Consider the following 255,705-nt stretch of genomic DNA (forward strand, 5'->3'; position numbering starts at 1 on the left):
CTGGAAGAACACCCAGATATTCAGCCCATTAATCTCCTACTTCATATTAGCGTTGCTTACCTTACATTAGAGATGTGGTATTGTGTAATTTTAAAATGTACACATTAAAGAGTAAGCATAAACTCAACTGACAAATTCCTGAAATTGCCGTTAACCCCTTCACGGCGGGATTATTTTGACCTCGACTGCTGGGCTGCGGTATGCCCTGAATGGAGGGCTTTGTCCAGCAGCAGGCCCCATTGAACCAGCAGCTGCATGGTGAATAGACTGTATGTGTGGTATGCACTAATCCTCACACAATGGGGCGGTAGTAGCAGTCCTCCATAGCGAAGGGGTTAAACGAATCTGCCGATTTGGTATCGGTTAATTGCTTTACAGTTGAATGGTTTTGACCGTGCAATCTGTGTATGTAAGGGTGCGTCTCGTAATAAAAGAAGGTTGCAGTTGCACAGCCATCTTGCATTTTTTCCATTTTTTTTTAGTTGTCATTACTTGCTTTTACATTACAACTAGAGGTGTTTCCAAGGTAACGTTATGCCACTAAAGGATGGGACTTGATTCAAAGGAAGACTTTAAAAACCCTTGGTGGTGACAAAACTTTGGTCCTTTTTACTGGTTCCGAGCATGAGTGCGTTCCGAGCATGCACAGTACCTTCCACTAGACCACTTTGTCTGCTGCCACCATGTGTCTTAGGCCGTGTCCGAAACGGGCTTCCAGAGCTACGGCTAGGTCTATTGTCTACGCGTCTCCACACATTTCCAATGGAGCGAAGACCTAGACCTAGCTCTAGACAAGATGCAGCCTTAGAGTCCCCCCATTCCATCCCAGCTCATAATGCGGCTATTGTTCAGTTCCATTCAGTGTGCAGGCAACTTGCACACTGCCAATCAAGTCAAAGGGAACAGTGGTCCTGTCAATTTGTAGCATCAATGCAGTGTGTTGCTACATGACTGGTGATACTTGCCTCCTTTTTTTCTCCGCTTAAAACTCCTAGCATCGTACTCTTATATATCAGTGCAATTTGTAATGGCTAGTGAGTTCAAAATAAATGTCTGTTGAATCGAACGGAATTGAGCGATATCAGACTGATTTGAATAGAATCAAATCAAATCTAATCGATGGAATCGAATCATGGAGAAAAATGGCAGCAATGGTGTGAACTGAATTTGCAGCAGTGATCTTGTTTCTCCGCTTTTTGTTTGTTTTATGCTTAGCTCTGTGATTTCTGAACACATTAATCCGTCTGCTGAGCTATTGGCATTGCCGTCAGGGGTAACAAACAAACAGTATATCTTTGATGCACTCTGTCCCGAAAAATGACCCTGTTCTCAGTGCTGATATAGTTTTCTCAAAAATAGCCATACGTACCCGAATGTGCACAGTATTTTGCTCACTAGAAGAACAGATAATTGTCAGTAACGTTTTTCCTTTCATTTCTGCAGGCCTTAATCTCCCAAAGTACAGAGCTTGAGCCGATCCACTACGAGCGCTATGTCAACTTTGCCTGCGTCTGGGCCTTCGCCGGTACCCTGGAGGAGCGTGACCGGTCGGCCTTCAGCGCCTGGTGGCTCAACCAGTGGGGAGAGTACATTGATTACCCAGACGGGGCGGATGTAAGTACATGTATGACTTGGCCCTAGGCTGCTTCTGTGTCAAAAGTTGCGGCTGTGGCTGGCGATAATGCAAGTGTTCTGTGAGAAGTGAAGTTAGCCCTAGCCAGTGGCTTGTACAGAAGCAGAAGGACATAGCCCCAGGATGTGTCAAAAGTTGCAGCTGTGGCTTTCAGAGCCATCCTGGAGTTTACATGAAAGCATTAAAAGACACTCTTCGTTATCATGGGGACTGTTACTTGCATATTAAAGAAAAGACCATACAGTACTTACCTCGAAGGAAGAATTGGCAGAAAATGTTAATATAACTTTCTTGAATTGGTGACAGAAAAAGCAGCAAATCGACACATAGTGAAATATTCTTAGGGTTAGGGCAATATATTCCCAGGGTCAGGACAATATATTCTCAGGGTTAGGGCAATATATTCTCAGGGTTATGGCAATGTATCTATCATGGATTTGGAGCGCAAACTCCCCAGACGTGTAAAACGTTATTGTTGCTGGGGCCTAAATACCCCTATGGAGATGCTACTGGTCTTTGAATTTGTGCACATTCCGGTGAAAATCAGTCGTGTACATCATGCTATAGTTGTGCACATATTAGTGCATGCATGCAGTATGCCTCTTCAGGAGGGTCACTAGAGTGCTGTGCACTGTTGTCACTTGGTAGTGTGACCTCTCTGCCAAAGGTGAAGGAGCGTGTTAGCCAGCTCTTAAAAAAGCAAAGAGAACTTCACACTGCATTAGCAACTCTTTTTTCTAGGATCTGATTTGCATTTGTTTATTTTAAAAGTATTCTGGCTTCCTCTTTTTATTTGCCTCCTTGTCCAGGTGTTTGATTACTTTGTGGATGGTGATACCCAGCAGTTTGTGCACTGGAGCGAGGCTGTGCCACCTTACAGCATGCCGCCTCATGAGGGCATCCCGCCCGACGCATTCGTGCACACCATCAGTGTAGAGGTTCGTATTAATTTCTTCTTCCAGTTATCTGCCCTGTGTTGTATCTTCTTAAAAAAATTGAAAGAATAAAGTATATTTTACATTTTGGTTCTGGCTCTTGCTTGGTAATGGTCAAATCCATCACATGTCCAGTTTCATTCAGCCCAGTCACAAGGCCTTTAACACGTCTTTTTTACAAGTCCTTCGGCAAGTCCAGTTCCAAAGTCCTTCAGCAAGTCTAGTTCCAAAGTCCTTAAGCAAGTCTAGTTCCAAAGTCCTTCAGCAAGTCCAGTTCCAAAGTCCTTAAGCAAGTCCAGTTCCAAAGTCGTTCAGCGAGTCCAGTTCCAAAGTCCTTCAGCAAGTCCAGTTCCAAAGTCCTTCAGCAAGTCCGGTTCCAAAGTCCTTCAGCAAGTCCAGTCACAAGCCCTTTTATGAAGCTCCTTGTTTTGCTGCGGGGTCGTAAAACATTTGTACCGATTTCTGACTTGTCAATGTTGGCAGGTATGCTACAGCGCTTGCTCTTAGCTAAAAACCCTAGACATGGACTCGAATGAAGACCTTGGTACGAACCATCCATCATCACTTGTTCTCAACGAGAGGGTTTCTTGTTACAAGTATTTTTTTTCTGTTACATTGAATAGCAAATCTCCTACTTGCTGAGCCTCTTGTCCGATGCTGGCAGACCAGTGCTGCTCACTGGGGAAGGAGGTTGTGGCAAGACCGCCATCGTCAATGACAGGATTCGAACCGTCTGCTCCGGTGAGGTAGCAGAGGTGCTGTCCCTCTCAATCACAACCAACAGGCAAGTTGCAGATTCTCAACCTGACACCACCAACCCCCATTAGGAATCGGAACAACCTCCAGCAAATGAGTAAACCTGGCCTCAACATTTAAGGAAGAGCTTGAATGTATTTTGATTTTTCTCCCCTTTAATAATCATAACACCATTTCTGACCGGATGCAGTGATATTCAGAAGTCATTTTGGCTGTAATTTTTTTTTCAGTTTGTATTAGAAAGAACAAGCTGAGTTTGGTTTGCCAACCCTGGCATCCTGATACAACTGGTCATCATAATGAAACCGATGACGGTCCTGCTTGATTCACAGTGCCCCAGATAAAATTGAAAGGCCTCAAAACTGGCATTGGCGACATGTGACTCAGTTTGTTAGATTGGGTCACATTTTTAAATGGACCCTTTTAAAATACGTGTTCTTCATGATTCGTCTCAGCACAGGGGAGGAACTGTACAATTTGTTAATGACAATGTTTTGGATAGATTTTCGGGGGCTGAGCAAAAAAGGATTTGCCAACTGAATTTTCAACTAAGCAGCTCAACGATTGCTAGTGAAATAGGCCACACGGCGACTTGGTTGGTAACCTGCAACAAAATTTCCGTACTCTTACAGCAATTCATTTTTACTTACCTTCCTGTGAAACTGGTCCGCTGTCATAGAAGAACGGGCCTTGGTTCCCGACGGAGTCGTCTAAAAGGTTCTAAAATGCTAATTTACCCCCACCCCACCCTCCCCTTTGGGCTTTGTATTATGAAGGTTCACCACGAGCCGCGTGCTGTGGCAGAGACTGGAGGAGCGGCTGGAGTGGAAACACGGCCGGACCTACGTGCCCAAAGGGAGCAAGAAGTTGATGTGTCACGTGGACGATCTCAACCTGGCCCGCGTAAGTCGTGACTGGTTCCAAAAGAGAAGACCCACGGCACAGAATGTGCCTCGTGTAGGATATGAAGAAAATGATTTATAGATAGATAGGCTTCTGGAGTAGCTGACAGTAACACCAGCAAGTTCCTCGTGAGGCATCTGCAGGACGGAGCTTTTGGGGGGGGGCTTACGCAGTTTGGAGCACATGCTATCTTGACAGCTTTTGAGGTCGAAATTCTGTGCCTTGAAGAAGGAACGGTTAACTCTGAAAGTTTGACCATACTTCTTTTTTTGTTTTGGAAATGAGAAGAAAACATTAATGTTCAAGAAATACTTTTTTGTCTCTCCATTTAAAAATTTTAGCCTGTAGATGCGACAAGAAATTTTCTTTAGATAAAATTAATTTTTTTTTGTTAATAAATACAAGACAATCATTTTTTATCAGTGGACAGAGATAGTTTTGAGCACTGTCATGTTCAAATTTACTCCATCGTAGAGGAAATCATGTACAGTTCCTATAATATCCTGTGTGGGTGCGTTTGAGCGAGTTACTCGCGTTATCAAAACGAGTATACTCCTGAGCGCTCGAACGGCTGGAGTATGACCCGAGGGTCAGCGAGAGTATACTCCTGTACCCGAGAGTAATGCACACCCATTCTACTCGTGTTAACAGGAGTTACCATGACAACGCATCCTATTAGTCCTAATTGTCTGTCATGTGGATGAATACAGCCAACATATTTGCATGTTGAATTGCCATCAAAGTCTAATTCCTTTTCACTGTTTTTGTCAGGTGGATGAATACGGTCGGCAGTCAGCCTGTGAGATGGTCCGCCAGCACCTGGACTCCGGCGGCATGTATGAGCCCGACACCCACAGGCTGCGGGAGGTCAAGAACGTGACCTACGTCACCACGATCAATCCCAACTCTCCGGCCAGCGTGCCCCGGCCCAGCCAGCGCCTCCTCAGACACTTCTCCGTCTTCAGCGTGCCTTACCCCAAGTAAGACTTCACCACGTCAAATCCTCGGCTTGTGCGGTGTACATGTAAATGTTATATACCAGGTTCTTCACTTCCACACCAATGTATATATTCACACAGTACTTTCCACCTGGTCGGCGAGTCGTGGGAAACTCCCACCTGAGCAAGCCAGTGATTTTTTTCACAGCTCTCGGACCCCACTGAGAATACAGAGGGAATCATATATGCCTCTGTATAAGTTCAATCATGTTATAAGATTAATATCTTCCAACATGAAGCCATCTTAATTCCATTGTTTAGGCCTACCACTTAAATCACGCTGACTTACACGTTGTGGCAATGGATCTATTGTGATAAAGAGATTTCCCAAAGTGGGTGTATCAGGCAGTGGGCACTTCTAAGGGGAAGAGAGTTTCATCCCTCTAATGCAGTCACTTATAAACCTAATATCGAACCTGCCAACCATGAATATCCGTACACTCCAGGTCCAGTGAAGTTCATAGTACATGTATCCTCTATATCCCGCTGAATACTAAAAATGTACGAGGTGCTGGTTTCTAAAAACCAGTCACATCATGAATATTCATGATACATTCATTCCCTCTAGGTCCAGTGAAGTTCACAGCATCTTCACCACCCTACTGAATACCCACTTCCTTACCCCAGCCACCACCTCCTCAACGTCAGCCAGAGACAAAGTGAGTTTGTTCGAGTCGTGGCCAAAGACACTCGCTTGAGTTCTGAACTTTGAGTAGGTCAGGGAGTATTGCAGTCGAGTCCATCACAAGTCCATCACAAATTCATCCCAAGACATCCAGTCTTAAGCTAAGTCCCAAGCTATTCAAAGGCGGTGTGACAAAAGCCTTCCGTTATCATTGTTCACCCTGATGTTTATGACAAAACTTATGAATGGCCTTATGAAAGGACTTTTAAGTAAGATTTGAAGCTTTGCTTGGTGGATGAAACATGAGAAATGGGTTTGCGGGTGCACCATGGAATCAATCTCTTTTGGACGAGGTGTGGTTCTTAAAAGAACCGGTGAGTATAATCTCTCCTGAGGACGACCAGAGCAAACGTCGAGTTTATACTCACCGGTTCTTTTAAGAACCACACCTCGTCCAAAAGAGATTGCTTCCATGATGTACCCGCAAACCCATTTCTCATGAAAGGACTTTTGATGAACTCAGCTCCAACGCTGGATCGGAGCAATTGAAATAGAAATAGCCGATTCATTCAATACTTCTCCGAGGGAGCTATACGTGCTCCAGGATGTTAAAAAAGTTCATGTCCCACACCACAGCGATCAACGACTGTTTTCTCATACCTGTGACTGAAGGAATTTATCTAAGGAAATGAGCTCTGAATGTCAGAAGTTCAGAAGACGATAGGCCTACCATTAAACTATAATTAACATAACAGGTGTCAATGATACCCTCTGCGAATGCACTGTTCCCTCACTGTGGGCACCAGTGAGTACAAGCGCACATGTCATGTCTTCTGGTTAGCGGTCCCTGCGTAACCTTGTGCGTTGCGGGGGACAGGAACAAGTCTATTATACAAGCCTTGACAATTGATCAAATTGCTCGGTTACCTATGCACAAAACGTAGTGTGGGTACCATGCAAAATTGACTAAATGAGCAACAGCGGTCGATCTCGAGCACATGCTATTGGCAGAATGTGGTGTCTCACGGTGAGTGTGATATGCGGATATGTCGCGCTGTCATGTGATCTATCTGGGCCAGTGAACAGGCAATATCCAAGACAGAGGTACGACAGTCTAAGATCGTTCCACAACTGCGCCCTTGGTTGTGACAAAATTAAAACATAGATCTCTCTCTTTCTATGTCACAGTCATATGTTTGCCTACCAGTGGCCTGTAAACTGGCTAGCCACCAGTACAAGAGCTAAACATGAATTCACAGTGTTCAAAACTTAGAACACCGGATAATAGACCCTGTTACCCACAAAACCAACTCAAGATGACGGTAGAATTCCCCCCCCCAATTTTCCGCAGCGTCATCACATCATCGACAAAGAAGAGGAGCAGTTGCGCGCCCTGATGTCCATGGTGGTCAACGTCACCATCGAGGTCCAGGACCGGATGCGGGCCATGTACCTGCCCACGGCCGAGCGCTGTCATTACGTCTTCACCCTGAGAGACATGCGGAAGATATTCAGGTAGCTTTCAATGGTTTCATGACACAAATTTCTCCCATTTCAATTCTCCCCAAATCCCAAGTCCTTTTCGAAGAAAAGATTATAAATGGGAGTGTGTCTCCCGTGGGAATTGAAGTATCAATTCAATCATGCCCCCTACAGGTGGCCAATCAATTGGCTAGATATTGCCCCCACTGATGGCCGTGCCCAAATCAGTCATGTACTCTTTATCTAGATCTGTAGCAGAGGTCAAAAGGATCACCACCAGGGGGTAATAAAAAATATGTCCGCTGGCGAAAGCTGTCATTTCAGAATGGATGTTTTCTTTCCAAGTTGGAGAGGTCTAACTCGGATTCGTTTAAATGGCAGAAATTCGTGACATATCCAGCAAAAATTCGTCTGGTCAAACATTTATGTATTTCACGACTGAAAGAGGTCAGTGAGCCTGTTCAGTATTTCAAACGGGCATTTCAAAAAGACATTTCAAAAGGGCAAGGTTATTTGAGAACAAAGAGGACGTGTGCGTTGGTGTATGGCTACGCTGCTAGGGCCGACCGTGCGAGCGCGCATAAAGCTGTTCTCGAAATGACCGCGGACGCACTTCATTCTGGGCAGGCGCTGTTGGAATACCAAACAGGCTCCTTGCTAAGACTCTAAACTTTCTGGCTATCATTCTTTTTCTGCAGCTGATGAATAGGTTGGTGTGCTTTATTCACATTCCCATGTAAATTAATTATATTGAGAAAAGAGCTCATTTAGTACTTCAGTTGTCAAGTACTTACTTGTGGCCGAATATTTTGCTTTGCGTCAAGTACTTACATGCTCATTTGACTTAATATTTCCCGTTCCCATGTAAATGTAGTGCGTAAATTGAAATGCTCATTAAAGTGCTTGTGTTATTGCGTACTTTCCTGTGTTTAAAAATTGAATTAAAAATAGAGGGTTTGACTGATCAGTCACTGAAGGAGAACAGAAGTCAAGAATAAGTCAAGTCTGCTCATTTGTATTCAATTTATGTCTTTTTGATACTAAATGTACAATACATCTCTGTGAGAGGAGAGTTAAGGAGAGTTTTATAGGGCTGTTTTAGGAACTGATAGGACAAAGATTTATTCCGCAGGAACATCTGTCTGTCACTCCGGCCAAACGCGACTCGAGAGAACCTGCTTTTGTTGTGGCGGCACGAGTGCGAGTTCATCTATGGTCAGCGGCTGGTCAGTCCCGTGGACTTTGACCGCTACCAGCAGGCGTTTGTGACCGCGGCCAGGAAGGAGTTCTCCAGTGAAGAGTTGGTGAGAAAACTTTAATAGCTCAAGAGAAAATTACAAAACCATGCTTTGTAGTGAAGGAGTAAATTCTCTTTTTTTTAAACCGCATTCTGGGTATTAGTGGTGTACCTAGCTGTCTGGTCCAGAATGACAAAGTGGGACTAACGATTTCTACAAAATATCCGGCATGCAACTCTTCCTCAGATCAGCTGATTTCCATATTTTTCAATTGAAAATCGAAAAAACACTGTACAAAGTCTTGTAAAGATCGGATTTCCTTTTTGGGGGGGTCAAAGTTCAAGTTGGATGCCTGAAATTATTATCCACGTTTTTGTCTTCCTAAAAGAATTCTCCATGCCCCCCTCCTGAAAGATGGTAGTACCCATTTCAGAAATGTTAGCACTTTAAATTCCTTTAAAAAAAGTTGGCAACATGCCTGGCCAATCCCCCGCCCCTACTGGGTACACTGCTCCTTGTAATGCAGGTTTGGAATATCTGGGTGTGAAGGAAACATTTTGAAATTCTGGACCTCTTTTCTAACAGTATTATTCTATTCCAAAGTCTGGAAATGTAAAATGCCTATTTGCCAAAACAATCCTATATTTGCCAATAACTTGGCTTGAGTTTCCTTCTTCAACTGTATTAATTTTCAATGTGCCAGCTTTGTGTTTCAAAAAGCCAAGGTCTTTCGGGAACAAAGTGCACACGTATGGCTGCGCCGATAGGACACACTATCGTGCGCGCATATAGCTGTTCCTGAAGAGAATCGTACAGAGCATGCACTGTTGGAATACCGAACTGATTCATTGTCAAGTTTTCCTCTGCCATTTTAACTTCCTCATTTGAATCCTCCGCTGACTTTCCTGTTTTCCCCTGGCAATTGTAACCATTTTCAAGAAACTTGACGGTCCCCGGCCGGAATGGCAGTTGCTTCATATGGTAATTGGCATGGCACTACTCACCACCAGAGCGATCGTCCTAAATCGCACTGATATAACCAAGCACCAGTCACTCTTGATGAGAAACGTGCACTCGTATCAGCCACAACTGAGACTTCACAACAGATTTCTCAATTTCTCATTCAAAGAAAGAGTTGATTGTCTCTGTAGTAACGGCAGAGAAGCACTTACCGCCAAGACATACAGAGGCGGCCTGTTTAATACTCGAGTTAATGCAGATACAAACTCTTACTCACACGAACGGCAGAATTATAGCTCGTGGTTATAAACGAGGGCATTCTCTCAGGAGAGGAGTGTTAAAGGTCTCGCATTACACAGTCATTTCACGATGGTACAAATATTGAGTGTTTTCCGTTGGCACGACGTGATGCGAGAGTGATAATGCAGGCAATAATTTCCTGCACCCATGCGTATCGAGAGTACCTCACACGAACGCAGCCACAGCAATTTGAAGACGATTCTCAAGTTGGGCCGAGTTTATCGAGTACCCTTAAATTCCATCAGTTTGCCTGTAGACCCCGAAGAGAACGTGAAAAATCTAAAAAAAAAACATCTGTCACACTCTTACAATGCATGATGGAAGAAAAATCCAAGCTTTGTATTCTGGGGTGTAGCTTACCGTCAAGGGCAGGTTGAGGTAAGCAACAAAAAGTACCCCAAGGATTGGCTGTAAAATGAAGGTGAATATTCTGAATAAGTAGCAAAGAGGAAATTTTAAAGCATTGAAGGTCTCCCCTCTTACACACACCATTTTACACCCTTCACTTGTATTATTGCACGCTAGAGACCATAGTTCATTACAATTTGTCCAATCACTGTGTCATTGCACCTACACATCAGCATATGTAATAAAACTGTACAACACGACATCACGTTTATGCCCACGTCGTGAGTGTTGATGTTTATACGGCGTATTTGTGATTTGCTGTTCAAAACTTGATCACAGATTGTGCAGTAGAGTTGGAGATTTGCTTCGACATTTTAAATGTTTGAGAGAATTTTCCACCGTAGTTTTTTTAAATAAAACCCACCTTGAAGATCAGTGCATGAAACACACTTAGGGCCAGTTCATACTAAATGCAAAAGAGAAACGAACGTGAAATTGTGACATCAGATCCTATACTTGCTGGCAGTTTGCTGGCATTTCAACCTGACTAAATTCCGCTGCAGATAACTGAATATCAAATTTTTTTTTCGCGTTTGCCACAAGTGTGAACTAGTCTCAGGTGTCTGTCTTTTCAGCTGCTCAGCCTTTGCCACTCTCAACAGCTTCAGGTCATAATCCCAAGCCCTTTTCTAAGTCCGATTTTCAACTTCCCCACATTCCAACTACCCGACAGCTGCAGCTGGTCATCAACCCCTCCCAGCCCCTCTTCAGCAACCTGGTCCAGCAGGACTCGGGCATCGTGACGGCCGGCGGCTACCGCTCGGCCACCTCCACGGCCAGCAGCAGCATCGGGGAGGAGGACCCCACTGACCAGTACCGGCCCTGCGAGGACGTGGAGGGTGTGAGGACGCTGCTGCGGGACGCTGTGGAGGAGTACAACAAGTCGCACGCCAAGATCAAGCTGGCCCTCTACAGGGTGAGCAGAGGGGTGTGAGGTTTTTATTCGGGGGGGGGCAGTTTTCAGATTTGAGGATTCTCGATCTGAAAATTCGGCATTGAAGGGGTTCGGTCACCCAGGGTTTACTTCTCTTTTGTACTTTCTGCATCAATACATTTTGGCTCGGAAGTCACTTTCGTATTCATCAACCAGAATCAGTTTTCTGTGGTAACACAACGTCCATGCTTCATTAATACCTGCCTCTTTGACCAATAGGCTGCTGTGATAACACAACGTCCAGGCATCATTTGGTACACACTCCTTACATGCCTCTTTGACCAATAGGCTGCTGTGCTGTGAATCAACAGACGGGTGCGCGCACGTGCATCAAACATTTAAGAGCATGCATGTTAGTGTAATGCCACTGCAGTTACGGCATCTCCCTGGGTTACTTTACCTACCTACGATCGGGTGCTATTCCTTGGGAGGCCACTCCCAAAATGCATGTAATATTTGTTAGTGCTGCGAGTGATGTTTTGCACAAGGTTTTAGGAAGCAAACACCCGAAACCAAACACAAGAAATACTGATAAGAGCAACAAGTTTTCCCGAAGAAAGATTGTCAAAGTGAAGTCGCCTTGGATAAAGACACCAGAAAAGCTTGTAAACTTCCATGTCTGAGGACATGGGTTCAGACTCCTAATATTTTTGCTGTTGCAGTTAAACTACTGTGAAATTTCTGGAAGGCGCTGGGGATTTACACATTTTTCTTCAAATGGTCACTGAAAGTGGATGGACTGTGGCTTATGTATGGATTGCTTTCATTTCAAATGGGGCAGAGGAGGGCACCCCAGGGACATGGACTTGGCCCTAGTCACTTCACTGCATTGTTGTGCTTTATTTAGATTTATGTCAATAGCGCAGTGCTCTGCTGCTTCCCCACCCCCCCTTCAGGAAACCATCCAACGCGTCTGCCGCCTGGCCCGCACCATCATGTCCCCCCACGACGTGGGGCACGCCACCCTGGTGGCCGAGGGCAACCCGGGCCTCAGCAACCTCTTCGCCCGGCTGGCCGCCCACCTGTGCGGCTTCAGCGTCTTCGAGGTCAACCCCTCTCCCATGTCGGCCTCCACAGAATACAAGCTGGACCAGTTCAAGGCCGACCTGGTGGCGGCCTACACCAAGGCAGGAGTCAAGGTACGGTGGGTATTCTGCCCGATAGCCAGGCCGGGTTTCAAGTAAGGTCTCTCACGAACCCTGAAATGTAAGGCTCTGTTGTAGGCATCAAGGACCTGTCTAATTAATGGTATCATTCTTCTGTAGCCATTGGCTGTCCCATAACAATTTATGGCTGATGTCTTGACCCCCACGCCTTGTCCACCTGTAAGTTGTAAAGTAGTTGACCAAACGGTATTTGTTATGATACGTGATCATTCTGCCAGTGGTGCTTACTACAAGTTGCTGGGCATAGGCACTTTCATTCCTGCATGCAGTCCACGGACAAACTTTATATCCAGGTATACCTATTTCCAAGGATGGATTTGTGCCAGGGAGATGTTGATTAACTTTATATTTTTGCCCCGCCCGAAGTGTATTTTAACACTATGTACTCAGTGTGTGCCTCCAAAGGCTTGTGAAAAAAACCACAAGCATACTCAGGTGACACTCCAACCCATTGCTACATCTGACTCGAACCAGCCAGCCGACACCGGCAAGCTTGGTGGTTGAGTGGTTAAGACGTCTGCGCTAGTAAGCAGAAGGTTGTGGGTTCAAGTCCCACCCAAGTATGCTTGTAGTTTTTTTTCGCAAGCCTCCGGGGGCAAACACTGAGTATACAGTGTTTTAATACACGTCGGGCAGGGCCAAAAATCCCAAATCAAGTATTTCACCTACTTCTGTTCAAAGTGAACACTGTGTCTCCGTTATTTTCGTTATGCGTTTCTTTTCAACAGTCAAAAAACAATTAATGTCGTCGTTAACTTTTGAAATTACATTTAATTTTAATAGGCAGATGCAGCATGATTCAGTTCACAGTGTCCTTCAACGAGAAAGTTTCATCTGTCTGAAAGTTTTATGTGTTACCTGTTGACTTTTGAATCTATGTAAAACTCACTTCTCTGAATTCTCTAAAATCTATTTGAAACTGTAATTTGTTCCAAACTTTGCCTTTTTAAGGGAGAAAAGATCCTTCTCCTTTTGACCGATGAGGAGTTACTGAACGAGGATTTCCTGGTCTACGTCGGCGAGTTTGTGGTGACAGGTGCTATCACCCACCTCTTCACCGCTGAGGAGCAGACCTCCATCATCAACTCCATCCGCACCGAGGTGACGGCAGCCGGCCTGACCTACACCAGGGAGACGGCCTGGGAGTTCTTCCTCAAGTGAGTTTGGGCTGACGCTCCATAGCGCTTCGTGCCGGAGGGCGTGCAAACACAATGCGGTTGTCTGTAAACACGGGCTGACGGCTTAAAAACATCGACCGTGCCCTGATTCTTACACATATACAGAGCCTGTGGAGGCAAATTGTGTGTGTCGAAATTGAATTTTGCCACTTGGCTGCTTATGCACAACATAGTGGGGTTGCAAATCTTGCTCACTGGATGCCCCAGATTGTTGGAAAATACTTTTTGAGTGTTTCGGTGTAAAGCAGTACCAAGCAGGTGAGAGTAATTACCTAATAGCATTTTGTAGGATAATTAACCAGTAATGTTTAAACAGTTACATTTTTAAAAGTGTCAACAAAGTCCTTTTTGTTCTGCATTAGTTGTTATATTTTCCTTGGACAGGGCTGTCAGTGGCAATTTCCGAGTGGTCTTGGTGTCTTCCTCGAGCGGGGCGGCCTTCCAAGACCGCTGCAGACAGTACCCAGCACTGACCGCGCATCTGAGCTGCTGCTGGTATCAACACTGGTCCAGGGAGAGGCTTGTGGACCACGCGCTCTTCCATCTCAACAGTGAGTGGATGCTTTAGTTGACTAGTTGATTTCTCTCTAACCCTTAGCTGCTGCTGGTATCAACACTGGTCCAGGGAGAGGCTTGTGGACCACGTGCTCTTCCATCTCAACAGTGAGTGGAAGCCTTAGTTGACTAGTTGATTTCACTGTAACCCTTAGCTGCTGCTGGTATCAACACTGGTCCAGGGAGAGACTTGTGGACCACGTGCTCTTCCATCTCAACAGTGAGTGGAAGCCTTAGTTGACTAGTTGATTTCACTGTAACCCTTAGCTGCTGCTGGTATCAACACTGGTCCAGGGAGAGACTTGTGGACCACGTGCTCTTCCATCTCAACAGTGAGTGGAAGCCTTAGTTGACTAGTTGACTTTATTGTAAACAAGAGTTGCCTCAGCCACCACTGGTGTCAGCATCAGTCATGGGTGGAACTTGTGAACCATGCATTTTAAGAGGCAATGCCTCAGTTGACAACATATTGCTGTGTCAGTGCAAAATCATCTTTATCTCACTTTCAAGTAGTTTGGAGAAAAACGCCTCACGGTAAATTTTTCTGAATTAAATCACAGGAAAGTGGAACTTTAGGCAGATAACGAATTTACAAACATGCTTCTTTCATTGTAGGCTTCAGTGTCTTGCTTAATTTTACATAAATGAACTTCAAAAGGAACAAAATCAACAGGACATATTTGCTTAAACGACATGCAATGCATAGTCTGGTCAAAATGTCGTAACTCATTGAGATACGACATTTTTGCATGTAGAACACCATTTAGGCCCATTTAAAGTTTGTAGGCGATAAATCTCACGTCATAAATTATTAGGATGGAAGCTCCAAACCCTCTCAGGTTGGAGAAAAATTTCCCTCGCATTACTAAAGCCCGTTATTAAAGATTTCAGTGAGCATCTGAATCAGTTGTAAACGGTGCAATATACTATATGTTTGTATTTTCTGCAAAAGTTACGTTTGTTTCTCAAATTGTCTACTTAGATCGGTGCATTCTTTATCATATAATTGAACGGTGTAGGTTTAGTTTTATATTGTGATCAGTTGCCTTGAAAAAGTGGCAAAAGTAAACAATTTTATATTGCATATTGGGAAAATATTTTGATCAATTTGAGAGATGACTTTTTGCACCAACAGGACTGTTTTCAGCTTGCGTTGAGCGCACGTTTTAGCATGAATGCAAAGGCCTGTAATAAAGATACGACATTTAAGCATTCACCAATTATGTCATCATTGTGCGCTGGCTGTTTTTCAGTGAAATGTACCTGTAATAATCTTGAGGTAAATCTGAATCCAAATTCACAAAAAACCCGAGTTTCACAAAAACTGCAGTTACAGTACAACGTTCTTGCATTGACACAATACGAAGCATGCGTACACGTGCTTCATATGGTGTCAACTGAGTCACATATACAAAGAACAACGGCTCAGAACATCGCACCAAACTAGGGTCGCTAACTTTCAGTTTTACTGGTACCAAAACTGATCCAGGAAGAGATGTGCTGTCTCATCAGTGAAATAACCAAGTGAATAACTTGATGGGCTGTATTTAGCATGCTTAATAAAAGTCGACTCGAGTCATTTCTCATACTTTGGCGAAATCTCTGTCCTCCGTTTCGGATATGTACCAGATTGGTTTGGCATATCAAGCAAAAGAAAAAGGACTTTTGCTGATATCTGTTAATCTTGAACTCCACATATGTACCAAAGGGTTATGCTGATCTCAAAGGCGATCCATGTAAACTCCTGAAAAATTGTTGACTTTTGACATCCACATCTGATCCTGCTTACACGCTCGATTCTTGGTTCATCCACAAGTCTTTCCCCTTTTTGAAACATCATTAATGAAACTCATTTTGTTTTAAGCTCCACTCGTCACACTTGCTGACAATTCATTCAACCACAGGTACTCTTTCCTTTCAGCTCTGTAATTATCCACTGTAATTACCGTCTGTCCCTTACAGGCGTTAAGACCCTTAACCACATCCAGAAGGAGAACCTGGCCCACCTGTTGGCCACCATGCACCTGGCCATCCGCCAGCTGGACGGAGAAGAGAAAGGAGCCGGACAGTACAACCACCTGACCAATACCACCTACGAGAAGTTTGTGGAGAGGTCAGTCCCCTTGCCCTTTGACCTAGGAGGCCCAATTCCAGAAATATGCTAAGCACGTAGAACATATGCTCAGCATGGAAGTGGGGTACCAACCAGAGCGCCATATGAAGTACGTGGCTTAAGACTGGCTCCCTGTTCAATTTGGCTTTAAATAAAAGTCTGCCATTAAAGCAATGTTTAGTGCCTAGGTGCTCCAATGATATTGGCCCTGATTGTTATCTAAACCAGACCTGCCAACCTGCTGTACTCTTTCCTGAGGTCAGGCATTACCACACAGTAGATTAAAAGGTACTTAAATGAGCCCTTAGTTCATTTACAGTTCTAATCTATTATGTGGTGATGCCTGACCTCAGGAAGGAGTACGACAGGTTGGCAAGTATGCGAAACCAACCTCGTCTCTTTGATGTTGAGCAGGGGGCTACCAATGGGGACTCTCTTGTCTTGAAGTTGCCTCATCAACACGTCCCAAAAACCTTGGATAATAAGCCAGTTGGGTATTTAGAAAGCACAAGCTTCATTTGAGAACAAAGCATGCAAGCTGAACATGTTTTTGCACTATGATGTGTAAATCGACATACGGCCAAGCTCATAAGTCCAACCTCAAGCAGGTGTATTCTGTTCTGGAAAGACCCGAGACACACTTTATTGTGGACATGCGCTGTTGAAAATCTCAACTGACTCTTAAAAAAGTCTGATTCCTCTATTTAACTGCATCCCTATGTTTTGTTTTGAAATGTTGAACTGGGGTTATCAATCTATTCAAAAAGGGATTCCTTTCACTTCAAATTGGAAAGCAAATCATGTTTTTCAGAAGTTGAAATGAAATAATTTAACCTGCACTGCGACCCTTATGAATGACAATGGACAAAGGCAGGGTTCTTTACAAGGAGAGATTGGCTTTTATATTCATAACTATAAACATCAAATTATAAATAGACTGTAAAAATGATAACATTTCTAAGTACACCACTTCCAGTCGTTGACGCATTCCATGTAAATGCGTCAAGCCAGTTACCTAGGGTCTGTATGTTTCATGCGGATTCGGATCGTGATCAGGAGTGAATCCATTGGTTCACTGACACCAGAACCTGCCTGATGAATGGGGGCCAATTTCATAGCGCTGCTTAAATGAAACATTTGTTTCAGCATGAAAAAAACCTTGCTTGACAAATCTGGTTACCAGCCAAAACGTCTTGTAATGTATATTGTTTTGGAATGGTATTTTTCTGTCTTTTGGTTAGCATGACAATCAGATAGAGTGAGCTGGTAACCTTTGTTTATTAAGCAAGGTTTTTTGTGCTTAGGCAAATTCTGTGCGTAAGCAGCTCTGTGAAATTGGCCCCAGAGCGACCAGTTTGGGGATAACTGATCTAGATCAAGATCTGTTTGAAATAAAGGGCCTGTTTGTTTCACAGAGATCCGAATCATAATCAGTAATCCGTCGTGGGTTCACTGAAGCCAGGACCCACCCAAGGATGAACCAAACCAGCATTGGGGCCACTGATTGAGAAACAAACAGGCCCAAACAGACCCCGAGAATGAGTTTGGGATTTTTTAAAATCCACATCTTCACCCTCACTGACCCCTTTCTGCCTGCCGTGCAGGTTCCTGTCCATGTACCACCAGCGGCAGCAGAAGATCCAGGAGGAGCACACCATGGTGACGGGGGCCCTGGAGCACATCAACAAGGAGAACCAGCTGGCCAGCAAGCTGCAGAAGCAACTGGAACACGAGCTGGTGGTGTTGGAGGAGAGGAAAGAGGTAAGTGGATGGCTGGAGTCGAATGGGAGTGGCTGCGGCTAGAAATAACACAGGGACCTATGGAAGCCGTAGCCGCTCTCTGTAGACATGTGACCGGGATTGGAAGCCATTACTTTGTGGTACCAAGGCTGCATGTGGATGGTACAGGCATGTTGTTGAATGCATCTTTGACTAACTGGGAAAAACTCGAAGTTTTGTTCGACTTTTGTAGGGCTTTTTGCATATCTGTGTCTGTATTCTAAAATGATACGTCAACAAAGCCGATACGCAAACAAATTGAATGCACAATCATTAAATGAGAATTTTACATCGCTCCATGCCCAAAAAAACGCAACCACGTATGCGCTGCTCATAGATTTTGCTGTGAAGTTTATTAATCAGATTTTATATATCAGTACCGGATGCGCATGACAGCCGCTGCTCCAGAGCCGTCAAGTCACTGAACACTGACTGAATTATACGGTTGTTGGTAGAATTACATTATTCAATATTCATTCTATCTGATTTCGAATATTCTACAAGCATGCATGATTCAAAATTTCTGCGCCCAGGACGGCGTGAAATTTTCTCTGCGCGGAGAATGAGAAGCTAGTGCTCATCTCGTTTTTGTGGTCAGAATTGACTCTGTCTTAATCACCTGTATGGAGCGAAAGATCCCTTCCATGCAAGACAGACAGACACCAGTTGTGCTCATAACGCTCTTGTGGATGTGTTCCTGTTACCAGGGCACAGTCAAGCTGCTATCTCAAATCGGCCAGGACAAGGCCATCGCCGAGCAACAGATCAAGATTGTGCACAAACAAATGGAGAAGATACAGAAACTGAAGAAGGTACGTAAGTGCTGCAGAGCGCAATGGTGATGGTACTTGCCTTTGTTTCCAGTGGTCCCTGGTTCAAATTCAATTTTAGCTTTGTTTCGACAAAGGTGTCCCTGGGCAGCAATCAAGTCGGTTTGCAAGAGGTGGCTACAAGATCCGAAAATTCAGGAAGATGTACACTACAGGTCCTTTAGGGGTATTGCCTGGCTTTTTTGCCAGTGGTCTTGAGTTCAAACCCTGCTGGTTTTGGCAAAATAGATAAGAATATTATTGCAGAGCAGTAGCTGAAGAAGATTCAGAGACTAGAAAATGTACAAGTCTGCGCGTGATGGTTGAGCTTGACGTCACTGAAAGTGGTTTTGGGTTCAATATTTGTTCATGTTGGTCGGATGAGCCAGTTGCCAAAACAGCTCACTTCAGCAAGGTTATTAGAGTGAAGTGTGCGCTTGTAAGTAGGTGGTTGCAGGTTCGAATCCCACCAAGCGGTCACACGAGTTTGTGTTGTTTTGTCTCGTGAGTTGTCACAAAGCACGGATCATGAAAGACAGTGCTGGGCAGGAAAAAGCAATCAAAGCAATCAGTAAACAAACCAGTGCATTTGAGGTACAATTCAAACTTGGGTGCGTGCGTGCGTTTGATATCACAGGCTTTGCCGCAGTACACGTTGGCCCACGCCAGGGCTGTCTACAAGACAGTTGCCGTGGTTCAAGACACCAAGAAGATTGTGCAAGAGCTGGACATCAACTCCCTAGGGGAGCTGAGAGGAATGCAGAAACCGGACGTGGACATTGAGGACCTGATGGCCTCCATCATCATGATACGTAAGGGCCGCAGACAGCCATCTTGTAGGGCGTTCCCTCTTGCTCAGCTGAGATGGGCATATTTGGAATGAATGAATATATAACAAGCTTTTAAGATAGCACCCGTGCACAGGGTCTGGGCTTATTGTTTGACAGGCTCTATTTGCTGCCTGCATACTCATTGAGGGTGCTGTGACAGTGACACTTGGAATAGGATTAGGGAAGACAGTGTCCTTTTCCTCAGCTCATGCCGTTCACAGGTAGCCAAACATTGCGTCATCATCTTGTACTTCAGCATCTCACATATCTTTTTTGCACTTGAAGACTTGCAAATCTGTGCATAAGACAACGATGCAATCCCTAAATGCAAGTGCTGACTTCCACCATTTGCCTTTTTTTGTGCGATCCAAAATTGGTTTTCTTTGGTTTTGTTTTGGCAGTGAAGAGTCCGTCGTCAGACTTGACCTGGAGTAAAGGTGCCAAACGACAGATGGCCAACATCGAAAGGTAAGATCTCTTCTGGCCAGTTTCTGGAAACTAGATTTATCTTCGTGTCGTAGGGTCAGAAATTTTGCAAGCATACACAGTGCTATACACACAGTCATGAGGCAACGTGTAAAGAACTAATGAATGACTTCAAACTTCCTAACTGCAATTCCTACAAATTTGAGTGATGCCAATTGGAAAATGAACAAACACTTCCATTTTTAATGATCACAGATGGCAGTGTGCTATTGTTGCAAGAAGGCGTAGTTGTAAGATGCAGACATGGTAGTGAAATCCTGGACATTGTGTGGTGACTTAGAGCCGCGTATGGCCGCTTTATAACAGAGTTGTGATACCAACCAGCCCTCTAACAACAGTTTTACTGTACGGCTGCCACTTTAACGGCCATTTTGTTTTTTTCCTGGTGAGGTTTCTTGAGGAGTTGATGCAGTTTGATGACAGCGAGTTGCCAGAGAGCACCCTCAACCTGGTGGAGCCCTACCTCAAGAAGGCCTCCTTCCAGCCCCAGAATATGCAGCGCAAGACCAACAACCTGGCCGCTGCCTCGCTTTGCAAGTGGGTCCGGGGCGTGGTCAGGTAGGAAACATTTTGGTCTCATGTCAACAACCGTAGAAAGATTTGTGTTTCAGTTAAATGTTCTACGGAACACTCGTCCACATTGTCCAGAGAAAGAAATGATGTATTATTCGCTTCCACTCTTTCAGATTCGCTTGTTAATGCGCTCTCTTGCCCCACAGTTTACCACAGCCGTGTTATATTACATATTGGTATATCATATCTCTTGCTCTGCTGTTTACCATAGCTGTGTTATATCTCATATTGATATCTTGCCCCACAGTTTACCACAGCCGTGTTATATTACATATTGGTATATCATATCTCTTGCTCTGCTGTTTACCATAGCTGTGTTATATCTCATATTGATATCTTGCCCCACAGTTTACCACAGCTGTGTTACATTACATATTGGTATATCATATCTCTTGCTCTGCAGTTTACCATAGCTGTGTTATATTACATATTGATATCTTGCCCCACAGTTTACCTCAGCCGTGTTATATTACATATTGGTATATCATATCTTTTGCTCTGCAGTTTACCATAGCTGTGTTATATCACATATTGATATCTTGCCCCACAGTTTACCTCAGCCGTGTTATATTACATATTGGTATATCATATCTCTTGCTCTGCAGTTTACCATTGCTGCAGTACATATATATTACATCTTGATATATCATAGCTCTTGCCCCACAGTTTAGGCGCCAAGTCAAAATAGAAACGGTTGACCAAGCGGGAAATGGTTGCCCTTAATCCACTTTCAAACCGTTGCCCGATTCAACTGCAAGTGGGTAATGGTTGCAAGACACCGTTTCCCGAAAGAGAATTGGCTATGCGGCAACCCCTTTGATGCATACTACCATCTCCCCCACCTTGGTACAAAAGCCCTGACTCCCAGCTTACCATGAATGGTTATTGTGCATCGGCTTTGTTATGTAAATTGGGCCAGTTCATCCACAGGCTTAGCACAGCTTATTCAGAAGGGGAAGCAATTAATCTCTTAACAAAAGACTAACTCCATCAGAGTCAACAGGCCTATGTGCATCACTAAGTCTCGTGTCACTGAATTTAGATCTGTAGTTTTCTTTCCCAAAATCTAGCACTGTCAGGCAGTGATTTCCACATCACAGATTTGTCAATAATTGGATTAGACAATAGAGTAAATGGAGAAGATTATAGATGCAACAATCATGGGACTTCAAAATCAATCTAAAATGTGAAATAAGAAAAGTCCACTAAGTCCACTAAGCGTGGCAAACTGAAGAAAAAAATCCTTATCCATTTAAACGGTAGTATAAACCCATCCTTAACCCCCCCCCCAAAATTGTTGACATATCAATGGGCTGGGGTCCCAGCTGTTGATAAACAGCTCTAATGACTCAACCACCAGCCACAATGGAGTGTAATCCTTAAAGCTCTCTATTGTTAGAAAACATCACCCAGGAGTGGTGTTCATCAAACCACAAGCATTTAGCTAGTGACTCCCTATCGCTTTACTCTGAAGCGGGTAAGGAGCTTATCGTTTATGTATCGTTTCCCACTTCATGAACCGTTTCTATTTTGACTTGGTGCCTTACCACAGCCGTGTTATATCACATATTGATATATCTATGATATAAACTTTGAGAATTGGTTGGGGGGATACCCAGAGTGAACATAGTAAGTGATGTCTCAAGATGATATTAAAAGCTTCTTGAAACCTCATCGTTCATCACTTCGAACAAAAGCATAAATATATTTAATATCTTTGGCCATGCTCTTAAAGGCACGTATGAGCTCTAGAATTGTCCTTGTGTTCAAGGGAAACAATGACCTAGGTGTGAATTTTATATCGGCTGTTTGGCTCTTCACCAACAAATATTCACCAACTAACACTGCATGCTATCTTTGACAAGCCCTCAGAGAACATTAAGCAGAAAATATTTATGCATGTAAATATAGTGGTGAAGGGCAAAATGCACAATATAAAATTCATCATTTCCGAGGTCAAAAAGCTCATCAAATAAGATGTTATGGATTGTACATGGTGCTCATTTGACTCTAACTGGCCAGCCGACCTTGGCAAGCTCGATGGTCAAGACGTCTGCCGTAGTATTAAACAGGAGGTCACCACCTGAGCGTTATTTTTTTCTAAGGCTTTGTTATCGCTGAGTAAACAGGATTTATAAACGGATACTAGTATTAGGCAACAATCTCATTTTTAAACTGAAATATTCCCAGTGCACAGATTACATCTTTAAAAACAAAGATCTTGGCATTGTTGTAGGTATCACCGACTGATGATCTCCAAGGTGAAGCCGCTGCACACCAAGGTGGAGGAGACAACGGCGGCCGTGGAGGAAGCCGAACACAGACTGGCAACACTGGAGAACAAAAAGAAGGTCCGTCGTGTTTCTGGACCGTGGGCGTTGCTGGGATTTTTACTTTGGGGGGGGGTGGAAAAATTCTCATCAGTTTCAAATTGACAAATGTTGATAGTGGAAGGGTTTAAATTCTGATAAAAGATTATTTGTTGCTTGATGAAATCTTTACTCTTCAAAGAAGAATATAGGCAAGTTGTAAAATAGCGGGATGTCTGTTTTTGGACAAAGAATTTTTGTTTGAGTAATAACCTGGACCGTTGGAGTGATTTACCGATGGTCTCTGAAAGGAGTTGTTCAAAAAAAGTTCTCTCCCAGAAACTCAGAAACTAATTTTCTTTTCTGCCAGGCCCTGGAGATGCGACTTTTGGACCTGGCCCAGAGCTTTGAGGAAGCCACGGTGGACAAGAACAACCAGGAGGACCTGTCCAAGAAGATGGGCCAACAGCTGGAGACGGCCAACAAATTCAGAGAGGTATTTTCTTCTTTTTGTTTTGTTATCTGTGTTGGAATGGTTTTTTTTCCCCCGGGGAGGGCATTCTGATCACAGGTTTTTCTGATGTGACGTCGAGAAAATGTCGGGACTCAAGTGCAGCCGCTTTGTACTCTGCACTCTCTCACATCTTGTACTCTGACGTCTTTTGATTGGATCGGATTGGCTGCTTTGGGGACAGAGCACGTCTTTCATCTGATGGTGCCTTATTGTTTTATGTCTCAAGTAATATGTAATCTCAACCCAAAACTGATATTGACGTTGACTCGAAACAAACATCGGGTTGGGTCGTTTTTTTTTGTCACCAATTCAGTTGGGTCGGTTTTGGTTTTTGTGTTTGCGATTTTTCAGGTCGGTCAGTTTGGTTGAGCCTTTTGTGAAAAATCCTGATAAAAACTGTAAAAAAAAAAATGAAACGGTTAAGATATTGTCGTGATGTGATGTGAATGTTGATTCCAAGTGCACAGTACGACCAACGTGTGTAATTTCCCCTGTATCAGTTTCTACAGTCCAACAAGAACTCTTAATCGTTGTAACTGTTTTAGTTCTCGTCATGAGTTCCCAAGAGAATTAATGCGACGTGGATGTTCCGGCTGCAAAAGTGGACAAATTATTGGATGATTTGACCGGGCCAGAAATTTGTTGTTTTTTTTCACTTGAGGTCGGTTCAGTTTCAGATAGGGTCAGGTTGGTTTTTATCTGATATTTCATTGGGTCACTCGGGTTTGCACGTTGGGAGTTCTGGTTTTTTCACCTCGGGACAGAAGCACCCCGTCATTGGTTACAAAGAGCTGCGTTGGTTGGGAGTATTCATTCTGTTGGTAGCAATGCGACTGAAATGCTTGCATTTCCTAGTCATTCGTGCATCAACGATGATCAGTTGGTACCAAAGGAGCCCCCATTGCTAAGGAAATAATGCCCTCTCTTGGTCAAGCTCAAGGCTTATATTTATAATGTTTCAGGTCATTCTCCCTGCCTCCATGTCTAATCCTTCTTTTTTAACCCCTTCCTGCCGGGCGACCCGTTTTCGAGTACATAGGCTTTATATGCAGAGCCGGGGAGCCCGGAACTGGGACAAAAGAGTTGGGCCTTATAACAAAAGACCGTGCTCAGCACAAAAGACTGAGCTGCTGGGCATTACTGACATTTTTTCACACTCAATAGTGGAGATAATCTAGCCTTGTTTTGAAACAGTATACCACGGTTTGAGGCATTTAGAGCGAGCGGATTACCACCGGGGACAAAAGCTCTCCACCACCACAGCAATGAGCCACACAGCACCGCCGCACGGAAAATCCACCCGGCAGCAAGTGGTTAATCCCTCGTCTGTCTTTTTTTGTAGATCCTGGGAATGGAACACAAGCACTGCGTACAGATCTGTCGCTCCTTGCCCCAGCGGCTGTTTGCCATCCCCGGCGCCGTCGCCATGGCCGCCGCCTTCGCCTCCTACCTGGGCGCCTACGACCCCAAGTTCCGTCGGGTCATGCTGACCATCCAGTGGCCCATGTGCCTGCAGGAGAGGGGCGTGCCCCTGCTGATTGACGCCGTTGACCCCATGAAAGGTAGGAGTTGGTCATCTGTCCAGGGCTGATTTAGTGAAAGCCCTCTCTTGGCCTGTGTTGAGAGGGGCTTGAAGAGGGCCAGTCACCCTACTGAAATTTTATGCCCCCCTGCTAAATGTTTACCCCCTTATATCTGCATCACATCGACCAGTTTATTCTGTTTGTATCCTTCTACTTCAAAGATGATACGTAAGAAATGAACTCCAGGGTGTGAGTCCTGCATCTACTTGATTTCAGGTCGCTGGTTCAAATCCCACTCCAGTCAATGTCTTTGTTCATCTTTATAATTATTTGTAAGCACCTAGTCAGTTTCCCAATATACATGTTGTTTGTTTCATTCAACGATTTTGATCAGAAACCTTGACTAAAGTCTTGCTGATTACCAGAAAACGAAAGACAAAACATGTCAACCTTTACCAACCCCCCCCCAGGTTGGATAGTGGAATGGGCCATCCACACCAACCGTACCCGCTCCAACACAGTGACCAGCTCGGCCCACAGCAACGAGGAGGAGGTCGGCAACACCCCGAGGGATGCCGTGGGAGACCAGCCACCACAACAACAGCAGCAAGAAGAGGAACAAGAAACAGCCCAGCAGGAGGCGCAGGAGGTGGGCGGAGAGGACGACAGGGGAGGGGAAGAAGAGAAGGAAGCAGACGAGAAACAAGCAGTGGGCGGAGCCAACGAGACCATCATGGAGGAGGCAGAGACCGGAACCGAGATGGATAATCAAGAGGCTGTCAACGAAGACAGAGGTAAAGACCACTCTTAAAGGTTCCCTGAAATCTAAATGGTTTATGCCACCTTTACAATGCCCATTTGTGTCCCGCCTGACCTTGTTTATAATTTGTGTTCTACCATTTTACGGAGTATTTCCGTGCTCGCTGGTTTTGTTGATGATTATTTCCATATTCATGAGCAGAATGGTGACATCATTCAGGGCAGAAACCTTGTTTGGGCTGTTTCAGCTCAAAACATTTCTTGAGTGTCCGATATTTGCAGTCTTGACTTTTCTTTTCCCTTTGTGGTTCATTACTGTGTGCATGTTTTCTGTATCACAGAAACGGCGCCCTCTGTTGTCCATAAATGCACGGAAAGTTTCTAATGTTTACAGCATGTTACTTTTCAAAATTCAGTGTACAAAAAATGATGTCAAATTGTTTTCCCACATTTAAGAGAAGGAAAAATTGGCAGAAAATTTGTATCACCCCAAAAAACCATTTGTGAACCCATTTAGTTTGAGAGTGTGAAGAATACATGTACCTCCATTCCAATTGTCAGTACCATTGTGATTTCTGACTTTCACCCCCTCAGAAGGCCTCGTTCAAGACATGCCCAGGAATGAACCGCCAGCCGACGACACTGGTGCCTATTCCCCGGACCTGCACACAGCCACGGAGAGCCAGTACAACTACACGGTGGACAACTTCCCCCAGATCAGCAGCAGCGACTTTGGCCGCTACGTCCAGGCCCTGGTCAAGCTGCTGGTGGGCGAGCGGACCTTGCAAGAATGGATGACCAGAGGTGAGGTGGGGGCGTCACAGATTGGCTCCATGAACTCTGACCTGAACTTACGGTGATAGAAATCTCACCTGGATGATTTTGTCTAAAGTGGTCATGGTCGTTGTGAAGCCTATGTTTCTTCAAGGTCGTTCAACTTAAATATCTTTTAATATTATGGGTGTGACAATTTAGCTTTTTACGCTGAATTTGAGCTCTTTTGTACACCTGCTCTGTTTAAAAGTTTGGGAAACCTGTTTTCTAAATTTCAGCTTTTTGCTAGCAGTTCGCAGCTTTCTTTGTATGTGGCCACTTATGGCCCTGAGGTACGCTGTGGTAGATGTACAGGGTGTCCCAAAAAGTCAGTCAAGCAATCTTGGATTTTCCAGACAAACATTTTTTCACTCCGCTGGACGTTTTTAATATTGAAGGAAACAGAGAATAACATCGCGGTAAACTTTATTCCTCTCCCAATCTGATCATGATGCCTGGGGCAAGCTATCAGTTGGTTTCACAAGCTGCCCCACAAAGACTGAAATCAGTGATGCATGACAGTTGCTCTCAGTGATGCCTGACCAGAAAAATGCGTCCACCATATCACTGGCAAGCTTATTTAATACAATCTGGAGAAGGGCCTTAAATGTACGTTTACTGTACATCGCCACTATGTTCCCTGTGTTTTGGGGTTTCATTTTTCAAACACCCTGCATTAAAAGCAAACGTTCTAACAAACAACAAATTTGCATCCTCCAGATGCAAAATGCCACAATTTGTTGTGACATTTGGCAAAAACGTTTGTATCTGTTGCCCTTCAGTGGGTGTGACCTGTTCTGGTTTGACTCAATTCACTTTCTGTTGGGTTTCACATCATTTCCAGGCCTGTGCCTACAGCAGATGGAGAACCTGGCCATTCAGAAATCGTCATGGCAACGACCCCCGTTCCTGATTGACCCCCATATGGCTGGCGTGCGCTGGCTGCGCCGCATGATTCATCGGAGCAAACTGACCAACATCGACATGCACACAAGGTAAAATAGCGAACAAAAAACAAAGATAAAAACAGTCACTATCTGTTCTACCGTATCTAACAGCAGTACCACACTTTCCTGTTGGCAGGTTCTTTTAGTTTTATAGAATGCCTAAATAAATCCCTGTAATCTTATTGGTGGATCATCAATCACCTTGTCATGAAAGAATCGTCCTCAGCATGATCACAAAAATAAAGCACTTCATTCCACCTATTAATGGATCCATCAACATTCCATCCACCCATTGCCACAAGGAATTTCTGTAATGGAGAGGTTTATCCTGTCTCTTTTTCAGGATGTATTTAGCGATTTGATGAAGCATTGAATATGACTAATGACTTTTCATATTCTGCAGTGGATAGAATGGTTTCAATTGTTGGTAGACGAAATATGCTGTTTGTGGAGTGACAGGGTGATTGATGGAATGCCCATTTCAGTTGTTGGCAGATGAAATGCTGTTCGTGGATTGATGGGGTGATTGATGGAATGCCCATTCCACATCAGTCTCCTCATGAAATCATTCCTTGCCATTAAACCCTGGAGGGAAAAGTTGGAAGAAAATAATCCGCCGGAATATGATTGATAGAAGGGTGTCTCCAGAAGCCAGAGACATCCCAAGCTGCAGCTCCCAATTGCCAGAATGCCAATAAGGAACTTGTCAGTCATAGTAACCAGAGCTGTTTATAGAGAGAGTTGCGACATGAGTGTCTCAATTGTTGGAACCAAAATGGTGGATTGTGCATCAGTGAATCATTCAGTTATCGTGCAGGTAACACGAACAGCCATTTTGGTCCACAGTTGGCACTACTGTCTCTGTACACAGCTCAGGTAGTATCCAATGAGTTTTTTCTTTCCTTTTTTTTTTTAATCAGAAGTCATTGATTGAATTTTCCATCCACAGATTTGTTTCAGACAGATTGGATGGGTGTTTTAGAGCCTTTTGAAACGTCACAAGCCGACATGTCTCACACCGTCTCTCCCCATTGAAATGCAATTTCGTGTTTGAGGCTTTGAAGCATTTGTGTTGATATTTGGGTTATTCCTAGAGGTTGGGGCACAATTTGTGACGGTTTCAATTGTTACATGGGTTCCGCACAAATGAACAGCTACTTCCCTGCATGTGGATTCCAAATTGACATTGTTATACATCTTGCAAGGTTGGAAACAGAGGTGTGTGTTATTTGTACAGAGTAAATGACCTACCCTACAGGTCATGGAAGACGGTTAAAAGTTACCCATGTAACAAGGACACCATCACAAATTGTGCCCCAACCTCACGGAACGACCCATATGCAATGAACTAGCACAGTGCAATTTCCATTTTTCTGCACAATTCCTCTCCCCAAATAAAGAGTTTTTGGGGACGAGTTGGGCAGGTATAACCCCCCATTGATGTCCCCAGCCTGCCCTGTCCACCTTCATGGCCAAGAAACTAAACCTTGTTATTGTGTATTTTAGGCTCTTTCATTTAGGGATTCTGTTACCTTAAATTCAGCAGTGCCATATCCTACGGTATTGAGTATTCCCTCAAATTTTTCATTCGTCATAATTTAATACGGGATTTTCATTCTCGTCACCTTTTGTCAACAATTGAATAAATCCACAGATATTGCATTCTTGTTATTTTGTCTCTTTTTAATGCAAAACCATGTACTAACTAACGACATCTCATTTGTTGGTTTTTATGTCTTTTCCCTACTCTAACACGTTTCCCTAAAATTGGATCGCATGCTTTACCACCACAACAGATGGTACGTTGTTTGCCGTGGTTTTCATTTTGGTTTTTTGTTTTCGATTAATTGGAATATTTATCTATATTTTATTAAAGTTTGCCTGGGAAATTCTGTGCATCTTTTTTTTTTGCAAATGGGGCAAAGAGCCTGTGCCGCTTATCTGACTTACTCCGTGTTCATTATGTCAGTTTTGCCTTGTAAACCTGCCAGATATGTGCTGTCTAAACATAGGCCATGTTGACAATGTAGGAAACTGTTCTGTCGAAATGTTCTCCAAGTCTCTCGATATATACAGAAATTTCAGCGTTTGCTTTGTATTAATGTCATCTGTTCTCAAGAAGAAATATTGGAATTGGATTACCGTGATTTCATCATTTTCCTTTGCCAACATTTAAATGTGCAACTTTTACTTCTCTTGCTTTTCCTTTGATTAATTGTGGTGCAATGGCAAAATGAGAAGTTTGCAGCTTTCTAACTATCTGTCTTTTTTCCTCATGATTACAATACATTTTAAAAATTGCCTTCGGATTTCTTACCTTCATATCAATATTATCATTGAGGGTGGAATGTAGTCGTGAAATGGCTTTCAGGTGAAGGGGCAGCGTGCTTTTAAAGTAATACATTTACCAGATTAACTTCAGGTTCCTGGTGGAGGGGGCAGTACAAAATTCTGTGACAGGAATTCAAACTTACATATGAATTTATCGTGCTTGTTACTGTATTAATTTGCATACATTTGCATAATTTGTGTGTTATTAACCTGCATACGGTGGACCTTTTGTTTCTGGTGCAGGCGTCATCAGCAAATCACTGTATATTCCAAAGAGACCTTTGAATTGTAAGGTGGAGTGGCGTGTGTGCGGTGTTGTGTGGACTCGCTTGCATTTTTTGAAATTCATTTTCGTATGTTTTATTTCTTTTTTTTCCCTTGGATTTTTATTTTTTGTTTTGGCATCATGCTCGAATGCAGTCATATGTCGTGACAAGAAATGTTGGAGTTGACCTTGAGTTGACTAACCAATTAACCTTTTTCCTGAAGTCCCATGTACCGTACATGCATTACAGCAAGTTAACCCCAGTTTAGCACATAATGCGCATGGTCAAGTTAATGCGTATAACACCATTTCCTCTAACAGACAAGTGTGTGGACTTTACACCTGGGCGACCAGCTCTTGTCCTCCCATATTGCATGAACAACTGAACCTACTGTCAGACCGTAGTCCTGTGTGTGGAGATAGATGTACTTGTATAACATAAATACATCTGAGGGTGTTCCTAAAAATTTCCTGCAAAAGAATTAAATATTCTAGAACGAGTCAGAATTGTTTTGCAAGCTGAATGTTCATATGCTCCCGCACCGTATTTGTGGGGACGTACACTCGACATTTCACCTTGTTCGTGGGGACCAAAAACGTTGTGGGGACTCAGAAATGTCCCCACAACTCGGTTCAAATTTCCCTAACAAAAGAACTTGTCCCCTTAACGCAGTAAATGCCTACCCAACCATTCAATGGGAATATTTTGAGAATCTGAAGGTTCCACCATTCAATGTGAATACATGTATTTTGAGAATTTGTCCTTTTGTTTGTCTTTATTTTCATGTGTTTAATTTGGCGTGGTTGGCTCTCTCATTTTTTTTCTTTTATATCTGCCCTTTTGTCATGTTGGCATCTTGACAAGAACATTAATTGAATACTGTTAATCTGTGTGGAAAGCACTGCTTTATTAACACTGCGCTGTTTGCTGTGGCCTAGCGAAGCGTTCCTTGCAAGAGTGAATCACGCCTGGAGCACATTCGGTGCAAATTCTCCACTTCTCTACAGTTCCATTTTGATTGCTACTTTTTGGGGCTCGCTCAAACATGCACACACGCGAGCATCATTTCACGGACATGTTTCAGCAACTTTTAGATTTACACTGATAATTCAGAATGCTGTTTGACAATTTAAAAAAAGAAAAAATGCCCCAAAAACAGAAATTAAATGAACAAGAGTAGTAGCCGTTAGCCTCCTGTGCTAACGTCCTCTCTTTTACTGTCACCTTTTGCTCTCAGGGGCAGGAAAGTAGCAAATTGTGGATTTTCAAGGAAAGAATGAATTTGCACAGAATGTCAAGGATCTATTCAAGCTTTCTTGCAGCTTATCCCCTTTTTTTGTATTTTCCATTCACCTGTTTACATGCATGCTTCGCACATCAGTCGCATGGAGGATAAACTAGGGTATGTAGAAGGGATTAGCGATGGTGTACGGTGTGCTCGCTGAACAAGTGTTGATAAGCGTGCGTGTGTCAGAAATGAAGTCTGCAAAAACTGCTTGCTTTGACTAGTGTGACCTGGAATACTCTTTTCAAAAATGAGTCGGTTTGCTTTTGTGAGATATTCCACTGGAATCGAATCGTCAGGCTGTCACTGAACAAATTTGAATGGTAGATATTTTGGTTCAAGCTCAGTAAAATTTTCTTGTTCAACCTGTGGCGGAATGTTGCAGGTGGGTGATGTAAAATGCAGTAAAGGGAAAGACTTTCTTTGCCAATAGTCATATCGAGATGGCGGTGTGTGCCTGATGACCTTCCTGAGGCCACAAGCGGAGAAATTTCACAAATATCTGAAAAATGGCCCATGGGGTTGCTCCAAACAAAGCTAGACACCCTTCTAGCTATTAAACACTGGCCGCAAGTAGAAACGTTGGACAGTTTACCCATTTACTCGGGTAGGATCTAACCCACAACCTCCTGCTTAGCCATGGCAGGGCAGATCGTGTCACTGGTTATAAACTAGTCAGATGTGAAGTTTTACAGGGAAGGGTTCGCCCATCGCAAGCGTCATTTTTATCGAAGCGCATTGTGCTCAGTGTCTTTGCCAGCTGCAGAAACACAAATCTGCTTGGTCATGCTTTTCTTGTATTCGACAACTGATTACAATTTTCAGGATGGCGATGGCGATTCGGAAGTTGGTTTTAAGCAAAGATTTTCCCGTCAATTTAGTTGTCCACTTTGTCATGATAACGTCATGTTCAGACAGGGTTGCTGTTGAAACTGTCATAAGTCCTGTCCTGAGTCCTTTCACAAGACTCTGGAGTGCCGAAGTTGGTATTCATGTTTTGCCCGTTGCCAAGGTGATGGCTGTACACAGGAGTCATTGTTTTCCCATGCTTTTGCAAATGGGCATCTCAGTGGACTAGTCAGTGTCTAGAGTCTCACCATGGCAACACGTCATACTTCGTACTCACAAACAGTGACAAAGGAGTTTTCAGTCTGCTCTGGTCCATTAAGGTCAGAACCAAAGATCGTATAGCGCCGCAAAGCAGCGCAAGATGGCGAACCTCACAGAGAATGCACGTAAAAAGTTGTAATTGCATGGGCGCTTTGAGCAAGCGATACACCTGCGCAATGCACAGTAAGGCAAAGGCGCAGACGCCGTAGCAGGCATGTACACCTGGTGAGTCTGCGCCTAAGCATTACCGTAAACTGCGCAGGCGTATCGCTTGCTCAAATGGCGCCCATGGTAATTACACCATTTGGGCAGAGTCATCCATCTTGCGCCTTCGGCGCTGTACGATCTACGGTCAGAATATCAGTGCATACAGTAAACATCAATTCAGAAAAAAGAATTAAGAAAACAAAAAGAATTGACGCAAAGTATCAGTTAAAACTCTGGTGTCATGGTAGTCTCTAAAAGCTTAAGGCTTGGCTCCAGTGAGTTCCGATAGGCCCTTACTTACATTTCACGTGAAGAGAATGTGACTTGACTTGTGATTTGATTGCTTGATATGAACTGGCAGGGAGTTGGGGGGGGGACTCGTGATGGACTCAACGACAACACTTGTGCTCACAGCGTTTAAGAGAAATAGCTTGTGCGCTTGATTCCACTCAACTTTTCTGCAAGACGCAATGAACCTACTGTCCTGTTCCGGAAAAAAAGCCTCCAACCTAGATGACATCTGTCGGCCTCTGCGAGGATTGCCTGAAGACGAACCTCTGCGCATTCTGACCTCTTCCTTCATTTTACCTGTCCCTTCCAGGTTTGACCCGTCCATCGTGGTCCAGGTGGAGAAGGCCATCCTGTCTGGCCTGCCCTTGCTGCTGGTCAACTGTGACGAGCGACTGGACAGTATGGTCATGCCGCTCATCCACCACGCCAACCACGGCAACGAGCATAGCACAGCCGAAGGTACAATGAACATCCGAGTAGTGTGGAGATTAAACTGTCCACCAGGAGGCCAGTGCCAAATTCTGATTTGTACAGAAATTTGCTGAGCACAAATATACAAAAGCGGCCCTAGCAACTAATTCGTTGCATCCAAAATGTCTAGGCCTTTTTATTTTCTGGTTTTTGTCCGGTCCAAAAATAATAGCAATATTAAATTTGTCCTTTCTTGTTACCATGCAAGTCAGTTTTGATTGCTTGTGTCCATGGGGCATATCGGAGATCGAAATAAAAAGCTTCATTAAGCTTAAATTTCATTTCATTTTCATTTCATATTGGTTTATTAAAAAATCCATTTTCGCAGTTAAAAAAACTGAATTACAATGGATTGAACAATCAAATAATAAAAAAGATTAAGTAATTAAAATAAGAATTTTAAAAAATTATACTCTTGCGAACTATGTAAGCTAGTTTTTTAGGGGGGAGGGATTGTCTTCCTTCTACAACTCCAAATTTTCCTTCTCCCTGTTCTCCAAACCAATCAGACGCCCGCCTCATCAAGTACTGCGGGCGGCGGCTGCTGGCCCACCAGGACTTCCGCGTCTCCATGACCACTTCCCTGCCCCGCCCCACCCTCTCGCCGGCCGTGGCTTCGGCCACCACCCTGGTCAACTACAGCCCCTCCCCCGAGGGGCTGCGGGAGGAGCTGCTGGGGCGGGCGTTTGGCCGGGTGGCGCCCCAGCTGCAGGCTGAGCGACGCCGGGTGCTGAGGGCCATTCAGCAGCACCGGGCCACGCTGCAGGTAGGCAGCCCTCAAGAGTTTATACAGACACCTCACGGTGCTGTGTACCGATTGACCCTAGCTGCGTGTGCCAGTGTTGTAGTCAAGACCATCGTGAGACCAGACGCAAGACCAGTCACAAGTAGGGCGAACAATGACAAAGGAATGCTTTTGTCGCAGTTCATTTGAGTCGCTTGTGACTTGAATTCAGACTAGAAGTCTTGTGCTGGTCTTGTGAAGGTCTCAAGTGGTCTCAACTACAACACCGGCGTGTGCAACGTGGGGCAAGTTGCTATTTTTGGTTCAATTTTTTAAGGAATTGAAAGTACCATTTCAGAAATGGTGCTACCACTTTTCACGGGGGGGGGAATGAGTTTTTTTTTATGGATGAAAGAATTTGGACTCTCAATTTTAGACAAATATTCCATTTTGTTGTTTCTTGGCTCAAGGTAACAAGGAAAGTTTGGGGTCCCAATACCATTATTGACTTTTTTAAATTGAAAACAATTCTTCAGTGTTTTCATTTCCGATAATGCAGTTAAGGTTCCTGTTATAAAACAAGGTAATCGGCACAGCCCGATGGCAGTGTTGTATTCCAGTCCATCATAAGTCCTTTCGCAAGTCCCTTCACATAAGTTAACGAACAGTGACAAAAGAATGCTTTTGTCACAGCTTATTTGAATAGCTTATGAATTGGCTAAGAGCAAATGACTTGCGATGGACTTACAGGGACTTCTGATGGACTCGAATACAACACTGCCCGACGGACCTCTTGAGGTTGGTACTATATTAATAACATTCAATGGTGGGCTTTTTTGTCATGGGAATGGCCTGACTTGTCATCACCACGACTGACTGCGTCAGGTGCTTGAGGAGCAGTTGTTGCAGACGCTGGAGGGAGAGGTGGGGTCAGGGGACATCACCGCCCACACGGAGTACGTCTCTGCCATAGTCGACAACAAAGAACAGGTGAGGGCATTCTGTCGAGTGTCTTGTAGCCGAGGCACCGATCTCCATGTGAAAAAAATATAAAGGTAGACCAACGTCAGAGATGAAGTCATTGATCTCTGTGTTTACACTGAAAGATTTTGAAGCTTTTACTTCGTTTAGTGTTCCAATGAGGAAGTGGTTGAAAACTGGATCCCCACACACATTGCAGTGAAGGGACCGGGAACCAGAGCTTCACTTGTTTGCGCAGCTCGGCATGGCCAGCAAGATATCGTGATTTGTTGCTCGGATATCAGTGAGGCTGACCAAGACTTGTACAACAAATTCGCCCTGGGTGCTACGAGTCCTTTCGTCGGTAAAACCTCACACCTCCCGCGTCACAGTAGTCAATAATTGCAAAATCTTCTTGCATTTCTGGGGCCTCTATCAGGTGTACGCCAAGCTGTTGGAAGCAGAGCGCATCCTGGATACACTAGAGAACATCCGCGAGGAGCTGTTGCCCGTAGCCAAGCGCGGCGCCATGCTGTTCAGCGTTGTGTCCAGCCTGGTCGGCCTCCAGCGGGAGTACCAGTTCTCCTTGCCGTTCTTCCTCTGGATGTTTGACCAGGCCGTCGGGGAGGACCAGGCAGAAGAAGAGGATGACGACCAGGGAGAAGTGAGTCCAATAGTTCATTTCCTTTTTACCCTTCCCCCCTTTTTGGGGGAGGGGGGGTCTGTATTTGTTCCCCTAGAATACTGTGCACAAAGTTTTCGTCTCATCCAGTGTCGTCTTTGTTTACATTCGGGAGAGGAGGACTGAGTTTTGTTTCCGTTAGCTGGTGCATGAGTGTTTACGCCCCAAACGGGTCTATAACACACCAAACGCAGACCCAAAGGCGTCGGTTGCATTTTTTGAAATTTCACCGCAGTCTGCCTCCGGGGACAGCATTGGAATAGACAACGATTGGTCATGCCACCAAGCTGAGGCTGGATGGCCATGTTGGTAGAGTTCTGTTGTGAAGTCCAGGAGGCACCCAGTTCATATCATGCCACTGAGTCAGTTCCTTTGTTCAGCCCGATATTCGTTACGTGTCAACCTAAGCAGTCCCTCAGTGTGTTTTACTTCAACCAGCCTCATGTCCCGTGCGATAGCTTCATCAGCGGCATATCCAGCTTTTGATGTCGGGGGAGGGGGGATTTAAAAGCAAATGCACTTTTGGGCTCATTCAACTTGATAATGGGGGAGAAAACATGTAGCCTATTCTCCTGATGACGAGCAGGGCATACTGTTCGAAACGTCGAGTACCACCGGTTCTTTTCAGAACCGCAAATACTCACAAAAGAGATACGTCCATGGTGCTACCGCAAACCTACTTTCTATTATGTAGCCTATTTATTTGATAAATAAATGTACCGATAAGTTTCTTTTCTACTCACCTATATTTTTTTTAAACATCTTTTTAAATCCATCAGGGGGGCGAGTTTTTCCACCCCCCCCCACAGCTGGATATGCCACTGAGCTTCGTAGGAAGTTTGGCACAGTAGCCATTTGTGAATTCTTGGGGATTTTAATTCTAGCTTCCAGTTAAGTGATTTTGGCCTCTACATACCGTCTTCAAATGAAAGCTCAAAGTCTAATGCTTTATGTGTACAATTTGTGCCATCCAAGGACATTGACAATACCACGGAAGCCGGAAGCCACGTCTCCCCCGTGCGGCCCACGGGGGCCAGCGCTAGTACCCGCTTCACCGAGGTGGCACCCCAGCAGGCCGACTCAGATGCCCAAGACAGCGGAATCACCCAGGAGGGAAGCGAAGCACCTGGCTCCACGGGTGAGCGTAGCGAATCGCGGCGCTGACGGTTGCTGCCGATTAGAAAAAAAACAGCGGTCCTGTTGCAGGGTTGCCGCAGTCACGGAAGGTCCTGGGTAGAACAGTTTACCTGGAAAGTCACGAGAAATGGGGGAAATTGGGTGTCATGCAGTCCTGTCAACAGAGGGGGAAATAAAGCATGGTAAAATTAATTTGAGATCATTCAAGGGTTATTTTTGATGGGCCAAGTGCCACTTTTGATGTGGTAACAGAATGAGGATAAATGTACAGGTTATCCTTGTCAGTCCGTAACAACGGCTGTGGCAGTCTGCCATTTCATGATACCAAACAACGTTTTCCTGCAAGTGGTGTTCAAAGTCATTGAATTTATCATAGTGCTGGAAAGTCCTGGAAAAGTTGTGGAATTTAGCTTCAAGATTTCTTTGGAAGCCTGTTTTTTAGAACGTCCTATAGCCTTCCAACTACTGAGACACTCCCTTAGGTGTTAGTCAGTGCCCGAGTTTCCCTCAAGAGTTTATGGTAATCATTTTTAAAACTGTTCTGAGTTCTGGTTGAATGCATGTGTCATTATCTACTTTGATATGGCCCCTTATACATAGTCCTAACTCTCTGCCACTTTTTCCGTGAACTTATCCCAACCCAATTGTTAATTTGAAATCTCTTAGGTGAGGATCCTGCCGCTGCCACCAACCGGGACATGCCGTCCCAGGAGGACAGCCTCCAGCAGCGCATCATGGCCCAGATGGCCGTGCCCGACCTCCCGGACCTCCCCACGCCAGGAGTGGAATATTCCAACCTGTCAGCCAATCAGGTCAAGCAGCTGGTGGACTGTCTGACCCAGACTGTCTTCCAGAACGTCAGGCAGTGAGTGTCCATGGTTATGTTGTAGACCGGTCTTAATCGGAATGCGACACAGTGAAAAAGAACGTGCCTGTTTTTCTTTGATGGAAAATTTCTGTTACCTCCAGAAGCACCCAAGAATGTAGCCATTAAAATTGGATTCATGTCTTATTTCACAAGTGTACAAAGGCAGGAAATCTTGTCATTATCATTGATTGAGTTTAAGAGAAAATTGGCAATCATTTGTTATTAAACTGAATATCAAAGGGATAGAGTGCGAGATTGTTTCCAAAGGCCTTTCAATCAAAAGTGTTTCTGGCTACTTGGGACTCATTCCCTGAGGTCGAGTCACCGCTTCGATGCAGTAGGGATGACTTGATTTACGGTTCCATCGTGTCCTGGGTTTCTCTCTCTCATCAGGTCGCTGTACGAGGAGCATCGCCTGCTGTTTGCCTCCATGCTCTGCCTCAACATCCAGTACGAAACCACCGAGCTCTTCTCCGAAGAGGAACTGGCTCTGCTCCTCCAAGGTTTGTCGGATGGCTTTACAACAATTATATCTAAAATAATTCTGGTTATTAAGTTTGCAAGAAGTGGTGCACCGTTGGTTTCTGTATAATGAAACGTAATTTTGTCGCTGTGTGTATTGCTGTATTCAATGATCTTGGCGCCCTGTACCATGAATTACTCCCACTGATTACACAGTAACCTGGCTTGCTATCACATCCCACTAGACCGCATAACTTTTGAAAGTGCAGAATCCCAGGGATACGATTTTTGCAGAATTTTGCAAACCGAATGCAGGATTCAAATGATCGTAGCTACATGTATGCAGTGCAAGCCTTGTTTGCCATCAAAAGGCCTGAAAGGACGCGGAATTTCACAGCCCGACATGGATGTACTGATGACTGATGCGTTTAGTGTAGCAAATGATAAGATAGGATGAGGACTGTTGTACTGTATATGCCACCAGTCGGTGGAGTGGCACTCGCATGAGTTAATACATTCGGTCACACGAAAGTGGACAGGGCATTCTTACCACATTCCAGTTGCGGAAGAGAATTCCCTGGAAGATTGAAAACGGTTGTTGCGCCTTTTGGAAATGTAGGTAACGGTAGAGTTGAGCTTGTTAAGAAGAGCTCTGTCAATACAGGGCTCTGCTTACAGCAAGAATATTATTAGGTCCCAATCCTTTGCTTTTCATTGTTTTAATTTTAATAATAAAAGGGTTCCTGTTATAACAAGGTAATTTCCAAAGTCTGAAGGACCTCTATCGTATTAACGAGGTTCAACTGTACTCATAATGCTTGTGATGGTAGTGTGCACACCACCGTTTCTCATTCTATCTCACCAATACACTGCTCTTTGTAATACTGTTATAATGTCATCTGTACATGGGTCTATTGTCATTGTTTCAAACCATGCTCTTGTTGTTTCCTGGATTTCTCTTTATCCCTAAATCTCACTCCCTGCAAATTTGGATTTGGACCTTTGGCAAGATATTTTGTTTACTTTCCAAATGCAGGCAATCCGGGCCTTGGAAACATGGAGCTGTCTCTGGCCGACTTTGAGTGTGACTCTCCGCCGCCGAACTTTCTGACCCCCGACCAGTGGGAAGACCTGATGGCCGTGTCGGTCCTGCCCGGTCCCCTGGACGGACTGTGCGTCCAGTTTGCCCAGCAGCCTGCCGACTGGGAGGCGTGGTACAAGACCACCAACCCTGAGGAGGAACCATTGCCATATAGGCCGGCGACTGCCGGAGAAGGTCAGTAGTATCTTTGTGACCAGACCCTGCCAGATGTGTCTCCAGGCCATTTTGTTGTTCTTCAGGAATTTTGCTTGAGCTTGCATCAGAAAGAGCTAATTGAGTTCTCTGTTTGTATGACTGGGTTCGGTGTTTGGCTAAAAAGAGACATTACATGGGTGAAAACTGTTGCGTTCCTGTTGATTTACTCTGTGCAAGATTCCTTAAAGGTCTTCAACTCAAAGTGGCTCTTACGGTATTTGTTTCCAGGTTGGGTTACATTTTTTTACATTTTTTTGTCCGAATACCAAAGCACCTGATCCTTCCCTTAATAACCTGATGCAGATGCACGAATATGTGAATAATTAAAAAATGTACGAGGTTCTTAACCCCTTCACGGCGTGATTATTTTGACTGCGACTGCTGGGCTGTGGTATGCCCTGAATGGAGGTCTTTGTCCATTAGCAGGCCCCATTGAACCAGCAGCTGCGTGGTGAATAGACTGTATGTGTGGTATGCACTAATCCTCATACAACGGTGCGGTAGTAGCAGTCCTCCGTAGCGAAGGGGTTAATCCTGAATGAGTGGCATTTCCAGTGGAGCTGTGGCATCGACTTATTTTGTGTTAGTGAGTGCACCACTTCTGATTCCATCAGATTTACTTGGTGTACATTATTTTTAACCGACCATTCCAGGCTGGTAGGTGCCCACTTAAAACAGAATCTGCTTTTGTGTACCAAATGTCCGTCCTACCTCTGCCTCTGTTAAAATCTAGCTGATGTCAATTCTTTCTCATAGACAAATCCAGTTTGATAGCTGCTGTGACTCTACACGATGCCTTCCCCACCAACATAAACAGGATCCATGTACTCTGTGTATACTAATCCAAATATCCCACTTCTGCCACCATAGCATGTCTGTAAACAGTGTCTATCTTTCCCTCCTCCCAGACCAATCTCGGCTGGTGGATGCAGAGGGCCAGACCTCGGCCCACTCCACCCCTGACCTTGGCAGCCTAACCGAGTTCCACCAGCTCATCCTGCTGCGCCTGCTGCGGCCCGACCGCTTCCCAGCGGCTGTGGCCCACTACGTCCGCCGCCACTTGACCTCGGTCAAGCCCCTGGCCAGCTCGGTGGGCAGCTTGCTGGGCAGTGCCCAGCGGCTGCTGGGCGTGCTGGTCCTGTTGCCCCCCACGCCGGCCTTCGGCAACAGCCAGCTGGGAAGCGGGATGAAGATGAAGGCCAAGCCAGTGGAGGTGCTGAAGACCATTGCTCAGGTACAGATCTCAAACTATGCCTCTTGAAGGCTGTTTTGGACTTCCAAAACCCCAACTTAGGATATCTTGAAAGAGTATGGATGTGACCCAAAACTAAAGCACGAAAAGGAAGGCATAGTTTCTTTGGGAGGAGGTCTTCAGTCAGTGAAATGCAGGTCTTTGAGCTCCCATCAGTTTCCTTTTCAAGTCAGATTTTGTTTGAGTTTTTTGGGGGACTGAGAGCCAATAAAGTATTTTTTGTCAGAGTTAATTAGCTGATATCAGGTGCAGTAGTGACTCAATGCAATCCTTTTGTGGTGGTTGTTTCATTGGTGAACTCCCATTTTACAGCTAAATCCCAGAAACCTCTGTTGAACCTGTCTGTAGAATGATAGGACAGGTGCTCCCTTCAGGTTTTATCATCAAGTGTATTGTGGCTAACGGCCCTCAAATGAGATTCAGGAAATAATTCAAAACATTAAATCATGTGTGTGCTTTTTTTGCCGTTCGTGGCTTTTTGTTAAACTGGCAAGATCCACGTTGGTATTCAGTGACAACCTCCATTGGTTGTTATCGTTAATGCCCTTGTTTTTCAGCAGTAAACTTTGCTATATTTTTGCAGAGTAAAAACATTCCTTTTAACTGTATCACGCTTGGCGACGGAGCTGAATCTGGGGTCAACATTGCCATAGACACGGCAGCCGACCACGACGGATGGCTGGTCATCGAAGACCTCCATCTGGCCTCCGATAACCTGCTGGCTGGTCTGCGACACCAGCTGATACGAGTGGGCAACACGGGAGGTTTGTATCACATATGAGCCCAGTAGTCAATATGTGCGGCTGGTGTTGAGTCTGTGTGGTTATTTCATATGTTTGTGTGTGTATCGTGACTAGCCCTGCTTTCAGGGGACAGCTTCTTTCGTTTTGAAAATTGGGAGCAAGTTATGGAGACAAGCTTATGTCTCCATGATAATGGAGGTTATGTAGTTCATAGACCTCGTGTTTGAGACAGTCAGGCATTTACTTCCATGCAAAGGCAACTTTGCCTTTTTCATTATCCGTGCTTGTTGGTCTCTCAGCATCTGAAAATCCCTGATACTATTTCAGCTCGGGGTGGGGGGGAGGTGCCGTATCAGGCACAAAGGAATTTTAAGACATATCTACCCTCATAGGCACCCATACTTTAGTATCGCTCTGTGACTTTGTCTTCTGAGCTTAAAAAAAAATGATGACAAAGTGAAAACGAGATATTTATGGTAGCAAAGTGACTTTAATACCCAAGGTCAGAACATGTAACCTTTTGCCAGGATCCAAATCCCTGTCCCCAGGATAGGAAGGTACTTCACTGCATGTTCTCATCTTTTTTTTTTCTTTTTTTTTTTCATTTCAAATGTCAAGGACCTCTCGGGCTCAACCCTATCAGCCGGGAGTCAGAGTCGCGCTTCTGCGTCTGGCTGACCAGCGAGCCCAGCTCCAAGCTCTCGGACGCCCTGCTGCAGTCGCTGCGCGTTGTCTGTTGGGACAACCTGACGGAGCAGCTGCTGAATGCAGAGGATGCTTCGGCCGGGGCCGAGGTTCCCAGCAACGACTCCTCGCTGGACGACCTCTTGAAGATGGGTAAGCTCAAGGACAAGTTCCTATCACTTGGAATTTGGCAAATTACTAATCAAGCCAGCATTTGTCTCTGCTGATTTCTTAGTATAAACTTGCTGATCACCAATCACACCTAGGCACGGTTTCAAAATTCTTATCAGGTAGGTGTCGGACAGAATGGTCCGACTGATACATTTATTATCGGTTGGCTATCAGGTAGTGTTCCCGAGTGGCCAATTCTAACCGATAACTGTCTTTAAATTGCACTACCCCCAAGACTGTGTGGTTTCAGTGAAGCAACACCCCCCTCCATTATTCACTCACTACAAGTCACTGTTATCTGTCAGATGGCCCTGTCCTATAGTCCACCGATAGGAATGTTGAAATGATGCCTCGTTTACTCTCAAGTGCAGTTACTCACTTGAATGGGTGCTCTTTTTATGTTTGTGAGTACCTACTGAGGGGTACCATTTATGAGAACTCATTCCCTGAGTCATGACACAGAGTATGGTGCGGTGAGTTCCGTATGCAGAGCCCGGTGGTGTTTATACTCGTCCCCATGCCTGAATGAGTCCTCTGAGTTTGTATACACACACACACAGAGGCTGACTCAGTCCACAGGGGTCGAGTATGAGTGGAACGGCTGGAGCCCCCAAGCAGCCATGGCCCACGCAGCCAGTCGGTTCTATTTTTTCTAGTATCGCTCTGTGGCATTGTCTTCTGAGCTTCAAGAAAGGGATGACAAAGTGAAAAGAAATGTTGCATAAATCTGTGAAGCAAGTGACCGTCAAGGGTCATGCTTTGTGAGGTCAAACTTTAAATGAACTGCGGGTGTGGCGTCTTGTCATTTTAAAACGTTTGTATTTTTGGCCAGACATAGTACTGCACCTAGGACAGTTTCATAGGAGCAAGTCAGCAAGTGGTTTATCCCCCCCCCAAAAAAAAATTGGTAATCAATACTTCTGAAAGATCCTGGAATACGTAAAATAAACTCCAGACTTGTATTTGAACAGCAATTGTGTCAGCTCTGAATGCTGTCACCCAGCAAAACTGGAAGAAAATCCAGGAGATGTCCACGTACATTCGAGGAGCTGCCTTCGGCTCCTGCGTCGTCCACGGCGTACTGTCGGCCCGGCAGATGTTTGGCACCCGGGGCCTGTCACGCTGGTACGCGTTCTCCACCGTCCAGCCCAACCACGCCGTGGAGGTCATCCTAGGGTCAACGGTAGAAGGTCAAGGAAGCAAGGAGATCGGGGTGGAGGAACTGTGTACTGTCTTGACCGAAGTGGGTACTTTGTGTTGAATAGCGAATTGCTTTTTGTCTTGTTTCATATTTATGTCATTTATGCTTGAATTTAAAAAGTGATTCCAGGTTTTATACCTGGAATCACAAGCTTCGTTTAGCTAGCAGTCCCCCACCTGGACTATTTTTGTATGTTGTATTCCCGCTCTGAGTTGCCCTCGCTGGTACTCTTCACGGATACGTATATTGCGCACAAAAATTCACCAGTAGAGGGCACTCACTCCTGAACACAGGCGAGCCCATTTGCTAAAGAACCCATGGGTACTGTATAAAATAGTAGAGGTCTGATCAGGTTAACTTCTGTTACTGATTTTACCTGGAACTGGTTTTTGATTGGCCTATGATTGACCTGTAACTGACTTGTGCGATTGACTTATGACTGACCCGTAACCAACTTGTGATTGACTTATGACTGACCCGTAACCAACTTGTGATTGACTTATGATTGACCCGTAACCAACTTGTGATTGACTTTAATGTAATTGACCTCTAACTGATCTGTGATTGACTTTTTTTTGAGCCTTGTGACAGAGTTTCCATCATTATTCATCCTCAATCATAGCTTTGTCAACTTTGCCCACTTCTGCTAACCAGGTGGTGTACGGCAACACCCTCACCAGCGCCTGGGACCGTCTCTACCTCTCAGCCCTCACCCACCACGTCCTACTGACCACCACCAGCCAGTCGGGGAGCCTGACCCTAGGGGGCGTACCCCTGCCAACGCCCCCAGCCAACGTGGATCCCGTGGACTACGCCCGCTGGTTTGAGGAGAAGTGGACGGAGGGGGTTGCCACGGTGCAAGCCCTGAGCCTTGACGAGGGAATCCAAAAAGTTGTCAACAAAATCAAGTGAGTCCTCTTGGAATGAAACCCAAGGCACATTAGCATGGTGGTTTGTTTGCGTGCCGTACCGTCCCGGTGTTTTAGTCAGGTACTTTTGGAGTGCCAAGTTCTCTGCCAAATACTGAACCTTTCAGGAGGGAAGACATTGAACGGGGAATGCACAAAGGTAGGATTACAAAATAAACTGAAGACTTCCAACTCTCCCAGTTTTTGAAACTTAAGTTTTAAGGAGAGAAATGCTCAAAAGATAAAAGTTACCCATGTAACAAGGACACCATCACAAATTGTGCCCCAACCTCATGGAAGAACCTCTATACATGAGACACTGTGCTACATTCTGCAGAAGATGCAATAAAGGCAGTCATTTTTTATAAAAAATGTTGGTTAAATTGAACATGAGGTCTCAGTCCTGACTGTGCATGTATGGAATGAGACTGGCACTTGTCCTAATGCAAAGTTCAGAGATAAACATTTTGGCCTGCTACCCCTGTGTTTGTATAATTGACGAGACTCAACTTGATTATCCTGATGTCATCAAAACCACTGAAGTTGGAATCGAACCCAAAATCTACTGCTTACGAGGGCAGACATCTCTGCGACTCCAGTTCACCAGCGAGTCTGGTAAAGTTCTCGATTCTTTCCTCGGTTGTTCCAGTGGGGACGAGTTCCTACACCACCTAGACACACTCTACGAGCTGCAGCACACTGGCACGGCCACCCTGGAGCCGGCGAACGGCCCCCTGGACCTGACCAAGGCCCAGACGGCCCTGGACGGCGTCTGGGAGCGGCTGCCCCCGCTGCTTGATCTGGGCGAGCTACCGTTGCAGGTGGTGAACGAGAAGGAGCGCTACACCTTCCCCTACCACGCCCCTTCCCTCATGAGCCTGCTGAGCGTGGCCAGCGCCGAGATGCCGCAATCCATCGGTTACGTCTTGCTGCAGGTTAGTCCCAGGGGTAATGTTATAGATAAGTATGTTTCCACAAGCTTAAGTACAAGACCAGAGTACAGCACAGTGCAGTTGGAAGTTAACACCGTGAATGGGAATGGGAGTTTTTAATGAAAGGAATTCACATTTGCATTTCACATTTCACATGGGGTAAAAAATATTTTCCCACTTAGATGAAAAGGCATGAACACGTTTTTTCACCTGTGTCAAAACGTATGAAAATGTTTTCCCACAGTGGGACATTCTTTTCACATTTTGTGACATGAAAATGGATGCCCTGGGAAGAGAAAAAGAGTGGACAGGATTTCCCTCTCCCAAATTAATTTCAGTGCCAATGTACTGAACTTCTGCATGAATGTGACTAACATGCATGTGTAGCTCATGAAGACTACGGGTACATGGAATTTTTTTGTACATCTGTAAAGTTGCGTACTTTTTCACATGCATTTGCTCGGTGACTTTACGGGTTCCAGTCTGAACTAATGCATACCTGTAGTGCATTGTATGGTCTTGTGTCCTGTCTCACATATGTGTCCAATGAGTGAGTCTGGTCTTGTGTCTGGTCTGATCTCTGTGTCAACTGCAACACTGTGTAGCAGAAAAGGGGGGCTGCCTTGGGTCCACAGACCCTAAGAAGGGGCCAAGACGGACGAAATTATGCCCAAATCGGCGATGAAGTATGACTGCTGGCAATGACTTGGTTTGGCATTGTTTCTTCTCCCAGGAGTGCCACTGGTTCAACTCCCTCCTATGCCACGTCCGGCAGATGCTGCATGACCTGCAGGCCCACCTGCTGGGCGGAGAGAGGGGTATGCCGCCCACCCTGGCCAAGTGCGCCCGAGCGCTGCAGAAGGAGCTGGTGCCTGTCACCTGGGTGCACCCCAACAGGCAGCCCCTGGGCCACACGCTACACTCCTGGGTCACAGGTAGGTCACCAGTATCCCTCTAGAAAGGATTCTTTAGAACCATTTTCAGTTGAGGCATACAGGACGTGTTTGAAACAGGCTTCCAGAATTGGACTTAACCCCTTCGCTCCGGGAGACGGCAAGAGCCTCGGCTTTGTGTAAGGATTAGTGCATACCACACATACAGTCTATTCACCATGCAGCTGCTGGTTCAACGGGGCCTGCTCGATGGACAAAGCCCTCCATTCAGGGCATACCACAGCCCAGCAGTCACGGTCAAAAGAATTGCTGGCGCGAAGGGGTTAATCACATTAAGTCGGCCATATTGAATTGTTAGTGAGGTTAACTGTTTTACTTTGGGAATCTGAGAATAGAAATGAAAGCAATGAAAAATAATTCATTACAGATTCATTTCATTAACGAAGGCAAATGCCGGTATTTTGAAATAAGTGGTTTTTATCTGAAGGTTTTAAGCGACAAAAACAAATAAAAAATGAGGCAAGGAACCCAAATAGTCTGGCACCATTCAGTTTGACAGATTACACCGAGTAAGATAGATTTAGGGAACATGATTAAAATGGCTTCCTTGTGAATGAGGTCTGTTATGGCTGCGTCTGTTGTCATCATCTGCCTGTGCATTAATGATAAGCAACCAGTCAAGACGTAGACCTAGCCTCAGACATAATCTTCTGAGGCAGCCTCAGGTAATAGGAATATGAAGCTTTCCATTGCAGTCATATTAGGAGTAGTGGCTAGTTAGCACGTCTGCACTTACCTGTGACTTTGTACCCCTCAGGTCAGGAGAAGTAAGTTAGGATGAAATGACCTTTCGAGGACAGAGATCGTAATGCAATCATGGTGGACTCACCCAAATGATCTGGAGTTTCGTTGCACCAGACCTTGAGGTCTTATAGCATGTTTCTCAGATAGTAGGTGAAATGTACGCTTTCACAAAGAAAGGGGATAAAATCATCAAACCGAAGAGGTAATTGTTGATTCACAGAGCAGCTGATTAGAAAGCTCAACCAGCAGATTGTCTTTTTTTTAAATTTCAAGACCATTGACAAGAACTATATATATATAGGGGCTTTGCATGGCAGCCATCTTGCAGGGCAGTTCTTTTGTTTCACAGGGAAACATCTTTTGTGCTGCCCTTTTGAACAAAAGAACTGTCCTGTAAGATGGCTACCACGCAAAGCCTCTATAGACTAAACCTGCACCGGCAGCTGTCACTGCAGTCCTGTACATGAATGTGACAAGCGATGCAGGTGAACACGTTTCCTTCTCAGTACATGTAGATGAATCGTTGCAAATTGGTCCCATATCTGAGTTGTTAAAATCAGCTGGTGACAAATTAGGCAAAACTGCCAAACTACTTCCAAATGCACAAGCAGGTTGCCCTTTTACATGTAATTACTACGTTCAAGCCTTGTCTGTGTTTCTTCTTGTTATTCTGCGTCTTTTGGGGAATATTATTTTATTATCTGTAATTTTTAATGAGTATTGCAATATTTTTATTTTGTTAAATGGAATTGGCTTGTTCTAAGGATTTTCTAAGGGAATGTTGCAAGTTGTTTATGTGTGTTGTGTTAAATTGTCAAAGACCATTTTAAATTCCGCGGGTAGGATGATAAAAGTCTTTCCAGCAACTGCTTGTACTTTATACATGTCGTTTAGGTTGTCAGCACCCAGTGGTTAAAAATCAGAATCTGTATTGTTTATTTAAGCTACCTGTATCTTACATTAGGCCACAGGGTTCTGATCTGACTGAAAAACCATTTTTTCCCAGATATACTGAAGCGTTTCAGCCAGCTGCGGACCTGGATCAAGGAAGGCAAGGTGCCCAGCTCTTCCCAGGACCCAGACAGGCCCAGCCCGCCCAAGGGGAGCCTCATGTCGGTCTGGATGGGAGGGCTGGCCAACCCCACGGCTGTCATCACGGCTCTCAGACAGGAGAAGTCGGCGCTGGAGGGATGCCTCATCTCAGAGGTAGGCCTAGCAAAAAGATCTCTATTGTCAAGCATATGTACTTCTCACATTGAAGACGCTTATTTTCGTTAAACTGTTTGAATATTTTTAGATACTGAAACCCAACATTTCTCACAATTGCAAACATATTCTACCTCGGAAACCTGAAGAAGCTGTGACAGAAGATGAAGGGGGCAGTTGGAGGAAAACCTCCCAAATATTCTGGAAAAAACTGTGTCATCCAAAAAAAGTCTGGAACCCAATTCATGTGATGGCTTTGGCAGGACTTACACCTAGGAATACCAAAGTATTAAACTCCTTGACATCTGGTGTGCAGTTCTGCACTTGCATTTCTGCAGTGTTTTTTACCATCTGCTGGAACCCACACCCCAAATGAAAACCAGGCTTGTGTACATGTTACAATTCCCTCCTCCGACTTTGTGCCGTCAGTCTTGTTCTCCTCACTCATTATTAATTAAAATGTTTTGCCTGCTTCTGCGATGCCACAGATCGGGATCGCCTGTGACGTCTCCTCCTCCCTGGAGGCAGACACCTTTGAGATCGCCCACGAGGGCGGCATGTACCTGCGAGGCGTCTACTTAGAGGGAGCCTCCTGGGACCTTGATAACAGCTGCCTGGCCCCCGCTGGGTAAGATGTTCTGTGTTCGTTTTGATACATTGATGTCTGTTTGATTTCACTCGGTCTTTCAGAGTTTATGCTTTGTAACTCTGCTGAAAAATTTCCCCGTACTAATGAATTGAGAAAGAAAATTGTATTTTTCAACAAAAGCACTCAATGCACGGTCATAACAGTAATTCTGTTGTTTCCTCTATCATGCTTTGTGTTCTAAATGCAAAGATTGATGCGCATAAATATTGTACTTACGAAATTGTTACAGTCCCAATCCTCTTATTTTGATAGAATTACATAGTACCTGGCTGCTGATCAGTCAAATTGAGGAGGTCAAGGTTCTTTTGCATAATTAATCAGCAAACGTGCACACCTGTATGAAGACGCTCATCCGCTAGTAAGCAGATGGGTTAAACCCATAAGAATTAACCCTCATTACCCAAAACTTAAAACTTGTTTGAAATTTTTTCTTATGTGCCTCCGCGCTATGAAACAGGTCCAGTCTTGTCAAGATGCCCAGTATCTACATCCGTCCGGTTCGCCTTGGTGGCTCCAGTCCCGGGCCCAGCGCCAGTCCAAGTCGACCGGCCAGCAGCGGATCCACCAACCAGAGACAGCCGGCAGAGGAGACCGAGCCAGCATCCTTGAAATACAGCTGCCCGGTCTTCATGAACCGGTCGAGGCAGGTAGCGGCCTTCACCCTGGAGCTGCCTTGCCCCGCCCCCACGGACGACTGGATCATGGCCGGTGCTGCGCTGGTACTCGACCCAGGTGGGTTCCTTTTTGCCCATTGTATTTTACTGCAAGATCTTTTAATACCGACATCTTTAGTTTACTAATTCCAGACAAGCATCTCAGTAGTTCCCAGGCATTCCTAAAAAGATCCCAATTTCTAATAACGAGTCAACTTTAATGCGAACGATACATGTTTAGCCCCGGGATTTTAGCAGATGTGCCGTCTTTAATTGATTCACAAACATGCCATAGAAATGCACAAAGGTTACCGGAGGAATTGTTGTTGAAAGAATGGTGTCAATGTATTCATTAGAATTGGAAGTTTTCGAAAATCTCCACAGAGTGTGTAGATTGAGAGAAGGAATGGAGGGGGAAGTGGGATTCACACTGTCCACACCTCCCGCGTTGCGTGTCCTCTGGAAACGTTGTAGTGTTCCATCTTACTCATCTTTGCGTCAGAAGTCTCCCCCCACCACATCATACTAACCAATGTTCTGTGTTTGTCCTGATACTGCTCACAGTTTGGGATTAAATATATAACCTTCCAACTATCCGGTGGTAGGTATTGCACTTGAAGTCTTTCACTATAGATCTGTGTCCGGGCCAGCCCCTACCCAGCCCCCCCCCCTTCCTACCATGCCATCCCCCCCCCCACGCCCTCCAAACTTTTTTTATGTTAAGCTACATTACATATAGTTGAATGAATAGAGACCGTGGAACACTGTTCCCTACTGCATGGGGTTTGTTGTCCCGTACATATCTGCCCTTCTTCGGCAAACCGCTGCGGCTGATGCTTTGCCCTTGATATGTTCCACTAATTAGAGCATAGACGAGGCACGGACTTGTAGAATCACGTGGCACCAATTGCCCATTTGCAGAAGCAAGCAGACTCACTGGATGAGCCTGACTGTTTTGTCCATACACTGGGCAAAATGTGCCGAGGGCAAATCATCTATCTGTGGCTCTCTTTACACCCCTGCATGATGACCTACTACGCAGAGCTGCTTAATTTGTGTCTGCCTCGGCTGTCCTCCGCACCTTGTCATTTGCCTGCATGTACATTGTCAAATAGGAATATACCACTTGTGGTGTTGTCGGGTCCATCACTGGTTCACTCACGAATCCAGACACAAGTTATGCCAGAAGGCCAGACAGGGTGACCAGTGACAGGAATGCTTAAGTGTCACAGTTTGTTTGAAAAGGGTGTGACTTGGTTTAACCTTCAAAGAGTCGGGTTATTCCCCCCTCAAAGTGAGCTGTATCATTTTTTCAAACTTGGCATACCTGCAAAGACATTCCTCAATGGCTTATCATTACAAATATGAAGTTTGGACTCATTTAGACGTATGGTTTTGTTGTAACGGTCAGTTGAAGTTCAGGGCTACACGCATGCCAACCGACATGCATTGAGCATGGCAGCGGAAAAGGTGCACATTTTAAGCTGACCTGTCTCAAAAACATTGGCGCTGTGCAATAACGGTACAGCTGATTTTCACAAAATTGGTGTAAAAATGACCGCAAAGAGTTATTCTTAAAACTCCTTAAGGCTCAGCTCTTGAAAAAAAATGTACTGCGGCGATATCACACAAAATTTGGAGGGGGGCGGCTCCTTTAGTGTTAAGACTGAGTGACTTGTTATAGACTTGCAGGAACTTGCCGGAATGTGTGATGGATTTGAGTGCAGCGCTGTACACCACTTGATGATCGGAGCAAAACTCTCTAAGTTTTCTGTCTTTGTTTCATATTTCCTTACACTGGTGTTCAAAATTTTTTAGCTTATGCAAAGCGAAATTTAGCTCCTCTCTCTCACAGGAAAAAGGTTGGGCTGTATTTTTATAACGTTTATACAGAGTTTAATATCTTTAAAAGCAATATTCAGATGAGATCATGTTAAAAGATGGTCATCTCGAGCACTGTCTACTATTTAAAAATAAATTATATCCTTCTTGCATGCAGGAGCCCCAGAAGATGGTGGAAAGAAGTGGCCCAAGCCATCCCCACGCAAACGAGAGGAACCCCAGCCCCCAATGAAGGATGAGACACAGAGCGACCGCACGGCTTCGGTCATCTCCAAACTGTCGGCGGCCGCTTACGGTCATGACCCCCAAGGCCACGCAGATGCCCGCCACTCCTCCCAGTCCCAGCGTTCCAGGCAGTCCTTCCGATCAGATCAGCAACACACCCCCTTACTGCCTGCCTCTGAGCAGCTCCTGGAACTCCCGGAGCAAGAGAATGGCACTGAGGGGGGTCTGGAGGAAGATGATGAGCAGGAAGCTGGGAGCAAGGGAACCCAGGAGGATCTGGAGTCCCAGATGACAGCCCGCTCAGCTCACCTGGAGCGTGAGAGGCACCAGCATTCTGCTTTTGACTATCGAGATATGGCAGGGTCCAGTTCAGAGGCAGACAGTGACAATGTGAATCAAAACGCAGACCCTTCTGGTGGGGAATTGGAAAATACCCAGAATCAACCGGTCGGAGGCTCAAAGAAAGGTGACAGTGATAACTACAGTGCAGATGATAACAGACACGGCTTTGATGTGGCTGATAGGAGGCCTGAGCCTGAGGGACATGAGGACGATGCAGCCAGCAATGATGGCAGGAGTGGTATAAGTGACGGTGACAGAAGTGGGACAAAGCGGGATGATGATCAAGATTCCCTACGCAGTCACTCCTCTGCTTCACATGATTCATATAACTCAGAAAACTTCTCAGATCAGGAAGAGACAGAAAAACGGGAGCACCAGCAAGCCCTCCAAGAGACATCCAGGAAAAGTTCAGTAGTCTCTGAGGGATCACAGAATTCTGCCAGGAGCAGGACATCAGCCGCTGCCAGTCACTCCAGACAGAGCCAAGCTTCAGCAAGATCTAACCACACACCCTCAGCCGCCTCACAGAAATCCACGGTCGCTGCCAATCAGGGCGCAGCCTACAGATCATCAAGCTTTGGCTCCTTGCATCAAAGTCTCAATGACAAGAAACAAAGGAGTACCGTTGCGCAGTCTAGAACAAGCTTGCAGTCCGGGAAATCCAACAAGTCTACATCTAGTAAGAACAGCAGCATCCGGAATACACAGCAGAGCTTGAAATCTGTCTACAGCACTACCAAGGCATCTGATAATCCTCCGCAGAACAGGTCACAAATATCCCTTCAATCAGCAGGACTTACCAACAAAGAAGGAAGTCGGAAATCATCAGCAAACTCTTACCGGTCCTCTCACGGAAATAGAGAGAAGCCATCATCACCAGCTGCTAACTCCAGATCTTCCAGGGCTTCTGTAGGGAGGGAGCAAGCGTCGCCTCTTGGCTCCATCAAGTCCCAAAGGTTGCCCACCAGCGAGCAAGCACCTCAACCACCCGGTTCTCCCTCTTCAAACTCGCAAAGATCCTTCCAAAGTGATGGCCGTGACAGTTCATCTTCGCCAGTGAGCTCCAAGCAGACCAGTAGACCTCCGTCACAAAGATCCGTCAGATCAGGAGAAGACCTCCAGAGGTCCTCCCCCAGACAGTCACCAAGTAATCATTTTGATAACAGAATCAACACTGATATCCAAGAAGCTCCCGGCAGCCGCCCTCAGAGCAACAGATCTCAAACATCTATCGAAGACCCTGCAAAACTTGGAGACAGTGAAAGGGCTTACAACGAAAACACTGACCATGAGCCCCAGGAAACCTCAAGCAGCCGTCCACAGAGCCATTCCTCTCACAGATCCGGTGGGTCAGCCAAAAGAAGTACAGCCAATGTGAAAGAACCAGAGCTCCGTGAAAGCAAGGATGACCAGCAGACCGACAAAGGCTTCAGCCTAGATCCTCAGGAGGCGACGGAAGAGCCAGCCGCTAACGGAGAGGCCGAAAAGCAGGAGATTCCAGACGACGATGATTTCTTTGGGACTGGCGTCACCAACAAAGATGAGCCACAGTATTGATTCCTCAAAATCCCTGGCATTCCAGTAGAACCACATTTACCAGTTTGGGTCACTCCACAAAGCTTCAATGCTATTTTGATGTTGTTTGAGTATATGACTGAAGAGATTTAATTGGAGTAAGGTTGCTCTCTGCCGTACTTAGATTGATTTTTATAAAAAAAAACGTGTATTGTATTTTGCTTGTAACTTCTGTAAAGTTAATGTTCAAGTTAAAGTTGCTGTGAGTTTTGAAACACTACATTGATGTTAATAATTAAATCAGATGAATTACGATTGTGTGAAATGATCATTTGCAGCCTGTTGTGCCTTTCAAAAATCCATTCACAGGATTGATCCGTCCAGCCAAAATAAAATCTTAAAATTTATTTTCAAATCAGAAGGATTTTTAAACTCGTTATTGGACTTGTATGTATAGTTTAACAGTGCCCTGTGTGCGCTGATTAAGACGTTTTTGAGGAATAAAAAGTAACGTTTGTATAAATTGAAATGTAAAATTACTGACAGTTTGCCACGCGTGCACAGTAAACTGCGTTCTGATTTCTTTGTTTCTGCTTAGTGTATTTGAAGTTAAAATGTTAACTACTTTTGTAGTCCTCAAATTACGATTTTTATTTAGAAACCTGTAGTTAAGATGTCAAAATGCTTCTCAAGAATTCCCCACCGTCCCTTTGCTACATAGGAAAGCACAGTGCTCAGCTATGGCTAGCCATTTGTGCTATCTTCGTAAGCATGTTTTCTGATTGCAACACGTGCTGACCACGTGGGCCTACATTCAAATACATAATGGACTGTACGCAGGGTGGGCATGCCACACAAAATGTTGCCTACATTCCGCTAACAATTCGCGTACTCGTATTTTTGTAAGTGCCGTCCAAACCAATGCATATATCAACGTATACTGATATCGCTTGTTAACTTGTGACAAGACGGGTGTAAATGAAAATTTGGACGAACTTGGATATATTGTCTGTGTGCAATCGTTTGTTGGTAATTATGAGTTTGACTTCTGTGCTTTGTTTTGTCTTTTGTGGAAGATTTCAAGAGTGTGATGTGTTTGAGCGCAGACAACGTTTTGACAGTTTGGAGGCTGCTTGACATATAACCATGTAAAATTACCCGTCCGCTGCCTTCTTACATAGATAAGAATTTCTCTTGGTTGATAACTTTCCGCAGTCACCTATATCAATGGGCAACTCCCCGCTTGCAACGATGTCGTTTCACTCTCCATTCTCCGCATCGCTTTTCCAATTTCTGTCTCCGTCTTCTTCTTTTTTTTTGGCTCGTCTTTAATTAAAAGAATCGACGACACCCATTTCTCCTCGCCACTTATTTTCTTTCGCCTCCCCCGCGCGTCTGTTAGCATCAACCGCCCTCGTACTTCCCGCCTCTTTTTGCTGTCTGGTCCTCCAATTCCTTACATCGCTCGTCTTCCCATTACTGTCAAAACAAATCCATGTTTACCTCCGACTCGCTGTCCGTGTCCCTTACCGTCACTCCAGCCATCAGGAACCGACCGGAGTCCCCCCCCCCAGCAGTAGGCTACCCGGCCCGAGTCTCCCGTGGGACCCTTTCCGTGCGCGCTCCACTGGAACCAACGTATTAATTAGTCGGCGCCGAGGAGTCCGGCAAGACGACGTTATTACGCAGGGAAAATACAAGAGCGCAGCGGTAAATTCTTCATGAGCTGCGCCGTGTTGGGAGCGCTCGAGCCGGGTGGGGGGAGCCATTGTGTCACGCTGGATCAGAAGTATACACATGGGGCTTATGCATGAATGATGCAGCAGCATCGCTGCTGAGATATACATGCACATGTACATTCCGAGCAGTGCCAAACAGGGTCCGAAGTCAACATGCAACATTGATGTTGCATTGTGTTCGGGTCAGTCCACAAAGCCGCCTATCCGTACGGTATCAAAACAGCGCATCACCGAACAAATAGATAAAGACCAGATCGCGGTACTGACTTCACACCTCACGTCATGCAATGCACAATACGCCCCATGATTAATTTAGCCGCAAGATTGATTTAGCCGCAAGGTGCCGAGCTTAAGACCCAGAGATGGGAAATTTATGGCGCGCGGAAAGGTCGTCAACTTTTCACCCCTCCCCTTTTCTTGGAGGGAGTTTGCGCGTGTTGTCTGCAACTTTGTATTCTGCTCTTGAACCAGCACGTATAGGCTTGCTTCCATATTTCATTGCTTTGCGAGTCAGATCAGAGCTCCTGTTTTATTTTGCATTCCAATGCACCTCCTTGGTGCGATCAAAGAATGTTAATAACAGTGTGTATTGGGTGATCGGCCTTATCCCGATCGCATCTATGAGCCACCCGGTATTTGTGAAATGAAGCAAGCGCAATATCTCACGTCTTCCATTCATCGGGGGCCTATGCTCCCAGTTTTTGGTCTGTTTGTCCTTGTTAGCTGTACTTCATTTTCCATTATATTCTACATTCCCTTCGTCCCTTTTTGCCGATTACTCCTTGCTTCTTTCTTCTCTGGATACTTTTTTTTATCTGGCGTCAATTAAACAAGCTGACATCTATTACATCCGCCACATGCGCAAAACAAGATGACATGGATATCCAGTGGAAACAAAATGGAGGCTTACAAGGCGGTTATACTGCAATGCGGAGTGCTTCGCGCAGTGTACTCCGTCTTTTGCGGTCGTCGCTGGAGTTGCGACATGACCGTCTTGGAAGAACCAACATGGTTGGGCTATGGGATAATTAGCATAATTGCTGCATGCTGTACTGCACGCAAAATCATCATTTTGGTTCCAAGGTGTGAAGTTGGCGCCGTTGTCTTTATATACAGCTCTGGTCACCCCCCCCCATCAACCAGTTTGGTGCAGTCGGCAGGAATCATGGAGAAGGAAGGACTGAGTTCACTATTTCACGCAAGTGTCCGGTCGGGGAAATCAGAATACTATTAGGCCTACACCAATTTTGAGTGGTGGTCTGATAGCAACCCCCCTAACAACGGTCTTCAAGTTCCGACGGCCGTGATACTTGCCTCAGCAGCACGCTGCTGTGGTAATGTGTACGACTTGACATCTATCATTCGTCACCACCACACAATTACTACTTGGCACACACTCCAAACAAGAGCACCATGTGGCCAGCCTGTCATTGGTCGGCAATCGCGCGGTCGTCTTTCAGTATTAGACACGCTGAAGTGGAACAGCTACTGTCTCCGCATACCCACACGATAGTCTGACTTCTGCGTGTTGACGTGAGCGGCGATTCAAGGGGCGCCCCCTCCCATTCACCACAAGCGGTGATTCAAGGGGGGAACCCACCCACAAGACCTTGTTCATGTGGTAACCCTTTCCAGTCGTATTTTCTGAATCTGGTTACATTTACTGTGAAGTGTTTAGATTAAAATGACACCCAGGTTGTTAATGGCGTGTGCTTCAAGCCTCTCTTTAATTTTTTTATTATTTTTTTACAAAATGGCTTAAAACGCTCACCCTCAGGCACATTTTTGTATGGTTAATCACAAATTTGACAGACAGTAGACAGGTACAAATTTGAAATGAAAATTCTTTTTATTGCTTTTGCCTTCCACTTTCAGCAATCAAAAATGAAGAGTCAACCTCGCTTTCAATTCCAACTCGGCTAACCCATGAAACAAAGTGCGTGAACGAAATGTACATAAGTAGCGCTCTGCTCTCCAAAATGAACAAAAGACGGATAATCTGGCACGGTCTCTGCCTGTGCAGTTGTGACCTTTTTGTCGGAGTTCATGTCTCTCCGTTACCTATTAATATGCATACACGGACATGGTTGGTCATTCACCGTGGAGCGGCCCCGGTACTTTCGGAAGCGACAGACCGGCCGTCACGTCACTATCGACGGCCGGCTGCGCTCGATTGCCTCGCAGACTATCGACGGCCTGCCCTGCAGCATGTGCGTGTAAAATATATACCCCCGCAATACAGCCAGAGGGTTTTTAAAAAAAAGCTCGAGATAACTGGTTCGAGGAGAGACAACAGACCAGAATACAGGAGTCCCACGATAGAAGGAGGACGCTGTAGAGACCACGGGAGCGTAAAATTGCTGTGGACTACTGCCCGCCGCGGAGCTTTTCCCACGGCGCATTTTTTTTTTTTTTACGTGCGTGCCGTCGCACACGATGTTGCAAGTTGTACTCAAGTTGGCTGGAGACTTCTTACCGTTAGGTACACTCTAGTGTTGTATCTGATTTCTCACTTAACCGAAGGATTATTTTGGAGATCATACCTTAGATTGCTTGTCCAAATAGTCGAAGGGTTATATAATGTTTGTTATCATCCACACTACGCCGCAACAGAAATTTTGATTTTGATTTTAGTCCATTTTTCTGCTAAAGTTTTCAAAATACTCTGCTTATTGTAATGCTCCGGCCCAGGAGCGCTTTATCGGCGCTCTCTACCACCTGAGACATTAGGGTCCCGTGCTCTTGAAAGTTTCTGAATCTGCCCGTCGGCTGCGTGAGTAGCTCTGTCGCTTTCGATTGGTTGGTTGGAACAAGAGCTGAAGTGTTCACATACCGTATAGCACTTTTGCCTATCCGTAGACAGGAAACCAACGTACGTGTATCCAAGCCGTTGATGGGTGAGTGTTGCCTCGGTGGATCCGAGGGGATGGCAACAGGTCCACCCCCGGGTTGTTTTGAAGGATAGAGGAAGGACGATTTCCTGTACGACCGTGCAGGCATTTTCATTTCTTTTCCTTTTCGAAGCAAGTAAGAAACCCGAAATTTTGCCCCAACCCTCAGAGAGGCAGAGGTCGTGAAAGGTCACAGAAAGGAAATTCCCCAACTTCTGCCCCCCACACAATTTTGCCTCCTCCCCACCCAGAATTGGGTGATGGATCTGCACGTGTGAATTGTATTGTGTACAGGATAAGGGGTGTCGACAGACAGCGTGACGCAAGCATTTCAAGAAATGTCCAAATATTTACGAAGAAGTTCGCAAACATATCGGCTCTTACTAACGCGTGAGTGCTACTCCCTTCATCAAAAAGACCGTACTTCTCATTCTATTTTTCTTTTTAATTCTGTTTTGTTTTTTGTTGGTTTGTTTTGTCCTGTTTGTATTTGGCTGTCGCAAAGTAACTTACGCAGCAATTCTTGTTTTACCCAACAGCAGCTTGGAGGGGGTGAATCACATACTTCACGGCTCAGCTGCCGAGACAAAACGTGTAGGGCCGTAGACCTATCCCCAGTGCTCTCCCATGCCCTTGCCTAGAACGCATCAGCAAATTGAATTAAACAAGCGAACATAAAAACAATCCCACCAGCCAATTAACAAACCACTAAAATGTGCCTGGAAGTGAGCGGCGACAATCAACCGACAATTATTCCCACGCAAAGACAACACGCTATTAGATCTTCCTTTTAACACTGAGCGAAAGGAGAAAAAAAAGTACCAACAACGGCCCTGGTGCACCAGCACGCGCGCTATCAAGTGAAACCAAATCGAATCTTCTCATTAAGAGCCAAAGAAAAACATGTTGTGCTATTGTCCGTGCCGATGTAGTGGGACGCGCTATCAAATTGTTCTTTCATCTAATCGTTGTCGGCGGGCGGGGATTTTGATGGAATGATCGAATTATGGTGTAGATATGTCGTCTATAGCGGTGTCGTCTATGAGGGCCCGTGACTGATTGCGGTCGGCCACGTGCGGCCTGTCATTAGTGCTAGACGGCGGTGCCCCTGATCGGACACGCCTCAAGGTGAAATTTCTAACCCAGAATCAGCAGCAACGCCAGCGGCGGGCGGGGGAGGGGGCGTGGCAGTGCAGAGTGGCAGAATGCAACTGACCGAAGGTTGTAAGAGCAAAATAAGGGCGTTAGTAAAAGACAAAAGGGAACCGGGAAATAGATTGTATCCATGCAAACTTTGGGACTGTAACAAATCGTACAGGAAAAGAAAAACCTAGATCATTGTGAAAATATATGAGGAAAACTATTAAGCACTCCACATGTTACCAATTTATTCTCAAACCGACCTTTCCATCTTCCGCGTGTTTTTGCAGCCTAATGAGCTATACGTCCTATATTATTTGCATGGGAAAAGCCCAACCACCAAAAACCAAAAACTTTGAGACCGAAAAAATATCCAAAGTTTCGGTAAATTATAGTGTAGCGTTGACGTCTCGTTTTGCTCATTAGTGTGCATATTTCTGTTGAGCCATTATGTACTCAGGAATGCAAAACTCCTAAAGTGTCTAAAGGACCCCCAAAACCGAAATCACGTTCTACCGAGGCCTCCGTATAATTCTCACCAGCGACGTCGCCACTTCTTGAAGCTTGTTACAGCGTCTTTCTCTTCATCGTCTTCATCATTACCATCATCTACGGTAGCTCATGGTAATTTGATAAGCCCCCAGCCATATGGGGCTCTATTATGGCTACTCGGGCAAGTTGGACCCTTGGCTCTTCCATTGCCAGCAGGGGTATAACGGTAGGAATAAGGTAACTATCGGTCGTTCTCAGGTCATGGGTTCATGAATTTACAACGAAGAAATGTTGGTTTTGCTTCACAGGTTTCATATACTGCGTAACTAGTAGGAACAAGTTTCACTAGCAAAATAGTAGCTTGGCACTTAAGCATGTATTCTGCTTGTGCTTAGCAAGTGTCTTCTATGCTTAGCAAAAAAAAAAAAAGGCGCTTGCGGTGTAAGCGTGCAAGGTTTACAACATTACAGGCCTTATAATGAGAAACAAAAATGTGACATTCCCGCTTGGCGTTGCCTCTGCTGAGAGGAAATGACTTTCGATAATTCATGTCTTGTTTCCCAACTGTTGCGAATTCTATAATATCGTCTTGTTCGTCTCCCCACCCTTTCTGTGTCCCGTCAGGGGAAAAGGACAGATCACGGACAAACTTTCGAGAGGGGGACAAAATTGTTTTCGGAGGCCCAAAACGCTTAGAATCTCTTTGTGCGTGTGCGCGTTAAGATAGCCTCTCTTGAGGGCTGATGTTATATTTTCGGAGTTTTAAAGCGCTTTTGAAAGGAAGGAAAGATTTTTTTTCTAATTATTAAAAAGAAGTATCAGCAATGGGGGCATTGCCCTCCTTAGCTTCCCCGAATCCGCCAGGAAAGCCCACGACGTGACAACATGCAAGTTCATGTACTACCTTTTCGCGAAATAAAGGTCATAAAAGATCCCCCCGGTGCCCAGCTTGTCATAAGTTGTCAATCATATCGAATTTAAAATGGACTCATTGGTAAAAAAAAAGTAACCGCGGGAGGGGTCTTTTTTGTTTTTGTTTTTTGTTTTTGTTTTTTGTAGCAAATTGGTGATTTTCATCTTCTTTTTATTTTTCCAAAATCTCCTTCTCTTTCTACTCCTTTTCCGCCTTGCGTTCCCCAATTTTATTTGGGAGGGGGGACCCCTTACCTACATCCCCTCGCGACGCACATGGAAGTGAATCCCGGACGGAGGAATTTACACAAGAGGGAAAAAACACGTTTTGAAAATTCCCCGCCGTTGGTTGCGATGAAATCAACCATAAAAATCGAATGCAAGTTAATCATGCATGAGATCAGCAGGAAATGTTACAATAAAGCGTTACTGTAATGTTGGAATAGGTCACGGGCGTTTTGAAATGGCTTGCAACTGGATTTGAGATCAAATATGGCTTGATGGACTTGAGATGAAGAAATAACAGCTGTCTAAATGCGTTCAAATACCCAAACCTCAAAACGTCACTAATAGATTTGTACTACGATTAGGGACTTGGATTTGTTTTAATGAAGATAACCCTCAGCTAGAACTACCCGATAGCCCGCTGGTAAAAGAACGGCAATTTCATAGCCCGGCCTCTCTGTTGCGTGTGCCGCAGAGCTGAGTACATCGTGCAGTCCGTGTTGTTTAAGTGGCAATAGTGGTCCGAGGCTTCCCAGGCGCGTGCGAGCCGAGTGCTCCATCCAGCAATCACGGACACGGACGGAGAAATCTTCTCCGCCCCGGCCGGCCGAGGCAGTGCTATTAACCAACTGCCGCTTACGGGCACGAAGCGCATCTGCTACCCCTGGTCTTTTTTTTTTTTTTGGCTTATTATTTTGTTTTTTAGTTTTACGGGGGAGGCCATCTCTCAAGGAGGCTTGCTGATGAGGGCAATTGCAAGAGAGCGTCGGGATGAGAGAGGAAGGAAGGAGGTTGGAAAATGGTAGATCGGAAGATGGCCCTGGTGATAGGCGGGTAATTAGCGACCATCTCGACCTTGCTGGGAGAATGCGTTAGTATTAAGGCCTGCGCGTAGGACTTGGTAAGAAAAAAAATCCTCAGGAAAGAGATTCACACAGAAACATGAGTGCGTGTCAATTTGTTTGCTGGACGTTGGGCAAGTTACTCTATCCTTGGTTGTCGTAATTGTTTCGCAGGTGGCAGGAGATCTGACAGTAGAAACATTCTCTACCAATCCTGTTCCTGGGTTGCTCGGTCGTTCCGATGTCGCAAGTCGAGTTTACAGTTTCTTTCTGTTTTTAAACTGTTTCACTGACATCAGTCTTCAAATCTTGAAAAGATGTGTCAAGCGTAATAATGGTTTCACCCTAAAAGACCCAGGTCAGAGCCCATCCCCCCGGACATTTTCTCTACGACATTGTCGGTAGACATTTTCTTCGTATAGAGAGCCTTTCGGAGTTCTGCCAGTGATATTTTTCGCCCATTTTAGGTCGATTTTATTAGAAACGCCTTTTTTCGCGAATACCTGTTTTTACCCAACAGGTCAGCCCATCATGTTTTTCCAAAGACGGGCTCGATGCACGCTGCTCGACTACACGATCAAAACAGTAAAAGTCAGATTGAATAGAAACTTCACAGGTTTACCCTCGGTGAATGACTTATCGTGCACGCAAATCGTCTAAAGGAATTAAGCAAAGGACAGATCCCCCCCCCAATTCCTTGCAATAGTCTGGTGGAAACTCTTTTGGGGGTTATAATCAAAGCAAGACTCCTTGTCAATTCAAACTGCATTTCGTACGTTTCGAGGTGATCTTCACAAAGTCACTCGCTTTAGTTTGTATAGCGTTGTGTGATACCTCTCCAGATGCAGGGCGATTTCTATTACTTTTTTCCACTTCTTTTCGAAACGGTTTAGAAATTGATTTGCAGACCTTTTGTCAACTTGCAGATTTGCCTCGGCGGGATTCAGCGATTTTTATCACTGAGATAGAAATGTGCTTCCGTTCCGAAATTCGAGGATCCGGGACTGAAATGAATGAAAATTACGTAGAAATAATCACTTTGGATTTGTTGTCGTTTTTGTCCCCTTTGTTCTCCGTTTTCGTCTTCATCGCGGTGTTTTAGGCTCTCTTTTTTTTTCTTGGAATTTTGTGAATGCACACAGCTTCGTTTTCTCCACCGGCCCCGTATTTTTTTTTCACCACTTTTTACTTCTAAGCATGTTATTCTGCGCGCTGATCTAGCGAAAATTTGGAGAGTTGTATTTTGTTCGTTTTCGAGCGTTTTGTGCAGACATTTGAATTGGCCATGTCATTGAAAGAATGAATATAGTACTGAAAATTAATTTACTCTGCCCGTTCCTAACACGATTCTCTTGTCGTTGTCAAAAGATCATGCTTTTGAGCTGGGGTGTCATGGAAACGTAGACATGAGAAGGTCACTGACTGTCGCCAATTATTGCGTCTTATAAGCCAGCTAAGAAAACAGCCAAATACAAGAAGCCCCATGAAGACACCGGATGACTGTAAATCCATCTATATTTATTACTGTGTAAACACTGACCCCGATCGTCTCTCTGGCAGTGTCTATACGGGTCGAGGCGTAAATCCGCCGCTCAGCGATGCCGTCACTTTGCGGGCCTAGCCACGGACGGGATCCAAGAGGTGTACCGGTAATTGGACATGACGGACCGCGAGTGTCGATCTGAGAGGTGTAAGACACCTTCTCGACCCGCGCGCGCATAGACGAGATGGCCCCGTCGCGTATTAAGGATCCTGGGTGTCAAGACTCGTTTATGCATCGAGGATGAATTAATCACTATGTGTTTTGAATATGCAATTGATAGGTGTAATCAATAACTTGTCACTCTATCTATACACAAGGGAACAAGAAGAAAATGGACGATTGTACAGGTTTAACCAAATGCTGAAGAAATTTAAAACTTTTTTTTCAGCGTCTATAGTTATTGGCCTTACTGGTGCAATTTTCGGTCGATTGTGTCTGGTTGATTAAAGGAAATAATTGGCGGTACTCATGGATGCCGCCTCCCTGAGAATTAGTGCCCTAACAGGTATAATCATCCCTGTCCGAGGTCAAGGGAACTGGCCCGTGGCCGAGAGATGAAATAAACCGGCATAGGATTTTTTCTTCATTGGAGGGAATTGCTTCGGACAATCGGCCCTGATCGACGGGGTGGACCAGCATGCTCGGCACCACTGTGGCGATGGTCTTGAGAGAATATTCATTTTCTGTCGGCAAGTACAATGTTCATACACGGTCACATACAAAGCAGTCCACTTAACAACAGAGCCAGGTGCAAAGTGGAAATGCATAATTGAGAGCAAAACTATACTGGTGATGTAACCGGGCACGGTGAGCCACGACAAACGCCTCAGAACTTGTTACAAGAACTTTAAGTCAACACGGAACGGCGTGCTATTTAATTCACGTGTGATGTCGCATAGATACAGAACCACACTCGCTTTACGCACAGGCCGGGGGTATAAAGATAACCACCAAAAGTGTGAAACGGTTCAATCTCAAAAAGAGTGAGTCTCTTATAAATTTACCTCCAAAAGAGTGAGAACCACTCTAAAAAGGAGTGAGAACCACTCCAAAGGGGGTGAGAATCACCCAAAAAGAAAAGCCACATAAAGGACAACTCTTTTTTCCGGTTGTCCATTAAGTGGCTCCTTGGCGGAGTGCAAATTTCACTCTTTGGGAGTTTCTATTTTTACTTATTTTGAGTGGTTTTCACTCTCTTTAGTATGGAGGACTCGTTCTTTTTGAGGACAAATTTATCACTCCTTTTGCCTTTAGAAAGTGGGTCGACCCCATATACCGGTGATAACAGTGGCATTAGCAAGGTATGGGGGTATTGGACTGTGTCACGGCCACGGATAAAGACCTGTGTCCCCCCCTCTGACGTTCGAGGTGAATTACAAGGAGAGTGATAAACTAAACCTGCAGAGCCCTCCTTCCTAGTAAAATAAGCCCCTCCCCCACGTGGACACAGTGGGCCCCAATATTATTATACCCCGGCGGGGCATCATCATCGGCTATAATCCCTTAAGGGGCTTCTTAGACGCACTGTATGTAGTGCAACATGACAACAGGATCTGTCGGTAAGGCGAAAAACTCCAATTACACATCTAATATTCTATGGCTTCCCCCACCTGTCAAAAGATTAAACACTTCAGAAGTGCAGACTTTGGTTAAACACGTCGTGCCGTAAACAGGTGCGCGACACCACACGGTCGTTAGGCGAATCGGACTTGCATAATAGCCTTGTTTGCATCCGTCGGTAATAGGTCTGTTAAGAGCAAGCAAGTAGCTTCTTGGCGATTAGCGTATATAAGAGGTGTGCAATTCATTATGGAGTTATGAAGTTCGGTACCACATGCTGCTGTGTTCAAGGTTAATTCACACGTGTCCCCGCTTTTTCTTAAAATACGCAAGCTCATCACTGCATGTATCGATACTGGTTTACTGATGTGATTTACATCGCCGTATTGAAATTTCGTAGTTTATTTCCTGATGAAGCATGTTGCTATTTATTGCAATGTGATGTGGCGGAAATGTTGCCAAAATGTTACACTCATCGACGGGAACCAGGCTCCATTATTTGGCTTAGTTACGTCCATGGCGTCGTCCAGGTTCAGTCTCAGTGACATTCCTGACTCGTAACCCGACTTTGGAGGTCTTTGGAAGCGTGCAGTCATTCCAAATGTCTACATGGTACAACAGTCGACATGGATACCGATTTGATTAGACAGATTTCTTTTCCCCCAGAATCCATTGCGCTCCGCCATCTTTGATGCCAGGTTGACACGTACGTACCCACACTGCACTTTATCAGGGCGCCCCGAAAAGGTTCACCAGAATGCTCGAAGCAGGCTAATTTCTTCCAGCTTCCATTGGATGGAATTCGTTTGAAACAGTAACACCGGTCAATACTCCCGACTGGTGCACTTGACACGTGCCCACTCATGAGTGCACGTGCGCTGATTATAACGTAGTAAGCTACCCAAAATGCTCTGCAAAGGAGTTGCTCACTTCACACGCGTTTGAGAGGGACCAGCCCTTCGTGACGCTCAGTTTATTACAAGCTGGTTCATGTTGCCAGACGAATGGGAAAACGAAACGAATTTGACGTTACAAAAGATATGCAACAGATTTCCACTCGAGTTGAAATGCGTTCAACGCTTGTGAATTTGCAGCGCGAATTATTATACATGTAATTGGACTTCAACGTCACAAATTCATTCGTGTGCTTAGCTTTCTGTTGCACCAAGTATGAACCGGACTTTGGGGAAATGGATGAGAGCGAATGACACCGCCCACGCCCTGTTGGGGTCGGGAATTTCGTGGCTTTGGCTCCGAATTTGCCATTTTGACCGCACGGTAGCTTAGCCAAAGCTGTAGACAAATGGGTTCCTTCGGGATGCAGAATAGTAAAATGATAAAATCCCATTAAACCAACTTTAAAAAAATCAGGGGAAATAGTCGTAAAAGATTAAGATTATTCATTTCATGCCTGTCATTTTCTGTTCAGTCTTTCGTGGATAATTCGAATGATTTTGTGGGAAATCTGAAATTTCTCTCTTAGACTCAAATGTATGTGATCACCCCTACAAGTAGTCGTGAAGTCAGTCGCCATTTTGAAAAGTGACGCCTACGCTCCACTTAAAACGGAGCATATTTTGGAACCATTATCATGCAAAACTCTCCGACAATACAAGCTGTCAACCATATCCACCTTGAGCAGAAGCACCCCGTCACCGGTTGCAGAGGGTCATGTTGGTCGGGAGTAATCATTTTGTTGGTAGCGCGGCGATGCAATCGTAAACGCACGCATTGCACAGTCGTTTTATTTGTGAATCAGCGAGGTGCAGTTCCTGCCAAAGGGGCCTCTATTGCTAGGAAAACTGGGTCCTCTCTTGGTCCATCTCGGGGCTCATTGGTGGCTTACAACTGAATCTTTTTTACAAACCCGCATGGCCACAGGCGGTGGCGTATCAGGGGGGGGGCTAGGGGCGGAGTCATGGTGTCAATTTTGTTTCATGAGGCTAAGAATTAATTGCGTCAATATTGTAGAAATGGCATCACTAGCTTTCTAGTGAGGGGAATTTTATTACGATTCAAAATAACGGAGTATGCAGACTTCAAAATATTCCATTCACCGACCCTGGACCTGGTGGTCAACGCCCGCAAATAAACCCGGGGAGTCTACTTGCAGACAATTTGACAGCGTTCAAATGGTGATTTGGATCACGTAAACTGTTTCGCACCACCTTTGTTTACTGGTATGGCCTGCAGCCCCAAAGACAAGACCATACGTCTGATACGGCGAGTTGAACCATCGAATACTAGTTTGTCAATGGAGACGGGTATCTGGGCTTTAGTGTTAACAGCCCATAGCCCTGTATAGTTCATATTGCCCGTACCCACGGCTGGAAAGAACACGCGCCCTCATGGAACGGTTTAATGTGTTTCCCATCATAAACACACGGACCACTTCCAGCCGCTGTCAAACCCATGAGCGTGGCTCGGTGAATGTCATTATTTTCTCTTCCATCCAAGTAGCGCGATTCTGCCGACCTTTACCCGCCACTGCTGTCCCAAACGTGTTCGCATGAATAATGTAACACGGACTTCTGCACGTCATATTGTGCGAGACGGCCACAGCAGTCTGTCACTAGTTCATGCCAGGGATATCATGGCCAAGGTTGCCCAAACCATTCACTGCATGACGGGTGCGTGGCGAAGCATGACATTGCTACGGACCACTCCAAATATTAGCCCCGTGATCCGAGCAGCCAAGTGCAACACGACGACTGTTTCCCGTGCGTTAGATTTGTGCGCCGGGACAGATGCTGCATTTCTCGTCGACGATTATTCAGCGTCATCAAAACCCTGATGTACCTCAAGAAATACTTTTCTAGAAGAAGATCCGATTGCGGTTAGCAGAGGTCCTTCAAGAGGTTTAGCCCTTCAGACAGAAGGTACAGCAAATCCCGTTACACGAAGGCCTCGTTAAACCAGAAATGTTCCCTGCCAAAATAATGAAAATCGGTTTTGGATTAGACTAGACACGATCCATATAAAGGAATCAACTTAAAATCTTTTTCAATTTTCGATCACTTATTTCAAGCTTTCTATGGATCTTATTAGCCCCATATGTCCTTCCATATTCAGTCGATCTAAAGGTCCTTATTATCATTGGAGTTTTCCTCTATATTTTTGTTCGCCCTCTTTCTTTGCAGGCATCTCTTACCCAAAGTGACATTACTGCTATTAGAATGACACCAATTAAAAGGGCCAACTCTAAACTAACGGAAATAATTTTAAATCGATTTCGGGCTTTGTTTAACGGATCGGCCTCGTAATTTCTACCAAGTACGCAACAGCCATCGGGGCAGCAACGACTTGGTATAACGACGAACATCAAGCCTCATAGGCCAAGCACTTACCGACCGTAAGCAGCTCTTTCCTCGGCCTGAGTGGCGCGCAATTACGGTGGATAACCAGGGTAGCAATCTGCCACAGTTGAGCGTCTCGCCAAGCTCCTACAGTATCTGTCTCTCTGTGTGCGGCTTACGTCGAATCCGACTATTATAATCCTCCATCTGTCCTGATAGCGTGAATGGGAAATGATGCCGTTTTCGCGCTGAAGTCCGTACAGCAAACAATTACAGGTTGTAGCCTATGTGTCTATCCTTTCTGTCGGTTGAGCGGTCAGCTTGGCTGGTTTGCTGGCTGTGGCTGCCACACTGGTCTTGTCCAAGTCGTACAGTGTATGCGCTTCGATCTTACTGGCCAGATCTTTCTCGAGAGGAAACTTTAACAGTGTTCATGAGCAGCATTTTCCTCAATGCTTAACCCTATTAGAGCCAGGAGGCGGAATCCGCCCCCTTATCATGTTTTCCCCGATATCGGCGCAACGCCAATTTCTTCAGGCGTTTAGCTGTTCCGAGTTTATAGAGTAGCTCTTTGCAGTTATTTTGACACCATTTTTGCAAAAAAATTCAACATATCGTTCTCGCGCAGCGCGCATTTTTCCGAGACAGGTCAGCCAAAAAAGTACACTTTTCCCACTGTGGTGCTCAGTGCAAGCGTACTTGCGCGCACGTAGCCATGAACTTGCCAAAAACAACAAAACGTCCGATTTGAGTTCGAACTTGTAATGCTAAGGAGTGTCTGTACATTGGGAGCAGCACAGCCAAGTCCGGGGGGAGGGAGGCAGAATCCCCTCCGGCTGTGAGATGGGTCAAAATAACCCAGCTTTTTAAGGGTTAAGTTGTGGCCGATTTCCCAAGGATCAAATTCCCCATGGAGGGGGTAGGGCTCGGGAAGAATTCGTAAGGTTAGGTTGTTGCCGCACAGTTCTACCCAGCACAGGGTAAAGATGAACCTCTATAACGGCAATCATAGACTTCAGGATCCGCCCCCATGGGCCGATTTAAAGTTGAATATTAATCTTAACAACTCTGGAGGAATCAAATGAAAAAAAAATCACCTGTTACGTCAGTGTTGTGCTTTTTGCGGTGGTACTTGAGTCAATATAGCCATCTTTTCGAGATTTATGTATCTTTTCATCTGCTGATCCGGGCTTGGAAGGGGATGGGCGATCCCGGCTCCCGCAAAGAGAACTTTTTGACATTCCCTTTCCTGTGTTTTCGCCGGAGTTCGTAAATGTCCCCCAAAGTAGCTTCACGCCTCACACAGGCCATAAAATTACACCAAGAGATTGTCGCTCGCCACAAATGCCGCTCTTCGGTTCTGCATCCGCCCTTGTTTATTCACGTTTAAAGATACCACACCACTGTTAGAGATAACATTTTTCTCACGCTGTAATAATAATGAAAAAATATAATTTTTAAATAATTTTTGAAATAAATTTTGTTGCCTTCGCAGCGACTAAGATGTGGCCGAACACACCGAATATGGGCGATTAAGAGTAGTGCGCCTCCACGAGTTTGCAACGCGTCGGCCAATCACAGTGCGTAAAATCTGTCGACCCAATGGGCGTTTGGAAAAGGTTGATAGATTTTGCGCGTTGTGATTGGCCAACGCCTTGCAAACTCTTGGAGGCGCACTATTTTGAATCGCCCGTATTAAACCATACATATTTTACAACAAAACACATCGAATAGGCCTCCGTACCGGTAATGTCTCGACGCATTGTCTTTAGAAGCCTGTGTCATGGGCAAATCCAATGATTTTCGGGGGGGGGGTCTAACCTGTCAGATTTATTACATCCGATTATTGCGGACAGGCGGACGCATTGGTGTCTCATTACATTCTTCGAGTGATTTTTATTGTTTATTACAATTTTTTTATGTTTCCATTTGAAGTATTCTTTCGTTTTGTGTCCCTAAGGATCCGTGTCTATCTTCTGCATCAACACACTGGCATGGCGGAATCATAAAACATGTTTTCCTCACTTTTAACATCACAATGGAAGCGAAGCATTATCATTTTGCGACCATTTGCCTAAGTCACCCTGGTCTGTGACTGTAACATAATATTTTCCCTTCTGTATCCTAGGCGTAGATTTAAGACAAATATTGAGAGGGAAATGGAAAAGGAGGGAAAAACAACAGGTCTGTTCCCATGTCTCTTCCATAATACGGCGCTTCAAATGCACGTGAGCAATTAGCTAATGGGATGATGGCGGGTTTTTTTCCAATCCATTTTTTCCTTCCGGCATATGCGCAGTCAACAATGACAGATGTAGAGAACGATGTGTTTCTATTCGGTCTGTCTTTCTGATGTACATGTGATATTTTTTTTTCGTAGAAGCTTTCAGAAATTGTAACATTTATTTTTTTTACGCCAGGTTCGCTTTAAACCTGGAGTACGGTTCAAGAGCCCAATTCTGCGGGCCTGTTGTTTCAACCCTAGTTACCCTCTCGTGGCCGACGATGTGGAGATTTAAACAGACAGATGGCGCGGCCGGTTCGGCCGGGCCCCGAGAGACCAGAATGCGCATTTTTCAATGCATCTCACTACCGCTGCCCGAGCCAAGCTTGCAGCGCGTAAAATTGGGGGGCAGATACAAAAACCAACCACACTTTTGCTCTCGCGCCAACCAATGAGGCCCCGTCACTCACGCACACGGACAGCTCGCCAGCCAATGGTGGCAGGCGTTATATATCCACCTTAAAAACCCGCGCACTAGAACACGGCCAATTTCCTGTAAGATTCTGCGCATATTTATGGAGCCGAGAGGATTAGTTCAGACGCGGGAGTATGCAACGGCTGAACGATGCGCGGCTTTCTGCTTCGGCTATCAACCACGTGTTTCACGAAGAGTCCGTGGTTTCATCTCCGGTATATAACGCAAAGAAAGCTCTCCTCACAATAGCATAAAGCCGGTTGTACTAGCGCTCAATTTTTGATGAGAATTAGTCCAAACGACCCGTCTGTACTGCATTTATTGTCATTCCATGTCGACACTTGATCACGGAGAGCTTATGTTACGACACAATCGTCGCACTCCGTCTCCCGTTCTTACCTTGTCTTCGAAAGGGTCATCTTGTCAGCGCTGTAACAATGATGCACCGATGCCGGCAAACAGCGAGTATATTTGGGGGATGAGCGTCTGATCCTTCCCGCCAATGCCTGGGCCGTGACAGGCTCTTCCCGGTGTATAGCCGTTGGTAGACTTTCTCGGTGCTGAGGTAGGTTTGTTCGATTAATGTTTTCTGCCCGTGTCCCTATAATAATCCTGTGACTTCATCCTCACCTCAGTGTGCATACATGTGCCACATTATTTGTGTTCTCCTGTTAAATCTAGGTCTGGTTTTTAATCTTCAAATGGTGGAATGAACTCTTTTATCCAATGCAGTAAGAAATTGGAGAGAAGGACGAAGCTGACATTATACGAACGTCTAACGAAAGAAACACAGTTCATTAACAATGACCGTCCATTGTTATTGCACTGTGCTTCTTTTGTTAGATGTGATAGTGTGATAGCTCTAGATGTGAAAACCTCAGAACATTCCACCAGAAATTTAATTATAGAATATTTTGCATAGTAATGGTTACATTGTTGGGAATTTAAATGTCACCCTCGTGGTCACGGTGGACGACAAACGGCATTCGTTGACTGTCCGATTTTCATGGCGAAAATCCAGTTTACTCGTTGACAACAACAGGGAAAACCCCTTCTGAGTTTTTGCCTGGATTTATGTTTTCTTGCAAAGTCACTGAGCAGAGTAAGGGGTGCTTTGCTGAAATGTTGAAGACAGGCTGATTCTTTCTCAGTGTCGTCATATCTGTTAAGCCCGAAGAATGTATATTTCATTCTCAAACTTTTTGGAATGCACAGGGAGAGTACGGAAATTGTGAACCTGAGTTGTTCGCAAAGAGAAATGCATGGCCAATACTGTAGGAATTCAACCAGTTACATAATTACACAGTTGCTAAATATAAGCAGCATTCTATCGGCTAATCGGCTGAACACAGCGGCATTAGTTCTAGGCCAGATGCGGTAGTCCGGCTTACGCTACGAGGTTAACTGAAAACATTTCGATGCGCGGTTTCTGGTCATAACAAGACTTCATCTTGGACAAACAAGTTCCGTGTTTCATTGATATTGACAAGATAGCCCATTCGTTGACTCACAGTGTCAAAGGACAAGATCATTACACAAATACACAATCATGACACAAATAGTTCGGTTTGCCGTATACTTGTTAACTGCAGTTCCAACCGATGTATCGGTTCCAATGAGCCAGAGCACCTCAACAAGCTCAGAGGCCGAGTGTTCAAACGTCTGTAAATAATAGTATGCTGAGAGGTCATGGGCTCGACCGGTGATGCAAACTTGTGATTTTGTTCTTAACCTCCAAGGTAAACGTGGAACCAGTTCGGTGCATAATAAATGACAATGGACAATGCAGAAAAACTAACATTCACGCTGAAAAGACGAGAGCTTGTCTTATTGACGAGTGAATTCTTACGGTTATACAGACAATCGAGAAAAAAAAAACAAGTTAAAAACAAGTGCCTTCTTGTCAACATAGCAATTTTTTCCCCTGTGAGTCTCTGTCTGCCTGGTATCTCGCATCAATTCAAATCGATATCTGGCAGGAGCCATGCACCTTGCAGTGCTGGGTAACCGCTGTGTCTGATTTTTAAAGATCCGGGACCCTATACTTTCCCTCTGAGCTCCTGCCAACGTTCGAAAGTAAAATCGTCCTTGAAACGCAACTAAAACCGTCGGAATAGCGACGGTAGGACCGGTGTCCATCAAGCGCAAAATGTGGCGAAAACGTTGGACCACTGCATGTTCTCAATATTGGGACTGAAGGAATAAACTTTCCCAACTGCCGGGTCAACAAGGTTCGTGCAGAAATTGTAAACCGGCAGTATGAAAGGACCACTTGTTTCATGTCAACGAGACACGAGATCAGGACTGGTTGCTTCATCTTTACAAACCTTAAACAAGAACCTTACATGTATACTGGCATTTTACCTAAAAACAAACAGACTGCATCGATCCACCAAGCATGGTATACACGAGTAGGGATACACGCAGGTTGCGAAATCTGATTACGTTAGTTATAAAGTGTCTAAAAATATGAAAAAGAGTTAAGGATTTGAAGACACCCTCTAACAAACGGAACTTAGTTGCTTAAACCACAGCCGCCGAACGTGACTGAGACCTTGCATTGAGAAGGATGCACTGTACCAAAAGCTAACATGCACAACCAACACTCGGTGGGCACAGCACGGCGGTAACTGTGTCATGCCTCTCGTTTCTTCTCGCCCTCCGTCTCTGCGTTTTGAGTTCGAATCCCGCCCAAGCACGTGCCCGTGGGCTCATATGCAGCAAGGTATGAGACGGAGAGAACCCCCCCTGCTTTGTGTTGGTGATTGTCTCGCAGGAATCTGGGGAATTCCTTTCAGACATCTTGGGGGGGATGCGTTAAGTAACAATAGTCTGGAATGTGTATAGGGATTGGACATGTTGGGGGGGTACCCCTCAGTCTCATTTCTTGCTGGGTACATTTGGTGGTCTTACGGGGGGCCACAGTCAGGCACAGAGGAAGACGGATTCATTGAAACTGGATGAAGACCCGGAAGGATACTGCACTATACTTGCATAAGTGAAGCCCACAAGACTATTAAAAAAAAAGATTTCAAGACCTCCAGTCTGAAATCAAGTCAAAAGCTATTAAATTAACTGCAACAAAGGCACATGTTTGTCACTGTCCATCTTGAGAGCCGTGAATGGTCTGGTGTCTAGCCTTCACAGTCCTGACCACTAATTGATAGGGTTTTTCAAGCTTCTTTGATAACGCGTGCGCACGTTTGATGAGACCCATATAGTTTAAATACATTAAACAATTGAGAATTTGCCTGGATGCTGTAAGTACGAAGCTGTTGAGAAAAAAGAGTCATAGTTGGCTCTTAGTGTTCCCTGAAAGGCTTGCGCGTTGTCAAGAAGCACCTCAGAAAACCTGCAAACGCCAGAAACCTGTGAACAGTCGGCTTCGGCGAGATCCTATCGGCCATCGCTGGTGCGCAATTAATGCGATCGGGCATCGCGATAGTCGTTAATTGCATTAACCTGGCAGTGATCACACAACTGATAGTAATCGCCGGCGAATCAGTACCACTTTGATGACTTTTTTTTGTTTGTTTTTTAGCAGCGAGACATCGGTATCGATAAATGGACTCGCAGAAGCACGGGGTTAAACTTTGGGGGATATCTTGGTTTCGGTCCATCTTAAGAAATTTTGTTCATCGCCAGCCTTTTGTACAAAATGGCTTCTCTAAAAATTAAACAAACTTCAAAAAATCCTTACCGTGAAACAAACTACACTTTGCTATGTTGATATTCTCCCTAAAAAACTTTCCGATTCTGTATAAATAATAGTCTTGCAAAGAATTTTAGACCAACTTTCGCATTCGTATTTAGTGTTTTATTGTCTTGAAAAAGTCCAACCTAAAACAGATAGGAAATCGACATCTTTGTCGACTATGTTATCTTTACTTTTGAAAGAGCTTCTGAAAGTTGTAAACGTACCCTTAGTTCCGAAATACACATTTATCTTATGCCTCGTGGTTTTAATCACCAATTACAGATATTGTTCTTGCGTTAGTATACTAGCTTTGTCACATGGTTTGGCAGTTTGGCTATTTGGCCCACTATACTCAGCACAGGCAAGCATGACGCGCGCACAGACCACGCAGATATGTGGTGCACACACGGCAGCCACTTTGCGACCGAATTTTGAGGCCCCTGCATGGCGCAATCTTATCGATACAGAGTGATCCAAGTTGGACGCCGATCTGTTCCCAAACTTCTTGGAAGCACGCATTCAGAAAATTTTAATTCAGGCCATTTTTCCCAGGTCTGATCCGTAGCAATCTATAGTTCGCTGGGAAAAGATTCTCGCTGCTTGCTGCTTGGGCGTGGCAGCGCCCTCAAATGGGTATGCACACGGCCGATACAGTCATCAACGTTCGTGTTGTGTTTACTGCACCTGCGTCTCTCAGTGACGCATCTGCATAACCTGGCATTCACGTGACTTCTCCTTTTGGTTTTAAGTCTCGCGCCTCGGTGATTTATTATTATTTATGTTAACTTCTGTACTTAAATCATTTGTATATATTATTTAGTGTACTTTTCTGGCATGTCAATGTCCTTTGCCAGAATCACCGGTACTTTTTTGTTTAATTATTAAAGATTTCCATAAAAAACCACGCATTAATGAATAATATTTAATGTAAAAGAAACGCTAAAATCTCTTCGAGCGCCCGAAGATAAAGACTTTTTTTTTAAAAATCCCTTTTTTTCGTATGTACATGAAACATTCATTAAGCTCTAGACGCACCTGCTTTGCAGAAGTGCCCAACCCTTGCAACAAAACCATAACATTCATTTTGCACATTTTGTGCTCTGTAGCTTAAGGATTTCTACTTGAAATGCATGTACATTATTGGAAATACGAAACTCTGAAAGGCCTCCGCAACAAAAGGCAGAAATACCCTACCTCCGTTTAAAATTTAAAAAAAAAAAAACTTGTGCAGATAAAAAAATATGATTCTTGCTAAGTAGAAAAGGAACGAGATGAAGACTATACGTGCATCCCTTACTACTGTGATCCGTTTCACGTCAGTCTCAATGTTAATTACTTCCTGTATAGTGTATCATAATTAGACTGGTATTACAACGTCTTGAACCTTCCTCGTAATAGCCGAGGGAGAGATTCGCCAACCGTGAAAGTATCACGGGGCCTACGAGCAAGAAATCTCTGTTTCTTGTGGTTTGGAAAAAGGGTCAATCGGGAGCGGTGTTCATTTCGTCTTAATCTCGCGGACAGAGGCGTAGTTAGGTTTTTCTCAGAAGGGAACAAAGGGTGCAAGAGTTCACGTGATGGGGGGGCACTCCCCCTTCCCCGCTCCCTTGGCTACGCCACTGCTCACAAACTGGAGTAGAAGTTGGAATAAATGAGCGACATTGAAGCCTCAGAACGGTAGAGATTACCCTTAGAAGCGCAAGCCCCTTCAGCCCCCTAAAAGAAGATCAGGAAAAAATCCACGGTATTACGATCCCCGATTGCAAAAGACGGGGAATGCTAGCGAGGTTGCTGAGTGAGGTTAAAATTCAATATTTTTATTCGTTCAAAGTCAGAGGAGGATGGGGCTCACAGTTGGCGTCACGTCAAGCATCTGGGTCATTAAAACCCTGAGGAGATAGCAAATCATAACAAATTTCTACCGGCTTCGGTAAGACAGTAGTGCATTTTGGTCAATCTGAAGTTAGAGACAATTTTGCTGGGTGACGATACCAAACTCTATCGAATCTCACATCACCTAGTTGGAGTAGATATGGGATCGAACTTTAATATGTCGCACTTGCATGGAATGTGAGGTTGGCAGTCCTACGCTTTATGTGAAATAACATCAATAATTGATGGTGCCTTGTGGAATCGATTATCCTATGATATCGAAAGTATGAACTTGGGGGCTAACTTTGCTTATATTCTTCAACATTTGAAACACAGAGATTTCGCATTCACAGATAACTGAAGTTTTTTTGCCATTGAAAATGGGAAAAAGTGACTACTCGCAGGTTCGATTTCAACCTTTCCATGGTTGCCCGGCCTTGCGTGGGTCCTTCTCAGTTGAAGTGTAATCAATCTTATCTCATATTCAAATAAATTCTCTCGACGCGTTTAAAAAATCCGATGAAACATGGGATAAACTCTTTTTCTTTTCGGGCCCGACTAATTATTAACATGTCAAGCACGTCGGCGCTGTCACGACCCGTCGGAATCTTCCCCCGTGCATGCTCGGCGTGCAAGTCTGCGGTAAACGCCACAAGACGGGGAATTTATTTTATTAATTCCTTCATTATTTTACCCCGGTGGTTGTGCATACGGAACGACGTGTCGACCGCCGAGGGGATCCTACCTAGGCATCGGAACCGTGGCTTCATTAAAGTTTCATGGTAGCGGTGGTTATCGAACTACCGGCACTGTACGCTAGGCTGCACAGAGGGAATTTTTTTTTTTAACAGGATGGAAAACTTGATGGGGGGGGAGAACACGAATTCGGGCCTTTCTGAAACCACGGCTTTCGGCTTCAGGATGTGACTCCATGATGTCGAGTTCCTGGGTGTAGGTCGAGGCTTCAGAGCTCAGTATTAAAATTTTAGAGTAGCCCACTTGTTAGTGTAGGGCAGGAGACACGTCGCGATAGATAGCGACAATGTGTAAAGTGTCTTGGCACGTGCACAGTGTAAACACAGCGATTCTCGTCAAACTGTTTGACAATATGGTGCATATTTCCAATAAAATATCCTCCACTGTCGATTGGGAGCTGAAGATATATATTCCAACGAACGATGTCTTGCAGGAAACCGACGAGGACAAGTCTGGAATAATCTCACACAAGTTAGCAAAACAAGCAAATATCCAGTGCTGAATCGCTTCTTATCAATATCGTGTCTGGCTGCTACTTGAGTATTGCACTGTAGGACGTATGTTGAGTTCGTTTTGGTTACGATTGGTCGCATGAATTAAAAAAGTATCCCGTGTGGTATTTCTTGGTTGAGCTGCAGCAGAGGTACTTTATAGACAGGGTTGCGACATGGGTGTCTCAATAATAACTATTGGAACCAAAATGGTGGATTATGCGTCAGTACACATGAGCAGTTACTATACAATAGCTGCATGCCGTACTGTACACATAATGTGTCATTAACCGCCATTTTGTTTCCAAAATCTGAAGTTGTCGCTACTCTCTCTATATTACAGCTCTGAGCTGCAGTGGTGGCCAAGCATATAGTTTATCAACCATTGAATACCGTACAAGCAGGTGCGCGTTGGGTTACACCGTCACGCTTTGAAGTAACAGTCCGTGGTGAAGTAACATCGCTCATCATGGTGTGCGAACAAGCTGTACATCTCATGCCAACGACTTCACAAGCGATAATACGAGGCAGAAGAAAAACCATAATATGAGCCTGTGAAAAGCTATCACCAACCAACTTCCTGCCTGTTTCGCACAAATCTGAATCTCGATCAGCAATCCTAACGCTGGTTCGCACCACCCATTAAGCGGGTTCTGGTGTCATGTGAACCAACGACGGGTCACTGATCCAGATTTAGGGTCTGTTTGTACCGTATGGATCTGGATCTCGATCAGTGATCCTAACGCTGGTTCACATCATCCATTAGGCGGGTTCTGGTATCAGTGAACCAACGACGGGTCACTGATCCAGATTTAGGGCCTGTGTGTTTCACACGGATCTGGATCTCGATCAGTGATCCTAGCGCTGGTTCGCACCATCCGTTAGGCGAGTCTTGTGTCCGCAAGCCAGCGATGGATCACGGGTCGTAATCCAGATCCGTCTGAAGAAAACAGGCCCTATGATAGAAACGACCTCCTCTGCCCCCGTTGGTGGATGGCATGCAGTGCCAGGCATGTATGGGTGCAGGATAGCAGAGGATGAATACCACAACGGCCACGGGGGAAGGGGCAGATTGACAGCACGCGTGAGTGGCGCAGTGACGAGAACTCTGCCGCTCCAGTTCTCCCTGTACGGCATGGATAATTAACGCCTAAAAAACACGATAAAATAAGTGGACAGGCGGGACGATGTGATGGACGGGGGAGGGCGGGGTCCACCTCCATGTTTTATTCAAACAAAGTTTGGGGTTTATTTGTCCCTTTTTCCCGATAGCTTGCAAAATCCCCCCGAGACTCGCACCTCAGAAATGAACATAAGAAAAAACTCACTTTCGTCCCTCCCCCGAAACATTCCCCAAGAAGTTTGGTTCTGAATCCGCCCTTCCATGGCCAAACGGAAAAGGGCGTGGAAAATTAAGCCTCTATTTCAACCGGCCGCCCAGGAAGACCGTTCAATGGTGCATGAATTGGCAGTGACCCATACCCCGTCTGGTCTTCTTTTAGTTGGCTAATGAGATGCAAACTTATGAGGCTTTCGGGGACGCACAATGCATGATGGAGAAAGCTGGTTTACAGAACAGGACAATCAGCGCCAACTTCATTATGTTGGAAGTAAAGCCGGGCCAAAGCAAGCATGAATAGTGTCGTGGTGGAATCAAAACTACCGCTTTGTTTGAAAATAAGTACTCTATGTAAAATGAGTTTGTTAAATTATTTTTTTTCGACAGCCGCGTTGGCATTTAAGTTTCGGGTATATGTACAAATTAACCGTTGTGCGGTTTAATACGTGGCGCGCTCACGTTGCACGTAAAAAAAGTACAGCGTGTGTGTGGTAATGTTTCTTGCGGTGCATAGCTGAGCAGACTAGCCTTGTACGTGTACACGTTTCGCCGTGCCACGAGCCCGGTGCACGTGCCGTCTATTGTGCTGAGTATCCCCGTCAGTATGGGTGCCACGCGCTCGCTGATCGCCGCATTCGTCGGGGCAAGCATTTCGTGACAGATGTCGCTCAAAAAGAAGTCTAAACTTGTAATCTGCCTCGGAAAAAAATGAGGCAATCTGGTGAATTTTCGGGCCCAGCGTCTCACTCAAACGTCCCGCCTATAGTTGCAATTAATGAGATCATGAATAGTGTCGTTATTTCATGCCAACTTGTTTCTGGCTGTAGCGGTGTGGAAGAAGTCGTGCATATCGATTCTTATGTTATGGCAAATGAAAATTCCCTTTTGTCCATAAAAATTTGCCAGTGGTCATCTCTGTTCCGTCACCCACTGTCAAAATCTGTCTTACCGCGTGAAGCCAATCCATTATGAATGTTAATACACTGAAAGTGAGAGAACTGGAGTCGGAAGAAATGTGGAAGTTTAATTTCCCCTCTTTTCTGACTTTCCTCTTTTGGCTCTATTTCCCCTTCTCGCCAATTCCAGTCAAATTTCCTATTTTCAGTTCGTGGCAACAGTCATCCTATCCTTTGGGGGTGGCCACCGTTCCAACAGAAGGAAATATCAGATATATACTCGCTGTCAATTCAACCCTTATCAAATAAAATGCGTGGCGGAGCAAAGGAGCGTAATTGAATCAAAGACCGGGGAAATTGGGTTCGAACAAGCCCGAGTCCTCCACGGCGTATCGCGCCGTGGGCTCCCGGCGGGGACTCCTCGCTGGGTACATACACAGCCGGGCCTGTGGCCGTACGGTGACGGCCCGTATCTGCCGGGTGCACGTAGCCGCCGATGTGCCGAGTTCTGACTTTTTGACTGTATACACAGCGTTAAATTGAATTTGGCGGAGTGGGGCTTCAAGCGTGTGTTTTTCCTCTTCAGGGAATAGTCACTTTTTTGGTACGTTTTGGTAAAAATTTGTTTATGTTCGTCGCCATTTCCCCCCGCGATACTCAAGGTGTTGGAAAAGCCTGTTCTTTGTTTTCACGCAACTGATTGGAAATGTTGGGTTCCCACAGTCCTTGTTTTCCTCAATACCTTTGACGACTGTGTTTTGGTCGGTTAATTGTCTTCTTTCCAGATCAAAACCATCGCGCCATAATTTATCAACGCGTGTTTTAATTTCCAGTGACCCTTTGAAAGTAATATCTACTCCCAAAATATGGGAGCTGGATTGGGGTGGCCATAAACATTTTGTTTAGTTTACAATATATGAAAAGGGAGAAAATGGCATTGTCTGCAAACACTTCAAGTAGCAGAAAAACAGTAACTAAGATTCCTTCTTCAGATCAAATCACTTTGGGTGTATATGCTAGACGTGGGTGCGTACTGTGATTTTTTGTTTCCATTACTTTTGGGTGTGCTTAATTATTCATTCATTGGCTACTTTTTTTCCTGCGAATCTACGTTCATAACAAAATAAATCCAACAACTCGTCATAACCAATGAATAATATTACAAGTCCGCCAGGAAGCACACGCATAGGCCTACCAGGAGAAATTGCGCTGCCGCGGAAGACTCTATCGTGGATCTTTTTTTTTCCTGTTTTGAGCAGGAACAGCCGCGACAGATGGCCGTCGATAAGCGACCTCGAGCGGCGGGCCTCGACGTCCCGCGCCCGGCGCATTCGTGTTGTGATAAAAGTGCAATATTTTCGTCCGCGGCCGATGTTAATTTGCCGTCTGTCCTAATTAAAGAGTCCCATCCAAGGCCGTGTAGTTAATAGCTGGACGGTGGAATAATGTGATTCTTAACCGAGTTAATTCAACAAGATTGTTAATTATGATTTTTTTCTCTTTGTCTCTCGAATCTTGACCTGAGGTAACTGTCGGAGCAATACCAATCATTGTCTTAAGAAATTCGAGCGGCGATCCTTTTTTTCTGCTGGTACTACTGTGGCATACGTTATGTAAATATTCTAAAGAGGGGTCTCCAATATCGTAGAAACGTATCTTCAGGAACTGTCTGTTGCTTGGGAGCATAGAAAAACTTTCGAGAAAGTCTCTTTTCTGTTTTCTTTGAACTTTATTTTTGAAATGAATTCACCCAAGACAGTCAAATGCACCTAGCTTGTAGTTATTTTTTCCCTAATGCACCACTCCGTATATTTAAGTCTATGTACGACAAATGTGTTACCGAAAGGTACTTTTTTGCCTGGGTGATTTCTTTCAAATTTTTATTAAGGTTCCGCAAGGACAAATGAGCCGCGTTAAAAGACGAAGTTTTTCTACGAGAGTCAATAATGACCAATCTTTCATGAGTGTGTAATACCATGGCTTAAAACAGTGCAACTCGACATCAGAATCAGAATCATTAGAGTGCTTGTCTCGTCATCAAGAACTATTCGAAAAACCAACTGTGCGAATCCTCCGAAATCCCCTGACTCGTCTACCAAGCCGACCTGTGACGACACGACGCGCGTCCACGCCTCTTCATTCCAGACCTGTTTTGTCCCTGGCGACTCTCCGTTTCCGTTGGGCAAGGAACCGTGCATAAGCCATCATCGATGAATGAGACTTTAGCCTCGATTCCAGTCTTGAAACCGACGGACAAAGATTGCCTTCGGCCACAGGATGTGTGGTATTGATATTATCTCCGTGGTAACATATCGCACACCTTTAATAACTTGCCCGCGTGTTTACAAAAAAATCCACTTTGTCACTCGCTATTGTAGAATTAGACTTTGAAACTATACATGCACGCAGGTCGCTATATCACGTATAAATTGCACGACGATGTTTAACACAGATGTCCACGGTTCGGTTTTCGTATACAATGTGAATTTACATTTATCGTTACCCAGTTGCTCATATGTCGTTTAATTTCTTCACACTACTCAATGCGGAAATGTTATTAAGGGAAACGTAATGTCTTAGACAAGTATGGTAATATGAAGCCGTAATGTTCATTAACCTACCTGCTCTTGACTATTTTTTTGTAAATCACGAACTTCACCGCTCAGTGATATTTAACAGTGTTGGTGAAACGGAGAGAACTCCAACTCAAGTGTCTCGGGCAAGCTACTTCTCAATTTCGATCGAGTCAGTCGCCCGTGGACACACTATGGGCTCGAATCAAGTCTACGGTACGCGAAGCGGCCGCGTTGCGCCGTCAGTTCAGACGGGGTAGTAAATGGCGCGGACAGTAGACTGTCAACAGCCCGGGACCTCTGGCGCATCGGGCGGACGCGCGCTTGTAGCGAATTTGTAGAGGGGATCCCCAGGGGTTACCTGTGTTGGTTCAGAGAGTTCCTCCCCGGGGATGTGTGACAGTTGGCATTGATATGCATGAGAGGGGATGGGTAGACAAAAACGGCCGGTATGTCGTTCCGATGGCGAGGGGAAAGGGGTCAGTAACTCTTTTGATATCTTTGAAACCAATCACACCAGTCAAAAACAAAGTCACCGAAGTTTTGAGCAATATGTATGTATTGTTTGTTCGTTGACTGAGCTGCGGCTTCACACTTCAGCATCTTGAATTTAGTGAGACCCTTCAAGCCGGCGGCAGTTCTAGGTTCTTCGACAGCAACTTCCACCCGTCTAATACGACGCGAAAGGTTGAAGTGCTTTCATTTCACTTCATTTCTTGTTTGAAACTGGTTGGGAGTCGCTTGCCGAAACTTGGAGCCGCAGTCGGTTCGCAGCCGCGATTCTGATAAAAAGGCCCCTTTGTGTCTGGCCCACTCCCTCCGCTTAATCCACTCTCTGCTTCTTCTCCATCATCATCATCATCCGGGGATGTAATAAGTATAAATCGCCGGGCTATGTCGGCTCTGAACGTCCACTGCATCGAGCCTAGGTCGCAAATTATGTAAAAGACCCGCTTGGGAATAACGGCATCGCCACCCCCTGTATATGCCCCGGTAACAATAATTCACCGATGAAAGTTTAATGCAATGACACCGCGCGCTGAGCGAGGGAGGAACAGACATCAACGCCACTTCTCGTTAAATCCCGTGCCGTTGATGAGTCACGGGTGATCATCAGATGGTGGTTAATAATATTTGTGGGCAGGAGAATGCCCACTCTTGATGACCCTGCACTTTTCCGATTGATGTCCGGCATTTCAGTGCCTCAATCGCTCGTCTCCGTAACCCGGGGGGGGTATTTCTGCGAACCAGGTGACTGTCATTTCTTCGAATGGTCTGATAGAACCTATTTGAGCGATAACACAGGCCACTTTCATTCGCTTGAGCCATGATACGTGGGCAAAAATGTATGAGCACCAAATGATTAAGATAACAACCCGCACATATTTGCGACACCTGCGCTTCCTTCACAAAATTTCGTGAGGAACACTTTTAGCCCTGAAAGGGTGGAGGGGACAAGTCCATACGTCTCATAGCTCAGAGGGGAAATTGTCCTGGGTGAGTCCCCGTTTCCGCTGGGAACTTGTCCCTGGACATCACAGACCATGGGCGAAGAGCAAAAGCTGATGTTGAAGTTGCCATTTCCGCAGCACAAAACTCCACCACAGTCAAACAGACGTTTCTAACAGACGATACGCGAGACCTCCGGTTTTACCAGCTCGCGGTTGGCCATAATTCTACTTGGAAACGAAAGAATGATTCAAAAGTATATGAAATTAAATCAAGTATTCCTGTCTCCCCTAACGGTAAGTACTCTAATCAATAGACACTACCAAAAACTACGTGAAACGTCTGCTGAGCAAGTATTGAGAGTATTGTATGCAATGTGACAAAACAAACTTGCCAACTACGGTCGAATTAGCACGTACGTAACTTAAGTGATGGACATCATGTACAGCAACGTTGCTAGCTTTATCACGAACTGCTGCTGCGTGAGTCGTGAATATAAGCTTCCTGTGCAAAAGCGTCGATCAACCAAACGACATGGAACAGCCGATGCTATCATAATCACGCCACGTAATCATTTCACGATGTACATCAATTCCATTGTTACTGATTCTGTGAAGGCGAGGTAGGGGGATATCCTATAACACTTGGCTTCTTCTGACCGAGTCAGTAGCAGCAAGGAAAGCAAGGCCGGGTCCCATGGGTAAGTCGGCTGGCTCGCCTAGTCTCCCGCACAACGCTTAAAATGTAAAACAGCGAAACCAAAAACTGTCATTTTGCCCCCGGGGCGCTCCATATCCATAATAGATCATTCTATTTTGGATCCGGTACTGAGATGGCTATCTGTATTATGGATGATGGAAACAATCTCCTTATTACTTATTTATGATATTGTTTGACACCAACAAAGTGGATGCTTTGGTAAAACATAATTTCGTTATTGTTCTCAGCTTTGCCCGAAGGGGAACTCGTGGGTGATTTTGATAAAATATGCTCATAGGATTTTGGTTGTTTCCTTGAATTTTAGCAGGAGGAAACGGGGGAGGAATTTTCAAGCTCGTTTGCCTTTGTTGTCGAACCCTGGAGAATATCAGCCACTACTGCCCCACGTTGTGAAGGCTATGTCCCTGCAGTAGGCCTATAGTTGGATCCCTGTCCCCCGCCAAAAAAAATGATGATAATGATTATGTTATCAAGATTGTGAGACCCAGATTCCAAAACTTTTTAAAATCACTTCCAAAATTTACTCAGCAAATAGGATAGTACTCTACGATTACAGAAGGGTGCACTGTGCTGTATTTCCGCCTTGAGCAGAAGCACCCCCTCATCGGTTGAAAAGAGCCAACATGGTGGGGAGTGTTCATTTTGGGTGTTAAGGGGACTTTCCATACGTTTTTGGGTGCGTTGCGTATGCGATGCGCTTATGCGTTTCACTTTCATAGACACAAAAATCGATTCCATTAACATAACACACGTGTGTGTTGCGTTCAGACGTCACAATCGCCGCGGGAGCGATTTTGACGGATATGCAACGCTTGGCGCAAGTGTTGACGGGCATATGGACAGGCGACTTCAGTAATGCAACCGTAACGCGTGCATTTCATAGTTGTTCGTGGACCAGCGCAGAAGGGCAGTTCCCACTCGAGGAGCCTCGGTTGCAAGGAAAATTCCGCCCTCTCTTGGTCCCGCTCTTAATTGCAGCAAAACCGAGTTGGGGGCGTCTCTGTTGAGCTGTCTGACACACAAATGGATGTGCCTGTAGCATCATTAAACAACAAAGTTCTGTGCCGCACGCTACTCGTGACTGGTTTCAAGACTACTCTCTTCGTAATCAGGACACTTGGCTAAGCACCGCTTTGTTTTGCGCTTGAAGAATACCCCTGTCCGCCAAGACGCATTGAACTTCCGGGTGTATTTCTTAAGGTATAAGATTGGTAATTACAAGTTTCTCTCTTTATTTTTTTTCTCACTTGCTGCAGGTTGAATGAGAGACTTCGGGGTAAATATGACAATCACATTGCCATTCGAAGATTGTTTCACAAAAAATCGGAAGAATTCGTAGTCTGGACAAGAAGACACCTCTTTTTTTCAGTGGATGTTGATACTTCTCCACCGAACTGGAACAAGCTGTTTTCGTTCACCCGTGCCCCTTTTTAAAAAAATAATAATTCTTGTCAATGTCTTGTTGATTACGTAAACTTCGGTTGCGCAACCAAAATTTACATCTTTGGTGGGGGAGCTGTCACACGATCGATGAGAGCCACCAGGTCGTCCATGCCGAGCATGGTGCTCCCTCTACCGGCGGCCGTCAAGGAGGAGCCGCGCGAGATCTCGTGCGGGGCTAAGCTCGAGGCCAAGCTCGAGGCCAGGCAGAACGAGAATATGAGCTCAACCACTACGGCCGCCACAACCAACAGCAACACCACCTGCCGGGGTGGGGTGGCCCAGCACCAGCGGTCCGAGGCGCAGCTGTCGCGGGAGGAGAGGCGCCGTCGACGGCGGGCCACCACCAAGTACCGCACGGCCCACGCCACCCGGGAGCGAATCCGGGTGGAGGCCTTCAACGTGGCGTTCGGAGAGCTCCGCAAACTGCTGCCCACGCTACCCCCAGACAAGAAACTTTCAAAAATCGAGATTCTAAGACTCGCCATTTGTTATATATCATACCTTAACCACGTCCTCGATGTATGACGGCTGCCAAACAGGACAACCGACATTATGCAAGTACATGCTGAATCGTTTCAAGAACGAACAGTGTCTTGGGATTTCAAGCTGTTCATGGTGACAGACAACTGAGGTGGAAAGCTTACGGTAGCACCATGCAAGGATACAATCTCTTTGTGAGTCTGTATGGTTCTGAAAAGAACCGTGAGGAACGTTGAAAATGCAAGGATACGATCTCTTTGTGAGTCTGTATGGTTCGGAAAAGAACCGCGAGGAACTCAACGTTCCTCCCGGTTCTTTTCAGAACCATACAGACTCACAAAGAGATCGTATCCTTGCATGGAACAGTGTCTTATAAAACAAATCGTGTATTTAACCAAGTGCACATACAGTATTCCATAAATGCACAGATTATTGTAACTATTACAGAGTATGATAACACAATTTTGTACACTATTTCTCTTAGAGGCTATTCACCAGTGTTGCTTTTAGCACAGTAAGCGATGTGTGTAACTGGGAAAGTAATACGTTAATCTGACGAAGCTTGCGAAAGTAGACAAATGTCTTTAACATTCCCAATGTCTCCAACTATTCTGGGCAATGATATCGACCTTATTAAAAAAAAGATCTGTTCGTTATTTGTTCTATGACACCTGACCTGGTACACCCAAAGCTATCGGGTTAAAGGTCACATGAAAGAGGGAGGGAGGATAATGAATGATGTTTGAAATTTTAAAAAGACCTTAAAAGTTTTTAGAAATTTTCTTTCTCAGAAGAACCCTTTCCTGTAAAGTTATATTACGCACATCGCTGTCATAAGTACAGAAACCTGTATAAATGAGTTTGACAGGGGAAAGTACAAAGTTTTAGCCTACAATGTATGTCATTGTTTCGTCAACAGTGATGCCTAAAGTGTAGCCCTAAACTTACGCCGTGTCTTGCCTAATAGTGCGTGTGCACATATTTCATTGTGTCAAAAGACTCCCAAGGAAGTGTGTTAAGAGTGTATGCTCTGTTGGTGCGTGACTTAAAATGCCGTCTTCTGTGTGCTGTATGAGTGATTTCGTGTAACAGAATTCACATTAAAAAATCGGGACCCAAAATTCCTTAATCGGTACACAGAGGTCATTGAAGCCACTGCCGGCCATCTTACTGTGCCAGATGCAAAGGTAATACCGACTGCCATGTTTGTCCTGTTCCCGGTAAAGCTGTTGGTAATAATGATACAACTTCACATATTGATAAAAGGGAACAGGCTATTATTCTCCCAGCCTCAGTTTGGTTATTTTTGAATGGTACACTGTAAAAACAACGCTTGGAGTTTAAATACATTTCTGTACACATTTTGGTAACCACTTTTTAAAAAGGTTTAACCGCGACATGGTTATGTTATGCATTTAGGAATGTGTTAAAATTCTCAGCAGATTTCAAAAAATATAGCCAGCAAGATATGGAACGGAGGGGAACCAGCCCCTTTACATGTCCAATCCCTATACACACTCCAGACTATTGTTACCTAACACATCCTCCTACTAGATGTTTATAAAGAATTCCTGAGATTCCGATCAAACAGTGACCGACACAAAGGTAGGGGGCGCTCTCCATACCATGTCTTGCTTCATATGTCAAATAAAGCTGAGCATGTACAATAGAAAAGCGTTTAGCGTTTAAATACATTCCCAAACACATTTTTAATAAACATGTCCTGGGATGAGCGTGTGGAAAAAGTGAGTACAAAAGAAGTGTTTCAACTCTAAACGTTGTTTGTTCAGTACAGAAATGCAAGATGGCTGCCCCATGATAGAGGTCTATTGTTCCAATGGCACCCGGGCCAACCATCTCATTTGTGTTCGGCACATTAAAATGGCCGCCGGAGGCTTCATTGGGGACAAAGGCATTGTCCGTAGTCTGTGTAGGCACTTTTCATCCAGGTGACGGGACAGCTTCCTCGTAATCAGACGGTACTTTATCCCAGTTGCTGTTGATACCTAAAAATCTGTTGACTCGCCCGACTACCTTGTCTCTATACGGTAGTGTAGTAATTTAATGATGGTGTCGATTCCGCTTGACGGCAAAATAAGAACACTACAAAAGGTGGTCCAATAAGACTTTGTTGGCAAAATGTTCCATATTCTGAAACCGCGACGGTTGACGTTTGTAGAAAAGCAACCTCAAGCATCTTCTTCTAGAAACTATAGGCCTAAAACATTAAGAGCCAAAACCCATGGCAAAAACTGCATTGTACGCTGGTCTCGTTACGCTCGTGTCAGAAATGGTTTGGAATAGGTAGCACAGGCCACACGGCCTATTTAACATGGATGGTTTCGGCTACAGCATGTAGATGAAGCCGGTGATGCTGTCACGGGACATTCCCGACGGCCCCCTTCAATGGTGGAAAGCATTATGTTGAGGTTTCTTCGACTACCACAGCTTCCCCGGAAACCTTGCTACGTACACAAATTTTTGCTGTGTCTGCAGCCATTAAGGGGGGCCACAGAGAATGTCCAGGAGTAACGTAACCGCGGCCACCACATTAATGTTTTAATTAATAGCAGGAAGTCAGATGCATTGTTTGCCTTGGTTGTCTCCTTCTGTAGCCAACCAATGGCCCTATGTACTAAATGATATACCACTGTATTTACCGCAGTGCATCGTGGGATAGAATATGGGGCGGGGCGGCGTAAGCCACAAGTAGGCAAAATAAGGCCGTGTCCGAATCACATGACAGTGGCTTGGCATTGCATGCAACTTCATGGAAACTGGCTGCGGCCATGCACAACAATAGACTCGTGTGTGATTTCTAGCCGCAGCCAAGCGATTCGGACAAGGGCTAACACAAGTTTCATTCGATCGCAAGAAAGTGACAGGCACAATCCGACTGCATTCAATTGCAGAAGATAATCCTCCAGAAAATTTCAAACGATGATTACACAGAACTAACTTTTTCAATCGGAGACAATCGCACTCACAATGCTCTTAATAACTCTACACTGATGCCCCCCATTCTATCCCACCAACGCGATGCGGCAAACATGTGATATGCCACCTGTATAACTATTTGCCCCGTTTTTGAAGTTAAAAGTTTTAGCTAAAACACACTTTCCAGGAAAAGCCTTTTCATGAAAGGCCCAGATTCTTGTACATCAAGACTGCTTGAGAATTTGCACGAGCGAGGGTTTGAAGGTTCGCGGTAGAACCACGGGGCGTATTTCTTCAGAGCTTTGTGTGGTTGCGAGAAGAGCCGACGATCTCAACTTTGAGCAAAGTAATCACCAGGAAATAGGAACAGACCTTAATTAAGAAGAGAAGCTCGAGTAGTGTGGTCCAAACTTCTACGCGTGCCGATGTCATAGGAGAATCTAGACTACCAAACAATCCAGTATCTTTTTTAAAGTGTATACTCAGTCTCATTCCCACTTTAGTTTCAATAAACTTCACTTCCAAGCTCCATAATCATACGCATAAGGTCGAGGAGCCTGGTTTTCTTAGGGTCAGAATTTTACATTACACCATTCTACTCATCTATGGTTCACTTGAGCTTGCTAATACCCATCATTAAAGTAGCAATATCAATTAAAGCCTTTTCTTCGCCTACCGGTGATATTAAGCCTTCCATGTTTTTTTTAGAATTAATATTTTTATTTCTTATATTCTTTAATTGGTAATCCCTGAAATCTCCAGTCAGATCGTGACAGGGAAACATCAAACGCGAGCCCGACCGGCACTGGGTGATGTTAAAGATCAGTTGGGTGATTTTTCTGCAAAACTTCTTGGGTTTTTATAACGTGTTACGTGTAACACTCTGTCGAATGTGCTTCATTACAGGGTATAGTGATGTAGTTTTATTCACGTTCTGTGGATGTTTGAAAACCAGTAAATTATGCTTTCTTTTCTGACAATATGTTGTCTAAATTTGATTCATTTTGATGGACTGGATTGCGGAAGAAAGGTGAAAAAGATTTCAATGCCATGTGATTTTTTTTTGGACAATGAACCATCAAAAAGTTCGTCACCATGAATGCATTCTAGTTGCAATCCCCTTTTCAAAGACGAATATGAATTTTCGACAAGTTTTGCCCCTAGTAACACTTGGTATTTTTTTTATAAGTTGGAGGCTGTATTTGAAACAATTTGCAAATTATTAGAATAAACTCTCCCCTGAAGATTGTGAATGTGGTTTCTGAAGAAAAAAGTATCCACATTTTTGGTTGTTTTTTTGAAGGTACCAATTCATCATTTAGGATGTTTCTTTCAAGAAAAAACATTGAAGAAACCTTTTATAATTTGTTTTGTTGCGTGAATTTGAGTTGAATGCTGCGATCGTTTGAAAATAAATGCAACACTGCAAAGTGCAAAAATTTAATCTATAAACAGATGCACGTATAAACGAAATAAAATTATATGCATGGCGTGTTTTCATGTTGATGAATATGGCCGGCCATTTGTGTCAAAATAGCTTTAACGGAGATTTATATCCTCTCCCACTCAGCAAGACAACTGGACCAAAGGGTGACCTGAGCATAAACGATTCCAAATTAAATACTGCAGTGATGCAACTGTGCCCCTAGGTGTGGGTCCCAATGGTCGACAACACTAGTTTGGAGTCAGGAAACTATTAAGATTCCACTCGAACTTACTCTTCGCTTTCTGCTTCAACTGCTCACAGCCGTGTCATGACTATGGCTGTGTCTTAATGGCTGCAGCGGAAATTTCACACGAGCTTATGATGGTGGCTGAAGCCACTGCCCACAGAGTCGTGTGTCATTCCAAGCCGCAGGCAAGTAATCGGACACGGCCAAATCAAGCCAATCCGTGAGGCTAAACCCGGGAAATACATTGTCGTGGGGGCGCTTCTTCAATACTGCAGGTGCTGCGTGAACTCCGAGAAATCAATCAAGACTTTCTGACTCACTTGGGTGTCTTGTACGGAACATTGCTGACGGTTAACACCACAGGTGGAAAAGGCGTAGGTAGGATGGATTGTGGTAAATATATCTCCAGTCCATGTGATGTTGGGGTTGGAAGTAACTGTGGTTGGACCCCATGTAAACCCCCCCCCAAAAGAAAAAACAAACAAACCAAACCAAACCAAACCCTATACAAAATTGCACTCACCGCATAAAAAAGTCAAAAATGAAATCAGCGTGTGCACTGCCTGAATTAGCACTTCGATTTTATTTTACGCAGTAAAATATTTGAAGTTTTGGAACCTGCATAGGCCTAAGCCCCTCACGGTGTATTGGTGTCTGTTTGGTTGTCTGTGTCTTTGTTTCACCCCATTATTGTATGCTTCAAATTCCTTTTAAAAAAACCCACCTTGTACCCTTACCCAATTCCTGGACTCTATGATATTGCGACATCTAATACGCAAGGCAACTTACACCAAAGTGAGGAGCAAGTCGACAAACTATCCCCAGAATCTTGGACAAAGGACGCGTTTCCACAAATGAAACGTTTCTATGATGGATTCATAATGAAGCTTCGGAAATAGTGTTCTTTTATTTTCTATGATTGGGAACGAGGTTCTCTTCAGGGATGATAATGGTTGTGATACGAATCAAGGGAACAGGAAATCCAGCCATTTCGAAATTTATGTCTCTTTATTGTTGCAGAGCATCGCCATTCTCATTGAAGTAGAATCTCTACATCTGTAAATGGAAGCTTTCGATTGTCCATAAGAGGAAATTTAAACAAAACTAAAAGCAACTGAATTTACAATATGTATACCATTTTCTGTACATCAATAGTATTCTAGTGCCATGACATCCATCAACGTAACGACTTCACGAAGTAGATGGTGCCATGACAAACTAATATTCAATGAATCTTTCAAGAACAAGTTCGGGTAAAGATCATAAGTATGGTGGTTCATCTGTGACGTGCAATGAGCCGGCAAGCATAATTGTCGTGAAAATGTCTTTTAAGTTAGAAAAACAGGGGTCAACGTATCACGGCAATGTATGGGCCTGGTACCCTACTGAAAAGGTGTGTATGTCATAGACCAGACTGTTGAAAACCAGCGATGCAACCAACCTCCGCAGACCATAGCAGTGCGTTCGATCACAGATACTCGAGCAGAGGTTGACCAGAATCATCGTCGAGCTAGCTCCAATTCCCAAATATGACATGCACAGTGCGCACACTGCGCGGAAAAAACATGGAGGGTACATACCCAAAGTTTGAAATGTTGATAATTATGGAGGAATTTAGAATTCAAATCGTTGGCTTCACGAAGGTATGAACGCAACTATACTCGTAATAAGCTTGAAAAGAAATTAAAAGCTAAAGTTACATTTCACAGGCAACTCTGACTAGATAACTATCTCCTTTTTGAAAAAACAAAACAAAACAAAAACACGTTTACAAAAGTTTTTATATACAACATTTTTAAAAATAGTAAATTTTAAGCCATAATGTATGAAATGGTTAATACAATGAATGCGAAACAGTGTGTTAGTCACAAGCCCGCGTATCAGGTCATGTCAAATCGCCCGTGAAGTTCAGAAAGTACAACTGTTTTTTGCATCATTTCAAATTAGGCATTTTGATAAATTTGATTTCGTCAAACCGTTATCACAACTAATGCACTATTTTCAACTACGACTGGTGACCGAAACGCACAAGCAACTACAGCAGTGTCTTAGTACTCGACAGCATTAAAGGTACGAGATCTTAAAATGAATCAACACCATTTGCATTTAGAAGCGAAAGCTAGAAAAACAGTAGAAAAAAGTAAACATTGACATTGTCTCACTCTTCGTCCCCGAAAAGTGAGTGTGTCTTCTGACAAAGCCAAGAGAAACGTTGCATTAAAGGCCAGTCAGTTGATTTTCTACAAACTTGGGAAGTCGTATAGATACTAGCCCATTTCCACTCGTTTTGATGCCCCAAAGATTTCAGTGACTTTTCACACAACTTTCCAAAATGCCTTCCATTTCTTTTGCACAGGTTTTGCTAACCTACAGTGATGTTGGCCAAAAAAATCAAAACGACTTCACAAACTATGGCTGCAGTCAAAACTTCGTTGAGAAAAAAGGCAAAAGGTACGCAGGCTATTTCTAAACCGCTCCTGTGTACAATAATTTCCGGTAATTATTTGGAGTTCGACAAACTACACAGGGAAAGCCAACATTGATACATGTCCTTTCCATAAACTTGTAGCCAAATGAGCGTGAGCGAAAACTCAATCGGTTCCATTGAGAGTAAGTAAAATGCCACGGCCTAATACAGGAACTATACCCCGACTACACACACCAAACAGAACAAAAAAAAGCCGCGTATGAGGAACATACGCATCTAATTTTGTCGATGCATTTGGCTTATACATTTAAAATCGCACTCTGTAATCTACATCCAATGCTTTTCAAAATATCTCCCCCAATCGACTCGCAAAATTTCGAGATGAACTACATTTTCTAAGCTTGTACCATCTGAAAATGTACGTTTTCACGTACGTTCAAACTTCCGATTTCAAACCGACGTCCCAATCTAAACTAATGGTATGACAGTGAAAATCTGAACATTTCCGCAGGGATACCTACTTTTACAAATCTGCTAACTACATTTCTAGACATGGAAACAGAATTAAACTGTATTCTACTACAATGTTGACTGAAACTGGCACCGACTTCCCCATATAACATTTGAAGCAAGATATGGGACGGAGAGAACCCCCCCCCCACACCTTTGTGTTGGTCATTGTTTGATCGGAATCTCAGGAATCCTTTACAGACTTCTAGGGGGGATGTATTAGGTAACAATAGTCTAGAGTGTGTATAGGGATCTGACATGTAAGGGGGTACCCCTCCGGCCCATATCTTGCCTGGTATACATGACAAAACTAACAAAGTATGTACAGATTGACTAAAATCGAAAATGTTTAAACGAAAAAGAGTTTACACTAACTAGACAAATACCTTGGCATTTGGACATCATTTTATACTGTTCCTGTGAAAGCAATCTGGGATATTTTGTAACGGTAATTGAAATGGTCTATACTTTGACAAGTTTAATACAGGAAAAGAGATTATGCGTTGGGAAGTTATTTGTGTATAATTCTGATTTTAAATTGACAGTGGACAAAGGAATGTTTAGTGGTTTATGTTTTCATTTCAAGTTAGTGGCCACACTGTAACAGGACCTTCAGGAAGGTATTCCTCCGCAGCCAAGAACAACCCGAGCCGTAGTAAATACTTTTGGCATGGAACTATGTAGGCCCCCTACGTGACTTTGAAGGACCAAATGTGAAACAGGTTACTCTGACAGTCAAATTAACATAATTAATCGACTTAGAAGTGTCCGTATAGGGTCAAACTTCTTTCAGGTCAGTCAAATTCCCAGTCTTATGGTTTTCCACTCCAACTGCCCCTTGAACTGTATAGAAAGCAACGCATTTAGTTACCAGTCAGGGTCCGGCTAAAGGAACAAGCGTTTGACGCACGGTGGAAGGACTAGAGGCCAGTCTAGGCCCAGCTCTCCAAGCTCTTGCCATGCTGAAGTTCCATCTCAATCTCCTCGCCGCCAACTCTGCAACGTTTGCAATAGATCAACAGAATGGTGTTGGACTACGTTGGCAATTTCATTTCAAAGAAAGAATATAGAAATTCACGTTCCAACTCAAACACCTACTTTTCTAAGGCCTGCCAAAATCTCTCAGCTATCGGCCGGTAAGAGCAGTATCCCTTCTTTACAAATTTGTTAACTTTTCTCCGGGGCTCATCCAAACATTATTCCACACGTACATAAAAACAGGCCTGAACATTTGCAACATATTTTTCAATGTACGCCATGGAGCGGCGAAAACTCCTCACAACGCCTCAACAAGTACAGTTTGACAGACAACGGGAGTTAACAAAGTTAAAAAAATTCCTTGCCACTTGATTGTTCGGTTACTTGAGTGTGAATCCGTGCAAGAAAGAGCCAATCAGCTTTGTGTAAAAAGTAGTGAAGACGCCATACTCCGCTGATTGCTTACATAGCGTTAGATGGCTCGTGTTACCTATCAAAGCGGTTATGTTGATATACTTACGGTGGGTAAGCGCTGTCTGGGTCGGTGTAGCCATAGCGAGGCTCGGTCGGGGAGATCATCTCTGGAGGCGGCGCCCTGCCGGTTCCAGGGATGGGGTCTTTCTCCGCGTAAGGCAGGGTTTGAGAAGAGTGAGGACTTGGCTTCATGGTGGAAAGAGGATAAATGAAATGTTCGTATAAGTATAATGTGAAGCTGTCTTTCTTTGTTGAAGACTGGGGGATTTTTGTATGGTGAGGGTTTGTTTAGGAGTTAACATAGAAGATGGTTTGTTGGCTTGATAACGCAAAAAAAAAAAAAAAAATAATCGCGGAAACTCTTTCTTGAGGGCCAGTAAATTATGGACTAACAGCAATAATAGGAAGTCCAGATGAAGGGAAATGCACATTTTCTGAACTCGAGTCTTTACAGAATCGATAGTCCCAAATAATTAAACAAACCCAATACTGAGCCAGTGAAAGTCGACATCGAGCCAATGACATCCCAGGGCTGATGTACCAACGGCAAAGCCTTGGTTCGGAAAAGCCCCTTGGCTGCGACTTGGAATGACGCATGAGTCTACGTGGATGGCTGCAGCCATTAGCCATTAGAGTCGCGCGCAACGTCAAGCCGGGCGCACTCAGCGAAGCAATTCGGACACGGCCTTACCCGGCTCGGTACGTTGGTGTACTGCGGGCGCTGTTGCAGCTGCTGGCGCAGCTGCCGGCTGTACGGGTCCTCTGAAGGCTCGATGGCCGTCTTGGGGAAGCGCTGGACCTCCACGGGCGTGTCGCTGACCTGATACGCGGGCTCGCGACCACTGACGTCCGGTGCATCCCCTTTCTTAGGCTGCTTCTGCTTTCGCTTCTGCTTCTTAGAGACCTTGTCTCCCTGGTGGTGGAGTAAGGGGGACAAATGAGCAGAGTGCTCGGTCCGGGGAAGCGTTCACCGCTGTCTTGGCCAAGCCGGCAAGGCCATCGTGAATTGGACATATGACCCAATGACGTATGCAGGCTTATGTACAGACGAGGAGAAAAGGACTCTTTTTTCCTAAAATGACTTTCTAAATTGTTTCATCCGTTAATTAAAACGTCCTCATTCCCAAAACGACATAGTAGTGTGTGTGTGTGGGGGGGGGGGCTCTTGCCATCCTTCCTGTCTCGATAGCAAGATCGGGTTGAATTTCTTAACACCTTTTTAGACTTCAGAAAAAAAAGTCACAATAATTTTTTGATTGAAGAGCCTTTGAACAGATTGAGACGCATATCGAAGCGCTTTTAAAGTACTTGATATTGCGATTTCCCGGGGGAGGGGGAGGGTACATGGAAGGGCAGGGGAACTGCACGAGTTCTTACCGGGAAGTGAGATTTCCTTTTGCGTGACCTTATCTGCAGGACGCAGCAGATGGCAATAAGGACGATGAAGACAACCAAGGCGGCTATGCCTCCTACGACCGCTCCAGCTACCTCGATGGGGTTCAGTTTGTCTGTCGATTGAGAGATGAGTGGGAGTTATACACCGATCGAGAGATAAAATACAAGATACAACCTGCTATCTGGCACACCAGAATGACTCGGTCTGTAAGTGGCGGCTGCTCTACTACGCCAATCGGATTAATGTCATATGTCGATTGGATCATAATATATTTTATACACCGATCGATATAAATTGATCTCCCCTGTCACACTGGAGTTATGGGCCTTTTGCTGCCAGTGATCGGATGATGGACACTTTTCATTGTTCGACACGCTTCCCTGGTCATTCTTGTAAATTTGGGCTACATCTTCGGCTTCGGCCCAGACCCGACTCGTCCTGATTTGGGCAATCGACAAATCCGTCTACCAAGAAGGCACACCAATGAAGCTAAACATTTAGACGTAGACGGGGTTTGACAAAATGCCCAAGAAAGAGGTGAAGACAAAAACAAAAATACAGTGTTGAATTAATAGCAATAAAGTCCAATGGAGACCCAACATCGGAGTTTCTGCTGAGTATTTGGCTCTCAAAATATTTACACTGCTTGATTCCTTTCCCCTGTCCTTACTGCCTACACGGCCAAAAGATATTTCCTTTGAGCGTGAACTCACGGTAGCAGTATGGTTCGATATAAATCCAAGTCTCTCTCTCCGTGTCACAGAATCGCTCCGTCCGCCCGTACAAGTCGTAGTTTTCGTCGCATGAGTAGATCACCTTCATGTTCTCCGGGGGACCCTCCACTCGCAGGCTGCCGTGTGTTGGGGTTGGCAGCCCTCCACAGATGAGACTCTCTGATTGGACAGAAAAGGGGTAAACGCATAGTTTGAAGGGATCTAATTGGTCAATGCATATTGATGTCCTATGAATGGTTTTACTCCCGTAAGAAAACATGTCTCTCTGTCCTCATGTGAATTCCCTGCTTTTGGCCTACATTCGAGTGTTGGTTGCTATCATTGTGCACACCAAGTCATGCGCATTACTGTCCACGAGCCTACTTATTTCACGGAGTCAAAAATTACACATAACACCCCTTCACTATATCGAGAACCATTTAATGTGATATACGCTATTGTGCCTGGTCTTATTAATTTTTTTACTGCCGGTCCCAAACTCAATAAATGGTTTACCCGGGTGAGTAGCAGACTGGAAAATTCCTGCTGTTTCTGCTGTATACCCAGCAAGAAATGAGACCGAGGGATACCCCTCCAACATGTCCAATCCCTATACACATTCCAGACTATTGTTACTTAACACATCCCCCCAAGATGTCTGAAGGAATTCCCCCGATTCCTGCGAGACAATGACCAACACAAAGCAGGGGGGGTTCTCTCCGTCTCATTCCTTGCTGCATATGTTCTGCTGGACGACATTTGGGAAAGGTTGTGTGCCAGGGTAATGTCGAGCGTCGACCCCTACCCACGAAGATCCCTCCTGCTACGTTGAAGAGTTGAACTTCACTGATAGTTTTCTCACAATACTCCCGAGGATAAACGGGCAGCCTGATTTCCTCAAAACAGATACATGTATTTGTTACAACGGTGTGTCTTTATAGATCGTTGGGCTCTCCATAACTCACCCACACAGGTGTTGTCGATTTCGTTCCCGCTCCACTGGCCTTGACGGAACTCTCCTTGATTCACTTGGGGCGGCTCGCACACCCGGTATGGAGAGCCGACGAGGATAAAATTATCCTCGCACGCAAATTCGATCTGAAGATTTTCAGAAGTAAACCCGGTCGTTAACATCAACTACAGGTACTCCATAGTAGTTTGGAATAAGAAAAATAACTTCAAGAATAAAATACGCTTCTTAGATACCACATCCTGCCTGTGCCTTGAATACTTTCAGAGCTCTCAAACCCTAAATTATCTTGGCACTTGAGGACGGAGCACAGGAATACATGGCCACAACAAAACAAACTGCATGCAATTTTGTGAGGTTGCCGTCGATTTCTGGCGGTGGATCTGTCATGTTCAATGGAGCTCACAATGGTTGGAAGAAAGAAAGAGAAGAGGAGAAAAAGACATAAAAACAGAGCGTTTACCTCTGACCCAACTTGGTGATCTCTCTTTCTCAGGAACGTCTTGGTGCCGTTTTTAGGAGTCTTTAGATAATCACAGGTGATTACTGATGAACAAAAAGGAAAAAGGGAATAGTTTTTAATTTGTTTTTATTTTGGATTTTATTTGGCCTTGTGTTAGACATTTGGCTCGAGTTTTCATTTCACTTAAAAAAATGTGTTTCGCAACAGAGCATAATCTTAAAGTTACTTCGATCATCCGGTGATCAAGTTTAGAACTTCTCAAACATCAATATCAAACGTCTAAATACTATCCATAAACAACTGTAATAAGCATTTAAACATGTAGACGAATTAACAGGAAGAAAGAAGGCTTACAACTACCGAACACAGTTGTTGCAGTGTTAGGTCTGGCCTGGGGTATGAGTTTGGGGTTTAATTTGGAATGAGTATTGCTTCTCATTTAGATATCAGGTCGTTTTTGAGCGCTATCTTTCATCACGGCTCAAACTTTGGAAAAGTAAATTGTGACTGTATTTCAACTCGTACTCGATTCCCAACAAGACATTGAGCTAAAGTGGAACGCATCCGCGTAACAAACTACTCGGTGACTGCTGCATAGTTCCAGTTCCTGGTGGTTTCTCTGTTCAATCTCAGCTCGCATACGGGTCATGCTGGGTCCAACAGGGTGGCCTTTTTGGGTGCCCCAGTTACGACTGACTTGTGAAATCAACTCCAAACCAGATTCATTTCTTTGGAAGGTACTCTGCATTACTGTAATCGGCCTGGTGTAACACATGCACGAACAAAAAAAATGGGCCCTAAATTTACAACCACCACACATTAAAATTTGTGAATATTGTCATTTCGCAGATCTGAAATATAATTTCACGGAAACAAGTTAGACACAACAGGTTTAACCTTTTTAATGCAAAATTATGATATTCTTGTTAAGTCGTCACGCCCTTAGGCAGTGGCGTAATACGGAGATCGCATGGGGCTCTATCCTTTGCTCGAGGCCTTTGGCCCCTCCCCCTCAGATATTAGAGAAGGGACAACAGTTCGGGTGGTAGCCCATTTTGTTCGGTGTCTTAACTGTGACCTCAGCGATACGGGCGATTCACAATAATGCGCCACCAAGAGTTTGCAACACGTCGGCCAAGCATAACGCACGAAATTTGTCGACCCTTTTCAAACGCACATTGGGTAAACAAATTTCGTGCGTCGTGATTGGCCAACGCGTTGCAAACTCTTGGTGGCGCACTATTGAGAAACGGCCATATTGAGTGCACCCTTCCTGAAAATGGTGGCAACAATTATTAAAGCGCCCCCCTGCCAGATGTACCCCAGTTACTGCGCTGCGCTTGAGATGAATTAAGTTTTAAACACCATTCTGGGGCCCGTGAGCCATCTCAGTATTCAAACAGCGCCAGCTCTGAAGGAAATACGTCATTCGGGATCATTCGGGAACAACAGCACATGCCAGCGATGGTCTGCCCTGTCAGCGTGGCCATACGCTGACTGACAGGCGTGCTTTGTTCTCGAATGACCTAGCCTTTTTGAAACACCAAATGCCATGGCTCATTTCGCAATACTCGAGACTGGTTCTCCGCTCGTAGGGAAATATACCAAGCAATGTTGCCCGCTATTTAGCTATGTGAAGGTGGGGCCCCGCACACTACTTACGATCGAACGAAGCTCCATAAGCGAGCCAGAACTGGTCGTAAGCCAGCATGGTAGCCTTGGCCAGCTCGATGTTGCCCGTAGTCATGAGGTCGTACGTGCAGTAGGAATTCCCCCGGCAAATCCGCTCCAAGTCCGTGGGCTGCGGCAGTTGGGTGTCCCCGGGCGCGTCGAAGTCCGGGACGAAGGTCTCGTCCTGGAAGTCATCGTGGGTGAGTCCTTCGTAGTGGAACAACGTCCCGTCGCTTTCTATCTCCCCTAGAAATACCAAGGAAACCGTACCACTCAGTCATGCCATTGGCACGCTTAGGTTTGGGGATGCATGTACAGTAATCGTTGGAAATATATCATGTCCTCGGACAGTGAATGTGGCACTTTTAAAATTAACACCGTACTCAACCTATTTCCCACTTATTTTCCACATATACACCAGGACACTTAAGTCCTCAAACAGAGTACGCGGCATAAGTGTGTGCTCTGTCCAAAGTTGAGACATATCACCGGGACTGCGCGTCAACCCAGAGAAATCATTTTCTACACATGATACGCTTCCTGAATGCTTTCTGGTTGCTCAATTGTCCAGAAATAACTTAGATCTTCCCCGCATCACTTCGTCTATTCTATTCTATTCTATTCTATTGGTTGCTTTTTAATGAGATTTTGGTCTGGAGTCTGCGTGCACGCGACGCGCAACGCGCGCGTCAAAGTCACTGAAGGGGATTCTATTGGACAACTTTCAAAAGGAATATATCATAAAATAGACGGGGTTGAGAGGGAAACCGAAAGTAAAGTTTTAGAATAAAATCGTTGGAAATCCATCGTATGTTGACTTCTTTTGACTCTCTGACTAAAAAGGTATTTATGAATGGGAATATATATGTGCTTGGCCGGTCTTAAACTAACATTTCAAACCTTGCCCTGGAGAACCATTGCCTGCGGCCCTGGCATCAGTCGTATCCATTCTTCTCAGCCGGTCTTAAGCGCACATATCTATTCCCTTTGTCAGTGCTTTAAACTTGTCAATGCGTAAGTCCCCACATCTATTTTATTGTTACTTTTTTATATGTATTTTTTAAATTGTAAATCATCGTTTATTTGTTTTGAGCTGTTTTCTATTAAGATTGTGTTGTTATTGTCATATTTGGTGTTTTGTCAGTTTGAGCTGGTAATTTTTTTATCCTTAATATAATTAATCATAATCTTGATTTTAGTTATTGTCACTTTATTAATAATACTATTGTAAACTATGTCCACTTCAAACCCTTGGATGTGAGTCCTGATCTACAAACATAATAAATTGTTATCACATTAAACAATATAATGAATGAATGCATTATGTCGACCAAACCAAGTCCACTCAAGTGCCATATAAGGTATGGTTGACACGGTACATTCAAATTCTTCTTAAGATATGGCCATGGTGTTTTACAAAACAGGTCTGGCAGTTCCGCCCATGTATTCCATCATCTATTTCCAAAGATGAAATAGCGGCATGATGTTAAGCACAGATGTCCTATTGCACACAGAAAGTCATAAATGTAAATTTTTCCTATAAAAGTCACTATCAAACAAGCCAAATTTACTCGAGCCAAGACGGGTGATGTTGCGTTCTCCGGCGTAAAACAGTATCAACAGTCAGAAGTTGTTTTTTCCTGAGTGAAGTCAAGTCTCGATTTGACAAAAATAAAGTAAACTAAACCAAAAGACCGACTCTAATCAAGAGTCAGTAATCCAAGTCAGAACCACTGCCACTTGACCTAACCAAACTCACATGTTTGTCCGAAGTTCTGGTAGAGTGCCAAAGGATCGTCCGTTGGCTTAAATATCTGCCCTGACCTGGATTGGAGGTCGTTGTCCTTATTTTCGTCCCAGGATCCAAATAGTCCCCTCACCCAGTTCTGGCCAAAGGAGAGAAAGAAAACAGTACGCCATAGAGTTGTAATGACTGAAGTCAATGACTCGACTCGAGTCCCTGCACTACAATGACTCGACTCGAGTCACAAAAATTAGTGACTCGTTACAACTCTGGAAATGAGAGATCTTGAACACTACAGTTACAATTCATGTGGTGAAAGCTTGGAAATAGCGATATTTGCACAACATCCGATTTTCGCCTTGAGCAAAAGAGTCCCTAATCGGTTAAAAAAGAGCCATGTTGGTGGGGTCCACACATCATTTTGTTGGTAGCGACGCAGCTGTAACGTGTGCGTTTTACAGTCGTTTGTGAACAAGCGAAATACAGTTCCAACCAAAGGAGACCCCGTTGCGAGGAAAATCTTAATCTTGGTATCTTGGTCCCGCTGAGAATGGATAGAGTCTAAAGAGAATGACCAAGCCCCGCATCATCAACTACACGTCGGAAACATACCCTGAATCTGTAGGGCACCAGGACTTGGGCCGTGAGCATCTCCTGCGTGCCGTTGACAACGACCGCCATCTCTGAGTCGATGAACGTCACAATGACCTGGGTCAGGTTTCCCTTCTCGTACAGCTGAGGGAAGGTGATGAAGAAACCTGTGAAAGAGGAGATAGGCCGAGATGAAGACAGAGATCACAGAACTGAATGGTCGCTGGTTTAAAACAAAATGGTATTGGAAAATACTTTCAAAGTTTCGAAACTGTGCTTAGATTTTACTGCATTAAGCATTCGTTCTGTTTCTGTTCTGTTTTTTGAAAGTATGGAAACGGTCAGATAGCGAGGAGTTGATACGCATAACTGGCTCAATAGCCAATCAAATCTGACCGACCATCATCTTGGCTTAGTCACTACAATTAATAATATCCAATGGGAACACTTTAAAAATCAGCCTTTGCTGCAGCACTGAGGGCAAGGCTGTCAGGCGGGTTACTGTCCCAGGGACTGACACACAGGAGATGCTCACTGTCTCTTCGGATCGTGGTCTGCTCGTCAGGCTCGAGGAGCGTGGTGTCGATGTACACTTCCAAGACAGTCCGGTCGGACTTGCGCACCATAATCTTCTCTCTGTCCTCTTGCTGCATCGCCACGGCCGTCAAAGCCGTCGCCATCCTCATAACACCTGTTGAGGGAGGAGGAAGAAGGTCAGGTCACAAGGGAAAAATTGATGGAAAAAAATGATTAAGGAGGCTCAAGTGTTCATGGGGTTCCATCGGGCCTCAACAAAGGGAGACTTTTGAGATGATAGGGGTATTTCTGCCACCACCAAACGCCTCAAAATTCCCCGAATACGGTTTTTATTCCGGAGAAAATATCTTTGATAAGTGACTAGTGAAAGAGTTGTTGGAATATCAAATGAAAAAGCTTTACCTGGCAGAGTTTAATGGCAGTTTACGGCAAAGAAAGTAGAGCTCTACTAAACTGTTTACTGATAATCATCATGTGGATGGAGTGATGTTTACCACCCCTTCTTGATCAGCCCTTTTAAATGATTTTTATCCAGGGGGAAACTTTGTTAAAAATTCCTAGACTCGGTGCCTCCAGTCAACTATATCCAGCCACAGTGGCGAAGACGGGTGAACTGACACCGGGGAATGAAGTCGGTGGTCACCATACCGTTTCGGTCTTGGATCTGCTCGAAGCGGCCTTGCAGCTGGAACTTGGTCTGTGATTGCTCGGTGGTCTCCATCAGCACGTACTCGCCCTTAGCGTTGAAGGTGTATATGACGCCGTCGAACGTCCCAAAGTGAGGGTCTCCAAACACGGAGGCTGCGGTAAACAGCAAACGGGGCAGTCAGGTGTATTCGAGGCCGGTCCACAGGCCTATACTTAGCTGAATGCCAAACCCAGCGAATTTGATACTGAGCGGCACGAAATGACTGTTTGCAGCGAAATTGGCTTGAGTTGAAATATGTCCAACTTTGGCGAATTCGTGACGCGACAGTTTGATATGTAGTCACAGAATCGCGTCCGTGTTCGCTTTCGCGCCAAGTGTGAACTGGCCTTAGGCCTAACTCTCCAGTCCCAACATGTCAGAGATTTGGTTGCAAACACTGTGAATTTAAAGTAATAACCCTGATTCCTACATGGCTCAAAGAGGTGGACAAACTTGCACAAACAAAACGACTGGCAGTGATGTCCACTCGATTTGATAGCACTCTCATCCATTACGGCTATGCAATTCTTCACGCAACTTGCTCACTTTTGAAACAATGCATACGTGATACGTGAAAAGGCACCAAGTGAAAGAAAAACCAATGAAATGTGTATACATTCCTCTCAATCGGTTTACCTACCTGGACGAACTGAACGGTACCAGCGACAGTCGCGTGTCGGCCTAACCTCCTGATAATAGTCACAATGGTCGCCCCATATGCAGCACATGTAGTAAGGGGCGAGGTCGGCTATGCCCGAGGACAGCTGGGGTACCTGTGTTGTACACAGATGTGTTAGTCTTTGTTGACAACCCTGAATCTGATGCAGTTAGAACCCGACATGACCGACGAAAACCTGGCAGCATGTATCTGCCTGAAAAAAACTATTTTAACTGTTACAATATTATAAGATTACTGGTGGGTAGCCGTTGCCATGCAAGGTATTTCTGTGATGAGACATCCGTGTGCATGCTTATTGGTCATGTTTATGATTGCTACCAGGGCCGGATTAAGTCTGCCATGTGCCCTAGGCACCAGAATAGCGATGACCCTACACCTCTCAGTTCATGGTTGGTGCTTGGGCCTTCTTTTGATGTTGATGTATTGAAAAGACCTGTCTGAAGCTATTTCCAAAATCGAGATTATACGGACGTTTCACAGTAGCGCGCCCCAAGTGTTCGAGGCATTGGCCAATCACAATGCGTGAAAGCTGTCGACCCAATGTGCGTTTGGAGAGGGTCGACAGATTTCGCGCGTTGTGACTGGCCAGCGCGGTGTAAACTTTTGGAGGTGCACTGTTGTGAATCGCCCATATTCAGAAAGAGAGACGCCGAACATTTTCTGATAATACTTGATTTTAGTGTTTGTATTTATGGCACACCGACAATAATTTCTTATGGGTCCTCGAATATTTTCTAGGTTCCCATCTTAAAATATTCGTAGGCCCTGGGCATAGTGTCATCGGTAATGGCGACGTCTTCAAATTAAAGACTGCGCACCTAACAAGTATAGGGAGCTGTATTTGTGTCTGCAGTCCAGTCTAAAGTCTATTTGACTTGTTTAGATCTGGACATAGGACGATGAGAGATTACAGAGTGATGACATCCTAAAAACTACACAACGAGGCGACAACATCCTGAGGCAGGTAATTGTGCATAATGATGTCTTGAAAGTATATGCTATTGTCACCCTAATTTCCGGGCATTCTCATTTAAGGTTCCAATTACTTTCAAACACCCTGTCTCTAATTATGTCCAGATCTCAACAACTCGGATGGCACTTTCAGAGCTCCCAGGTACTACGACAATATACCTTCTGGGGTTCGTTGTAGGGCGGGATGCCCTCTATCGTGACCCTCCGAGAGAAGCTTCCAGAGGAGCTGTCTCCGGCGTAGACCAGATTCTCAAACTCATCATAGCAGCACGTCGAGTCGTAGCCCGTGGATCTGTGTTCGGGACAAAAGCGAGGAAGCCACCCAGAATACTTTAGATTCCTTTGCGAAGTTACTTTGTGGGTGAAGCAAAGAGTTGTCTTTCATTACCGAATATACAACAGCCTTGGAAGAAAAACACTTTTTGTATGTTGTGACATGAAATAAAGTGCAGAGCAACAGCTTAATCAATCAATAAATCGGTCGATTTCTACGCTTTTGGTCTATCTTTTATAGCACACGATCCTGTCACCCTTGCTCTGCCCTCTGGTTCACGACTGTGGAAGACTGTTCGAAGAAGCGGAAGAATAATAACTCGATGATTTCCACAGAATTGATCTTAACTGATAGTGAAGATCAACCCGGGCCACCCTGCCCCACATCTTGATCGATCAATCTGTGGGGCAGTCTATAAAGTAGGCCTAGGCATGGACGACAAGGAAGAAGGAGCGAGATTGTTGACATCTTGCGTACAGGGTGGGGGATATGACACGGGAGATACTCTGAACGCTAACATTTCTTCACTTAAACTGAAATGATATTGATGCTGTTTCTCAATCGAACCTCGTTGTGACACATTAACCCACCAGGTTGATCTTATCACAGTCAACACTGCAGGTTTGGCACGTCAGCGAGCAATATGGAACGCGTGTGCGTACAGGGAAATGGATTGGGAGTCACTACGGATGCCATGCGCACAGATGAGGAGGCTGTTATCAGGGTGCCTGTCCATATGCGCGTCAACAGTTGCGCAAGGCGTTGCGTATCCGTCAACATCGCTCCACGGTCGATTTTGACGGCCAAACACTAAACACATGTGTTGTGTTAATGGTCAAGCTCGGGCGGCGTGTTCTTGACACGGGTTTCTTGTTGTCGCACTCAAATGCCGACAAAACGGCGACTCAAGAACAACGTTCTCGGAACAGGATCACACGCCACCTCCTCGTCATGGTTTCATAGGAACACACGGATAATTTCGTGAGATTTTGATTTTTTGAACAGCTGCAAAAAATAGAGAGATGGCTTATAAAGCCAGAGACAACAGGAAGTTTTGCAAAATTAACATTAATTATTTTCCATAACACAGAGGTGAATTTTCCTGTTTAAATAGAAAAGAATTCAGCCCAGTTATCCATGCGTTAATTCTCGAATAATGTGTATGGACGCCGCCATGTTGCATGTTGCTTGTCACTAACTACCAGTGATGACCAAATGTACGTTTCCGGCGTTTGAGCGGCCAACCCAAGACCAACAAATCAAGCTGTTCGCGAACATACGAGAACAAGGTGCCCGAAGTCAGCCTTTGCGGCTGTTCAAAAATCAAAATCTCACGAGTTGTTTTCGTGTGCTGGTGTAAAATCGAGCGCGAAAACACAAAACCCGTGTCAAGAAGAGGCCGCCCGAACTCGACCAATGAGAATGACATGCATGAACGCATCGTGTGGGCCTACGCAACTCACCCCCCCCAAAAAAAGTACATATATGTATGAAAAGGTGCCTTTAAAGTCAACATTTCATGGGCACGTATTTAACGGACCACCCATGTAGACCAATAAGCCATTTCGGACTTAAATTTGAATAAAATCTGGCACACTGTGTGATCTGATTGCTTAAAAACGTAACAATTTGAATTCCCCAGACTAAAGACACTGTTGCTATACCTCGTGATTCGGGGCAAGCTTTCGCATAGCGACCGCCATCTCTGGAATGGACTGGTTCCTTTGTGCCGTTCCTGTCCATTGAGAACAGTGTATTGTTGAAAGGCGTCTCTTATGTAACTAAGCAAAAGCTTGCCCTGAATCACGAGGTATAGCAACAGTGGTTTTAGTAGGGAGAATTCAAGTTGTTATGTTCACGTGAACTTAAAGAACTCAGTGTACCAGATTTTATTCAAATTTAACTCACAATGGCTTATGGCTCCCCCTTCTTTAAGCTTGATGTGCTTGAAGTCACTGCACCCTACTGGTCGAAGAGGCATTAAACGCGAACGCAATACCTGTCCATCAGCGCCGTGCCACGACAGTAATGGTCCCTAACTCTCCTTGTCGAAATACTCAAAAGGACCATACTCACGAAGGAACGATGCTGGTGACGCAGTGTACTACGTCATCCCGGAAGCGGCAGTACTCCTGCGTGCGGTCCTGCACGGCGTCGTCCATGTTACACATAGGGTCGGGCTTAAAGCGGCCCCTGTCAGCCAGGGCCTGGGTCAGGTTGCAGGGGCAGGGCCGGAGGTTGTTGAGCAGATCCTCCGCGTAGTTGCCTTCGACCTCTCGCTTGTAGAACTCGTCGCAGCGGAGGTTGGCGTAGGTGGCAGGGTCGTTCTGGAACTTGTCGTTCATGATGTAGCCCAGGAAGTGAAGGTCGCTCCAAAGGGCCAAGTCGTCACTGTGCGCAACACACACACACAAAAACCAAATTGGATTGGTTGATTCAGGTCAAGTTTGGCGAAGTTCTCAAGAAAGGGAACTTCACAGAGGGGAGAATCGTTAACCGCTGTTGTCAACAAAGATCAGCGTGGGACGGACGAATCCAGCGACATGTTTTCTTGGATTTGCCATGGCCCCCTTGAATGTGTCGTGTTTTGTAAGGATCGACTGTCGCGGAGCGGCGGCTCTGTACAAAGTTGAGCACAGTGCCAGCTGCCACCTGCGGGACCACTGCAAATGACCATAGACAGCGTTTCCGTGAGTCTCTGGATTCGTCCCAGATTATGGATTGAGCCATGAACCGAAAATGGTAGGAAAAGGGGCAAGAAATCATGTGGTCATGTTTCCGACCTGTGAAGGGCAGGAAACTATATGACTCTCTCTCCATGTTGAGCAAAACCTTACCAGGAAACTTAAAAAAAGTGCAGGAGGCGAGGCGCTCACTGTTTGGTTACAAGAATCTGCACCGTCGTGTATGAAGCTTCCTACCTCGCTTCACTGTTTGATACCCCGTAAAAACATAACGAATAAAGTGCCCTTTTAATTAATCTGAGAGGAAAAAAGACCAGCAGATTGTTCAGTTTTGTCAGCTGATATTTGTTGGACGCCCTAGTGACCGCGACCTACCGTTTGAAGCGCCGAGTGACCCGGATGACACCGATGCAGTTCCTGTCGTTCACCTGGAACACGGCTCGCGAAATCCACGTGTACCGGCCGGTGTTGGGCACCGTGTACGAAACCTGGGCGGACAAAGGTCAGTGGGTTCATTGCAATGGATGGGCCACAGCCGATATTTATGCACACAAAGTCACGAATGCTCTCTCATCAGTGAAAGGATTATTTTTTCTCTCTTCGTCGTATACTTTAGCAGTCCCCAAGAAACCTAGCACACAGATAATATTGGCCAAGAACAATCACCTGACAGGGTAATAAAAACGCATATTGCCCTGATTCACAGTCCACACAGTAATGTAGAAACAGCTAACGAAATTTCAGGGGTTTGTTACCACCTATGGCACTTTCATCTTAATGACCTAAGTAGCGACCTGGCGAACGATTCAGTATTAGGCTGCATGTTGCAACGTCACAGCGATGATTGTATTTGTCATCTTCCATAGAGGACCCGTAATACCCACGGTTTTGAATTAGCTACCATGAATCCCTTGCGTGTTCAAAATCATACCCCACAATAAAACAGCAGTCCAAGTCCAAGTAGTGAATTTGAACACCGGGGTGGAATTCACACCACTGTTGTCGTTGTTATTGCTATTAATTTGTTTCAATGGCGCTTTCAGCAACTCAGGTTATTTGTGACAACAACTGTACGTTTATTTGTAACCTTTATTAAATCAGCATCACATCGCGGAGTTAGGAAGAAGGTCCAGTTTTAGAGGCAGGAGGAAACCGGAGTACCCGGAGAAAACCTGCGAGAGCGAGCATGGATTGGAAGCCAAATGCACTTAAAGCATAGGCCAAGCCGGGACTCGAACCCGGGCATCATTGGTGCAAAGCGAGGGAAGAACCGCTACCCTAATACTCTCCCCCTTCACGCCACTGGACCATTCAACAGCCACCATTTCATCATCTGTTTAATTTTGTCAAGATGTTCGGGAGTAGGCCTACAGGTTGTTTGGGTACAATCCTGACAACATGCAGGTGCGAACGTACCTCGTCTATCTCTTCCCAATTGGGCGGGCCCGGCAGTCCCGTGTCGGGGTCTATGGTCTCGGTGTACGCCAGCACGTCGATGCGGACCTGGGTAAAGTTAATGAGCCTGGGGTCCCACTCGATGGTAACGGGACGGTCGGCGCGCAGCCAGGCCTCGCTGTCGGGATTTATGCGGGTCACCCGCTGTGGTGTGTCACCAATTTTCACTGAGAGAAGAAACAAGTGATGGTGATTAATTAGCTGATGTAGAACGTAGAATGTTTCGAATGTTTTTAAGACCATTGCATCCGCTAATTTGCTTCAGGATACGAATTCAGATTTGAACACGTAATGGAATTTATACACGAGCAGAGGATCTGTGTTTGCCTGGTACCGCTAACAGCCACTCACCCACGTCAAACTCGCCCTTGTGGGGCCAGGTCAAGCCGTCGTCGGTAGACAGCGCGATGTCCATGTGGCCTACCTCGAACAAGGTGGGCGTGAAACAGTAGACCATCCACTTGGAGTGGTAGGTGCAGTTCTGGACAGCCTTGGGGTTGTCCACGTCGCCGAAGAGCACCCAGTGCTCCCGGGTGCGGTCAAAGCACGGGCCGGCCAAGAAGAACCAGGAATGACCCAGCATGGAATCGAAGAGAGGGAAGGTCCGGACGACCCCTTAGGAAGGTACAAACCACTTAATTTATAGAGATGTGAGCTTTTGAGATTCAATGGGGTCCATCTTTTGAACATAGGCCTATGGTTGAACGAGAGGGTAAGTAATACGCTATTTCTAATGTCCCCGGAACCTACATGTTTACGTCTGCTTCTCGCACACAGTCGGGCCCGCATGTCCTCTGATTGTTTTAAAAGTTGCATTGTTCCATGTTCGGAGGAGGGTCCATTTTCAGTCAAGAGAGGGTAAGGACAAGGCAGAAGAAAAATTAAAATTTTGGCTTCTCAAGTTTCTACTGAAAGTATTTCTAACAGACCACATGCAGTTGGAGATGTCCAGGACTTCCATCCCACCACTGGCTTCTCTCAGGGCCAATACTTAAAATTCCTGCCCTCCAAAATGCCAATTGTGGTCACGTAATTCAGAACTACGGCCGGTCAAAGAACTGCAGGCCAGAAGGCAATTACACAATGCACTGCGTCCAATGGGAAACACGAGAATCGGGGAACAGAAGCAAGGCCAAGTTCGGAAGTTGTAGCTGCCGCTAGAAATAACACGTCCGCCTATGGAAGGTGCTGGTATGAGGCTATACAGCCATCTACCATAGACGCGCGTGGTAACTCCCTACGGGAGCCGTTCGGGTGCAGTCCTCTAATTCAAGCAAGAATTTCTCGCCAGCTCATTAGCATTAAAAGTGCCCCCCACAGTATCATTTGAAAAAAAGAGATTGTATGGCCCCCCAAAATGGTGAGATTGTGTAAATCTCTGCCAGAATCAATTTCCTGGGTCTTTGGGCTTTCATCTGAGAGCAGAATGACTAAAAGATACTGTTGAAAAAATGGTTCTAAGTGCCCCAGAAAGTTTAGGGTTGCCACTTGAAAAATGGCTGCAATCAGACTTTGGAAAAATCACTTTTTTTGGGGGGGGTGATTTTTTTCTGAGGGAATAACTTAAAATGTAATCGGTTAACCCACGGACAATTGAAAAGAAAATGAAAGATTATGACCCTACATTAATTTAACGTGTGTTCCAGATGCCTCAGGGATGTTGGTGCGCATATTATTGGACCCCGAACAATGCTGATTGTACACTGTTTTCAACGGGGCCCGAATCAGTGGACTACACTCTTCGGGTCAACGAGGGAAAGCCAGTCGTTACCTTGTTTGCAGAGTGGATACTGCACAGTGATGCGGCTGATCTGGTACATGAACATGCCCGTCTCGTCGTTATTGGTATTCTGGGGCAGAGTCTTGAGCGGGTCGGACTGGCCGCTGTACTCCTGCTGAGTGTAGTAATTCTCCCCGTTCCCGGCGTTGAAACCCATCTGAAAAAGAGATAACATCGTCATAGGACTGATGGTCAACAGAACGCTTTTGAGTGAGCATTTTTAGGCAAAACCTCTTGTTAACCGAGTGAGAGTCTTCTGCAAACTTTGGCCGCCCACACAGACAGTCTGGAAATGTTTGCAAACAAAACAAAGGCCTCTTCCTCCATTGCTGCACGGCAGGGTCTATTTGCTCAATGGGGTTGTATTGCCAAATCCAGTACATTGAAGGCCAGATAAACTGCAGAAGGTTGAACTGAAATATGAAAATAAATCAATAAAAAAGGAACTTACAATCGCAGCTTTGCCACCGGTACCGGTGCTGGCAGAGCCTCCACTTTCTGTACCCGTGGTCCACTGGATGGTTTCGTATCGGAAGAAAGCGAACGTTTCGAACTCGTCGGTTGCCAAGACAACCTGGAATGTATTCGCCTGCAAGAAACAGTCATTAATGAGTTAACGCTTCGCCATAAATGGTTGTGTAACGACGAACCCAATTATTTTAGACGGTCTAGCATCTGCCGCAGATCGTTCTTTCACCTAGCGTATTGCCTTGTCGGTCAGTCGTTTGATTAGCTGGTCATTCAGCCAATCAGATGAAGGGTTGGCCAGGGGTTCCCTTAAACGGTCGTTTAGCAAGTACCTCAGCATGACGCGCGTCACTGGACTCAAACATAGGGTCCAATCAAAAGATGGCGAGGAGCCACGTAACAAGGATTCCAGAGATCGGTCACCATTGCAGTAGGCAAAAATGTTTGGTCTTATATGTCGGACACTGCAAACTGGACAGTAATGCTCATTTTCAAGCAAAATTACTGTAAATTCTTCATGAAGCCATGGTATTGCCGTCACAAAGAAAGGTTGCTTTCGTACCGATCCTGCAGTGGATAATTACCCTCGGTTTTCCCACACCTGCCAGGTACGTAGGAAGATGATTATGGGGGGGGGGCAAAACATTAGAATCTCTCTAAAATGTTACCAACACACTGCTGCAAATACTCTCCACTCCAAGAATGCAAATTACAGAACTTGTTTAGGGGGCCCAGCCCCCAACATATTTTCGGGGAGGGGGAGCTACTGGCTCCCTGGGCCCCGGTTCCTACGTGCCTGCTTTGTAAATTTTTTTCATTTTTCATTTTTGAATGTTGAGAGTACAAATGAAGCAATAACATGAAATTTCATGACAAATTTGCACCTGTCTACTCCGATGAATAATTTCAAATTCATGATTTTACACATAGAATTGTACATTGCCAGATTCTGAAAATTATTGAAAGGGAGGCTTGGAACGCACGGAAGTATATAACAGTCTGGTGTCATCCTAATCGACAGTTTGCAATTATTTAAAACAGATTTGGGGAATAAAATCAAAACTGGCCAAAGCGTGGACATGGTGTGGATAACCTTCTGGCGGATGGCAGCTTCGCAGCGGTCGATTGGAACCAGCAATCTCCCGACGACGGACAAACCATATTTTATTGACCAAAACGTCCAGTCCAACGGTTCTGCTTCGTAACCACACCCACTCCCAAGAGATAGATGGTGTAACCGCAACCCCCATCTTGTTTACTACGTCCCGCGTGCAAATCTCAAACCGATAAAGGAAACATTTCTTACCGGGGCAGAACCGCCGCTGTACCCCCTGAAGCCGACTCCCACCCAGGTTGCAATAACCATGAACTTGGTCTGGAAATCAGCAAATTTGATGAAGTGCTGGCGGATGGCGGCGTTGCACCTGTCCATCAGGTCCTTCTCTGTGCTCTGGCGGTAGTAGATCTGACCGCTCTGGGTGATATCCACGTTGGCGAAGAACGGAGCGATCAGTATCCTCTGAGTTGGCACTTCGCCCTGCAGGGAGGAAGATCACGGTGGCATTTCCCTGAGCTGCTTTCGCTCCAGGTGGCACTTTGGGAACTGAAGTAACCGGTGGCTTTGTTGCCACTTTTGTGAATGTTGGTATCGCCGTCACGGAATTTAGTTTGCATTTTGGTGATTTGGTACTGAGTATGTAGGGTGGTTGATGGTAAAGTATAAAGTTAGGTATAGGGTAGGGGACGGGTGACAGGTAAAAAAAATAATTTCGCGAAGTGTGACAATAGTACGACGTCTGCTTTCGGCTAGGCCTGGCCAAAAACAAGACTTAAAACAAAATATTCGTTTTATATTGTTTCACAAATTGGAGAAAATCAGAAAAGTGTCGGACACTTTGAAACTGCATTTCATTTTCGTCTCTGTTGTCTGCTGCTTGTGTTTCTGTGTTTCTGATGTTGTTCGGGTTGTTTCTGTCTGCTTTTGGTAGAGAAAAGTCCTTACCGGAGTATTGGCTGGAATGGGTCCAACTGGGAAAGGGTTCTGCTGCTCCGAGTGGTCGTTGAAGGCATTGTCAAACGACAGAACGCCGTTGTCGTTTATCTGTTAACAGATAGATTAAGCCATTCATGTTAATTTATGAAATTAATATAACACCATGAGACAATGTTTGAATATTGTGTAATTAGCAGAATAAGGGAAAAAAACGAAACAAGGACAATTAGCAAGCAAAACAGAGTAGAAACAAGTAGAAAGCAGGCACTATTTATGTAGAGTACTCACGTAAATGCTCCAATATTTCTTGTTGTAGAACGGGAGGCCCCATCTTAGCCGCAGGGGCAGGGAGCTGATGTCGTTCCCTTTCGTTAGTCTGGTGTCTCGGTTGTCCAAACCATAACGGAATAGTCCTGGACAGGAGGTCGAAGAAGTTAAACCGTGAACAACTCAGAAAAGTGAAGACCTTGTTTAAAAATGCATTGGCTCTTCCAGCCTGAGTGGGACCGTTGGAAACTTTGCTTGTACCACCCGCGGCAGTAATTCAGCTGAGTCAGTAACCTTCACAAAATTTTAATTGTACAACTTTTTAGCTTTTGACAGAAACTGGTGTAAATATAAAAATAATGAAAGTATGCGACAGCCAATTCTCCCCGTCAATAAAGGACGATGAAAGCATAAATGAAAAAGCACACAAGTGATTAAACTTTTCGGTCAAAACTTTAAAAAAATTACTTGGCAGATCGTAATTCGCTTTTCAAGAAATGGTCCCATAGGGCAGGGTACCGCACGTGGCTGAAGAAAACGCCTGTAATCAGTGGCTTACATTTGTGTCGGGAACTGGAGGGATGGGGGATTGTGGGGGGTGACTTTCCCGGCCATGGAAATTTGAAAAGTGGGATGAGGGGTGCTGACACTATCACTAGGGAGCGATGTTCATAATACATGATATGTACATCTGTAGGGCTTAATATGTATTACACTGCTGCAGAATCTGACATCATACCGACGTCTTAACGGCTTTGAATAATTGTTCTCCCCTTCGGAGTTCTATTAAGTACATTTTGGTCGTCGGAAGGTTGGACAATTTCTTCACAATCAGCCTTATCTTTCTTCCCACCGTGAAAACGTGAGAAAAAGTGGGGCATACGGTACGGAGACTCGGAGATAAACAGTGAGAAACACTTTGTCAAATCCACTAAAACTGGTTTCTGCGTTGACGAAATGTCGAAAACATTTTGCAATGTTTTGGGTGGACGCAGCGAAGTACGTCGTGCGAAATGAAAAAAAAAACAAACAAAAAACAAAAAAACAATTTCATTAAAGTGAAAGGAATTCAAGTTGTTTATTCTGCGGTCCTATGATCTGATTTCCATCAACCGTTAAAAGAAAAAACAATTAAACTGAAAAAATGTAAATCTTTGGCGTGCAAGCTTCTGTATGTATTATCTGTACAAAGGCAAAACTCAACATAAAATGTAAAATTATTTTCAGTGCAAAGTCAAAGTACTATCAACAATCTAAATGTTTGTTGTGTCAAACATAATTTTATACAGCAGTTTGTCTCAGCTGCATTGGAATATAATTCTTAGAATTAAAAATGTCTCTTTGTTACAGATTTCTTTCATTGTAATAACCAAGGCCCAAAATAAACGCGTTTTTGCGTCAATCGAAAACACGTAACCGTTTGAAAGTAAACACCCTTTCAGAAATAAACTTGTTTCGGTGTTGAGAAAGTGTTCCCACTCTATAAACGTGTTTTTGTATTTGTCATAAACACCCAAATGTGTCATTGTGTCTAACTTTATTAACACATCAACACGTGTTGCTTAAAGAAGAAACACCACGACGTGTATGTATACTCCAAAAAGACTAACTTAGAACATCTCCTTGATGATGTTCCGAATAAAGAACGAAATATCGAATCAAACATGGTCAATGCTAGTCTTTTTGGAGTCTGCATAATATTAAGTTATCTGAATATCATCAGTGGACCTACTGGTTTCTGGAACGACGTGTTTAGCTGCCGATAATGAACACCACAAGACGTTCATCAAGCATTACAAGGAAGGTGCTTAACACTTGGTGTTACAGCGCAGTAGTTATTTATTCTGTAGCCACCAGGGGGTGTATCTGTTTTGTTTTTGTTTCTTTTAGTTTTTGATTTTTATAGCTTATTTCAGTTTTAGTTTTTATTGATTTTTTTCCCCTCGGGGCTAGGGTCTTTCAACCTCATCAGATGTAAGCCGTGCGGTGACACGTTTCTTCGATGGTGCATGTTTTGTTTTTCTTTCATTACATGTACCTTATGCGTTTAGAAATCTTCATTATACTTGTACACATCCAGTGACTGCTTGATTGGAAAAAAAAAAACAGTGACGTCATTGCAGTCCGCAAGTTACACTACTATCCACAGAAACACACCCTTTCTCTATGCATAACCGATGAAAATGTCAGAGTTAAAAACAATCAGCATCCCGTGTCAAAGAAGGACTTTCCGGTGTGCGGAATGGAGGTGTATGGATATGAACGTGGCGTTTCAATCAGAGAAAGGTTGACTTTATGCTACACACCAACAATAGTCCAGCAGCAATATGAAGTACGTTAACGTAGTAGTCGTATGGGTGGGGGGGGGTGAACTATTGGAGGGGCAGGATTCAACCCAGACTTCCCAAGGTCTTAATAAACACGAGACCTTCACCGACTTCATCAATTATCACCTCTCGCTTTGATTCACGATAGAGACAAACTGTCTGATGATAGCCTGTCCATGATGTAAATACGTTTCATCCAGTCAAAACAAGAGAAAATGTAGACTAATTGGGTTTAACCATCCGGGCCAGGGATCACAACATTTATAGCCCATCTCATGAGAAGTGCTCTCCAAGAAATCACTGTTACAACCTTAACTGTATCTGTCAGTGCCTGGTCCTTTCAGAGCAGGTGTCCTGAGCTTTGTTAATTGCGTTGCTGTAGGATTTTTATGACGAGAAAAGAAACGTACCTTGTTGCGTGTATATGGGAGGGGGTTGCGCTTCCACCACTGCTAGGATGACAAAAAGCAGGACTGCGGCCCACACCAGGTGTCTAGCCTCCATTTTGAGTTAATAAAACATCCAAGCAAAAATCCAATATGGCGGCGGTCTGTCGCACTAAATCCCGCCCTGTACACTGTAACCGACGCTACTATTTTGACCCGGTTGTATACTTTGCAATAGGCGACCGACTACACGCACACTACAACCACGGGAAATAGTTCCAAAGTCCGGTCTGAAGGGGAGAGATATCTTCGCTTGGTATTTTGTGTTAATGATTAACCGTAGATTAAGTACAATCCATGGCAGTTACTGGAAATCGTCTGGTTGGCCCGTGTGCAGACGTTTAAAATAACCTGACACATTAATTGATTCATCGTGAATGCATTTTGCTTGTTTCTGAGTCAATGTGATTGCTTGATGCCGATCTCTCCACGTTCACAATATCACGCACCCGCCTCAAGGGCGAATCCAGAACCAAATTATCTTGGGTAGGGGCATTTTTAAAGGGAGGCAAACATTTAGGAAATTGATTTGTGTGATCTTTTGAGGTTTTTCTGATGGTTGAGGTGACATTTCAGTGTTTTTACACAACTTTGGGAGGAGAAGGAAGCCGATCAAGGAATCGCCCTTGGCACATTTATAAAAATGCTCTTCAGGGGAGGGAATGACCCATTGTCTCCTTTCCTCCTTCGCTCTTGACAGGCCTTTGCCTTCGGATCCTGTCCACCAGACAAAATCTCTGTCACCGGAACCACACGACAACCGACTAAGTTAGGCAAAATAACAAAACACCGTTCACATTATATAAACATTCCAAATGATGACTAGGGGACTTTATGCAAGTAGACAAGTTTTCCGACTGGACAAAAAGACCGATGAAACACAATTGCGGTAGACGCCGAATTCAAGCGGGCAATGCTCCTCGTTCAGCCCGAGCGTAATCTAAAGAGTTCCCATTGCAACCATTCTGAGAGTGGTACTCTCCCTGTCTCAACTCTTCAGATCACCAGCCATGCCGAAATCTGGCATATATTCAAGCGGGAATAATTCTCCCACTTGAGTCTTTTGGGAACTTGGACGGATTTTATAGAGTTAAACCACGTAGCTATGGTGAAACTACCTTGTGCTACAGAACTTGTCAAAGTGATAACTGTTTATGGTGTGTTATAAAAGCGATCGCACGTTAAGCAGGAACGCATCGCAATGCACACTGGTCAAAATATAAACAGAGTTTAGCAGTAAAGGAGCCCAAAGCAGAGAGAAAATAAAACCACCGAAAACAAGAAAAATAAAAAATAAATGTGCGATTTGACAGCGCTTGCTCTCAGTCTCAGAAACACTGAACAAGCTTAATGTTTTGTGTAAAAAAGGACCCCAAATCTAAGAAACAAGAAAACTGAGTCACTGTATTCAAAACATTATTACCACCTGCCGTCCATTGGTACGCGTTAGCTAATGGCCTCCATGCAACGGCTTAGGAATTACACGAATCACACGGTTTTCACACCCTTATTTTTCAAGTGTACGCCAGCTCATTCTTTTGGCATGACGTGCTGTTTGAACGTGGTTGAATATTAACGGCAAGCATTATTTGGGCGGGCTTTGCGCGGCTTTTATCGGGCCTTGTGTTTGCTGACCCGTCCTGGTTGAACCGCGCACGCAAATCGCGCATTGGATGTATTGAGACTTTGCGGGGGGTGCCACCTTGGTCAATAGAACGGGATGTCGTAAATTATTTATAACACTATTTTGAAGAAACCAGGCGAGCAGCAACTAGTGGCGTTCAGAAAGCACGCCCTCATAGCCAAACTTGGGAGTGTGAGTCTCAGTAAAGGGCAACATCCCGCGTGTGTGATTCAATGATTCCTAAACAATAAAAAATGACAGCAATCGTGAACTCAAGCTCGTAAGTTAGGTCACGTCCGAAAAAAGGCTTCCAAACATGGGCGTCTCCAGGATACTTCCAGGGGGGGGGGAACCATATTTTCCCGTTAGTTTGGGAATTACCATGGGGATAGCTAGGACTAGTGGTGAAATGAAAGAGCAGAGGGGCAATATGTTTAAAATCCGTGACTTCCATCCCATTTCCTCTCTTATTTGTATTTACTTTTTTCCAACGTTATTTGTAATGTTCCCCATTTTTTCAAGGGGGGAAGGGCAAATGCCCCTTTTTGCCCTCCACTCGCGACGCCCTTGCTTTCAAAGCTACATCTGGGCTTGTTGTCTGATACATGTATTTGGCTGTTTATGCACCAGACGAGGAAGCTTTCGTCCTTTGTTTAAACTGAGTCTGGAATCGTTCCCGTCGTTCATCGTCAAGGATTTAATATAACTGAATTCGGAACCGGTCCTATTTTGCTCAAAAGCAAGATTAAAAACAGTCTGTTTAAAAGAATTGCTGGAAGAATGGAAATAAATATCCATTTTCTGAGTGCGCTCGGTAAAAATTCTCCCACCCCTCTATCTTTTCCTATTAACTACATGACAATTTGCAGCTTTTTTTTTTTTTAGATGCAAGCAGTCTTGGCGTGAGATTTTTCCATTTCCCAAATGCGTTTTTTTTTTCGACATCCTGAAAATGCGCGCTGTCTGAGTTTGGAGCAATCACAACAGACCAGATTGATTCGGTCTGTGTTGCCACAGCGGCATTATGCACTTAGAATCAAGGGCGTCCGGGGGGAGGTTCCAAAGGGGGCCGAGTGCCACTGTCATATAAAAATATGGGGAAGGTAAACAAAACTTGAAAAAAGCAAAAAGTGAAATGGGGAGGTAAGAGGACAAGGAATAGAAACACCGTTTTCTGTGAACATACTTTTGACTTTTATCTGCACTGTTTCTGATTTGTCGTTCACTTCCAACCCCCCCCCACCCGAACGAGGTTTGCCCCTCCCGACTATTTAATGATTACATCAAAAAGTCATGTGACAGAGTTGAATATGGACCTTTAAGAGCCCAAATCGCGCGAACTTGCCACGTGAAGCGAAAACTTGACGAGAAATTGGAAGAAGCCAATTGGAACTCCTTCTCGCAAAGAACTTCTCAACAAACTGAATCTTTCACGATTATTAATGCACAACCGAATAAGCTGGAATTGTCCAGTGTCACGCATTATTACTGTCTTTCAATGGCGCGCCCCCATCTGACTGGTCTCGGTCAATGTGCATCCCAGGAAGAATCGATGGGGATGACAAGTTTAAGTCGATATCTTTACATTTTTGGTAGGGTGGGAGGGGTAGACACAATTCTACCGTTTTCAAGCATAGGTTTATCTCGCTTCATTTGGTGTCTTTACTCAGAATTTCATTCCATCTCAATTTATATATATATTTTTTAACACTATAGGTCCCTTTTGAAATTTAGGTTTTCCTGGGACTCAGTTGCTCATACAAAGAATTGAAAAGCATACTTCTGTCTATCGTATTTTTTCACACAAATTAATAAAAACAATATATTCTCCTTCCACTGAATACACAATCAGGTCATAGGATTAAACGTATCCAGATATGAGATACGAGTTTTAACGCGATACAATAAGTTGTAAAATTGAAACCCTAATAATATTAACTAATCACCCCAACTGGTACCTATTTGATAGCTCCTATGGATTAGTGTAGAAACCTTGAGACCCTTAAACAGGAATACGACTCAACCTAACTTAATCACACTTAGTTTCAAAACCTTCTAGTAATACGCTAACCTATCTAAACTGCCCGACGTGGGAACGAAGGGTCTCATCCGGGGACGTAGTGTTGACTGATTCTCAAGATTACTCAAACTCAATACTCAAGCAAAGTTATTTTCGAGACAGGGTTTCCCAACAGTGGTGGCAGTGCAAAGCTAAGGAATTTTACTTCCCGTCGATACCATGCATTAGTTATTTCTAAAACTGGAATTGCACGATATGACACCTCAAGTTTTATTGTGTTATGGGAATAATCATAATCAACACTTTGCGAAATAGGCCAATTTAAGCCATAATCAACACTTTCATAATCAACACTTTGCAAAATAGGCCCTTTTAAGTTCATAGAAACAACGTGCAGGTGACAATCATTCTACTATTCAAAAATTGTCATTCACAGCAATGTTCTAAAAATTTATCTCGGAATATACCGTCCTCCATAATTATTACGAATTCCTAACAACGGCGAACTCTGGCAGTATTTTAACATGCAAATCGAAACAATCAGCTAAAACAGCAAACATCATTCAGATCGGTACCGTATTTTTGAAATCATAGTCGATACCAAAAAGCGCTAAAAAAGTAGGTATCGGATAAATATGAAAGAGATCAAGATTAAAACAGAATTTGCACTGTGTACTTTTTTTAAATAGCCAATGGTTTTTGCATAAGCTATCTACACAGACATCGCGTGCCGAAATCCCTCTACAATTCTAAAGCCATCGAATTGAATTAAAAGACAAGTATAACAAAGTACCAGTGCGACAGGTCGCCAAATGACAAACGGCCACTACGACTAACTTTCTAGATTTACCGAAATGAAAGGGACCAAAGAAGTCTGGGCAACTCAGCAAGAGCCATAAAAAAATGATACAGAGGAGAATTATATCGATAATATATCCACACCGGCAGGTATTAATGTTTTGGCTGGCCGGCCATGTTGGTCAGATGACCTAACGAGTCTTGTCGCCACTTAGAGGAGAAGGTCAAAGGTGGGACTCCAGCCAAAATTCGCCAATGACGTCAGTGTGGCCTACCATCAACAGACAATTGCGAAAGATATAGTGCCAATCTTCACCATGTTTTGGGTAGCTTTCCAGGACTGGGTGGTGACATGCCCCTGCAGCAATACTGGATAACATGAAGCAATGGCCAAATGGGACCCACTGACTCGAAATCCCCATTTTCCCTCTTTTTACTTTTTTTGTTTCATTTTAATATTACTTTGTTACGTTTTAAGATAGTTCTTATTGCCTGCTTTGCCATCAAGGAACACTTATTTCATTGCCTTTTTTTTAAACGAATAACATTGAGTTTTCTAATCCCAGCGGTGAGCGAAAAAGAAACAAATCTATTTACAAATACGCTGAATATTGATAATTAGCAAAACCAAGTTTCATTTGTCACAAAAGGGCCGCTTGATAACTACTAAACAAAGAGGCCAATGGACGCCTAAAGCATTTTGCTGACATCTATTCTCAAATCCTAAGAAAGAAAGAATTATAATGAAAGTCCAATTACAACTAATTTACCTTCGTTGCGTCACATATTCATGGACGCAATAAATTGGTCAGGATTGATTTCCCCCCACATATCAATGAAAATCCCAACCACTGCGCGTTTAGTGTCTTGAGACATTGTTGCTGAAAAAAGGCAAATAAAAACCTACTGAGCCCAAAGCCAGCCCAAGAAAAGGCGTACTTTTCTTGCGACTAAGGCTCCTTGATAGGAACTGAACTTCGCATGGTTCACAATCGACCACAAAACGCACGCATGGCTACCAACAAACTGAACACTCCCCGCCACCGTGGCTATTTTCAACCGCTGAGGGGGTGGTTCTGCTCACTTCTGTAAAATCTTTTTTTTTTGTCTACATATAGTCTGCTCTTTGTTCTCCAGCAAATGCGTCACTGCTTAGTCAATCGCAACAGAGAGCGTTTTTATAATCTGTCAACTTATTATACGTTTTGTCGTAAAACCCCGAATCAGCTGACAAGGATAATTTTTATTTATTCATCTATTTTCAGAATACGCTGTCCAATTTCAATCTGACGATTGGCCGATTTTCACCGGTGTCCAACATCTACCCGACACACGATAGGCCTATACAACTCCGCAAAATGACGAGCTGTCTCGTTCGCAATTAAAAAACTGACAACGGGCTCCTAATCGGAGTCCTTTTCTTCGCCCTTCAGCGCCTTCGTTTCTTCTCCCTCCTCCTTGTCTTTGTCCTTGACGTCGCTGTCCTCGTCCCCAGGTTTATCCTTCTTGACCCCCATCTCCACGTCCTTGCCCTCCGAGGCAGGGGTCGCCACGGGTTTGTAGGCGCTGTCTGACGGCCGCGTCACCCTCCTGGATTCCGAGCTCCGTCTCTGTTGGACAGCCAAGGGGGGGGGGGAAGATGGGGGAAAAGATTTTTTTCATGGGTAGTTCAGAATTTGGTCCGCACACTGAAAAATTGCCTGAGTTACATTTTTTAACCCAAGGAAGGATGAACACTGCAACTACCCAAATATTGGCTGCGTTAACCTAATTTTGGGATGCGAAATACTTTTTGTTTTATTTTTCACCCACAAATTGAGTGGATATTAATCACTGTTTGGTTAAAACGAACCAGAAATTAATTTCAATCACCCATATTGGGTTCAAACAACCTAACCTATTTTATTGTTGCAGTTTTCACCCTCCCCTGGGTTAAAATTCAACCCAGGCAATTTTTCAGTGCCCAATAATTAAAAAGTGATCGGGAATTCAGCAGTGCCTATTTCACCCAGACTCTTCCGAAAGGACGCCCTCATTAACTCTAGCACCACTAGCGAAAGTCGTATACACAGACTAGGGATTTGAGTTTTTAACGCTCATGGCTCGAAGAAAGTGCGACATTATCCGGGAAAACCTAAATTAGTAATGGTGAAAGTCCACCCGGTAAAAAAAAAACTTTTCAAGCAAGCCACACCTTCATAAGATAACGATGAAGAACTAGAGAATCAGACCGCCCTTAAATTAACAAGTTGGGAAGTAGAGATATTTTGTAGCACTGGGATTTGATATTTAGTGAGAAGAGACTAATATTGTTCCGTCTCATTCACTGTTGAAAGAGCACATACATTGTAGCTTTTCAAGGAAGTTTAAGTATGTTCTTTTGTGTCCCGTGCACATCACATGATTTTCAATTTTATGGCTGACCACCATGAGGGCATTTTTGTACCTTTTGATAATATCTGGCAGGCGCAAATTTGCATATTTATGAGTTAATGTGTGTTGTCGTCGTCCACCGAAGAAATCCTACAGAGTTACAGCTGCTTCTGAAATATTGTTTTCCCAGCTTGTAAATATCAAATCGAGGTAAACTTTTGTTGTCTTATCGGTCAGCTGGCAAGGAAAGTTTTTTTCCAAAAAATTCTATGGGCATCGTTTGGGTTCACATTTGAACAGTAATGACTTCCTATTAACAACAGCGCCTCCATTTGTTGGAAAAAAAAACTATTTAAGCATCTCCAAAAGTACTTCCTTGCTTATTTCCGAGGACTGCAATCGAGTCACTGTTCAGTTGCGGCGATTGTTTTTAGGTCTTGGAAACCTTTTGAAGTTAGACCAGAAATGACCAAATTGACTCTGGAAATTATAAATGCGATTAATGAATTGTTTTGTGTAGTCAATCTGATATTTCGGCTGACCTTTTTGAGGTAATAGTAGACTCCTCCTCCAACAACGCAGACGACAATAATGACGATGATGATCACGACGACAATGACAGCCGTGTTACCGCCACCGCCATCTGTCCAAAAAACGAATAAGAATGATGGCAAGACATATTAAATTAACAGCACCCATTGTCAGATCGGGAGGAGGGTAACGAAGGCCACCCGACCCAGAAGCATTTGCCTTTGAAATTAATGCCGAAAAAGCACTTTCTTGAGCTACTTCTTTTCCGTATTTGCGCATAGAATGCAGCCTCAGATTCGGGTTAGGGCATGAAAGGTTATACATAAAAAGTTACGGTTTGGGGCACCCACAAAATAATCTCTCCTATAAATTGGTTTTGATCCACCCTTGGCGGAGGTATTGGGCGTTTTAAGGTTGCTTGGTTGAAAACTGCCTGGTCGGTGTAGGGGCTTGGTCATGATTATCGAAAGCAAAACTTCACAAAATCTTCTTTAGCAAATTAGGCCATCTTGTCACGGGAGTTGTTTGCTTCCGTGACCTCAGCTGGGGTCAAGTTGGATTGCACACGCATACAGGTTTACTGTACCTAGTGTTAGACATTCCTTTGTTTTCTTACGGTAAGAAAACTCGGTGAAAATGCTCAATTTTCTGGAAATATGAACACGTTTTCAGGTGGGTTTTTGAAACATATTTTCTTAATTAACTGTCCCTCTTCCGTTTACGACCCTAGCCCCCAAATCCCTCTTATAACCTATTCTTCATAGAAGAGGAACCGTCCTGTGGAGACGGGTAAGTCCACAGAACGTCTTCCCTTCCTGCCCCATGTGGACTTTTTTTGTTCGGAAGTCTACTCTAGGTATGTATGGTGTGTACGCGCGTGCAGTGTACTGCCGTGCAGAGAGTGTAAATGTCAGTCGTAACGGTCAGGGCATCAGGAACCCGATCAGATGTCAAGAACTTAGGCTGCATCCCAAGCTCTTGTCTAGAGCTAGGTCTAGGTCTTCGCTCCATTGGAATTGCGTGGAGGCGCGCAGACGATAGACCTAGCCGTAGCTCTCGAAGCCCATTTCGGACACGGCCTCAGCCGTCTGAGGATGGGCCCGCGCAAATCGCCAAGAGTCCAAACGCCCCAGACGCGCCTCCGTTCAATATTTACCCTCTACGCATTTCGTTTCCTCCCCAGTCCACCTGTTGTCCGCTCCGCAGGTTCGTTTCTCGCTCCCCTCCAGCTTCATGCCCTTGTCGCACTCGAAGGTGGCGCTTATCACGCCGCCTTTCTCAGTCACCTCCATACTGCCGTCCTCGGGAGCGTTCAGGGTACCGCACTTGATCTCTGAGAGGATTTTTGTAATGGAGGCATAGTCAAGCGTACAATCCATGCGTGGAAATGACATTTCCTACATAGGCATGATGCTTTTCAGTTTGGCTGACACAGTTGACTTTTTGAATTCAAGTACTCCAAAAAACTATGCTGTAAATTTGAAATACTCGGTGACCATTTGGATTAACAACAGTTCAGCGTCTTCCTACATGAAAACCATGGGTGTTAACATAACACCACAAGTTTACAATTTACTTTCCTTGACAACAGGTCTAATGCTTAATCAGTGAGTAATCTAGCATCCAAACACAGCCGTGATGTAAATCAGCTCCAAAAAATTTATATATAATTGATATTAACCAAGTTTAACTTCCCGAGGTTATTTTGCACTGCGTCGTTACAATGGGATGGGTAAATGCATGCAGGCGGGCCAAACGGAACGGCAGACTGAAAACAGAGACAAAGAAGGATAATTGAAAGGAAGAACGGAACAATTACTAGAATCTGCTGACCTGTGCAAGAGGGAGTCGAGGTGTCCGACCATTCGCCCTTCTCGTTGCATTCCCGCTGCGAATTGCCGAGGAAGATGTAGCCTTTGTCGCATTCGTATCTGATGGTAGAACCCGGTGCATGATGGGGGGCTTCGCCGACGAATCTCTTCTCGCCGTGTGAAGGGGTTGGCGGGAACGGACACATGAGCACTGAATGGTCGAAATGAAATTATAAGTCGGGCGATGAAGGGGCGGAGTAAGCGTTACACGATCTTGGAAGGGTGAGCAAAGACGTAGACCATCGAAACCTTTCTGTCTTTATTCTCAACAATGAAACAAAATGGCTCTTTTTATTTGGAGGCGGAGGTCATGACCCCTGTCTCATCCTAGATCCACCCTCGGTTTAGGCCTTAGTTATTTCTGTTCCACGATGATATCAATGTGCCTGAGACAAGACGAGTTCAATACGACTCGCTCATCCTGCGTTTCCCATTCAAATGATATCTTTTATTCTCAATTTTAAGAACCACGTTCCTACATCGTACGCACATTTATTTGAAGCCGCCATCGCTTTCTTAAAGTACATCGCGTCCTCAGCTGTCCCCTTAGCCATAGTCTCCTTCCCCGTTACTGCGTAGTCGAACCTTTGGGAGAAATCGTGAATTGTCGAAGTTAGTCTTTGTCCTTCGGCCTTGTAAGCAATAACATTGTGTGAAGAAAATTTCGGGTTCGCAATTCTTCGCGTTCTGGTGTGGCCGTTGTCCATCTTCGGACTTGGTCCCCTGTGACCTTTGATTCAGTCGGTTACGAACTGGCAAAGCAGTCTCCCGTTAGAGGCCATCAGAAATTGATCTCACGAAAAAAAAGCTCTTTATTAGATATTCGGTACAAGATCAAACTAAAGTTAACTGTTCTGTGGGTTTTGTTTGTCGTAATTCATTCGCTGCTACGTGGGGCTGAACTCACTGATCTATGTTCGTTTGCTCAGCTTACAAGGGGCAACCCTAACCAGTGGATGGTCCTGTGTTGTGTGTCAAACAAGCGACACAATGGGGACAAGTCTAAACCTGAGTCAACTCGTTGAAGCTATTGTCGAATACACTCTTTGGCTACATGTACTAGGCCTAGTGGATAGATTGCCAGTTTATCGCCGCGCACAAAAAAAAAAATTATAAAGCCTTCGTGACTCGATTTTTGGTTCCAAAAGATGGCTGCTCTAAAGACGGTTAAAGATATCCGAGATTTGTTCTTGAATACCTCTGAAATAATCTAAGTCCGCCTGAAACGGCTTGTAACACTCGTGACACGATAGCCCACTGTGCCTAAGAAATGAAATCTCACTGTCTGTCTCGAAAACAACAGCCTGAGATTTGGGGCCCTGAGAGGGTGGCGCCTACATACAGTGACTTCCATCCTATGGGTCTTGTCGCCCTATCCAGTCAGTAGGCCTACGCAGAAATCAGTGGCCCACCTGCAGGATTTGTCATCCCCGCAGACGCGTTTCAGCTCTTGCTCAGAGACGCCTCCGGTCGGCGGTTGGAAAATGGGCCGGTAGGTACCGTCGACATCTTCGCGGTCTGTGAAGAGGGAATCGTCGGTTCGCCCTGTGGACAAAGTGGACGAGTCCAGAGTCGCCCAAAGGAAAATTAGAAGTCGTTATCAGTAACAGTCTAGCGCTCGGTTAAATGTTGCATTTCGGCCAGTCCTTTTCATTTTCAGAAAATGGGTGTTCACTTCGCAACCTGGGAAATTACAAACGTGCCTCCAGCTAAAAAAAACACCCAAACAAACGTGTAGTACCTATATGATTCTGACACCACTGCGATAAGGATGTGGACTTGAAGGAGGAATATTACTCAATTCAAACAGATTATCATGATCTTCAATTTCATGAATTGCCCTAAAGGATTAGACTTTTTTATTTGAACTTTTTCTAATGTTTTGCTGCTTCGTACATAGAAAGCAGACCACGGTAACAACAGCTTCAAAGCTTCCACCAACTGGGCATATCACCAAGTCGGTTGTGAAAGGCTTGAAAAGTTTAGGATTGGTTAGTCGATTTTTTTTTCAAGAAAAACCACCTTTCGAAAAAATGTAAATCTACATTGTGAACGTACGTGGACAACTGCATCGGCGGTTGGACCACACTCAGACCATGTCAGCAATCTTATATTTTAGCAATCTAAATTAGGCACTTTTCTTGCTATTTGAAGGCCCCATTGTAAGCAGGAGTTTGATTTAGAAAAATGTTAGGCAAAGGAATTTAACCCTGAAAGAATTCGGTTATTTTGGCCCATCTTACAGCCGGGGAGGTGGTATTCTGCCGCCCCTGAGAACTCAGCTCTTCCGCTGCACTCGATTGTTTTTAATCTTAGCATACATGTAAAAACGAATGTGAAGTTTGAACTCAATCAGATATATAGTTTTGCCTTTACAATCACAGGCTACACGTGCCAGTACGCTGTGCACGACCGGTGTATGTTCGATTTTTGCAAAATTGGTGTCAAAACGACCGCACAGGGTTACCCTAAACCTCCTGAAGGCTTGCTTCCTAAAAACTGCACTGTGGAGATATCGGAAAAATGAAACAGCCCACATTTGCTGCGGTTGTTACCTCCGGAAGCCCTTCTAGCTGTTTAGAAGATGACTATGAACACCCGAAATGATCCCGGGTCGAATGACCCGGATCTGGGTCCTCTACGGACTTTTCAGGGTCGTTTTGATCCTTAAAATAGTCTTATGGTGTAAGGACCCAATTGTTCAGGCGGCCGCGACCTATTTCTGGTTCAGTCTGACCAATCCAGTTTTTGAGTGCTGATGTTACAGTATGTGGCCTCTTGTGCCCTTACATGATTGGCCGAAGCCTTCATAGATGGCCTCTGGTGTCATGTCCGTTTGCCTCTGGCCGTCAGATCCCTTGAGGTCGTTACTCTTGTCCTCGTCCCAGTTACCGAACAGGCCTTCCACCGTGTGCCTCCCCTGCATCACAACCGGGTCAAAAACAGAACCACAAATCCTGATTAATTAATTGATAAACTGATAGTTGGGTCAAGTCTTGAAAAACCAGTGAAACACACTCGAGGGTCTGGTACCCTGTCACCCCAAAATTTGAACAGCTTTCAGGTGAACTGTTATTATATTATTCACCCGTGATACATTTCCTGTCTTTCGTAACTTGTCGTTAACATGGGTGAAACTTAGAAAGCAACTTGAAGGTGACATCAAGCTCGCTATAACAACACCAGATCCGACTACCCACGGCTACTTAATAAGTAGGGCTTGTTCACCAAATACGCGATGCTACAAGCAGGTCGGTATCATAGGAATGTGGCAGGACTACGTTCGCCACGCTTGTAAGCGTGGCATGAAAAGCGCCCTCATTTGTCGCACAACAGAGAGCCGCTGCCGCGGTGCACTAGCTAAGACTGGTCTAGCTTACAAGTGTGGCGAACGTAGTCCATGCTATACGATCCTATGACACCGACCTACTCAGAGCATGGCGTATTTGGTGTGCAAGTTGCAACCCTACTGATAAGTAGCTTTGGGTAGTTGGATCGGGTGATAACGACAGGTACAACCTCACTTGTCTTCAGTGCACCGGAATTCGTGCCTGAACACCCTCACTGTGCCAATTTTAACCACTGTGGCACGGGGTGTTTTCCACAAAAATAGAGGTATGTCAAGTCTGTTGGGATCCCTCCCAGTGGCACATCCAAGCTTTCAAATTAGGGACTTTCTCTGAAACAATAACTGCTAAAATGGTGTCCCCCACCCAAAAAAAAAAAAAAAACAAAGGAAGGTGTAGTGCTTTTCTGATGTGTAGACGCGTTCCCGGAGGGGAGGGAGGCATTTTTCCCCTCTCGCAGGCCCCACTGTATAAGGCACCTTAAAGCTTTGAAGCCAACATTACATTTCAGAATGGAGTCAAGTCGACGTAGGTCATAACTTATTCTCATTTGAAACCATTTGCGAGCTAGGTTTCCAAAATTTGAAAGATAATGTCATGCATCCAGAAATCCACAGATTACATTATGGGCCGTCAAATTGCAATTCCCCAGAGGGAAAAAAAAACTTTCTCTGGTTACATCTTTCCATTAAAAAAATCATTGGTACCAGACGTCTCTTATGCAAGAATGTGACAGCTTGCCCAGAATCACACGCATCTGGTTTGTGAGCTGTATTCTGTTTAAAAGATAAAACAATTCAGTCCATTTTACGCGATTGCTCCAATTTATCCACAGATAACTTTAAACTAGGCCCGCCATATCACATCAAATGCAAAAAGTCTCTAGCACTTGTTAACAGCTCATTAAAATCATAATGTGCGTGACGAACCACACAAAATAACGCGCACCTGATGATTAAGGACCGTTCAAGGGAAAAGAAACCGGATTTTACGGCAGGCCAAATCTTGCAAGACACGGCGGGATTAATTGCACTTAGGGGGCCAGGTTATTTTGGATTATCTCACAGCCGGGAGGGGGATCCCTCCCCTCAAAACTAGGCTGTGCCATGCTCGATTTTTATCATGAATAAAGATACACTCCTTATTATAACAAATACAAAGTTTGACCTCAACCAAACATATCGTTTGTTGTAACAGTCATTTGAAGTTTAATGCCGCACGCGTGTCAGCCTGCTGTTATTGTAAACAGCGGCGGCAAGAGTACACATTTTTGGCTTACCTGTCTCGGAATATTGGTATGCAGTGGCATAACGGAGGGGGGGTGGGAACATGTGCCCCCCCCAAAAAAAATTCCCAGTGCCCCCAGGTGCCCCCCCCCTGAATGGATATTGAACAAGGCTAACAATAACTTTCCCACAAAAACCACACCACTGAAAGCTGGTTCCCCCCTAAGATGCTGCTGCCCCCTTTGTGCCCCCACTAGTAAAATCCTAGCCACTCCACTGATGGTATGTTTGATTTTTACGAAACCGCTGTCAAACTGACTGCACAGAGTTGCTATGAAAATTGTTCGAAGGCTCAGCTCTGAAAAAAATGCACCGCTGCAATGGCGGGATGGGGCGGAATCCGCCCAGGCTCTTTTAGGGTTAAAGAGAGACCGTACCCGTGTAGGGCCACATTTACCTTGTAATCTGAGGGTAGCAGAACCATAGCAGATAGCCCGTCCTCCGAAGCCTCCACCACCAGTCCAATCTGAGATTCCCGGAGCAGAATGATCATTATGGGCACGATGCCGCTGCCGTCATTCTCCGGGAAGATCACGAAAAAATCTACCAATCCAAATCAAAGTCACCACCGGTTCAGAATATCGCAAATCCTCAAAACATTATTGTGAAAGGTATGAGGCATGTTTCTGTTCCCATTAAATCGATAACAGTAAGATTGAAGCCAGGTTCGAGAGACGACTATCTTGAGTTACAAGACGATTTTGCCTGGTACTTGGGATATATCTTGTGTACAGTTTAACGGGTAGAACCTGACAAAATGGTCGTCGCTCGAGCCACGCCATGAACAATTTTGGGCAGTTGGCACTTCATAGTCTACGGGACGTGCGGGGTAACTTGTGTCGAAAGTTTTTGCAACTCGAGTGGTTTTTTCTCAGCAGTTACAACTACATGCATGAGCAGGATTAAACCCCGTTGAGAAAGTGACAGCAGTCATCAGGCTTATAACCTGAATGTTTACAGCCTGAGAAGCTGGTGGCTGGCATATCACAGAGCTGCTCACAGAGAGAGTTGCGACATGGGTGTCTCAGTTGTTGGAAGCAAAATGGTGGATTATGCACAAGTGCGCATGGGCAGTCGAACACAATAGAAGAATACTGTCTGGCACATCTAATGAAGAGCCATTTTGGTTCCAAAGCCTGAAGTTGGCTAACTCTGTCCATAGGGCCTGTTTGCTTCACATGGATCTGGATCAGCGATCCTAACACTGGTTTGCACCACTCACTATGTGGGTTTGGTGTCCGTAAACCAACGACGGATCGCTGATCGTGATTCGGATCCGTGTGAAGCGAACACGGCCAAAAAGCACGTCCTCTATACTGATCCCCACCGGTCAACAACCGGGTGAAGTAAATCGGTTACCACACCCTATAGATGTCGGCTCGTCATTGGCCGGGGATGTGGTAGAAACATATAGAGCTACATAGGAAGAGTTCATTTGCAAAAGCCAGTGATGAAAACTTTACTTAATCAGGCTTTTCAATTTTTTATTTAAATAAAGAGAAATGTATTTGAACAGATTAGAATTTATCAAGTTATCGCAAACTTTACAACACTGAATGAATCATTCATTTTGTTTATTTTGTTAAGTTTGCAATAACTTGACAAATTCTAATCTGTTGCAGTTTCTTTGAATAAAACAAATTGAAAAGCTTGATTAAGTAAAGTTTTTTATGACTGGAGTTATCTGTTTTTGCAAATGAACTCTTCCTATATAGCTCTATGGGTAGAAATAACCACGTCAACGCAGCTTGTCAACTTTTTTCCAATATAGAAAATGAACGCAAGACGCCTAGATTTCGAGACAAACAAAATTCAATGTTTTGAATTCCACGTCCATGGGGCGTGGCTAAAACTGGCTGACGGCGACAGGTCAAAGTTGCTGTTGTTTCCTTCTTAAATAGCCCTTTTGTTTTGAATTCGGTCTAGAATTGGATAATCCAACCCCACTCCTCACCTGGATACTGCTGGTAGTCGCTGCCCCTGATGTCCTGGAGCGTCCCCGACCGGCCGACGCTGAGCGTCATCAGAGTGATCTCGTCCCTCTTGATCTCGAACCTCTTGTCTGTCTGGCCCTCCTGCATCACAGCCAGAGCCGCCAGCACCGTGGCATTGCGGAAATTGCCTGTCAAGGGAAAAGGGGCGGTCCGTCTGACCTTTGAACTGAGTATGGCTAATCATAAGTCGAACAAAGAAACGGAGCCGCCGCGGCTCGCTTGATAGGAGCATGTTGGGGACGAACCGCAACAGGCATGGGCACTTAAGGCTTATAACACCTTAAAGTCTAGGAATGTCTGATTCACGGTCGAAGTGAGAGGAGGGGTGCTTGCCTCCCCCGCAAGGAAATAAAATTAAACCCAGGACAAAAACACAAAACATTGAGCGAACGAAAGGGTGTGAAAATCTAAAGTTTGCTTGAACAAAATTCGAATTGACCCTCATCCATTGTTGACGGCTTACCGGTTTGCAATTCAGTCATTCTGACCCTTTTCCTGGTCAAAAATAACCTTTTTACAGGTCAAAATGATTCTCAAAAGGGTCAACATGATCTTGAAAGGATCAAAGTGACCCTGAAGAGAATAAGTCTCAGTTAGGGATTCAAAATACCCATACTGTTGAAGTATTTTGTATATTTTGGTGGATAATGTTCTCGAATATTAAACAGCTGAACCAAAAATGATTTTGTCTACCGCGGAACTTAACGTTAAGCTTCTGCCCATTACTGTTGAATTTGTTAGTGTTTTCGTTGTGGACTGGTAAGAGCGACCAAGGGTGAGACGTACCACTGTCATCGATGACCTTTACGAAACGCCCTTCGAATCTGTCGCGCGACATGGTCCGGACTAGAATGAAGTCCCCTAGGCCGTTGAAGGTGTAGCCCACGTCGTCGAATGTCACAAAGTGCGGATCACCGTACACCATCGCTGCAGGGTGATCAAGGTGAAAAAAAACTGAATTGCACACGGTTTAGGGATGACAGATTTTAGTAATTTTGAATCGCATTCAGTTTGAAAAGTCCTACGTTGCACTAATATGGAATCTCGGTCGAAATTTGCTCAATTATATACAGGATGAAAAAAAAAAACACGATACTTAAAAATTGGGTCAATATGACATTAAAAATAATCTGACCTGGAAGAGGTGTCATTTGATCCGGAAAAGAAGTAAGCAAATTTGACCCAGTTTGAGCAAATTTGGACCCAGATTTACTTTCTGTCACATTTGTGAAGTAAGCTTCGGTGTAAGCATACAACCTTCTTAACTTACCAACTTGTTTTTTTCAGTGGGTAACTACAGAAAACCAAATTCACTGCTGTTTGTATGCTCTCCTGCTGATTTTGATATTAATTTTTTTGGACTCGATTACTTGCTGTCCACGGCCCTGCTTACTCTGTTCTCTTTTCTTATTAGATACACTCTATCTCAAATCGTGTTCGTTGGATGCGTCTTTGAAGTGCTGTTATGAATTTCCTTGATATCTGATACTATGGTCAAATCTCTAGGGATTCATGACTAATGCAGCCACATAATGCTCTCAGTGATTGTTCACCTGCTACACGGAAGATGGAGAAAGAAGGGAGTATAGTCGCAGTTGTTTTCCTGTCTGAAAAGCCCCGTTACACTCACCGGGCCGAACCGGCTCATAATCCCTACAGTCCCGCGTCGGCCTCAGCTGTCGGTAGTAATGGTTGTCGTCCTTTCCTATGACGTTGCAGAAGATGTAAGGCACAAGATCGGTCGCTGCCGACGACAGGCCCGGCACGGCCCCGGAGAACCGGCTGATGCGGCTGGAGAAGCTGCCGTAGATGCTGTCCTGCGCGTAGACAAGGTTGCCGGCCCCGTCATAGCAGCATTCGCTGTCAGCCTCAGTGGAACTTAAAATAGAAGAGAACACCGAAGGAAAATCAGCGGTTTAGAAGAACGTAGTGCACTACGCAACATACTGAACGAGATACTCAAGGTTTGATGAACGGTCAGATGCCCTCAGCTGACTCGATCCTGGGGGTTCCGTTGACAAGACTTAACGAACGCCTCCCAGTGAAAAAGGGATCAAGGGAGCGAGCTGAGCCGACTTGTATCTGCGAAGTCCCCACGCGCACATTCTAACGGTGTGAACTCCCCGTGCGGGCTAGCAGGCGTGCCTGCGCGTGTTGCGCCAGACGATTTTGGAGCAAGTTCGAGCCACCACTCGGGCTAGCAAGGACGGTTGGACTAATAGTCTACCATTTGGAATCACAGCTAAGGCCCATAGTAGTATGGGTGTGGCTGCGTCGGCTGGTCACAGATATAGCCTGTTTGTAATAAGGGCGATTCACAATTGCGCGCCTCTAAGAGTTTGCAATGCATTGGCCAATAACAATGCGCGAAATCTGTTGACCCTTTCCAAACGCTCATTGGGTCGAGAGATTTCGCGTATTTTGATTGGCCAATGCGATGAGTAAAGACGGAACTATTTTACAGGAAAATAACTGTACAAGGTGACAACGACCATGAACACAGTCCGGAATGTTTAGCTGCAACTCGTTTGAGTAAAAAAGGAATGGTAACTGATCTTCAAGGCACGTTGGTAAGGAATACCAGTGGTGGAACCGCATATTGTGTTCGAACTTGCGCCTTACTGATAAACAAAGTGGCCCTATTACTCAAACCATATTGCTATTAAAACTACTCTGAACGCTTTGTACGCACGTTTGGCAGCCTGGAGGAGTTTGTTGGTTGGACTGTCATAAAAACCACTGCGTAGAGTGGATTCGTCCTACGTGTTCAGCCTACCTCCAAATGATTACCAGCCAGAGCTGGCTTGAAATAGTCCATGTTTGGGTTTGATTTTATAGTAAATTATTTGTTAGCGGGAATGGAAGTCAAATAACGGACACAATATAGCACTGTGGCGGCAAAGACCAGTAATAAAAAGAAATGTTATCACAAACTGTACAGAAAATGAAAAAATTCTTTCATGGAATCTATTTTAGGGCATTAGTTAAGGCAGAGATACATGCATTAAACTCACACCGATGCACTGTTGAAGTTAGCTATGCTAGCGAACACAAGTGTTGTGGTACATGCGATTAGTAAAACAACACTTCACTTAGTAGCCCATTTTTAAACCATTAGTTAGCCGACTACAGTTTGCAAACTGCAATGGGCTTTGGCCTATGTCTATAGGCCCGTAAATCCAACGCTCAATGTAAAAAACAACACTTAGAGTTGACACAATTCGTTTGTACCAACTTTTTCCATACACTCAACCCATGACATGTTTATTAAAATAAAAGAGATATACATGTACATTTGGCGCTAATCTAACTGCTGAAGCTCGCCCTGTGAGGGAAGTAATAGCGCGATCTGCCCCCGGAATCCTCGGTGACAGTAACTTTATTCTGCTTCATGTCCTCTAAATTCTCCGTTATTGTTTTGCTGGGCTATGACGTCCCATTGCCAATGAAATGTTCCTTATTTCAAGCTTTGCATATTCCTGCTTTCAGTTTGTCTTTGTATTCGAAGCGAGTTCATGTGAAAAAAACGCAGTAGGCCCAAGAAAATCGAATTAAAATCATGAAAAAGACCAAAAACAAACAAACAACCAACCAAACAAAGAAAAAATAAACGAAGGCGATAGTGCAAGCATGGACCCAGTCTTTTCCGCTGTCAATTCTTTCAAGGCAACAAACCTTGACCATGCTTGTACGTTTGTCTTGTTCCTTGTAGCCCCTTTGCCAACAGTATTAATAACTTCAAATATTGATAAAAGGGAACAGACTTTTTTCCTTCCAGCCTCGGTTTGGTTACATGGCTTTGAATGATAGAAAAGCCGGATGGCTGCCCCATGTCCACGTGAAAACACGCACAACATGTAAGCTCCGTGGTGAACGTGATGAATGTGCTGTATGTAGGCGATATTCTATTGATGGTTAAAGCATTTATTGCAAGGATTCGTATGACATTTCGTTCTCGAAGATATGCAAATGGTGTAACAAATGATGTGAAAAATGTTAGTTTAAATACAACAAAAAGCAGTTTGGCCGAGTTCAATATGTTGAGTTTACATGTGGTAAAATTGGTGAACTGGCAAAATGGATGAGATGTACGTTTCTGAATTGCGTTGGGTCAGCACGTTAGAGACTCGGGCAAAATGAGTCGAGACGCTGACCGTCGTGGGCGTGAACAAAAGCTGAAATCAAAAGACAATGATAAGACGACCTAAAACCCACAAAGAGCACCACCATCAAGATGATAACACATAATGTAACGGTAAATGAGCCAGTTTCCTTTTACCTTGAGTTCGAATTGCCGGTTGTTCTAAAAGAAACGAAAATGAGAGGCAGAAAGATGTGTAAATGTGTTTGTACAAATTTCAAATGCTGCAAATGGTGAAGGAGGCACCACTACACAAATTCATCAACCAACACACACTGTAACAACTGCAGTGGTCAATTCAACACCCCTGGTGTTATCGGAGGATTACACAACACTTTTTACTGGTAATAACAATGTTGGTTTTAACAGAATCTTTCTCAAAGGCAAAGTGACAAGTGGACAGGACAAACAAGCACACAGAGACTCCACCCATCATTGCATTCATCCATGCTTGGTTGACATATGCTGCAAGGTATGAGACGGAGAGAACCCCCCCTGCGTTGTGTTGGTCATTGTCTCGCAGGAATCTGGGGAATTCCTTTCAGACATCTTGGGGGGATGTGTTAAGAAACAATAGTCGGGAATGTGTATAGGGATTGGACATGTTGGGGGGGTACCCCTCGGTCTCATTTCTTGCCGGGTATATTGGTTGATTCTCTGTGTACTTTTTTTCCCCTGTCCACTTGTCATTTTGACTTTGAGAAAGATTCTGCTAGGATCTAAATGCCAGGCCCTCCATATTTTGAGATTTGTATTTTAGGTCATTGCAGTTAGCAAGCAGTTTGCAGCAGTTTTGTATCTTGGTGTTATTTGGTGTTACTTTTAACACCCTCCAGTGCAGTGTAACACTTATTGGTGAGCAAAGTAACAAGCAGTGTTAAAGTAACACCCTATGGTGTGGTCATCTGATAACACCACAAAGTGTTGATCTTAATCCACAGTTTTTGCAGTGTACGAAGACTGCACCAATGAGAAGCTTCACTGCACTGTCTGCTCATCCACACGGTTGGTTCGAACATCAGGTGCCCAAGGATTTTATCTGTGCATTCAGCCAAATATTAACAGAGAATGTAAATATTACGATCTCATAATCGGTTATTGATGAACAAAGAAACTCACTGGGACAGGATTTTTTTCCTGCGACCCCCAGAGGACGGAACTGGAGCTCTCTACCAAGCGTGTACCCAGATTTCTGTATGCCTTTCTTTTCCAATTTTGTTTTCTCATAGTAAAATATACTCATACTATAAGTAATTCGTGTAACAGCAAGGTGTACCATTTAAACCCTTCCGTTAAGTTACACGGAAGCACCCGAGAGTAACTTGAGAATGACATGGCAGGGAAACGAATCACATCAGGTACAGACTTGAAAAATAATCAGCGAATCTCCACGTCCGACGGGTCGAATTTTAAGCCGGGGGCCACAGAGATGCCTGTCGACAACACACCTACATACAACCCAAAAACCAATTTTTGGGGACTTACTGCCTGAAAACGCCCAGCACGCAATGCTTAATCTCTGGCCGGGCGAAGCAGTAGTCCAGCGCCTCCAGTCGCTCAGGGGGCTGCTTGGTGGAGTCGCAGTAAGGGCTGGCCACGAAGCGGGCCTGGTCGGCCAGGGCCTGCTCCAGAGAGCACGGGCAGGCATTCAGGTCGTTCACGAACTCCCCCTTCTTCTTGTCCTCCTCGTACCATTGCTCGCAGTATTTGTTGGACCAGGCCCTGGGATCTCTTTGGTAGGCCTCCTCGCCAAGTAGGTAGCCCAGAAAATGCAAACTACTGCTGAGTGCAAATTCGCTCCTATCAAGCAAAGGAAACACGGTTTCTTCTGAGAAAAAAGTCTCTCCTTTAGGTGAACAAGCAAAATGACAACAACTACAACAGAGCCTAGCTACATTGACAAGAACAACTAGTTTGAGGCATGAATGTAATCCTCTGCTTTGTTGGCTTTTAGTTTAGGATATTGGTGTTTTGATTTAAGAAATTTTATAGCAGAGTTTGTGGGACTGTGCCAACAATCACCATGCATCGCCTGGGTGGAAAGAGAGTCAATTACTAGCATATTAGCAAAGAATTTTGGCTTCATTCACAAGTCGAAGCGAAGTCATTTTTTGTTATTTTGAAAAACTGAGAACTAAAATGAAAAAAATTAACAAAAGTCCATCACAAATTGATAGCATTTAATATTCAGTTTAATAATATACAATCTGAGATTAATTATATCAAAATGTTTTAAGCCACACTCGGGGCAGCCACGTCCCCAAACTATGACTGTTTCCCCACGTGGAGATTCCGATCACCGGGTCGGTTCCCGGTCATGCTTGAACCTGTACGACTGTTTTATGCGTAATTATGGTAGCTAATACATCCCTCAGGCACCCCCTAACTACATTTCATTGTGCTGCTGTGGAAGTACAAGTAATGCCAGGTCCAACCCAAACAGCCGTGACCAGTCAGTACATGTCTGTTTAACAAAGAGATCCAGTTTCCGATAGCGACCACGTGGGTTCCTTGGGGCGACTGATCTTTCAAGAATTTTAAGTTAAACTCGGCAGTGTTTGGGGTCTGGCCAATGGGAGTTTACAGGCTTATGGTGTGGCTTGGGTGAGGACTACACAAATCCCTGCCAAGTTGGCCCACTGGAAATAAACGTTATGACCCATTTTGGTGATATGTGTCGATCTGAATCACGGCGACGATGACACCAGGGATTTAAAATTATAAAAGAAATTAAGTATGGAACCCCAACTAGTCTTGAACCACGCCCATTCAAAAGATTATAGTAAACTGACTGATATAGACTCTGGGAACAAGGTCAACGATGGTTTCCCTACGGGGAATAAGTTCCATTACTGAAGGGGACAATCATTCAGAGCCTTCGAGGAAAAAGAAGCCTAAAACACTTGGATTTATCAATGGTTATTTTTTTTCTGTGCTAATTTTATTGAGAGGAACAAATGCAAGCCAATTTAAGCTGAAGTTTAAGACTTACACTTCAGACCCATCGGTCACTCGTAGGACCCCCATAACATTATCAGGAGTTATGGCCGGGTTGGCGCCGACTTGGATGGTATAGGCACCACTGTTGGGGACGTCGCCTCCGACCAGGGTGTACTGGAAGACAGAGGTATGCCAAATGTTGGTTGTAAGTCAGTTATATTGTCATGTATTTCCCAGCAAAGTGTATCAAGTGGGAAAGAAATCCAGATGATAAGTAGACCACATATTCACCAAATGATACTTATCTCCATCTGTAAAAACTGTTTGACATTTCCTTAAGCATAGGTGCAATGAAAAATGCACATTTTATTAAACATTTATACTTGTCTAGGCTTTTCCTTGACAACTGGGGGCGCTGTTCCAGTGATGTCATTCAGGGAAGTATACAGGTTGCACACGGTTCATTAAACAGCTTTTCCACTTGAAATTGTAAACCCAGAATTCACTAAATAAAAAAGGCTGAGAAAGGTTGCCCACTACTTGTTTTCATGTTCTTACGCAATAATAATTCCAAAAACGAAAAGAAAGGAAAGCTCAGGCCAATAGAGTTCTAAGAACAAACTACAGTACAGATGATCTTTCTTCTGGGAATGATATCATTAATATTACCAAAAGGGCGGGAACATAATCTTTATAATAGTGGAACAAACCTTAAAAATGAGACACAAAATGAGAAAATCACATGCTTTATTGTTATCATTGCACCTGTCATGTATTGGCCATCCAAAATAATGTGCATTCTAGTAACTCCCTGGTCAAGTGACCCGGAATCGGTGTCCCTTTGGGCCTGACTGTTTTCCAGGTGAAAACCTAACCCTCTTATGCGTCAATATAACAACTTTAATTGTTCATTTTAACCCCCAAAAGGGTGATCTTTTGACCTGGATTTGGGTCAAGTTTAACGGGACTTCGATAACGGGTCAATCCGAGACCCGAGAGTTTTTGAGTGTGGACATTTTAGGACCACGCCAACTTACCACCCATTCGGGGTTTCCTGCGGTCTTTTCCCGGTAACTCATCACGGTGACATTGACCGTGTCGTTGAACACGGACTTATCCCAGGTGATCTGCACGTTTTCGTCGGTGGCACTGTACCACTTCTCCGTCCAGGGGTCCACGCGTAGCACGCCTGGTGGCACTGAGTCGATGGGCACTGAGATGAAAAAATGTCCAAGAAGTGAAGACTGTACTGGAATGCAAAAACTGTGGTTAAATTTTCATTCATAAATAGCTCAGACAGTTCCCCTATTCATAAACGCGCAACTTGACCGTGTATTAACATTTGATAATGCCTGCTGAGATTTGATAATGTCCGCTGTGTTAGGACCACTCTGACAGTTTAATCCATTTCTATTGGTCAAGAGTCTGCGTACGACGCGGCACGCAGAACGCACCACGTTCGGGTCAAGTCCATATATGGAGAAGTTATAAAACAGGTATTTATGAATGGGAAAAAAATGTTCCTGGCCAGTCTTAATTAAACTAGACGTTGAAAAGAGCCGGGGCAGACTCCCTCCCGAACTTTTTTCCATATCTCCGCATTGTTTATTCAGAAGTTGGGCCTTTAGGAGTTTTAAAAATAACTCTTTGCATTCATTTTGACATCAGTTTTTCAAAAAAAAGAATCAAACATATAATAGAACAATCGCACAGTGGGCATTTTTCCCGAGACAGGTCCGCCAAAAAAATGTATACTTTTTCCCCTGCGGTGCTGAATGGACGCGTACTGCCACGCGTGTAGCCCTGAACTTGAAATGACCGTAACAACAAAACCACATATTTGTTTGGATTCACAATTTGCACGTATGATGATAAGGAGTTTGTGCAAATGTCTGCCAAGTTTCAAGACAATCAAGCCTGGCACAGCCGAGTTCTTAGGGAGCTGTTTGATGGGTCAAAATAACCCGGCTCTTTGAGGGATAAGACCTTGCTGAGGAGACCGAACGTGCCCATTCTCCTGAGCCGGTCTTAAACGCACGTTTTAAGACTGGCCAAGCTCGTATTTATTCCCTAATTTAATGCCCTCGGTGTTACATAGTGCTTAATTCTGGTGTAGTCCTCTGGTAACATCGAGGGTGTTAAATTAACACTACTTTTTTTTGCACAAGGGGTGCGAATTTGGGCTTATGGTATGATGTTCCCGTGGCTATGGTGTTCCAAAACGGAGAGGCAAACGTCATGATTCTTTCGAAGGTTGTACTTCAAACTTCGTGAAGGTGTGGTTTCACGCTCGGTATACACCTACAGGGCGTCACAGCCTCTCCTTCGGCAAGGTCCGCGGTCTCTCCTTTGGCACGACGTTTGGACGCTGATCCCAAACGTGTGAAAATGGACCTATGTCATTTGAAAGTTGAGCCAAGACGTTTGAAATTAATTTGAAAACCCGGACGCTTGATAACTGCGTTTTTGAAGTCGAACCGAAACGTTTGCCTGTCAATTTTAGAACACCACACGTTGCACCACAGGCAATCTCACTGTACCCTCCCCCCCTTCCCCATTCCTCCTGGAAACTCACTCAGTGTGAAGCTGGTGTGTCTCCAGGTGCCACTGTTTATGGACAGCGAGGCCTTGACTTCCCCTATGCGATACATCATGGGCGCGATGCAGGTCGCCTGGTAGGCGCTGACGAACTCACAGCCATCGGGGTCCGAAAGGGCCAGGTTTGGGTCGTCCTTGTCACTGAACCGGAACTTGATGTCGTCGTTCTCACTGAAGCAGGAACCGCCGAAGGTGAGCTTGGAGCCGCCTAGTATGCTGGCGTATCTAGGGTAGACTTGTGGGTCAGCTGCATCAATGATATTGATGATGATGATAAAGAGATGATAAATGGTAAGCAAGGCACTGATTCGCTTCAAACAGAAGCATCGATTGAAAAGAGCAAATAGGCAGGGAGCAGGGAGTGTAAATTCTATTGATAGCCACGCTACCTTGACGTCTACATTTCATAATCGTTAGCGAACCAACAAAATACAGTTCCCATCAAAGGAACCTCCGTTACCGGGAAAAGTGCGCCCTCTCCTAGCCCAGGTCGGGGCTCATTGGCTAGCACAACACCCTACAATTCCCCTCAATCGCAAGCACTGCAGTTGAGCAATCTTACGAAAGTCGGTTGTTGCTCATTTTACTCTTCGTTGCATATCCGGTTGCGTTTCTCTACCATCTCGCACGGTTTGTCACAACTACCACGAAATGACACCAAAGTGAAATTCAGAATCACTCCATGAAATCTGCAACATGAACAATGTTGTTCACGGCGTAACCCTCAAGCGGGCGCGCACACGTCGGAAAATGGCGCGAACGAGTTTCGTTTGGACAAAGTCATAACACTGCAAGGAAATACAATTTGGATAAACGTTTTACAAAAGATTTGACATGAGTGTGACTAATCCGTCTTCTTTGATTACATAAAAAGTAACGGAATCTTTTTAAAATCGGTGAAATAAGTGTTATTCCGTGAAAACGAAAATGTACCGAGTGAAGTACATGTACTTCGCGGTTCGTGAAAGCAAATGTGGTGGTAAGACTTTGTCAAGTCTAGGGTTCGTCAGGTTTCCATACCTCGCACTTTCTCGCAAACCAGAGTGTTCTTACCCATCCAACATAATCCCAACAGTGTATTTAAATTGTTGTACTTTCCGTCTAGAGTCGCCCGATTTGATTTTCATGGTTATAATCATAAATTAACTGTATCCTTATCAACATTACTCCGCAACAACAGGTTTTAGTTCATAAATTCGTATCAGACATGGTCGTATTCTTGTACGCTTACGCGACGTACTTCGCCGTGGCGTACGTGACAATCCGTCTCTCTCTGGCAGGTGTTCGTTCTGTCAGGATGTAGGTTCGCATTGATAGATTTGTTTTGTATATGCGTGGGCCAAGAGTGAGATCCAAGTCAGGTCTAAAATTCGTCATTTGGACCGATTTTGCTTGCCGCACTATCATGAATGTGACTCATGGACATGCACGAAACGTAATGACTGTTCCATGTTGCACTCAGCGACTATTGCATGTTCTTGAATTGTTTTATTGTGTGGTCTTTTCACAGCTGAACTCTGTAGAGAGTGCGCAGTGTCCTTATGATTATGAATAATGTCCATTTGACTTTCATCTTTCTGTCTTACCCTTTTGTCCATCTTGTCATATCTTGTTACTAAACTTTTTACAATCCATATTAATTATTTTACTATTGTCAAACTCCATTTATTAGAGTCCACAATTGTATGAATTTTCTCTACCTTAATATTATTGGGCCAGTCCTAAATTTCTCAACTTGGTTTCAAATAAAAATAAATCAGTTCTAATATACAGTGAGAATAATAATTCCTTGTGCTGATTTTTGATTTTTATTTGGAGTACCTTGGTCACTGGAGAGATCAATCTCTCACTTACAAAATAGACGTACCCGACGTATAAACGTGACACAAAATCATTTGGTTCTGTAAAATACGTGCGCGGATCGTGTACTCAGGCGCACACAGGTCTTACTTCGTTGAGTCTTTAGCGAGTTATTGAGATGTCAATGCCCCCCTTTACCTAATCAAAAAATAGGTTACCGGTAACCATGGATGCAATCATGCCCCAGGGCTTTATTCAGTCATTCCAAATGGTCGACAAAATCGTCCAACCACTCATCTTCTGGGTGTCATTTTTCGGTCTTAAGCTCAGCTATTGCCCAAACTTGCCCGAGACTGCAAACAGCTGCATTACGCATGCGTGTAAAATAGGCCTACTCTGGTGGCAGGTACATTCGCTTCGTGATCACAGGATTGCCCATTGCGATGCCGGAATAGGGATTTTCTTTTTCATTTCTTCGGTTAGCCTAAATTTACCTCGACTTCACGACTGACCGTTATGTTCGAGGGCAGACTCGAAAACTGGCGGAACAGCCTACCTTTCCTCGAACACTCCGGGGATTCCACCTGTGACCCAGACACGTGAAAAATGAATAGCCCAGGTGGTATGGCGGGGTCGACGTTGGACTTAAGTGGCAGACTGGAGAAACCACCATAGTCACTCTGCACTCTGAGTATCTCGTAATTTCTCCAATCACCAGAATCGAAGCCGACCTGTGTTGATGGGGAAAGTACCAAAACATTCGGTGAACAAAAAAGAAACCAACAAAGCAAAAACAGAAACAAAACTGAACAAAACACTGCGGTGAATAGAGATCCCACAGCTAAATATAAAGATGGGATCCACTCTTCTCCCAGTATTGCTTTGAATTAAAGATTTTAAAGTTTTAAACTTTATCATGGCCTGTCTTCTTTCGTTTTTTTCGTTGTTTGTTCATCGAGACTTCTGCCTTCTATTTGTACTTCCCATCACGTTCATATAATGCGATCGATTTACCAATCTCGCGCGTTCAAAGTAACAAAAGCAAGAAAAGCAACAAAGAGAGCCAATAATTGGGATGATTTGTCATTCCATTTCCAGTCTTTATTTAAAAGTGTAACTTTTCTTTGGAAAGAAAACCAATAAATATGAACGCTTTATACATAGGACACACTCTGAGCAATTTATCAATTATTTCTTTCAAAATTATTACAAAATCTGTGCTTTTTAGGTCAGCCATTGCATTGCACCGTCTCCATTGCCTCTTACCTGCGGGAGGTCGGACCCTGAGCCCGTTTGCGGATCACCGCCGGCAGAGACGGCGGTCGTCCAGCTTATGTCTTCGTAGAGAAAGAACGCAAAGGTGTTGATCGCGTCTGATATCACAACACACTGAAAAGTGTTCGTCTGAAACGAAGGTTAAAAGTTAGACAGTTAAAACAGCAGAGATATTGTTCACAGAAAACAACAAAACAAAAACAACAAGCAACGAATCACTCGACTGACAATTGACAGCAAATTAACTAGAAATTTCCAACAGCATTATAGAGGGTTTGCAGGGCTGCCATCTTGCGGACCAGTGCACAAAGGTGGTTTCCCCATTGAAAAATGAATTGCTCTGCAAGAGGACAACCACGTAAAGCCTTTATACAACAACCAAATGGGCAGTAAAGGACATCTTCAACAAAAAGGGATCGTAAAGCTGAGACAATTTTGGCTACCACTGGGTCTTCAGCTGTCGACCCTTGAAACCCGACTTTATCCCAGGTCACAATCAACATGTTCTTGGGCTTGAAGTCGCTGTGCCGGACGAAGTACTGGCTGACGAGGGCCGTAGCCTCCTGAAGCACGCGCCCCTCTCTTGCCTGTCCGTAGAAAATTGTGCCCGTGTTGGTCACGTCAACGTCCGCTAAGAGCGGAGCAATTAGAACATTTCTGTCGTCCGGTTGCTGTACAGAATGAAATGAAAACCGGTGAGTGAGATCAGTGATGCTTGTACGAAACCGTAGGACCCTTTCATGTATGCATGCGTCACTCGTTATAGCAGTTAACAAAAGGTACCCTTAATTAAAATGCATGTTATCATTGGTTTAGGCAGTCAACAGAAATACCCATGCATACAAGGAAATGTCGCCTACTTATTTAAGTTGTTTATTTATGCAAGCTATTGGCTTGATATCGATCTTAAAATTCTACCTTAATTAATAGATTCAAATTTTGGAAGGAAAAGATTTGCATAAGTTTACATAATTCAGTATGTTTTTTTATAGCAATACTTCTACGATGACCCTGTTCTCAATTTTGGGGAGTCAGACTAGGGCAGTTCTGCTCTTTTCTCGCATTCCGTCTGCACAAAGCATGTTCAGATCCCACCACTGGCTGTGGAAGCGGGGGGGGGCATGGTTCAAATGCCCCTCCCCACCTTTTTTAGGTCCCATCAATGGGTGGGGCGTAATGGATCGGCTTATATGGCTGATGGCCTGATGGCCTCACAGCTGAACCCCCCTGCACTTTGAAAATCATTTTGCTGCCACTGGATCAGACCCTGGCTAACCCTGGCTGTGGATTGGGCTTCAATAACCTGTCTGAATACATCCATCCAAAGTTTTTGTCCCTTCTCTAAAACTCTGAACGCTGTTCATTTGTAATTTCAGTACACGTTTTGGCATATTCTCTGTCCCTCTGTCCGGGTGTGTGGTATGGCTACTTTCACCCAATAAAATTATAGTATGGAAACTCGATGAAAATTCTTTTCCCTCATTCTTTCAATGACCAGTAAAATTTGTTCATCCAATGCTCGACAGCTCAAATATTTACCTTGAACAGTGGAAGTGTTTCCCATACGTACTGGTCAAATTTTTTCCCGAATGATAGGACACCGTTGTCGTTGATCTGTTGGTTACCAGCGAATATGTAAAAGAGATGAACCAAATTCAATCAAGAACATATATAACACAAAACTGCTGCAAACTGCTCGCTGACTACAGTGACCTAAAATACAAAAAACAAAATAAGAAAGGCCTGAAGTTTCGATCCTAGCAGAAAGATTCTGCTGGGAACGAAACACCAGGCCCCACAAAATCAACCAGTTGAGGTTTAAATTAATGTGTATGCATGGCATCAAAATCTCATTACCACTGGTGGAAGCAAGATGCACTAATCTGTTCAAAATCGTGCGAAGATGTGGTCTTGGTGCAAGTCACTCTTTACAGACTTCCAGTTGCCCAATGAACAGCATGCGTTTAGGTGTTCCCACACCCAAATCCTTTTGCCACTCCTTGACATAGAGGCTTTGCATTATAGCCATCTCACAGTACAGATTTTTCTTTCAAATGGTATACATGAAGGAAGTTTCCCAGTGGTACCAAGGCACTGCTCTGTATGATGGCTAAGACCTACATATTTCCAAATAGAACTTACAAAGATTGAGTCATATTTCTTCCCGTAGTACGTAAAGGGGCTGGCCAGTTTGACTTCGACGCTGACGTCGTTCTGGGTTGGGAGGACGCTGTCTCTTGACGTTCCTCCGTAATCGAAGAGGTAGCCTACGGATCAAGCAGAGGAGGTCATGTAAAGTTTGTGGTCTACACTCTAAAAACACCAGGGTCAGACTGACCCGGAATCTGGGTCCCATGTGGCCTGACCCCTTACCGGGTCAAAAGGGGTATTTTGACCCGGAAAGGGGTCAAGGGCCCCATAGGACCCAGATTCCGGGTCAGTCAGACCCTGGTGTTTTTGGAGTGTACAAAAGGTTTAATACCAATGATCGCACCGACACAAAAAATCATCACAACTTTACAAGGGATGACATCCATTCATTGCTGCATGCCCGTCGACAACTTGGGACCATTAATTTATGAAATTATTCATTTTGTATTAATCGGCAAAGAGTGTCGATCATCTTACACCGATTTTGCACTAAGTTTACAACTGCGTATTTTGTTTTTTTTTTTTCGCATCCGTTTATACCGCGTTTTACTCCCGCACAAGTTCAATGAACTGTCCACTGTCGCAGCTCAGACCCAATCTGGTCTGGAAATGTCAGTATTTGACTGCTCTCTGTCGTGGCAAGGTGGGAATTTTTCCCCAAACGATTTTGGTTTCCTGTCTTGTGATTGCTCTGTTACCTGTATATATGTATCTCATGCGTCGTTCTTGAGCTCACAAACCAAACTTATGGTGAGAATGTTCCTTTCTCACTTTGCTATTTACAAGTTTAAAAAAGAGTTTTACAACTATATGCAGAGAGGATTCGAACCCGAGACGTAGGATTTCAAGTCAGGAGTACTCCCAACCAATCCATTATTATAACCACTCTGTAAATCCTTCGACAGAATTATGTATAATAAACAAGCACAGAGGGCGCCCTCTTTCGAAAACTGTTGCATCTCCCTCTAAACCCGAATGAGTGGAACCCGGGACTATAAAATTTTAGAGTGAAAAATAATTTATATTGCATTTATTAGAAAAAAAGAATGCCTGCAAATGAGTGGAAACCCGAATGAAATCTCGATCCGAGAACCTCGAGCTGGACCGAGAGAGGGTGTAATTGTCTTTGCAAAGGAAGCTCATTTGATCGGAATTGAACTTTGCTGGTTCACGAACGATTATGTTACGGTTCCATCGCTACCAAAAAAAAAAAAAAAAAAAAGAACGCTCCCGCCCATATGGCTCTTTTCAAGAGTTTATGGGGTGCTTCTGCTCGAGGTGGATTGGAGTGAAGAAATTCCACTCAAATTCGTCTGGACAGGCAAATTTGAAAGCTAATCCTCCGCTCGCACGTCCAATCACTTTTCCCCTTTTTTCATTTCTCTTGTCTTTTTTCTCTTTTCTGTTTCTTTTTAATGAGGACCCCAAATGATCACCTTCTGCTTGACCCCCACCCCACCTAAGACCTGGATACGCCCCCGGGGTAGGTATCCAACTGGCATTCATAAGTCGAATTCAAAAGATACCTCTGTGTTAATTTGGTTCTATATTTACTTTTCCCGGTATCAGAACAACAGAGCGGAAATTCCCATTTGCTCCCATTTTTAGTCTCTTATTTGAACAAAGACAAATTCAAGCAATATGAAATAAATAATGGAGTTGGCAAAGAGTAATATATTTGCAAGATGGAAGGATTGCTCCCAGGTACGGTTTTCCAGAGGTCGAAGGTTCGAAACCCACTCTATTCAAATTCGTTGGTCATCTTTTATAATACTTATAAATGAATTTGATTTAAAAGCCTATTACTTTATTGCCTGGTAAACAGGCATAGCGTACCGAGAGACTGGCGTGTCGAGAATTAATATATTTTGACGCCAAAAGGTGACCTCCTAAATTTTACTTGAATGAGGCAAGTAATAAGTCCCGGGTAAAAACAGTATTAATCATCGATGCAACTGTAGATTTCCAAAGTACCTGCTTGTTTGCGAAACCGTGCCTATGTGTGACTCATTGACGGGGAATTCCAACAAAAGATTACATTCACGCTGATAAACAGAAGTAAGGTTTTCCCCATTGTTTTGTTTGTTTGGTTTTTTTGCGGGGGGGGGTCTGTTTGAGGAATAATAATTAACTCTTTAGATACAACAAATAGAAAACAAGCAGACGACACGTACCGCAGGTGTTTTGATACAACCTAGCGTCGTGTGTTCAATGATTAACCATGCACGTAATGATTCGAAAACAGTCGCGAAACGTTGCCCACGCTGAAGGTGAATGTTTGCAACATCGAACGCCCAGTACTTCACTTGTTAATATTTTTCTATAGCATTTCCAAGAGTAGAAATGGGGATGAGTCACTGCCAAATGTCTATTTCTATTTTGAATGATTTTTCATTACCTACCCCATCAGACGAGAAAGGTGACCATATGACAATATTCTGTCTTGAATAACTGACCTGTTTCTTTCCCCAACAGCCAAATAGTTTATTGAAACTGTCTAGAAAGGTTATAAGTGTAAAATGTATCAATTAAAGTTTTGTAAGCGAAATAACAACACCGAACATTCTTCACCCCCAACGATTTGTGATGTCCAAAATATCAAGAAATTCCACCTTTTCGCCTAAAATAGACGATGTTTTTAGTGTCATTTTCATGTGAATTCAATTCTCCATTTCATGTTTTAATCAGAAAAAAACTGAACGTAATATCTCCTGGTTTTTCTCCAATGCATGCCGCCACTTTAATGCGGACGCTTCACAATAGTGCGCTTCCAAGAGTTTCCAACGCGTTGGCCAATCACAACGCACGAAATCCGCCGACCCTTCCCAAACGCGCGCGGGGTCGACAGATTTCGAGCATCGGGATTTTCCAACGCGTTGCTAATTCTTGGAGGCGCACTCTCGTGAATCGCGTGTATTGATGCTTTTCATTCTGAGGATCTGTGCCAATTTATGGCCTGATATCCTTCCTTGCCAAATCTGTTCTGCAAACACCGACGTCTTTTGCAAAGCAGGGTTATCTCTGTTCGGACAATGCTGACCTTTTAATTATCAGACGAAACACATACTGATAAACCCGGTCTTTTGTGTTCGGTCTTTTCTTGGACATAGAGTTGCACTGCCTGTGAAAATTAGAACGGCCTGTAATGAGTGCTTTGTACCGACAGCGGTAGTTTTGCACTAAATACTTAACTCACAGTCTAGCAATCTCAACGACCCTCTAGACACCGAATCGATACTCTAATTTACCACTTGATCTATGTTTTGTCTGAATGGCATAAGATTGTACTGCTGGGAACACTTTACTGTCTTACAAGGTTGAGTTCAATTCTTCAGATCAAAGGCCGTCAAAAGCTTAGTCCAGTCTTAAATCGAAACTGGGAAAGGAAGTATTTTGTCAGGCTTGGTTGAAAAACAAAACAGAAAAGAAACTAAGTAAAGGGTCCGATAAGAACTCGGATTGGGGAATAGGGACTACCATAGCATCAGGACATGGGTGACAGAGGAATTTAAGTAGGAACATCGGCCGCCCACCCGACTCCAATTCCATGGATCCAAAAAGTGAACCCGTTTAATACTGCGTTTGGACATCACTGTTCAAATATTTTCCAAGCGAGCATTACTGCACCCATCTTTTCCATTGTTATCTTGAGTTGAGCTCAAGTGATCGAGTGCATAAGGAGTAAACCCCCCCGAGTTAATTAAAACTGGATAAAGTAATGAGACACCGGCTGAAATGTGACACCGACTCGCTCGTGAGTTCCCGCACCTCTGGGGCTTTCTAGGCGGCGCGTGCACTGCACATTTTTTTTTCTGCTTCCTCGCTCTATGCTGAAACCAGCCACGTTGTGGTAGACTTTGTACGCTGTTTCAGACGGTAAACACTCCATTCAAAAAAATTGCATAAACTAGAGCCGTTGTAGCGGCCACTGTGCAAATAATCGCTGTTTGGTCACTTCAGTGTGGTATAGGAACCGCTTGACAAAAAAGGAATACCAGTCGAAAAAAAAGTGCAGGGACGCGCAACGTGATGGGGTCAGGTTAGTACACTTACGTGAGTTATCAGCACGGTTGACGGAAGTGGCTGCGGGAGCATTAGACCTTATTCACGTGAAAGCCATTTTGTGATCTTATTCCCCGAATTTCTTTAATAAATTACAAACTGTCGATTAGGATGGCACCAGACTGTTTCCTAATTTCCGCGCGTTCTACCGTCTACGCCTCCCTTACAATATTTTGCTAAATCTGGCTTAAAACACCAAGGTACATGTACTAATTTGTCATGAGATTTCATTTTATTGCTTCCATTTCTGCTCTCTACATCGAAATTGAAAAGTTATCATCGAGATATGGAAGATGTCGGGGACGACCGAGTGTTACAGAACGTTAAGTTTAGAACCAGTATTGTACTGGCCGTTCCGATTTTCTCGACCAATGGAATTGCAACGCAATTGGGCTCAATTTTGAGACAAAAACTGCCTGGACAAGGGAAAGCTACTCGAGAGCTGTGCTTGCGAAAAAAAAATAAATAAAAGAAACGGGGTTCGCCATTCGAGTTGAGCGCAGACGAGCCACTGGTGGCACAACGCCTGACCCTTGACAGTTGTTGTCGTTGTCATTGTTGTCGTTGTTGCAGGCACACCACTACCCCCCCCCCCTTACTGGGGTCATGCTTTTATGCACAGTGATCGAGTATTCACGGTCCTGTGTAATGTCCAGCGACAAGTGTACAATCGGAGCAATGACCCGGCCACCGTCATGTCGGTGACGTGGCATGTGCACGGTAAGCTCTAGAATTTGGCCCGCTCACAATTCGAGTTACTTACACATCGACGCACCGCACGCGTGGTACTTCGTTTATTTTTTTGGAATTCGTTTTGTGTTTCTGTTTAGATCGGCCACCTGCCAGGTTGAAATGGTAATATCCATTCTATATTGTTCAAACACGTTCCTGTTGTCATCGAAAGCTAACTCTTTATAATCCACCTGTGTCAGAGTGTACATTTCGCTGGAGGCTGTTATGCCCCAGTGACGACGATCATGTGTACTTTAATTCCTGCCTCTTTTGTTGATACATACCCAGACGGAATGGAACACCAGCCGCCATGTTACAGGTCCTTAAATTAAAAGATCAGTTTTGATGTTATAGAGGTCTTGAATACCTTAATGGATTGAACCTGTATTTTATGGTTGGGCATGTACAATGGGTGAACGCTTTCGTTTGATTTGGTTTGACTTTGAGCATTTTAAGTTTTTTTATTTTGAGCATATTATATATATATATATTTTCAATTCTGGAAGAACATAGCTTGTTGACTTCCACTTGTAACGGTAGTATAAGCAAATCCTTTGAGAAACATTGGATCAGATGAACTTCATATGAAATTGAAACTTGGATTTTCAAGCTTCCATTGCTGCGTCTCACGTCGGTGTAGGTGACTGAGTTCGTGGGATCGTTATCTTATTATGGTTTCCCGCCTATTGTGAACAAAACAATACCTTCAGGCACTCCATCCGACTGCCTGGGTGGAAAGGTTACCGCGTACAAGAAAACTCTAAATCACTTGTAGCGTCCCAGAAGTAAGCAAGGGTTTTTGGCTTGGGGACGTGGTCGTAGAATTTTAACGACAGAACGCAGGCTAAAATTTTAACGACAGAACGCAAGCAATTAACCACTGATGTACTGTATGTTAATGTTACACATTAATCCTCAAATGTTGACCAAATGATAACAAGCAAACAGTAAAGCAAGGACATTATTTTTTGTCATTTGTAAAAAAAGAGATCGGGTACGGATGGCTTTTATTCACAGGAAAATATGTATGAAGGTTTTGGTGGTTAAAACGTAAAACTCGATGAAGATAAATTTGCTTCCAGTAATGTTTGTCAAGCTGCATATCATTAAGAGCTCCGCCCCAATGTAGCTTGTGTTGAGCACTGTCTATTTTGAGAGGTTTCTTCGACTCACCGTTTACTGATGGCAGAGCCGCCAGGGCAAACAGAACACATACCACCGAGAGCTGAGCCTCCATCTTTGGCATTCGGCACTTGAGAATGTTTCCTCCAAGGACAGCAAAATAAAGCGTCCACATTAGACACTGTTCCCGCGTTGTAAAAGAGCGGGAAATGGGCCCACCGTTTGTAAAAGTGTCTGCTACACGACAGACGCTTCGACTTTGAACTTAAATCGCTTGGCTTCAAATGCGATCCTAATAGCCGTGAGGGGCATTTTTATGCAAATTAGCCACCTGGGCTAAGGGAATATCTGAAAAATCGCTACACTGACAAACTAATGTCACCGCACCGATTTGTTTGATTAGGGAGATTTGATGAATCAGTACAAATCGTACTTCTCAGCAACAAACAAAGGTCTAACACAGTGAAAAAAGAACAATTACACACCTATTGTCAAAGTGGAACATGCCAGGCGTTGGTTGGTTCAGGTTCTATGTCTGGCAGGCAGGCGTAAAAGCATTAATTTATTATTGCAACAGCACTCAGCTGCCTGACAAATGCAGATGAGAAGAGTGCTATATTTAAAAACTAATTTTCTTGACAACCAACACCATTACTTGGAGAATGCTTGTATTCCAAGTTTAATTTTTTCCCGTTTATTTGCGCGATTGGCAAATGTACCCTGCAGACGTCAATCTATGAACTGTCAGAAGTTTTACATGGTTTTTCTTCTCACTTCGGTGGAAATTAGTTTCAACCAGATATTTTCATTTAGTATGGATTTGTTCTATTTTCTATATCTCAACATGTTTAGATAAGCACCGAAATAGCATCTTGGGGTTAAAACTTTCTGTTGTAAATGTGAGTTATTTAAAACGTGAATAACTTAGATAGGTACAGGATTAATTTTATTGAGAGAGAGAAAAAGAGAGATTCGTTTTCAGCCAAACCCCCCCCCAAAAAAAAAAACAAAGCATTACTGGATCTACAACCCAACTACTGCAAACTGCTTGCTGACTACAAGTGACCTAAAATACAAATATATGGAGGGCCAGCCGTTTCAATCCTAGCAGAAGGCAAAATGACAAGTAGACAGGGCAAACAAGCAAGCACAAGCACATTCAAGTGTTTTTTAGACCACAAAACAAATATTTTTCTGTTTACACCCAAACACCAGCTAGGGAAAATAACAGGAGGAGTTACCTACACACTGGACAAGGATTTCATTACATGAAAGGGGCCCTCCTGTGGCATATCAATGAATATACCGATCTACACGTGCGATTTGCTTTTTGTGAGAAAAATAATTTGTGAGGTTTCAACGTAATGACGCCATCACTCCACAAGTTTTAGAAGGGACAAATGTCCAGATGATCACTTTCCTCTCTCTTTTTGCATTCAATTTGATAAAGATGTTGTCTTGCCCAAATGGTGAGACTAGTCGATTTGTAAAAATAAAGAAAAATGAAAAAAGGGGGGAAAAAAAGGTTTTTGACCTTTAGGGGGCCTTATTAGTCAACAGCCCTTCTGCCAGTGGACCTAAGACCGAAGAGAACGAAATTATCAAATGTTTGCTATTTTATTCTCTTATTTGTATATTTGTCATGGCAACATTTCTCAAGGCTATTTCTTTTATTTTTCAAAAGCTGTAGGTAATTTCAGGAAAGTAATACGATTTGTTTGTAGTTGTAGGGGCCAGATTGGAATGATGTAAGTCGAGGTCGTTTGCGATGGTGGTGAGATGGTGATGACGATGTTTGGAAAGATGGTGGTGATGGTACAAATGAAGATATGAGACAGAGGGGTACCCCCATACATGTCCAAGCCATAACAGACTATCTACACTATTGTTAGCCGACGCATGCCCCAGATGTCTGAAAAGAATTCCTAAGATTCGGGTCAAATAATGACCAGCACAAGGGGGAGGGGTCTGTCTGCCCCGTATCTCGCTTCAAATGTTATAGGAATGACGCGGTGATGGTGGTGCTGATTATTAGAATGATGTATAGTTCACATCCATATTTCTATGCTATAATGACGGATCTTTAAATAAGTCAACAGAATTCGGAAATCTGTTGTCTCTTGATATCTATTCTTGCCTCAAATGCTAGTCCCCATCGGTACTTGGTAATTCAACTATCCCAATTGCCAAATAGAGAGAGAAAGAGTTCCATGCGAATTCATAATCAGTTCTATGTAATGAAAGTTAAAAACGAAAATCGAGTTAACTGAGAAATGAGTCACAAGCAATTTCCGCCGAGCCCTGACTTCATCGAATGGGCATTCTTAATTAAGTGAACAAATCTTTCTGGCATTTCAAGTATTGTTGCCAGTGATCGCTAATATTACACCAAAGGAATACAAAGCGAAAGAGGACTGTGTCTGAATAAGCTTGATAGCCTGCTGTAGGCGATGCTGATATCTGTATCAAACTATTGCATTGTCGCCTTTAGCGTCCCTGCTCAATCTAATCATTGTTAGAGGGTTAATTATTGATTTGTGGTATGATGCTAATTGCGAGCTACCCACGCGACCCGGCCCCCGATCAAAGTTCACGGCTGAAGACCTGACTTGGGCTGGGTGCAGGGGAGTTAGCACGTGATTGCAAGTGACCAAAGGTCACTGTGTCTGGGTATTTTGCGGGGCGCCCTCGTGGGACTGTTTGCTTGCACAGACTTCCGGTAGAGATCGGATTGGTACATGAGTATTAGTCATCAATCCAATGTCCTTGTAGTCTGGTTCCCTGACCTGACGATCCCTCAAGAAGTTAGTGTACCCTGTGATAGGAAAGATCGAACACATGCAAAACACGTATAGAAATAGATTTTCGAGGCAGTGGTCCTGGAAAACCGAGCATGCATTTTTAAAAATGTATTTCTTGTCGAAAAAAGGTTGTGAAAAAACAGTGCATATCTGTGTAATACTTGACAGTATAATTGAAAAATTTGAAGGCACCTGGCTTGAAACGCTATATTTGACAAAATGCTTAGGACAAACGATTATTTTTCATTTTCCTTCCTACTAAAAAAGAGTTCAAAGTTGCAGAAAATGTTTCCAAGAAAGATTCATCGCAGCTACAGTTTATAACTATTCTGTTGCTTTTAAAATCGCTTTGCAGAAACTCCCAGGAAGATAAAAAGTGATAAGCACCAAACTGATGGACAGGCAACCAAATTTTCTGCTTCATTCAAACTAAAAATAATTTCAAAATATGAAAAAAACAAAATCCGTTTTATTCATCTGCTGGTCTGATCAGTTCAATTAATAAAACTCATCTGGGTATCACAAACGCAGTGTTACAAAATATTGTTGGTAGAGTATCTCCAACGGCCACAGGTGGGGCTAGGACGATTAGCCCGAGGTCATCAGGTTGCGAAATCTGTTCAATGAAAAGTCGAGAATGTTCCGTTTACCAGCACTGGTAAACGGAAGTAAAACCAGTCCGCTGTCAGGAGACACGCAGTCATTTTCTGCCGTCAATCAGATGTATAATGCCCTCCCATGAGGCTTGTCGTCCTTGAGGTCGGCGGTGTCGCTCTCTCCTTGGGCAGGCTGGGCTCCTGGACCCAACCCCTGCGGAGCATCAACGGCCCCGATCCGGGATACAGGACGGTCTTTCCTGGTCGGCTTGGCGGGGGGAGTGGGTTTGACACTGATGACCCGCGGCGGTCCCTTCGTCCCAGGTGTGGCTGCCGCACGCAGCTCGTCGGGCTCGTCGACTCCTTGCGGCAGCTCAGGGGCCCGGCTGAGGTCCGGCCCCTGCCAGATGCCGGCAGTATCGGACGGTTCTGGGGCGTCACCGCGCCTTACCACGTCCGGCATAGGGGTGTCATCAGCAGTGGCCGTGGGGCCCGAAGCGGGATTCAGCTGGTCGGCATCTCCCGGGTCGGAGACCACAGTTTCCCCAGCTGTTGCCTCCTCGATTCCAAGCTTCTCAGTCATTGCCACGACGTCGTACGTTTGCCTCGACAACGGTGACCACTTTCGCTAATAAAATTAGAACAACATTAAATCTTCGTCAACAATCGTCAACTCTCATACCGGCAAAAAAAAAAAAGAAAACTAGCGATCTGAAATGTTTGAATGCTGATAAATGCCAAGTTCTAGATGATTTTGAAATTTACTTGAGAGTTTCCTTTTTTTATTTTGAGTTTCGTGAATGGAACAGAACACATGCCGGAGGCGAAGGAGACCACATTCAAATGCCAAGGACACGTTCATCCATTCACCGTCCATTCAACCGAAAGAAACTGTATTATGTAATTGGAATCAGTCGTAATCGACGAGAAAATGTAACACAGGACAAAAAAAAATAGAACCGTAGTCGGCAGGATTCGAACCTGCGCGGGGAGACCCCAACAGATTTCTAGTCTGTCGCCTTAACCACTCGGCCACGACTACTCGGCAGTAAACAGAAAATTTCAAGCCATGTCACGTTGTTGCAACAAGTTGACAAATCTGAGTCCCGCTTCACTGAATGTATTCCTTCGCATTCCATCAAATGTTAGAGATGAAATGGCTTATTCTGTATCGAAATTTGATCTAACGACGTCTGAAAGTGAATTCACAAGAGGACAGAAACATTTTTATATCCATGTTCTACAGAAATAAATATTCAGTGTCCACGGACACAATATCGTACACAGATCGAATAACGACGACCTACAGGTGAATCCAGGACCGGAGTTCAAAGCCTAAACGGGGACAAATATTTTGGCCTTTGGCTTTCATTTTCCTGAATAATCTGTCACTATTCCTTAGCCTTAACAACAAAATTTAGAGATGTTTAGCGGCGAGAGGCCAAGATCGGTTTGTATCTCTTTGCCGCGGGCCATGCTCAGTCGAAATGGTTTTTAGTCGTGCTCCCTTGGCAGACGTGACTTACAGGTTTTCGCTTGTAACACATGATACCGCACAGGATCAACCCGAGACACAGAAGAACAGCCAGGACTAGGCCAATGCTGATCCCAATGGTCCTTCCACGACTACCGTCACCTACATCAGAGAAAAGACGACACCGGGCTTTTTATGAAGTACACAGACCAGTCAAATTTGACTAAAGTTCAGTAAGATTTGACTAGCTCTTCAGGGGCAGCTGGGTGCAGCTGGAAATTAGTCAGATTTTTTTTCAGTCGGTTCATAGTTATTTTAAAAAGGCATCGAATAGGAATTTTGTCAGAAAGCAAGATTTGCCAACGTTAGCATGGGTGTTTGACTGAATCCGTAGTCAATCTTGAAAAAAAAATAGGAAAATCAGTCAACACTTTGAATGGGTTGTTTTTAAAGTGAAGCACATCAAGATGGAAAGATAGCGGGCGACTCCCAGGCATGAAGCTATATATTGTTTTCCTTCATTGAACAATGCTGACACTTTAGAAGTGTTACCAGCATGCGGGGGGGGGGTTACGGGTGGACGAAATGGACAAAAGTCACAGAATTAAATACTCAAAATTTTGTCCCATCCCTTGGACTCAAAACTAATACATGTGACTGGGCTTAACCTGTTTAATTAAACACTTTGAAAATGAGCAATCAGTGCTAAGATAAAAAAAATAATTTCCAGTCGATTGAAACTATCAGCAACTTTCCATTCCACTTGTGTAACAAATAACACACTTTGTTCAAATTTTAGGGTTTGCTCTTAAATTCACTTTGTGAATAATTTGCAAATGGGAGAGATGCAAATAAAGTCACACAATTCGATGATTGATTGAGCAGCACTCCTCAGGTTTAAACGTTTAGTGGTTAATGCGGACTAGGAATACTGTTGGCTGCTGTACCAATCAAGTATTTTACTCTGCAAATAAATTTGAACAGCAAAGGGTATGATCTTGTATACTTTTAACTTATGTATAAACATGGGTCAGTGTTTTTATAGCTGTCGTCGTTCCGAGTGTGACTCAGGAGTGTTAAATAAAAGGGCAACAGGTGTGAACATTAGTGAGCAAGTTCTATCATGTGAATGCACTGCGATGCCTTCTCGCGCGTGTTCTGATTCATTTTCTGGTAATCCTAATCAGGGATGACAGCGCGCGCTCAAGTTGAGAGGAATGTGAAACAGCATGTCGTTGCTACGTCACGGGCAGAGGGTTCTGTTTGGAGTGGATTTCTTTCTAAAAAAAGCGACTTTGAGTCAAACTGTGTGAATCCATGAAATAATCCCCCACCTCCCTAAGATCAGTTGGTAGTAGGCACCATTGCTATAATGATGACACGTTGATGATGGCAATAGTAGAGGTAAGTTGCCCTTCCCAAGGGATTCGCCACAGGGACGTTCTCTACCGGTCTTCATTTTGTAGTTTACAGAATACACTGTCATAAATCACTGTAAGTACCCACGATGACAATAGATTGAGGTCTACCATGTATTCCCTTCGTGAGTCTGTTCTTTGAGGTAAAAACCATAAAAACGACACGGCAAAGTGACAATGAGGCAGTCAAGTGGATTCACCATTAAAATTTATTCCTGATATATTTCTTCCTGGTTACAAAATATCAGTAAAATTTTCTTAAAAATTGATTTATCACTTTACATTAAACACGACGAAGGTGCCGCAAAGAGCGTATTTACATGCTTCTCTGATAGTATTGTTTTTCAAAGTAACCCGATGTAAATGCAGTATTGAGCTTCACTAAATGAAAACTTGTAAGAATTTTATTTAAAAGGAACTTCTTTAGATAAAATAACTTTAGATGCTAAAAAGACACTTAAACTGCCAACAGTGAAGTTGAAAAGTTAAGTTGTTGCAATAGTATTGCGTACTGAGAGGCACCAAAATGGGATTAAGATTAATTAGCAATCATCTCCAGTCACTCCACTGCCTGCAGATTGATTATTGCCGATGTTTTTAGCACAGAGCACTTTGATAGTGTTGCTAAGACCCGGTTGATTTCGGGCAAATGTAAAATGGCATCGAGAAGTGAAACTTCAAACACCTCATATCCTTCCCTTGGACGGAGCCCTGTTCAAACTTGGCACTGCTGTCCAAAGGCTTAATTCCACATAAAGCATAAACCGTGAAGATTTCAGCGAAACATTTTCTGCTCACATAAGGTTGACGATTTCCCCAAATGCACCTTCCTCAAGAATACAAACGCAAAATATGTCTGCATTGGTCAGTTATTATAGAAATGAACTGTCCATTTTTCAAAATCATGCATAACTTTCGTCACGGTAATTCACTTATAGCACACGAACCATCATGTAAACCATTTTTACTTTAGTGTACCAAATAAAACTAGAGTATAGTAACTTTAACAGTATAAGAATGGAACCAAATAGGCAAACATGGTGCTCTCAATTTGGTATGAGTAGGTAACACAATACCTATATATACACATAGATGGCTGCGGAGTGCAGTCCACTCTCAGATAGTATAAAGTCTAAACTCACTAAGAATACAGTCCACAGAAAACTTTGAGTAAGCATTTCATCTAAATATGGGTGATTCACTATAGTGCGCCTCCAAGAGATTGCAATGCGTTGGCCAATCACAACTCGCGACATTATTCGACCATTTCCAAAAGTGCACTGGGTCGACAAATTCCGTGCACTGTGATTGGCCAAATTCTTGGAGGCGCACTATAGTGAACCGTCCGTTCTCTGAACTACGGTTCTCTCTCCGTTATTTTCTACAAATGGAGCCTGAATTCTTTCGTCATGACTAATCCAAAAGGCATGACCACGGGTAAGCATGAAAGTGTAATGCTACAAAAACCTACTCAAAGAAACACAGAAATATGGTATTTAGACAGCACCGTCTGGCTGCACCCCCCAGCACAGAGTGCACGAATTGGTTTATTTGCATAGCTTGGAAGACAATGGAATGCTAATTTCTGTCACCAAATGCAGGTGACATCTGACACAAACATCAAATAAAGAATAATGAACTGATTTACTGAAATTCAACTTAGCAATGCCCATTGTGATTTCGCACTTCTATAAAAAAAAACTTGCTTTCTTGACAGTGCTTTCTAGTACAAATCACTGATCCCCTACTAAAAATCTCCAGAACTTCCATTGGCCATTCCAAACTGTACAAACGAGTAAGGATACCCACTGGTTCCCGATCCCTTCGTTAAAATGCGCGGAGGGAACCAGCATCAACAGCTCCCTTCATCGAATAATTATCCGGCAGTGTACATGTACTATTCGTGGAGTGGTAATGCGTTCGAGTAGCTTCCTTTGGGCAATTCTGAGGTGGGATAGGTGTGCAGGCTGTGTGTTACACAGGCAAGACGGTGGAGACGAGGTTGAACCCGAGTCAACTCGTGGAAGCAACTCAAGAACACCCAGCATGCAGGACAGTGACTACACTCCTACTGGTCGATAGAAAATCCATATTTTTGTACATTAAGATGAGTGTCACATTTCCGACGACTACTTCAACTTGCCATTTTTAGCCTTTATACTTCCCTAGCATGTTTCAAATTGGTGCCTATGGAGGCCGCTGCGTCTCTCGCCTCTGCATCCATGCCCCAATTATCGGCCGGCGCGTTGACTTTCGTCCTATACAAAACATGCATTAAAGAGAAAGATATACATTTCATAAAACAGCCGTCCAATAAACCACGCATTTCTGCGATCGTTGTGGATTTTTGAACGAGTCATTGTGAAACTTCTAAGTGGTCTAATGGGGAAACCGATTATCATCGAGGGGAAAACGAATCACGTCTAAAATTATCAATCTAAAACTTCTCAAAATACTGGCCGAAAAAATATTCCAGAGAGTGGTTTCTTGTTAGGCGGAGGTGGACAGGCAAGCCGACCATAGTAGGTCCAGCTGCTACTTTCAAAGTTTGGAGAAGACACAAACTAACTTCACAGCATGAAACAATGAGTAAACGCACTGAGTTTCCCCCCTCCCAGAAATCCCCATACACTTTAGACACAAGTTATGTACGTCATTGATTTATGAACCCTGTAATCAATACTAAACATTATAAGCAATTAATTCCGACGAGTGTGCGTTCAGGGTAGGTTTTCTTAACGGTGAAATCAAAGGTCTTTAATTAGAACACAAACAAATTCTATTTTTAAAATCTGATTTCGGTTTTCCTGTAGTCTGCATGTCTAACAACAAAGGTTTAACTGAAAACTCGAAGTCTGTGGGTGCCCAAATAAGATAAACTAAGATAGAAATTTACTGTCCCACCAGGGGAAATTTATGCGGCCTTTTGACAGAAAAAAGACAATAAAAAAAGACAATAAAAAAAGACAATAATATTTACCGTAGATAAAAAAGCAACAAAACCAATAAAGGTGTGATTACTAAGACCCATTAAAAGAAATTCAGTAAACTAACAAAAACCATCACAAATTTACAAGTTGGCGTGAGACATTCTAATGTCCCCAGGGAACAAAAGAATTACTGTAGCGTTCTGTGTGAATTCCTCGCTGTATGAGCCGGGTTTCTTTGCTCTTTTTGACAAATTCTGGATGTAGAGGGTAAGAATGATCGGATAAAAGTCTCTTAACCATATGCACAATTGACTAGAATAGATTGTCTCTGCGCTATGTTGGCACGTACCAGTGATTTTTTGTTTCTGCCTGTTTTATTATCCTGCTGAATTAACACTCATATACCTCGTGCATGATTTCGCAAACCAGATTAAATGCGGCAAGTACCGTGTAAAAGTATACTTACCCTGTGTTCTCCAAGTCCTTGACGCCGGTCTCTCGCCGACGCAGCACAAACAACACCAGCACCGCGATCAGCACCACGCCCAGGAGGCAGCCGATGACGACCCCAGCGATCGCCCCTCCGCTCAGCCCCACAGCGCCCCCAGCTGAACATGGATAACAAAAAGGCAAGGCGGGGGGCAGATTATTCACTCAAAGTGCACATGTGCAGTTGCATCAGTCAAATCATTGATCATGACGTTGTTTTCAGCGACGCCGCGTCGGAATTACAAGTGAAGGGGGCGCCTTTTTCAACCGAAATGAGCCATTCTCCGGCCTAAAGTAACATTTCAGTAGTTGCCACACAAGCATGACTATAAATCGCCGTCGGTCGGTTCTGAAAACGATTTTTACAAGACGAGATTAGGCACACGTATTGAAACATAGAACGATGGCTCTGGCACATTTCTTGTTGCGCCTTGGTCATAATGGATTCACTTTCATTGGTATATACAGGTGCAAAGAACCTTTTTTTCTGAATGATGAGATTTTGATCTTGAGCATCGCCATCCACAATGAGAATTCACTTCAGGCCAAACATGCATACTTCCTTATGCCTTCTTCTGTAATTATTTTTTTATAACAGCCAAAAATCATTGCAGGTCCCATGCCATTTTTCTGGTTCGATATCGATTTCAAGATAGTCATGCGCAGCTGATTTGTATAGGAAAGCACCACCTAGGTTGTCTGACACTGCACTGTGTTCAAGCTTTTTCAAACACAGCATTTAATGCAAAGATGATAATAATACATACCATCAACTTAATTTTAAAAATCGATATTTTCGCTCTAAACGTCATGTAATGGAAATTGACCGAACAATGTGGAAACCCGCCCTCGGGCGTTTCTACAGAGCTGCACGTCATTCTTTATCTGATCACATTAAATGAGGGCAATAATGGTGAATTCCAGTAAGACCGTCTTCCTTAGTTTTATCAAATTCGGCTTGGCACAGACCGATTTCCTCTAATCCATCGTAACCACTCAGGTCAATCCGTATGGCCACTCTGCACCCGTCCTTGCCAGTTTGTTACCCACTGACTTGCCCGCTTGAAAGTCAAAAACGGTTGTTTTTTTCTTTCTTTCAAAACAGCATATATATAGACTGGATATCTGCATTGGTTGTATTGTAGCCAGCTCTTCGCGTTTCCTGCTTCGAGCAGACGCAGACGACGAGTCTGCTCTCGAGTATTCGGTTAAGCAATCACCGCTGTACGGTGCGCACGGGTAACCTGTGATTGCACTCACAAAAACTCGACTTGTGACTGACATGCGATTCTACTGAGCTTGACTTTCGATGCAGGATGATGGAATAGACTGCAACTCGGGGAGCGTGTATAATTAAACTGATCTAATTATAAAAGAAATAATTGAACTGAACCTTTTTTTTTTCATTGATGACATTAATGAACGAGAAGGAGAAAGGATTGTTTCAAAATACACTCGCGAAGTTAATATATTCTCTGTTACATATCATTTTGATTTGTTGCAAATAACATGTAATAAACTTCTAACGAAAGCATCCCCTTGCGATTCATACGCGTCATCTGCGCCTTGATCAACGACTATATTTTACAAAATGCCGGGTGCACTCATGAAGTGATGTTGCTTAACGCTGAGGCCTCAAAAACAGTACAAGCTCAGGGGGTTATAGCGTCTGTTTGGTGAATGCACCCTTCCGGACACCACACACTGATTCTAAATTTCGGGATAAATCCTTGCATTATATTTATTACAGGTGCAATGTTTGGAATTCTTGTCCTTGAAAACCACGCAGCGTCAACTTTTGCCTATAGCAAGGGAGCTTGGCATTCGACAAACTTCGCTGCGTTACTGGTGTCTCCTTATGTTTGACACGAGTTTCGTTTTGAACGGTACGAATCTCATGTGACCATAGTGCAAACGAATCAACCAACAGACGTCATACAGAGGAGTTTCAATGCACGTGCAGGTATTGATGGCCCGTGTACTGACAGCGGTACCCCTTAACAGACCCTTCCAAACTTACTCGAGCAATCGATGGGGCCTCCCCCTTGCCACTCTCCCCCTTTGCAGGTCAAGGTGTACTCCACCGTGGTGCCAGGACAGCCAAACACAACCCGCAGGTTGCCTTCTTGGTCGCGTCCCGTCTCTATGACATCTGCACCCTTAAAATCGTCGGTGTTGCAGTTTGTTTCTGGAGAAGGGGGAAATGGACATTTCACACGGTATAATGGGCTGTGTGCACGAACGAGAACTTTGTTTAATAAGGAAGCCAGCCTCTTCCCCGACCATCCCAAAGCCGGGTAGGGGGATGATTCGACCGCCTCCCCCCTTAAGATCTGGACTACCCCATGACCAGTCTTGTTTACACTTGGACTGCATGTAAAGGTATTAATCGTTAGTTTCACTTCAATCTATCGCATGTGAGACATTATAGAGTACCGAAGTGTGACGTCACTGTGAACCAGAAAGTGCAGTGCAAACGAATGGAGTACGCGCGCGTGTTGGTTCATGCGCTGGTGTTCGTGCTGGTTTTCGCGCTGATGCCTTTTACACACTAATTTTGCTCGTAACGTATTCACTTCGGTACTCTATAGGCACTGAAGTGAGTAGGTGACACGCTTAAGTATATAAGGCAACAGCGCGAGGACCAGTGCGTGAACCAACACGCGCGCGTACCATTTTGTATGCACTACAGTCTTCCTAGTTCAAAATGACGTCACACTTGGGTACTCTATCTACAGGGCCAGAGGGAAGCTTAATTTCGGGCGTCTACCTACCTGTGCAGACAGGCATTTCGGCGTTCGACCACGTCGCTCCGCTCTGGCACTCTCTGGTCTGCGGGCCGATGAGAATCGCTTTGGGGTTGCCGCACGAGAACGTGACGGAGGTCCCCACTGCGTTCTTCTTGAAATCGTCTGAGTACGCTACTTGCCCGTTAAAGGGGCTAGGTATGTATGAACAGGTTTCCACTGAAAAAAAAAACACCAAAACTAACTGTGGTGAGACAACCGCCGTGGCAGAATATTACATCTAGTCTTGACTTACCTCGCAAAAAGTTCTCTTCTGACAAGCTGTGCAGCTCTACATTTCAGCACCGCCTGCATGGAAAAGGCCTAGAGAATAACATTCCATTGCAAGGACAGCTCGAATGGTTCGCTTCAAACTTCGTCTGATTCGACAGGAAGTTTGGTGCAGAAGTACAGTCTGCGCGCTTCTCGTGTGCCCGGGCGTATGTGAACTTTGACCTTGTTTGCCCCAGGTGACAGGGTTTGGTCCACCGAAGTTGTCAGAAATGAGTCATTGTGGGTTGACTGGGAACAGCTGTTCTCCTTGTTTGACTTCATGAATCCGTCTTTTACTGTAGCATGGGGATATATTTCTCTCACTAGTTAACTGGTAAGGTGGGTGACTACTTCAGATCTTTGCTAAGCATTTGTTGTTTGTGATAATCGCGTGGTCAATCACTGGAGATCGGCGCGATGGGCATAGCCACGCCGGGGTTTTCCCGGGGGACAAAACACTTTTTCAGGGGGAAAATTCCTGAGGGGCAGAGCAATCAGCTACGAACTGATGAACTATTAATAGTGGAAGCAGGTTAATTTTAACATTTGTTCACACGAATTATTGATTTTATTTCCTTCCACTTTCTTCGTTTCTTTCACTCTTCTCCTTTTTTTCCTTTCTCTTCTCCATTTGTTTCCCAAAGCAATCTCTTATTTGGCTCCCTCTCTCGACGTCCACGGAGGTGCATCTCCATTTTTTTTCCTTTCTGTTTCCAATTTGTTTTCCAAAGCAACCTCTTATTTGGCTCCCTCTCTCGACATCCACGGAGGTGCATCTCTTTTTTTTCCTTTCTGTTTCCAATTTGTTTCCCAAAGTAATCTCTTATTTGGCTCCCTCTCTCGACGTCCACGGAGGTGCATCTCCATTTTTTCCTTTCTGTTTCCAATTTGTTTTCCAAAGCAACCTCTTATTTGGCTCCCTCTCTCGACATCCACGGAGGTGCATCTCTTTTTTTTCCTTTCTGTTTCCAATTTGTTTCCCAAAGTAATCTCTTATTTGGCTCCCTCTCTCGACGTCCACGGAGGTGCATCTCCATTTTTTTTCCTTTCTGTTTCCAATTTGTTTTCCAAAGCAACCTCTTATTTGGCTCCCTCTCTCGACATCCACGGAGGTGCATCTCTTTTTTTTCCTTTCTGTTTCCAATTTGTTTCCCAAAGCAATCTCTTATTTGTCTCCCTCTCTCGACGTCCACGGAGGTGCATCTCCATTTTTTTCCTTTCTGTTTCCAATTTGTTCCCCAAAGCAATCTCTTATTTGGGTCCCTCTCTCGACGTCCACGGAGGTGCATCTCCATTTTGTTTCCTTTCTGTTTCCAATTTGTTCCCCAAAGCAATCTCTTATTTGGCTCCCCCTCCTAACGTCCACGGAGTTGCATCGATGTACAGTGAAGCGGGAAACAGGAATCCAATAAACGCGACTGCTGTTTACTGCAGCACTCCCATGCCATGTTTCCAGTGCACATGCAAGTCAATACACACCTTTTTTCAGGACATCACTCCTGACTTCCTCGTAGTCGGCGTTTTCCTTGTAACAATCCTGCCCGGCCACCACCGTCTGGGTGACCGACATGTCGTACAGGCACTCCTGCAGGCCGCGACAAGTCGCCTCCAGCTGGTTGGCAATGATCGGGTCCAGGCTGCTGGGGTCCGGGGTGACTAGGACTGGAACGAAGGAGGCGTTCTGGTAGTCCTCGCTGTTCAGAGCCGGGTGGTTGTGGAATATGGTATTACCCGAGGTGGTCCCTGGTGAAACATGAAGGACATTATATGTACTGGTGGTGGAAATATTGTTCCTGAAAGCAAGGGCAGATCGGGGTGGGGTTGGCAATGGGGGCCATGCATGCCCCATAAAGGGCCAAAATAAATGAGGGAAAAGACGATTTTGTTGGCTCTCTTTCACTTTTTCTTTCTTACCAAAGCGTCTCAGAACCCCAAAAGTAAACTCATCCAACAGAAAGGTCATAAAGGATTACATGAAAAAAAAATTCCAACATTTGCGCCACTTCACAAGTTCGGCGCCCCGAAATTTTGGTTCTGGATCTGCTCTTGTTCTGAAGCCGGGGCACTAAGCGTTCGACGTACATACACATCGGCTCTAGTATAAACCCCGGGGACATTCGTTGGAACCACACTCAAGCAACAGATGCTTCTGTTCACTTGAGGCAGCATGTTATTCTGCGCTATCTGCACCCAAAACAGACCAAATCAACAACAGAAGAATTAGATTACACCTTGCACTCCTCGATCGTAAGAAACAACGTACACGTCTCTGCCACGAGCAAGTTCGAGCGCGAACTGTACTTCTACCAGTAGTCAATTACTTTTTAATAATGCGCACGAGCAATTCTGTTACACTCGAACGACCCTCGTGGTCAATTGTTTGAAATCTCATCGTCACCGTTGGCTCTGATTCGCACATGACCATTGAATCTCCTACTGTTATTTTCATGTGAATGATTTCCTCTGTAATGACAAATGAAATCGGCATTGATAACTAGCTACGGTGTGACCATACTCCAGTGCCTGGTCCAATATGGTCGACTGCATATGTAGTTCAAACCATCCATCGTTCGGATGGTGTTTAGTCGAACTGTAGTTAACTACAGTCATCGCTCGAACTTGCCCTCTGTTGTAGGCTCCGGCTGACTTAGTGCGCGTGCACGTCACAAGGAAGTGCTAGCATACCAAAGTTTCTTTTTGAAAGATAGCGTACTGTGGTATTTGTGGACATGACTGGTAAAAGACTTGGAGACTTCAGTGCCCACCCCCAATACAAAAATAAAATTTACATTCTTTCACCACCGCAAACAGTGTCTCTGGATCATTTCCTTCATAGAGTGCACCGTTCGTCCCCTTGATATCATCGTTGGGGTCGCCATTCATGTCACCCAGCAGACCCGTGACCGCAGCGGTTCCGGGGAAGTCCTGAATACAAGGCAAAAAGATGAACAGTAACCAAACACATTCCCAAGCCACTCTGTTTTATTGCAGAAAATTGCTTTTTCCGACCTTCCAGTAATTTAACAAAACGGACGGACTATAAATTGATTTGCAATATTCGAGAAGGCTTCACCAAGGCAAGAGTAATTAACAAGCAAATTCTGAAAGCTGTCTTCGAAAGTTCGTCCAGATAGCCGGTTCGACATTTAACGAGGCAATGTCATCCGGGACGAAAAACACCTGACGTCACGCCTGTTTACGCTTGCTCGGTGCACTTGGGCCTCTGGAGCGCGTACTTATTATCCCGTGCGACCTACGGCACGTTCTATTTTTTTGCTGGAATACCGCTTCGTCTCTTTTATGATTAAGATGAAGTCTTAATCCCATTCATGCGCAAGGTAGTAGGTAACCGTCTTGTGGAACACTTCTTTTCCAATGACAGGAACATGCCAGTGCAAAAGGTCTCTTCATATTAATATAACAAAACAAAAGTTTAATACTTTACAAGTTTTAAGATTTATTTAAAATTTTGTTTAACATATAATAATTTCTGTTACCTTCACGACATAAAGGCCTTCATGTATTGAGGCCAGAGTCGAGTCGAGCACATCACTGGTCTCTTCACAAGATCAATCCCAAGTCCTTTCGCAAAGCCAGTTGTGGGTACCAGGGAAACCTTGACAAAAGATTGCTTCTACCACAGTTCCTTTGTTTGTGACAAAGCTTATGACTTGCTATGCAGAGACCTTTGAGGCACTCAACTACAACACTGATTGTGACAGGAATTATGGTGTTTGCAAGTCTCGTTCAACTCTAAGCTTAAGCCGGCTGGCCTGTCCGTGTTTTCACTTATTTTATGACAAATACGCTCACTGTCTCTATCACGTGGTAGTCATTCTCACTAGCGTGTAACCAACGCCGCCTCGCAGTTTGACACTTACCGCATTGACCGCGATGACCTCGGCGGAGATGCCGTAGGTGAAAGCCTGAACCACCACCACTACTTTTGAGTTTTGGAAGGCGACTAGAATCTGCCTGAAGTCTGAACTGAAATGCACTGTGACCCCTGCGCACATTACAACGAAAATGGCGTCAATAACACTATCCACAAAGCAAAAGATTTCATCTCTTAGATTTTTAAACAAAGTTTGAATCTCAAATGACCCTTGAACGATTCATGATAACGGGAGGGAAATGCGTCACGTTTCTTTTTAATACGTTCCTTTCAGCGAGGAACGCAATCTTAGTGCCCAGAATCAGTCAGGTTTACTACACCAGAATTGACGTCTTTACAAATTAAAATTGCATTTTGAGGTGGAGAGAAATCGTATCAAGTTTGGGATTTACTTTTGGATGGAGTTTGAGTGGGTTTTTGGATCAAGGTTTGCTACCTTTGAGGAACAGTGGGTCGTAGGCGTTGCCGTTCAAGAACATGTCGGGTTGTCTGAAGCCATTGCCCTGTTCATAGTAGATGTTCAGCGGCCTCAGGTAACCCAGCTCGACGTGGACCACGTCACTTCCGGTTTCCTGCATGGCGACGGCGTTCAGGAAGCTCGCAACTGTAGGAAGAGAAGTGTTCGATAGTGGTCAAAGGCTGTGACCAAGACTGTATTCCAGAGTCTATAGAGCAACGGCTGTGTCTTATGGCCAGCACGTGCCCATATAATGTTAAACCAGCTGAGACTCAGACCTAGCCCTAGAAGAAAAAAAAAGATGACATTGTAGGCACGGCACGAGAATTGACAATCTGTTCGGTAAGCTTACGCTTATCTTGTACTCATAAAGGCACATGTGGGATTTTTTTTTTTGGGGGGGTTGTTTTGGAGGGATTGGGGTCGATCATCGATATCATTAATGACTCAAGCAACAAGCTATAAGCTAGAAAATTTAGTTGAAAAGAAATAAAGAACTGAGAGGCCGACTGAATCAATTGTGAGTGAACTATGTTTCATCTTGGAGAAAAACAAATTGCACATTGCTCGTGTGGTTGTCAATAACCCCATGCACCCGTGCATATTGAAAGCAGTGATTTTTCTGATGCAGACATTGTCTAATTCTGAATTACGGACGACACTGTTAGAATACGGAACCCACTAATTTGTTCGTTCACCCTTGTGTACTTGACATTTTGCTTCAGCACTTAAAGGACATCACGTTTATTTCCTTCAACCAACTGGGATAAAAATGAAACACGAACGTAATAAGGTTTGCACCGCGCTTAACGAGTTAAACCCAGTGTGAATATCCAATTTGCTCTTCGTCATTATTTTTGATGGCATATCAGTTTTATAAGGAGTTCATGAGAACATCATTTGTTGCGTCTTGACAAACGCACTCGACGAGGCCTGTTGGCTTGAAGCAGCTGAGCCCTCTACGCTGGTGCGACAAAGGGACAGGTTTTGTATGAAATCACCACTAAGTGTCGAGATCATGTCTTGAGCAATATATTTGTTATGGGTAACTGAATTGGAGTAAATGTGAACCGGTCTTCGAAGAATGAAGGCCCGCTGCCCTGCAACATAAACTTTCAGCGAAGTGACAGGTCAATTGTCGAATCTGTGGTATATATGCCTTTGTACAAACTTATGATAAGCGAGTTTTGCGAGTTTCATCTTGGGAAAAAAAGCCTGTTATTCCGGTAGGCGTGAGAGACCTATGAAGGCGCTCACCCATGGCATCATTCCGTCTGCTGTCCGTCGCCACCGAGGTCCTTCCGTACAGCTTGAAGTCCGAACCCGACACATCCAACACCCGGTACTCTCCGATGCCGTTGAAGGTGAAGCGCCTTTGGTCAAAGGTGATGAAGTGGGGATCGCCGAAGATCAATGCTAATTAAAAAATGTCAACAGATCAAATTGAGTTATAAGTTTTTTGACTGTAATATGCACTCAGGCAGTGTGTCAGCGGGACTGAAGCATTGCTTTCTACTATGTTGTGAGATATGGTCCAGACTAAGTGTTGGAGGAACGTCTTTGGTCCTCAAGGCCAAGGTTAATGCCAGGGCCCTAAAATTCGCAACTCTAAACAGCAGCCCGGACTTACCCGACTCTCGCTGTGGGTACTCGGCGCAGCCTTTCGACCGTCGGTTCTCCAAGTACCGCCGGCACTGCTCGGGTCCAGACCAGCGGCAGCACAGATGGTATGGCATGACATCCACGCCCCAGTGGGAGAGGAAGGGTATAGAGCCGGCCTGATTGTACGGAGACAGGCCGAGCATAGCCGCCTTGTCCGAGGAGCCACCCGTCGGGTCGTCCAGCGAGAAGACCAGGTTGTTGTTGGTGACGTCGTAGCAACATTCAGCACCATATCTACGGAAGTGTTATGATGGTTGGACTGTTTTAGCTCCCGAACGGATTTTATCTTGAGGTCGGTTTCTCCAATTATTATTGAGATTAGCCATATCAACATGCAGTCGCAAATATAGCGAAAGCACGCCCACTTGCGATGATAAAATGAGTTGGTTCACCTCTGATAATTACTACTCGCCTTTCTAATCACATCCCTTCTTGTGACTTGAATACTTTTACTCGATGATTTTGTAACTGATGTTCATTTTTTCTTTTTTTTTTGCATCATGGAAAGATACACCCAAATTTGATATGCGACCTACAAGTTACTTTTAACTTTCAAGGAAAAACTTTTATCGGCGCTGGAACATTGAACAACATGCTGTCGATTCAGAGATGAAGTATTTTTATTTCTTTCCAACACGAAGGGCTTTGAGGCGGTTTATTTGTAGGGGACGAAGCTCGAGGCGGACCGGAGCATTGCCCCACCGGTGTTCCTGCTGTCGCTACTCACGCTGAGTAGGTGCTGAGGAAGCAGATTCGGTTGCTGGCCCCCTCCCGCGTGCAAGATTGGGCGTTGACGTTCACCGCGCAGCCGCCCCGCTGCTCCAAGAAGCGGCTGGGGTCCAGCCGGGCCTGCTGCAGCGTGCAGGGACACGCCGGTACACTGGACAGAAAGGACGGTACGCCATTGTTGTCGTTGGACAGGTCCTCTTGAGCGTCCCATCTGTGTGGGAAAGGGAAGAATCTTTATATTTCCAATGTCAAAACCCAATGTGTACAACCGCCGAGCAGCCTTTAAAAAAGCCTGAAAACAGCCGGGGTGGAATTCGTTGGCAAAAAAAGTTCTTACAAAAAAATCATTAGAGGGACACAAGTTTTATGAAAATCGGACATACAGCAATAAATCGTTCTGTCGAAACGCGTACAGGTCAGACAAAATGTAAACGTCTCCAGTGACTCATGTGACACAGGCGGACTGACATGCATGAAGGCATGTGTAAAGTTTAACTCTTCCCATGGGTCGAGAACCCGTCACATAGTCGGTCTTAAACGGTTGATAAAACACCGCTGGCTGTACCCCAGGAGGAAATCATTTACGACTTCTAGCGTGAGAAACATACCATATCATCGATAGAGGGGTGTTAAAGAAATACCATTGTGTTCGAAGTTTATTTTTACATTTGAAACAAAAAAGCGCACCTGTTCCGTGACCGACATGTTTGTCGTCACCAAACGTCTGAAGAGTCTCCCATTCATAGGATGTTTACCAATTCTTTTGAGGGCTGACGACCATTTGGGAGAAGAGACTCGTGAGTGCTTTCCACCAACGACCGTACAGCAACGCGTAGCGGCACAAGATGGAGAACTTCACCGTGAATAAGCGTAAAACACTGTAATCGCAGAGGCGCCATTTGGGTTGGACTACGCCTGCGCAGTGCAGGTTAATGTGAGCAGACGCCGCGACAGGCACCCAAACCTGGTATGCCTGCGCTAGCGCCTATGCAATTATCGTGCACACTCGAATGGCACCTACATGATAACACCTTTTGGACCAAGTTCTCCATTTTTCGGCGCTTTACTTATCCTTGCTTTCCACCTTGCCCTACCTCGTACACTCGTCACTGGCCCACTGTTGTGGGTTATTCTGATACTGCTGGTGGAGCAGATAACCCAGCATGTGGACATCACTGTAAAGAGCCACTGGGTACCTGTGCAAATGACGAAAAACAGATACTGTTGTCTAGAGCTAGGTCTAAGTCTTCGCTCCATTCGAAATGCGTGAAGATACACAGACAATAGACCTTGCCGTAGCTCTGGAAGCCCGTTTCGCACACGACCTAAGCACGGGCATAATGAGAAAAGACCAGGGCCGGAATATCCGACAGGCACAAGAGACCCTATGGACTGAGACCTTCGAACATCTTGGGCCTACAAAAATCAAGCTAAAAGCACACGAATATACCACACACAGTTTGAAAGCACCTGTCGCGATCTTTCTTTGGGGTAGTTTCAGACTAGCTATATAGGGTGCATAAATTACCCAGAGCATCGACATGATTACGAAGCTCTAGTGCTATGAAATTCGTGGTCGTGCCTGGACTGCAAGACTACCTGTGGAATACAGGAGCCTTTAACATGCCTTTACCACGTGGCCTTGCTAGGATTTTACTGGTGGGGGCACAAAGGGGTCACCAGCATCTTAGGTGGGGCACGTCCATCGGCATTTTAAGTGGCCTATCAGCCTTCTTCCAAATTGCCACCCATGTCACATCCCGGGAAACATAACTGTAAAGTAACAAACGTTCCCTATTTAAACACTGATTTTTGATTTTCAAAGAATGCATATAATTCACCCGTCCATGCGCTGTACCCGGATCACCCCCCACGCGTTCTCCTGGGTGACGTTCTCCAGCGGCTCCGGCGTGAACGAGAAGGACCCAGTATTGGGGACGTCCATCCCGAGATCGTAGATGTCCTCCCAGGCTGGCGCCACGTCGAACTGCAGGATCGAGATGCGCAGGTTGTCGGCCCCGGGCGCCGGGGTAGCCGGCGCCGACGTGGGCGCTTCCAGGAGATTGGCCTCCCAGTTGATGGTTAGGCGAGTCCCGGCCATCCGCCACGCCTCGCTCGTCGGTGATACCCGAGTGACAGTAACCACCGTATCGTCTGGATGCTCTGTGGAGAAATATCCGACATTAAGATGGGATAATTTATTGATTTCACCGTCTCAAAGACATTATAAAAACGGTATATCTGGTCCGCTTTATCACATTTTCCTATATACTGTTATTTTTGTTTGGCCTTCTGCGTCTCTGCATTGGCGGTTCCAAGGACGGTGCGGAATGGACGCGTGCCCACTCCCCCAATAAGGGCGGGCAAATGTTTCAGAAATACAATGCGAAAAATGCGAATTTGGGGACACTTTCATTTCCCTTCCTTCCCAAAGCACATAAAACGCTTCTCAGAAATGCATTAGAAAAAGTCACGCAAAGAAATTAAAAACATGTGTGTTCCCCCCCCCCACAAAACACTGCATCCCGAAATAATTTGGTGCCGGATAGTACCAGAACTCGGACCAATTCCTCTTCCGAGTCCCAGAGACTGGCTAGGGAGGTGCAGTTGAATCAAGCCCAAATACCTTACAGCCGTGTTGACTTAGCACTTTACATGAGTGCTGAGGATGGGAGTGTGGCGAGGGACAATCGGACCAAGAAAGGGAATCCTGTAAGTAACATCCAGCCACATCAGCCATTAACCTCACCTGAATTATCACACTGAGCAGTATGCAATTGTGGCCATCGGGACTCACTTCTACTGTGATTACGACCTTTTAGGATACTCCTCTCCGGTTCGTAAGTGACTTTGTCATGCACGCGGACGTACCACTGATTGCAGGCCCCCATTGGACGAACGCTAAAGTCGCGCGTGGTTCCATCATATCCATTAACTTTTGGTGTAGTGGGCGTGGTTTCAACTGAAATGACGTTACACTTACGAACCGGGTAGGTTAGGCAGAAAACAAAACTCATTCTACAACAGCTGGTCATGTGACAACAGCAAATCACGGGGCAGGGGCGTATGATGATAAAGTTCCTGGAGGTTGACTGGTTATCACTGGAAAGCATGGAATAAAATCGAATTCAGAAGTCGGAAAATTATACTGGATGGATTGTAAAGAAAAAGAGAGTGTGTCCCCCCCCCTCGACATAATGACCCAAAGACGAGGAAGGAACTGTGCGGACAGCAAGGGGGAGCTCGACATGGAAAGACTTACCGACTGTGTACTTTACTGTGTACACCGCGTCCCCAGGAACTGTTACGTCGCCACTAAGCGTGTAGAGAAGGATGGACACGTCACCGGTCACGAAGAACGGTTCGGGGATGCAGACCAGCGACTGGCCGACGATCTGCTGGTCCCGGGCCACCTGCAGCACCGTGTCCCCTTGCTTGAAGACGCAGGTCGCCTGAGTGAATCCGAGGTTGCAGATTGGCCGGATGTAAATCCTGTTGCCGCCTATCATGGGACCAGAGTCCGGCGACACTTGCCAGGCATAATAACTTTCTAAGTAAATGGAAATGATCATAGGGAGTGGACATGTCAGAGGGTCTCCTAATAAGTCCTGCGTCAGATAACCTAGAATCCGGGCCCCATAAACTTCAGGTCATCTCTGATAAAAATAGACTGTTCTCAATCATTGTCAGCGGCATTGCTAGTATTTTCGTCAATAAATATATCGCGGACTGGGATATCTATGGTGGAAAAAGGATATTTTTCTTAATAATATTTCTTTCATCTTCCCTTCATCTTCTTTCAACTCTATAAGTTGACATCTGTGTAATTTTTAGTAGCGTGTGTCCCATCTCATTTTCCCGGTACATCACGGCACTGTTTACCACTCTTTTGTAAGCAATCAGGCCACACCTTGAGAGAGCGCCGGGGTTTGGAAAATGCCACAAATTTGCAATCGATGTCATGCCGACTCCAAACGGGCTTCTAGAGCTACACGGCTACGTCTATTGTCGACACGTGGCCGCCTATATTGGAGACAGACGACGACTTAGAGCTAGCTCTAGAAAGGAGATTTGGACACGGTTTAGAGGTTGCAGGCCAATAACAAAAGGCCTAAAACTGCCTGTGGGGACCGGGTCACAATTTCAACGTCCTCAAATTCCCAGACCGAACTGTTTGGTTATAAAGAAGGGTGAAAGCCACCAACGAATTCGAACTGCATGCAAATATTGCCAACATTTAGGACAAAACAGAGCCATATATGATTTAATATTGTCACAAAGTGAAAGTATCAGTTTTCAAAATGCTGATGGCCTTCTCAACTATTTTAGTTCTGATTATCTGACGATAGATATGTGCTCAAACTTCATGGGTAAATCTTTAACCCACTATTAGCAAATAAAAGATGAGGAAGCATGCCTCAATTTGATGTGTGTCTGAAACATGTGAGAGGCCTGTGAGTCGGTAAGTTTTCCTGATTTTTTTGGAGTAAGGGCATTTATCATCGTTGTCTAGGGTGGCTATGTACTGGCCTGCAACCTCAAACACTGTTAACTGTTAACACTATCAACCTGTTACCACGCACGCATCATGGCGTGCTTGGTAACGGTCAACAAGCTCACTCGAGATTTCACAGCCGGGACTTGTCATGAACTCCGTGTCCGTCCGGAACACGTAGACTCCCTGTATCCCAGCAGCGTCGCAGTTGGTTCCGTCTTTCAGGCTTCCGAAACTTGAAAACTCGAATGGGTAGGACAACCCACCCCAGAGATCACCCCCGTTGAAGCCCATCTGCCAGTAAAGAGAAAGGAACAGTGTTGCCGAGTACACCGTAAAAACTCCGGTGTTAAAATCAACCCTCTGTAGTGTTTTCAGATGACCACATCAAAGGGTGTTACTTTAACACCGCTGGTGTTACTTTGCACACCTATAAGTGTTACAATGCACTGGAGAATGTTAAAAGTAACACCAAGTAACGCCAGCATTTTTAACACCAATGAAAAGTGTTGGTGTAGTCCTATGATAACCACGTGGGTGTTTTTGCAGTGTAGAACATCCCAACATTTTCTATCACGCATTGGCGAGGCCTTGTCTGGGACGAACGCTTCTCTGACAAAGTTAACAAAATCTGTGCTAATTGCGGCAGTGGTACATGTAAAGGCAATTCAGGACTGCCTTCTGATATCTTGCCACCACACCCTGTACGAGTTATTACTGGGATGGGGGTCAGTCTAGCCAACTGTAAAGGAACGACAGCTGTATTTGCTGCCACCAAGTGTCCAAAAGGTCACCCAGTCCAAGGCGCTGTCCACAGCAGCATTTTTAGGGCTCGAAATTCAGATCTCACCTGAGTAAGTCCTGGAAGGTTTTGGTCCAGGTAAGTTAGATCCTGGAAGTAGAAGATGACGAAGGAGCGATACGAATCGTAGACCAAAATTGCTTGGAAGCTGTTTTTCTGTGGAAAAGAAGACAAAGGGAAACAAAGATTATTTTCGTGCCATAATCGCCAATGTCGCCTATAAGCCAACACTTCCTTGGCAGAATATCATCATTAACATAATCCTATTTTCACAATCGTATCTCATTGCCAACGCAATCAATATACCAGAACGTTTATAAAGCCTATGGCGTCCATATCATCGTAAAGAGCCGCGAACAGATGTCAAGCAGGAAATAATACAGAAACGCTAAACGTTACTGACTCCGAAGATAGGCGGCAGAAAGGAATCATGTTCAATTTCGTCGATTATCTGTTAACAGGGAAGATGTCTCTCGCTTGACTGTTGCGTACTATATCCACTTTCTCCTTGTGATTAAGAAATGGTAACCGGACCGTCAACAAAATAGCCAACCATGAAATGCACTGGCTTGAGGTACCAATTTAGTTACAACAAAAAAAAAAGGCCTCAACACCAATGAAAGGCATCTGTCACATCATTTTGCGGAGCAAGCGCAAGATTATTTTCCTCAGGATTTGGCACATTGATTCCAGCCTGACAAAGTCTGCGTTGAATTTTCAAGATGTATTTTTGCGTTGGGGAGGCAAGCTCGGTGGTCGAGTGGTTAAGACATCTGCACTAGTAAGCAGGAGGTCGTGGGTTCGAGTCCCACCCGAGTAAGCTTGTGAGGTTTTTTTCGCAAGCTCTCGGACAAGCACTGAGCATACAGTGCTTATTAATATACGTCTGCGTTGAATGTTACGCTCACGGATGCATCTTTTCTTTTTCAACATCGCCCTTACAAACTGCGCCAAAAGGAAAATACCAAAACAAGTAGAATGCAGTGTGATGGCTTTAAATTGGAGAGCCAATCTTTAAAAAAAAGTTGAATAAAATATTTTGGTAAGAAAATTCAGTATTTGTTTCACGATGCAGCTGTATGATGAAGCTATTAAATTTACAGGGAAAAGCCGTACAATTGAGATCCATATCTTCAGTCAACAAAGGTAATGCACTACTATGGAATGTAAACGCAGATTACGAAAAAAAGGCCACAATGAGTACAATTGTGTTCGTGCACACTATCTTTACTTTTATATGGCTAGCAACAAAGACTTCTCCGCCACTGAGGGTCAACCAACTTGATGTCAGCCTACTACGCCGTGCAGGCCTACCTCGTTGGCAGCGTTGGACACCTGATCCCACGTAACCACCATACCGGATGTGGCTGTGAAGCTGGCCTGGTCTATGTAGCAGGACTTGACGATGGCTTCTGCGTCGATTACAGCCGGACTCGTCCTGGTCAGACCGGCCCGATAGTAGACGGTGCCTGTGCTTGAGGCGTGGTCAAGCTGAACCTCGTTCCAAAGTGGGGCAATGGCGACAAGCTGCTCCTCGGGGAGATCCGCTATATCGTTGAAGTTCTACATGCAGAGCACGAAAACCAACAGGGTAATGTTTGAATAGCAGTCCGCATCGAAGTGAGTCAAAGGTGTGTGCGATTGGAATTTGGTGTTTGGGTGTAGGTTGGCATGGGATAGGTTGGTTTGGGCTGCTTTTGGACTGGTTTTTGGTGTTGGTTGGGTTTGATTGGGTTCAATTGGGTTAGACTGAGTTTGGTGGGAGTAGGTTCGGCTAATACGAAGGTCGTGGTCTATCTGTTTCGTTTTGGATAGTTGTAATGGGTTGATGGGGTTAGGTTGGGTTAATTGAGTTTGGTTAGGTAGGGTTGAATCGGCTTAGTTTCTACAGAGGTCAAGGCATCGTGTTTCTTTATGTTTTTATAATATAACTCGCTCGTATAGATGAGTATAAACACACATATTTTAGTTTTAAATAAAAGACGAACTACCATGAACATGAAAAACAGATGTTCTTTCATGTGTCCATGTTCTGAGGTACGCACCTGTACAGGTTTATGAACATAAGGTTGGGACGCCGGATAGGCCAAACTAATTTGTTTATGCCCTTTAACCAAATTGCGATTTCCCCCAAAGTTGTTTTTCTCCCAAGGGAAGTCTTTTCATTCGAGCGCTTCATAAGGTTGTAAAGATCAGAGATCGGTAGCTCTTAAAGGGCGCGTGAACATGTTTCCTTAGAGTGATTGGCCTACCATTGGGAGCTATACTGCCCTATTATGAATTTGACTTTGGGGGCCACTATAGAAAGTGGATAACCACTCCCTGCAGACATGTGATACAGTGCCGGCGTTGTCAAGTAAATTTAGGCATGACCTAAATCCAGCTCGCCAAGTATGCTCAAACAAAACTGTTCGTGCGCTTTGCCTTGTCTTTAACCTTTGCTTCCAGAACTGGGAGCAAAATGCTTGACGTAAATATCTCTCTCGCAGGACGCCATCTTTGTTGGAAAATCCTAACTGCGTATTCAACATCAGCAGGTGCGTGTGCGCCCAGTGTGTAAATGTTCTCAACACGCATGTACGCGCACAGACCATTCCAGCTTACGTTTAAGCTAAGCGTTAATAGAGAGGTTTAGTTTCAAACACGTTCTGCATGAACGCGATCGCGAAACAAGAGTGGACTCTTGCTGACGTCATTGTTTCGTGCGTATTGTCTCTTACGTACGGGTAGTTCGCACGGTCGTCCAATACGTGAAACACGAGAAGTTGACGTTGGATCAGCATGTGAGAAACTGCCACTTTTTTGAGGTTTAAAATTATGCGTTGAACATTTGCAATTATGAAATTGACATTTTTGGAAAGTGCAAAGGTTATGTAACTGGAAATTTTTCATGCTTGGTTTATGATGACCGACTACACTTTTTTTGGAGATTTACAGGATGTGATTGATCATTTGTCCTTTTATTCGAGTGTTCATTTGAAGATTTCTATTTTGTGCGGGACGCGCATCTAAACTTTCAAACAGGCATTCGACGCCTACTGCGCGCATCCCTGCGCGAATATAATATTGTCGCGTTTGCTTAATCCGGTTCGTAAGTGACTTCGTCGTAAAGGCGGACGCGCCACGATTAGCAGGCTCCCATTGGACGATCGCAGAAGTTGCACGTCAACTTCCGGTTCAATGGTTCCACATAAACGGCGATTAATGCATGTAACCCTATCTGCAGTGCAGTGCACGTGTGCATTGGGCGTGGTCTAAACTGAAGTGACGTCACACTTACGAACCGGATGCGTGCATCTAAACCTCCCTAATGCCGCATGGCAGGGCCTGTTATTGTCAAAGGAACTCACAACGCAGAAATACAAAGCTAAAACTAACAACAAACAAACGCCCCCAAAAGCTGCACGCGAACAATTCAAGAAAGACGCACGCGTTACAAAGTTGCCGCCACAATTGATTCATCTGCTAGTTGGTATTGCCTGTTGATGGCGACCGTACGGACGCAGCCATGTTAAGAAACACACACGTTATTTGCTGTTTCCGCTCACGGTCAACAAAGTGCCATCTGTGACAAAAATGGCTTTTGAAGCACCATTTGTGAGTGTGTGGGTCAGAGTTGTAGAGGAATTCATTTCCACGATACCAGAAGGAATACTCTGCATGAGTACAAGTTCAAGGTGTTTTTTTCATGCGAGTATGAGTGCACTTTCACGAGTGCAAAATTTGTCGACCCTTTGCAAACTCGCATTGGCTCGACCGATTTCGAGCATTGTGATTGGCTAACGCGTTGCAAACTCTTAGAGGTGCACTACTGTGAATCGCCCGTATTATATTTGAGTGCGATTTCATAATTAAACTAGTACGAGTATACGATAGTCTACTTTCCTAAGTTTGAACACCAGTTCCTTAATATAAACAGCAAAGAAAGAAGAGATTCTGGAAGTGCTTGAAAGCAAGACAAACTGTTTATGTGTAGACATGGTCATGCTAACACGCCTATTTTTGAAAGGTTTTCGTTTTTTTTCCATCTCATGTTTGAATCATCCCTCATCTGACTAGGCAGCAACGACTGGCCTAACAATGGAATCTGGTGTCGAGTTTGTAAGTATAATATTGTGCTCGGGAAGGCTCAAGTAAGGCGTGATGAATGTTCTGGCCCGCTTTACCGCATTTTCCTACTTCGGTCATCGAGTGGAAAGTGGAAGTTGGGTTATCTAGGAATGTAAACGTGTGAGATGTGAGAGCCTAGAAGCAGTAAGCTATTCCTGCCAGGGCACTGTGTAATAGGGACGGCAACCGTGTATTCATGAGTAGAAGCTCGCAACAAATAAGTGAAATTATGATCAAAACTATTTGGAAAAAAACGCTCAGGAACAACTGTCGGTTTGAGAACATATTTCCATGCAGACGAGTACTTTCTGCGTCCGTTCAACGTATGGTACATGAACATGGAATTGTTTCTCGCGAGTAAGAGTACATGCGTACATTCTCTTGAGAAGTTGTCGAATACAGGTTTTCCACGGTACTGCTAATAGGGATTTTTGTAATGAGAGCAATGGAGTTATGTTGAGATTTCATTCGCTTTCTCACCCTGTCTTGGATCGGGAGCCCAACAGCACGAGGCACGGATGCAGGAAGTGGTCCGCCAAGCGTCAGAATCCCATCGTCGTTTACCTAAAAACAAGCACAACGATAACACTCAGGGAGAAAATTATCCAAATTGGAAACCCATTTTCCAGAATAAAAAAATTGAATTATTACTAACTTTATTTTTAGGAAAAAAATATATTTTAAGGAATGAGAGGACTACATGTTCCCCGCTTAGTAAGATTGTCTTTGTGTTGTGTTTTGTTTTTCACTAAATCTCAGCACGGTGCACATGGTGGATGCCACGTCTCAAGGGGGGGGGGCATCACTTGACATCCGTACCACCTTTCGACCAGTATCTGCCTATCAACGTTTTTGGAACTTGGCATTTTTGATCCACTGGAAACATTTCAAATTACAGTCTGGTACTTTCAGTTTTTATAACGATGTTGTTTATGGCAATCATCATATGGGGGATGTACTTGGTGTGTGTTTTGGGGGGGTCGACATGAATTCCCTGATCTTGTTTGCAAAACTCTAGAAATCCCTTGAGCTGCACCAGTCCTAACGCGTTAACGAAACGAGTGGATTCGGCTTAGTCTTTGGTTTCGTTGGTTCCCACCATTTTGAAGCAGCGTTCAAAACCACATGTTGAAGCTTTGACTGGAACCAGGGAGGCTGAAGTCTAAGCCGAATCCATTCGTTCCTGCCTATAGTCAAAAAACGCGTAAAATAATATGCCCGACGCGTAAAATGGTGAATACGTCATTTGCACCACTTTATGTGTAAAATGCATTAGTGCAAGAACAAACAAGTGAACCAACACGCGCGCGTACTCCATTTGTTTGCGCTGCACTTTCTGGTTCACAGTGACGTCACACTTCGGTAGAAGCGCGGGTTTTTAAAAAAAAAGGCCAGTCGCCCGACTGGACATCCATATCCGCTCTGAGTGCAACAAGAGAGGGCGTGTTTTTTTTAGTACTTACCGCATAAGCGCGCGTCTGTAATGGAGATCAATGGCGCGTTTGACGCAGAGCACGCTGAGTATGCGTAACGAATTTATTCCTTAAAGTATGGTCTTTGCGTACACGCAGAACGCGTGCAAGAACCCGCTTGGAGAACTTACAACCATCTGTCTTTCTTTTGCCGTTTGGGGGTGCACTGAAACTCGGTGTGGATACTTACAAACACGCTGTCGTATTTCTTCAAATAAAACGGGAAAGCTGGGCTCAGCTGGACTTCAATTGCTGCTTCTGGACTGTTTTCCAGGACCGATGAGCCCAGCTGAACTGGGTCGAAGTTCGTCATGTCTGAAGGAATGGAAGATTGCGAGAAATGACACCGTAACGGGGGGTGGATAGGTAAGTTTGTTTTCAAGATAATCACTTGAATTATTCTGAATACTCATAAAGGATAGAAAGGAAGCAGAGCCACTGCAGTAGTGATGCAACTCCAACCGGTCCTTGAAAGAGAATCTTGAAGCAACATATTCTTCCATGCATTTAATAAATCAGAATCAATACTTCTGCAGACACCAGCAACAATGCAAAAAAGGTAACATTTACGAATAATTGTCAACACAAGAAAACAAAAACCCATGAATTGAGCTAGCATCTTCTCTGCTAAAACAAAACAGAAAATAAATACAAGGAGGAATAACATTAAGCAAGGAAACCAAGGAACAATTCACTAAGGAAGAATGAACAATGGTGGATGGATTAAAAGACTGCACTAACAGGTATATACTTCTAAACAGATGAAGGATCGTTGCGCACTTCGCCATCGGCAAAGACACGCCCCATACGAGGTCAAAGAAGCAAAATGGGTGTCCCCACAACCTAAGACAAAACACACGCACACACAGCTCCTCCCCGTAAAAGAAGATCATTTGTAATGTGTCAAGTTACAAACAGGGGGGCAGAAGTTGAGGAAGAAAAGTTATGATACTTGTGACATTTCAGATGCGTCGATTTCCACCGTTTTCGGTCACCCACGAAATTGAGGAGATTGGTAACAGACGAGAGCAATTGTGAAAGTGAGCGGGGCTGAACCTGCTTTGACCCCGAAGGCGAATCGGTGGCCACATCGACGGCCGCTGCTGGCATGTGCCTTCACAGAACTCAACTCATGCATTTTATTGCTTTGATTGCTAAGAAGTGAATTGATAATCAAAATATTGGCGAAGAGTAAATCCAGGAGAACTCTTTAAAAAGTTTTCCCTTTCTTTTTTTGCAAAAAGAGGATTGTTGTCTAAGAAGGAACTTTAAGAAAAAGATCCTTCAAACGGGTAAGCAGAAATGTGCGAAAGTTGCCTATCCAACAAAATGTATATAGTGACGCACTCTAAAATTATCTTAAGTATTCACTGAAACTCAACTAAACCATAAAATTGATTGTATTAATTGCCAGTCAGACTGTATTAACCACGTAACAAGCCATTAAGCGCAACAATTCACGCGGCCACACAAAACACGACCGTGCACTTTGTACCCTGACGTGAAATAGGCACATGTATAATTCGTCATGCACATTATCGTTGGCACGCCCTTCTCTAAATAATGCCCGGAAATTGGGCATTGCTTCACCTCTTGGCCTTCAGCCTCCGTTAAAATGACTCAAAACAATGCAGAGAGCCTCTAATTTTCAGGTTTTTCGTTAAATTCTGAGTGTCTCCTGTTTCTTGTTAGTAGCTTACAGGAACGTACAGGTGTATGCACAGACGTTGCAATATGGCGGGTTGTCTCGTTCAAAGGTCAGAAGATAGCGTCACCTCACCAGCACAAAATCTTTTACACTTGAAAACTGACAAAATACTGACGCACTCTTATAATTTTACACGCAGTCCAGAAAAGGCCTCACTGTGCAAGCAATATGCATTTTTTTAAACGAGAGTCCAATATTCGTGTGACGCGGAGTGGCCCATATTTGCCAGGGCACCCCGATGCATGGATATTTATGAAAGTATTCATCTTGCCTCTCAAAATGTTAGTCTGTTGTTTTTGTTGCTTTTGTTGGTGTGCAGTTGATTTTGTTGCTTTTGTTGATGTTGACCTTGCTTTTGTTGATTTTTTGTTGATTTTTTGCTTATGTTGTGGTTGTTTTGGCTGCTTTTGTTGATGTGTTGTTGTTTTTGTTGCTTTTTTGATGTAGCTGTTTCTTTTTTTGTTCATTTAGTTGTTGGTTGCTATTGCTGATATTCGTGATATTTCAAAGTTGACGACGGTACCGTTATTGCTCACTATCCACATCTGTACTGCATGCGCATGTCCTCCTTAAAACCACTCCGTTGAACTTGATCGAACAGAGCATGCGTACACATTGCATGCAGACTTGAAATAGATATTTGTGTTTTTGTCCTTTTGTTGTTTAGAGGTGAATACCATTAAATCAGTTTCCTGCAAAGTTTATGCCAGCGTGGGAGCGATGTCTGTACTGAATCACACTAGACCATTTGTTCTTCTTCTTTACGTGATACAACACAATTCTAATTCAACACTTGTGTTCTTATAGTGTGGAGATAACTTGGCTTAATTTTGCATTCAACCTGCTGGTAATGCCTGGTTAATATGTAAGGGAAATGTATGTTAAATGTTGCATTCGACTCCCCTCTGTCTATTATTACTATTCCTAAACAGTGAGTACCAAAATGGGATCAAAAACTGGCAAATAATAATAATGATGAGTGGGCCTATGTTAAATAAAACTGATCCAGCTTGGAAGTTGGAAGAACTTATGAGTTTTAAATTTCACTTCAAGCAAACTCATCGAATGTGTCGAATATCGCCGGCTATTTCAATCTGAGCGACAATAAGCGACAAATCAAGCACAATTCATTTTAAAAAACGTAATGAAAAGTCATTAATTTAAAATCCCAAGTACAGATGGAGAACGAATTTTGGGGGAGGGGGAGAACTTTTGTTTTTTCCTAGCAGAGAGAGAGAAAAAAAAGATTTTCTTTTCACGTTACCTTTAATGTCTTTTTAGAGGTGCAAGGCTACACTGTGATTTTTTACACGCTTTTGGGTGGAAAAGAAATACCATAAACCCAAAATCACCTTTCCCTCCATTAAAATAAATCCAGGCTTCAGGTGAGGTACGTGATCCCCGTTACCCCGGATCTACCCTTGAGTATAGTTACACCTGTCTGACTCCCAGCACCAGCGCCACAAAACACACCCCTTCCCTTCAATGGTTGTGCCACATATGGTCACCCGTGTAGAATAAGCCGGTACCGGAATACCTTGTCAAAAGCTGTAGTTGGCAGGAGTGCCGTAAACAAAACGTTCCAACAATCAAAACGGTGCAAATATTTTCCCCTAAATTTGCGAGACGGGGATCCAACATTTTGTGTGTAGAGTACGGATAAACAACGGCCTTCCTTGATACAGAAAAAATCACACTCACATGCATGCGTCTCCCTGGTTGAGAGTACCAGGCACAGGAGAACGACGTGACTCCACTCGACGGCCATAATAGTGCGATAATCCAAGAAATGTTCCTGTTTTCCCCCACCGATCAGCGGGCAAACATAACCAGAAAAGGCAAGCTGAAAGGGCGCTTAAAAATCAGAGTCCAAAAATGTGCGCTTCAAATCCGCAACATTTCAAGATGGACGGTTGCGGCGGGTCCAAAGGTCTGCTGAAGCTATTTGATCGAAGTGTAAACATCGTTAAAAAATAAACAGCGCTTTTACCTGCTGGACAAATGGGGTCGCTCGATCGGGTTGGCTCGCGACGCTTTCTGCGCGCATGGGCTGCCTGCACCATTTTGGAAAAGGGGAGTCGAGTAGAGTGCAATAATTTGCAACTAATTAACCAATTGGGGTGACTAGTTTGAGAACAATGTGAAAACATTTGTCATAAGAAAAACATTAGCTTAAAACTACGATCTCTTCTGACTGCATAAATTTAGAGACTGAACGTGGTGGAACCGGACAAACCACCAACGCACGCGTCCATTCTTAAAATTGGAAAAAAAGGTCAGTTAGCGATGTTTCTGTCTATCATTTTCATTTACTTTTAGTCACGTGATTCTATATTCCTTTAATTTAAAGCAAAGACTCGAAATGCAACTGTATCAAACGAAGGAGATGGAATGGATAGAAGGTGAAGTCGAAGGGGAGAGGCCTTTCTGAGAACAGTCGTCCGGCGCATGGGCGAAATGTTGCTGGTATGCAGTCCTAGGACCACAACAAACATAGCGATAGCTGTTTCTACGCTCACAACTACAAACCGGAAAAAAACTTTCTTGAACGAGACGCCGTAAATTTGTCGTCACGTCACGTCATGTCAGAGCTCTGGTTACCGGGCAAGGAGCTCCGGTTCACTGCACTCGAAGACATGTTACCACGAAAGCCCGTACTTTGTCACCGAGTCCCATATATAATCCTTATGTCAGTTGCGTTAATGTACATTATGACACCTGAAAGGGATCAACGCAAAACAAAGCAGAGCAAAGCAACGCAAACCAACGGAGAAAGCAAGTGCAGCTCTTAAAAAAAAATAAAAATCAAGGACACACCAAACAGTAAACAGAAACTTGTACAATGTAAAGGGTCTGCAGCCCTCGCATAGACATAGCAATAATAAGCCAATTACAACGGTGTTTAACCAGTAACAATGTGAAATACCATTAATTAAGGCCGAATGAAAAATGCTCGTTTCTCATCCGCGCCCGCTTTTTTCCCGGCCAGACTCCTTTTCTTAAAAGTTTGTCTGCTCTCTCTCTCTCTTTATCGGTTCATTTTGCCAATATCAACCGTCAAAATTTGGCATCATCCTGTCTGTTCAATCTCCTGGCTTTTATAATTTTGAAAAAAAAAATAGGTAGAGGATTTTTGATAAAATTCATAAAGAAGAAATATACCGCGCGTTCTCTTGGCACATACACTGAAATTTAACCTTTAAAAAAAAACGCATTTTACCGAGTACAGGATATAAGGCTGCTTGGAACTGATCACCGATTGGAGTGACCTTTCTCACTGTTTGTGCTTTTTAAAAGCAAATCAAATATTAGGTTATGGCAAAAAGAGCCGGAGGAATCATAACACCATCATGGCATCTATACCCCCAACCTAACAGTCCATCGCACCTGATGACTGCTCCCAATAGCATGGCTTTTTTAATTTACAACTTTGGGGCAGGGTGTCACTCGACCGTAATGCATCATTATTTGTATAGATATTCAAACAATAAATCATCAGAGGTGAGCTCAGCCTTCCTCGAATCACGAACCCCTTTGCTCGAAAACATACCCCCATACTGACCAGAACTTAAACCTGTTAATTAATCCTTAGGCCCTGCAGCAGAGTTCGCGTGAATCGAAACTCGGTTACTCATTAACTACGATGACCGCCAATATGTAAGTGCATGTTTGAACAGCGTGTACCAGCCTACTCTGTCGCCGTCGGATGAGCCTACGGAGTGGAATTTGGCGCGCAAAGCCGAGCCCGCGTATTTTAATTAATCATTGACATCCACGATATCTCATTGCCCTGTCTAACAATTTCAGCGCGCGTGCTCGAAGGAGAGTATTGAACAAGCCACTTTGAACTTTGGCCTTGGACGTCGGCTGCTGTAGGATAAGGTGCAGTGAACTAATTCAAGCCCCATTGAAAAGAGTGTAAACTCAACAAAGTTCAGGTCTCAGTATCGTGCAAGTCGGCATTAATGGAGTTTGAAAAAAAAACAATCTAATTATTGTCTTGACCCCAGTCATTCTATTTCTTGTTAATTCTCGGTGTGTTATTCCGCATGCATTTTTAATTATTCCCGCAAAACAAATTCACCCCTGGAATAATGACAGCTCTAAAGGCTGCTCCCAGTCCTTTTTCAAATGGCCCCCCTCTACTTTCTTGGGCACTGGGGACCCTTTTCCATCCGTAACTTTAGCTCAGAAAAACCCAGGACATTGATGCTGGCCCATCTTTCCACAAACCGTCTGATTTTCCGGCCCCAAAATCTTCTTTTTCAAAAGAAACTGTCTAGGCACTTTTTATGCTAATGAATTGAGCAGAAATTTTCACTTGAATTGGTTCACTACATCCTATAGGCATGGCAATTACTTGCCTCAGTCAGTCAAGGTGTCAGACCATGGTCTGTAAATACAACGCCCCCAACGACGAAACCGCAATTAGACACACTGTTTTGGGCGAGCAATTCATTCTTTCCCACGCTACGGACCATTCCTCACACGGGAAGGGATTGAATTTCGAAACTAATGGAACTTCATCCAATGGTTTGATGGACCGTACAGTGCGCCACCAAGGGACTGCCCTGAAAGAGGCCATTTTTCAGGTTGACGGTCGACAAAAGCACCACCGCTAGATAGATAATTCGGAGAAATTTCTGATAGATTAGGATATTCATCGCACAGTTAATTAATTTGAATAAAATCGAAGGGATAGATTATGGAAGCTACTTGAATCTTAAATTGTTTTTGGATTTTTGCCCTGCCCAACGGGTAGGGCAAAAATCCAAATTAATTTACATCTCCCCGGCGCAAATCCACCCTTGAAATACTTGAATCTTCTCCTCTGACAAGTAAGCACAGAAAATAATCCTCCAAGATGAATACACACAGCCTCCAAATACAATTTATCGACAATTTTCCACAATGTGCCGTGCATAAGGCCTTTCTGTCGACACCTTTGGTGGCGCACTCTGTTGGGAATTGCTCATATTATCTGGTGACGTCACAAGAGTATGAAGGAGGACGACCAAGTGTGGGCACACTAAGACTTGTTAATTACCCCTTGCAGATATACCCAGAACTAGCCATGCGTCATGAGCCATGTCATGTGGCTTTGGACGATGTTCTTGTGAAATGGACTTTCGTGTCCCATTTAAACTCGCATTTCATAACCATTTTAGAGGAATTTCGATTCCTTTCACATTTCATTCTAGTTCCACTTCGGCACTACAATTTGCCGGAAGTTTTGGGAGTTTGCCGTTTCAAAATGACGTTTTCGTGTGATTCATTTTTGTTTCAATTCAGGACATTAGGCTAGTCTTTATATTAACGTTTGATTATAAAAGAACCTAAATGACCAAAAAAAATTGGGTTCACGGTTCGAACAGAGAATCTCCTGATGAATATTGTCCTCCTGAAATGACATCACAGTAAGCAGGGCTCTAACCAGTCCGGAAAGACTTTGGAAGCTTGAAATGGTGCGGTCAAGTTGACTTGTGCGCAACGTCGTTCCCAGGGTGTCAAGCAGTGCATTCGTACTGCCACCTACACTGCAGAAACCAACGGCCGTTGTCACCGCGTCTTTGAGCTGATTGTAAGCATATAATCGTTTAAATTTAAACACCATTTAGGAGATAAACATGTTTTGCTTTTCAGGAAGTGTTGCCGTCTGGCAAGGGTGTAGCCGCGGTGGGGGGGGGGGTGATGGAGGGCTCGTGCCCCCAACAAATTCCTGCTTCTCCCAGGTGTCCCCCCCACTACAGAAACCGGATAAATGGATATTGTACAAGGCTAACAAAAGCTTTCCCCCATAAACCAAACCACTGAAATCCGGTGCCCCCCTTAAGATGCTGGTGCCCGGGCCCTTGTGTCCTCCCCCCGAATCCTGGCTACGCTTCTGCCGTCTGGTAAACGTTTTCGTATCTTGTTTTTAACATCTAAATGCGTCTTTGTGTCTACATTCATTACCACGTCATTACGTCTTTGGTAAAAAAAAAATATATCCACATTGTGGTTAGATTTGGATGACAATGCGTTCTTAAAATGTTACCAAGAAGGCATTTGAAAAGCGTTTAATCACTGACACTTGTTTCACGATGTAACCGTCTTCGCCTCCTATAACTCCGGGGTCTCAAATGGCATCAGATACGCCGGCGTGTTCATTAAGGTCTCGAACCTGCATTCCTTAGATTTGGATGGAATATCATTGTGGGGTTTCCCTGTAACGCCATATATCTCTTAAACCGTTTGTTGGCGCCTCTAGGCTTCACAAGCCCTTGTTTTTTTTTCACAGGAAAGAATTCAACTAAAAATCAAATAAACGATGGCAAAACTATGTATGTGTTGTATTTGACAGCAATGTGTTTATTTTTCCAAAATAGTGGGGGGGGGGTATATGATGAGGGCACGCTGGGAGCGAGGGCCCGTATCCCTCCCATCTCATCCCTCCCATCCCACAGTCACGCCATGCCCCGATACCAGTAATTGGTCAAATTAACTGAACTTGAAAGTGAAACCTAAGGACAAATTCAACTTTTACCCAGTAATTATTAATCGAGACGTTTCTGGTTACCTCGACATTCCTTCGCTCTAAAGCAAAACAAAAATATACTTTGAATGTGAACGAGATATCGTAATAAAATTTGATATGGGCATACATCCACCAATGCAGACATGTTTAAAGAGGCCATATCCAAGCGAGTACTAGCATGGCAACCGCCGACACCATCAGGTTAAAGGTCATGGAGGATGCGCCGTTGCAGAGGTCGGTGTCACAGCAGAACATGCAGCCTGTGGCGCCCTCATACGTCTCGCACCCGTTGATGCACTCGAACATGGCGATGTTTTCGCACCTACGCTGGACACCGCTAAGGCCGCCGACTTCTCCATAGTTTTTCTGCATGGTAAAACAAAATGTAAGATAACGAATCTGTTAAAAAAAACTGTTTTAGTGAAAATTCCCAAATACAGCCCTGCATCTCATAATCTGTGGACACGTTCAAATATTTGTGCAGTTTCAGCTTGTTACCAGAGGTAATTATCAATAATAGATCCAAATAGTGACAAAGGCGACATCAAGAAAATTAAAGTTGTCCCCCCCCCCGAAAAAATTCTGGATCCGCCTTTGAACAGGCTCTCCTAAGGAAGTGAGTAAATAGAGTGATCTGATGAGTTGAGGGTCATTACGAAATGCGCTCGAGCACTCAAACCAGCAAAAACTCGCAGAGAGATCTATCAAAACATGCATGAAACTCTGACGACACGATTCAATCATCACTGGAAAGATTTCAAGTAAAAAGTGCCTCGTCCATTATATAATTATTATAGTTACATTAAGGACCGCCGTGAGTGCACAAATCAAAAGTCTCTGACGCCAAAATGACGCAGTGGTCTTTACATCTATGGACAGAATGTGTCGAATTTCAATGACTTCAGGTGCATGGTAGATCCAAGAAGTTCAAGTCTCGGAGAGTGTCGTTTTATTTTTCGTCCTAAATGACAGAGGAGACTCACATACAAAAGGCAGTATGTGAAGTAGAACTGTTTCTTTTCCCTTCTGTTTCTGAAAACATAGATCTTTCCTACCATTTACAGAATGCCTAAGTGCAAAGGTTTATGTTTCAAAAATAACAAGGAATACTGTTCAAGAATGCATGCTCAAAAAGGGGAGGGGGGCTTGTTAGAGGGTGCCCTTCAAAGCGATTTGTCAGAGGTGTTTACGGAGAAAGTTGCGACATGAGTGTCCCAATAAGGAAACAAAATGGTGAATCATGCGTCAGTGATTGGACAATCAGCACACAATAGGTGTATGCTGTACTGGGCGCATAATGAACTGCCAGATTGGTTCCGAAGTTGTTACGTTTGCGCTTTACTATCTCCGCATACAGCTCTGCGACTTGTTAGCAGGTGTAAGCAAATTTCGACGGCAATGTCGGAATAACTCGACTGCGACTGACAGCAATAGACATGCCCGTTGGATTTGTGATACTCTTTCGGGTACGGTCGTACTTACAACACACAGTCCGTTGCACTGAACGACCGACGCGGCCGCGTCGGCTGCCTTCCCGTCGAACGCGATGTCACAGAAGGAATCGCTTTCGGGAAACAAGTTGCTGTAGAAACACTGGTAACACTGTATTGCAGAAACTGCGCCTGCAGAAACAACAGTAAACATCCATACCAATTGCAAACTTTATATTTTCGTAGCTGGGTAAGCCCTACAGAATGAAAGCAAGACAAACGAAAGAGGCGAAGAAAGCTTTAAAAGTAGATGAATTTAACAGAATTCAGGAAAATACTCCTGAATGGTGAATAGTCCAACCTTCCTTGCTCAGTGGCAATAGTCAAAACCTGGTAAAGTAAATCAAATTCGTGATCTTCATCTCCTTTTAATTTTTTTTTTTCATTTTCCCTTTTAATTTTTCGATTTTGCAAAGAGTTCCATAAACGGACATCGCTTGACACCCTGCGCACCAGGCCCTAGTCTGAAAAATTCTGTTTTCTAAGTAAATGCTTCAATCTCTTCTGCTACATTTGACTTTTGGGGGCACGTTATCACTTTCTGAAGGCTTACAATCCACTCCAAGAGTAAATAAGTGATGTCTCTAGATGGACCGTTTACCCCATTGCACATCACAAAGATAACAAAAATGACGGAAAACAGGATCGGACAATTCTGAATAATTTCTCGGAGAAGAAATCAGTCACGCAAGGTTACTGCAAAACTTTCTCTGTAGGATATCCTTAAATTAATGTGGCTTGAATAATCGTAAAACGGTTGTTCTACTCTAAACACGCTCGATATGAATACGATAGGCTCGAAAACTAACTTTAAAAAATTATTCACTAGAACACGGGGTGTTCTGGGCACATCTGGGGCAAGGTTGCCTACCCCCCTTACAAAAAGAGCCCATTTGTGGCAATACAACTTAAGCAAATGCGCTTTCCCTTTGTCTGTTTCATTTGACTTTCTTCGAGAAGCGTTTAAAAGGCCACTAAAGGGTGGCCTTAGGGCCATTAAAGGGTTTCATGAAAAAAATCCATGTTTTCTTTGCTTGATTTGACAATAAGTCCTCCATCGCTGGATTGTCCTTAGTTGCTTTGCAACAGAGAAACCACTCGACTCTGACCATCGAGTAGATTGAGTTTTTCATATTCTCTCGTGGTCTAGGCTGCCCGTTGATACAGTCATGTTCTCCGTTTTAATTCCTCAGTGCAGCGGTGAGTTACTCTTATTTCATTCTTAATCGTGTTCCACGACCTGTGTTTGTATGATCAAATAGACTGCAGGGTTGCACAATCGCAATAAATACGTACCAACACCGGCGGCGAACAGCACGACGAAGAAGAGGATGGATTTCATCGAGATTCTTGGCATAGAGAACCGTGCTGTTCGGAAGTTATCAGTTGAAGCATGCACAATGGACGGCTCAAACTGGACTGGGGGACCTCTTCCAAGCAGCTGGACAGCTACCGGTCACATTCTGCAGACCGTTGTAATTTGAAATTGGCGCTCTTTCGTTTTGACAGTTTATTCTGCGCATCAGACAATGATTAGGACGAATCCTGTCCAATCCGAATACGCTGCATAACATGGCCCGCCTCCTCGCCAGGTTGATTTAATTGAATGCTTATCTTGCATAATTCATGTATTCAGGAGGGCTGGTTATTTAAATCAACCTCGCGAAACCCATCATTGTAAGCCGACATGTGGAATTCTGCCTCCCACAATAATACACTGCGAAATACAAAAGACATTACTTGTGGGTAGCCGTTCGCTCCCGGGGAATTCGAATGCCAGAATAAGGCATTTGCGAGTTAAATTTGAATAAAATCTGATACACTGGGTTCTTCAAATTCACGTGAACATAACAACTTGAATTCGCCATACTAAAACCGCTGCTGCTATACCTCGTAATTCGGGGCAAGCTTTTGCTTGGTTATATAAGAAACGTTTTGCAACAATACACTGTTCTCAATGGATAAGAAGGGCACAAAGGAACCAGTCCATTCCAGACATGGCGGTCGCTATGAAGTAACTTGCCCTGAGGTATAGCAACGGTGTCTTTAATCTGGGGAGTTCAAATTGTTACGTTTCTATGCAATCGGATAACACAGTGTACCAGATTTTATTCAAATTTAACTCGAAAGTGGCTTATTTGAACATTTGTGGAGCATTACTGCAGAACTCAGCTTGCGCGTGTGATCATTTTAGTCCTTCCACCACGCATCTGCTGTTGTTTTTATTATTATTATTATTAGCAATCGGCCGAAACAGCTCTTGCTTTTCGTCCTGTTTTTTCTTTTTTGTTTGTTTGTTTGTTTGTTTGTTTCTTGTTTTCCTCACTTTTGTTTTCTCCTTATTCAGCCAAATTTTTCTGACATAGCACTTTGGCAGTTAGGAAAATCAGACAAACTTTAACCTCGGCAGATAGTTGAACAATTATCCAAGAACAGTCCTAGAGGAAATTTACATTGATAATCTAATTAGTTCATTTGTTATTGATTTTTGAATAATTAATCCTTCCCATAGACTTTGTACACAGATTGCACGCAGTTTTCGGACTGTGCTACATCAGGCTATAAGGGTGCTATTGCAGAATTACGGCTACACCTGCCTAGGGGTGTACTGCCCAATTCGAGGGAAATTTTTCGGCAGGCCGAGGCGCTCAAAAAGTACCCCTGCAGTTTATTTGAAAAAGAGGAGATTGTGTGGCCCAAGAATTTGTGGGATTGTGAAAGAATGGCCCAGAATGAACTCCCTAGATTTAAGGGCTCCCATCCCAGGGCGAAGCATAGAAAAATGCCACTGAAAAATTGTCCCAAGAGCTCCATTCATTTGGTGTAATGTGGATCAGTGATTTCCATGGTTCACTGTTACAAATATATTTGGTCAACTACTTACATCTACATGTAGGATTGCGTTTTAACAAACACGCAATAATATCCTTCACACTTTCTGTAAAACAGCACACTCCGAAACAGCCCCTGTTTGTTCACAAACACCACCTCTAGTTGTGATTGATTTTTTCCAACGATTTAAATTAGTGAACAAATGCTATCTGGCCTCATCGGTTACAATACAGAGTTGGTCGGCGACCTCTAGTTTTGCATTGACAAATTAAATGACAATTGTGACAACTGGGCTCCCTCACATGGAGTTGTCCGTATCAATTAAACGGTATCGACCCTGGTGTTTCGCGGTAAACAGCAAAGGAGCTATACTGCCATTGGTTGATTTTTCGTCTCATTGGTGAAGGTGTATCAAGCAGCTTCAATGCCTTTAGCAGCTAACAAATCGAGTGGATCCTGCATCAAAGCCGTCAGAGGGGAAATTACTAACGCTATGGGCTTTGTATCTGGTCTGAGGAGCTCTGAGCAGAAAGATGCAGCCAGAAAAAAAACCAACAGATTTCCCGTAGCCTGTTGGCCCGGGGTCACGAAAACGTCGTGACCCCGCAGAAAATATTCTAAGGCTTACTGCTGCTTGGGACGAAAATCACCCAACATTAATTTATTAGCGGAATTCAAGCAGCAAAACAAATCGTCGTGTTGCAGTCATCTTAGAAGGATTTCAGAAAAATACGTCACCGAGGGTATGTATCCGAGAGACCAAGTGTCGCCTTGGCGACTGCTTCGCGGAACACTTGCACAGTGTGCGCCGACAAACACCCGGTCTCACTGTTGCGCAGCACTTTTGCGCACCGCCACATTCCCTCGGTGACGTAAATGTCTGCATCCTGCGGAAAGCGTCATCTGATGTACAGCGTAAGGAACTGGAGCAGCGCGTCATTTTCGAACTTGGAACGCTGCATCCAGGGGGAATGAACGTGAATTTTTCCGCGTTCGTTCAGAACTGAATCCGCTTGCCCTGAAGAAGGTACTCAGTTACCGAAAGCTCGGCAATCATATATTTCAGAGCACTGATTTAATCTCATAGTCTTGAAAGGATTTCACATGGTTATCATGTATGCCAGTTCCCATTGATGCGTTATGCATGTGTACATGTGTACTTCGCTGAGATTGGTCACTGTGCACTTACCGCACGCCTGCATCTATTCATATTCGCATATGAGGTCGTGCACTAGAAGTCTAGCGTAAAAGTAAAGAAAAACATAAGTTTCCGCGGACGGTTGCACGAAGGAGTTTGTCCTGGTTCAGCCGATTTGCATATTTCTTTGGCCGCGTGATGTCGCCCTTCACCTTGATTCTGCAGTGTACGCAGGCATGTCACGGACGTATTTAAAAAACCTGGACTTGCAACGCCTTTGTAAGAAAAAGGAGCCAACCAGCGGCCATTTTACCAAGCCAAATACAAATGCGTAGGTTGGCTCCCTTCTATCGACATCAGGAAGAACAAAGGCGGGCATTGCCAGGAAAGCTTTGTATTTGGCTAGGTAAAATGGCCGCGAGTGGATTCAATGCCTCTATAAGCTGCTTAAGGGCATTGCGACTCCAGATTTTATTACACACTTCCGTGAGGTATGTACGTACGCAGGTACGCAGGTAGTGAGCGGCTGATGAGCGCTGCGCTGCGACAAATGAGGGGCGCCTTGACCAAGGCTACCCCGAGACCTGTCTAGACCACAACAAAATGTGCACCTAGCTACCATTAATGAATGCACTTTCCAGCTGACTTCCGCACGAGTCTAGTTCCCAAACATGGATGTAAATACGACACCGTAATGTTCAAATTTTCACGACAAAGAATGAAATCGATGCTTGAATGGAGACTAGTCAATGCAGTATGCTGCAACCTCGCCCCAAGTTGTTGATTTATTTTCAGCAGAGGGGACAGCCTCTGTATTGCTCAACATGGCAGTGACGCGGTTGGAAGCATTAGAACAGCCCAAAGAGTAAGAATGAACGCAATAGCATATAAGAAAGGGGTATGTTGCATATTGCCTGTCTCTAGTTGTCATTTTTTACATTTCTGCATCATTCAAATATACTTAATCAAAGAGAGTTGCAATTTACCATACGAGCGATTCACAATAGTGCGTCTCCAAGAGTTTGCAAAGCGTTGACCAGTTGCAGTGCGTGAAATCTGTCGACCGTTTCTAAACGCGTACTGTGATTGGTCAATGCATTGCAAAATCTTGGAGGCGCACTACTATTGAGATGAGGCTCTAAAAACAACTACACTCGTAAATTAAGCAATGCAAAGACAGCAAATTAACACTACAATCTTCTTTTAATAACCATTGAAGGATGAACAAAATACGGGCGATTCACAATAGTGCGCCACCAAGAGTTTGCAACACGTCAGCCAATCATAACGCGCGAAATTTGTCGACCCTATCCAAACGCGCATTGGGTCGACAAATTTCGCGCATTGTGATTGGCCAACGCCTTGCAAACTCTTGGTGGCGCACTCTTGTGAAGCGGCCGTATTAGGTAATTAGTTTAATACTTATACAATAACAATGATAATTTCAGTATGTTTACAATATACATTTATACGTTTACCAGAATGAACTCTTGCCTCTTACATTTCCCAAATTTTGAAGATCCCGTGCAGTGAAGGTTTCTGACACATTCTGATCCTATTAAATGTACCCTTTCTCCCATTGAACCTTATTTGCAATGTTCTTTTGCCATTTTCAGAGAATCTGCCCGGCATCAATGCACATACTCAGGAGCAAACCAGCGATATCATTCCGATAAGAAACCTCAATGTCACACCTTTTCCAGCACCAATTAAGATCTGCTCATATTTTGGCGTTTTAGAGTTATTGGTTCATTGTTGTATTTACTTGACAGCAGGCCGTTGAAAAAATTCTTATCACCAATTTTATTTCCAATGAGCAGCCAGTTGGGGCCCCAGTGGAATCCCCTTATTAACACTGTCTTCCTGAATGTGACCTCTCGACAACAGCGCCATCATTCGCTAGGTTAAATATGTTCAATTCAACTATAAATATTTAACTGATTCACTTTCCCATAAGAGCAACTATCCAAAGAGAGATATCAAACAATATTTTGGATATTTAAAAGGAGTTTGGCAAACGGTAAGCAGAATATGTTCCCCCCAAAAATTTGTACCATTATTGAACGAGCCATTTCGGTTCTCTAGCAGTGTGAAGCGTGTCCAAGGTAATGCGGGAACAGCAACGTGCGCGTCAGAGATCTGCCCTATCAGGGCGACCATACGCTGACTCTTAAGTGTTCTTTTCTTTCGAACGACCTTACATTTTTTGAAATTGATATATCGAACTGGCTAATTCGTTTTGCATGCACTTTTGACTGTCAGCCAAAGTAAAATGTTTCGAGCGCAGCGCATGACTGGACTGTTTTATTGGTACACATTAATTACTCATTAATGAAACAAGCCGAGTTTGTTAATATGATACAGTTTTATCTAAATCATAGAGTAATAAGCAAAGAATAACAGCGAGAAAAAAAACGACGAGATTCAACACTTTGTGGAATCGTGGTGCACCTCACTTCGTTTTGTGGAGTCGGAATGAAATCCAGTTTTGTCGGTGGACAAACATGGTCCCCATGTAACCGCTGTAAAAAGAAAAAAACAAGAAAACGATGGTTATCTTACTGTCAAGGATTTTTTGACAATTTATTGTATGGTTTTATTATCAATAAACAAGAACCCAAACTCCTGACTTGCAAGATGGGGAACAGCCATGGAACTAATTCTTGCGGAGGGGGGGTCGTATCCCCAAGCAATTGTTGACAAGGGGAGGGGATGACCATAGTGTGATCACTTCCTCACTTTGCGACGACGAAATACATAAATTGGGGATTCGCGTGAAATGCCCAATAGCCGAAATGTACTTTATTGGCACTTGGTACAATACTCGGCTCTGTGCCTGGAAAGAGCAGTATATAAAGAGAGTTGCGCCAACTTCAGATTTTGGAACCAAAATGGCTGTTCATTATGTGTGCAGTACAGCACGCAGCTGTTGTGTGATAATTTTCCATGTGTACTGACGCATAGTTCCTCATTTGGGTTCCAACAATTGAGACACCCATGTCGCAACTCTCTCTAATAAACAGCTCCGGGCCTGGTGTATAAACAGTGTCCTTTGTAGTCCAAAGTAATGATAAGACTATATCTAATCGCCAGATTTTCGCCACAATCAGAACAGCCATTGATCTTCAAATACTGACAGAATAATGCCTTGAGATCGAGGACTATCCGCTCAGCATCGCGATCGTCTGGGAGACGTTACGTTTAATGACGCCTGTGTGATTCCGCTCACAAAAGCACGCTAAGCTACTCCAACCCTGACGACAGCTACATTGGTGGCCCCAAACTAGAGAGCACCTCTAAGGAAACACCATCTGTTCAAATAAATATGGAAGCATCCAAATTGAATGCAGTGTGACTTGTCTTCAGAACTCAACTATAACAAGTTGAAAAGGGCTTTTGTTTTTGTCCATGCCAAGATGCAAATGGTGAATGTAGATTGCGTCATTCGGAAAAAAAAATCAGAAAAAAACCGAGGGGAGCCCTCGCCCTGTGCTCGTAGTGGATGAACCCTTGCGCATGCCAAACGGTGACATCGGGGGGGTCACCGTTTGGCATGCACAAGGGTTTATCCGCGAAGAGCACAGGGCGAGGTTTCCCCCTCGTTTCGTTTGTTTTCTCCAAATGACACAATCTACATTCCGAATTTGCATCTTGGTATGAACAGACAAAGAGCCCTTTTTGCTTCAGCTTGTTATAGTTGCGTTCTGAAGACAAACTGAGGTTAATTTGGATGCTTCCATATTTATTTGTGCAGATGAATTCACAGAAAATGTTTTCCTTAGAGGTGCTCCTTAAGTCCATGGTGACTTTGTTTGCGCTTGGTGCTGGACGCCCGCTATGTAGTTATTATGGAGATCAGTAAGATTGTCCTATAGACCTCATGGGGCTGCCATCTTGCTTTTGTACCATTCAAAGCAATGTAAAAACGTGAGGCTGAAAGGAAGAACAGCGTTTTCCCTTTTCCATCAATTAAGTTGTATACCAGTACCAGTGGGTCTACAGGGAACAAGACAAACATGATAAAGGATATAGTTAACTGATTTTATTGTAATTGCTGGGCACCTCTTGAAATCAGTGTTTCACTGAGATATTTCCCCAGGATAAATAAGTGAATAATAAATAAAAACGGCATCCCTTCACCTTTCTTTTCCTGTTTACTCCGCGTGGAATCGTCAGTAGTTTTGCTGGTCCGGCCCTGGTTGGGATGGATCTTGGAGGAGTGGAGTTTCCGCAGTTTGTCACGCTTAAGCTTGAAGGCCTTGCCGACCTGAAACCGTTCCAAGAGAAGCACTTTTATAGACACTGCATTTTTTTTGGAAACGACAGCGACCCCCGTAAGGCTGATTATGTTTGGACCTGTACTAAACCTGCACTTGTTAAGTGAGCTCACGTGAGTTATGCTCTAAGGGATCGGTGCATTTAAGGTTAACGGTTATTAATTTGATGCTGATGTTCATATCTAAATTGCTGAACAGTCATGCACGTGCACAAGTGGACACCCACAATTGAAATTTATACCTATGTAGCAAAGACCCTCTGCCCGATGAACGTGAAGACGTATCAGTAATTTTCTGTAATTTTACTGTCCAGCTGGCAAGATAAGCCTTTTGCGAGTTAATTGTAAATAAAATCTGGTACACTGGGTACTTCACGTGAACGTAACAATTTGAATTCTCCATACTAAAACCACTGTTGCTATACCTTGTGATTGGGGGCAAGCTTTGCTTAGTTACATATAAGAGACGTCTTGCAACAATACGCTGTTTCAATGGATAAGGAGGGCACAAAGAAACCAGTCCATTCCAGAGATGGTGGTTGCTATGCAAAAGCTTGCTCCGGATCAAGGTATTGTCTTTCGTCTGGGGAATTCAAGTTGTGTTAATGCGCAATAAGATAACTCAATGTAGTAGATTTTATTCAAATTTAATTTGCAAAAGGCTTATTCAGAAGCATAAAAAATGAAAATGTCATGAGTCGTGCTGTTTAGTCTCAGATGAACTTTGACCCCGCGGGCGTCCGCAATCGATTCAGTTAACCCTCAACTGGGATCAACGGCAAGACACCACAGTTATACCACAGCAGATCGTTGTGCCGAGCTTTTCATGACATTAGGAAATACCTTCAAATCGAAATAACTTCATATTGGAACAGATCTTGCGCACGCAAAATATAAACTTTTCATTGTAACAACTAATCAAACAAGGCCTTTTCAATGCTCATTGCATGGCAGGAATTCAAAACACGCCCAATATACGAACACTTCGGTGGAAGATGTTTGTGTGTCCTTAAATTCGATCATCGCTCGACTGAGTGCGAGGAAAGATTTCCTGACTCAAAAAAAAAAAAAAAAAACAGTACAAAGGCTATTTAGTGTATTGCTAAAAATGTGAGATGTCAGATATGAGGATTGATGGTTGCTGAAACTGCATACCTCTTCGTTGAGAGCGCAGTGAAGAAGGAAGATGCACACTCCCTGCGGTAAAAAAAAAGAAATCCAAATTTTACCTGAAGTGGCTGGGAATTCCAAAATTGCAATATAGGTTTCGCGGAAAAATGCAAGGCTTTTGTCTCTCATACGGCGACGCAATGCCACAAACTCGAAAGTTTGCACAGATTCACGTTCTCTCGGCTTTCTAAAAGCGGAAGGAGCACAGAGGCGTTAACAATTTGTTCGCTGCGCCTATTTCATACGTCAGGAATTCAGACGATTGTAAACATTCACGCCTTGTGTTTTCCATCCACTAGGCACTTTGAATTTGCAACCCCCAGTTTCAAATTCAAATTCAAAAACAACATCTATTTCAAACGTTCATTGAAATACTAATCACGAATACACGTAAAATAAATGCGAGCCATGAGTACAATGTAATATAATAAGATAAAATAGAGGAAACTTGATAAGATAGAAAGTATGGAGCTGTTCATATAAGCAAGGGCTTGAAGAGAACTGCCTAAGGACAGACAATTGGACGAAGGACAAAAACACTGAAAACAGGCAAGAAAAATGAGTGAATACTAGACTGAATATCCAAAACAGAAGTACGAAGAGTTGAAGACCGTGAAAATGAACAGTAACACGAATAGATGCATCACAGAAGTAAAGGCAAAATAGATAATGAAATAAAGGAAGACAGTGTCTAAGGATTGGAAGCTATGTAACATATTCTGAGAGGAGAGCTCTTTGTAGGAGGACTTGAAGCGGCCCAAGGACGGCTTTGCTCTGATTTCCCTATCAATGGTGTTCCACAGACGGGGACCATAGAAGCGAAGGGTAGAACTAGAGTACAGGGTGCGGGTGAACATGGGATGCAAGATATGGGGCGGAGAGACCCCCCCCCGCCTTTGTGTTGATCATTGTTTGATCGGAATCTCTGGAATTCTTTACTTCTAGGGGGGATGTGTTAGGTAACAATAGTCTAGAGTGTGTATAAGGATTGGACAGGGGGGGGGGTAACCCATCGGCCCCATATCGTGCACGGTATCTGGGTGAATGGAACAAACAAATTGTGACGGAGTCTGGTGGAATAAGCGTGCGTATCATGGATTGAAGAAAGGAAAGAAGAGAAGCTGATTGACAGACGATTATGTGTAAATTTGTACATAAAGATACCAGTGAGATATTTAAGTCGTGAATAGTGAGAGTATACAGGGATTTCACATTAGCGCCGTCTGCGCACATCCGCATCGAAATCGAGGCTCTCTGTGTTGAACTTGATCACACGCGCCCGCAGAGTCGACACAGTACATTGAGTATCCGGTTCGTAAGTTTGACAGCACTTCAGTTTAAACCACGCCCACTACACATGCAGATACACGACCACCGCAGGTACGTTAGTTCGCAGTAAATTGAAGTTATTTTTCTTTTGATTTTACGTGTCGAGTCATCCTGAAAGACTCTTCCACAAAAAATTGCAGCCTGAAAAGTCTGAATTTAACATACATTTATGTATTTTGTGTCTTGACTCCTTGCTTGCAATCGTCTGATTTTGTTAAGAATTGAAGCTGACACATACAGCCTTTTTTAAACGCGGAAGTGCGCAGATCGACTCTAAAAGCGTCGTATTGGGATCCCTCTATGTAACCTCGCAAACTGAGGTGCGGAGTGTGTCCGATGGTGTGATAGAGTGCAGATACGGGTAGCTCGCTTTTGAGTGATGTATAGAAAGTGTAGCTTTGGCTACAAGCCTTTGAAAGGTTGGTCATATTGAACGATAAAACGTGGACCTCCAGTGTGGTCAATGGGTTAGCAGGTTGTGCCTTTTTACCTGTGACGAGCTGAGAATGACGAACAGATAAGACACCACCAAGTCTGCTCCGTCCACATTGACGAATAGGCCAATCAGCCACGTGATTCCCAGCAGAGGTGTCAGCAGCAAAACTGCGCGTGCACCGGCCCTTCAAGTACATCAAGGGTGATAAGGCTTCAGTTGTAAGTTATGTGAACACAAACCCAGCGAAACAGAAGCGACTAGCGTTCTTTTAGGCTGCATCCGAATCTCTTGTCTAGAGCTAGGTCTAGATCTTCGCTCCATTGGAATTGCGTGGAGACGCACAGACAGTAGACCTAGCCGTAGCTCTGGAAGCCCATTTCGGCCACGGCCGTATCAGATAACTTTAATAATGCTAATGACAAAGTGCATGGTCTTCTGTCTGTGAGGGATTGCGCCTTCTCCAGCTCAGTAAAGCTGGATGCTGCTTATACTGAGCTCGTTGTGACATGTCAAATGGAATATTCATAATCTAGCATGTATATCCTTGCCACATAATGAAAATCACATCCAGAAGAGAAATATACACGGAACGTTGTGCGTGAAAAAAAATCGTGTTTGTGGGTAGGTTAGATTAACTTTTGTACATCCACATTTTCTGCATCGTGGCTTTTGATAAAATGCACTTTTCTCGGCGTCTTAGTGGCCTAGGGAAAATTGAGCCGAAGTTTATTGCTAGATTCCCTAGCTGACTTCTGGGCTCTGATTCAGTGGGTTTTTACATTATTTCCTCATTTCTACCAGTTCTTCCTAGCCTGGAGGACTGCTTTGAGCATGTCCCCTGTCTTAATGATCACACAAAAACTACCTGGTCAGATTCCACACAATCTGGGTCTCCGGGGGCGAAACCTTTTCCGGATGATACATGTATTATTTTTTTGTCCAAGTCAGATTGACAAATACAAATGTGTCTTTTTTATCCTGGGTCCATCTCTCCACGGACGTTTTTACTATTAGGATAATACCTGATCACACCTACTTGATTCGTTTCGCTCTAGGCTTGTCTGCCATCGCCTCCAGTGATAGAAACACGTGGATCACTTTAAGAAGCACGCACAAATTCAGCTGTTCGAGAAAGTATACAGCGTCTCCGCTAAGTTAATGAGCATCATGCGATAGTGCTACATGGAGACGATATTTTGCCGGATTTCGTGACGCCAACTCATGACAGACAGTATTGCTTCCGAGCGAATGGGAGCATAGTAGAAACGATACCACTTCGGTCCGCACCCAGACGTCAGTTCATTAGTCCCAACCTTATTTCGAAATTTACCATCTTTAAGTAAGGGAATAAACATGGGCTTGGTCGGTCTTAAACGTGCATTCAAGTCCGGCTAAGGATAATGGACGCCACCAATGCCCGAGCGGCAGGCGAGGGCATTATCCGCGTTCAATCTCCTGGGCCTGTCTTAAACGTTACCGCCAAAGCACATATTTATTCCCATTCAAAAATAACTGCTTTTTTGGGGGGTCAGAGAGCCAAAGGAAGTCAATATATGATGGATGTCTAACGATCGTGTTGTGGATTTTTACTTTTATTTTCCGAACAACCCCGTCCATTTTGTTTTGTAGCTGTCCAAAGGAATCTCCTTAAATGGACTTGGAGCGTGCGTGGCGAGGCGTGGCATGGTGTGCACACACACTCTTGACCAATCCGAATCGATTAAACTATCTCGTATCCAGGCGCCAGTGCGTGATTTACGCAGTGGGCATTGTCACCTCTTATTGGGCACCATCATAATGTTAATACACGGTCAAGTTGCACTTTGTTGAAAAGGGAGACTGTCTGAGGTTGTCCTGTTGAACGAAGTACAATGTCTGCATCTGCATGCGTGCTTTTAATCAGCATGACATCATTGCTGCTTCTCCACTCAACATCCCTTACTAAATCGTCCTCAATCGCTGAAAACATGGCGGCGCTACAGAGGGGAATGAATTCTTCACAACTTAAGGGGTGTTTCTTAGCAAGCTGTTTTAAAACTACTCCAAGGTTTTCGATTTGGGGGTTAACTGTGTCAACGTCGTACACCGAAAAACCTAAAAATACCGGCTTAGTATAAGTTCAGCATTCTTGATACACAGAGTGTTATGTTTTGACACTGGTTTGTTTTGTGGGGGGTCGATAAAACTTTTAAAACACATTTGTTAGACGGGGTTCCCTCGTTAGAAGATATTGATTTTCAGCTGATGCTATATTGGCGACGGAGGCTAACTTACCAGGGTAACTATGATGACCGGGCCGACGAACGCCCAGATAAGACCGTTCTCGTTGTTCAGCCAGCAGCTAGGAAGCAACGGCAATGGGGATATAAAAATGTTTCCAAAAGGCATCTGCAAGTTGGTACAAGTGTCTAATACGGGCGTTTCCACAATAGTGCGCCTCCAAGAGTTTGCAACGCGTTGGCCAATCACAATGCACAAATCTGTCGACCCAATGCGCGTTTTGGAAGGGCGACAGATTTCGCGCTTTGTAATTGGCCAACGCGTTGCAAACTCTTGGAGGCGCACTATTGTGAATCAACCGTATACAGTTTAACAGTCTTGCTGTTCCTAAACCTGCTCAGCTTTTTATGACATGCGGTCGGGAACCAGTAAAATATTGATGTTCGTATCAGTTTTAATTGATTATGAACGATTTCGAGTGGTTTTCAATGATGGGTGTTTCCAAGGGAAAAAATTCCAGGACGGAGGACTCATCAGCAACGAACTGATCAATCGCGAACTGTGGAAGGACGTCAATTACGACGCTTTTTCATTGTCTCTCTCTCTTTCATTTCTCAGGCATTTTTCCTGTTTTCTTTTTATATTTCTCTTTTCCCTGAGGAAAGCCACTGCCCCCGCCCCCCGTGACGCCCTTGTTTTCAGTGGCTGCACAGCTGTCCTTATGGTTGTTTTAGTAGTTATAAGAATTATAGCAACTGTGGTTATGGTGTATGGTGGATGTAGCCGTGGTTGTGGTAATAGTCGTGGCTGTGGCTGTGGTTGGGGTTGTGATAGTGGCTGTGTTTGGAGTAACGTTCAAATATGCCGGCGGTCTTTCTTTTTCCGGCTATCAGCTCCATGCTTACAGTTGTGTGTATGGTACCGTACAGTATTTAAGCTGTGGCAGTGGTCACACCTGTTTCTGTGATTGTGGCAATGATCGAAGATGTAACTGTTCCAGGAACTTGCCAAAGATCTTAATTCTTTCTGCTTTGTAGGTCCGTGACAATGTGCTCTGGCGAGACCAGCGAATAGAAAGGACCGATTCATTCACTGCCACCAAGCGTCTCAAATGTCACCCATTTTACCTGAGGCGCATCACAACATCCCACACGCCTGTCTAAAGGACCCTTGGCGGCTGTTGGTGTTGGCTTGGTATGTTTCCTTTATTACCAGTTTCGCAGGTCTTACCTATGCGCAGACGTATAGTCGTTGAATCTCACTCCAAGCGATACTCCAACAATTGGCAAGGGGCTCACTATAGTTAAACGGGAGAGAGTTTGAAATGTAATACTTTAATCAAGATATCCTGGCGACAAACAATGATTCTTAAACACCTAAAAGGTATCAGGCGGGGAATTAAATCAATAGGTATTTATCAAGAGTCAAGATTAATGTTCACTTTTTATTTATTGTTTTACTTCTATATATAGAGAAATAGAAATAGTCCTCATGGTGAAACAGTGTATTTGTCAATGTTTTCGTCAATGCAGATTTAAAACTACAGCACTACAGAGTTTTCATTCCTAAATCTTATTGAAAATATCACTTGAACGATTGAAACAGAAAGCTGTGTGTTCTTATAGTTTTAATGCTTGGAACTCAATGTTTGAAACCAAAGACAGGCAAACAGGACACATATAACAGGTTAATGAAGAAAAAGTACGGCTAGGGTGATCGGAAGATGCTTATCTGATGGATGGACAACAGCAAGGATATGACTGATTACATCTCACCCCATCCTAACACGAAAAGTAGCCAGACTTGAATGTTGGTCCGGAAAATACTGGTGGATTTCAGATACAGATTGGCGCCCTCTAGCATCATCCAGGAAAACGAGGACAGCAAGGAATAGTGCAACAGCGCCGCCACAAGCTTGCACACACCCTATGAGGAATATAATGGAAATCAGCACAGACAAGGTTTCTCTTAACTTTGCTGAAACCATACACACCAAGGGGTCTCATGAGGCTCCGTTGGCATTCCACATACTTCAATGGTTAGAAAATGTGGGGTTTTGTAGGAAGTGGGGTAGGAGGACAAAAACTTCTGATCCACATTGTGTTTTTACGAAAGAGGTCAAATCTCGCGAGAAATCGCTTGAGACTGGTCGCGCGTAGGGCATTTTGGGAGTACTGAATGGGCGTGAAACGAGTAACATCTCGGGGATGGGTCTTGTACCTTGCTCTCAATGGCATCCTTTCCCACGAGAAAGATCACCTGTGAAACCAGGATGCTGACTGCCAGATTTGCGTGGATGACGAGTGTCTGACTTCGATAGACCCTTCAAAGAAAATGTAGACATTTGAACATGATCATTATTCGGACTATACCCTTAAAACCGTGAATTGTGTTTAAACTTTCTCATTTTTCAAAATTTTCTGAATACGGGCGGTTCACAGGAGTGCGCCCCCAAGAGTTTGCAACTCGTTGACCAATCACAATGCGCGTAATCTGTCGGCCCACTGTGCGTTTAGAAAGGGTCGACAGATTTCGCGTGCTGTGGTTGGTCAACGCGTTGCAGACTCTTGGAGGCGCACTATTGTGAATCGAACGTATCGGCAACAACCGTTAAAGTCTTGGTTATCATTTTATTCTGTAACAGTGGGACGAAGAACAAAATCACGAACATGACATTCGTGTAAGAAATACTATAAATCAAATGTGGAGTGGGACCAAGAGAGGGCGCAATTCTCCTAGCAAAGGAGCTCCTTTGGTGGCAACTGCACTTCGGCGGGTCACGACTCACTATGAATACATGCGTTGCTTTGTGCGCTACCAACCAAATGAACACTCCCCACCAACATATCTCTTTTCAGCCAATGAAGGGGTGATTCTGCTCAAGGCAGATACGCAATATCTTTTCGCCCTCGTCCCAAGGCAATAAACATGTACATCAAAACAATAGCGACACTTACTTCAACCAAATATAGAGGACGAGTGTAATGCTGAGGCACGTGACCGATATTGCTCCACCTGCTATGCTTAAGACTTCCAGGATCGTGTCATGTGTTTGGCTCAATGGCTGAAATGAAACAAACAGGCCAAGTTAGAGAAGGGAAGTTGCCCAGTTTGTCATCGTCAAATCCGGTGAAAATTCAATCCCTCAGACTGAAATTACGGACCAGACGAATTGGAGTGAAATTTCTTTACTCCAAAAGACTGCAATTTCACTCAAGCTTCCACCGGAAGGGGCTATTTTCAGCCTTTTTCCATTCTAAATTCAGAGTGAATTTCACTCTGGAACGTCTTGTCCCTAATTTCACTCTTTCCGATTTAGAGAGTTGCTGACATAAGGACTTACAAAAAAAACCGCGCTCACTAACACGACTCCATATTTGTTGCAAAAGCGAGGACACAGCAGGCAGACCTCAGATCGGCAGCGGACGCTGCTTTGGTGTCGGGATCGACTGTTTATATTTCGAGCATGTGCTAAATACAGGGGAAATTGTAAATTGCTTCACTGAGCTGCCGTTGAATTTACCTGCTTGTTCGGAACCACCCGGACAAGAATAGCAAAGTTGGTCAGGTGGTCAGAGGAGCAGACCACGTGACTTACGTTGCTGCCCACCACGCGAAGGCCATCTTCAGACCACGAGCCTTCTGATTCGCTGTTATCGACAAGGGAAAGAAAGAAGGCCAGTGAAGTTTCAGAATGCATGCACTTCAGTATTTTCACTTTTAAGCTCAACTTTAAAGGCTAACAATCCAGGTCACGAAATATTGCAGGCTAATTCAAAAGAAAGGAAAACTGTAACACTGGGAAAGCAAAACTTCCATGTGGCCAGAAACTGCAAAACTTACTCCAGAGCCCATGCTGAATCGTTTCCCAGAGTGGAAATTTGGTAATACTGGAATGTAATCAACTCTCACAACACAAGCCCATTTCAAGCTTTGTCGTTCGAATGCCACATCCCTCTATTAACCGCTGTAACAAGCTCAATAGCAGTGACACTGTTGAATCAAGAACGTTTAATCGAGAGAGGTCAGGTAGCCTCTCCCTCTGTACACATATCTCTTCAAGGATATGCGATGATAAGAAATTAGGAAACAAACAAAACGATGGAAAAAGCAGGACAACAAAACCATAAATAGGTCGTGTCCGAATCACTTGGCTATGGCCGGAAACTATGCAAGAGTCCACGGCATTGGCCGCGGCCAGTTCCGACTGAGTCTTGTGTAATTCCGGCCGTAGCCAATTAGTGATTCGGACACGGCCATATCTGTCAACCTACTTCGCGTAGAGTTTTCTCCAATATGCGCAGATAAGCCGGTCGTCTTCCGCACCTTCCTGTAAGCATAAGGGTGGAAACAGAGGCAGTGATTTATATCTACACGCCGACGTTACTCCGATCTGTTTGAATTCGTTAATAAGAACCTAGGTTAACTCATCAGTGGCAACGAAAAGAGAAGAAAATAACTAACATTGGTTGGAATGGTTTGCCGCGGGAACAGATCATAGGACCACGTCCCGCGTTGGTGATTACCTCCGTTTTAGCGATGGTCATTGTTACATTTCTGACCCGATCGGCCGTGGTGGAACCATTCCCTTCTTCCACTAAGTTGAGGGTGGCCACACAGCTGGTCAGTAGAGAGGCCGGTGCGTCCGGTTCGTCAGCGTCGAGAGGGAATTGGATGCTTGAATCTGGAACGCAGGATATACCGACGCCAAAGTGTCCTCCTAGATACAGGACCGAAAATTCCATCAGGGTCAATACAGACACACCATTACTGCGCTGGGGAAACACTCACACGCGTTTCTAACCGGAGGCGCGCGTGAAATTTGAGAGTAACAACACCCTACTGGTCAAAGAAGTATATAACGAGCGCGTACCACCTGCCCTCGAGCTCCGCGCCACCGCAGCAATGGCGTCTACTCCTGGTAGCCGAATTAGTCCATTAAATTCTGTCTTTGTCTCTTCTTTTCCTCGGTTCCATATACCAAGGCCGCTCTATATGGGGGCGCCCCGCTGCAGGTAAAAAAAAGGGAGTGGAAGCACGATTTCACCCAACGCCCACGGGATTTGGCACAACCTGTTGGACTGAGTTGTTACATCTACCTTTCCCGCTTTCCGTGCAAATGGAGAAGTCATTTCTAGCACCGTCTCCTAGGCTTGTGCTGATGGATCCACACTCGCTGCTGAATGTCTGGGCTTCAAAGGCTGTGGAAAGATAATAAAAAAAACCTGCACATGGCACAAGCCTAACCACACCACCAAAGAATCACTGTAAACTGGACTTCCCGTTTATTATGTTTCGTATTAATGGTAATAATAATATTTACAAATAGGTCATTTGGGAGACAGTTTGTGGTAAATTTTTCAGCATTAGTAGGGAGACATTGGCTTTTAGGGAGACATTTCAGTGTCTCCCTATTTTCAAACTACCAGAAGGAGGCCGAATTTTCCGTCCAAAGTTTGAGAGACGATAGATTAGGGTCTAAAATGAAAACATACAGAGTTTCGTTCAGATCAGACCAGGGAATATTGAATTGTGGGACAGTAAAGTTGGAAAAATTTGGTGCACGTTCTTATGGGAATGTCTCTCTTAATATTCATAATCAGTAATTATAATGTATGTATATAATCTTATATAGTACCAAATCCATTATAGATGTTCGGGGCGCTTTCCAGCAACGAAAATATTTTAATCACATAAAAAACCTTCTACAATTTTGTTACAAAGTTTATATCAATAATAAAACAATCACATTATTATGATAACTTGAGACCAAAACCAATGACGCAGAAACATCATTTTATGGCAAATAAAAGGACCAAAAAACCGATACAGAATAAAAAAGGGTACATTTACACTGAGAATGATAACTTGCAAAAATCTAAAATTAATTCCATCGTAGGTTTTTACAGAACTTGGAAACGCCTGAACATGGCACACACTGCAAAAACACAATAGTCACTAATGTTAAGTATTAATTTAAAAAATGGTCGCTCACCTATGTTTCTAGAAGTGACAGACACGGTGGACTTGTTCGCGCCAAAATTGCTCAGGACCAAAGAAAACGTGTCGTCTAGGAACTCGATGACTTCTGTCACTCGGGCGGAGTCGTCCTTGACGGAGTTGACGAAATAATTAAGTTGAATATTCACTACTGAAACATTTACTGTTTATTCATGAACACGTTCGATTTTACAGATTTTTTTCTACTGCTACAATTTGGAAGGGCTTCAGTAATTGAAACAAATAACAATTCTAGTTCATGGAATACTCTTCCTCTTCACACTTTAACTTAGTGAAATCACAATGACTACAAACTGCAAGAAGACTGTCTTGATCAATATGAAGATTTGGGCGAACATCGAGAATGATTTTGCTCTTGACAGTTCTGGCTGACCTACTTAAAAGCCTTCCGCAGTACCCTCCCAATAAAATATCTTACTCATATACTGGTGATTTATGGTAACTGATATTAATTATTGAAAGAAAAATGATTCACCACCGGCATCCCAGTTGGAGTCAAGTTGTCCCCGCCCAGTAAGTCGGTGCTGACCTCCACAACTTTCTGACAATGAAAATGAAAACAAACCCATTTTCCGTTCAGTAATGCTACATTTTTAGCTGCGTCGTAAACTTATCCAACGCTAGCAGTAACACGTGCATCTACAAAACAGGTGAAGTGAAACGGCCTGCGCGTGGCTGTCGGCTTCAGTCGATTTCCTGGGTTATTTTATCCCTGCGTAAGATTATCACACAAGGCGATAGCCATGCCAGTTGCATCGATTTTCGAGATCTCCTTTTTTCCAAAAGCTACTGTCTTTAATGTGCAGACTTCCTTATTTACCCTCTGTAGTTTCCAATCAACTGTTTACCCAAACTTTTCCGTAAAAGGGGAAGATTTATCGTTCATTACTGATGGATTTGGGGTGAACATCGGAAAATAAGCTCTTCGCTCTCCAGGGGCCAATTTTGTTGGGGAATTAACAATAGAAGGACGATGTTACTAATACAATGTAGCCTCGCTCCTAAGAAAGACCATAAAGGTTGCATGAGACAACCGCCCATTGGGGGACCCACTTTGCCCGACCATTATGACTCTGCGTCCCCTGTCTGGTGACTTGCTACATTTACCGTGAGTTGAGCTTCGTTGGTTGGGTCCTGCTCGATGAGCTCCTTCAGGCAATCAAGTGTGACGCACTGTTTCAGAGCATTGTTTTGTGAGACTGCGTAGCTGCTCTCCGGCTGAAAATAAAGATGTAATTCAATTGGACTTGTCTTGGTCTCATAGAAAATCCAAAATACATTGATCGGAGCTTCCATGTTAATATTTTTCTTAAAAGTCATGGTTCTTCAACTTAAGAATCAGAAGGACTTTGCCTGAGGTCAGCGGAGAGTCTGATTTCTCGTTAAAGGTGAAATTCAGGACGGACTCTCGCAGGCTAGGAAGTTTAAAGGGGTATATCTGAGCTCTAGAGAGTGACGTGTCCGTCGTGGTCTTGTTCAAATTCGCTGTGGTTTTGCCGTAGTGCCAATATCCGAAGTGGTGGTTTGTACTATGTTCCCATAGGATTTGGCACAGTGCTTTATAACTTTTATAATTCAGGTGGTGTTCTTCATGGTCCCTAGTGGTTAGGATTTCCTCATCAGCGACGGGGCTTTTGGGCTATGCTCACAAAATCTGTAGCGGTGGCTTCGGGCATCGCTGCGGTATCAGAAGCTGCGGTCTGCGGAGATGTCCCGATATCAAAAGTCTCAGTGGTTTCCGTTGTGGTCATCTTTGGGATGGTATCATCCAATGTGGTTTCAGCTTTTGATGACTTGGCTTCCGTCGGCGTCGTTAATTCTCGGTTCTCAGGCGTATCTGAGCAAGATTAGGAGTAACATTTATTGAAGACTGAAGAATTCGGATGTAATCGCGAGAATCACGATCAAACCTGAACCATTGGACAGCCGAGATCTGAGATAGACTGCTTAGTTCTGGTAGTCAAACGACAGTTGTTACTGTTACCGTTTTCAGTCGTTGTCACTGTCATTTCTGCTACTGCCATAGCTGTATTGTTAAATTCTGTCTGCGGGTGTACGTGTCATTGTCATAGAACCCAAACACGTGATCCAGGGGCGAAATTTAATTGCCTAGACCTATATAATAGTTCCCCTACCCGTACGAACAAGGTTTGATATGAGAGGAGTTCAAACAGGACCCCTGTATGCATGGAGTCTTCCTGGCTGGTTCGTACACTTGCAATGGATGTATCACTGGTTAGCCTCCAAACCAGCTTTAGCTGACTCAGTAAAGGGAAATGTCGTAGGCCTTAGTTCGTTCTCAATAATGGCAGCAATAGAAATGGCTTCTCGAGAACACAAGATGGCCGCAGTTGGTGACAAAATACATGCTACTGTTTGTGTGGTAAACACCAAGGGGCGGATCCAGGGGGCGTGAGGCGCACGCCCCCTTTTCTCACCAAATAAAAAAAAATGATTTTTTTTTATTAGATATGTAGAGCGCCTAGAATCAAAGATTTCCCTGGGCCCCACGTTGAGCGGGACCCTGACGCCACGCTGTAAGGTCTGGGCGCTACGCGCTCGCGGGCATTATCCGGTTCGTAAGTGTGACGTCACTTCAGTTTAAACCACGCCCACTGCGCATGCAGAGCACATATAGGGGTACATGCATTGATCGCCATTTACATGGAACCATGAAACCGGAAATTAACGCGCAACTTCAGCGATTGTCCAATGGGAGCCTGCGAATCGTGGCGCGTCCGCCTTTGTGACGAAGTCACTTACGAACCTGATACCAAAGAGTAACCAAATGTGACGTCACAGTGAACCAGAAAGTGCAGTGCAAACAAATGGAGTACGCGCGCGTGTTGGTTCACGCGCTCATGCCTTTTACACACTAATTGTGCCTGTGACGTATTCACTTCGGTACTCTATTGCTGTTTTGGTTCACGCCCCCCCCTTGGAAAATACTGGATCCGCCCCTGAATGCACCTAGCAGCCACATTTTATATATAAAAGAAAACACAGCCACAACCCTGACTACACAGAGTGTGAAATTGGGTCGTTTACAGAAACAAAATGGATTAAATACAACCACGATAGTCATACACAGCAACGAACAACAAACAGATCGACCGATAGAAGGACTGACCAACTGACTGAACATTACCCGGTTCGCTCTCGCATATCCGGTGGTTGAAGTCGCTGCAATCAGCAAGCTCGAACCTCTCGTCCGTTTTGCGTAGCGCTGCACACGCGTACGTACGATCAGGGTTGAACTGGATCCAGAGGTCGGCGTCCACCGGAGAGCCGTCTCCCCACCGGAGGGCGCTCTTTTCGGAATCCTGCAAGCCAAGTTCCAGCGACAATAATCATGAATAACTACATGTATACTTCAGGGACGTGGTCTTCAGTCGAGTATTGAAATAGGGCGCGGGACACGGTCGCACCGCTTGTTGACACGACGGTACTGTAAATGATGGCAAAGACCACGATGAAAGAAAAGGAGACGTGAAACCAAGGATCAAATGTGCAATGAAGCAGCGGCATGACGAAATGTCCTGGGCCCCCCCCCCAAAAAAACGAATCTGCAACTGCAAATTTAACGGGGATTATTCAGAGATTTAAAGGGGGGCACTCGGGGATAGAGGCATCTGCGGCGGGGGGGGGGGAATTCTTCGTCTGTAGAAGCCGTCTTAAGTGGAATAATTACGACGCATCTTCTATATTTACGATTCTGTGGAGTTCCATTTTCATAATGCTTTGTTTCGGTATAATGAACAATTTGCTTCTGCTCCATACTGCGCAAACACCCTTAAAGGGTTATAAACGCGCAGGCGTAGTGTTGGCAGTAGGCAACAATTTAGTCCAGAGGGTGGGTGCGATTTAAAAAGGCCTTGCTATACAGGGTCAGTAGGCTGGAACAATCCCACCCATTTGAGGGTAAATTGCTATACAGAATGATACTGAGCTATAAAATGCTATTTACGAATTTTATCGTTTCAACTGCCAGACTTTCCCTACCTCAGTAACACGTAGCCCCAGCCATATGGGATTGCTCGTCGACGAAGCCATGTCCACTAAGTACCTGGACTCCTCGCTGCTGTTTACATACGGTAGATGGGCACCCTTGCGGAGGCAGTATTTCTCGGCTTCCTCCCAGCTCGACCTGTCGGGATCCCCGTCCAAGTAGCATGACCCCACGACAGCGGTGAAACCGTCCAGTGCACAGGTTACAGTGGCCGTCGATTGCGCGACAATCTCGAGGCCGGTTCCCTACCAGAATCAGAAACAAAATAATTGCAGACTCAGTATTTGTTATTTTTAGGAGATAACTGGAACGACGCCATTCGTATTTGGGGAGTAAAAATAAGCGTGGGTTAAATGTTGGCTTAAGACAGGTTTTTGCTTATATCTGTTAATTAGCCTGTTTTATTAATTTTTTTGGGATTGAAGAAAGGTTACTAATCTCCAAATATTGTTTCAGTAAATATGGTTTATTACACGAAACCCTCACGACTATCTTCAGAAAACCGCCATTTTGAACTGAACTTCAAGGCACCAGCTATTGAAATGAAATTCAACGAAAGCCTGTCTTGTTGACCCTGTTAAGTGGTTGGTCTTGTAACTGATCTTTGTGTCCGGTTTTCTGGTCTCAAATAGGGCTCGGTAAAACTACAGTCTCTGTGCAACCTGTAGAGCGCCCTCTGCTGACTAAGAAGGACTGGCCTATTTCTAAGAGCAGCAGCCATTTTGGATTGCATACCTTATAGACACTGCTACACGCGGTCACTGTTACGCATGGCACATAACACACACAATTTGCAATACCAATACATGGTAAAGAAAAAGGAGAACAAAAACGTGTGCACTGTAACAGTTCAAGTTTATTTGGACGTCTGTTAATTGTTTTATCTGTACCGATTCCAGCGGTAAGCAAAAGGAAGAAGTTGTCATGAAAATTTATGTCGACTCGACGACGGTTTCGCATAACACCTCCCTTTGCGCAGCAGCTGTTAAGCTGTCCCAACCGCCGCTGTTCAATCGGTTAGTCGCTGTGGTATCAGAAGCAACTCTGCCGCGTTCGTTGTTCTTTGCTTTTATTGTCTGGTTGTGAATTCGAAATAAATCACCCGCCGGTTTCTTTTTTCTTTCTTTCTTTCTCTTTTGCCTACAACCAGCTAATCATAAAAAAGGGAAAAACGGGCTTCAATTTTTTTCCCACTACCTGTTATTGATGGTAATCGCACACCAAAAACACCTGGCTTCAGTCCGCGGCGAATGGCACGATATTTTAATTAGGCCTATAGGGCCGTTTTTGCGGCTGCTTTCATAATGACAAAAATTCCTCAAGTAAACAAGCTGGAGCAAAATGAATGCAGTTGACGACCCCGTCGTGAGCTTACGCCCATTGAAAAGGAACAAATGATACAAAGAGCTTGGATTTTGTTGAAAGATGTCCGAAAAATTGCCACCACAGGACTGGCAATAGCAGTGGTCATGCTTTAAAAATAAATAAGTCAATGAAACATGGATAATATTGGAAAAAGCTCACTTCCAAGTGCTAATATTTTTATTTGCTTTTAAAACACGAATTAACGGTTACATTTGGCGCGTTCTTTGTGAATGTGGCCCTTGGTATCGTTTTGCTGAGAAAAACAGACCTGGGTATTTGGCCAAATTATCTTGATCGAATGCAACTGGTTTAATTCTGAGAATGAAAAAGTGTTAGACGAATGTTCCCTTAGCTGCGCGCGGTTACCAGTGGAGTGACAGTGAACTCGAGCCTCGCAAAAACAATTTTCAAAGTATTGTTTGAATATTTATAAACTGTAATGAGAAACTGTTTGAATAGGAAAGAATTTAGAATTAATCTGTAGACGAACTAGGGGGTGTGCTCTTCCGTCATTGTCATTGCCTGTGACATGGAAGATGATATATATATTAACTGTTTTGCCGTCCTGCGATCGAAGAAAATATGTGTAATGTCATTATGCTAGACGAAGGCCGACTCCGCGTGGCAGTACATTTCTCTCCAGAAACTACCTACCCTCTTTGACATTCGACTGAAGGTTTGGAGGCTTACTCCGTTGCCTAAATTGCTGATTTTTTATTTCACTCTGGTGTTTGCATCCATGCATTTCTTGTCTCGTTTCCTTTCTCATTTCTATTCTTTTCGATGTTTGGATATTTTATCGCAAAATGCGACCAGCCAGCACAACGATGACCTTAAATCGATCATTTAAAAGATACTTTTAAAGTTCCAATCTTATGATGGCTTTTTTATTTCAATGATTTGTATGAGACTGTTGATTAAGAAGACAAATGGTGGAATATAGATTCGATAATCTAAAACAAGAAAAAATTTTCTGGACTTCTACAAGATTGAAATTTTCTGATAAATTGTACTAAACCACAAGGAACAATACAGAGCTGTCAAAGGAGAGGAATATCTAGGTCCGAGACTTCTTTTCCCGAGCCTTGCTCGGCCCATTATATATCACCCTAGCCCTGAAGCCACAGGCTGTAATAAAAAGCTGGGCCAAGCACAAGTAGGCAGGTGCACCATCCATCTTCCATGAGGCGTTCTGACATTGCAAGGTGTGTTACCTTCTCGGAGCATATTTATATCTATTTGCCCCTACGTTATACCTATGGGCCTTAATCACGAGATGGCTATTTTACATCGTGTTCCCCGAATCCACTTAATTCATTGAACACTCTGAACAGGGAAAAAGCCTTACTTTGCAAAAATACCTATTTCATGTTGACATTACAGGTGGCATAATATTTTAATCCAAACGTAGATTACAAATTACGCCCAGTAGATTACAAAGATGTAATTTACCAAAGTGCGTCGTGTTGCTCATGCATAAACGTTTTCGAATTTTTCGGTCATATAGCTGACTTTATCCATCTCGATTTACAATGTCAACAAACATGTCCCATCCACGAAAACGTTGCAGTGTGAGATCAGTTTACATTCTGAAACCAGCATGACGCCAGTAGTCCGGGGGATGTAGGGCCCATAACTTCCCATTTGCAGTATCCTAGATACAGGTGTAACCATCTTAACAACAGCTATGGCCTGTGTAGCCTTTGATTAATTCATGGCAATCTTTCGCTACAATTATTAACACCACTTGATTACGATGCAGCGTAATGTCCTTAGCAGTCTGCGATTTACCGGTGTTAGGCCCAAACTTTAGAGAGCTATCTAAACAATATTTAGCTGCAATTAAAGCGGAGTTATACATTCTCCAATCATCCAGGTATATAACCCTGACTTAAATACCGGATAACGATAAGCACCCAGCTACAAGGATTTCATACCACGCCTGGGTGTTTTTATAACATTCAGTTTCTCTAATTATACCGAATGCACCAAATTAACTGCTGGTGATTAATAATGTTGGTCATTACACTGACAGTCCCGGATATCAACTATCCAGTATCATTGGGGAGTAATAAAGTAAATAAGAAAAGTCTAAAGTAATAAGAAAAGTGCAGTTCGAAAGTTGCAATGTTTGCGCAGCTTTCTTTTTTTTGCATCAATTTATTTTTGAGAGCACAATTATGCTTGCACGAAATCGTTATTGAAGAGACATAGCGGGACAGCATGTGGAAAGCATATAGAAACACTCTGTATGTGACTATCATGTCGGTTAGTATGGGCGTTACCCAGATTTTTCCAGGGGGGGCAAACCACTTTTTTCCAAGGGAGATTTTCCCGTGGGGGAGGGCAAAGCACTTATCAGCTGAAAGAAAGCAAAATATACAAACAAACAAACAATAAATCGACAGCGGGTGGGTGGCTATTTTTTCATTTTTTTTTCATTTCTCTTGCTTTTTCCCCCCATTTTTTTCTTCTCTTTTGGGGGGTGGGTGGGGAATAGTGTAATCTGGGAAGATATTGAAACTTTGGGTTGGAAGGAAGAGAGAAGTCAAAAGCTGTTGTCAAGGATATCCCGTCTTCCATCTCTTGTTCAAACTACACTGCGTGTGACAGACTGGGCCTTGTGTTAATGGACTCTTCGCGCTATTTTGTAAAAAGGCAGTGGGCCAGCGTCCACCCGCGTGCGTCCTCTTCCACATTCTCGCCATGAGTTTCTCTACATGTGATAACCAAAAAACGTTAGCGCGCCTTCCTACAGCAGAGCCCTTTCATTTTGACAGCAATATTACCATACAACACACACAATGCATACATTCGGGTCTGCAACACCACCCACGACTCTGTCATGGGAAAGCCGAAAGCAGACGTGTATAGTGTAGAGGAACAAATGCTATCTTCCACGATTCAGCCAGCGCAAAAGCGACATTGGCCTGAAAACCCATTAAATCCCCGAGCAACGTGTGGAGAGGAGATGTTGACAACGACCTCTAAAAGAACCCGGCTTGTTTGACAATGGTAAAGGTCACTCGAGGATGAGCCTCCAGAAGCAACTGCTAATATTTCATGTTGTAGTCCTGGCGGGCGAAGCCGTCCGACAGAAGACATTGGCCACTTTCCAATAGTCAACTTCGTCTCCGTCTCAGGCTTCGTATAGGAAATCAATGCCCGATTGTGGGCCGAAGCGTTTAACTTATATTGAAATAATGTAATGTTTGGCTTTTTTTACATCTTACTTGATCTTTTGTAGCACTATCAGACTTACTATTGCGCTTACAACTTTAAAGTCAGGAAGAAAAAAAAACAGTTGAAGCCTGAGACGGAGCCCAAGTTGAGTATCGGAAAACGGCCATTGATTTACTCCTGGAGAAGCGACTATTATAGCGCACTTTAATCTACTGTGGTTTGTTGCAGCTGCTGTGGTTTTTGTTGTTCTTGTCGTTGTTTGTTTCCTTGTTGCTGTTGTAACTGCCATGCAAAGAAAACCCCATGACTTTGTATTTAGCAAATAGCGCAAGGGAGCAGGGTATTGATGTCCTAGGTAAAGAGGCGCTCAACGGGTCCCTTAACTTCAGAGTGAATTTGTTAACTTCTTACGTTATAGTACGGCCGGGCGATTCACAATAGTGCGCCTCCAAGAGTTGCGATGCGTTGGCCAATCACAACGCGCGAAATCTGTTGACCCTTTCCAAACCCGCATTGGGTTGACAGACTTTGTGCATTGTGATCGGCTCACACGTTGCAAACTCTTGGAGGCGCACTTTGGTGACACGCCCATATTCCCTTTCAGAAAGACTAGGTCTCTAACAAGGGGTCGGTCAACAAAACATGAGAGGACAAGGCGTGGTGTACCTTTTGTACCTCAAAAACTATAAGCAGAACAAATCAAAACAAAACAAAAAGCTCACTCAGCGTTTGCTTAATTACTTCCCCCGCTTTTAGAACAAGACCGTATTTGTTCAGCTCCTTTGGAACCATAATTATAGTTGCGTCCATATAAAGAGTGTAAGATCGAATAGAGAACAAGGCACTGGAAATAAAACTAGACACTTCCAAACACAAGCTAGATATATCGCTTCACCCTTTATGTTCATCTCGGCAGCGTTGTGCTGTTCAGTATTGTCAACTTGCAAATATTGAGCCGAATGATGCAACCCGTGAACCCGTATTTTTTTTCATGTCTCCATTTGCTCCCTTCAATATCGCAGGATATTGGTATCTTTAATAATTAACTCGCGCACTCCTCAATCTCCCCAGCAATAGAGGAAGAGAGACGGGACATTAAATTCCTCATGGAGCCTCTGGAGTGCATCGCTCGCGGATGACAATCCCACCGTTTTGTCAACCGGGGTTCGGCTTTTGACAGTCATTCATCGGGTGAAAAAACAGTCTGGTCAAAACAGCAGGACAAGCAGAAGGCAGACCGTAATGGAAACTGTGATGCAACCGGCAATCATTGGCTGCACTGTGCATGTACGCCTCAGTTAACAAATGTACGACAAAGTCGCATTTGAGGGATAACATCCAAAAATCCTCCGATTTCCTGGGAATCAAAATCTCACATGACACCGTATTGATTCTTTTAATTGTCTACTCCATGTGCGATACGTTGCATTAACCAGCTGGCATTGGCAGGATCATGTTACAAAGTCTCGTTAATAGAATGAGCCCCGAGCTGGACCAACAGAGGGCGCAAGTTTCCTAGCAGCGGCAGCTCCTTTGGTCGGAATTGCACTTCGCTGGTTCACAAACGACTATAAAATGCACGCGTTACGGGCGTGTGGCTACAAACAAAATGAACACTCACGACCAACATGGCTCTTTTCAACGAATGGAGGGGGCGCTTCTGTTCAAGGCGGATACTGCCAATATCATATTGCTTCCAAAGTTCAAAACCACATTATTCTCACAAATAATTTCTGTTTTATCATATCATCTCCTTCAAATTCCAATACTAAAAAGCTCTAAGTAGGAAACATATAAACATACAAAAGTTTAAAAATAAAAGTATTCACAGTGTACATTACTCAAAGAATTATCTTTTTTATCAAATATTAGAAGAAAATATATTTATAGTTACATCCTAGGAACACCTTCTGAATATTATGATTTCCCATACTGTGCACCGCAATGGAATTAAATCCATTATCATCCACCATACAAAGCAAAAGTCAGTGCTTAGGTTGAGCAAATCCTTCTCCTGAGGCGCGCCAGCTGTAATGAATTGTATTCCCCGAATAGATGTCTTGTCTTTGGGTTTATTACTCCAGTAAGGTTGTTTTCGTATTTTTTCTTTCTATGGAAAATTATATTTTTGACCGAACGTACCCAGCATGAATTATAATTTCGAACCAGTTCAATTAGGCAACTTTATAAAACTCATGTTAACACACGTTCTTTGACCAGTAGATTCACTCGATTATCTGCCCATCAAAACCTAGTTTCTCCACACCTAAACTAATATTTGCTTCCTAGACTAGTAATCAAACTGCTTTTATTAATCTCTTTTAAATTGTGTCTCCTTTAAAACAAACTACGTGTATACCAATCCTATTGGCACTTGCCGCGGCCCACTTCGATCGCTGATATTAATTTCCAACTTGTCGTTTCCCCGTTGAAAGGCAAATGCCGCTGAGTTGTTTTGAAGCACTTAGACAAAAAGGGACAAAAACAGTAGCTTGGGTACACCTTGACAGCTTACGTACGTGCGTAGATGGGGCAACTCAGTCACTCAGATGTTTGACGAACCAGGCGTAAGTGTCAGTTCGAGTCATCTGTTCCTCGGTTGCTATGACACCTCCCTCATACTCCGACTCCCAGCCCGGGTACAGAACGTTGCCCTGCCAACTGACAAAGACGGGTTTTCCTGCCTCGGGACGAACGGTGTGGAGTAGGTTGGCTCCCAATGTATGAAACGGCTTATCGCATATGCGGTACGAGCGACGAAGGAAGTATTCCTTCATATGGGCGTAGGTGCCGCAGCATATCTCTCGGTAACCCAGCTTCAACAGCAGTTCCTCCATTTTTATGAGGGCTTTCCCGCCTATACCCCGCTCCCTGGCATTGGTCTTCACGCAAAAGCCCTCGCCGTAGACTGCCTGCAGCCTGTTGGTGACGGGAATAAATCTCAAATGCCCCAACAGGTTATCTGTATCGCGTGCGTCGTCTGGGTGCCGGATCAGGCCGTAGGAACACGGGACAGGCGTAAGCTCTTGTTTGACGAGCGCCGGTAGAAGGTGCGCCTTGCAATGCGGCCACTCTTCCTTCAAGATCTTAATGCAAGAAGGGATGAGGTTGGGTACGGTACGCAAAGGTCTCAGGGAATACGAACACGCCATACCAGGTTACTGCAATCAACTACAAGAGTTAAAAGGAAATTGCCACTAATTTTATTTTCTCCTGGTTTCTTCAGCTCAGCAAAGGAAAGCTGTCCTCCCCCGAAGACAAGAATACCAATTCTCTGGGAGTTTGACGATTCTTTCACTTATGAAAAATGGACAATATAATTGTTTTAAGGAAAAAATGAACAAAATTGCCCGCGGAAACATATAGTTTGAAACAACACACAAGCGCTGTATTGTTTTGATGTTTTAGTAGCATAAATTGTCTGAATTGAAATCTTAGAGTTATATAAGAAAGGATGTGCTTCTCTTGGGATGCACTGGAGAAGGGAAAATCATATTTCAGAAGACTACAGCACAAATAGAGTATCCTCTGTCTTATCTGCCATACAATACAACTCTTACCGTCACCCGTTGGAATCGTGCAAAATAGACAACTGATCAAGGTGCGAATCAAATTATAATTTGCAAGATGCTGCACACGCAGATTCATTTTTGCAAGCAGCAAGCCGATACAGGCACGATGTAAATACATGAACGTCAGCGATGAGAATAAAATCTTCAGAAATCTTGTTCCCTCGTTATAATGTTTACTCTCGAAGAATGCTTTTTTATCTTTGATCCTATATCCTTTTTTGTCGTATCACTCAAAACTTTGCCCAGGCTTTCAGCATGTTCCTACATCAAAGGATGACCTTGCCTTGCTTCACTTTTTGTCCGTCATTTGGCTCTTCTTCGAAGTGAAAAACAATGTTTTGAAATCCTCTCGGGTAAGGTGAATTGAAAAGTGAGCTTTTTAAAAACAATTAAAATCGCCGCTATTAAAGGGCACTGTATGCTCTGGTGCAAATCAAGGAAAACGCATTTTACAGCCTACAACGTTTTTAGGTTCAAATTTTGAACCCCAAATTTGCTCTTTCAAAACATTCTGAGAAAAGATTTTTCATTGGGTTAATATTGCCATATTTCAACAATTGGTTGCCTAAGAACCAGAAATTAACCACAATTATCTATAAAACTAAATCTTTTTTTTTTCTCAAATCAATGCAACATTCAGGTTCAAAGCCTGGGAGGACATCACAGTTCTGATTATGAATTGGAAAATTCAAATTAGCACAAAAATGGCTCCAAGTAGCAAAGCAAATATTGAAAATAAGGTTAATTGAAATACAAAGGCCCAGTTTCAATGTTTTAATGATATTTGCACCGTCCCTTTTAAGTGTACGGGAATATCTACCTAGCAAGTTATCAATTTTTTAAAGGAACCAGGAAATAGAATTTTTTTTTAATAAATATTTTACTAAAAACCCTTGAAATTGCATCTTTTGGCTTCAATTAAGCTGCATTTTTGGGGGGCAATTTTAACCCAAATTTTGATCCCTTTTTTTCGTTTTTATACTAATGCACATTTGCATGTTCATGAGCAAAACTATGATGTCATCCAAGGCACTGAATCTCAATGTTGCAGAGAAAATTTCTAGATTTTTCTAACCACTGCTATTGCAGATTTTATTTTCTTTGGCAATTTATTGCTGTGTAAGTATAGTTTATGGCAATAATCCAGCAAAAATCCTTTTCACAGAAATGTTCCCAGATAGCAAATTTGGGGTTCACAATTTGAACATCAAAACATGCAACCTGAACCATGTCTTCCTGGATTTAAATCAAAGCAAAAGCGCCCTCACTTGTCCAGAAATGCTTGGTCAAGCTTTAACGTTCAGTTCACGTAACTCAAAAGAGATGCCAAACAATCTTCATGCATGGAAGAAGAGTCCAGAGATACACAAAAAGCAATTCCAAGAAGAATTCATTCCCTTGATCCTTTAACTTACCAGATACTGCTGGAGTTTGCGGCGTTACTTCTGACATAAGGAGAAGAGGGCAAGTTGGTTGAAAGAACAAGTGACACTGAGGGAAATCTGCCCCATTTCGAAGTGGTCTAAAATGAGATGATCACGGGACCGTTACGCTGTAACTCTCATAAGGTATATGGGTCTTTTTTCGTACTTTGGCCCTGGTAAAAAGAGTTCCTGTCAAACCCAGCTTCCAAGTGTGGAATAGGCCTAGTATTTGACCTTATGTAAATAGCCTTATTCTTTCCAACACGTTTTACACAATTTCGCCCTGGAGGGTCAGCGTGCACACAAATCTGTGTGACCCGTGGTCATAGTCTTGAGTTGAACGACTCAATATGGTTTTAGAGACAATGATATTGGTACGTTGTAGGCCTATATCACGCATATAAGATGTGTTCGATTGTCTAACACGGACAATTACCCTGACCTTGGGATGGATCGAGTGTCAAACCCCTGTAAACCCCAGTTAAGTCGTACAGTTGAATCGTGGTTGAACATGCTTTAGCTAGAAATTGGGGTGTTCCAAAACTCTTAGTTCACGATGCAGGAATTAATGAGAAGAAAACATTGTGATTCCTATTCTACAAGTATATTGTGACGTCTCTCATAGGGTAGGGAGCCGTTGTCAAAAACAGTGAGAGTCACTGGACTGACTTTCCCACACACTACTGTTTTATTTTGAAGAATAATTTACATCGTTTCCATATTTACAATAAACAACTGTTCGGCGGCCGGACCAACAGCGTATGTACGGTACGTGTACAGTGGCATGTACATTTACTGTACTACATGTCTTCACGATGACACAAAATTGTTTTTCGCTCGCTTCAATACTTGCAACGGATGTAGTTACGTCAAATCCCGGGATCTGATCCGGATCTGACCCAGCCTTGTGTTTACACTTGCAATTTGATCCCGCACGCGGGATCTAAACCGGATCTGATCCTTCCCGAGAGGAGGATCAGATCCTGGGTCAGGATCTGATCCTGCGCTGCGTTTACCATGGCGAAAGTTCTCCATGCGTTTACGCACGTTTTTGATCCGGATCTGATCCCCCTTGCCGAATCCGATCCTCCTCGCCGGATCAAGTGTAAACGCAGTGATATACTCACGAACGGTCAAGAAGGTTTTTACTTCAAAGGTGCAAACTCGGGAATAATCAAAGCTGACCACTGGAGCTAGTCGTTGTATATACGTTCGTTGCCGCGTCTTAGCCAATGGGAGCACTGGATTGGGCCAGGGGTGGTAATGAATAATTCATACATGTAGAATGTCTATGGAAGAAAAGTCTATGGGGATTTTGTGCACACTTGGTCTTCGCTGACTTAATTTCTGGAGAGCGATAAAGTCTGAGAAATGGGATTTCAAGCTATTCATGGTGACAGACAACGTCTTTAATTTGGTGTCGTGCCTTAGACTAGCACTTACCCCGGCCCATTTTGATCAATATTAAATGATGTTCTGATAAATTTCCAACTTGCCATTAGTCAGTTAAAAGGCAAACACCGTTGACTCCCTAAAAAGCAATATCACAGTTATGTGGAGCACTTCAGAAAAAAAGACAGATACGGAAGAATGGGTACATTTGAGAGCTCAAGGACGTCGGAACGCCGATGGGGTGTCGCGGATAGGCCGCCTTAGTTACTCAAATGTTTTATGAACCAAGCGTGGGCGTCAACTCGAATCATCTGGTCCTCGGTTGCTATGACACCGCCCTCATACTCCGACCCCCAGCCCGGGTACAGAACGTTGCCCTGCCAACTGGCGAAGCCGGGATTGCCTGCCACGGGGCAGATGGCGTGGAGTAGGTTGGCTCCCAACGCAGGAAACGGCTTATCAGATATGCGTTAAGAACGGCGAAGGAAGAACTCTTTCAGATGGGCGTAGGTCACTCACGCAGCAAATCTCTTGGGTAACCCAGCTTCAACAGCAGTTCCTCAATTTTCATGAGTATTATCCCACCAATGCCATGCCCCCTCGCAGTCCTCTCCATGCAAAAGCTCTCGCCGTAAACTGTCTGCAGCCTGTTGGTGACGGGAACAAATCTGACGTGCCCCATCAGGGTTCCTGTACCCCGTGCGTCGTCTGGTTGCCGGATCAAGCCGTAGGGACACGGGACAGGCGTGAGCTGTTGTTTGACGAGCGCTGGTATAAGGTGCGTCTTACAATGCGGCCACTCTTCCTTCAAGATCTTGATGCAAGAAGGGATGAGGTTGGGCACGGTACGCAATGGCCTCAGTGAATACGAACACGCCATTATCCAGTAAAAATCAACTAGAATTAGTGAGAAACAAAAGTGAGCCTAGCAAATGTACTCGCATTTGGGATTTGGTTCCCTGCAGAAACGTTCCCAGGGGCGTATCCAGCAGGGAAGGGGGGACAGAAATTTCTGCGGATTTTGTTTCCAAAGAATGGATGTGTAGGAAAGAACATATTCAGTAAACATTAGCACCAAATTCCAAAGAAAACGACACCAGCAAATCAAAGCAAGCATGTCGGGACCGTAAGGCTTTTGATATTTTTTCTCCCCAACATCATGTTGAGTGAACCCGAAGCCGCATTGGATTTGCCCCGACACCAAAAGGTAGATACGCCGCCGAAGGTTCCCCATTTGCAATTGATAATTAAACAGAAGCCCTGTAGCGTCTTGGAGTTTATATTTTCAAAAAAAGTGAAGATGGCTACCGCACATAACCTCTATATCTTAAGAAGATATACCTGTAATTAGATTACCAAAACCATTGATCAGGAATACTCTCGATGAGAAAATAAATTATAACACCGTGACTAATGGGGGCTAACCACAAAGTCGGTGTAGTCAATTATTCGCTGCGTGTGTGACATAATGGTAAGCGCGGTCAGTGTCTATTGGCTCAATCAGATTATTCGGTATTCAGAGCTCAAACAGTGGGACCAATTACAGGCGTTTAATACGAGCTTGCTTCCGGTCCTCAATTTACTAATTATAAGGAAGGTGACTAATTACGTTTTCGAGGTCACACGTATTCCTGCCTACGGGGGCTGCCAAGAGTACAGAGCTTGACTATCAGTGTAGGAGAAACGGAACAATTCAATAAACGTTCATGTTCCACGCAGCTATCAGAAAATAAAGAATATAATACCAATAAGGGTGTGGCCCTCTTTTAAAAAAGTAAATAATAAACAAGTGAAACCTTAAGGCCAATACTGTGACAAAGTTCAGTTTAATTCAGTTCATTTTATTTCCACTTATACATGTTAAAACAGTGAGTCCACTGACACTTTTATATGAAGCAAGTAATCGATAGTAATTGGAGGAGGACTCCAAAAAGCGGGGCCTGTAAGCCGGGGACCCCCTTGGAATTGTGTACATATAGACTGTGCTAATTACAGTAGCATGATTGTTATGACAAAAGAAGTACTCAATATTTTTAAAAAGTTCGACAACTGATCAATATTGAAGTATTGAGTTTTTTAATGAATACGAATGAATGGGATTGCCGTTAAATTATGCCATTTATTCTTGTGATATTTGCAAAGAAACTTAAGTTGAAAGCGTTTATCGTGAAAACAGCCTAGTACAGCAACCTTGTGTGAGTTGAAATGATTTACTGTAGTTCTAGCAGGGCTTGCTTATCTATATTAAATCTGAGGGCAAGTTCTAGCCACGACTACTTTGGTTAATTATGGTCCGACTAACACTGCCCGAACAATGGATAGTTTAGACTATCTAGTCCACCATTTGGGACCAGGCCAAGGGGAACGGCCACATCGCTGGTTATCAATAGCTGATTTCATTTATCATTACAGAGGGAACCATTCACATGAAAATAACTGCATGCGCATTGTTAAAAAGCAATTGACTACTGGTTGAACTGTACTTCGTGACCGAACTTGGCCCGAACTGGCGCTGTGCCTAGACGGGGCGGATCTAGCTTTCAGGAAACGGGGGGCAGGGGTCGAAGAGCGTACTGAAGGGATGTCCTGCTCGGGGTTTCCAAAAGCACCATGCACCGTTCCCCGATGAAAAGAAAACTTAACTACAGATGGATAGATCCTCGTCCGGGATTTTTTTTTTGGGGGGGGGGCTGGGGGGGTTACACATTTCCCGTCATTTCACTGCTAGTTCCATTTAATCCGCGGATGAACAGGAGGTTGCAACTCCCTCCCCTACCCCCTCTAGATCCGCCTCTCCTGGAGCCTGAGAAAATAATAGGGAACCTACAAAGATTTGGAGGCCTCAAGTGTCGCTGTGTCATAGAGCAAGATGTTTAACGTTTTAGCCTTTTTGAAATTTCATTTTTAACGAAAATCCAACTCTAACTGACTAGACCACAGCTGTGCAGCTCAGCACATTAACGCAAAATTTATCTCAGACAACTAATTTTTTACAAGCATTGCAATATTGGTGCTAGTAACTTGGGGGGAGTTGGGCCAACAGAAGACCAGTTCTGAGGGATTCCGAACACTTCATACCAAAGCCTTTAATTCCATGTTAGTTATTGTCCCCTTGCCTCTGTGCATTTTATTTTAAGCCTCGTTGTCCTCCCATTCAACAAAAACCTCAATTTTAAAACTGTAGTCAGATAAGATTTGAGCAACACGAGGGAGACTACCACCTCAAAAACGAAGGAAGCCACCTCACAAACTGCTGTAATGTAGTCTACGAACCGGCGCAGTTCATACTTGGAGCAAATCAAATATTCATGTTGCAAGTTCGTAAAAGTTTCGCGTTTCGCTGAAGTATGAAATAACAATTAACGCTTTTTCTTTTGTGAATGTCCTTCGACCTTTGTGGTTACCATCCCATCCAGCCTATACCTTCAAATTTAGAGCACATGATGCCACAAAACTCAGACAGTCCTGGAATACTGTCCATGAGCCTAGTGTGCCAAGTGGGTGTAAACACGGTCATGTATTGTTACGTTCAATATTACAAGTACACAAAATTGTTATGTGAGCTTCCATTGTCAAGCAACGCATCTTTTTCACGAGGAAACTAACCGCCTCGAGCAGACGCACCCTCATCAGTGGAAAAGAGTCAGTTTGGCAGGGAGTGTTAATTTGTTGGTAGCGATGCAAAAGTGACGCATGTCTTTTATGGTCGTTTGTGAACCAGCAAAGTGCATTTCCAACCAATGCAGCCTGCGCAGCCTGCGCTGCTGGGAAATTGCGCCCTCTCTTGTTCCAGCTCGAGGTTCATAAATGTTAATGTTGTCACTTCAACAATTCCAGCGCTCTGTTACAGTTAACTTTTCCCCAACATCGTGCACAAAATATGACGTGACGTAACCCAAATTAAAGACATTGGGAAATCAGACTTTAGCGTCCACTCATGTAACCCTGCCGCCGCTAGCTAATTTTCTGGATAGCAACCCGCTAAAAGCTCATTTATGAAATGTTCAACTTCTAACGGTTGAAAGTAAAGCATTTCAGTTGCGCACCTTGTGTTGACCTAGGATTAGATCCCCACTGCATGGGATCGGGACATTTTTCGATTTGCTGTTTCGGTATTTCTCAAACGTAGTTATTCTTTGGGACATTTTCTCTTTTATTATGGGAGAGGGGACTCTCGGGCAGCCCCGTGAAATCCCGTTTACTTTTGGTACCACTGTTACAGCATAATACAAGTTTCAATTTGGTACGTAATAACTCAAGCAATCGCAACCATGGCTGCCAAGTTACAAACAGGGAGGAGAGAAATTGGCAGTTTACAAATCGGGAGAAATAAACTTCCTCTCCCATTGCCCTCTCTTCCCTTTTATCCACTAAGGGAACAACGTCTGAGCCCGTTTTTCGCTATTTATGTGCTCTGTGCCCCGGAGATATTTCACAAAGCAAACACCACTGCTGCCATCAGCAACCTCTTTCTCTGTTGCTATGGCACCGCCCTCGTATTCTGACTCAAGGCCGGGATACAGTACGTTGCCATGCCAACTGACAAAGCAGGGATGCGTTCCCACTGCAACACTTGTTTGGAGGATGTTTGCTCCAAGCGTATGCGCCGGCTTATCTAGCATGGAATAGAAACGGCGAAGATAGTAATCCTTTCGGTGGGCATAGGTAGTCACATGTAACTCCAGGTATCCCAGTCTCCTCAGTAACTCCTCCCTTCTTGCAATAATTAATTCACCAAGACCCCGCCCCCTTTCTGCCTTATCCACACACAAGCTTTCGCCGTAAATTGCCCGCTGTCTGTTAGTGACTGGAATGAGTCGGACGTGGCCAACCAGGGTGCCTTCATCGCGTGCGTCGCCTGCGTCGCCTGCGTGTACGTGTCGGACCAAGCCGTAGGAACAAGGGGCGAGTGCGAGCTCTTGTTTGACGAGCGCCGGTAGAAGGTGCGCCTTGCAATGCGGCCACTCTTCCTTCAAGATCTTGACGCAAGAAGGGATGAGGTTTGGTACGGTGCGCAAAGGTATCAGGGAATATGAACACGCCATTATCCAGTAAAAAATCAACTAGAGGTAGAAACAACAAAACGAAAAGAAGGTATAAGAAAACCGGATAATTATTACTTTAACTGGTACAGTTTCACACTGAAGCTTGACATTTCAATTCAACTGACTTTCCAGATATTTTAGTGCCAGTGACGATGTCACTTTACCCCGTTTCTTTGTTAGGCAAACGATCGGCTATGTCATGGGGTAAGTCGGTATGTCATCATGCCTATGATTGGAGAGCTGGGTTGTCTGCGTAGTACGGAACGCTGCATATTTAAGCTTACTACAGAATAGGTGTCTGACGAGCGCGAATGAGATCTCAATGATTCCCGATTTTGCATTTCTAGGGTACAGTACATGCACAAGGGACCACGAAACCCACTGGCGGCATTTGCATAAAGGTAGATGATGTCACGCGCGCAAAATAGCACACAAAAACAAGCTTGTCGTCACTTTCTAAGCAGATTAAATCACAAATAATAGCTTTCTAATTCGTAAATAATCACCAATCATCAAAGCTCTAAACGTGTTTAGCATGTAAGCGTACAGCAAATAAATGCTTAGTAGTTATCACACTGACGCCCGTGGAACAAAGAATGATGTAATGCGTCTGTGTCCACTCGTCCTTCGACCTCGTTGGGACACAGACGTTCCACATTATTCCATGTTCAATGAGAACGAGCGCGATAACAATTTTTTTTCTTCAGACAAACTTGACAGGTAGTAAACGTGTGACAGGGGCGATTGCACGCAAATGCGCTACCTTTGAATTTACTGTAATTTTTTTTTTCAGCCGTGGGTTTTGCTTTCAGCGTAAAAACAGCACAATGCGCGGAGTTTATAGAACAGCACTTAACGCGGGGTTTGATATGAACCGTGCAATTCAGTTATACAGGATGTCTACTTAAACGTATATCAAGATAAAAATTACTGTAATGGCAAAACTACTTTATATGTGGGGAAGAGAAATGTATCTCCAGAAAGGGCAGCATGTCCTCTTTGCAATGGTATGCATCTTGTGATGTTATTGACACAGATGAGTGAACAAACGCAAGGGCGCTGGAATTGGCACTGACAAATTTGCATATTTGATAAACAAGTTTCAACTTGAGCCACTTTGTTTCAATTTTGGGGTGGAATGGCGTCGTGCACCGTCTCTTTCGTTCGTGTCTGCGTCTGCACGTCTTGCGTTCCGTCTGCACGTTACAAACGACGGTATGGAAACCAGGCTTAATGAAGGAATTTTACGTGCCCCGCGTCACCCCTGCCAGTGGTTCTGGCTAACGTTTTGTGTATATTAAAGTTTACCCGTGTGCACCAACCTTGTGCAGGTACTCTACGGGACTTCCGTCTGAGACCACACTCGTCCTCTTCTAGACCCCACTGCCTTGTGTTGTGAAAACAGGGTGCAAGTCCGGCACAGTCAGGACAATGATTTCGAGACGTTTGTGTTTTTGCCCAGTATGAAAAGACTGTTACCTTCTCAACACCAGGGTGAGCATGCATTTGCTGCTGGGTGACGCATGTTACTGCCGCCACTCCTTAATCGAGCAGTGTCAAGCAGAACATTACCTGCAATGCCTTTGTACACGATTTCATGGACAAAAGCTACATTGAAAGGTCAAGTATAAAAGGTCATGGTCACAGACTCCTCATGGGTGCACTGAACCAATTCAACCAATGTCAAACAGAACATTAGCTGCAATGCCTTTGTAAACGATTTCATGGACATAAATCAACAAAGCTTGGAGCCCCAGGCAACTGGAGTCCTTGAGGCCTCTCAAACAGAAAAACAATTTGTTGTTTGGTCCTTAAGATTTCATTTAATATTCAAATTTAGTAGGTTAACCAATAATTTTTTAATCATCCGCCAAAATCAAACTCACTCCCCCCTCCAAAAAGTGAACGTACATCCCAGTTCTTCTCGGCAGACATTTTTTTTAATGACATCCCTCACCTTTCTTGGGCTCTTCTGGCAACATTTAATCACATTTTTGTCTGCTTTTCTCCCACATGGGTGCCCCTGAATCTACAGAGAGGATTCTGGGTCATAATTACACCATCCCACTATTATACGTCCCACATTCGGACTCCTCTTTTCGAAAGCATCTGTAGGGCTACTTTTTAAGCGCCTCGGCCAAGCGGAGAATTTTCCGTGAATTGGAACAGCGCACCCTCTTTTGTATGGCCGACCGGGATTCAGACGTTACCACAGGTCACGCTGGTGACGTCAATACTACGGAGGCGCATTTAGGAAATTATTGCAAAAAAAACATTGCCCACAATTCGCCCTGGCGGGTTACTCTGGAAATAGTGAAACACGTTAGTACAATATTATCCCCCGAGCAAAAACATGGGCAATCTCTTTTCAGTCATGTCCTAAATATGCTTCCTTTACGTAAAGGCTTTGTGTACATTATGAACTGAATATTATAATTTCACATTCTGACCCGGGAAATAGGGGTGTGGTTATCACAAGATCAAAAAAACTAGTGCGTCCCTAAAAAGTGGGCATACAATTTGGAAAACGTTAAGTGCATCCAAGTTAACGCGGACATTCCTATGTGTCTGGGTGTTCAGTTTCGTGAATACATTCTTGCATTTTTTATTTCTATTTAACGTTAACCGTCTAATTATTTATTTTAGAACAATACACGAAAATTATTTCATAACAGGAAATGTTTAGTTCACATACTCACATCCATCAACTATCGTCGAAGGGAGAGCTCCACACGGCAAATGGAAAGAGTGTGCATTTGTTGTATATTGAAAAAAATACAAATCAGTAAACTAGATCTGAGGGGTTTTCTGTCATCATCTGTGACTAAGGTCCCCGACAAGTTTCACTTCTGAAGTTTGATTAAGCTAGTTAGTCCACGGCTTGACATAGCTCTGCATGTGTACACAAAATACAAGGCTCAATCGCCTTCCAGCGTAGTAATTTTGGTGCTAGTGTTATAGGGCTAATAGGGCCTGCGGAACAACACTGCAAAAACCGGGGTGTTATACATCGGAGTTACCAGAGGAACAAGTCACCACTTTTCACTAGTGTTAAAAGTTTTGGTGTTAATTAAACACTGTTGGTGTAATTTTAATATCATACAGTGCACCGTAACACTTGTGGGTGCATATAGCACCAGCAGTGTTGAAGTAACACATTTCGGTGTGGCCATCCCTAAACACCAACGTGTGTTATTTCAATTATCACAGATTTGGCAGTGAACAGTGTTCAGAGCCTGTAGGCAAATATCCTCCCGCCCCGCGTTTTAGGTTAACACATGGCCCACTTGTGTAATCAACCTTGTTGTACATTTATTCTCTATTTAAGCCTAGGTGTCTGTCAGTACGATAAAAAAAAAACCACCCGAGACCCTAATGTTAAAAGTAACTCTTAGTGGCATTATAATGTGCACAAAAGTATCCGAAACTTCCTTACCAGCTGCTGTAGTCCAGGGGCTGGTTCAAACTTGGGGGGGGGCGAAAGCAAACACGGAGGCGAATTTATGACATCAGATCAAACATGCGCGCACGCCAAGAACTGGCAAAAGTTGCACCCATCTCAACCCAGACGCATTTCGCTGCAAATGTTTCGTGACGTTTGAATTTGCTTGAGTGTCGCGTTCGGACGGAGCGTGAGCCATCTATTTAGATGCGCCATTCGATTGGGATAAACATCTCGTTTCTCAACAACATCAACATTTCTATTTACTCCTGAGAAAAATCGATACTGATCATCCCATCCAATTGTGAAAGTACCGTGACAGTTATGATATCACAGGATGTCATGAAACGCTCAGGGTCGCTAGATAAAATCAACTGTGCATGTGTACGTGAACCAAACAAGTTCTAATGAAGATGAAGCTTCGATCATAAGCGATGCCGTATTAGTAAGCTTTTACGTAGGCCTATAAGCATAGAGCTATTGAACATGGCATAAGTTAATGGCACAGAGGGCACAAGACTGCCGGCCGCACATTCCATTAAGCCACACGAGACACGTCTTACGTCTCCTAACGACGACAACATAGGCCACTATCCGAAAGCCGAGTAGGCCTATTTCAACCACTCTACCCTTCCAAGATTCGACACTTTTTTTTCAAAAGGACTTGATGCACATGCATTTGGCAAGCCAACGGCGCCCCCATTGGTCGCAGAGGTATTTAAAGCGCGCGCATGAACTGCGCAAAAGGTGAGCATAATATCCACCGTTTATTGTTACATCCCATTACACAATGTTTATTTCTGACCTGGATTGTTATTCCACGTACTTTCTGTTGTTCTCCAGGTGAAGCCCAAGTGTAACAGTCTTATTATAGGCCTAGTTGAATTTATAAGGCTCGGGCACTAAAAAAGAATCCACGCCCCCTCCCCGGAAGGAAGGAAAGAAAGACAAAGCAGGCAAAAACAACAACAACAATTTCACACCTCATTTGTATTTATACACAATTATATATACCCCAGACCACAAGGCATCTGCTGTAATTAAAATACCACACAAAAACTAATTCCAGAACCAATCGACTCCAGTCAGAGGCGCAGAATGCTGTTAACATGATGACAGCGGTATGCCTCGATTTTTTTTTTAAAGATGACTCGTTGCAAAAACTTCACAAAGTCATGTGGACCTTCATGGCTTCCTTAATTCACGGTCACGTACACAGCTGTAATCGGTGCAGTTCAGTTATACCGGGAAATTTTGCAAAGGGTAATTTATTAAAGCTCATTTTCCCGTCAGTTTGTACATTAAGCTCGCTCTGACATGGCGCCAACGTCAACATTTCTTCTTTTTTTTACATTTTGTTTTACGAAAACACCAATAAAGTTATTACATGTACTTACCAGCACTAGAAGGCCGACTAGCAAGCTGTGCTGAGTCGAGTGCATGCTGGTCTTACAGGTTAGAGTAGTTGCTTTACGAGAGAAATGAAAATATATTCTCGACAAAGTGACGATTACGGCTTGACGACAAGATTTGCTGCAGGTGAACCTAATTTTTGTGATCCTGATTTTGGAGCTATCGACTCAGGAATTTTGACGCACCAAGTTTCTCCGCTGAAGTGATATTCTCGAGCACACACACTCAAAAGGATCCTTTCCGCAGACAATTTTGACCCGTTCATCAGTTAGCAAAGCTTCGTTGGCGGCCAGTTTTAAGCGTCCTTTCTAACATGTTGAGAAGACAAATAGCGTAATGTAATTCTCTGAAACATGCGATGGCTCGTTGAATTCCGGTTTGGATGACACGTCCCAGCGAAGTTTAGAAGCTGCGACGCTCCTCAGCTTACATGAAAAAAATATAAGCACTCAGTATTCAGTAATCGGAAGCTTTTCTTCCCTTTTCATCAAAACAGACGAGATTGATCCAACGGCGGGCTTATGAGTAATTTGGAAACAAAGCACTTGTGAACTGCGGTTTAGTATTTTCCATTCAAACAAACAGACACTGTCAATTTCCTGTACATTTGGTCACCGGCCAATGCTGTGAGTTTTCGGCGCACTTGAAAAAAAAAAGCGTTACTTTCCTGAATCCTTCAGATTTCTCAGAATGAAAAATCTCAACAAAAACTGGAAGCGAACCGGTGAATCCCTGTTCGCTGAGTATCCAGAGAAAACGCCTTGTGTAGGCGCCTAACTTCCTCGATCACCGCCGTTAACAGTCAGGATATCGCAAGAAGTTCCCCTGTCCATTACATAAAGCCTCACCCTCAAGGTTCGACTCTTCCACTGTTAGACGATCCGGGGCGAGCCCAAACCGGTTCCGCTAACGGTGGTTCCGCACGGACTCATCTCTCCGGCCGTAAGTCGTGAAATTGCTGTGTTGACTGAAGCGGTTCGGCGGCAGTTTATACACCCGCGTAAACCAGCGAATTAAATGGCCTGTGATGATCTGCAGCGTCGTTACTAAGTGCCCGTCGAAACCGACGACTGTCTGGTGCTTTGGTGTCAGAGGAGGCGAATGAGCAAGCAGTAGGGATAAACCCGCTTTGAAGACTGTGGAGCGAGGCAATTAGTAATTTCTTTGCCTTCGATAAAAAGGCGTGTCGGCAAAATTTAACAACCCGCCACAAAAATATGCCAATTACTCAAACCAGAAACAAGTTATATACCCAAAATAAATTGAGCGAAAGTATTCGTCCCTCTGATATCTCCGAAAACAGCGGAACGCACTTTTTCCTTGTACGTTGGCAACAACATCCACGGCATGCATCTACGGACACCTCGATGTGCGTTGAAGTCACCTTTTTCATAGTTCCTTGTTTCCAGAACCTTTTTTCTGTTCAATTAAACTATAAACACAAAATTGTTTGTTTACTTAAATATTTTTGGTTGTCACTCGTAGAAATTATCGTGTTTGTAGCGCTCAGTAAACAAAATGCGTGAAAAATGAATTCATGTTAAGTTGGCACAAGGACCATTTTGTGTTGCTTTGTTTGACATGTCGGGAGAAACTGGAACAGAAGGAAAATCAAGATTTATGGAACACAGAGAGTGCTCCACAAGAATTTTAAGATCGCAGAAAGATCATTCAGTTGCATTGGAGATTCAGGTCGGCCTTGGCGGTGTGCAGAATACCTGACTCGCTGTCATCGGTGTCGGTTTAAATCGTATGTTGAAGACCCTTTTCATTTTGTTCAAGAATAATTTCTCGTTTAGTTCGTTTAGTCTTTTTTTTAAAATTTAACCTACTGAACAAATGTTGATGCCATTGTGACTGTATTTATTTTTGACTTACACTCGCAGCTTCTCGTTGGTGCAATAGCGCAATGGTCGATTTTTGGGATGGATCCTTACGAGCCACATGAAAGCAAGGAAAAATTATTACTCCCTTCATATGCAAAGGCGGACTTTGGCTCACCACTGATTGCTAGGGCAAACTACAGATCTCTAAGCAAGATTGACTATTTTTGTGCGGGGAAACAGAATAGTGTGTGGGGCCTGGGCACGTTTGGGAAAATCAGAAACATAATCTAACACGTCATATCGCCACTGTGAAGCGCCTGCAACGTGACTGGTATCTACAGAACTCACCGAAGTGTACGGGGCCGGCGCGCGTGAATCGCGGCTGAATCTTTGCACCGTGGACCCCCATCTACGCAATTACCAGCCTGGCTGAGAAGGGGGGGGGGACCTGCCAGAGTTTGATGAGATCTACAAACACTCGAACCTACTCCCCAGTGCATGTGGTCTTGGAGTGATGGTAATAAGACATCTGATCGTGGTTTGCTGTATTTAAGAGGAGTGTACTTGGCCGGCTGGTTCGTGTGATATAGGGGGTCATGTCGGTCAGGGTGCTGGTTGTGGGTACTGCAGGTTATCGGGTGGCTGTCGTTAATGTTTGGTGTCGTCGTCGTTTTGTGGTCACCAGCACTGTCATTGTCGTTCACCTCTGGTGTTACATACCCGAGTGTGGGCATTCCTTGGTTTTCGTATTTCACCGCCGCTTTGATGACTCCTTTGAGTGGTCCTCGCCCTGCTGTGGCGTGTCCAGCGAGGAGGGGGCAACTTCCTCTCCCCAAAGGATTTTTTCACTGTTATTTTCAATACATTTATTTGTCAAATTGTTATTCTAATATTTATGCATCAAATTAGCCCCCAATTCCTAAGAAAACAACACCACAAAACAAGAGCCAGGATTTTGGGACCGTAAGGATTTTGATATTTTTTTTCTCCTCCAAGTTCATGTAAAATAAGCCCAAAGCCGCATTCGCTTTTGACTTCCCCCCACACACCAAAAGCTGGATAGGCTACTGTCGTCATGTTGTTTGCGATAGGAAGCCCTTGCCAGTAGGGCCTGAAAATTGATCCCTGGTGGTGCACTTCTGGAACCCTTGAATAAGGAAAAGTAATGTGCAAAGATTTTAGAATTTGTAATATTTTTTTCATTCACTTACTTCTTAAAAAAATTTCAAGTCAGAAAAGGGGCTTTGGAAAATATTTACTAGTACATCAAGTTATAGAAACTGAAAAATCACCTGACCTAAACGAGAAATATCCTGCCAAAAAAAAGACCCATCACTTCCGAATATCTAAAATGCATGAAGATCAGTACAATGCGGCAGTCTCGTTTGCAGATGAACATTTACGGTTTGAAATTTTATGGTAGTCTGTGGGTAAAAGCCAAAATAAAAACAGACCAAAATATTTGGCATACTTTATAATATATAGGGTAATTCTACTTTCAGGAAAAAATTGTAATATTTTATCTAACCTTTGCTGACAACAACTGCGTGATATCAGCTAAACGGAATCTGGAACCCATCAACTGCAGGTATATCTTTGCAACGTTGTACAATCTCGTTTTCACGGAAGCACGGGGAGTAAAAACAAACGTGCATGAACATGCACTGTAAAAAGGCTGGTCAATGTTGGGTTGATATTTTGCCCAATGTTGATAAAAATATCAACTTAGCAACCTTTGGGCAAACTCTTCACAATATTCGGTCAATGTCTGACCAACAGTGACGGAAAATTGACCAACAATATGACAGTTTTAACCAAGGTTGGGCAAATAACAAATGCCCAACACTGCTTAGACCAACGTTTTTTTACAGTGTGTAGACCTAGGTACTACATCGCCGGACGTGAAAAGTCGTTAATGAGATTCATGTTTTTACATTTTGTTTTTTCTTTTTTTTACCCATCTCCAGGTGACTTTTCCTTGATATTATTTGACGAAGACAAAGGTAAAATTCCAACATGAGCATTTCATGGGGTGGTGTCAGTACGGAATTATTCTTCCAAAAATTATTGAACTTGACAGGACGGCTCAATGAAAAATCCCGACAGGCAGACCGCGCGAGGGTTCCAGAAGCTCGCTGCGTGACCTTTTACTTTCCGGCTCAACAATACCTCTTTTGTTCGTCTCCTTTCCTGACATCTGATAGGCACGTAACCCTCGTGTGGAGCTTGCCAATCTCAAAGTTCCATTCCATCTTTTCACACCTTGCACCGGTGTTGACATCTTTTCTTCGATGGGTCCTCGTCACTTCGAGGACTGCTTGTTCATTTCTGAGCCTAACCTTGCTCTGTTGTTATTGCCCGTCGTTTATATTGATGGGCCTTTGGTGGGAGATCTTAAGTTCAAACGTCTGCCGAGAACTCCGAACTAAAGGACCCAGACGGTGACACCTTCGACGTGTCATTCCAGTTAAAAACGATAAATCAACCAAGCTCAGTTTGCTGCGCACACCTGTTGCCTTTAAAACAAGTTTCATTTTTGAATCAAAAACACATCAATATATTGTGGAATGACCGCCAAAAACACAAAAGCGTACCGTTCTGTCGACATTTAAGTGTTGTTCAAAATGGCCAGATTATACACGATAAAACTTGATGCGCGTACGTGATCATGCTTTATTATGCTAGACTAAGGGTGCAGCGGCCATTGACTGGTGTGTCGAGATACACCCGTCCTCATTTTTGTCAGCCTAATTTTGAAGATTTTACTACTGTCAGTCCTCTTCAGGGCTGTCCAAATCAAATGAAGATTTCAGTTTTAGCGGACCAGTGTACATCACTCTGTTTTTCACAGATTTTCTTCACTTCTTTTCGTCCTGAATTTAATTTTGATGGCCGTAGTTGGCCATCGTGTCGCCATCCGTCAAAGGGAATGGTTTTATGGCGACTTCTGGCAACCATGATGCCCAATGGAAGCTGATGATGAGCAGAAATATGCTGTCTCCAGCGGGACACTGATTAACTCCTGAGAGCCAGACCTTTTTTTCCCCTGAATAGTTAATGTGCGTACTGGTAATAACTCAATTGATGGGTTATTAGAGGGAAGTGGGCATCTGAAAGATTTATCGGATTCCCGGCTAGCGTTTGTTTGGCCGGGTCGGGTTTTTTTTTTTTTTTTTCTGAGAACTTCTGTCAGCAATCGCTCAGCGTGATTTATGAATGGTGCACATCGAGCACGTGTATATATGTCTCATCAACTGAAACATGTCTCGCGTGGGCACGCGGTATATAATGTCGTCAGGTTTTATACACAGTTATTATTTCGAGAGACTTTTTCTTTCAATTCTCGTGCATCTGCGTTCGTTCAATAAATTGAGCCCGCCCGTCATTTCATTTGTAAACGACCGCGGTATGTGACATTTTGCGTGACATTTGTGAAGAAGCCCATCGCAGAATGAGTCTGACGAGGTCGACTGAGCCACTTTCTGGTGACACCGGTGTCACATGAAATTCGACCCCCCCCCTCCTCTTCAAAACCTGTGGTATTACGTTGATGTTAAGTTAACGCTCTGTGTGTTAGCAGAGGACTAAACCTTACTGGCTGTTGTCCTCCGATAACACACAGGGTGTTAAAATTAACCTCACATTTTTTTGGAGTGAATACAAGTCCAGTCCGGTCGTTCCTTCTTAACTTCCAGCTATATGTGTTCTCCTATTTTGTCACATGTAATGGGAAAATGCAGCAAGCCGTGAAATATCATTGCTACGTTCGAGCGCCGGGACCGTACTATCGTTTCAAGCGTTAATGTTTGGATTTCTATATAGGCTGCCTAAGTTAGTTCTTATTTAAAAATGAATATGCGTTTCTGTGTGATGGAAAATTATTAATGTCAAGATTACACAACTGTCCCATCGTCTCCACCTTTGCCGGCCATCTCGCTACTTTCGTAGCTCTTCGAAACTCAAAATCCCGCGTGTTTTTCCGTGTGTTCTTGCTAAACCCTGACAACGAGGTGGTGGGCAATCTTCTTCCTAGACCAACGTTCCCGGGTCGTGTTCCCATCGCTTGAGCGCAAGAACAAGATACCGGCGTCAAGACCAGGCCGCCCGAACTCGACGGCTGAGGTCGTATATTCCAATGTACATCTAGATCCTCACTCGACCCTCTTGGTATCAGTGGGGGCGGGGAGGGGAAGTGGGAGGGATGACTTGCCGAGCCATGAAAATTTGAAGGGGGGGGACACTATATACACTATATAAGGGGCGATGTTCATGATAAAGATGTACATCTGTAATGTGTATCAAATTCATGCAGAATCTTACATAAGGATAGCATATTTATGGCTTTTAAAAATTCCTTTCCCTTGTTGGTGACACTGCAAACATTTTAGTCGTTGGGAAATCCTAAAAAAATTCTCCACAATCCACTTTAATTTTTTTGCTCAACATAAAAAAATGTGGGGGCATGATTCAATGGCCTTCCCTGGATGACATCACAGCAACAACACCTTCCGTTGTCGAGAAAAGCACAGCTCGTTTTTAAATGCTCAAAAGGTAGGCCCACACTTTTCAGTCCATTTTACCAAAAAGCGTTTTCATATACTGAAGGAGAGTAAAAGGCTGCAGACAAAATGTGTTTGAAAAGACTTTCATTGCAGCTAAACTTTAACGAGTTTTGTGTGCATCAAGCCTCTGGGACTGCTACATTGCGTATCACTCATGGACACCAGTCTTTTATTTGACGAATGACTATGACAAATCAATTTATTCAAATACCAAAAATAGTTTACTGTATGATACATGAGATTCTATATCCTTAAAGGAAAAGGGTTCGGGAAAAAATATTAGGACAATGCATACCGTGCCGAGCCACGACTTTGCCTTATTTAGCTTCTCTTTCGATGAGTGATTAATTAATTAATTATAAAGAGACAAGAAAATTCGCCGAAATGTGCTGCGTTTAATCACATTCGAACGGTTTCCATTGTTTTCTCAGCTGTTTCAAAATGATGAACATCGAAACTGACGTTGACAAAACTTGTAAAGTGGTCCCGCCTGCATAAGAACTAGTTCGATTATAACCGGGCAATCCAAGACATCCGGCCGGTGGTTTCATATCGCGTCCGTTCGGCATTATGCTTTGGCTTTCCCGTGCCTTCTCGTAAATTAAAACGTAGGCCTACATCATACTTTGTTGACAAGTGTTCGGAGGTTTCCATTTAGCCAGTTCGGTATTTCAAAAGCCCGGGTCTTTCAGGAACAAAGCAAGCGCGTGAGTCAGGTACGGCTGTCCTGATAGGACACTGTCGCGCGCGTACGGTAGCCGTTCCCAAATAGCCTGGCACGGAGCATAGCATGTGCTGTTGGATTACCGAGCCGTCTCACTGTCACGTAACCGCGGAAGGGCGTGCCATCCTCCCCTTACCGGAAGATAGTGCCCCTCACTTGAAACTTGGAAATGTGCATAGCCTAATTTACAAGCCATTTACAAGCTTTTAATGCCGCCTTGAAAAAAAGTGTGAACCACCCGGGACGTCCCCTTAGAAATGTAACCCCAGTTATGCCACTGTCTTCAGTTATCTTAGCTTGCAAAGCAGGCTAAGGCTGCATCCGAATCTCTTGTCTAGAGCTAGGTCTATGTCTTCGCTCCATTGGAATTGCGTGGAGACGCGCAGACAATAGACCTAGCCGTAGCTCTGGAAGCCCATTTCGGACACAGCCTTAGATGTGATACATTCACACCAGTGATACGTTGTCTGTACCGAAAACTTTTTCGAAGCTGTACCGAAGTCATTTTGGGTGGTCCACGTTTCTCAGGAAATATTTTGGAAGAATTTACGGCTATTTAGATGGCGACCTACACACATTTACAGGGGTAAATTAACATAGTGAATTCCACAATCTGTGTTCGGGTAAGCCCCCCCCCCCAAAAAAAAAGCTTACCCGGCAGTTTCGATTCCCAACATTCCGGGTTAAGTGATCTCATTTCTACGAAAATTTAGATGTTCGTGGAAATGAAACACCGAATAGCGAGTATCCTCTGAAGGTTCACACAGTACACTGAAGGTTTTGTGGCTGAACCGGCACGGTGACAAAATCTTAATGCGGCTGATTTCACAGGAAGCCGGGATTTTGTGTCAAGAAATCAGATTATTTGCAACAGTACAACCACTTCGGTGTCGTCGTTATTCCTCTAAACCTTGATGAAATCTCATACAATTCTCAAGAGTGCGTTAACTTGAAAAAAATCACAAAAATTCCCACTCTCACGTACTAAAAGTCTGGTACCTTCAAAGTCACGGGTGCGCGTGTATTATTCAAGAGGACATTCTCTATACATCAGCTATCGTTTGAAAAGGCCCATGATTAAGAGTCACATTCTGAAAAATGCTGGCTATGATTGACCCAGAATCTAAATTCGTTTAGGCCTAACCCTTTCCTGGGTCAAAAGTATGATCATCTGAGCCGGGGAAAAGTTATCTTAGGGGGGACAGAGAAATGGACTTTCTGACCCGGGAAAGGGTGGAGCAAATCAGGATTTAGATTCTAGGTCAATCTGACCCAGCAAACCTTCCACAGCAGATCTGGGTAAGCAAGTAAAATAGAAGGGGCACACGCTGTCAATCTAAGGGTCCGAGTGAGGCCACGAGAGGGTGCAGTTTTCTTAGCAACAGTGGACAGGGAACTGGACTTCGTTGGTTCACGAACGACTATGAAATGCATGCGTATGAGGTCGCGTCACAGTCGACAAAATGAAAACTCCCTACCAACAAGGCTCTTTTCATGAAGAGGGTGTAGTTCTGCTCCTACCCCCCCCCATCTATTGGGCTTTGAGGAAGGTACGGAAGAGAGCCCTTGGATTGTTTGGGAATTCTGGCTTGACCTCCGAGTGTGTCATCTTCAGGAAATATTGTCTCCTCAGTGCTGAAAGATCATTACAGCAAAATGTAAATTTTGAAAATACTCTCAGGGCCTTAATTTTAGCATGAAAGAAATACTCTATTCAAACAAACCTTGTTTTTAACGTTTATTAATAAAACAGTTTTGCTGGGCCAATATATTTAAATTTCAACCAATTTTCTCGCCCAAATTAATTTTTAAAGCGATGTTTTTGAAAAAGGAACTTTCAGCACTGACACGACGATATGGAATATAGGTGAGGTCCCCCTGCAGGCTGACGTTTTGCAGTGATGACGTCATGTATTTACCAAGAGCCTATACCCCGGCAAGAAATGAGTATACCAGGCAAAATATGGGACGGTGGAGTACCCCCCCCCCTTACCTGTCTAATCCCTATACACACTCTGGACTATTGTTACCTAACACATCCCCCCCAGACGTCTGTAAAGAATTCCTGAGATTCCAGTCAAACAATGACCTACACAAAGGCGGGGGAGTTCTCTCTGTCCCACATCTTGCTTCAAATGGAAATGAGACAGAGGGGTAACCCAGCCCTCACGTGTTCAAATTCCATACATCCTCTAGACTATTGTTACCTAATACACCCCCCCCATGTCTGAAAAGAATTCCTGGGATTCCAGTAAAGCAATGACCGACACGAAGGAGGGGGTCCTCTCCGTCTCATATCTCGCTTCGAATGTCACAACGCTGGCAGCATGCTCACGTGCGGGCGACAAAAACCAGGAGGAATGAAAACAGCCGCACGACAGATAGTTCGTCGACTGGAACAGCTGTCGACATACTAAAAGAAAATACCGGAGTCGTTCGGCAGTGGCAAAACAATTCACACTTGGAGGCTAGGGCTGTTCACAACCATCAAGAGTGAACTTGCTTGTGGGATTTCTGATCTTCCATACAAAGTGGCGGTTTAGATTTTGTAAACAAAAGACGAGGTCCATACCCCATTTTGTACACGGTCAGCCATCACAACACACACACAATATTTTTATTGTTATTATTATTGTATAGGATTGTTGCAGATGTGACTTAGAGTGCAAAAGATCCGCTGGGACCCAGGTTTGGTCCTCTGTTGGCCATGTCTTGGTCCTCGGGTGAGAGCATGGTTGTCGGTAGGTCTCGATCTCGCGGCTGAAGTCTGTGGCGCGAGTAGTCGATCTCGGTCCAAAATCAGTCCGAGACGGTGAGCTCTTCATTTCAACATTATTCAACGCCTTATCGGTCAGACTATTTTGTACCCCCCCCGGCCCAATCAGGAGTGCGCAGTGACAGAGCAAACTTCCGATCCCGTCCACCCCTCCATCAACCGGAACAGTAAGCGGGCCGCATCCCGGCAACGGCCGACACGCGATCCCGTCATTCCGCCGATAATGAGCTCAGCCAACACGCCGCGAGGCTGTGGGCATTTTGACAGATGGCTGGTGTTTTTGCGCCTCTTCCTGTACGCGTTCAGTGTAAAATTTCCTTTTTACGATCATTATTACGCAGGGTGTGCACGGGCTCTGAAACGTCTCGGGGGGGGGGGGCGGAGATTAATTGTCTAAAGGACTGCGAATCACAGCCGTCCGGTTCATTTTGTCCCTTTGTTTTTAGTGTTTGCAGTTTTGATGTGCCAGCAGACTTCAGATCGACAACAGCCTGGAGGATGAAAGGAGGTGAATGGAACTTCGTGACCAGTGAAAAGCCTGCATGTACAAATTCTCCATGATAGCGCCATGTCACACATTTTAACCAAGCAACGATATTGTTTGCTGTGGGTGGGTCGGTGCAGCTGGATTTCCCCCCAAATGCTTTGAAAGTATTCCTTGTTTGCAAGTGTGCTCTCGGAAACCCCCCCCCGTTACATTTTCATCCACCATACGAGTTGAATCTCCATCAACGAGGACGCGCATCGTTAGCACGGACGAATAATTGGACATTCCACGGAATAGTGTAGGGCATCAGTCACGGTGGGACGGCCGGTGTTTTACCGCAGTTCATAATGTTATTGTAGTAATCATTAACATGGAGCGTTATTGTTCCTTCCATTGGAAGTATCATAGAAATCTCTCTCCTCCCTTTGGAACACAATGACGACGATACAGACAATCCCCCCCCCGGCGAGATGACCATAGTGACCTCTGTGACAGTCGTTCCAAGTGATGGCAACAACTTAAGAAGAAAGAGTTTTCATGTTCATTTGCTTCGCTCTAGTTTAATGAATAGATTTGACATGTGAGCTGCACTCTAAAAAAAAAAAGAGCAAGACTGACCCAGAATCCATCCGAATCCGAATCTGGATTTGCTCGATTCCTTTTCTAGGTTAAACATGGGTCTGATGGCCGAAGTGAGCCAGGAAAGCACCGTGCTACTTGCCTGTCTCTTGTTTTTATCTCCCAAAATGACGAACCCAGTGCATTGTAAAGCGTGCTTTGTCATGAAATAGCATTATAAGCATGGATCGACAAGCTGAACCCTGAGCACACGTTGTGATGCGACCCAGGCTGTATCTGAATCGGCAGTCTATAGAGATAGGTCTAGGTTTTCACTCCATTGGAAATACGCGCAGACGCACAGACAATAGACCTAATCGTAGCTCTGGAAGCCCGTTTCGGACACGGCTCTAGACTCAAACAGCCGACAGAGTTATCTCATACCTAATAAGCCAGTTCAATATTCAAACAGCGCACGCCCAAATCAAGTGCATCCCCGGTCATTCGGACGTGCGTGCGCGGAGCAAGAATTTTTTTCCGTAGGTGGGTGAGTCAAAAACGCCATCGTGCCAACCTTCTGTTGCCACAATTTTGATGAATGCAAACAGTCGGCAGCCAGTATCATTCATGTCAGAAAATGTCAACTATCACGAAATACTGAAAATTTGGTTGTGCGTGTCTTTGCCTGTATTATTAAACTTAAGTAATGTTTCATTCGGTTGCAGTCCAATATGAATGGTATAGGCCTACATGATGTGTGTGCATGCACCGTGTTTCTTGCAATGGCTTGGCTTCGCGAACTAAGATCATGAAGGTAGTGGTCCACGTCGACGGCAAGCACGCTCGTGACTGATGACGCCGATGCAGGTCCGCAGGGCTGGCTGCAGTGTACAGTACGTGGAGATCTGGTCTAGGTTTAGTGCTGCAATAAACTGCATTTCATTTACTTAAGAATTGTGAATATTCTACAGCAAAGGACACGTACAGACTTCGTCCCACTCCAAAACGATTTGCATTTAATGAAGCGCTTCATGTTGTATTAAGTTCTGTACTTCCCACTCATTTAAGCTGTTGCCTAGGATTGGGTTAAAAATACATGTAAGCTGTCCTCTTCAAATCTGGATTATCCAATTATGCACAAGCATTGGGCAGAGGTTGAAAGGTCAGCTGCTGACGGCCATTTTGCTAATAGCTGCATTAAAAACATTTACGGCCAAACACAATCACCTTAAAAATCTAGTGTGACTGTCAAAATAGGATTTCATTTTCTACACAGGAATTGAACTTGGTCAAACCATGAATCAGACCAAAAATTACAGTGCATATAAACTATTCAGAAATTGGTGAGGACACTAAGTTTATTTTATAGGATAATTGGGTTGAATTGAAATTGACCTTGGACGTGTTATTAAATGAAAAAATGCATGGAAAAAATATAATGACTTTATGTTTACCCAAATTAGGAGAGGCTAGTCGACTTCAAGGGACGGTACACATTTGCAACTATCCAAAACGTAACCAACAAAGTTGCTGTTCCAACTGAATTATATCCTATTCTGAGAATATGAAGCATTTACAGAATACAACTTACAAGTGATCGGATCCTGGTCACGGTGCACACACGTCTTTACACAGGCGGTGCATGTATGTGTCCCGGGAAAAAAAAAATACACACCACGAGGAACGGGGTTACGTGCCCAAACCATGAGATAAATGATTATGATATAAGGATGTCTGTAAAGAAGAAGCAGTGTGATTTCTAATGATACCTTGATACCTCGCATCCCTCCTGTCATGCGTGACTGAACACCATTGTCTTAAAAACAGGGCATCAAAACTCAGTTGTAACACTTTAGATAAACCAGTGAATGAGGTTGCCCTCTCGTGCTTGTCCTGGATAAGATATCAGGGGCATACCGATTATTTACATGTAAAAAAATCCACAGTTAATTACGCATCGACACCTTCCACGTGCCCACCTTCCCTGCATAGTTCACAACGGCGGCTCATGGCAGCTATACACCTCGTCTCACCAGCGCATACGCAGGTCATGTTCAATGTACATGTATATTGTGCGTATAGCTTACCATTGAACTGAACTTGTTCATAGCCCTAGGACTAGCGAAAGAAATGGTCTCCAGTTGTTGTGTTTGGGGTTGTACGACAAAACAAAGTGCATAATTATTCCAAAAAGAAAGAAATCTGGTTCTTCAGATTTCCCAAGCGCAGAAAGCAGCAAATCGAATGGATACAGTACCGGTACATATACATTGAACATCAGTATGTGTTTTTATCAACGCACAGGTTGGCTCCAAGAACACTAACGTGTCGCCTATACTACTTGTGTGGAAGGGGGCCATACTAAGAAACAGCGATCTCGGGCTCACAGGAAAAATTACGATCAAAGTCTCTTTACAGAGCATTAAAAATTCCACTTCAATTAGATACTAATAGCAAAAACATTTTAATGGAATTTTCTGAAGAAAAAAATGAACAAAGCCAGAAAATCTGCGAGAAATGATTATCAAAGTACCACCCCTGTGCGTATTCATTGGCCCGCTCACACTTCTTGCCGCAGAGGCAATTTGTGCACACGCGTGCATAATTTTGAATTTATTAGTGAAGAGGTCTCGTAGGGTTCAGTTGAGCAGTAGGCCTCATGAATAATACATATTTTTGATTTACCCACCTACGGGGAAAAAATCGTGTGCGGACCTCGCTCGTGCTTTTTCCCGAAGGACCTTGCCTTTTTGACATACCAAATTGGCTGCGCAGGCCCAAACACGCCGGCTGGGTCCTGACGGTCGTTTATCAACGATATCCCTCTTATCACTTCAGTCCCACGAGTTTTCCCCGTTTTCTCCTCATGACTAAAAAAATGAAACCCAAATCTTCAGCAATATAGCTGACCTTAATAGCATACGTCGAATAGTAGTACTAGCAGAGGTTTGCTTCGTGATAATTAGGGCAAGACCACCAGTGGCGTATCCAGATGTCGGGGCCGTGAGTAAGGCTGCTGATATTTTCTCCACAATGTCATGTTGCATGAGCCCGAAGACGCATTTGCTCCCCCCCCGTCGACACCAAAAGCTGGATACGTCGCTGAAGACCAGTCAAAAAAGCATTGCATACGAATATCTTTGGAGTTCTTGACCCTATTTTGATTATTGTCGAATGATGTTAGGTTTTTACTTCTTGTATGCTGTCGGGTGAAAACAGGAAACCGGTCAAGGCGCAAAAATCATTCTGGAATTTTTTTTACAATCTTTTTCATGCATAAACTAACTTTACTTGCCGTCCACGACTTCACAAATCCTTCGAGATGTTACTGAATATTGGTATACGGGTTGTCGCCTTGGAAGACACCAAGAGGTTAATTGATGAGCAAGTACATTAAAAAATGTTCTGAAGAAAAATAGCAATTGTGTTTGGCTCTCCGCGGGATCACTCCTCCCGTATAGGTTCATGCAATAAAATGCATATCATCCGGTCCTGTGATGCAGTGGGAATGTCAAAAGGATTAAGGATACGTTCCAACAGGTATGGAGGCTGGAGCTGATTTCTTATCGGCACGACTCGCCCATCCCCCCCTCCCACCATCCAACCTTGTCAGTCGTGGTTATGCGGACACAGGACATTCTCCGTGCTCTATCGATTCTCAACGTAAATGAGGGCGCTGTTCAGGTTAACAAGGCAAAGCCGTGTTTATAGCCTGAAAGTTGTTCTGATGGCGCGCCATTAGGAAAGTGATGGGTCAATTTTTGGCAGGATATTTCTCTTTTAGGTAATTGCAGTTTCTGTAAATTGATATACAAGCAAATATTTTCCAAAGCCAATTTCTGAGTTGGACTTTTTACAAAGTGACTGAACGAAAAAATCTTACAAATTCTACATTCTTTGCACGTTATTTTTCCCTATCCATGGTGTTGGAAGCGCGCCATCAGGGGTCAACTTTCAGGCTCTATATCACTGACGTATACATATAAAAATGAAACAGAAGCCAACCAGCGGCCATTTTACCGAGCCAAATACAAATGCGCGGGTTGGTTCGCTTCTATTGACGCCAGGGAGAACAAAGGCGGGCATTGCCGGGCAAGCTTTGTATTCAGCTCGGTAAAATGGCCGCCAGAGGATTCAATGATCTCTATAAGCCGATTAAGGGCATTGCGAGTCCAGATTTTTTATATATACGTTCGTGCCGAGTTCCGGCGGGTTGTTATTTCTTGCTGGGTATAAACAGCTCGATTTGTTGGTTGTTGGTCGGTCGCTCGAACACCGGGGATGTACTGCTGGTTACTAGCGCTAGTAGTTATTTGTGGCAAGCAACATGCAACATGACAGCATCCTTGTGCATTCTTCGAGAGTTAATGTTGGATAACTGGGCTAACTTCTTTTCCATTTAAAACATTCATTTCTGTCATGAAAAATTATTGATGTTAATTTTGCAAAACTGTCCATTGTCTTCGGCTTTTTGAAGCTATATCGGTACTTTTTGCGGCTGTTCAACAATCAAATCTCACGAGTTTTTCCGTGTGTTCGTGTAAAATCCTGACGAGGAGGTTATGTGTGCAACGTGTTCCGAGAACAGTGTTCTTGGGTCGTGTTCCCGCCGTTCGAACGCGAGAACACGAAACCCGTGTCAAGAACGGACAGCCCGAACTCGACCTTAGTGTCCAAAATCTGAAGCTAGTATGGGCTGCCAAAATGTGCAGAAATTATCACCTTTTGGTTATTTTTCGATTACAAGTGCATGCTAAAAACTATGGCTGGCCGTCAGTACAAAAGTAAAAAAAAACCTAACACAACAAGTGTTTAAAATCTCACCCAGCTGTTAGAACACCGAATAATAAGACATAATATTAAAAGAAAATTCTATACAGGATGTACCTTATTCAAAACTAATGGGACAAATGCCCATTTTGAAAGAATTTTTCGGAAAAACACGACTATGACGTCAAAAGATCAAACCCTATTTAAGCGTTGTCGTTGATAGCCAACACACAAAATTAAAGTTACTGACATCTTATTTTTTGCAATGTGGTCCTGAAATACAGGCGCTAAACTTTACTTGGTCGTTTGATCGATTGGTCCTCTTCTCCGACGGGAAGGACTCTCAAGTAAGTCTGAAAGAATGGAGATACAAGGGGTTCCGGGAGATCGTTCCAATAATTGACCACTCTGTAGTTTAAATTATGCGAAGTGATCAGCAAATTTGGTTCCAGTACGCCTACTTTTTTATAGTGAAGAATTTCATGGAATAACCCCTTAGTTGTTTGTGCAGGATGATGAGGTAATTAGGCCTACTGTGGAAAAAAGCATTTCATTGTATTTGTCGTATCAAAATAATTTACAAAATTTATAGTTAACACCAACCCGTGTAAAATTAAAATGAAAAAGGCCTACACGAATAAATTTCACACAAAAGTAATTGAACAACAAAGAAAGCGTTACAAGTCACACGTCGACCAGCAGCAAAGAAAACCTCCTGTTCAAGGTGCATGGCTTGACAACGCATTTAACCGAGTGTCGATCATTGAAAGATGTAATTTAAAGGGAAATTTCTTTGGAAATGAGAAAGTCTCAGTGAGACTGAAGGCTACAGTGGGGCACGTGGTTAGACGTCCATACCTCTCCCAAATTTTCGTCGCCCTGGACAGTGGGGGACACAGGGCCATAATGCCCTTTTCTCCCACCCATCTTTTTACCTTCACTCAATTATTCGCAAGGGTGTCTGACTGAAAAGTCTTTTTATCCCAGTAATGTAGACCATACGTTCAGTACATTTACACCTTAAAAGAGCAAGAGCTGATCCCCCACTAGAATTTCTCCAATATTGTCGCAAAGCACTTTTTCACGCTGAACTATCAGTTGATGTGCAACGTCGGAAAATAATGATCTTTCTAACTCTGATGTCGTAACACTTAAT

The 255,705-nt window shown here is 44.1% G+C and overlaps 8 protein-coding genes and 1 non-coding gene across 20 annotated transcripts in view; 2 read left to right on the forward strand and 7 right to left on the reverse strand.

The window, feature by feature from the left end:
• Positions 1-54,638, forward strand: part of LOC110983882 (uncharacterized) — a 107,808-nt gene extending 53,170 nt beyond the window's left edge. For 4 of the 8 annotated variants that reach the window (XM_087142120.1, XM_087142122.1, XM_087142125.1 and 1 more), the window contains 46 exons: positions 1,444-1,614; positions 2,443-2,571; positions 3,192-3,352; positions 4,101-4,227; positions 4,999-5,207; positions 5,794-5,884; positions 7,202-7,365; positions 8,465-8,636; positions 9,510-9,551; positions 10,912-11,154; positions 12,069-12,311; positions 13,290-13,495; positions 13,901-14,067; positions 16,034-16,184; positions 17,789-17,945; positions 18,671-18,775; positions 19,410-19,584; positions 20,004-20,070; positions 20,479-20,646; positions 22,898-23,012; positions 23,341-23,466; positions 24,827-25,046; positions 25,478-25,801; positions 26,361-26,570; positions 27,424-27,574; positions 30,101-30,145; positions 31,505-31,525; positions 33,327-33,475; positions 33,997-34,253; positions 35,097-35,201; positions 35,611-35,835; positions 36,829-36,991; positions 37,657-37,855; positions 38,252-38,361; positions 39,357-39,596; positions 40,526-40,851; positions 41,453-41,633; positions 42,231-42,449; positions 43,439-43,710; positions 44,323-44,576; positions 45,226-45,511; positions 46,242-46,443; positions 48,212-48,411; positions 48,900-49,039; positions 49,518-49,792; positions 51,713-54,638. In XM_087142120.1, the coding sequence (XP_086998246.1) occupies positions 1,444-1,614; positions 2,443-2,571; positions 3,192-3,352; positions 4,101-4,227; positions 4,999-5,207; positions 5,794-5,884; positions 7,202-7,365; positions 8,465-8,636; positions 9,510-9,551; positions 10,912-11,154; positions 12,069-12,311; positions 13,290-13,495; positions 13,901-14,067; positions 16,034-16,184; positions 17,789-17,945; positions 18,671-18,775; positions 19,410-19,584; positions 20,004-20,070; positions 20,479-20,646; positions 22,898-23,012; positions 23,341-23,466; positions 24,827-25,046; positions 25,478-25,801; positions 26,361-26,570; positions 27,424-27,574; positions 30,101-30,145; positions 31,505-31,525; positions 33,327-33,475; positions 33,997-34,253; positions 35,097-35,201; positions 35,611-35,835; positions 36,829-36,991; positions 37,657-37,855; positions 38,252-38,361; positions 39,357-39,596; positions 40,526-40,851; positions 41,453-41,633; positions 42,231-42,449; positions 43,439-43,710; positions 44,323-44,576; positions 45,226-45,511; positions 46,242-46,443; positions 48,212-48,411; positions 48,900-49,039; positions 49,518-49,792; positions 51,713-53,679 (9,930 nt within the window). In that variant the 3' untranslated portion in view covers positions 53,680-54,638. The remainder of the gene's footprint in view (positions 1-1,443; positions 1,615-2,442; positions 2,572-3,191; positions 3,353-4,100; positions 4,228-4,998; positions 5,208-5,793; positions 5,885-7,201; positions 7,366-8,464; positions 8,637-9,509; positions 9,552-10,911; positions 11,155-12,068; positions 12,312-13,289; positions 13,496-13,900; positions 14,068-16,033; positions 16,185-17,788; positions 17,946-18,670; positions 18,776-19,409; positions 19,585-20,003; positions 20,071-20,478; positions 20,647-22,897; positions 23,013-23,340; positions 23,467-24,826; positions 25,047-25,477; positions 25,802-26,360; positions 26,571-27,423; positions 27,575-30,100; positions 30,146-31,504; positions 31,526-33,326; positions 33,476-33,996; positions 34,254-35,096; positions 35,202-35,610; positions 35,836-36,828; positions 36,992-37,656; positions 37,856-38,251; positions 38,362-39,356; positions 39,597-40,525; positions 40,852-41,452; positions 41,634-42,230; positions 42,450-43,438; positions 43,711-44,322; positions 44,577-45,225; positions 45,512-46,241; positions 46,444-48,211; positions 48,412-48,899; positions 49,040-49,517; positions 49,793-51,712) is intronic. The other 4 variants (XM_087142123.1, XM_087142124.1, XM_087142126.1 and 1 more) reach the window with 4 other exon arrangements.
• A 16,429-nt stretch (positions 54,639-71,067) lies between these two features.
• LOC110983909 (helix-loop-helix protein 15-like) lies at positions 71,068-90,882 on the forward strand. Its single transcript, XM_087142622.1, has 2 exons — positions 71,068-71,541; positions 86,026-90,882. Exon 2 carries the CDS (start codon positions 86,300-86,302, stop codon positions 86,735-86,737), a length of 438 nt encoding a protein of 145 aa, XP_086998748.1. The 5' UTR covers positions 71,068-71,541; positions 86,026-86,299; the 3' UTR covers positions 86,738-90,882.
• Positions 90,883-92,291: 1,409 nt separating this feature from the next.
• Positions 92,292-117,979, reverse strand: LOC110983908 (sushi domain-containing protein 2-like). Its single transcript, XM_022243573.2, has 24 exons — positions 117,775-117,979; positions 115,059-115,183; positions 114,780-114,878; positions 114,084-114,314; positions 112,761-112,898; positions 112,301-112,466; positions 110,881-111,144; positions 110,491-110,696; positions 109,450-109,562; positions 108,467-108,781; positions 106,276-106,408; positions 105,106-105,238; positions 104,426-104,578; positions 103,776-103,931; positions 103,262-103,407; positions 102,665-102,791; positions 100,897-101,151; positions 99,235-99,317; positions 98,767-98,899; positions 97,802-97,981; positions 97,070-97,200; positions 96,384-96,605; positions 95,739-95,878; positions 92,292-95,236 (listed from the first exon to the last, which is right to left on the reverse strand). The coding sequence occupies exons 1-24, from the start codon at positions 117,866-117,868 to the stop codon at positions 95,173-95,175; spliced, it is 3,807 nt and encodes a 1,268-aa protein (XP_022099265.1). The 5' UTR covers positions 117,869-117,979; the 3' UTR covers positions 92,292-95,172.
• Positions 117,980-121,072: 3,093 nt separating this feature from the next.
• LOC110983912 (sushi domain-containing protein 2-like) lies at positions 121,073-154,728 on the reverse strand. 2 transcript variants are annotated; one of them, XM_087142009.1, is made up of 22 exons: positions 154,527-154,728; positions 148,551-148,675; positions 147,948-148,022; positions 146,852-147,079; positions 146,400-146,537; positions 145,690-145,864; positions 143,311-143,580; positions 141,773-141,948; positions 140,788-140,909; positions 139,281-139,595; positions 137,934-137,957; positions 135,285-135,532; positions 134,441-134,581; positions 133,615-133,782; positions 132,058-132,203; positions 129,818-129,947; positions 128,440-128,572; positions 127,518-127,612; positions 126,990-127,178; positions 126,313-126,489; positions 125,168-125,268; positions 121,073-123,862 (listed from the first exon to the last, which is right to left on the reverse strand). In XM_087142009.1, the coding sequence occupies exons 1-22, from the start codon at positions 154,648-154,650 to the stop codon at positions 123,656-123,658; spliced, it is 3,507 nt and encodes a 1,168-aa protein (XP_086998135.1). In that variant the 5' UTR covers positions 154,651-154,728; the 3' UTR covers positions 121,073-123,655. The 2 variants fall into 2 exon arrangements, with proteins under 2 accessions (XP_086998135.1, XP_022099271.2); XM_022243579.2 differs by lacking the exon at positions 137,934-137,957 and having other exon boundaries at positions 154,527-154,727.
• A 2,624-nt stretch (positions 154,729-157,352) lies between these two features.
• LOC110983914 (sushi domain-containing protein 2-like) lies at positions 157,353-188,502 on the reverse strand. Of its 2 annotated transcripts, none has more exons than XM_022243584.2 (20): positions 188,274-188,502; positions 185,055-185,179; positions 183,873-183,956; positions 180,597-180,845; positions 179,331-179,438; positions 178,606-178,774; positions 177,248-177,535; positions 175,827-176,148; positions 175,080-175,181; positions 173,984-174,196; positions 173,225-173,490; positions 172,852-173,010; positions 171,574-171,741; positions 171,124-171,248; positions 170,032-170,167; positions 168,722-168,985; positions 166,958-167,149; positions 166,204-166,371; positions 159,399-159,508; positions 157,353-158,500 (listed from the first exon to the last, which is right to left on the reverse strand). In XM_022243584.2, exons 1-20 carry the CDS (start codon positions 188,338-188,340, stop codon positions 157,994-157,996), a joined length of 3,822 nt encoding a protein of 1,273 aa, XP_022099276.2. In that variant the 5' UTR covers positions 188,341-188,502; the 3' UTR covers positions 157,353-157,993. The 2 variants fall into 2 exon arrangements, with proteins under 2 accessions (XP_022099276.2, XP_022099277.2); XM_022243585.2 differs by lacking the exons at positions 157,353-158,500; positions 159,399-159,508 and adding exons at positions 160,956-163,022; positions 164,161-164,302 and having other exon boundaries at positions 188,274-188,500.
• On the reverse strand, positions 158,833-158,914 carry Trnas-aga (transfer RNA serine (anticodon AGA)). Its single transcript has one exon. It is a non-coding gene; the product is annotated as a tRNA-Ser (tRNA).
• Positions 188,503-192,900: 4,398 nt separating the features above from the next.
• On the reverse strand, positions 192,901-196,147 carry LOC110983876 (uncharacterized). Its single transcript, XM_022243506.2, has 3 exons — positions 195,876-196,147; positions 194,572-194,711; positions 192,901-193,455 (listed from the first exon to the last, which is right to left on the reverse strand). Exons 1-3 carry the CDS (start codon positions 195,934-195,936, stop codon positions 193,237-193,239), a joined length of 420 nt encoding a protein of 139 aa, XP_022099198.2. The 5' UTR covers positions 195,937-196,147; the 3' UTR covers positions 192,901-193,236.
• Positions 196,148-199,733: 3,586 nt separating this feature from the next.
• Positions 199,734-239,841, reverse strand: LOC110983893 (adhesion G protein-coupled receptor L4-like). 2 transcript variants are annotated; one of them, XM_087142776.1, is made up of 21 exons: positions 238,831-239,841; positions 218,004-218,255; positions 217,150-217,324; positions 215,651-215,838; positions 215,109-215,219; positions 214,477-214,542; positions 213,976-214,090; positions 213,080-213,181; positions 212,507-212,700; positions 212,255-212,310; positions 211,504-211,630; positions 210,938-211,044; positions 210,201-210,303; positions 209,756-209,906; positions 209,211-209,277; positions 208,035-208,101; positions 206,797-206,882; positions 205,815-205,944; positions 203,981-204,022; positions 202,690-202,816; positions 199,734-201,071 (listed from the first exon to the last, which is right to left on the reverse strand). In XM_087142776.1, the coding sequence occupies exons 1-21, from the start codon at positions 238,873-238,875 to the stop codon at positions 200,974-200,976; spliced, it is 2,409 nt and encodes an 802-aa protein (XP_086998902.1). In that variant the 5' UTR covers positions 238,876-239,841; the 3' UTR covers positions 199,734-200,973. The 2 variants fall into 2 exon arrangements, with proteins under 2 accessions (XP_086998902.1, XP_086998903.1); XM_087142777.1 differs by lacking the exon at positions 238,831-239,841 and adding an exon at positions 227,546-227,684.
• On the reverse strand, positions 230,387-235,563 carry LOC110983875 (N-alpha-acetyltransferase 80-like). Of its 2 annotated transcripts, none has more exons than XM_022243505.2 (2): positions 235,471-235,563; positions 230,387-234,009 (listed from the first exon to the last, which is right to left on the reverse strand). In XM_022243505.2, exons 1-2 carry the CDS (start codon positions 235,495-235,497, stop codon positions 233,317-233,319), a joined length of 720 nt encoding a protein of 239 aa, XP_022099197.2. In that variant the 5' UTR covers positions 235,498-235,563; the 3' UTR covers positions 230,387-233,316. The 2 variants fall into 2 exon arrangements, with proteins under 2 accessions (XP_022099197.2, XP_086998973.1); XM_087142847.1 differs by having other exon boundaries at positions 230,389-234,009; positions 235,314-235,558.
• Positions 239,842-255,705: the final 15,864 nt, after the last annotated feature.

This window comes from Acanthaster planci, linkage group LG10 (assembly GCF_054643075.1).
Source record: "Acanthaster planci isolate LZ-2023a linkage group LG10, COTS_SCS, whole genome shotgun sequence".
NCBI classification, from domain to species: Eukaryota; Metazoa; Echinodermata; class Asteroidea; order Valvatida; family Acanthasteridae; genus Acanthaster; species Acanthaster planci.

Bases quoted from the DNA above. Each gene is read 5' to 3' on its own strand.
- LOC110983909 (XM_087142622.1), top strand. From the start codon at position 86,300: ATGAGAGCCACCAGGTCGTCCATGCCGAGCATGGTGCTCCCTCTACCG.
- LOC110983908 (XM_022243573.2), bottom strand. From the start codon at position 117,868: ATGGAGGCTAGACACCTGGTGTGGGCCGCAGTCCTGCTTTTTGTCATC. The intron at 114,315-114,779 runs GTAAGGACTTTT...TCCTCCCTGCAG, and splicing joins CCATTCCAGCCAATACTCCG to GGCGAAGTGCCAACTCAGAG. The intron at 103,932-104,425 runs GTATGGTGACCA...CTCCCTCAACAG, and splicing joins GCAGATCCAAGACCGAAACG to GTGTTATGAGGATGGCGACG.
- LOC110983912 (XM_087142009.1), bottom strand. From the start codon at position 154,650: ATGTGGACGCTTTATTTTGCTGTCCTTGGAGGAAACATTCTCAAGTGC. The intron at 134,582-135,284 runs GTGAGTGTAACG...ATCACCCTGCAG, and splicing joins TTATGAGCCGGTTCGGCCCG to CGATGGTGTACGGTGATCCG. The intron at 133,783-134,440 runs GTACGTCTCACC...TTCCCTTGACAG, and splicing joins AAAGGTCATCGATGACAGTG to GCAATTTCCGCAATGCCACG.
- LOC110983914 (XM_022243584.2), bottom strand. From the start codon at position 188,340: ATGGCCGTCGAGTGGAGTCACGTCGTTCTCCTGTGCCTGGTACTCTCA. The intron at 171,742-172,851 runs GTGAGCGCCTTC...CTCTTCCTACAG, and splicing joins CAGACGGAATGATGCCATGG to TTGCGAGCTTCCTGAACGCC. The intron at 168,986-170,031 runs GTAAATTTTATT...ATGTTTCACCAG, and splicing joins GTTTGCGGTGGTGAAAGAAT to GGACCACCTCGGGTAATACC.
- LOC110983876 (XM_022243506.2), bottom strand. From the start codon at position 195,936: ATGCCAAGAATCTCGATGAAATCCATCCTCTTCTTCGTCGTGCTGTTC. The intron at 194,712-195,875 runs GTACGTATTTAT...TTGTTTCTGCAG, and splicing joins GCTGTTCGCCGCCGGTGTTG to GCGCAGTTTCTGCAATACAG. The intron at 193,456-194,571 runs GTAAGTACGACC...TTTACCATGCAG, and splicing joins AGTGCAACGGACTGTGTGTT to AAAAACTATGGAGAAGTCGG.
- LOC110983875 (XM_022243505.2), bottom strand. From the start codon at position 235,497: ATGCATGCTCACCCTGGTGTTGAGAAG. The intron at 234,010-235,470 runs GTAACAGTCTTT...TTCTACCTCTAG, and splicing joins CTCACCCTGGTGTTGAGAAG to TTGATTTTTTACTGGATAAT.
- LOC110983893 (XM_087142776.1), bottom strand. From the start codon at position 238,875: ATGCACTCGACTCAGCACAGCTTGCTAGTCGGCCTTCTAGTGCTG. The intron at 214,543-215,108 runs GTAAATGTAGCA...TTTCATTGTCAG, and splicing joins CCAACGAAGCTCAACTCACG to AAAGTTGTGGAGGTCAGCAC. The intron at 214,091-214,476 runs GTGAATCATTTT...AACTCCGTCAAG, and splicing joins CTCCAACTGGGATGCCGGTG to GACGACTCCGCCCGAGTGAC.